Source organism: Salvelinus alpinus, chromosome 37, assembly GCF_045679555.1.
Source record: "Salvelinus alpinus chromosome 37, SLU_Salpinus.1, whole genome shotgun sequence".
In the NCBI taxonomy this organism is placed as follows: domain Eukaryota; kingdom Metazoa; phylum Chordata; class Actinopteri; order Salmoniformes; family Salmonidae; genus Salvelinus; species Salvelinus alpinus.
The window spans coordinates 12,188,651-12,434,543 of record NC_092122.1 but is presented as its reverse complement, the minus strand read 5'-3'; the positions used below and the strand labels follow the sequence as shown (position 1 = coordinate 12,434,543).

Here is a 245,893-nt window from a genome sequence, read left to right as displayed (position 1 = left end):
TTGCACATTTGTTCACAAAAAAAGGTATATGGGGAAAAAGGAATTTGCACCATCATCTAACCAGATACTGTATATACCCTTTTTTGGTCTCCCGAGTGGTGCAGCAGTCCAAGGCACTGCATCTCAGTGCAAGAGGCTGTCACTACAGTCCCTGGTTCGAATCCAGACTGTATCACATCCGGTCATGATTGGTAGTCCCATAGGGCGGTGCACAATTGGCCCAGCGTTGTCTGGGTTTGGCCGGGGTAGGCCGTCATTGTAAATAAGAATTTGTTCTTAACTGACTTGCCTAGTTAAATAAAAAATAAAACAAATACCACTATCCCCAACACACCCCACCACCCCTTCTCTCAAAACCCCCTGTAGTTCTTCTGCACTAAAATCTTTGACACCCAAAAACATCTCTGCTGCTGCTACTACCAGTTCAATCTTCTGGGATTTTCTTTCCATCTGTGCAGTACAATTAGAGACCATAGCAATAAACACCAAGCAGCCACCTTACTAAAGCACAAACTGTTCGGGTCACTCTGTATTGGCCTACTAATAACAGGGATCCTCTCAGGCTTCCTCACCCTTTGCCCTCCATCCTCTACTTTCATCACTGCCTCAGCAAATGACACTTTGTGCACTACTCTCACCCTGGAAACATCAACCTGTCTCACTTGCATAGGACATTTCTGATACCCAGCAACATGCCCCCCCATACTGCTGCAACATGACCATAAACTTGGCACCTGAAGCACCGTAGTGGGTTTGAAACAAAAGCTCTCACGGATGTAACACAGCAAATTGAGGAAAAGGTCAAGGGGTGTGAATGCATAAAAACTCAGAAGGACAGGCAGGGTCTCCTCAGGCTTGCGCTTACCACCGGGTCTGCATTGCAACAAACGGTATGTATCACAGACAGCGGGGATCTTCAACTTTAGTCTATCTACCTCAACACTCAACGCTACCCCAGTTATCACTCCTTTCAGCAGCGCTCTACTCCGGAAAGCAAAGCAGGACACAGCTCTCATCCCGAGTCGTGTAGTGCCCTCTCCCTCTGGGCAGCAGACACACAAAAGATCTACTCAAGTCCACTTGTGGATACTTTGACTGAATTGACAAGAACCAACTCCTTCTTCCCCCAGCCTGATACTACAATCGGATCGGCCAAAAGGCATGAATCTAATTTTTCCAAGAATTGTACTCCCGCTGGGCTAGAGTCATCTCGGCCATTTTCCTGATCATTGGGGTGAGGCTCGGAAGCCTTCACATCACCTGTCCGTGCAGGTTCTTCTTCACTTCTATCACGTTCAATTTCTGAGAGTTCACTATCCGTTGACTGCTCAGGGTTTTCAGGTGCGTAATTATCTCTTCTGTGCTTGACTCAAAGGAGAAAGTACTGTGCTTGTATTTCAAATCAAATCAAATTTTATTAGTCGCATGCGCTGAATACAACAGGTGTAGACCTTACAGGGAAATGCTTACTTACGAGCCCCTAACCAACAGTGCAGTTTCAAAAAATACTTATAAGAATAAGAGATAAAAGTAACAAGTAAATGAAGAGCAGCAGTAAAAAAGAACAATATATACAGGGGGGTGCCGGTACAGAGTCAATGTGCGGGGGCACCGGTTAGTTGAGGTAGTATGTACATGAAGGTAGAGTTAATTATTAAAGTGACTATGCATAGATGACATCAGAGAGTGGCAGTGGTGTGGAGGGGGGGGGGGGGTGCAATGCAAATAGTCTGGGCACAGCCATTTGACTAGATGTTCAGGAGTCTTATGGCTTGGGGGGTAGAAGCTATTTAGAAGCCTCTTGGACCTAGACTTGGCGCTCCGGTACCGCTTGCCGTGTGGTAGCAGAGAGAACAGATGTTGGTTTGGGTTTGAATCTCACGCTCTTCTTTCAGCCTCGCTTCATCTCGGCATGCGCCTTGAATTACATCTTCCGCATTTCATCCCAGCTCAACGCAGCTTCAAACAAATATAATAAAATATACAAATATAACAAAGTCATTTATATCTTTATCATACATAATAATTGAGTTGCAAATGTAATGCATTGTGTTTGTGCAGAAAAACGTATGCTTGAACATTGTATTAGACCTGTAGCAATACATGAAAAACAAAAGTTATTCCATGGACAGTGCAGATGATGCATGGTCATTTCTGTATTCAACTGGTAATTAGTGGTAAATCAATTGATTATCTTTTGATGGAATTATCGAAGACCTCTAGTCCACTCTAGTGGAAAAAATCCTTATCAGAGGAGCAGGCCAAGACCATTAGGTCCACTATCCTAGACAGTAATGTCGCAGACAGGAGATGTTATATATACTTGTGATTTATTTACATTAATATGCAGCTCATTGTCAACAATCCACTTAAGCCCCAACCTGGTCCCAATGTATTGAAAACTGTAGCAGACAGACATAAAATTCCCCATGCATGCATCCAGGAGCTGGTGAATAAAAAATAAAAAAAATCAACTGTTTATCCCAATCATAATGTAATAATGGAAATGATATTGTTTGATAAATCGACAGTCTTGACGGGGAACAGCAAAGATTTATCTCTTTGCGCCAAGAAAGGTCGACGGACCAAGATTCAAAGGTCAGATTAGGAAGGAAGAGGTGGTGTTTGCTCAGTTGTATCTAGGACAGTGTACATTGCACTCGTCATTACATCTGGTTGGCAAGCATGTAATGCATGGTTTGTGTCTGGAGTGTATGGTCGATGAAACGGTGGAGCATGTGTTGTTATATTGTTGAAGTTATGTTGAAGAGAGGGAAAGATTGAAGTGTAGTCATTGAGGTTGGACAGGTTTGGATGGATTTGGAAGGGATGGGGAAGGGTCTGTTAGAAGTTAGTAGGGCTCTTTTAAATGTTCTTAATAGTACAGTTAGGTAGGTGGATTTATGTTTATCGGTTTACTTCCTTTATACATGCAAAGCTAATGTAAACTGTGATTGACCACACACTCCAGCACAGTAGGTGGCAGCATGCACCTTAAGGTTTGTGGTTTAAAAGCGGGTGGTTTGAGTAAAAAAAGAAGATCATGATGACATACCTTTTTATACAGTTTCTTGATTGTGTCTAGCTCGCTAATAATCACAGAAATTCAAGCTAGACTGTCAGGGAGTATATACTAAAGTATATACTAGTATATACTAAAATGACTCAATATACACTGAACAAAAATATAAACGCAACATTTAATTTGTTGGACCCATGTTTCATGAGCTGAAATAAAAGATCCCAGAAATGTTTCATATGTACAAAAACCAGACAAATGTTCCATATGCACAGGGTTGTCAAATTTGTGCATAAAATGTGTATACATTCCTGTTAGTGAGCATTTCTCCTTTGCCAAGACAATCCATCCACCTGACAGGTGTGGCATATTAAGAAGCTGATTAAACAGCATTCATTACACAGGTGCACCTTGTGCTGGGGACAATAAAAGGCCATTCTGAAATGTTAAGTTTTGTCACACAACACAATGCCACAGATGTCTCAAGTTTTGAGTGAGCATGCAATTGGTATGCTGACTGCAGGAATGTCCACCAGAGCTGTTGCCAGAGAATGTAATGTATCTACCATAAGCTGCCGCCAACGTAGTTTTAGAGAATTTGGCAGTATGTCCAACTGGCTTCACAACCACAGACCACCTGTATTGCGTCGTGTGGGCGAGCGGTTTGCTGATGTCAACATTGTGAACAGAGTGCCCCATGGTGGCGGTGGCGTTATGCTATGGGCAGGCATAAGCATGATAATGCACGGCCCCATGTAGCAAGGATCTGTACATAAGCTGAAAATGTCCCAGTTCTTCCATGGCCTGCATACTCACCAGACATGTCACCCATTGAGCATGTATGGGATGCTCTGGATTGACTGTGTACCACAGGCACAGCATGTTCCAGTTCCCGCCAATATCCACAACTTCGCACAACCATTGAAGAAAATTATGGGACCACATTCCACAATGTGGAATCATTCCACACATTTCAAATTGATTAATTTGCTTATATGAATTGTAACTCAGTAACATCTTTGAAATTGTTGCATGTTGTGTTTTAAATTTGATCAGTATACTTTAAAATGACAAAAACCAACTCGAAACTGTGTCGAAATGATAATGGACCTATTTTATACAGTTTATTGAATGTGTCCAGCTCCCTAATAATCACGGAAATTAAAGATAAACAGGGTGTATCGAAAATTACAAAAACGATGGATAGAGAACTATATTTTGCAAATGTAGATGGTGAGGTACAGTAACATAACCAATTTTCAGTGCGGCCCCGGGGCAAAATGAGTTTGACACCCAGGCCATAGAAGAAGTCAATGCGCACTCCCCTGCGCGCCTCCGCGAGAATATTCGCCATTTTGTTTCGAAAATATGACCGAGTTTTTCCTGCTTTAGCTTGTAACAGGCTAGCTTTTGAATTTATGTACTGTAGAGGACATAGATATTACGCGTAATAATATTGACTATACAAGGTACACATGTGAGGCCTGTCCGTTGCCACGTCGCAAGATAATAATATCCGTGTCACCAGGTTGACAGATACTTTGTTCATACTGCTCGTCAGCCTGAACCATCAAAACAAATCACGTTTGGCTAGTTCGCTAACTAACGTTAGCTAACTTCTAGCCATACAGACGAGTGGATTGCAAACTTTGAACAACACGGTAAGTTTCTCGGGACCAACGTTGGCTAGCTAAAGCTGGTGAGTTATTTGTGCCTGGCGACTTAAAATACCTAGTTAGCTAAAGAGGGTTAGCTAGCTTTTGCCAATTAGCCAGCTAAAGTTATGCTAATGTTAGTTAACCTTAGCTGCTAGTTATCGGACTCGGGAGAGAAACTAACGCCGACAACCAGCCATTTAACCATCTGGCGACAAAGTTGATGATAATTTGCTCAAGTCCTTGTGCTAAAGCTAACTAAATTGTATGCTAACGTAAAGTTAGTTAGGTTACCTAACTACATGGATAGCTAGCGGCTCAGGAGTCTCTCCGCCTTTGACTGTCGAATCCCCCAGGCTTAGCCAATCTACTTTGCTAACTGAGTTAGGTTGCTTGCTAATGTGTCCTAGCTAACTAACGTTAATACTAGCTGACTAACTGCTGCTGTTCAGACATTCGACGTTAGCAAGACCAAAAAGAGAAGTGAAGTTCGTTCAAGATAATGTATTGGTTGCAAGAAATGTTAACTACCTAACATGTTACTTCCTGCATTCGTGAATATATACTTGTTGCGGAAAATTCCACACCGTTGTAAAATTATAGTTGTCTAGAAACAAATCGACGGTCTTGGAATTTCTATCCATTGAACAAACAAACTCAACCCCGTTTCCAACTGCAGGGTTTGGCACTGGCAGCTTTAGCTTAAAAATAATCAATGTCAAATCTCCAAGTAGTGAATAGAAGTAGCCAGCAAGTACTACTGTAGTGACTTGTGAAGTAAACAGAAATGTGAGCTTCCAACACTCAGCAGTTGATGTGCATTTCTTGCCAAGGCCACCAACATATCATTTTACAGTTCTACAGAACACTTGTCCCTGCATTGTCAGACAAGGAGTGATAGTAATAGTAGACCCTAAAGGGTTCTTCATCTTGCAACTGTTTTTTCAAAGAAATTATCAACACGGAAAAGTAGAATTGGGGAGTGTTGAAGTGAATGAAATAATATGTTTACATGAGAAAATACTACAAATAATATACACTTTGACAACTGTAGCAATGATACATGTCCATTGGAGAGTGGGGGCAGGGTAAGTATACTGCCTGCATCTAAGTAATGGAAACAGGGAGAAAGGGCTGTGGCTGAGGTCCCTGATAGGCCTACAGACAAAACAAAATGGTCATGTTCGTAATAAAGCAATTATCCAAAACCAACCACATCTTGAATCCTAGGTATAAGGTGGCAACAAGAAAGAGCATCTTAAATGAGGCTCCCTGTTGCTACTTTTGTTAGCAACTCATGGAGAAGCACACCTGCAGGTGCTTAGCAGTGCAGCCAACAGACTGATAAGCACCTAATTAGGAAATGGGAGAGTTTGGCTATGTCCCAATTTTCTTCGATAGCCTCCTTTCCCTATCAACTCTCCTTCATAACCACCGATTGTAGTAGACTTTATAAGTTTCCACCATTTTGCTTTTGCATATCTAATCAGTGGTCATGAAGGTAAGGAAAGGAAGCCATCTAAGATTTGTGACAGCCTGCCCTCTGTTTGCTCTGTCTATGCTGCGTTCATGTGCTATCAGAGTTATCAGAAATTCCTAGTTCCAACTGGGAAGTTTCACTTAAATGACTCCAAGTCTGAATTACAAGTGGGGAAACTCTGAGAAAATTGTGACGTTATTGACAACTACAACCATATAAAGAATTTAGACTGACCATATTGTCAATGTTAAGCAAGCTAGCAAACTTTTATTATTACCAACGTTAGCTAGCTTATCAAGCTAACTAAAATCTTGTTGGTTGACGAATTGTTCCGATCAAAAAGCACATGAATGAAACATGTCGTATATCCGACATCACAACTAGGAAGTAGGAATGTCTGACGAGCGTGTGAACGAACGCTGCATTACTATGCTGCCCCATAAGCCACTTGCTTTGCTTAATGACAGGCTACTGTTGGGTCATAGCATCCAGTTGATTGCTCTTCAACCATTGTTCCTCTTTTCATCATTTACTCTATTAGCCAGTGGACTGTTTTGCTGAGGATGCCCCTGGTGAGTTCTATTTTAGATGAGAAGTCAAGTTTTAGCTTTTTCCTGTATAGCATCCACAGGGGAGCACTCTAGGGGTTATTGTTGCACTAGTGTGCTCTGTGTAAATGTATGCCAGATGGACGCTCCCGCACGTGCAGGATTGTCCAAATAAGAGGAAAAAGTAGGAAACACTTTGATTTTCTTTTTCAGACCCATTCTTGTGTTGTGTGGGCGGCCAGTCAGTGTTATATTGCACCGGCCAGCACATTCGTCTTTTGTTGACTAAGCAAGTTGGTTTGATTTTGTCCCTTCCAACATGTCTGAATAATGGTCTTGATAGGCTAGTTAGTGTGTTTATCATACCAACCATAGCCAACAGATTTTTCAAAACTATTCTAATTTCCTGTCTATAGTTGTGGTTGCCTAGACCTATAACTAGGTTGTTCAGTGTGAAATGCTGACGTCAAGAACAGTGAAGTAGCTAGAGCTAACCACAACCTTTTCACATTAGTGATGTATGAGTGATGGTCCAGGAAAGGGTAGTGTGCACTAGATGCATTTACTTCTGCATATCTTTTAAAGCATACAGTTAATAATATTAATTGTATTAGCTAGGCAGCTAACCCTGCTAGTCTGCCCAATGTTCATACATTAGACTTCAGACAAAGTACTCATGAATTTGACCGTAATTGGTAGCCTGTGCAAGCCTATAATCCATTTCAAAATGCTTATCTCATTTCATAAAGCATTTGCATAGGCCTAACATAACCCAAAGCATGCATCTGGAATTTTGTTTAAGATTTTCCAGCCAGCATCTCTTAGTTGATGGTGTGCCTATATTTCTGTGTGAGCCTCTCCATTGTAGGCCGAAATGCCATTCACTACTGTCTTCAAGTAATTAAGTTAGCTGAAGTTCTTTTATTGTTAGTGTTCTTGACGACACAACACTAAGCGTTGCACATTTCACCGTTGTTAGGCTAAGTTGCGTTGATATATAACGTTAGACTAGGCCTAGTTCTCTTTTTTTTTTATAAGCCACAAGGCAAGTCAGGGCAGGCCGTTGGCACATCAGTTCATTGTCTCATTCATAACTGAAAGCTAAGAATTCTATAGAAGCAGGTTGACTTAGGGTTCGGCTGCCCGAGACTAGAAATCTTAGCCAAACCCCGCTACAGCTTTCTCACTAGCAATCTACTAACTAGAAGGCTAGGTCATGATCCTATAACTAATGGCAGCCAGACAAACGTCTTTCTTGAAAAGCTCTGTTCAGAATCCTCCTTGTGATGTCGAGTAGTCTGAGTAAATCTGATGCAACACATTAATCTTGTTTAAAGATGACTATGCAAATACTGCTGCTGACTAATAATAGATGCCTTTGAGATCTGATGCAAGGTCCTATATGAATGTAATTATAATTTATTGTAACCCCCTTCTCTCTCAGGTTATGGTGAGCCTTTCAGTGTGTTGTGTACTAAGGATGCCTGTGTTCTAAGAGGAGACCCATGCTGATAAATGCCAGGCCTCGCCACGCTCTCTGCCGTCTGCACAAACACAAATGCCTGCCTGTCTGAGGGAGATCTGATTAAAGATACCCACATTTCTTCTACTGGTGAGCACAATTACTGGAGGTTACATCTCAAATTATATCTGTAATGAGTTTGTTGTTCATGTGTGGACAGAGCCAGTGACCATGTTGATGTTTTTAGATGTTCCTGCTTCATTGTTTTCATCTGTTTCTTTGTGTATTTCCCCTGTTACTCTCCCCACCGCATGAACCTCAGCTCTTTTAATCTCCTCCTTTTTCTTCCTCTTCAATTCTTCCTCTTCAATATTTATTTTCATCTCAAAGCGATTGAAAAGCAAAAAACAAACAAGCAAGCAATATCACCATGAGTAGCTTGGCTAGGTTAACCAATACATCACCATGAGTAGCCTAGCTATAGTTGGCTAGGTCTCCAATCCAAATTAAATCTAGAATCGGCTTCCTATATCGCAACAAAGCATCCTTCACTCATCAAATCAAATCAAGTTTATTTTATATAGCCCTTCGTACATCAGCTTATATCTCGAAGTGCTGTACAGACACCCAGCCTAAAACCCCAAACAGCAAGCAATGCAGGTGTAGAAGCACGGTGGCTAGGAAAAACTCCCTAGAAAGGCCAAAACCTAGGAAGAAACCTAGAGAGGAACCAGGCTATGAGGGGTGGCCAGTCCTCTTCTGGCTGTGCTGGGTGGAGATTATAACAGAACTATGCCAAGATGTTCAAAATGTTCATAAGTGACAAGCATGGTCAAATAATAATCATGAATAATTTTCAGTTGGCTTTTCATAGCCGATCATCAAGAGTTGAAAATAGCAGGTCCGGGACAGGTGGCGGTTCCATAACCGCAGGCAGAACAGCTGAAACTGGAATAGCAGCACGGCCAGGTGGACTGGGGACAGCAAGGAGCCATCACGCCCGGCAGCCCCGACGCACGGTCCCAGGGCTCAGGTCCTCCGAGAGAGAGAGAGAGAAGGAGAGAATTAGAGAGAGCCAAGATTTTCAAAATGTTCATAAATGACAAGCATGGTCAAATAATAATCAGGAATAAAAGTCAGTTGGCTTTTCATAGCCGATCATTAAGAGTTGAACAGGTAGGGGTTCCATAACAGCAGGCAGAACAGTTGAAACTGGAACAGCAGCAAGGCCAGGTGGACTGGGGACAGCAAGGAGTCATCATGCCCGGTTTGCCGTGACGTATGGTCCTAGGGCTCAGGTTCTCCGAGAGAGAGAAAGAAAGAGAGAACGAGAGAATTAGAGAGAGCATACTTAAATTCACACAGGACACTGGATAAGATAGGAGAAGTACTCCAGGTATAACCAACTGACCCTAGCCCCCCGACACATAAACTACTGCAGCATAAATACTGGAGGCTGAGACAGGAGGGGTCAGGAGACACTGTGGCCCCATCCGATGATACCCCCGGACAGGGCCAAACAGGAAGGATATAACCCCACCCACTCTGCCAAAGCACAGCCCCCACACCACTAGAGGGATATCTTCAACCACCAACTTACAATCCTGAGACAAGGCCAAGTATAGCCCACAAAGATCTCCACCACAGCACAAACCAAGGGGGGGCGCCAACCCAGACAGGAAGATCACGTCAGTAACTCAACCCACTCGAGTGACGCACCCCTCCTAGGGACGGCATGAAAGAGCACCAGTAAGCCAGTGACTCAGCCCCTGTAATAGGGTTAGGGGCAGAGAATCCCAGTGGAGAGAGGGGAACCGGCCAGGCAGAGACAGCAAGGGCGGTTCATTGCTCCAGAGCCTTTCCGTTCACCTTCACACTCCTGGGCCAGACTCATGCTGCCAAACATAAAACTGACCATCCTACCGATCCTCGACTTCGGTCATGTCATCTATAAAATAGCCTCCAACACTCTACTCAACAAACTGGATGCAGTCTATCACAGTGCCATCCGTTTTGTCACCAAAGCCCCATACACTACCCACCATTGCGACCTGTACGCTCTCGTTGGTTGGCCCTCGCTTCATACTCGCCGCCAAACCCACTGGCTACAGGTTATCTACAAGTCTCTGCTAGGTAAAGCCCTGCCTTATCTCAGCTCACTGGTCACCATAGCAGCACCCACTCGTAGCATGCGCTCCAGCAGGTATATCTCACTGGTCACCCCCAAAGCCAATTCCTCCTTTGGTCGTCTTTCCTCCCAGTTCTCTGCTGCCAATGACTGGAACGAACTGCAAAAATCTCTGACGCTGGAAACGCTTATCTCCCTCACTAGCTTTAAGCACCAGCTCACAGATCACTGCACCTGTACATAGCCCATCTATAATTTAGCCCAAACAACTACCCCTTCCCCTACTGTATTTATTTATTTATTTTGCTCCTTTGCACCCCATTATTTATATTTCTACTTTGCACATTCTTCCACTGCAAATCAACCATTCCAGTGTTTTACTTGCTATATTGTATTTACCTCGCCACCATGGCCTTTTTTTTGCCTTTACCTCCCTTATCTCGCCTCATTTGCTCACATTGTATATAGACTTATTTTTGTACTGTATTATTGATTGTATGTTTTGTTTATTCCATGTGTAACTCTGTGTTGTTGTATGTGTTGAATTGCTATGCTTTATCTTGGCCAGGTCGCAGTTGCAAATGAGAACTTGTTCTCAACTAGCCTACCTGGTTAAATAAAGGTGAAATAAAATAAAAAAACAATACATACATCATCATAAGTAGCCTAGCTAGGTCAACTAATACATACATACATCATCATGAGTAGCCTAGCTATAGTTGGCTAGATCAACCAATACATCACCATGAGTAGCCTAGCTATAGTTGGCTAGGTCAACCAATACATCACCATAAGTAGCCTAGCTATAGTTGGCTAGGTCAACCAATACATACATCATCATGAGTAGCTAGGTCAACCAATACATCATCATGAGTAGCCTAGCTATAGTTGGCTAGATCAACCAATACATCATGAGTAGCCTAGCTATAGTTGGCTAGGTCAACTAATACATCACCATGAGTAGCCTAGCTATAGTTGGCTAGGTCAACCAATACATCACCATGAGTAGCCTAGCTATAGTTGGCTAGGTCAACCAATACATCACCATGAGTAGCCTAGCTATAGTTGGCTAGGTCAACCAATACATCATCATGAGTAGCCTAGCTATAGTTGGCTAGGTCAACCAATACATCATCATGAGTAGCCTAGCTATAGTTGGCTAGGTCAACCAATACATCACCATGAGTAGCTAGGTCAACTAATACATCACCATGAGTAGCCTAGCTATAGTTGGCTAGGTCAACCAATACATCATCATGAGTAGCCTAGCTATAGTTGGCTAGGTCAACCAATACATCATGAGTAGCCTAGCTATAGTTGGCTAGGTCAACCAATACATCACCATGAGTAGCTAGGTCAACTAATACATCACCATGAGTAGCCTAGCTATAGTTGGCTAGGTCAACCAATACATCACCATGAGTAGCCTAGCTATAGTTGGCTAGGTCAACCAATACATCACCATGAGTAGCCTAGCTATAGTTGGCTAGGTCAACCAATACATCATCATGAGTAGCCTAGCTATAGTTGGCTAGATCAACCAATACATCACCATGAGTAGCTAGGTCAACCAATACATCATCATGTGTAGCCTAGCTATGTCAACCAATACATCACCATGAGTAGCCTAGCTATAGTTGGCTAGGTCAACCAATACATCATCATGAGTAGCCTAGCTTTAGTTGGCTAGGTCAACCAATACATCATCATGAGTAGCCTAGCTATAGTTGGCTAGGTCAACCAATACATCACCATGAGTAGCTAGGTCAACTAATACATCACCATGAGTAGCCTAGCTATAGTTGGCTAGGTCAACCAATACATCATCATGAGTAGCCTAGCTATAGTTGGCTAGGTCAACCAATACATCATGAGTAGCCTAGCTATAGTTGGCTAGGTCAACCAATACATCACCATGAGTAGCTAGGTCAACTAATACATCACCATGAGTAGCCTAGCTATAGTTGGCTAGGTCAACCAATACATCACCATGAGTAGCCTAGCTATAGTTGGCTAGGTCAACCAATACATCACCATGAGTAGCCTAGCTATAGTTGGCTAGGTCAACTAATACATCATCATGAGTAGCCTAGCTATAGTTGGCTAGATCAACCAATACATCACCATGAGTAGCTAGGTCAACCAATACATCATCATGTGTAGCCTAGCTATGTCAACCAATACATCACCATGAGTAGCCTAGCTATAGTTGGCTAGGTCAACCAATACATCATCATGAGTAGCCTAGCTTTAGTTGGCTAGGTCAACCAATAGAGGCCAAGTCTGAGTGCATGCATCCTTTAAAAATGGAGAGGGACAGTTAATGGCTTGCTCAGAAGAAGGTAGTCAGGGAGATGAAGTGTCTGGTGATGATCTTGTAGAGGGCTACATAACCACCAGAAATATGCAGCAAAACTCGATGTTAAAAAACGAAACGGCTGATAATTATAATAAAATGAAAACCTATATTTAAAGGAGCTCTCTGCTTAGGCTGCTACTAGGGCGCCATGCCATCATTGCATCCCTCTCTCTCTGACTCTCTCCTTCCTTCTAGGGCTGTGTCCCCTGTCCAAGCAGCCACCATGTTCTGGAAGTTTGACCTGCACACCACGTCCCACATCGACCAGCTGCTGGACCGGGAGGACGTGACGTTGCGGGAGCTCATGGAGGAGGATGATGTCCTGCAGGAGTGCAAGGCCCAGAACCGCCGGCTGCTGCTCTTCCTCTCCCAGGACCACTGCATGACAGAGCTGGTCAACCTCATCACCACAGAGCCCCCTGCTGACCTGGAGGAGAAGAGCCGCTTTAAGTGAGAAAGGGTCGCCCGAGGGGGAAGGGGGATGGGCTGAATGTGGCTGCTCCAACACAAGTGTATACTATGTCATTATTGGAAGAGAATTTGTGCTTAACAAAATATACTTTTAATGAAATAAATATTCAAGTACACCCTATGCTTAAGCTTTTACGGACTGACCTTTCCTCTAAAGACCAGTTGTGCAAAATGAAAGGGGCTTGTCCGTAACATGCTCTGACATGGCCTGGGTTCTATGCTCAGTGGATAAGTACCAACTGCCAAGTTTCAACCTAAGACCAGCATGCATACACTCTATTACATTCTTTGTTTTCCTGTGATTTTCAATGTCTAACACACCGAGATCCCTGTCTAGAGTGAAAGAGCTTGTGGCTGTGGGGTCTTTGCCTTGTCACCGAGAGGTTGAGAGTTCAAATCCAGTTATGTCTGCGGAGTTGTCATCTGCAGAGTTGGTTGAATGGCAGCTGTGATGATTAGAGGTAAAAGGTGCTGGAGCACCATGGCCACTTGATATTGAAATACAGATTTTTGCCTATAAAAACTAAAGCCTTGTTTTTTTTGCATATCCGTTTCGAATCTGTTCTTTTTCTCTTGCAGTGTGAATGGCCAAAAATCACGTGGAATCAGATATTTCAAGCCAAACCATTTCAAACCAAACATTCGAAGGTGGTTTGAAATCGGCTACAAATCCGATTCATGGCCATGCAACTTGTCTGAACAGTCAAATCTGATTTATTTACCCTCAAGTGGTTTTTACTGTTATTTGGCATATCTTGTTGCTTGCTAGCTACTCAGCTACCACCTGTTCTTGTCAAAACTAACTAGCTTGTTAATTGTTTAGAAATGAGTGAATGTGCTAGAAAGCTAGCTGAGTGCTGTGGCTTGCTACAAAGGACTCATTTTGGAAGTTGTATCATGTTATCCTTTTGAGGCTTTAAAATTGTTATTTTAAGATTTCTAACATTCAAAGCAACTGGGACACGTCCGTGGCCGACATTGTGGTCACCTTAGCTTGCTACATAACTTTGAGTGATAGGACGCACGAGCACCATCACCAATCAATCTACACCACTGCGCACACACCCATCGTTACTAACTAGTGAGCTAATGACTGCTGTCTGAGCACACACACCCATCGTTACTAACTAGTGAGCTAATGACTGCTGTCTGAGCACACACACCCATCGTTACTAACTAGTGAGCTAATGACTGCTGTCTGAGCACACACACCCCATTTGGTCACTGCTAACGTTTGAACAGTCAGTATTCCAAAACTGATTCCAGAATTAAGGCCTGCAGTGCCTACTTTTTGGGGAAATAATCACTGCTGTTCAGTGTTACGAAGGTGGGGGTAGAGGGGGGTTTATCCCATCTGGCCATCACTCCCTTCCAACACCACTACCCTCCAACCATTTGTGGCAGCCACTTCACAAGAACATGAATAAAACCAGTAGAGATTTGAACCCATAACCGTCAGTGTGGGAGGAAAGGTTCTTACCCCAGAGCCACAACTCCTTCACACTGAAAACACGTTTGACTTTGAGAAGGCACAACCAGTTAGATTTGAACCCATAACCGTCAGTGTGGGAGGAAAGGTTCTTACCCCAGAGCCACAACACCTTCACAGTTCATACATGCTTCTGCATATGATTGATATTGAGAATTGTGAAAGCACAAACAAACACAAACAGTTAGCTTTGAACCCACAACCATCAGTTTGAGGCAAGGTTATTACTCCAGAGCCACTGAGTACTTCACTATACATGTTCTCTTCACACAGTTGAGGTTGAGTAGAACAAACAAGCACATGCAGCTAGATTCAAACCTTTGACCCAATGGTCTTACCTCATACTCCCCCAAAAATACACAGTTATCTTCAAATATTTGTTGAGAATTGTTTAAACAAAAACACAGCCTGCTAGATTTGAACACACAAGTTTAGACGTGAGGCCAGTTTGTTACCTCTCACCCACTGTCTCCTATATGTCAAATATATAAGTTGGGATTCAATCCCATTACGGGTTATATAATAGGCATTGCGGCTTTTAAAGGCAATTTCGATTGAGCAGACATATTCAATTATTGCAAGAGGCAGTCTCTGGTTCGAATGCAGGCGGCATCATATCCGGCTATGATTGGGAGTCCCATAGGGCGACGCACAATTGGACCAGCGTCGTCCAGGTTTGGTCGGAGTAGGCCGTCATTGTAAATAAGAATTTGTTCTCAACTGACTTGCCCAGTTAAATAAAGGTTAAATATATTTTTTTTTCTTGTGCAGCTTTTACTGTGAATGGGATCTCTGCAAAAGCGGGAACATTGCCTTTAAAAGCCACAATGCCTATAACTTGTGATTGGATTGAATCCCAGATTTAGTGGGAGCCCAGATCCGTTTATGAAGGCTTTAAGGTTGAAGACTGATAATTGACAGTGCAGAAACACTATGATGTTTTAAACTCTTAATGTCATGAACAGGGAACAGAACTACCAGTGCCATGATAGATGCCTCTAAATTAGTTAATGTTTTTAGGTTGATCCTTCTAATGTGACGAGTACAACAGGTGGCGTTGGGTTTGAAACATGCCCAGAGATCAGAGATCCTATTACATTACTATTCTAATTCCTAATTGTATGCATGCCCTCTTGTGGACAACATCTAGCCCTCTAAAGTAGCTTACAAGACACAAAGAACACCAAATAGGCCCTGTTTCACAAAAGCATCTCAAGGCTGAGTTAGGATAGGATCCTATGGTTCTAACAAAGAACTTAGCCACAAGATACTTTTGGGAAACTGGGCCCTGGTCTTGATTGGGTCTGTTAGCATAGCATACACAACGTGGTCTTCAGTATACTCCGTCCAATAAACATGAATTCAGAATTGACGAGATGAGCGTTGTCAGAATATTTCCAAACATCGTAAAAGTTATATTTCAAGAATTAATACAGACTGTACACCTCCCTCCCACACAGCCTTTCCTTAGACTGTTTCTTCCCCTCTCATCCTGTTGTCCCCCCGCTACAGGTTCCCTAACATCGCCTGTGAGCTCTTGACATCAGATGTGTCCCTCATCAACGACAAGTTGGGCGGGGACGAGTCACTCCTGGAGACTCTCTACCACTTCCTGGAGCAGGACCCACCCCTCAACCCTCTACTAGCCAGCTTCTTCAGCAAGACCATCGGCAACCTCATCGCCAGGAAAACAGAACAGGTAACCTCAATGCCCAAGAAGTTATAAAGGCGGATAAAGAAAGTGTAAGGACCTACCTGGAGCTCACCAAATGTCTCTCTTGCACCAGGTAATCTCCTTCCTGAGGAAAAAGGATGGCTTCATCGGCCTGGTGCTGAAACACATCGACGCCTCTGCCATGATGGACCTGCTGCTTCGCCTCATCAGCTGTGTGGAGCCTGCCCCCTTGAGACAGGAGGTCCTCAATGTAAGCTGCCACTATCTGCCAGCGGTTCCTGTTCTCATAAATGTTGTTCAATTATAAAATATAATTTCTTATTGACCTGGACGTCTTGTATTTCTCTCATTCATTCACTGTCATCATTTTTCTTTCCTTATCTCAGTGGCTGAGCGAAGAGAAGCTTATTCAGAGACTCACAGAGCTCATCCACACAGGCAAAGACGAGGAAGTGAGTCATAGACCTTAGACTGATATTGCAGTATTCTCCTGGACAAGGCACGGCAGTTGATATTAACTATCTGGTCAGAAGTATGAATCCTTTTTAATTTATTTATTCCAGAGACAATCAAATGCGTCCCAGACGCTTTGTGACATCATCCGCCTTAGTCGAGACCAGGCCAATCAGATGCAGGAGAACGCCGAGGCCGACCCCTTATTGGCTGTACTAGAGTCGCAGGAGAGCGTAGCCGGGCTCCTGAAGACTATGTTTGAGGGGGAGAGGAGTGAGGCCTCCATTGTTAACGGAACTCAAGTGCTACTTACCTTACTGGAGACCAGAAGGTCCGGGTGAGTGGAACAACTGTTCTCTCTCCCTCCCTCATATCTCTTTCCATTGCCTTGTCCAGAAACAACCTCTCGCCACTTGTGGAGATCTAAAAAAGATATGATAGATTTAAGCAATATGGTAATACATCCACCTTGCCTTCTGATAGGCTGTCTGGATTTATCACCACATTGCTTACACCTTACTAATCCTCTCAGATCTCCCAAATGCTTAAGGCAGGGGTAGGGGCTAGAGGTTGTTTCTGGACAGGGACCATCTCTCCAGCTATTTTAGCATGTGAACATCTTTTTCCTTATCCCTCCCTCGTTCTCTCTTTCTGTCCCAGGTTGGAGGGGCTGATGGATCTCTATTCTCAGGGATATGAAAGGTCTTACACTGTCAACAGCAGTATTCTACATGCCATTGAGCCCCATCTAAAGGACTTCCAGCAGCTTCTCCTGAATCCCCCCAAGGTAAGGATATACAGTAAGGCCGAATGGCTGATCAATTTACAGTGGTCAGTGGGTACTAAGAAAGAAAGACTCAGTCATGAAACATACAAATAATACTTTTTGTTAAAATGTTCTTATTTGATTATGTTGGAGGCCAACAGACTGCAGTAGAATTCCAACCATACTTTTATAAATAAACTGTTCAGGGTGTTTACCTCGGCTCCAACCATTAACACACAATTGAATCAACTTGTTCAACACAGTTCTTCCTGTATACATTGGACTGTTCAGTAATTTAATTGAACATGGTGTGTGTGTGTAGAAAAGTGCAATACTGACGACCGTTGGCCTTCTGGAGGAGCCGCTGGGGAACGCCCGCCTTCACGTGGCCAGGCTAGTGGCCGCCCTGCTGCAGACCAGCGTCCCCAGTGTCTGTCAGGAGCTCTGCAAGCTCACCACAATGGACCAGTTACTGGTGTGTCTGCACCGCCGGATTTCATCAACTTGCCATTCTCTTACTCTTTCGCATTCATTCATTTGTTCACGCTCTGGCACTTTTCTTTTATTCACTTCCTCTCCTTTCTGTCGTTCACACTCACATTCTTGCTCTTTCTTGTTCTGTCACCTACCATCGGTCACCACGGTTCTCTCGCTCTTTGCTCTCCACAGGACCTGTTCTTCAAGTACTCATGGAATAACTTCTTGCACTTCCAAGTGGAGCTGTGTGTGGCGTCCATCCTGAACCACTCTGTCCCAGAGGAGCGGCCCATCCCGGGCCTCCAGAACCACGAGGAAGAGAAGCACCCAGCAGGCCCAGAGAACCAGGGGGAGGCAGGAAGTGAGGCTGGGGAGCCAGCCAAGGCCAGCGACCCGGTGGAGGAGACCACCCTTCACAACACCCTGGTGGCACATGTAGGTGGCTTGGTAGCTCTGCGTTTATCTGTCTATGTGCAGTAATAGCCTAGTATAAAACATAACATTTAATTTTCTTATGAGCCTCTACCTCTGCACATTGATTGATTTTACATCGTAGGGAAGGGCTATGTACATGAAGGCAGGGTAAAGTGACTAGGCATCAAGATAGATGAGTCCAATAAAGAACAGAGTAGCAGCAGCATATAATGTGTGAAAAGGTGTGAATGTCATTGAAGTGTGTGTATATATATATATATATATAGTCTAGTGCAGGGGTGTTCAACTCCCACCATACGAGGTCCAGAGCCTGCTCGTTTTCTGTTCTACCTGATTATTAATTGCACCCAATCAGTTCCCACTTAGAGGGAAACAATGAAAAAAAACTCAGTGGAACTGGCTTCTAGGTCCAGAGTTGAGTTTGAGGGGTCTAGTGAGTGCAGATAGTTTGGGTACCATTAATTGACTATTTAGCAGTCTTATGGCTTGGGGGTAGAAGCTGTCTCGGAGCCGGTTGGTCTGAGAGCGTTATAAATTATTATTCTGTTTTTATGTTGTCTCTGAATTTATTTATTTATTCTTCTACTTCCTCCCCAGCTCTTCCAGAAGTGTCGGTTGGTACAGAGGATCCTGGACGCCTGGGAGGAGAACGATCAAATACAGTAAGACATGTCAGACACTCAAATCTGGGGAACAACTGCTTTTAGTATTGTCCAGTATTGTTTCACTACAATGATAGTAGTGTCTGTTAGATGTCATTAACCGGTGTGTGGTTTTGTCTCTCAGGGCGGAGGGCGGCGCTAGGAGAGGTAACATGGGTCACCTGACCAGGATGGCCAACATGGTGGTACAGAACCTAGAGAAAGGACCAGTCCAGTCCCAGATCAGTGACCTCATCAAAGGTATGTGTGTTTTCATGAGCTGCCAGATTACCACTTCTGTATTCATAAAAGAATAGCAAAGAATGTTCCACTGCCGGTTACTGTGCCTGGGTGAGTGCTCAGTTAGAACTGGACTGTGATATTGCAGAGTTGCCAGAGGACTGCAGAGGACGCTGGGAGAGCTTTGTGGATGAGACCCTGAGAGAGACCAACAGGAGAAACACAGTGGAACTGGTATCAACCATTCAGTCACCATCTCTGTCTCTCTCCAACACACATAGACACCCTTTTTTTTCTTGCTCAATCACACAAGCATTCCCTTCTACACATTCTGTCTGTCATTTCCTCACTCTAATTCTCTGTCTGTCCTGTGTGTCCCAGGTGAGCACCCATAACCTGCACTCCTCCAGTGAAGATGATGATATGGAGAGTCCCTTCCCCAACGATCTGTCACTCCAACAGGTAGGAAGCCACAGCACCATGACGACACATTTGTCTGCCCATGAGGAAAGATCATTACTTCATGTTTCCCCCCCCCAGGCTTTCTCAGACTATCAGATCCAGCAGATGACTGCCAACTTTGTGGATCAGTTTGGGTTCAACGATGAGGAGTTCAGTGAGCATGATGAAAACATCAAGTGAGTTTAGTCATCCGTTCCACTATTCCTTGTCCAATAACCAGAAATCAGCTATGACAAAGACCTCTGGGGGGGCTAACAGCTGCTGTTTGCATTAAACGCTATTTTGTTTCCTTCCTTTCCTAAGTGCCACATTTGACCGGATTGCAGAAATAAACTTCAATCTAGATGCTGATGATAATAGTGTAAGTTGTTGTATTGTTCTGTAATGTCTACCAGCTTCATTGTGTGTGTAGTGAAAGTTAAATGTTTACATGCGTTTCCCTCTCCCTGTATTGAATGCAGGCCAACGCTACTGCCTTTGAGGCCTGCTGTAAAGAGAGGATACGTCAGTTTGACGATGCTGAAGAGGAGGAGGACATTTGGGAGGAGAAGGAGATTAACTATGCAACACAAGTCAAATCCAGAACAAGGTTGGTAAAAATTCAAGATCCAAAAACAAAGTAGGGGATGCTATGCCAATGTGCAGCTCTCTCCCTCGATTTCTCTTTATTTTTCTCATCAAACCTCTCTCCGTGTGTGTGTGTCAGGTTTGGGGTGTCCCACACCTCAGAGAGCAGCTCCAGGAGCAGTCTGGAGAACGGGGGTCGGGAGCGGGACCGCGGGTCGGGCTCAGACGAGGAAAACGACTCCAGACAGAGCGCCTCAGATCCATGCAGCCTGGAGGAGAGCAAGGACAACACTCCCAGTACGCCCGGCAGTCAATCAGCTATTTGTAAACTATGCTTATTACCCATATTTACTCAATCAATTAGACAGTCATCATGAATGGTTTCCACTTTGTGAAAACCATTATTGTACACTTTTTCCTCTTACCATGTTATCATGTGAAGGTCCAAGCTGGACAGCGAGTTTCGGGGAAGCTGGAGGTAACTCGTCCTCTCCGGGTCCTGCAGGCTGGGATTCCCCAGGGAGGAGTGGAGGAGACAAACAGGAGGCAGGTTGGGCCAACTTCACGGAGTTCCAACCTTTCAGCAGGTGGGAACCAAACACTCTCCGTACAATTTTATATACATTTGATGTTAGTGTCTGGGATATTGTAACTTGTCAATTTATCAAAATGTTTTTAGTAAGACCTTTTTAGATCACCAACATAAGACCCTGTTTACTTCATTGTGTTACATACCGAGTGGCGTGTTGTCAGTTCTCTGTACCTGAAGCTTACCTCCTCTCCCTGCAGCCCAGAGGCTGGCCCCAGATGCAGCTCTCCCGTAGGCAGCAGTGACACAGACAAACAAGTCAAACCGGGTCCGGACAAGAGTGGTGAGTGTGGGATGATGGGATGTTTCAGCCACCTGACATTTGGCTTAGCTCTCCCTTGTGGAGACTTTCATTATTGCATTTGAGAACAATAAAACGTTTTACAAGGCTTTCATTACTTAACCCACAAGCCAAAGTGATTGTGTGTCCAGGTGCGAGCCCCTCTCCCGGTGGTGAGTGGCCGGTGGGTGAAGGTAGGAAGGCTCCCCTCGTAGCCTCAGATAGTAGCTCCTCCGGGGGCTCCGACAGCGAGGAGGACGACAAGACTGCCGCCGCCGCAACGGAAACCACCAGCTCGGGCGCCAACAAGAAAGCAGAAGTCAAAAGGTTGGTTTAACATGAGTTAGACTCGTCATACTCGCACACAGTCAATGCTAAATCATTTTCTGTAGAAGTCCACTCAAGCCTTAGTACCCATGTAAATAAACATCTATATTTGAAACATAACTACCACATTGAAGTAATTATACACTGGACTTGGAACTGAAATTACTGGATTCAGAGTTTGGAAATCCAGGGAGCTTCCCATGAACTATGAATGTGCTTTACTGAAGAGGAAGAATCACTAGCATTTTAAATATGAGTTCAAGTGGTTAAACTACCAAAATACAGTTTACCAGTTCAACTCAAAACACTCTTCACATGTTTATTTTCTACACACACACACTTCTGTTGATGACTGACTAACAAGCAAAAAAAAAAACTTTTTCTCTCTGTGCTACAGTGAGAACCCCATCCCTCTGGAAAAACTGTCCCTCACTGATGCACCCAAGTCCCCCCCAAAGGCACAGCTTGCAGCAGACACACCGCCAGCCTCGGCCCCCACCCCTCAGACAGACAACAAGTAGGTGCCAGCTCGTGTGTGTACAAATAATGCATGCTTGCACGTAGAGAATCCAGGCAGATCAGGGCTAAAAATATTCTAGCAACCCGGTTTCCTTTTCCAAACAGCCAGAGCCAAGCCACACATCTGGACGTTGAACAATAGCATTGCTAGTTGCCAGCGTTGTGAGCCTGTAGAAGTATTTACTGTGAACTCTAGCCTGCCAGAGAAGGAGAGGTGGTCTGCAATGTAGGATTATGTTATCACCATCTTCTCTCTCCCAATCTTCCTCACTTTCCTCTTCTCCCCTCCTCCCCCTCCAGAGAGGATCCACCCCAGTGCCCAGAGATGCCAGCAGTCAATGGGCCTGTCTGAGGGGCAGACAGTCCTAAACCCCAGACTGGTGTGACAGACTGTGCCATTTCCAGGGAGACCACCCCCTCCCAAATAACCTCACTGCAACCTACAGTGTTTTAATGAATCACGCTGCCATGTTATTGGACCTGGACACTGCCAATCAGCACCAATAATGAGGCGGGGACGTGTAAAAGCAACCAATAGGCAGAACAGTGTAGAGAATTGTCTTCAAAGCCTTTTCTGATGTTGCTCATACGTACGTGTGGTTTTAATGTAGCAGTGATCTTTTAAACAACCGAAATCCGAAAGGAGTATAAAGTTTTCTGAAGGATTTGTTCTCATACTCTTTTCACAAACGGTTGGACCTGAGAGCACAGGTTAACTTAACGAAATGATGCCTCAACAATAAATACCTTTCTGAAATATTTTTCTCCTTGAGAGCTTAAAAGGCACTTATGCAGCCATTTTTACTGTACATTATAGGACAATGTTGTTCTACCCTCAGCTCTGTGTTCTTTTTTTTTGTCATGGAAAAACATCTCTTTATTCTTGTACCTCACCAGTTCTCTGAATGTTTTAAAGTGTCCAAGGAACACAGTTCTATAATCTTTTGCTCATGTGCAATAATGACAATTAGCCATTTTATTTAAATCAACTTTTAGTGTTGTCGAAAGGAAGACTCATTCGGTATAGTTATGGGCCAACTAATTTGGATATAAACTAAACTCAAGGTTTTGATTTGTCTTGTTATTGCATGTATAACCGGTTCTCCGTTGACCTAGCTAGTGAGCTGAGACCTGACTGTTATTGCTATCCCCTTTAAAATCAACCAAACATGATCTACCTATATTCAAATATCTACATTTTAAAGTAATTTTACAAGCAATCACTGTGTGTTTAATGTTCCGTTTTTCCTAAACCCTTTCAGGGCAGGAACTGCCTTTGCACCAGATAGGGGTGAAGCGGTCTTCTTGCGAAGGTCAGCGTTGGGTTCTGCTAAATACTTGATCTCTCTAGTGCACTGGTTCCCATACTCATGACACCATAGATCTACTGGTAAAATTCACATGAAGGGGTACTCCGGGCAGAGCAAAATTCAGTAAGTGGTATATCAACCAGTGTATTTAGTCATTTAACACCTAGCAAGTTATGACTTAGTGTGGTTGACCACATGAATAGCAAAGTACTTAAATGCATCCTTCCTTGGAGATTTCACTGATCCAACAATAGTGCTTTCACCCATCCAATCATGTCTGATCACCTTCAGGCAGAGAGGAAGGGGAGGATGCATTGGCGTTTCCCTCATTTTGGGACTGTGACCAGAATGGAGGTGAGTGTCTTGATGCCAACTTGTTTCAATCTAAATATATCAGTGTGAGCATAGAACAGATTATTATGCTTTGTGTTAACAGGTTAATGTCTTGGCTTGTGAAAGCATCAGCTTTCCTCACATACATTTTGTGAACATCTTTAGTATGTCACCGACAGTAGATTCTAACTTGTCTTTGACCTGACAGCATTTTCTTCAAAAACGTGCATGTTCTTACTTGGCGAGTCTGATTTCTGTTTCTCCTGCCTAGTCTAACAGTGGCTTCAGAATGGTGATCCCTGACCATTAACCACTCCAGGGTGAGGCCCCTCTGGACAACCATCACCTGCATGGATACATGATTAATAGATCTGTCATATCTATTTAACCATCACATCCACTTTCATACTGGTGCTATGTCTAACAACCAGGGAATGAGGTTGGTTTTACCTGGCTGGTGCTGTGTCTTTGAACTCATGTAGCTCTAAAATTGAGAGCTTCATAAATCAGAGACATTAACAGTTGTTACAATCTTGGACTAAATAAGAACTTGAGACAGACAAACCAGTGAAGTTTAAACCCACAGTGTTTTTGTTTTAATTCTAAAAAATATATTACATGATTGACAGACCCGGCTCAGAAGGAAACTTCTAATTTAGAGGGGGGGAAAAAATCACAAATAAATTATATTGTATTGATCTGATTAATGTTGTGGATATAATGGGATGAGCTGGCCTTTAAGTGTGTGTTGGGGTGGCTGGATGTGACATTGTCACACCCCGCCTGTAAGCAAAAATGAGATTCCGTAACTCCATTCCAGAAAACCCACTAACTAGGGAGGCTAGTTCTTGCTCATACAAACACACCATTTCCACTCTGGTGTGATATTGATATTGGGGATGGACAATGTAAAAAATAAAAAAGACAGGGTTTACTTATACACATTTTCCAAAAAGTAGTAGCATTAGTCACGTTAACACAGAAATAAACAAATGGCACATTGGATTCCTAATTTTAAAAATAAATGGTGCTTGAGGAACTTTTCTTACCGAGGAGACAAAGTTAAATAAATTACTACCATAAACGTTACATACAAATCTGAGTAGTATATACAAAAGGAGTTAGACACAAATCTACAATTCAAATTTTATGTTCAACAAGACAGCAGTATAACCATATTTTACACGGCAATGTTTGTGTAAAACGAGGAGAGTGTGTCTGTTTTCTTAACTTGAGGGCTAACCGATACTGCTCTGTAGCATAAAAAAACTAAAAATTGACTTAATTGCAATCTCACAAATTCCAGCTAAACATATTCTCTCTACAAGGCTCTTAACAGACATTGACTCCTATGTACAGGCTTAAGAATAGAATGTAACAGCCTCTAGCTAAAAACACTGGTTTAGACAGAAGAGCAGCGGCGAGAAAGTTGGGACTCGCTGAAGTATTACTGTTCACATAGATGCAGTTGTTCAGAAGCCAAGCTGACTCACAGACCACCAAACAAAGGCTGAGTAGGTGCACAGAGAGTGATATCTTATGCTCGGACACATGCTTTTGAGACTTTTCAATGCTATTAATTGGTTGGATTTGAATTATTCTAAGTGCCTTGAACACCTAACGCCCCCCTCTGGTTAAGAACTATATTACCTGAAAACAAAATTGGTTGTTTAGAGCACATTCCAATCCAACTGTCTAATACTTGTCACATGTTAAAATCCACTGGCACTTGTATAACTGAAATAGCATTTGTCCAACATTAAACCAGACCATAGAAACAGAGGGGGGGGAGAGGGGGGTCGTATCCAGGAAGTCTGTCATGTTAGTCAGATCCAGTCTCGGCACTGTGCCATGTAGTAAACAGACTAGTCATCCATCCCTTAATCCCCTCTGCTCTGACCACAGGCCCCATCCACATTTTGTGCATAAATTAATCTTCACAAAAATATATCCCTCCTGTTCCTTCAGCATCCCTTAACATTCAACTGTAATAGTGGTTTTTGATGAAGAAGTACAGCCCATAGCTTCTTGTGTAAACACTAATATTGTTCTGCAGACAGACTCCCTGTCCGGCGGATTTAGAATTTCCTCCTGGTTTGATCACGAGGGCTAATAACAGCATATCAACTGCTCTGGGTGTGATAACTAGGAGGACTGATCTTGCTCTGACCCAAAAATGTAACAGATCAGCTGTAAAAAATAGAAATTCTCCATAAACTGTTGAGGGCTCCCTTGGTGGTGTGTCTGGGGAATAAGAGACATCTTAGAGGGGATCTGTGAGAGTCCAACTCCTCACGGGTAAGACTCAGGCAGTGACGGGGAAACGGGAGGCTTCAACGGTAGCTAGCATCAGTTGGGGCCGATTCTGTTAAAGGAAACACTCCAATTCACTTCCTGTTTTCATGGACAACAGGCATGGCTGGGCTGGAGACAAGGCTGGATAATGTAGTTCATCATTACCTCCTCCCTGGAGTGTTGAGGTGTGTGGAGGAATGGGAGTTGTAGTCTCGGAGATGGGAGGGTCTGGCTACATCTGCATGCTGGAACATGCTGGAGGCCCCAGTTAGATTACTGAGAAACTGTCCATCTTCAAGCTCACACAACAAACTACATCATGCTTTGTTTCTTTTAGCTCCATTTTGCATAGACATCCAGCGCAAAGAGTGGTTGTACTACCAAGGTGACAGGCTGCAGCCAGCAACACGGTGAGACAAAAGCGAGTGGTCATTCAGGGACTTCTTTCTTTCATTTTTATAACAAAAACACTGAAACGTGACATCAGTTCAACACTGAACAGCGCTCAACTGTGGAAAGGACTGTCTCAATCCCGCCTCCTTCTGGAGAGGAACTCCTGTGATTGGCCAGCAGAGATGTCCATCGGGTGCCTCAGCATTGCTCATTGGTTCCTGGTTGGATAGTTCCTGTTATGGTGGAGCCGTGCATCTCTAGGCATCAGAGAGGCAGCTCTGAATACTGTCCATCCACAGCTGTGCGTTGGGGCTGTCCTGCGCACAGAAGTTATACACTCTTTTGGTCGTCTTGAGCTGCCGTAGAAAGAGAACGAGAGAGGTTAAGACTGTTTGACCGTGCTTATGTTACCGAGTAGATTTCCTTTTTTCCATTTGAGTCATTTAGCAAACACGTCACAATACACACATAACCATCACCCTGAGGGCTCTGGTAACTCACATCGAAGAAGGCTTTCTCCTCTATGTTTTTGGGCGCTCCCATGGAGGGCGTGCCTGGAATGACAGACTCCACCTCCGCCAGCTCAATCACCCCCTTAAACTCCTTGTCCTGCCTGGTCTCATAGTATCTCAGCTAGACAGAGAGAAATCATTGTCACCGTCATCACCACCACAGTAACAATCACCATCAGTATCATCAGTATCATCAGTCCATCATCAGTCCACATCAGTCCACCTCCCTCCTCTTACCTGATGTTTGGTCTTGTCCAGCACAAACCAGCGGGGTTTCCATGGCTTCAGCAACGCGCCTTTCTTAAACAGGATACCCTCAAAACTCCTGGGAGTCAAAGATAGAAGAAACCCATTCAGCCACTTTCGTAACACACTGAGGGGTAATGTGTTGCTGGGGCAGCGATAAGGGTGGGGGTACAGACCTGTTCTCACTCTCCGTGCTCTGAAACTGGCTGTATAGGGTGCTGGTGCTGGGGCGCCCGGCCACAGGGGTGGAGGTGGTGCTGGTCTCACGGTCCATGGCCAGGTTAATAGAGGAGCCCACTCCACTCTCCGGAAGGTACACCCCCTGAGACCGCCGCTGGTGACTCAGGTTGGACGACATCAGCAAGGAGCTGTTGAAAGACGGCTGAAAGAGCGAGAGAATGGAGGAAGAGCAAGAAAACACAGAGGATATTAGATGAGGGCTAATATATTCAATAAAACACAAAGAGTTGCCACAAGAGGACAGTAGAACACATTACTATAAATCTACAAGAAGTTATTTTCAAATAATCTTCCAAAAGTCTAAGTAAGTGTAAGTTTGTCAGTCAGAAGGATGGCATCCTAATAGCCAGTGAAACCCTAGGTTAGCTTCTGGTTGTCCAGCGTTTCTCACCCTGTTCTCCAGCTTGGCCTCGGTCCGTTGGTTGGCCTTGATCTTGTCCCAGGTGTCCTTCCATTTCTCTGGTGGCAGCCCCAACTCTGCCTCCAGACTCTGCAGGTCCTAGGACAGTCAGATTCATGTATAAGAATTTATACAGGGACTACTGCAGTATACTGATGGTACGTAATGTGTAAGTAATCGCCACTAACCTGCAGCAGTTTGGTGATGGCGTCGGGTACCACTCTGCTGCGGCTGTCGTAGCAGGGCCAGACGATGCGTCGCTGGGACTTGGGGGTGGTTGTGTCTGGTTTGTCAGGTACCTCCTCAGCCAGCCTCTCCTGCCGGCCCCTCTGCACCAGCTCCCAGTCGTAAGACGGGCCCTCAGACAGCGTCTCCTCTGTGTAGAAGTCCCACACCTTCAGGTTGGAGATGAAGCTGTACGGCCGCAGCACCTGGGGAAAAGAAAATAGTAAAAACACGGATTTAGCTAGTAAATGACCACATTTGTTACCACAAAACGTGCATGTAAACAAAAGTAATAATTGTAACTACAAGATCGTCTAGTACATCTTAAGTCTAAGACCGTAAAACTAAACCTCCACTTGATTAGAAAATTGATAAAATCCACTTGAATTTTCAGTAAACTTCCCCACCAGGGGGCAGTCTAACGTAACCCAGTAGAGTTCCAGGCTCACTCACCTCCTCATCCTCTGGTGAGAACATGTAGTTGAAGAAGATAGGTGTTTTCTTGTTGAGCCGGTCGATGTAATCCCACACTGACTTACACACCTGCGGGTTCTTCCTCTCCCCCTTCTCCTCGTACAGAACCCCTTAATACAGACGGAAGGTTCATCAACTCACTGAACACACAACTGGCATACAAGTTACACTTAAACACCCAAAAGTGTACAGAAATAACCTACTTCTAAGAATTCCGATAGTATCTATGGGGTCTGGAGTTTCTCCTAACCATGTAACCTGAATCTGGAGATAGGCCATCTGATAAGTGGAAAACTCGAGCCCTTATCTGTAGAACGGAGAAAAGGCTCACCGAGCTCGATGCGTTCGTAGTCCGAGTCGAGCAGGAAGGTTCTGAAGCGGTTGGACACGTAGTGGTAGGCCAGGAACTTCAGGTAGTACTGACTGAACTCAAACTCCATGGGGAACTGAAGGTGGATCTGTAGGGGGGACAGGATTTAAGGTAACACGTCAGTTTGCCCTTCCTCTGTTTACTGCTCAACTTCCTGATCGTCAAACATTCGCTGGCCTTTTCTCAATTGGATTTACTCAACTCCTGTGTCCTCTTTCACCTCCTTTAGAAAAAGTTCAAATGTAATCGAGGAGAAGGAAAACGAGCTTAGACTCTCCTCTCCACTCACGCGTCATCAGGCGAATGTGATAAATTACATGATAAAACAAATGTAGCTAGTTGTGCAAGACATTTTATAGATAAAAGTAGCATATTGTTTTTAAACGTGTATATGCTTTTCTCCTACGAAAAAACAAAAGCTGATTCAAATGGGGTGGCAGATTTCAGAACTCTTCTGCAAAGACCTCCGATAGGATACACACAGTACATTTGGAAAGTATTCATACCTCTTAATTTTTTCCAGATGTTGTTACGTTACAGCCTTATTCTAAAATGTATTAAATAGTTCTCAATCTACCCACAATACCCCATAATGACGAAGTAAAAACTGTTTAGACATTTTTGCAAATGTATTAAAAACTGTAAACTGAAAAACCACATGCTTTACTTAGTACTTCGTTAAAGCAGCTTTGGCAGCGATTACAGCCTAGTGTCTTCCTCGGTATGACGCTACAAGCTTGGCACACCTGTATTTGGGAAGTTTTTCCCATTTTTCACTGCTGATCCTCTCAAGCTCTGTCAGGTTAGATGGGGAGCGTTGCTGCACATCTATTTTCAGGTCTCTCCAGAGATGTTCGATCGGGTTCAAGTCTGGGCGACTCTAGGACATTCAGAAACTTGTCCCCGAAGCCACTCCTGCGTGTCTTGGCTGTGAGCTTTGGGTGGTGTCCTGTTGGAAGGTGAACCTTTGCCCCAGTCTGAGGTCCTGAGCGCTCTGGAGCAGGTTTTCATCAAGGATCTCTCTGTACTTTGCTCTGTTCATCTTTCCCTCAATCCTGACTAGTCTCCCAGTCCCTGCCACTAAAAAACAACTGCCACCACCATGCTTCACCGTAGGGATGGTGCCAGGTTTCCTCCAAAGAGTTCAATCTTGGTTTCATCAGACCAGAGAATCTTGTTTCTCATGGTCTGAGAGTCCTTAGGTGCCTTTTGGCAAACTACAAGATGGCTGTCATGTGCCTTTTACTGAGGAGTGGCTTCCATCTGGCCACTATCTGGCCACTCTACCATAAAGGCCTGCTTGGTGGAGTGCTGCAGAGATGGTTGTCCTTCTGGAAGATTCTCCCATCTGAGGAATTCTGGAGCTCTGTTAGAGTGACTATTGGGTTCTTGGTCACCTCCCTGACCAAGGCCCTTCTCCCCCGATTGCTCAGTTTGGCCGGGCGGCCAGCTCTAGTAAGAGTCTTGATGGTTCCAAACTTCTTCCATTTAAGAATTACGGAGGACACTGTGTTCTTGGGGACCTTCAATGCTGCAGACATTTTTTGGTACCCCAGATCTGTGCCTCGACACAATCCTGTCTCAGAACTCCACGGACAATTCTTTCGACCTCATGGCTTGGTTTTTGCTCAGACATGCACTTTTAACTGTGGGACCTTATATAGACATGTGTGTGCCTTTCCAAATCATGTCCAATCAATTGAATTTACAACAGGTGGACTCAAATCAAGTAATATTTTTTACCCCCTTTTTTCTCCCAAAAGTTGATCCCGTCTCATCACTGCAACTCCCCAATAGGCTCAGGAGAGGCGAAGTCATGCGTCCTCTGAAACCCGGCTAACCGCGCTCCTTAACACCCGCCAGTTTAACCCGGAAGCCAGCCGCACCAATGTGTCAGAGGAAACACCGTTCAACTGCCGACCGGAGTCAGTCTGCAGGCACCGGGCCCGCCTCAAGGAGTCCCTAGGGCGCGATGAGCCAAGTAAAGCCCTCCCGGCCAAACCCTACCCTAACGACGCTGGGCCAATTGTGTGCCATCCTATTGAACTCCCGGCAACGGCCAGTTGTGGCTTTCACTTTATAATTTTAAGGTAGTGTGTAGATTGAGGAGTATGTTATTTAAGAAATTAAATAATTTTTGAGCAATTTTAGTCTAACGTAACAAAATGTGGAAAAAGTGAAGGGATCTGAATACTTTCCGAATGAACTGTATGACTATCCTCGATGAAAGGTGGCTTTCGAGGAGGGGAGGAAACTCTTCCATTTGCCTACCCTTCAAAATTGACACGCTCCTGGACCACTTAGGACAGACTTTCACCCAAATGAGAAAGGGCCACAGAGTCAGCAGACTCTGCACTCTCTCAAACAAATGTTTGGATGAAGGGGAAAGGAGGAAGACATGTTAAAACTTTTAAATAATCTGTTCTAGCACATCCATATAACAGGATGGTCGGACATAGCGTACTCATCTGATTACATTCAGGAAATATTTGATCCAGGTTAATAGTTCTTGGCTGAGCTTTGTAACATAGTTTACACGACGAAGACTATTTAAAGACAGTCTAGGCAGAGAGAGAAAGGATTCTAGTGAGATACGGGTCATTCCACCAATTAGGTGCCCTTTGAGTAGCATGAAAAAAAGAAAAAAAAAAGCATTTTATTTCACCTAATTTTAACATTGTTAAAAAGAGCACATGTTCAACTTAAAAAATTAAATAAAAATCCCCATCTCAAGAGGTTACCTAAAATTACTGTAGTAAATCTTGAATTATCCATAAATCCCCTTGTGACAGGGGAAATGGAAGATTGTTGTGTGAAACAGGGAGGGGCAACAATGCAAGCTTCACCAATAAGTTGTTCAAACATTTCTAGCCCGTCTGTCTATGGGTAACAGGGTTGACGTGTTATGCTCGACCCACTCAGTTACCACCAAACGGCCAAAAAGAGTAGAACCAGCCCACCGGCGGCTTCACTCTATGATTTGATTATTAGATGGTTCTTTTGAATGAAAAAATATAAAATTTATAGTTTCCCCATATTAAAATGAGAGTTCATGTGACAGGGTTGACCTTAAAATGAATCACATGAAATAATCATCTTCAGAAATGACTATCAAAGCAACAAAATAACTAGTGTTTTTACAATGATGTTGTTGGGATTGAGTGGGTTAAAAATCTTCCTACAAAATGTATTCATTTTTCCATTCGGTCTATATTCAAGGGCATTTCATTTAATATAATAGGATTTTAAAATTCAATATTTGTGTACAATTTCTACATAAAACATCAAAGGGACGCAAAAAGCACTCATTATGGGAACGACCCAGATACACTGAGTGTACAAAATATTAAGAACACCTGCTCTGTCCATGACTGACCAGGTGAATCCAGGTGAAAGCTACGATCCCTTATTGGTGTCACCTGTTAAACTGAGGCTGTTCTGAGGGCAAAAGGGAGGTGCAACTCAATATTAGGAAGGTGTTCCTAATGTTTTGTACACATTGTTCGTCCCTGTATGTGTAATAATAACACTACTGACAGTAACAGGGGGTTCAATAGAGCAAGCCAGTGTGAAGCTGGGATCATAAATACAGACAGGACGACTGAAACCCTCTGCCAGAAACGCATCAAACACGCGAGTCCACGTCACTGGCCAGGGAAAAAATTGCACTGTCACACTCTGGTAAACGCACGCACATGTTTACTCAGACACACACCTACACAGATAAATAGCAGAATCCAGGTGATATGGGTAAAGTAGCTGACATGTAAACACCCAGTGACACGGTTAGACAAACACACTTTACTGTCACACCTGCACTCATAAAACCCACCCCCACACGTACATACCTGGTGCACGCAGTCGAGAAACTGCAGGAACACAGGTGTGAAGCCGCTGCTCTGGCTGGCCAGGGTCTGGGCGCCGCGATGACTGAACCTGTGGCCAAACGACAGCCACTCCTTCTCCACCAGCAGGCGGAAGCCATCGAAGGTCCGGTAGTATGGGTCTGACAGAAGCTGGACCAGAGACACCACCTAGAGACAGAATCGGTGCGATAGTCACAGACAGGATGACTGTAATTTATAGGTTACCTAAACAGCGGAGTGAGGAGACAGACCGTTAGCACAGGCAGAGACAGGGTTGAGACCTACATTAGCTGTGAGAGGTGTGTGTAAGCATTGCCAGTACGTTTAGGGAGTACGTGTGTTATACCTGAGTAGTGACGTCCCAGCCGTCCTCCAGACTGACCATGACTGACGAGCCTGTGTCCAACAACTCTACCACCAGGACAGACACCTGCAGAACTCTGTGGAGCTGGACACACAAACGTCATGACAAAACCACTTAAATCATACACACATGAACTTATGCAGTCAGGATAAACATACAAAAACAAAATGCATCCATAGGTCACTCTCTTACACAATACATACACTTTTACAGTTGCACATGCTAACACACACACACACACTCAATGAATGAGAGCATTACCAGGCACATCCATTCGGACTCCTCCAGGCAGCGGTGGAAGGTCATGCTGGGTTCAGAGGTGGCTGAGCTGGGAACACAGGCCTTGATCAGCTTCTTAAAGCTGTTCTTCACCTGACGCACGTCACACACCTCGATGGGCACCACCTCCCACTGCTGGAACGAGTCCTGCTTACCACCCTGATGATATGGGACAAACAGAGATCAAGGTTCAATGATACCAACACCTCCAAAGACTTGTGAGATATTGAGTCTTTATCAATATTCAAATCAGTAGACAGTCCAGTGTAGTATTGTGTATTGGCAGTTACCTTGAGCTGTGTCTTGTCTCCGATGATGTAGAGGTAGGCCCTCTGCTGTTTGAGGAACAGGGCCTCGCTGGGGCCCCCGTTGGGCTGGGGAGACTCCTTACTGGACAGCCTGTTCCCCACTTCTGGGTTGTAGGCACTCAGACGCCCACTGCCCCGGATACTGCCCCACTTCCCTGGAGCACACACATACAGGTAGAGGTTTTAGAGGGGGTTATCACACACATACAGGGAGAGGTTTTAGAGGGGGTTATCACACACATACAGGTAGAGGTTTTAGAGGGGGTTATCACACACATACAGGGAGAGGTTTTAGAGGGGGTTATCACACACATACAGGGAGAGGTTTTAGAGGGGGTTATCACAAACATACAGGGAGAGGTTTTAGAGGGGGTTATCACACACATACAGGTAGAGGTTTTAGAGGGGGTTATCACACACATACAGGTAGAGGTTTTAGAGGGGGTTATCACACACATAAAGGTAGAGGTTTTAGAGGGGGTCATCACACACATACACACAGGTAAATGTTTTAGAGGGGGTCATCACACACACACAGGTAGAGGTTTTAGAGGGGGTCATCACACACACACAGGTAGAGGTTTTAAAGGGGGTTATCACACACATACAGGTAGAGGTTTTAGAGGGGGTTATCACACACATACAGGGAGAGGTTTTAGAGGGGGTTATCACACACATACAGGGAGAGGTTTTAGAGGGGATCATCACACACACACACAGGTAGAGGTTTTAGAGGGGGTCATCACACACACAGGTAGAGGTTTTAGAGGGGGTAATCATACACACACAGGTAGGTTTTAGAGGGGGTCATCACACACACACACACACAAACAGGTAGAGGTTTTAGAGGGGGTCATCACACACACACACACACACACACACAAACAGGTAGAGGTTTAAAAGGGGGTTATCACACACATACAGGTAGAGGTTTTAGAGGGGGTTATCACACACATACAGGTAGAGGTTTTAGAGGGGGTTATCACACACATACAGGGAGAGGTTTTAGAGGGGGTTATCACACACATACAGGGAGAGGTTTTAGAGGGGGTTATCACAAACATACAGGGAGAGGTTTTAGAGGGGGTTATCACACACATACAGGTAGAGGTTTTAGAGGGGGTTATCACACACATACAGGTAGAGGTTTTAGAGGGGGTTATCACACACATAAAGGTAGAGGTTTTAGAGGGGGTCATCACACACATACACACAGGTAAATGTTTTAGAGGGGGTCATCACACACACACAGGTAGAGGTTTTAGAGGGGGTCATCACACACACACAGGTAGAGGTTTTAAAGGGGGTTATCACACACATACAGGTAGAGGTTTTAGAGGGGGTTATCACACACATACAGGGAGAGGTTTTAGAGGGGGTTATCACACACATACAGGGAGAGGTTTTAGAGGGGATCATCACACACACACACAGGTAGAGGTTTTAGAGGGGGTCATCACACACACAGGTAGAGGTTTTAGAGGGGGTAATCATACACACACAGGTAGGTTTTAGAGGGGGTCATCACACACACACACACACACAAACAGGTAGAGGTTTTAGAGGGGGTCATCACACACACACACACACACACACAAACAGGTAGAGGTTTAAAAGGGGGTTATCACACACATACAGGTAGAGGTTTTACAGGGGGTTATCAGACACATACAGGTAGAGGTTATAGAGGGGGTTATCACACACACACAGTATTTTGCTAAATAGGCTATATGTGAAAATGATGCTCCAAACCTAACAACGCTGGAAAAACATGAGTCATCAGACCACTCACAGCACACAGTAGTAATCAAACAAAGAACAGAAACATGGACAAACAGTACAATCTGCAGCAGGGTGTGTGGAGTCGACGGCCCACTAGAAAAGCATGCAAACAGATGCCTAGAAAGAAGAAGAGAATCTCGCCAACAAAGAGATTGGACAACAAAAGGTTAGTCCTGAGAGAGCGAGACACACACTAGGACATCACAGGGAAAGAGGGACCAACGGGCAGGGGTGCCAGCCAACGCAGACAGACTGACTGACTTCACTGTTAAGAGTCCTGATTGGTTAGATTGGGGAGCTAGGGGTCGGTGCATACTGTACCTCCAGGGGGGTTTCTGGCCTTGCCTGAAACTCTGGGCTGAGAGAGGGAGATGACCCTCGCCCTTTGACCCAGAGCTGAGGTCAAATGACACAGAGATGATGCCCGTTAACCAACACCATAGGGAGAGATGGTTTCACACAGCTATACATACACACAGGCCCAAATATGGATAAGCTATGGAGATGCGTTATTATTCAGGTAACATAACCACCATTCCTCTTTGGGTTAAAACACACTCGCATGTCAATTTGTTCCAGTGAATGTTCCTTGGCATGTAATTGTAGGGCAAGTCACAATACAATCCCAAACCAAAGAAATAAGACATTCCTTGCAAAGGAAGTTTCAATGAACTAATTGATGCAAGTAACACAACCATATACAAACACAGTAAAACCACAATCTCACCTCCGCGGCTGAAGGTTCCAGGTACGTCCTCCTTGCCTCCCATCACCTGTTTCATCAGAGCTCCGATCTTAGGCTGCCTCAGCTTATCTGACGAGTCTGGAGATAGACACAAGCTAAGAGTCACAAACTCTGGCTTAAGAGAGAGTGTGTGTGTTTCAGGGTTTCCGATGGGAAAATGTGGTGCTGGACATTTGATCGACAGCATAATTCACCAAACATTTGAGAAATGTACCAGACCTATATGCATTGGGTGTGTAACCTGACTAGCGCATCCACCCACAGTGCTCAGAATGACTGAAATCACATCTTGATTATGATAAGGCACTTAACAGAACATGCAACTCGAGGATGCAACGGCTCGCGTCCTTCCGAATTCCGAAGCGCACTTTGAAGATGTTAGGTCCACATTCACTTTTCCTCAGCTAACAAGACGAGTAAGGAACAAGAAAATCACTAGCCTGTGTCAATCTACTGTCCACCATTGCAGAACATTTTACCTATTCTATTTGTCAGCTTGTCGTTCTGTGCGAGAAATAAATGGCCTATTCCAAACAGACTGGGAAAATAGATCCCAAATGCATCCAACCAGTACATCAAAATTAAAAGCATCGAGGCTCATGCACAGATCAGAAGGTTTAGCTTAAAATGTTGATAAACGATTATTTATTCACATTATAAGCGCAGCAATGCGCACACGGCAGTTATAGGCTACACGCTAATATTAGTTCCATAATGCAATTAGCGGAAAAACACTGTTGCAGCACATCAGAGATCTAAAGATGCAACGACTAGCATGGATTGCTAATATGATTAGGATTGTGTTTTTGGCTACTGGACAATGAAAGAAAGTTGATTGAAATAAAAATAGTAGCTCTTTAATGCTGGCTATCAAAACAGTTAACACGTAATTGCATTTAAAATTGTTGTGCAATGATTGGGCATATAAAAGCTCTGGCGCTGTTTTACAGATATTCCCCCCCCCAAAAAAATCCTCTGTATCTGTATGTGCGTGTGATAAATAAGAATCATAACGACTAAAGAAAATAAACACATCCCAAATTAATTCCATGAAATTATGCAAATTAACCTATAGACTGATAAGCATGATCCGGTCAAATGTATTTCCATTGACAGCAACGAATAGGCTAAAAAGCATTATTTTGAAATGGGATTATGTTATTTTTTTGTGGGACAATTGGCCGGTGCCAATTTATCATCTTCTCGTACATTTTTTGGGGACAAAAGCCAGGTATTACTGGCAAACGGAAACCCTGATGTGTATGTGTGTGTCCTACCTGAGGTGCTCATGTGAGTGGAGGTGAAGCCGCCGAGTGTGTTCCTGCCACTGGGCTCACAGTAGGAGGGCATGGAGCTGATGATCGCCTGCATGTACTTCTCCTGCTCCAGGCTGGTCGAGTCGGCCTGGGAGGGGCCTGGGGAAGGGTCACAACTGTCAATCACCACTGGTTTATGCAGCTTTGCATGCTGGGTATAAAATGCTGAAGACTAAAAAATGCTGCTCAAGCTATAAGGGACATGCTGTGCATTTCAATGCATCTAAAGTGTTTGTCTATTTGCTCATTGTTTCTGATGAGTTGAGACTTATACTTCCATATTAAATTGCTACTGATATACAGTTGAAGTCAGAAGTTTACATACACCTTAACCAAATACATTTAAACTCAGTTTCACAATTCCTGACATTTAATCCTTGTAAAAATGCCCCGTCTTAGGTCAGTTAGGATCACCAATTTATTTTAAGAATGTGAAATTTCAGAATAATAGTAGAGAGAATGATTTATTTCAGCTTGTAAGGTTTGTAATCCTCCTTGCTCGCACACACTTTTTCAGTTCTGCCCACAAATTTTCTATGGGATTTAGGTCAGGGCTTTGTGATTGCCACTCCAATACCTTGACTTTGTTGTCCTTAAGCTATTTTGCCACAACTTTGGAAGTATGCTTGGGGTCATTGTCCATTTGGAAGACCCATTTGCGACCAAGCTGTAACTTCCTGACTGATGTCTTGATATGTTGCTTCAATATATCCACATAATTGTCCTCCCTCATGATGCCATCTATTTTGTGAAGTGTACCAGTTCATCCTGCAGCAAAGCACCCCCACAACTGCCAACTCTGTGCTTCACGGTTGGGATGGTGTTCTTCGGTTTGCAAGCCTCCCCCTTTTTCCTCAAAACATAACGATGATCATTATGGCCAAACAGTTCTATTTTTGTTTCATCAGACCAAAGACATTTCGCCAAAAAGTACGATCTTTGTCCCCATGTGGAGTTGCAAACCGTAGTCTGGCTTTTCTATGGTGGTTTTGGAGCAGTGGCTTCTTCCTTGCTGAGCGGCCTTTCAGGTTATGTCGATATAGCGTATTACTGTGGATATATACCTGTTTCCTCCAGCATCTTCACAAGGTCCATTGCTGATGTTCTGGGATTGATTTGCACTTTTCACACCAAAGTAAGTTCATCTCTAGGAGACAGAACACGTCTCCTTTCTGAGCGTTATAACGGCTGCGTGGTCCCATGGTGTTTATACTTGCGTAATATTGTTTGTACAGATGAATGTGGTACCTTCAGGCGTTTGCAAATTGCTCCCAAGGATGAACCAGACTTGTGGAGGTCTACAATTGTTTTTCTGAAGTCTTGGCTGATTTCTTTTGATTTTCCCATGATGTCAAGCAAAGAGACACTGAGTTTGAAGTTAGGCCTTGAAATACATCCACAGGTACACCTGCAATTGACTCAAATGACGTCAATTAGCCTATCAGAAGCTTCTAAAGCCATGACATCATGTTCTGGAATTTTCCAAGCTGTTTAAAGGCACAGTCAACTTAGTGTATGTAAACTTCTGACCCACTGAAATTGTGATACAGTGAATTATAAGTGAAATAATCTATCTGTAAACAATTGTTGGAAAAAAAACTTGTCATGTATAAAGTAGATGTCCTAACCGACTTGCCAAAACTATAGTTTGTTAACAAGAAATGTGTGGAGTGGTTGAAAAACGAGTTTTAATGACTCCAACCTAAATGTATGTAAACTTCCGACTTCAACTGTAGCTGGCTTTGGAGTGGTTTGGCGTGTTTTATTATTCCTAAACAAAGCCCAACATCCCCAGTCATTCCCTTAAAGACACCATCTAACTAACTTTTAGTGTGTGTCGTACCGGCGCTGGGGGCATTGGGGGACTTGAAGAAGCCCACCACTCCCTTAGCATGGAGGCCTGCAGAGCGCAGCAGCACAGCCTTGGTACGAGAGTTCCTCCAGCACACCACAGGGAAACGGTTCTGTCTGTAACAGCGGGAGATGCGCTGGATGGTGGAGTCTGGGATGCTCTGGGGCACGATCAACAGGCCGGGGTAACTGGTAACACACACAGACAGAGAGAGAGAGAGCGAGAGCGAGCAGAGGGAGTTAGGGTCGAGATGACATTCTGTTCATGTCACTGCAGAATGTCATGACCACAAGATAATGTCATGTGTTTAAATATATTTGTTCATTGGCCACTGCATATCAAGTTCCATCAAAGTAAAACGAGTGAATGTTGATTTATATAAATGTCAAGATCAAACGTGTACATTCAACCAGAATCCAAAACTTAGACTAAACTCAGGAAGTTACTTGAAACATGGTCCATATACGGTTTGACCATAAACCTACCACATGCAATTGAGATTCCCTAAAAGCGAAGAGTATCGAAGGGGCGTGTTTTTTGTGAGTCCCACATGAGATTTGGCGGTGAACCCGTCGTAAAAACATGTTCTATCTGCGGTTGGACCGTGAACTTACCTCCTGCAGACGGTGTACATGCGGTTGACGGTGGAGATGCGGAAGGGCTCGTTCTTGGAGCGCGTCAGGCTGTTACTGAGCGTGCCCAGTCCTAGCCGCTGATAGTCACGGCAACAGGCGCGCTCTACCACGTTGCTCATGGTCTGTCTGTCCGAGGAGCGGATGGTGGAAGACAGGGTGAGGGAGCCCTGGTCCAACTCCTCTGAGACTGTAGCAGACACACAGACAGTCAGAGACAGTGTACACTGGTCTACTACATCAGGTCAAACACTGTAGAGACCATTCAACATTTTAATTTCTGAAAGTTAAACAGCAACTCAAGACTTTCACATAAAACATGTATTTATGTCAATGCGTGGATCTTGCACCAGTTGCGTGGAATGCGTGGATCTTAAGTCAAAATGCCACCCTAAACCTTGACGTTGCTACTTGAGTTGTCAACACCATGGCCTACCGGAGAGCTCATCCTCGTCCAGCTCTGACTGCAGGCTGCTCCTGTTCTCCCAGGTGGGAGGTGAGTACTTCTTCCGGGTCACATGCTGTCGACCGATCGTCCTCTTGGCGCTCTTCACCAGGTTTTTGGAAAGTGTCCTTTGGAAGGGTGGAGGGAGAAAAGGGAAGAGGAGGAGTAGAGAGGGAAGAGAGAGATGTAAAAGGGTTCAAAACATAGTTAACTTCAGTTAAAGCTAAACTTTATGACTTCTACTTCCTGGGTCACATTCATTTGGGCACACCATAGCAAAACACTTTGCAACAGAAAATGAAAACAAGCGTTTCTTATTGAACAAGTTTAGATCGCACCTCCCTGTTTTGGCCTGTTTGCTTCCATTTCATGTCAAATGAATACAACCCTGGTTAGAAATGTAAAGGTACAAATGCACTGACTGGGTACTTAGAAGTTTAATTAACCAGTTCATTAAATCCAAGGCACATCCCTAATGCAGACTCGGCGGTAGTCTGTATGCATAATTAAAGCTAATGAATGCATTAAAAAGACTGCTAGTTGTGCCTGCTCACTGCTGCAGGGGGGTTGGGCCCGCATTGTCGTGAGGTTAATATCAGTGAATGAATGGAGTCTTTTAGTGGCGTGACGACTCGGGGAGGAGATGGAAACACCAGGGACAAACATGGAGGTGCCATCACTGTTTCCACTGCTGCATTACTCAACAGATAGAAGCCAGCTCTCTGAGAGCTTGTGCTCTTTTCATACCCCAGATGAGAGAAGGGGAAAAATTAGGGACAGGGAGAGAGAGAGTGGGGGATGATAAAGTAAAAGGGAACTCTGGGGGTCTACTGGCAGTGACAGTGGACAGAATAGAGTGTAGGATGTGAAGCTGCATTCCTCTGTACTGACCCTGCCTGGAATAAGTCAGTGTGCAGCCAGCAGAACTAAACAGTCTGCATGCTATATGGACCATTTGTGGTTACACAAGAACAAGGGTTCACACTCACTGAAGCATTTACACTCGCAAGCAGAAGGTCTATGAAACCTGTTTAATGAATACATCACACCAGACACTGACTTTAAATCAGAGACCGTCAGATAAAAACGCCCAAGGTTTGGATATATTCTAAACTGTCAGGACGGCTATGAAATGTAGGGCAATAATGTGGACTACTATATCTCCAGAGGCTGCTGCTTGGGACAGGCCTGATATTCAGCTCACATTACAGTGCTGGGGTGTCATCTGTGACCCACATCCTTTAGTGAGTAAGCGCTTTTTAATTGGATGTTCTGTACTTGACCTGGAGGATGTGAGAGGAGTGAAACGTCTTACAGATTTACACTCTCTCATTACTAATAATCTGCCGACTGACGATAAAACTGGAGCGGTACTGACGTTTTATACAACGCTGATGTGAGTTGAAATGTGTTTGGCATGTGTATGCTCTTCCTGTTTCCTTTTAGTGTTGTTTTGGTTCTTGTGGTTGACGTGCGTGTTCGTTATATCGGTCTTGTCTTACTTTATTGACTGGTTCTTGTCCTTGGTCTTGTGTTCGACCAACGTCTTGCCACTCTGGCCCACGGTGAAGGCGAAGGTTCCCTGGACGTGCTGTGGGTAGCGGAGCTTGTGCATGTGCTTCCGGAACACCTCGGCCAGGTCCGACGCCACCTCCTCATCAAACGCTATCTTCAGCAGCTACAGGAGGAGGAGGGCGATATTAGGAGAAGTGTCAAAAAAACACAAATGAATGAGTGTTCTGTCAAATTTTAAATGGAGAGAGTTACAAAGCAGAATGAGAGTGGGGGGGTGGGAGTAGCAGGGTTGAGGGAGGAGAAGCTATGAAGGCCTAGGGGCTTGGTGCTTAGGCAGTAGGGTGATGGATATGAGGGTGGCAGGATGGAGGGTAGAGGTGTACCTGGAAAGTGCAGGAGCGTAGCTGAAGACCCTCCTGTATGAACTGGTCCATGGACAGACTGACAGAGATCCTCTTCTCCTTAGTCAGGGAGGCGATGGGGAACGACCGAGTCACCACCTGCTCACCCACTGCACAGCAACAACACTCAGGGTTAGAGAGAAAGTGTGTGTGCATGTGTGTATTACTGCTAACATGTGTGTGCATGTTTGTGTTTTCAACACCCTCTTACCCAGCGGGTCGTTAGGCGTGCCCTTGAAGATGAGGCGGTAGGTGGTGAGGAAGATGGCCCCCTCGGCAGGGAGGAGGGGTGGACCTCCCAAGGCCCCCGTGGCCTCCTCCCGGCCGTCTGAGATCAGGTGCACCCGCATGCCGTCCATCACCAGCTCCTCCCCCGCCAGAAGAATGGGCCTCAGAAGCTTGGGCTGCAGCACGAGAGAGGGAGGAGTGAAGGAGAGAAGAGGAAAGGGGGAAGAGATTGGGGACAAGAAGAGACAGGGAGGGCAGAGGAAGAGAAGGAAGAGGTAGATGTGGGGTAAAGAAACGAGAAGAGTTGATAATTGATGGAAGGAGAAAAGAAAGCAGATTGAGTAGCGGGACATGGTAGGTAAGGATGAGAGGGAAAGAGAGAGACAGTAGAAGAGCTGTTAGTGCTCTATGTCCAACAGAACTCAAATGTATAAGCCATCCTTACATTGGTGGTTCTATATTTCAAACCAAATTAGAGCAAATTCACCACAACAAATGGCACACGTCAATCCAGATGCATGTTGAAGCACAAATGTATCACGACAGACAGTTGAAAACAGAGACATCAAAATGGAGACATTTGATTGCAATTTGTTATTTTTGTTAATGTTACATAACATAAACGGTTTGCCTAAATCTCAATTGGCTGGTGGGATCTTGGCAAAGACAACCCTGATGCTCAACAAGTAAAACAAGCAGAAGGGAAAATACAGCCATGTTTATGTGGTTATTTTTATAAAGTTGGATATGAAACCATTCAAATCTCTTAAGACTGGTATCATATAAATGGCAATTTTGAGTGGTTTAGGGTTTTCCCTTTAGAAAGAGGTAACATGTTTAACAACCATTTGTATATTTTCTCAAATTGTTCTCACAAAATCATCTAACAGCATTCTTGGATGTATGGAGAGGTATGAAGAACGGCAGGTCCAGTTTCTGTTAAAGACCTATGGACCATTTGGCTCAGGGCATTGACATAATTTCCTGTCCCGAGCGACCCTGGAGAGGCCTACGCTGGGGCAACTACACCAAACAGAGCAGCTCAACTCATAATAGAAAATGAAGGCACTCGCTTTGTAACCCATTTCATAATGTGTTGTGCAACAGCTAATACCCTGGGTCCAGCTCATTGGGAGAGGATTTAACTGGAATTCATATGATATGAACGCTCACGCAGGGGGGGGAAAATCTAGAGCATTCTGGGAGATGGAATCAGGTCAAATGTGAGGCGCTCTCTGAGGTATTATAAGATGGGATAAACACAGAAAACTCACAAAAGGTGAGATCCAATTAGACTGATATCTGATACAGGGCATCCCTGAGCTCTTGGTTAATGCATATGCTAGGACACTGCTTAGTTGCCATTAACACAGCAGACATGCCAATGATGCCGTGCTAAGCTACCATCCCTCTCCAACTGCTGGCAGAAAACTCCACAGAACAACCAGAGCAAACTGCACCCTTCTGTCTGAAGGCACAAGTCAGTGACACATGCTGTAGTCAACCAGGTCACTGAGAACTACAACCTCCAGCATGCACTGCTCAGGCTGTTGTCATCTACCAGGTTCATGTTCAATAGGCACCAACTGGAGAACATGTAATGAAACAGAAAATCCACATTCTTGTTCATATTGGACAAAGTCAGGTAGTACCACCTCCTTTTCAAAACATTTTCTCGCATTTAGTTCCAACTGAACGAGACCCCGGCTTCTGAGAGGAGGAGGGGAACTACATCAACCCAGCATGCACTGCTCAGACGTATTAGTGTGAGTCACACATGGTGCTGTCGCTGGGACAGACGTACCTGCCGTGGGCGTGGCACTGTGACACTGAGCTGCAGGGATTGGTGCAGAGGGGGTTGGGCGGAGCTGGCCTGGGCTCTGCGTGGCTTTTGTCCAGCGTAATGTAAAATAAGGAATTGGTTACCTTTTGGATCGGTGGCAGTCGCTTACTCTCCCTGTGGACTGCATCCAGCGTCTCGATGTGCATCTGAACGATATCTGTGGAACAACAGGAGGGGGAGAGAGAAACTGATTAAAACTCTCTCCTAATACACAATTTGAACTCTTGAGAAAACCTGGGTCATATTCATTACGGAACACAGTAGCAAAACTAAAATAAGTGTTTCTTATTGGACAAGTTCAGGGAATCCCTCCCCGTCAGTCCTTTTCTTCCATTAAGTGCCTAATGAATACAACCCTGATCTGTCAAGGAAAGTTCACAACATGAGCGCCAAAAACACAAAATGGAGGTTCCACCTGGTATCATGGTGTGTAGTGCCTTGAGGTGCTCGTTGGTCACCCCACTCTCGTTACACACTTTGTCTACGAAGCGGTTGATAAATCGCACCACAGAGTTGGCCACGTCAGAGCTCTCAGCGTCCTCAAAGCCGCTCTCTGTGTCGTAGCTCTCCGCCATGCTGCCAGCAATGCTAAACAAAAACAACAAAGGCATCTTAGGAACGACCAATATGAGCTTGAACTTCAATGTTAAAGTCTTATCCCTAGGCATACGTTTGTTGCTGGTTCCACTGTAAGATGTTACAAAGCTGCCCACTGTTTGATAAGCTGTTTTTAACATGTCTGTTAGTGAGAAAGCTGTTGGGTATGTTTTTCTGTCTGTGTGTACACGTGTGTGCCTCGTCGTTGTTGTGTGTGTGTGTGTGTGTGTGTGGGTGCGTGCGTCCCCCACCTGTTGGTATACCTGTTGGTGACGTAGCTGTTGCTAACACTCTCCACGTCCCCTATCCCGGACCTGTTGAGCAGGCGGTTCTTGCTGGTGTCCAGGGGCAGCAGCAGGTAGGACATGCGGTTGGCGTAGTGGATGGCCTGGCTGAACACTGTGCTCTCCTCCTTCTGCACGCGCTCACTCTGCTGCTCCTTGCTGAGCGTGGGCCACAGCCTGCTCTGCTCTGACGCCAGCTCCAGAGCACCCAGCAGCTCCTGACCTCCCGCTGCTGGACCAGACTCCTGCTGACCGCGAGACTGGGGGGGTGGAAGGGGAAAGATCAGATGGGGTCAATGTATGGATGTACTCCAAGGACTAAGTACCATTATCAAGGAAAAGGCCTCGGTTGTGTTTTCATTACTGTGTTTGATACTAATATACAGGAGCGTTAGCTTAAAAAGGTTCTGCTTGTTGTGTAATTGTAGGGTCTGTTCTTACAGAGGTGGACTGCTCCCCCCCGTCTGCCTCCAGATACAGGGCTCTGATGTGGTTCTGGACATCACTGTAGAACATGGCCTCCCAGAACTGCATGTTAGTCCACACCATGTGCTCCTGCACACAGCTGTAGGCAAACTGGGTGATGCCCGCACCTAGTTTCTGCCAGACAAACACACAAGGCCACACAGAAGCTTTAGAAACAGACTACTTTAAAGCTATGATAAAGGACAATGATTTGTTTCTTTTGTGTTGAATAGAGATTGTTTGTTTTTTGTGACTTACCCTGCAGAAGGCCGTGACCAGGGGAAGGAGGATGGCTGCAATACCGTGTTCATCCATGTGGGAGCAGTCCTGAGTAGGAGAATAGAGGTCAACATCACCATACTCTCTCAATGTCAGCCATGCAAACACACCACAGATTAGGCTCCATTATTCAGTGCGTGATCTTATGAAAATATAAAGGCCTCCATTGCAGTGTAAAACTAGGTAGCATGGTACTGTTTTGAAAAAGTCCAAAGGAGTTAACGTTATTTCTTTAGGAACTCCTTCAATACAGCCGTTCTATGTACTGAACCCGACTGTGTGCTGCGGTCTACAATAGAACTTTGTGTAGAAGAGGAGAGAATTTTCTGTGGCGTCGGCATGTACCTGTAAGGTGCAGTTCATCATGCGGACGATGTAGTCAAACTGCTGGTCATCCAGCACAGCTCGGTTCTGCAGGACGTGCTGGTTGAGCTCCTGGGTCAGACACACCCTGGCCGCCCAGCCCTTCAACGCCCGCAGTACCGCTGGCATCAGCTGGGGGGGGGGTTGCAGACACAGGACAACATTAGGAGATGGAAGGGATTTTTATATATATATTTTTTTATCACTAGACTATCATGTAGGTCAAACCTCTAAACTAGCTATAAATTGTTAACACCTTTATCATTCCAAAATGGCCGTGCACTGAGATGCTGTTGTGGCCTTGTCTCTCACCTTCTTGGCCTCCAGCATCTTGTTGTCAAATATGTAGGTAATGCAGTTCCTGACCACCTCCAGCCTGCGAGCGCTGTTAGCCAGGACATGACCATGCCTGTCCACAATGTCTCCTGGAGGAACACCACGACTCAGTGGTTATTACATCACACTCATCAGTCTACACTGAATCCAGCTCAATTAAACCAACACTGAGAGATAGATGGGTCACACAGAGGTTGTCCGAACACAGTGGACTGTCTGGGGGGGCCTGTCGGGAGGACTGTCTGGAGGACTGTCTGGTGGACCCGACACACTCATGAGTCTATACTATAATCCCACCATCTCATGCCTATACTGCTCCACCCCCCAGCCCACACTATCCCCATCAACCCCCTCCAATCAGTCTTTCCCACCAGCTTGGCACACTCACCCAGTGGGGGTCCGGAGGGCACCATGCCTTTGAGCTCGGCCTTGACCACGGGTGGTGCGGTCTGGAGCTTGGCGGCGGCGTGGTCGATGAAGAGCTGGACCGTAACGTCGTCCAGCGGAGGAAAGATAGCCAAGTTCTTGGGGTCATTGTGACCAGGGCTCTCAGCTGGCCGCTGCACCTTATGCATGGCCACGGCAGGGTACGGGTTCTCCTGATGGGGGGGAGAATAAAAAGGGGAGACCATAAAGGTGTAGGGGGAGAAAGGGCAAAGAAAAGAGGTAAGTGGTCTCCTGTTATTTTAGTTACTACATTACATAGATGGAGGATCTTAATTTGACCTATATTGTCACAGCAACAGGATTTGAACGCTTAGTCCATAATGTTACTTGATCGGTGGTTAGGTTATTAGCTCGCCAAAAGTAGGCTTCATGAAAAGTGCAATAGGACGATTCCATGTCAGCATGGCCCGAAAATATTTTGGGTATCTCAGATTGTTCATAGAAACTTTATTGGGGGGAAGGATGGTTGATACTCTTCGTACATTGTAACACAAACCATTTTGAGAAAATCCTGAAAGTGAAAATTTCAGGCCCTTTTTAGACCTGTATATGCCTCCCCTGTAAGACCCAATGATCCGTGAACCGTACATGATACAGACATACCTCTTAGTGTCATTATACTTCCTTATAGTGTTCTCGAAAATATGGAGTACCGATACCTTCTGAAATACAATTTTACACATGAATTTATTCAACATTTTTAGACATCGTTTTAAACAATATACTCTACAAGCAATGTTACCTCCCAAAAATGTAGGCACTTAACAAATTTCAGGTCTGCTGAGCACAAACTTGAACTTTGTGAAAAATCTGTGCAACTCCTAGTGCACGTTTACTGTGAACACAGAGGCTGGACTTGCTTTAAAATACAGTTAACAGTGGCCATGTAGGCTACTGTGGATATTTGATTATAATGTAGGCCTACCAGGGTGGCCTACCATCAAAAACAATGGAGAAAATGCATCCCATAACATTTTAACATGGAAATAGCTGTTCTATCATTCAGCCTACAATAGCAGCTAATGTGTGGTGTCCAACGTAGGCCTACATTCCATGAGACTAAAAGAATACATGTAGGGATTGCCAATAACCTGTTTATGCACTTGTCCTTCAGACAACAAGGTGACTGAAAATGTTGTGTTTGATATAAAATGTATTATTCCCATACCATTATAACACAGAATAAGACAAATTATGCTACCCTCTGTCTATTGGCTACTTAGCTTATTCAAGCCTGTCTCAAAATACTACACTGCCCATTTAAGACAGAAAAAAAGCTCTTTATCTGACTTGCTTTTCAAAGAGGTCTAGAACTGCACACATTTTGTTCTCTTGCAGGAAGCAACCACTCCGCCATTGCTGACTAGAAATGTGCTATAACTGGGCTAATAACTCATTTAATAGCCAAGAATAAGAACAAATGTACACACCTGGACACATTCAAAACAAGCGCATCTACTCACTATCACTCATGCTGTAAACACAGTCCAGTTAAAAGGGAATGGCACAGTTCCATATATGGCAATGATCTATTTGCATATAGGGATACTGCAGCTCTGATTGGTTATGGCGCACCAGTCTGTGTAGAGTATGGGACTGACTTGTTGATAGTGTTAACTAAAGGGGAAAACTAGAAAGTTAAGTGAAGTTCAATCTCGTGCTTCTCTGTGCGAGCTGATATTTCTTCTGCGCGGCAATCCCGGGGGAGCTGCGCACGCGCAGAGCATAGAGGGAACATTGCCTACAAGTACATCAAATTTCCAGTGTGGGTTCTCTGCTACTTTTAAAGTTATGATACATTTTATGAGCACCACCAATACAATGAATGGGGAAATGAATTCAAAGGGAATTCCCTCTGCTGGTGATTTGCTGAATGTGCAATCCGACATGAGGCTGTGATTGTTAATGACCTATTATGTCAATTGCAATGTATAAAATTGATAATTTCTTCAAAAGTAGCAGAGATCCCACATTGGAAACTTTGTGTTTTAAGAGTAGGGTTCCAAACAATGTATTAAAATAAACAAAATCAAAAAGGGTACTTTTCAGATATGAATAGTAGTTTTAATGTTGAATAAATTAATTTTTTTATATTTTAGAATCAAGACATACCCCATATTTTAAAACACACTATAAGAGTATAATGACACCAAGATGTTGTCTGTATCACGTACAGTTCACGGATCATAGGGTCTTATAGGAGGCATGTACAGTATAGGTCTAAAAAGGGCCTAAAATGGCTACTTTCATCATGATTTTCAAAAAAACTATCTGTGATACCAAAAATATTCTTGGGCCATGCTGGCGTGAAATCGGCCAATACTGTTAAAATAACCACGTTAGTGTGGGTTTTCAGGGAATTTTACGCAAATCACAAAGCTCATCAGCATAAATTCTAAGCAACAAAAGGGTGATCAAATTAAGATCCTACATCTATAAATAAAATCAATAAACATGTTTTTCATTTTTTTATGCACAACATACGTTTTTGAAGAGCTGCTCGGCCAGCTCCTTGATATGGTTCATGACTTTGTGCGGGCTGCACTCCTCCTGGCGAATACGCTCCACCTGATTGGCTATCAGCTGTAGACACAGGAAAAGAAAAACATAAGTTAGAATGCTTTTTCCTTCACATCTTTACCACTGATTGGGGAGGTGTGTGTGGGGGGGGTGCTCACGTCATCGAACAGGTCTGTGGGTCTGTAAGGTGGCCCTCTCTCCGATATGAACCCAGCGAACGCCATACCGTCAAGAACCTTCATCAGGAAGTCATCCTCAGTCAGAGCCCTCTGGCCCAGGAACGCAGCCTGGAGGAACACACACACACTCTCATCAGTCCTGAGATTCTTGTTCCACTCTTCCTTTCTAAGTGTTAGACTCAAAACAGTTCGCAGGTCTGTTTAGAGCTAAATGTTTTTCTCCTCCAGGCAGACATTAAAGTGATATATTCCATTGTGTTCATAAAGACCGTAGTTAGTTCCAGGCTTGTATGAACACAACGTAATATATCACCTTAGGAATTAAGTTCAGAGAGGTAGAAGGTGATGTGTACCTTATGGAAGCGGATGACTGGTTCAGGGTGGATCCGGATGATGTGCAAACACCAGCGATAGCCATGGAACAGCTGGCCGAACAGCCACAGAAACACCGCCCGGATCTCCTTATCCTGCAACACACAGACAGGGAATTATAACATACTGAGGGGTAAGTATGGGACAGCTGGACAGTAAGCCTGGGAAAGCTCAGAAATCCAGAGACCTTGCTGCAGCATTGCCCCAAACAAAGGGACAGAGACTTTCTCACATTTACATTTGAGTCATTTAGCAGACGCTCTTATCCAGAGCAATTTTATTAATTCTTTTTCCACACACACACACCTTCCACTGGGGACAGAAGGGCTCTACATTACCTGGATCTTGAGTGTGGAGGGTTGTGTGGAGGAAGGGGGGAAGGCATGATCAGCTATCTCCAGCTCTGGGTCCAACACCTACAAACAAGATGGCAAGAGTCACATTACAACAACATGGATAGAGATATCATCTAACAGTCTTCTCATTACATCCGTTCAGTTCATCAATATTATTCAGTACATAAATCCTACAGCAGCTGCTGCTACATTTTGGCATTCGGACACCGCTTCATCGGGTATCATAAATTACAATACGCTGTCAGAAGCTTTTAAGAAGATGAGAATTCTTGGAAGCCCCTCTCATAAATGAGACCGATGTGGCTTCAGACTAAGCAGCAAAAGCCCATTAACTAAATTAGCTGCAGAATCTCCTATTCACAGTCCTATTTATGTTTGGGGATGGTGAGGTGAATTAATTCAGCTAATCGTGAAGAGAGCAGCAGAGTACCTAGATAAGCCCACACCCAACGGTTGCTGCCCAACCATCTCTAGAAGCATCACTGCATCAACCTTCACCCACCACCCCCCTCCACACACACATTACACTCCACCAACCCCCACATAACTTCTCCAGATGGTTAAACAAATTAACTATCCCTCCAGTTGCAAAAGCTATCGCTTTTCACACATTGCAATTATCCTCTCTGTGCTGGTCTGGGTGAAGGTCACTTAGACTCAGGCCTGTTGTTATGTGAGCCGGCTGGGGGGCTGAGGCTTGGACAGCGCTGCACAGAGATTGACAGTGCACAGACAAATGCAGGGCGGAATGGACCCCACGATCACACACACTGTGCTTCACTGGTTATGGAAGGAAGCATGTGTGCATACACATCACATGCACATAAAGTGTTTTATTGACTCAGGACACAACAAAGGACTAGCACTTCCAGTGAAATTCGCCCTGCATTCCAGGGCTCTGGTCTCATTCCAGCCACGCAGGGTCACCGGGCCAGCACTACAAGTCTCTATGGCCCACACAGGTTAGGACAGAGGGAGACAGGGGGGAGAAAAGAAAGGAGGACAGAACAGAGGGAAGTGGGAGAGGCCTGTATATTGTATTGTAGAATGGTCAGGTCCCATCACAGGACTGGTTGTTCTGAGATGGAACAATTTTACAGTCCCTATTACTTACCAGAGCAGGTATTGGCTGGTACCTAGCTCTTTCCACTGTGTTGTTTTTCAAACATCTAGGAATGTTTAAACATGGTAATGAAGGACAAGGGGGAAGTATACTGGTTGAGGAGCAGCTCCTTTTCAATGTACCTCTGACCGAGAGGACACAATAATAGCCTAACCCTGTCTCATTCTCTCTCTTTTGCCTTTTCTTGCTTTCCCTCCTCATTTGTCCCTCCCTCCTCCTCTCCTGTTCAGTCTAGCCGTAACAGATTGGCTAGTAACCATGCAGATTGAGTATGGCTCATGTTTCATGCCCTCCAGCCAATAGAGATCATAGAGACCAGCCTGAGATAAACCCCATTGGCCTCAGACAGACAGCCTTGGAGAGTTACAAAAGCATTAACACTGTATACTGTCACATGTACTAATATATAATTCACCACGGACTTGTGTCAAAAAAACAACCCAAAATGGTTCTTCTATAACAGTTAAGAAAAGTGCCAAAAAGCTAATTAAGTACGCATTTTGAGCAGTTCCGAGCAATGTCGGTCTGGCAATATTCTGAGTAATCTACGCAAGTCCATATCAAATGTTCCATCATATTAAAACATACAACTTGACTCTTATCCTGATAAAGAAATGAGGGGAGGAAGACATTTTTATCGAGGGAATAATATGTTCCCAAATATTTCTCATGTGGGACAGCATGTCAGATTCTATAATTCATTTTCTCCCTCTGGTCCAACTCTGATAACACAAACACACACAGTTTGGGCTGTGGGAATCAATGTCATACAGGCAAACAAAAAACTCCTCTTTTGGCTCCAGATTGTAGTATCATTTCATTCATTGAAGATGGGAATATCCATTCTTTCATAATTCGTTATTGGACTACTGTGTATTACAGTAAGCTCTGCACGTGCCAACTCACACCAATTGTGAAACTAAAAACAGACATATCCTCATGAACAGTTCATGACTGCATTGTTTTTATAGTTGAGTCTCATGGGTAATTTCAATATTGTAAAATATGATATTGTTTTATAGGGGTGTGTAATGGTAGTTCCGATACCTTACAATTAAAATGTAAGATTGTGATCAAAGTAATTTCCCACAAACACATGATTGCTTACAATATCAACCAGAATCATTCAATAAATAAAATCTGAATAAAATCTGCCACCATTTGTTTGTTGTAGCTAATGATGGGAAAGCAATGGCTCTCCTCCACATAGGAACAAAAGCATAAACCAGCCACAGACACCAATGATAGGCAGGCCCAATCAGAAAATCAGATTCGTTTTACATAACAAGGATCTTATCTTAACAAGAGGAATTTCCAGATTGTGCTGGCAGTGAGAAGCTCGATTACAATAAGGAACTTGATCTTATTTAGAAAAGGAGTTGGTTCAGAAGTAGTAAATCAACATCTCAATGTGGTGCTGTGGTTAAACCACTATAGCTGTACATGGTTCAGGGTAATGCATAGTGGGAGTCCCTGAGTTGGGTTAACGTGCTGTACTGGTATTGGTGACTCCGATGTAGCTGTATGACGTGAAGGTGTAGAAAGAAGTCTGAAGGGTGTTGTGGTGAGGTGTGAGTGTTGTCGTCACGGTGGTTACCATGGAGAGGGCGGTCTGGGTCTGCTGCAGGAGGGGGTCGGGGAGCAGGGAGATGTGGACACACTCCGGGATGGTCACCGTGCCTCCGTCTAGGTCAGCGATGATCACGTCCAACTGTAGAACAACACACAGACGGCTCAGTCAGTGCGATATCTTTGATTGATCTTGTAAGTGATCACTGTACTGCATACTGTACATGAGGCTAAGTGTGCTGATTGAGAACAGTAGTGACTGACAGAGCCACAGACACACACAAACGCTTCTGTCAACAGCTGTTCATTACAGAACTTTACCTAATGCAGCAGTGAAATGTACCTTTTAACAGGCAGTTGGGTTGCCAAGGCGATACCCTCTCACCCCCTTACAATCAATCGATCTATCAGAGCCATGTGACTGTATAGTATACTATATTATACAGACAGGCAGTCCGTTGTTAAAAGTCATTACATAACAAAGCATGGCGAGGGACCACATGTAGTTTAACGCACCCTAACCTAGACCTCAGAAACATGACACTAAAATGACTGTCTTTTCATAGTCCTAGTCCCAATCTGAAATGTATTTAGTGCCTAGCCCACTACTGCTATTTTACCTGCCTTCATTCTAAAATGTACCTTGTTTTTATTCAATATCGTTTTGTATTCTTTTTTCCTCAGAGCTTTGAGATAACTAATGAAAAGCGATATACAAAATAAATGTATTATTAGTATTATTCATCTTAAATCATTCGTTAGTCCTTAATTACAATAGGAAACTTTAAGTCATCCAACTGGATATAGAATGAAAATATTTAAGTTACATGTATATTGCTAACGTACCTTGGCATGGTTTACAAAGACCGTTGTGTTAGTACTGAGAGGTATTTAAGCTAAAAGAGGTTTCAGATGGCTAAAACACAGCAGGTCTGGGTTGTTGAGTGAGATTAATTATAGATAAGGAAAGAGGGCCAGAGAACTGACAAACATATCCAATAATCAAGATCGTACCACAGGCTGTCAAAGTATGGGGGGGGCAACACAGAATGAAGATGGTCTTTACTGGCATCAGATTGGCTTTACAAATGCATACACTGACGGAATATATAAACATGATATAGAAAATAAATCAAAAATAAGTATTGTAGATTGGAACATACGGTCATGCTCCCCACCAGTTCCTGGGTCTCGGAACGGAAGAAAGAATTGACCCCGATGATGAAAGGCGTGGGCGTGCTCAGCACCTCCAGGAGTTTCCCCGGCAGGATGGGGACGTACGTAAAACTGACGGGAGGGAAAACAAGAGGAAATCAGATTAATCAGGAATTAGATTAGGAGATGGTGATAAGTGAGGAAATCACAAAATTACCCAAACTAACAGATATCTTGTTAATCTTGTTAATCAAATCCCTGTAAATTCACAAAAGACATCTATGAACCTATTTTACAATGAAAAACCCACACACACACACACACCTGTATTTGAGGGGGAACATGATGGCCAGTAGTGCTCTGCAGGCGTCTGTTAGTCTCTGGTAGCTGCTGGACAGGAACAGGATTTTGTGTTCCGTCAGAGCAGCACAGAACAGATACAGGACGTTCACTATACCTGAGAGCAACAGAGGTACAGTATTCACTTTACCTGCAGGGAAAGACCAACTGCGGGGATTGTAAAGATCAAATGTATCTTCAAACAAAATGATCTAACATGCAGGCATGAAGACATATCTACAACCAATACCCCAAAATGACAAAGCAAACATGGGTTCTTACATTTTTTTGCAAATTTATAACATATAGAAATACCTTATTTACATAAGTATTCAGACCCTTTGCTATGAGACTCAAAATTGAGCTCAGGTGCATCCTGTTTTCGTTGATCATCCTTGAGATGTTTCAACAACTTAAATTGGAGTCCACCTGTGGTAAATTCAATTGATTGGACATGATTTGGAAAGGCACACACCTGCCTATATAAGGTTCCACAGTTGACAGTGCATGTCAGAGCAAAAAAAAACAAGGCATGAGGTTGAAGGAATTGTTCGTAGAGCTCCGAGACAGGATTGTGTCGAGGCACATATCTGGGGAAGGGTACGAAAAAAGGTCTACAGCATTGAAGGTTCCCAAAAACAGTGGCCTCCATCATTCTTAAATGGAAGAAGTTTGGAACCACAGACTATTCCTAGAGCCTGGCCAAACTGAGCAATCGGGGGAGAAGGGCCTTGGTCACTGACCGAGCTCTAGAGTTCCTCTGTGGAGATGGGAGAATAATCCAGAAGGACAACCATCTCTGTAGCACTCCACCAATCAGGACTTTATGATAGAGTGGCCAGACGTAAGCCACTCCTCAGGAAAAGGCACATGACAGCCCACTTGGAGTTTGCCAAAAGGCACCTAAAGAACTCTGACCATGAAAAACAAGATTCACTCGTCTTATGAAACCATGATTGAACTCTTTGGCCTGAATGCCAAGCGTCACGCCTGGCACCATCCCTACGGTGAAGCATGGTGGTGGCAGCATCATGCTGTGGGGATGTTTTTCAGCGGCAGGGACTGAGAGACAAGTCAGAATTGAGGGAAAGATGAACAGAGCAAAGTACAGAGAGATCCTTGATGAAAACCTGTTTCAGAGCACTCAGGACCTCAGACTGGTGGGCGAAGCCAGGACAACGACCCTAAGCACACGGCCAAGACAACACAGGAGTGGCCCAGCCAGAGTCGGAACCCGAACTAACATCTCAGGACTAACCTGAAAATAGATGTGCAGTAATGCTCTCCATCCAACCTGACAGAGCTTGAGAGGATCTGCAGAGAAGAACGGGAGGAACTCCCCAAATACATGTGTGCCAAGCTTGTAGCTTCATACCCAAGGAGACTTGAGGCTGTAATCGCTGCCAAAGTTGCTTCAAAAAAGTACTGGAGTAATGGGTCTGAATACTTACGTAAATGTAATATTTCATACTTAAAAAAAAAAATTAATCCAAATTTCTAAAAACCTGTTATTGCTTTGTCATTATGGGGTATTGTGTGTAGAATGATGAGGGGGGGGGGGGGACTATTTAATACATTTTTGAATAAGGCTGTAATGTAACAAAATGTGGAAAAAGTCAAGGGTTCTGAATACTATCCGAATGCAGTGTACACACACACACACACACTACTGTTCAAAAGTTTGGGGTCACTTAAAACAAAAACAAAAAAACAACGGCATTTCTAAGAGTGTCTAGTTTGTGAAACAGATGCCTCACAAGTCCTCAACTGGCAGCTTCACTAAATAGTACGCGCAAAACACCAGTCTTAACGTCAAAAGTGAAGCGGTGACTCCGGGATGCTGGCCTTCTAGGCAGAGCTGCAAAGAATAAGCCATATCTCAGACTGGCCAATAATAAAAGACTAACATGGTCAAAAGAACACAGACACTGGACAGAGGAACTCTGTCTAGATGGCCAGCATCCCGGAGTCGCCTCTTCACTGTTGACGTTGAGACTGGTGTTTTGCGGGTACTATTTAATGAAGCTGCTAGTTGAGGACTTGTGAGGCGTCTGTTTCACAAACTAGACACTCTAATGTACTTGTCCTCTTGCACAGTTGTGCACCGGGGCCTCCCACTCCTCTTTCTAATCTGGTTAGGGCCAGTTTGTGCTGTTCTGTGAAGGGAGTAGTACACAGCGTTGTACGAGATCTTCAGTTTCTTGGCAATTTCTCGCACGGAATAGCCTTCATTTCTCAGAACAAGAACAGACTGACGAGTTTCAGAAGAAAAGTTATGTTTCTGGCTATTTTGAGCTTGTAATCGAACACACACATGCTGATGCTCCAGATACTCAACTAGTCTAAAGAAGGCCCGTTTTTTGCTTCTTTAAATCAGAACACAGTATTCAGCTGTACTAACATAATTGCAAAAGGGTTTTCTAATGATCAGTTAGCCTTTTTAAAATTATAAACTTGGATTAGCTACCACAATGTGCCATTGGAACACAGGAGTGATGGTTGCTGATAATGGGCCTCTGTACGCCTATGTTGATATTCCTTTTTTTTCTCTTTTTTTTCCTGCCGTTTCCAGCTACAATAATCATTCACAACATTAACAATGTCTCCACTGTATTTCTGATCAATTTGATGTTATTTTAAATGGACAAAAAAAAATGCTTTTCTTCAAAAAACAAGGACATTTCTAAGTGACCCCAAACTTTTGAACGGTAGAGTAAACTCAGCAAAAAAAGAAACGTCCCTTTTTCAGGACCCTGTCTTTCAAAGATAATTTGTAAAAATCCAAATAACTTCACAGATCTTCATTGTAAAGGGTTTAAACACTGTTTCCCATGCTTTGCTGAAAATAAACACAGTTGACAGTGATTTCTTTTTTTGCTGAGTTTATATACATACACACATTCCTGCCTTTTTTCCCCAACTCATCAAATATAGGCCTGTGATTTGCGTTCATTAAGCAATTCAACAATTGGTGAAGGTCTTCTCTCTAAGGAACATTTCCTAGGTGAGGGAACATCGGACTCTGATTGGTCCATATCACTGACATCACTGATCATAAAGGTGCCCCATCGGTCCTGGGCTGAATAAACTGCATTGTGATTTGCCGTACCAAGCTGTCTAAAGAGATGGGCTACGCTGCTGCCGCTGACAGGGAGGGAGTCGTTGATGGGAGTCTGGATGACCTGTCGATCGCCCGCACCCAATGTTATAGTCCTCTAGAGAGAGAGGGACGCATGGAAAAAGAGAACAGATAGTGTGAACGGTCATTCTTGGAAAAAATGGGGATTAGCAACTACAGCACAATCACAGAGGGTTGGAGTGTATTGAGGAGAGGAGAAATCACAGATGAGAAGAATCACAGGGGTTTAGCAGGTACATTAGAACTCCACAGTAACCGGCCATTCAGAGCTGAACAGGAGAGAACTGACCTATGCTGAACTGAGAAACCCATAGCAATGGGCCTTACCACAGATTCAAATCAGCCCACCATATTAAATGGGCCTTTATGGGAGTCAAATACCAATGACATTCCAGATTGTCCATACAGGGACATTTCCATTGCGTTTTGGAAAGGGCAGATTTCATACGTTTGAATGATTTGGGGGGGGGGGGGGGTCTTAACATTTGAAATGTCTTATTGGTTTAGTGTTACTGGATAGTTCTTACGGACATGTGAAGCAGAGGGGAGGGAAGTGACAGAATGATTTAGATTGTTTTGTTGTTGATTGTAACATTCATGAAACATCTTAGTCATGTAAACTTCACATTGTAGCACATACATTACATTTATACGTCAAGAGAGTTGTACTAGTTGTTGTAAGATATAAGTTGCCATCATTTGTAAGTGTGATCTTTATGTTGCATGCAATGTCAATGACTGTTTTGGATTTTTAAGTATTCGCAAGACTGAAAAAGCATGTTAGCCGACATGAGTTAAGGCACAATTTGCACAGCATGATAAGTACAGTGGGTCTTGGCTGCAAATGAAGACCGATTGCAAAGAGTTGCATACAGGACAGGTAGCACAAGGTCAAAGAAGGCATCCAATACATCAAATAGAAACACAACCACAGCAGCCTCTAGGACAGACATCACATAGTAATACAACAGAATACACCGAAACAACTGGAACTACCTACAGAGGCTGTATACCACATTTGACAAGTAGGAATGCAAATTATTTTAAGTACTGAAATTCTTCAAAAATACATATTCACTATAAAATAGGGAATTGATTTAAAAACAGACGCTTTCAAATAAACTCCAGAAGCAGGAATCTACTGTAGCCAAATCTTCATTTAAAAGTACTTAAAATACAGGGCCTAGGTATATCTGTGTATAGCTGGACAGGAAAGGTTGGCGTTAGCTCATGCTCTCTACAGGAGCAGCAAATGGAACGCAGTGATCCAACTGTTGAACACCATTTCACCGTCACTCGTCTGATCAACAACCAATTAGATATCCTTGAATTTTTCCAGGCAACCAATAACAGATTGTAAAAAGATCAGCCATTGTGTAACAGATTGGGCCTTATCAAAGTGATTTGATTGGTGTTCCCTTGAGAGAGAGGTAGGTGAGATACATAGACATAGGAGGATCCTGACAGAATTAGGTAAAGCTAGGAGCGGATTGGTTGAAAGGAGAATAAAGTAGTCAGGCGGCGTACCAAGCTCTCCTCTCTCTCCTCCTGGCACGGCTACACAAGTCAAGCACCCCACACACAGAGAGAGAAATACACCATAGGAGAAAACACGGATTAGAGACAACAGGGTCCAAACAAAAACATGACAAAACAATGACAAAAGATTAACATTACAAATATACACAGACGGTAACAGCGTGGCATTATGACATGAGAGTGCAGCAACATTAACATAAGGCACAGAGTCAAACCAGCTGTCAACTTTGGGGAAATAAAATGGAAGCATCCACAGCTCAGTTCAGCCACATTTAATATCTGACAATGTAGCTTAGGGCTGGGCGATAAATCAATATCAGAGGTAATTACTTCCCTCAATAACGATATAAAAACGTTTAGATTCCTTTTGTTAATGTCGATATAGAATAATTAGGTACAGCAGTCCATTTCACCTCTGTGACGCAGCAGGAACGCGCAGAGAAGTGACAATATGCACGTGGAGAGGTATGCGCCCACTAAAAACCACATAGCACCTCGAGTGATGGAGTAGCCAATATTAACCACGAACAACGAAGAAATTATTGATAAAAAGGGTTAAACTGTTTCAATAATTTGGAAGTGGTTTGGCTTTTTGAAGTCCGACAAAGAGCAGAGCAATGTTCGGTGCAAATTGTGCCGTAGACAGGTGGCTACGAAGTCTGGTAATACGACAAACCTTTTTCAACATCTGAAGCAAAATCACTCTTTGGAACATGCAGGAAGTTTGAGTTTGCTCCACGGTATTGATAAACACCACTCAAGCACTAGCCAAATCTAGGGATGTTTGCCCGAAGCAGTCAACACTGACAGCGTTTATGCCCTACATGCAAACATTGAAAAGACAAAGACATCACAAATGCTATTATGCATTGCATTGCTCAGGACATGCTACCAATTAGCGTAGACGAAAAGGAAGGTTTCAAGAGGCTTATCAATTTAATTGACCCCAGGTATGTGCTCCCTGGCAGCAAACATGGAACAATTTTCCATGTGTAGCTCACAATTTTAACCTTTATTTAACTTGGCAAGTCAGTTAAGAACAATTTCTTATTTACAATGACGGCCTATGGGGGAACAGTGGGTTAACTGCCTTGTTCAGGGATAGAACGACAGATTTTTACCTTGTCAGCTCGGGGATTCGATCTAGCAACCTTTCGGTTACTGGCTTAACGCTCTAACCACGGTTTGTTCAGGCATTCTTGATTTCAAAGCAGATATGCACCTTTTAAACATTATTTGATTAATATCGTGATAATTATCAATATCAAATGAAAAAATATAGATATCGTGATAATTTATTTGCCATATCGCCCAGCTCTATCGTAGCTACATACATCCAATGGGTAAATTAGTCAGATGATGTGTTCATGGCCTTGGGGTGAAATAACGGAGGACTGAAATGTTATACTTGTGTAACATTGTCATTTTTCAGTAAATCTGCTTAGTTAATGTTTTACAGTTAATATTTCAGGAAATCAAATAAGTTATTTATGGAGCTTGGCCCATTGACAGAACATTCTTGGGCTGGTAACCAGGAGACATTGTGGAGACTAGACATACAGTCATTTACAATTATCTATTCAATCCCTCATACAGACGGGCAGACGTGCGCGCACACACACACACAAACGTTCAGGCAGGTTCCATATCAGACTCATATATATTCCAGTGTACAGTAATTGGGCTAAAGGTCGCTGCTCTGTATGTCAGGAGTGCATATCTGACAGTTGAGATAATTGCCAGTTGCAGTAGTAAAGTGGATGCGTTGCAATGTATGTTGGGATGACAGTGGTTGACGTGGCATGACTGGGGAGAGTCCTAGCAAGTCTAGACCTGAGTTTAATAAAAAGTTAGACATTTGATAGTATCAAACCTGCTATTGCACCGTAACAAACACCTAGTATAGCTTTTCAAGTACTGTTATAATACAGAATGATCTGTGCTATAGTATCCAATGGCTGAAGGTCTCTGAGTGTGTGTAAGTCAAGTGTATGTTTGTTTTTGTTTGCAAGATCTATGCGTGTGTGTCTGTGTGTCTGTGTCTGTGTTAATGCTGATTAGTCCCATCTCTCATTCAGACCACTGCACTGCCTGCTATGAGGCCATCTGGTGCTCCATATGGTCACCCTCAGAGAACCAGTGTGTGTGTACAGTGTGTGTTCCTCACCAAGTGAAAAGTCTATGCACTTCTATAACAGATCAATAATGGCAAACACATCAGATCGATCCACGACAAACAACGGCACACAGAATCAAAACAATTCTTTGACTTTAAAAAAGTCTCAAAAATGATCGAAATGGTTGACAGGTTAATGTAGCATGGAATACGCAGCATCGTTAGGCCACAAATCCCACAAAAGCAGACTAGAGCAAACTGCAAACCACTGAGTGAATATTAATCAGCATGGTTTGAGATGATTACAGGAAATACAAAACAGACTTTTTAGAATCATCATGTTTATCTAAATAGATAAAATCACAATGAGGCAAGCGGATTGGTAAGAAGCTGCCGGAAGGTGATGTTACCTGGTCCTGAAAGCAGCCCAGTAGCCAGTCACAGGCTAGGGCCTGAGGAACCGAAAGATTTAAACTACATACTGGGGACTCATTTATCTGTAACACACAGGAGGAACCAATGTACAGCGGGGTTCAATGGCATGTTACACAAGGGAACAAAATGTACAGAAATGTACGTATAGGCCCAATATACTAGTAGTGCATGATTTAGTATACTAGTTTACTTCATGCTGTAGCGTCATTGAATTAGTTTGAGACAAACAGTACGTTTAAATTGTGCACATAGGGTGAATACAAGAGCTAAGAAAATATTCCTATACATAGTGTGTAGCAGTGGAGGCTGCTAAAGGGAGAAGATTCATAATAATAATGCCTGGAACGGAGCGATTGGAATGGCATCAAACACATGGAAACCATGCGTTTGATGCATTTGATAGCATTCCACTAATTCCGCTAAAGCCATTACCACAAGCCCGTCCTCCCGATTAAGGTGCCACCAACCTCCTGTGGTGTGTAGGTTACTATGCTGGCCATCTCCCCTTTGCTGAGGACCCGGCATTGACTCGGCAATGTGGGTTAGCATAGCACACCCGCTAATGCTAAGCTACAATGCAAACAGGTTGGTTAAAGTAATGTGCTAGCAGACTGCGTCGGTCAACATGCTAAGCTAATATGCTAGCAGGTTGGATGGGGCTAACAAGCTAATAGGCTAGCTGGTTGGGAGGGTTGCACAGCCCAGTAGAATACGTAAATGTCGGTATGCATGCTGAAAGGAGGTGTGTTTACCTGAGAACCACCAGCGACGGGGATGACGCAGGTGAGGAGGTTTCCGATCACCGTTTCCAAGGGAACGCTGAGGCTATCCACGTGCACGGCGTAGATGAGCCCCAAACAGTTCTGGACAGGGGAGGCAACCAGTCAAAAGACAAGCACACACTTTCCTTAACTTGTAGTGAAATGGCCCAAACAGGGTTTGTGGGTGAAGAACACAACCTAAAGCAAAATACAGCCAAATCAAGCCTAGAGTTGTCTCAATCACTCTTTGTTGTAACAAGAAACATAGATGAGAAGTGCAATGGGAGTATCGGACAGGGACGTGCAGTATTGTTTTGAGGTGCGTTGTACCCTGAAGACCTCTGTGTGGTCCAGACGGGACACCAGCACCAGGCTCTTGGGGGCAAAGACCTGGGTCGGTTGGACCAGCCCTGGGACTTCATCCTCATCCACCTCACTGGCCTCAGCTTTCTGTAGCTACACACACAGAAAGAGACAGAATATCATAGTGTACAGAACGTAGCCTACTTTGTGCAAATGTTCTATAGACGTATCATTAAACATCTAACGTCATATCACAGACAGCTTGGAACTTTTATAAACCATTACCTGTTTCGAATATGATCAGATCGTCTCATTTCCACAACTTTGTTGCCAGCGTAAAATGTTGGCACATTGTTGCTACACAGTACAGCTGTAACAATACCGTTACTGGTTCATAATGACATTGGCTCTTTCTCCTCCAGTCTCTCACCTGAGGGTTGTCCAGGCCCTCCCAGAACGTGAAACAGGCACAGTAGTGACGCTCTGAGTTGATGTCGGTCAAAACCGACACGAAGAACGACGGACGCTCCCTCTCTGGAACTAACTGCCATCCGTTGGGCTGACAGAACTGAGAGAGAAAAGGAGAGAGGGAGAAAGAGGAGGGAGAGGGCAAGATTGACAGAAAATGGGTCAAGGGGAGCAGGGGTCGAGAAAGAAGGGAAGGAGGAGGGAAAAGGGAATGAGGTGAAAGGGATAGGAGAGGGAGAGATAGATGACAGGAGAGGAACATACAGTATTAGTGGGCCGAATCCCGTTGTGGTATGTCACATGTCCCTACTCTGCATCTCTCTGTGACTCACCTCTGATCTCTAGCCTATCATTTGTTTATTTTCCACCGCTAGGCTATACCAAGTTAAGAAAACTTTCCACGTGTCAGAAATGATTAACCTTACACCCTTATTTTGGATCGGGGTGAGAAACAGGCTAAAAGCAAACCAAGGAATAACCATTGTTCTGTAAGCATTCATCTTGTAATACATAATGAACACTTAGGAATTCTTCAATATTGATTCTGGCAAAACACATTAGACAATAATGAGGTAAACAATACTGGAATAAGGGTTATTTGGGAGACATTAAATATACATTAACAGTAAATGATTCTGGGTTATGTAGATCCCTTCATGATGCAGCCTTTCTTCAGGTACGGATGATGTACAGTTGAAGTCGGAAGTTTACATACACTTAGGTTGGAGTCATTAAAACTCGTTTTTCAACCACTCCACAAATTTCTTGTTAACAAACTATAGTTTTCGCAAGTCGGTTAGGACATCTACTTTGTGCATGACAAGTCATTTTTCCAACAATTATTTACAGACAGATTATTTCACTTATAATTCACTGTATCACAATTCCAGTGGCTCAGAAGTTTACATACACTAAGTTGACTGTGCCTTTAAACAGCTTGGAAAATTCCAGAACATGATGTCATGGCTTTAGAAGCTTCTGATGGACTAATTGGACATCATTTTAGTCAATTGGAGGTGTACCTGTGGATGTATTTCAAGGCCTACCTTCAAACTCACTGCCTCTTTGCTTGACATCATGGGAAAATCAAAAGAAATCAGCCAAGACCTCAGAATTTTTGTTGTTGTTGACCTACACAAGTCTGGTTCATCCTTGGGAGCAATTTCCAAATGCCTGAAGGTATCACGTTCATCTGTACAAACAATAGCACGCAAGTATAAACACCATGGAACCACGCAGCCATCATACCGCTCAAGGAAGAGACGCGTTCGGTCTCCTAGAGATGAACGTACCTTGGTGCGAAAGGTGCAAATCAATCCCAGAACAACAGCAAAGGACCTTGTGAAGATGCTGGAGAAAACAGGTACAAAAGTATCTATATCCACAGTAAAACGAGTCCTATATTGACACAACCTGGAAGGCCACTCAGCAAGGATGAAGCCACTGCTCCAAAACCGCCATAAAAAAAGCCAGACTACGGTTTGCAACTGCACATGGGAACAAAGAGCATACTTTTTGGAGAAAGGTCCTCTGGTCTGATGAAACAAAGATAGAACTGTTTGGCTATAATGACCATCGTTATGTTTGGAGGAAAACGGGGGGGCTTGCAAGCCGAAGAACATCGTCCCAACCGTGAAGCACAGGGGTGGCAGCATCATGTTGTGGGGTGCTTTGCTGCAGGAGGGACTGGTGCACTTCACAAAATAGATGGCATCATGAGGGAGGAAAATTATGTGGATATATTGAAGCAACATCTCAAGACGTCAGTCAGGAAGTTAAAGCTTGGTCGCAAATGGGTCTTGCAAATGGACAACGACCCAAAGCATACTTCCAAAGTTATGGCAAAATGGCTTAAGGACAACAAAGTCAAGGTATTGAAGTGGCCATCACAAAGCCCTGCCCTCAATCCCATAAAAAATGTGGGCAGAACTGAAAAAGCGTGCGCGAGCAAGGAGGCCTACAAACCTGACTCAGTTACACCAGCTCTGTCAGGAGGAATGGGCCAAAATTCACCCAACTTATTGTGGGAAGCTTGTGGAAGGCTACCCGAAACGGTTGACCCAAGTTAAACAATTTAAAGGCAATGTTACCAAATACTAATTGAGTGTATGTACACTTTTGACCCACTGGGAATGTGATGAAAGAAATAAAATCTGAAATAAATCATTCTCACTACTATTATTCTGACATTTCACATTCTTAAAATAAAGTGGTGATCTAACTGACTTAAGACAGGGAATTGTTAATAGGATTAAATGCCAGGAATTGTGGAAAAACTGAGTTTAAATGTATTCGGCTAAGGTGAATGTAAACTTCCGACTTCAACTGTATGTAGAATCGGGTAAATATGTAGGCAATTGTGCATTCGTTTGTGTGTGAGTTATGTTAGTTACATACCAGTTCGATGCCTTGTGGAAAGGGATTGTCCTCCCAGTCTTTCTCAGGAAAGCGCTGGAGAATGTGACCTTGGCCCTCACTGCCCCCTGGAGAAAGAGAGAGGGTGACAAAGATCAGGTCGGAACGCTTGATCAGAGAGCCGAGTTATCTGTCAGGGCCTAGTCCTCTACTGTAGGGCTGGGGATTGTCAGGGACCTCACCATACAATATTATTACAATTCTTAGGCGCCGATTCTATATGTATTGCAATTCGATACTGTGATTTTATGTTCCAAACATATTTCTCACTATAATGCTGCACAGAGACGAGAGAGCATGAGAAAATTAGCCTAACTGACCTAAGACAGGGAATTTTTACTAGGATGAAAATGTCAGGAATTGTGAAAAACTGAGTTTAAATGTATTTGGCTAAGGTGTATGTAAACTTCCAACCAACTGTATATGTGACCAATAAAATTAGATGTTGTACTGAGGAAAGCCGTATTGCATGCTCAAGAATGTGCTGGTTCTCATACCGCTGCTGCCATTTCAATGGCATTTGAGAACATGTTGGAAACATGAACACTCCTAGCTCCATTCAAACAACTGACTCGAGAAATCAGCTCAACTGCGTCTGCAGCAGACGTGATACCCTCTGTCATGGCATTGAAGCGCCTGCTCAATAAAATTGTCGACACAGACCATGGGGTTAAAACTTACAAAAGTACTTGAGGCTGTGAACAAGCGATTCGGTGGCATTCTCTCTGAGCCTCTTTACTGTGTCGCCACCATGCTTGATGCTAGGTACAAGGACCTCTACTTCGATGCAGACAAGAAACAGGGTTAACGTGAAATGTTACATACACAGCTGGACAAGATGGAAACGGACACAGTGACAGGGGGCACCGAGGAAGAGAGGCCACGGACAGACAGAGCTGAAACTTCACTGCTTGACATGCATGATGAAATCCCGGTTGAGAATGAAACGACTCGGGCCTCCCGAGTGGGGCAGTGGTCTAAGGCACTGCATCGCAGCGCTAGCTGTGCCACGAGAGATTCTGAGTTGGAGTCCAGGTTCTGTTGCAGCCGGGAGACCCTATGGGGCGGCGCACAATTGGCCCAACGTCGTCCGGGTTAGGGGAGGGTTTGGCTGGCAGGCCGGGCGCAGTGAATGCTGACATGGTCGCCAGGTGTACGGCGTTTCCTCCGACACATTGGTGCGGCTGGATTCCGGGTTAAGTGGGCATTATGTCAAGAAGCAGTGCGTCTTGGTTAGGTTGTGTTTCGGGGGACGCGCGGCTCTTGACTTTCGCCTCTCACGAGTCCGTACGGGCGTTGCAGCGATGAGACAAGACTAACTACCAATTGGATACCACGAAATTGGGGAGAAAAAAGGGGTAAAACATAAAAAAATTATAAAAAGATAATGAAACGACTGAACAAATGAAAACAGCACAGCAAGTAAGTGAAAGAAATCAGTTTAGATTATATTTTACTGGTAATGGGAGCACACTTAAATGCCAACAAAATAACTTTTGGTCAGTGTGATGTGGTGTGTGTAACCTTTATTTAACTAGGCAAGTCAGTTAAGAACAAATTCTATTTACAATGACGGCCCACCCCCTACGACGCTGGGCCAATTGTGCACCGCCCAATGGGACTCCCAATCATGGCCAGATGTGTTACAGCCTGGATTCGAACCAGGGACTGTAGTGATGCCTCTTGCACGGAGATGCAGTGCCTTAAAACACACACGCGCAGTGGTTTAACTATTTAACTGTACTAGAATGCTTAAAAGGCAGCTAAAATGTTAAATATCGGTATAATTTTTTGGGGGGCAAGGAAAATATTGTATATCGGCAAAAATTTAATAAAATCGGTGCATCCCAAGTATTTACATTTTAGTCACTTAGCAGATGCTCTTACTCATATATTTTCATATTTCTTTCAGTACTGGTACCCCCGTGGGAATCGAACCCACAACCCTGGCGTTGCAAGCGCCATGCTCTACCAACTGAGGACAGGACTGTACATATGCCTCCTATCTACACAAATTACTCATCATATAAAATACATTTCCAAGACTAGCCACCTCTAATTACCTGGCTCCATCTGCACCTTTGTTTAAGAAACTCAATATCTTGTCTATTTATGACATTGATGTACGCCAATTACGCACTTTCATCACCAAAAACTCATACCTCCCAGACAATTTACCAACACCCTTCAATGGATTCTGCCAGGTTAATTCTGAAATCCATCTATATAGAAAGACACACTGCGATAACCTTCACCCTCCCAACTGCCACACCTCGCATAGAGAGTTGTTCTTTTCTTCACAATTCAAAAACCTCATGAAGCAAAGACTGGGGATCAGCCTGATGAACCAAACTACTCAGTAATCTCCTCCATATAGCCCATCTCACTCACACACACTGTTTTGTGATTGCTGATCGGTTCATTTGTACATTTATGAGTAGTGGGTTTTGTTATCCGTTTTAACAAACCTTTCTTATTTTTGTACTTATGTATTGTATATAGTTTGTGGTGTGGTTTTTACAGTATATAAGGCCCTTCCAACCACACCTACAGAGTTTATATATTGGTTTTTATCTGTATTGTTTTTTTATCACTTATTGTTTTGAGTGCAAATAAATTAAACCTAAAAGTCTGGGGATATGCAACTGTATCGATTTTTCCCGCCCATCACTATCTTACTCTCAGTCTGTCTTAAAGAAAAAGATGAGCTCAATGCCACAAACTGTTACATCATGACACAGTTATTGTTGACACAGTGGTTTAGGTACCTCTAGTCTAAGGGCTCAGACACACCAATAGTGTTTGCTGGGCAAGAGTACTTCACCTCTGAATGTAATTTTCAAATTGAGTGTGCACAGATTTTACATGTACTGTAGAGTCGCATGAAAAATGTTGGCAGACAGACATCTAAAGCGGGTGGTCCCTATAACAAAAGCTCGATCAGCAGACGAATGCTAGATCCACATTCGTGTAATGTGTGTGAGTGTGTGAGCCTTAAACCTGGCCTTGAGGGATCATGACCCAGAAGGGACTGGCCTTGTTCCAGGCTGTCTCACTAATAAGCAAACACTTTCTTGGCACAACGCTCTTGCGATTCTTCCCAAACACAGTATGATTTCTCTTCAGAATTCAGCTAAGACATTAGTGCTGCTCATCTTAGCAGAATGACAAAAGCCTTCTTATGTAACCTCTACAAATCACTGTTAACCATCGTTTGAGCTTCTCTGTCCAGACAGTCGTCTTCACACAGAATTCACTTTGTTGCGTCACAGCATGGGACTAGTCACTGAAAGAGACATTATTCCCAAAGTAAAGGAAGAGAGAGTTTGTGGTTGAATGCTGTGTCAGTCTGAGAAAATAATAAAAGCCTCAGGCTCTTTATCACGGGGAACAAAACCCGGAGCCCGGTAAGCCCAGTCACAATACAACCAACTAGGGCAGGCAGACAACTCCCAAAACCAAACACACAGATGGGAAGGAAATAGCCTACTCATCCTCTCTTCTGCACTCGCTCCTTCCCCCAAGTGTTCTCTTACTCCATCTCACCTGTGCTACCATCCCAGTCTCGCGATAAGATGGGAGTCATGAGACAGTGGGTTGCGTTCAGTAGACCAGCTGTCCTTCATTCCTGACCACTTAAAAAAAAACATTCTAGTGTCAAAACCCCATGATGACCAGTCAAACACAGAGCTGCAGGAATGCAGGCAGCCAGCCTTTCATATTACATGTACTCTGTCATTCGTTTAAAACACCACTCAAGTTCTGTCTAAACAGAGGCCAGGGAAGGAATTTAAATGTTCAACTTTCTTATCGCACTGCTGTTTATTAATTTAGACCCACTTCGTGCTACATTAAGTGATGTGCAGGCAGCATAGAAGGGAGGGGATGGCTAGTAGTAGATTATCAATAGTACCTAAATGATCCATACTGCAATACCACTTACAATGCATGTCCAATACATTCCTTTATTTTATGTAGTATGCTAGCGTGGATATTGGAACGTATTGTTTCAGTGGCAGCCAGGCGGTGGTGAAGAGTGTGTTTTCTACACGTACTCAGAGGACCTCCTCAGTGGTGGACTGTAAACTGACTGAGTTCATAAAAACTTCCTTAAGGTTTGGCTCTGTGAGCTTCAGCACGTAGCACAGGTAGGTAGGTGTGTGTGTGTGTGTGTCTTTATTTCACAGAACATAGTCCTCATGCATTTTGTGTGTGTGAGTAAGTGCACGTAGTAAATGTTGAATGGGTTAATATGTGCAATAAGAGCTTGCGTGACCAACAAATCTGTCGAAGGGAGAATATTTGACAGTACCTGTCTGTTACTACATGCACGTGGCCTGGCCAGTGTTTACACATCTGTGTTTGCAATGCAATTAGTCTAGGGCTGGGCAATACGGCCTAAAAATCATATATTTTTCAAACATATGGGCGAGTCACAATATACACTGAGTGTACAAAACATTAACACCTTTCCTCCCCTTCATCTACGCTGATCGAAGTGGATTTAACAAGTGACATCAATAAGGGATCATAGCTTTCAACTGGATTCACCTGGTCAGTCGATGTCATGGAAAGAGCAGGTGTTCATAACGATTCGTAAACTCTGTGTATAGAGGCCTCCCGCGGTCTATGGCACTGCATCACGACAGACCCGGGTTTGATCCCAGGCTGTGTCAGAGCCAGCCGTGACCTGGAGACCCATGAGGCAGCTCACAATTGGCTCTGCGTCGTCCGGGTTAGGGGAAGGTTTGGCCGGCCGGGATTTCCTTGTCCCATCGCACTGTAGCAACGCCTTGTGGCGGGCCGGGTGCCTGCAAGCTGACACTGGTCGCCAGCTGGCCTTCCGCAACAACAAACTCGCAAATAATGTAATCATTTTATTTAAATTGTTTAGAATATTTTTTTGCAATAATCACTGATCTGGCATTCAAGTCTATGAAAATGCTCTTGTTCCTAATTTAACCAAAACCATGCATAATGCACATTCACTAATAACCAACTTTTTGTAATAGGCATTATAGAAAATTAGGTCTCAAACAATCTCTCAACACAAGCCCACGTGTCAGTGAGTAGCCAGCTTATCTTTATATTTAAAGTCTTGCCAACTTGGATCTATTTGCTAGCTAACAAGTTGATTTGTTATGAACACACCCGTCCGTCCGTCTCCAACTGTTTGACCAGCATACTAGCCTGTCCACTTTGTTCAGATGTTGAAATAAAGTGGCCTACCTTATTCCTCAGAATGAGAACGAGTTGCCAATTCCTTATATAATAGTTTTTTATCCTCATGCATATTTATAAAACAGACTAGGCAGATGGTATAACAGTCTGTGGCTAAAATGCTGCTAGCGGTACCCGCGTGAGACAGAAACTGAGCATTCATTTTCCAGAATCAGAATCAATTAACACTCCCGTTTTAGTAGGGTCTGCTTTTCAAGCAATTAGAGGGGTTGTCGTCTATTATAGTAAAATAGTGTCTCAATGTGTTTGTGTCCATATGACTGATTCTGTTTGACAAAACCTCAAATGCAAACAGCCAGTGGAGGATCACAAATGCAAATAGCCTTGTTGTCAGAGGATCTTTCATCTTTGTTGTTGTGAGTGGCATGGGGAGGGGCTTGGTGTGTGGGGGAGGGGCTTGGTGTGTAAATGGGAAGGTGCACAGTCACAGCAGAAGGAGTGAAGGAGACAAGACCAAAAAGACAACGTGAACAAGCGGACATTAGCGTTCATAAAAATGAGGGAAAAAATACTCGATCTGATAGATACATTTCCCAGCGCTACATGAGTCAATCGTAACGTGGTACGTAGGCAGTGGCACATCACCTATGTGAATTTTGATGGTGCTGCTTTTTGACTCCAACACCAGTGTTACACTAATGCAGACATCCTGATGTCATACTAGGGAAATTGTGTTTACATAGCTAGGGCTTCCTGGCCCAAAGTCAGAGCAGGTCCACTGAGGCCATGGCCCAGTGAGTCCCAGGAGCAGGGCTGTTTTTGGTAAAACACCACGGTAATCTGGAGGTGGAAACACAAAAATCTGAGGATTTTTAGTAAAACGCCAGGGTAAATCTTCAGTGGAACTGGAGTCACTGGGCCAGTAGTAACATTTACCCTCCATACAAACCCCCTTCACTGTTATAAATTTGTAAGTCGCTCTGGATAAGAGCGTCTGCTAAATGACTTAAATGTAAATGTAAATAAATTTAATGATAACACCACAACAAACTTACAGTAACCTAAAATGACCTTTAATAATAATGTTTCACAAAAGACTAGTTACCATAACAGACACAGTCAGGTACACACCCTGTGATTCCTCTGCCACTAGGTTGATCTATGTTATCAGCCTTGAGCAGTGATTGGTGTGGATATAGTAAAATTTTAAATCAAAATTGTATTTGTCACATGCTTCGTAAACAACAGGTGTAGTCTAACAGTGAAATGCTTCCTTAGGGGCCCTTCCCAACAATGCAGAGAAACAAGAGAAATAGTAGAAAAATAGTAACAGAAGGAATAAAGCCACAATCTGCAATATTAAAGCTGATCTACCCCCCATTAAAAAAAAAAAAAATTAAACACTGAATAAATACACAATGAGTAATGTTAACTTTGCTATATAGTGGAGATAAGAGTGCTGGTTTATGGCACTGAGTACAAAGCCAGGCTGCAGGACATCCTGCATCTGGTAAAGGTGATATTACCAAGCAGAGCTGAGGGAAGGAGTCTGCCTTAATTAAGGTTTGCAGGCTGAGAGTACTTAGCACCTCTGAACAAAGTTGTGGCTGTAATTTGCAAAACAGACAAAAATGGCAGCAGTCAGATTCCCAGATGGGTGGTCCCTAAAACAGTGTAGTCAGCAAGCTTACAAATGGCAGACAAACAGCACACCATAATTCGGTGCAATGTGTTTTTTTAAGCGCTTTTCAGGCTGCTAGCAGAATGTCGCTTAGTACCTAACATACTGTATAGCTAAGAGAAATATCATCAGCTAGCTAACTTCATTTTAGCTTGTTATCTTGATGTATTTACAGTCGTATGAAAAAGTTTGGGCACCCCTCTGAGGCTGCATAATAATTTACTGTCGTCACAGAAAATGATCACAGTGGCATGCCATTCATTTTCTAATAAAAGCTGAGTACTGGGGTATTCTCCAGACAAATATTTTTAGTGTAGCAATATTAAGTTGTATGAAATTAAATCAGATGTGAAAAATAGGCTATGCAAAAATGTGGGCACCCTTGTCATTCTGTTGATTTGAATACCTGTAACTACTTAGCACTGATTAATTGGAACACACAATTGGTTAGGTGAGATCATTAAGCCTTGAACTTCATAGACAAGTGCATCCAATAATGAGAAAAGGTATTTAAGGTGGCCAAATGCAAGTTGTTGTTCTCTTTGACTCTCCTCTGAAGAGTGGCAACATGGGGGGCCTCAAAACAACTCTCAAATGACCTGAAAACAAAGATTGTTCAACATTATGGTTTAGAGGAAGACTACAAAAAGCTATCGCAGAGATTTAAGCTGTCAGTGTCCACTGTGAGGAAATGGAAGACCACAGGCACAGTTCTTGTTAAGGCCAGAAGTGGCAGGCCAAGTAAAATATCGGAGAGGCAAAGGATGGTGAGAACGGTCAAAAACAGCCCACAGACCACCTCCAAAGACCTACAACATCATCTTGCTGCAGATGGTGTCACTGTGCATCGTTCAACAATTCAGCGCACTTTGCACAAGGAGAAGCTGTATGGGAGAGTGATGCGGAAGAAGCCACTTCTGCACACACGCCACAAACAGAGTCGCTTGAGGTATGCAAACGCACATTTGGACAAGCCAGCTTCATTTTGGAATAAGGTGCTGTGGACTGATGAAACAAAGATTGAGTTATTTGGTCATAACAAGGGACGTTATGCATGGCGGCAAAAGAACACAGCGTTCCAAGAAAAACACTTGCTCCCCACAGTAAAATTTGGCGGGGGTTCCATCATGCTGTGGGGCTGTGTGGCCAGTGCCGGTACTGGGAATCTTGTTAAAGTTGAGGGTCGCATGGATTCCACTCAATATCAGCAGATTCTTGGGAATAATGTTGAAGAATCAGTCACAAAGTTGAAGTTATGCCCGTGCTGGATATTTCAACAAGACAACGACCCAAAACACTGCTCAAAATCTACCCGGGCATTTATGCAGAGGAACAAGTACAATGTTCTGGAATGGCCATCCCAGTCCCCAGACCTGAATATCATTGAGAATCTGTGGGATGATTTGAAGCGGGCTGTCCATGCTCAGCAACCATCAAACCTAACTGAACTGGAGATGTTTTGTAAGGAGGAATGGTCCAAAATACCTTCATCCAGAATCCAGACACTCATTAGAGGCTATGGGAAGCATCTAGAGCAGGGGTGTCAAACTCATTTCGCATCGTGGGCCACATACGGCCTAGGGAGATGTCAAGTGGGCCGGACCATTAAAATTATACCATACTCTGCTATAAATAACCAAAATATCATGTCTTTCCTTTGTTTTGGTGTAAAGAAGCACAAGAACATTAGGAAAATATTGAAATTTAATGAACTATCCTTTTACAAAACATTTCATGAAACACCTCATATTTCCTTAGACAAATGTGCAATTTACTTTTATCATTCACAAATATGCATTGCAACTGATCCCACTGATTGTACAAAGGCACAAAACTTTAATTGGTACTGAAAAATATAGTAATGCACTTTAAGATTAAATGAGACTTTTAAAGAAAGGACCCGCCAGCAATTCGTTAATCTTATCTCTTCTCAGTTGTCCTTGCAAGCCGTCATATTTTTCGCTGTGATGAGTCTCGTAGTGGCGTCGAATATTATATTCCTTCAATACCGAAACTTGTTGCAAACACACCAAGCACGAAGGTTTTCCGTGCATCTCTGTAAAAAAAATTATACTAATTTATACTAATTTGTTATACTAATTTCCGCGACGCTTATAAGGCCCTCCCCCGCCCCCCTTTCGGAAAAGCTGACCACGACTCCATTTTGTTGATTCCAGCCTACAAACAAAAACAACAAGCTCCCGCGCTCAGGTCTGTTCAACGCTGGTCCGACCAATCTGAATCCACGCTTCAAGACTGCTTCGATCACGCGGATTGGAATATGTTCCGCATCGCGTCCAACAACAATATTGACGAATATGCTGATTCGGTGAGCGAGTTCATTAGGAAGTGCATTGACGATGTCGTACCCACAGCAACGATAAAAACATTCCCAAACCAGAAACCGTGGATTGACGGCAGCATTCGCGTGAAACTGAAAGCGCGAACCACTGCTTTTAACCAGGGCAAGGTGACCGGAAGCATGACCGAATACAAACAGTGTAGCTATTCTCTCCGCAAGGCAATCAAACAGGCTAAGTCTCAGTACAGAGACAAAATCGAGTCGAAATTCAACAGCTCAGACACAAGAGGTATGTGGCAGGGTCTACAGTCAATCACGGATTACAAAAAGAAAACCAGCCCCGTCGAGGACCAGGATGTCTTGCTCCCAGACAGGCTAAACAACTTTTTTGCCCGCTTTGAGGACAATACAGTGCCACTGACACGGCCCCCTACCAAAACCTGCGGGCTCTCCTTCACTGCAGCCGAGGTGAGTAAAACATTTAAACGTGTTAACCCTCGCAAGGCTGCAGGCCCAGACGGCATTCCCAGCCGCGTCCTCAGAGCATGCGCAGACCAGCTGGCTGGTGTGTTTACGGACATATTCAATCAATCCTTATCCCAGTCTGCTGTTCCCACATGCTTCAAGAGGGCCACCATTGTTCCTGTTCCCAAGAAAGCTAAGGTAACTGAGCTAAACGACTACCGCCCCGTAGCACTCACTTCCGTCATCATGAAGTGCTTTGAGAGACTAGTCAAGGACCATATCACCTCCACCCTACCGGACACCCTAGACCCACTCCAATTTGCTTACCGACCCAATAGGTCCACAGACGACGCAATCGCAACCACACTGCACACTGCCCTAACCCATCTGGACAAGAGGAATACCCATGTGAGAATGCTGTTCATCGATTACAGCTCAGCATTTAACACCATAGTACCCTCCAAACTCGTCATCAAGCTCGAGACCCTGGGTCTCGACCCCGCCCTGTGCAACTGGGTCCTGGACTTCCTGACGGGCCGCCCCCAGGTGGTGAGGGTAGGTAACAACATCTCCACCCCGCTGATCCTCAACACTGGGGCCCCACAAGGGTGCGTTCTGAGCCCTCTCCTGTACTCCCTGTTCACCCACGACTGCGTGGCCATGCACGCCTCCAACTCAATCATCAAGTTTGCGGATGACACTACAGTGGTAGGCTTGATCACCAACAACGACGAGACGGCCTACAGGGAGGAGGTGAGGGCCCTCGGAGTGTGGTGTCAGGAAAATAACCTCATACTCAACGTCAACAAAACAAAGGAGATGATTGTGGACTTCAGGAAACAGCAGAGGGAGCACCCCCCTATCCACATCGACGGGTCAGTAGTGGAGAAGGTGGAAAGTTTTAAGTTCCTCGGTGTACACATCACGGACAAACTGAACTGGTCCACCCACACAGACAGCGTTGTGAAGAAGGCGCAGCAGCGCCTCTTCAACCTCAGGAGGCTGAAGAAATTCGGCTTGTCACCAAAAGCACTCACAAACTTCTACAGATGCACAATCGAGAGCATCCTGTCGGGCTGTATCACCGCCTGGTACGGCAACTGCTCCGCCCACAACCGTAAGGCTCTCCAGAGGGTAGTGAGGTCTGCAGAACGCATCACCAGGGGCAAACTACCTGCCCTCCAGGACACCTACACCACCCGATGTCACAGGAAGGCCATAAAGATCATCAAGGACAACAACCACCCAAGCCACTGCCTGTTCACCCCGCTATCATCCAGAAGGCGAGGTCAGTACAGGTGCATCAAAGCAGGGACCGAGAGACTGAAAAACAGCTTCTATCTCAAGGCCATCAGACTGTTAAACAGCCACCACTAACATTTAGCGGCCGCTGCCAACATACTGACTCAACTCCAGCCACTTTAAAAATGGGAATTGATGGAAATTATGTAAAAATTTACCACTAGCCACTTTAAGCAATGCCACTTAATACAATGTTTACATACCCTACATTACCCATCTCATATGTATATATACTGTACTCTATATCATCTACTGCATCTTGCCATCTTTATGCAATACATGTACCACTAGCCACTTTAAACTATGCCACTTTATGTTTACATACCCTACAGTACTCATCTCATATGTATATACCGTACTCTATACCATCTACTGCATCTGCCATGCCGTTCTGTACCACCACTCATTCATATATCTTTATGTACATATTCTTTATCCCTTTACACTTGTGTGTGTGTGTAAGGTAGTAGTGTGGAATTGTTAGGTTAGATTACTGTTGGTTATTACTGCATTGTCGGAACTAGAAGCACAAGCATTTCGCTACACTCGCATTAACATCTGCTAACCATGTGTATGTGACTAATAAAATTTGATTTGATTTGATTTAAATAAATAGGACGTGGTCCATTTTTCTTTGAAAATTCTACACTCCTTATCTACTTTTCTCCGTTTGGATAACGACATTTTGGCTAATGAGGGTGTAGCGGAGAGGTAGAGACCAAGGTATTAACAACGTCGTAACAAGCAGCAGATGGCGCATTGATACCGTCTGCTGTTTTCAGTCTGTCTCAGTGATGCAGCTTGTCTTCTACTCTGATGGAAAGAGTGCGCCCCTTAGCGGATAATCCATGAATTGCAGCGAATTAAAAATATTAATTCCATGTCTTTTATGCATTTTTTCCACTTTCAAATTATCCTGCGGGCCTGATCGAACCTCCTTGGGGGCCGGTTCCGGCCCGCGGGCCGTATGTTTGACACCCCTGATCTAGAGGTTGTTATTTTAGCAAAAGGAGGCTCTACTAAATATTGATGTGATTTTTCTATTGGGGTGCCCAAATTTATGCACCTGTCTAATTTTGTTTTGATGCATATTGCACATTTTCTGTTAATCCAATAAACCTCATTTCACTACTGAAATATTACTGTGTCCATCAGTTATTTGATAGATCAAAATGAAATTGCTGATCCAAACACCCAATTATTTATAAATGGAAATCATGGAAATTGTCAGGGGTGCCCAAACTTTTTCATACAACTGTATCATTGTAAATTAAAAACACATGCTCCAAATGCATGTATAGATAACAGGCATGGAGGAGGGTGAACAGATTTGCCTCTCCAGCTGTCAGAAAAAGGAGAGTAGTCTACTAGCTAGTTAGATAGGGCTGGTCATTTTAGGGGAGGACAGTAATTTCCCCTAGAGGGGAAAATTATGAAGACCGACAGAGTCAATAGCAACCACAACATGCTGCTGAGGGGAGAACGGAGCAAATGGAATGGCAAACACCTGCAAACTATGTGTTTGATGTATTTGATAACGTTCCACCCATTCCGCTCCAGTCATTACCACGAGACCGTCCTCCCCAATTAAGGTGCCACCAACCTCCTGTGATAGCAACTTAATAGTCAGGGCTGTCAGCCATAGGCCCACAGTATGATGGCATTAGAGGCATTATGGGCATGTGCAATGTGCCCTTGTCATTGTACATCTGAAGCAGAGAATAGCTAAACTCACACATTGTTTGCATATTGTTAAGCTGACTATATGTTCACAATTTAAAATGACTGGGGCTCCCCCAAGAATCTCCTGCCGACACTGTGTCTGATGGAAAATGCACTGTTAGTCAGTAGCACACATTCCTACACTCACACTGTCAGTGACCCGAGTCATCCTACCCATCCCTCCCAGTGTCTCTCTCCTCCTTTCCATCATACCCTCAATCTTCTTCTTTCCCTCCCCCACTCTCCCTCAGCCTATCAGAGACTGCTAACAAACAGAGGAGAGCTCAGATCAATGCGATGAATTATCAGCGGCTGTGTGCTCAGTCAGTCATCTGGCAATCTGGAAAGGGATACTCAAGTCGACTTTCCTTGACTCCCTGAGTGCTGATGGGGGAATACTAAAGTCTCACTCCAGTTCCAACATTCCCAGGATCCATTCCAGGATTCTTGATTTCCAAGATATTTAGGTTGCCGAGTCAGCGAAACAGAACAGGCTCTTAGGATTTCCTTTAACACATGGCATGGACGACAACACACACACGGGCGTTTAGGGATGCTTATAGTGTTTCAGATGTATTGCTAAAGGATCTCCTCTCTTGCTGCTGGTTCTGTCTCTGTTGGATATCACCGCTTTTAAACACTTTACAACAGTCAAGTCATTTGCTCCTTCACTTCTACCTTAAAAAAATACACACAAAAAAAGACAGGCCTTTTCACTTTAGTATTGCATAGAGAATCATGGAAGAGCATGTATGCACACACCCACTGGACAAAAACAAACCACTGCTCAAATAAACATGGTTGTCATAACAATAGTCTCTGTGTACTGGACAACAGAGCCTAGAAGCCTGCAATGTAATGAAGATTACCATGACAATATAAACTACCGTTCAAAAGTTTGGGGTCACTTAGAAATGTCTTTGTTTTTGAAAGAGAAGCACATTTTTTGTCCATTAAAATAAATAATAAAATAACATCAAATTGATCAGAAATACAGTGTAGACATTGTTAATGTTGTAAATTACTATTGTAGCTGGAAACGTCTGATTTTAAATGGAATATCTACATAGGCGTACAGAGGCCAATTATCAGCAACCATCACTCCTGTGTTCCAGTGGCACATTGTGTTAGCCTTTTTAAAATGATAAACTTGGATTAGCTAACTGATCATTAGAAAACCCTTTTGCAATTATGTTAGCACAGCTGAATACTGTTGTGATGATTAAAGAAGCAATAAAACTGGCCTTCTTTAGACTAGTTGAGTATCTGGAGCATCAACATCTGTGGGTACGATTACAGGCTCAAAATGGCCAGAAACAAAGAATGTTTCCTCTGAAAGTCGTCAGTCTGTTCTTGTTCTGAGAAATGAATGCTATTCCATGTGAGAAAATGCCAAGAAACTGAAGATCTCATACAACGCTGTGTACTAATCCCTTCACAGAACAGAACAGGCTCTAACCAGAATAGAAAGAGGAGTGAATACATTAACAAAAATGGCGGCAGTCAGATGCCCAGATGGGTGGTCCCTAAAACACAGTGTAGTCAGCATGCGAACAAATGGAAGACAAACAGCACACCATAATTCGGTGCAATGTGCATAGAGGTCGACCGATTAATCGGAATGGCCAATTAATTAGGGCCGATTTCAAGTTTTCATAACCATCGGAAATCGGTATTTTGGACACCGATTTGTATTTAACTAGGCAAGTCCGTTAAGAACACATTCTTATTTTCAATGACGGCCTAGGAACAGTGGGTTAACCGCCTTGTTCAGGGGCAGAACGGCAGATTTTTACCTTGTCAGCTCGGGGATTCAATCTTGCAACCTTACGGTTAACTAGTCCAACGCTCTACCCACCTGCTTTACATTGCACTCCACGAGGAGCCTGCCTGTTACGCGAATGCAGTAAGAAGCCAAGGTAAGTTGCTAGCTAGCATTAAACTTATCTTATAAAAAACCATCACAATCACTAGTTAACTACACATAGTTGATGATATTACTAGTTTATCTAGCGTGGCCTGCATTGCATATAATCGATGCGGTGCGCATTCACGAAAAAGGACTGTCGTTGCTCCAACGTGTACCTAACCATAAACATCAATGCCTTTCTTAAAATCAATACACAAGTATATATTTTTAGACCTGCATATTTAGTTAATATTGCATGCTAACATGAATTTATTTGTGTCACTTCTCTTGCAACAGAGTCAGGGTATATGCAGCAGTTTGGGCCGCCTAGCTCATTGCAAACTGTGTGAAGACTATTTCTTCCTAACAAAGACAGCCAACTTCGCCAAACGGGGAATGATTTAACAAAAGCGCATTTGCGAAAAAAGCACAATCGTTGCACGACTGTACCTAACCATAATCATCAATGCCTTTCTTAAAATCAATACACAGAAGTATATATTTTTAAACCTGCATATTTAGCTAAAAGGAATCCAGGTTAGCAGGCAATATTAACCAGGTGAAATTGTGTCACTTCTCTTGCGTTCATTGCACGCAGAGTCAGGGTATATGCAACAGTTTGGGCCGCCTGGCTCGTTGCGAACTAATTTGCCAGAATTTTACCTAATTATGACATAAATTGCAAAACCTTCAATGTTAACAGGAATATTTAGACTTATGGATGCCACCCGTTAGATAAAATACGGAACGGTTCCGTATTTCACTGAAAGAATAAACGTTTTGTTTTCGAGATGATAGTTTCCGGATTCTACATTATTAATGACCTAAGGCTCGTAATTCTGTGTGTTATTATGTTATAATTAAGTATGATTTGATAGAGCAGTCTGACTGAGCGATGGTAGGCACCAGCAGGCTCGTAAGCATTCATTCAAACAGCACTTTAGTGCGTTTTGCCAGCAGCTCTTCGCAATGCTTCAAACATTGCGCTGTTTGTGACTTCAAGCCTATCAACTCCCAAGATTAGGCTGGTGTAACCGATGTGAAATGGCTAGCTAGTTAGCGGGGTGCTCGCTAATAGCGTTTCAAACGTCACTCGCTCTGAGACTTGGAGTAGTTGTTCCCCTTGCTCTGCAAGGGCCGCGGCTTTTGTGGAGCGATGGGTAACGCTGCTTCGAGGGTGGCTGTTGTCGATGTGTTTCTGGTTCGAGCGAGGAGAGTGACGGAAGCTATACTGTTACACTGGCAATACTAAAGTGCCTATAAGAACATCCAATAGTCAAAAGTATATGAAATACAAATCGTATTAGAAATAGAGAAATAGTCCTATAATAACTACAACCTAAAACTTCTTACCTGGGAATATTGAAGAATCATGTTAAAAGGAACCACCAGCTTTCATATGTTCTCATGTTCTGAGCAAGAAACTTAAACGTTAGCTTTCTTACATGGCACATATTGCACTTTTACTTTCTTCTCCAACACTTTGTTTTTGCATTATTTAAACCAAATTGAACATGTTTCATTATTTATTTGAGGCTAAATTGATTTTATTGATGTATTATATTAAGTTAAAATAAGTGTTCATTCACTATTGTTGTAATTGTCATTATTACAAATAAATACATTTTTTTATTTTAAATATATATATATATATATATATATATACATACACACACACAGCGGGGAGAACAAGTATTTGATAACCTGCAAAATCGGCAGTGTTTCCTACTTACAAAGCATGTAGAGGTCTGTACGTTTTATCATAGGGACACTTCAACTGTGAGAGACGGAATCTAAAACAAAAAGTAATTAATTTGCATTTTATTGCATGACATAAGTATTTGATCACCTACCAACCAATAAGAATTCCGGCTCTCACAGACATGTTAGTTTTTCTTTAAGAAGCCCTCCTGTTCTCCACTCATTACCTGTATTAACTGCACCTGTTTGAACTCGTTACTTGTATAAAAGACACCTGTCCACACAGTCAATCAAACAGACTCCAACCTCTCCACAATGGCCAAGACCAGAGAGCTGTGTAAGGACATCAGGGATAAAATTGTAGACCTGCACAAGGCTGTGATGGGCTACAGGACAATAGGCAAGCAGCTTGGTGAGAAGGCAACAACTGTTGGCGCAATTATTAGAAAATGGAAGAAGTTCAAGATGACGGTCAATCACTCTCGGTCTGGGGCTCCATGCAAGATCTCACCTCGTGGGGCATCAATGATCATGAGGAAGGTGAGGGAACAGCCCAGAACTACACGGCAGGACCTGGTCAATGACCTGAAGAGAGCTGGAACCACAGTCTCAAAGAAAACCATTAGTAACACACTACGCCGTCATGGATTAAAATCCTGCAGCGCACGCTAGGTCCCCCTGCTCAAGCCAGCGCATGTCCAGGCCCGTCTGAAGTTTGCCAATGACCATCTGGATGATCCAGAGGAGGAATGGGAGAAGGTCATGTGGTCTGATGAGACAAAAATAGAGCTTTTTGGTCTAAACTCCACTCGCCGTGTTTGGAGGAAGAAGAAGGATGAGTACAACCCCAAGAACACCATCCCAACCGTGAAGCATGGAGGTGGAAACATCATTCTTTGGGGATGCTTTTCTGCAAAGGGGACAGGACGACTGCACCGTATTGAGGGGAGGACGGATGGGGCCATGTATCGCGAGATCTTGGCCAACAACCTCCTTCCCTCAGTAAAAGCACTGAAGATGGGTCGTGGCTGGGTCTTCCAGCATGACAACGACCCGAAACACACAGCCAGGGCAACTAAGGAGTGGCTCCGTAAGAAGCATCTCAAGGTCCTGGAGTGGCCTAGCCAGTCTCCAGACCTGAACCCAATAGAAAATCTTTGGAGGGAGCTGAAAGTCCGTATTGCCCAGCAACAGCCCCGAAACCTGAAGGATCTGGAGAAGGTCTGTATGGAGGAGAGGGCCAAAATCCCTGCTGCAGTGTGTGCAAACCTGGTCAAGAACTACAGGAAACGTATGATCTCTGTAATTGCAAACAAAGGTTTCTGTACCAAATATTAAGTTCTGCTTTTCTGATGTATCAAATACTTATGTCATGCAATAAAATGCAAATGAATTACTTTTAAAAAATCATACAATGTGATTTTCTGGATTTTTGTTTTAGATTCCGTCTCTCACAGTTGAAGTGTACCTATTGTTACGAATCCCTTTGGCCCGACAGTCTAGGGGGGATGGTAATGGGACCCGTAACACAACTCATGCAAATTATAGTAGTGAAAACGTAACAGTGAGAACAAATAACACAGACAACTTAATTACCGTCAAACACTAAATGTTTATTTATAAACACACGGTAAATGGGGGGGGAGCAGGAAAAAGGGGCTGAGCGGGACCCAAGGAATGAAAGAATAATAATTCAAAAACACCCCTAAGCTAGACTAGCCTACTTCACAAACAGCTAACTAACTAACCAAAAATACAGGGGGTGGTCCGCCCAGTTCTAACTAGTGTTTTTAACAATGTTTAACTACGGGTAGTGTAGCCCAAGGGCGACTTGTCTGGTTACCCCCTTTTCCCACCATCAAACAAACACTCAAACACCATAACCAAAACAATACTCACAGGTAGGGACAAAGTGACATGTAGCTGCAAAACACACAAGCGATCTACAGCCAGAAGGCATGTTACAAAGAGATTGAGCTGGGGAGAAAATAACTGACAGGGGTTTTAAACCAAGGGAAAGGGACTGTGATTGGGTAAGGGAAAAGGAGCAGGTGTCTTCCGATTAGCGACTGATTGATGACTGATTGGGGAATGATTATTGTCACCTGTGAGTAGGGGAGAAGGAGAGAAAAGAAATACACACAGGATACACACAGAACACTTGTATCCGTAACACTATGATAAAAACTACAGACCTCTACATGCTTTGTAAGTAGGACAACCTGCAAAATCAGCAGTGTATCAAATATTTGTTCTCCCCACTGTGTGTGTGTGTGTGTGTGTGTGTGTGTGTGTATATATATATATATATTTTTTTTTTTTTAAATAAATCGACTGATTAATCGGTATCGGCTTTTTTTGGTCCTCCAATAAATCGGCATCGGTGTTGAAAAATCATAATCGGTCGACCTAGTACATAACCAGGAAACAGAATAGGCAGGCAACTGTCTGCAAGTCTAAAACATTCAAAGGGACCTGGTCCCTAGAAAGGTCTGTGCTACAGAGGTGTACCAGCCCAGGGTGGCACCGGGTACTAGAGCAACTCATGACCCACTGGTCAGCTCTGGCTGGCACACCCCGTGGCCATGGGGAATGCACCCAGCAACCGTATGACCAGCTGGCATCAGGACGGGCAAGACAGAGTGGGCACTAGGTTGGCATCCAGTCAGTATACAGGTCAAACAGACTCAATGACATGGTCAGATAAATGATTAAACATTACTGTTTGCCTTAGTGACAATCAGCAGTTGAAACAAAATGTTTTGGTAAAAAGTTGCGGCATGGGGCTGAAGGAATGTAACCGCTCTCAAATTCATAGACAGAGAAATGGATGGAAGGACTGACCATCCCTGATATCAAAATTATAGTTACAAACATGTTGATGCTATATAGTGTTTTACTTTGTAAACAAACATTGGTGTAAAACAAGCTTATATTTGGGGTTCTGATGGGGTACGGCAGTTTAACTTAGCTTATGAGGCTTTTATAAGTTATATTCTTCAAGAATCAAATGGGACATAATATATAATTAATTTATTAATCAAAAAATGGATGCAGCAACTGCAGATTACCCCTTTAAAGTGGCTGTTGCTATTGGTTTTGGTGTTTACCTATGATTTTGCAACTGTTAAGCACATTCTCAAAACCTACATTTTGTGAGCGATGGCACAAGCAGGAGCCCTTGCATAATCCTTAGTTAATTCTCCCTGTAGGTGAAAGTTGATCCATTTAGAGTATGTTTGATGGCAAAAGAACAGGCCATAGGCCTTAGGGCCTGGAGGCACTATCAACATTTACAGTAGAGGGTGTTACCTGCAAACACAAACAAAAATATTATGATTTGAAATATGAATCATTGCTACAGTTCTGGAGGCAGTTAGCAGCAGCATGTCAAAATTAAAGTTAGGCCTATACCTGGTGAACTTTTAACACACAGGTATTTGCATGAGTGAGGTTTGCAGGTCATAGATCAGTAGGTCCCCCCCTGCGAAAGGCCCAGTGACACACTAAGTGTGACACGGTGGAGGTGAAGTGAAACTATGAGCAGGTGATGCTTATTTTGGTCAATTGTCACAAGGTGAGAAAGTTAACAGATGTTAGGTATTGACCGGGTGGTTCTGCTCTTCCAGAGAAGAGGAAATGTCTCAGACAGTACTGTAGTGCTTCCCCTAGCATCAGGTAGAAGTAGCCACTAGACAACTGACGTGTTGGTAGCAGACCTGACCATAGTTCTAAGTTCTTTAGACCTCACCCTTATAGAGACCATAGTAACCAGAGTTCTCAATCCTGGTCCGAACTCCAGGGGACCCACAGGGACTGTGCAGGATTTTGTTCCAGCATTGTACTGACACACCTGATTCCACTAATCATAAAAGCCCAGTTGATTCATTGAATCAGGTCAGTTACAGGCGGGAACTCTCAAAACTGGGCTCTTGGGCCTAAATTAGATACGGTGAGAGACACTGATTGTCTTGGCTCAGGCACAACTTTGTAAGCTTATCAGTGAAACCTCAGCAGAGTGAGTCTGGGCCAACATGGACAGTCAGGTAAACTAGACTATAGTTGTCTCCTGGGTGATGAAGTAACAGAGTCTGATGTAAGAGCAGGGTTTCCTTGCAGAGCATTCAGACTGGAGCGTGACTGGAATGTGAACTGAGCCGGGCAGCGTGAGGGAATGTCAGACACAATACTATCAGCAGGACCTGCTGTTGGGTAAAAACTACTGGAGGAAGAGAGGAAGGGAGTAGAAAAGGTGGAGAAAGGTGAGAGGTAAGAAACCGGTGACACAGGGTCAGAGTTGAAGTGGGGGAGGCGTCCTACGCTGAGATGGGGGCCTTAGATCAGGGTTTTCCCAAACTCTGTCCTGCGTCCCGCCCACCCCCCCGGGTGCAGGTTTTGGTTTTAGCCCTAGCACCACACTGCTGATTCAAATAATCAAAGCTTGATGATGAGTTGGGGGGGGGGTGCTAGGACTGAGTTTGGGAAACCCTGCCTTAAATTATCATAGAGCCAGTGGCTGAAAGACAGAGTGATCTTTTTATTTAACTAGGCAATTCAGTTAAGAACAAATTCTTATTTACAATGACGGCCTACACCGGCCAAACCCAGCCAATTGTGCGCCGCCCTATGGGACTCCCAATCATGGCCGGTTGTGATACAGCCTGGATTCAAACCAGGGTGTCTGTAGTGACGCCTCTAGCACTGAGATGCAGTGCCTTAGACTGCTGCACCACTCGGGAGCCCATCTTGGAGGATAGGCAGTTGTAATAGTGACTGGCTGTAGACTGAAAATGATCATATGGTCTTGGATGGACAGTCAAGGGTATTACTGCACCATAGGAGCTAGGAACATAACCATTTCGCTACACCCACAATAACATCTACAAAATGTGTGTGACCAATTAGATTTGAAGGTAGGCTGATAACAGCCCTGTGTGTGTGTGTTGTGTTCTTGGCATCAGAACAGACCAACCACAGCTTCTCGCTTTCGTCTCCAAACCACCATGACGTGACAGCTGGTTACCATGGTTACTGCAACTCACAGGATAAATTAGCACATGGTGTGTGTGTCTGCATGGTGACTAGGGGAGCTGCTCTGGGGCCTGCCATCACATTACACCACTTATCCTTAGCACATAGGTCATTATCTTGATCTAATCTTCATAGTTTCAACATGATCAAGTATGTTTCTACCTGATAAAAAAAAGACGTCAGGACACCAACAAGGTTAGCGTGCCATGGTTACTGCACTGTGCAGCTCTGCATTTTTCAGGCTCCTGCAGCCAAACCACACATGGCCGGAATAGTGGATCCATTACAGGCCCGATGCACAACGCACTCTTTCTCCCTCGCACACAGTATACAGGCCATAAACCTACTCAACACACATAACACAAAATTATATCATTTTCAAGTCCATCACCACACCCACTCTGACACAGTCCTCTCTCTATGCGTGCGAGCCAGCCAGCGGTGTAATATGAATGAGGGTGCGGGTGAGTCACTCTCTCTGATTAAAAGCAGCAGAGCAGGCCCAGACCCAGGCCTCTACTTGGCTCAGACACTGGGTGGGATGTACAACGTGACTGGTCACTGGAGAGTATGGCAATAAATAAATAAATCAATAGGATCCAAATATCTCAAACTTTTGTCATTTTCTGAATTTGGAAATAGAAGAGACCAGGAAATAAATAAAATCACTATGCAAAGAAAGATAAACCCAATCCATTTTAAAGTGATCTCCAGTAGCAACCAACACTGGCTTGCAGACAGACCAGAAGGGGGAAACTGCCGTCGCCATGGTGACCGTGAGGGTAATTTTCTTTGTGCAAAAAAACCTCAACTCACATCCTTCCCGCTAAACGTACACCCGCCCCAAAAACAAAACTGCAGGCTTTCAAGGAGAGGAAATACTCAATTCTGAGAGAGAGGCTGTGGCACCCTATGTAGGCTACCCGAAATTCACGTCCTGGTCAAAAAGCAGTGCACTACATAGAGAATATGGTACCATTCAGACAAGAGAGAGATGTGACCAACAAGTCTTCGCTTTAACTTCGCTTTAATTGTTTTACAGCAAAACAGTCAAGGTCACTATTCGCCTCCAAATATGGTCGACTGATAAACATAACTCACTTCCTTTGCAGTCGTCTGCGCTTGTCTCAGAGGTCTATATTCTGTTTCCTTCTCTTCCTACTCTACTACTTTCTGGCCATGACCACACACACGGGTGAACTTTCCAGTGAATCTTAGCACTGTGAAATCAGTTTGATATTAGAAAAGAAGTCTGACATCTAAGTGTCTGTTCTGTATCAGACTTCTCCATTTGAGCCCGTCTTTTCTACATTACCGGTATGCATATACAGCATCTACCCGCCCTGTCTCAAAGCCCTTAGAGCCCTGGTCTAGAAAGAGTGTTTTGGCTTTCACTTATCTTGGACGGGGTCAGGTTAAGGGGTCAAGGAGAACTGATCTTGCAACAGTTCATAAGCGTCACATTCCTTGTGGAGCATGGCACACACACACATTGCACTACTCACACTCTTGGCCAGGTAGCACACAGTCTGTTAGGTGACAAACTACTAAACTAGAGTTGCCAACATATCACATTCACATCACAGCTGTATGCAGACAGACTAGCGGGAAAGGATCCAAATATCTCCAGCTTTAATCAGTGACACTCTTCAGCATGTTAGCATAATGGTATGCTAATAGAAAGCCTACAGTTGAGGCCTGTAGTGGTCAATGACTTCTAGAGCAGGGATCATCAACTAGGCTAGGGCGGTATACCGTATATAGACACCCTATACCGAGGGATTTTGAAAAAGTGACGAGTGGGTTGTTCAATATCTCTTTGAAGTTTAAAACATTTTAATATTTGTTGGTGCGGCCTTGTTTAACAGAGAACAGAGTGACTATGAGGAGAGCTGTTACACAGGGCATTGACCACGGAGATTGACCACAACAGACAGAAGGCCTATGGCTTACTGACCATGCAGTAGTCTCCCAATGATCTCCTCTGATTGGGACAGGGGAGGGTGGCTCAGGAAATTAAAACAATAGATTTACAGCAATCAAACTTATCAAAACCCTCTCCCTACACTTCACATAGAGCAAGTAAACTGAGGGATAGTAGATTCACTCACTAGGGCAGGGAATTGCCAGGGACCTCACGATACTATCACTAAATAGGTGCCGATACGATATGGATTGCAATTCTCACGATTCTATTGTATTAAGATCTACGATGTGAAGTCGTTTGTGGTGACCAAGGGCACAATATGGCGTCCATAACAATATTGCGATATGCAACTATCGTTTTTTCCCTCCATCACTATCGCTTCCCCTATGCCCCTCTTCCCCTTAACCAGCTCCCCAGGTACTAGTGTCTACCTCCCATGGCCATCCTAGTAGCTGTCCCATCTAAAAGTATCGTCCTAACCCCACACCATCCAGAAGGTAGGAGTCTATCTCCAAGGTGTCAAAACGTCACGCTGTTACATTTGATCTTCCGCTGGCCGACACAGGAAAGAGGCAGTGGATGATATAGCCACAGAATTTCTAAACCCAGAGGCGCAACAACGCGAGACTTCCGGGAACGCTTGCGAAACAGACCAAGCAGACCATGCCGGAATTTGGGAAGTCAATGAGAGAAGTGAAAAAGTATTTGTTAGTAGTCAATTGTCTCAAAATCTAAAAAGGCACAACCTAGATGAAAATATTTGGCATGGGTCCCAAGATCCTCTAAAGGTTCTACAGCTGCACCATCGAGAGCATCCTGACTGGTTGCATCACCGCCTGGTATGGCAACTGCTCTGCATCTGACCGTAAGGCACTACAGAGGGTAGTGCAAATGGCCCAGTACATCACTGGGGTCAAGCTTCCTGCCATCCAGGACCTATATAATAGGCGGCGTCAGAGAAAAGCCATTAAAATTGTCAGAGACTCCAGTCACCCAAGTCATAGACTGTTTTCTCTGCTACTGCATGACAAGCGGTACCAGAGCTCCAAGTCTAGGACCAAAAGGCTCCTCAACAGCTTCTACACCCAAGCCATTAGACTGCTGAACAATTAGTAAAATCGCCACCGGACAATTTACATTGACACACCCTCCCTTTTGTACACTGCTGCTACTCGCTGTTTGTTATCTATTCGTAGTCACTTCATCCCCACCTACATGTACAAATTACCTCAACTAACCTGTACCCCCGCACACTGACTCGGTACCCCCCTGTATATAGCATCGTTATTGTTGTTCTTATTGTGTTACTTTATATTATTACTTTTGTCTACTTGGTAAATATTTTCTTAACTCTTCTTGAACTGCACTGTGGGTTAAGGGCTTTTAAGTAACCATTTCACGGTAGTCTACACTTGTTGTATTCGGCGCATGTGACAAATAAAGTTTGATTTGATTAGATTCAAGCCACTGTCTTAAAATGTCACTTCAGTCTCATTTTCACCTCATTTAAACACCAGATTTACTTAAAAAGGCACATGTCAATAGGTGGTCCAGGTTAGTTATGACATAGCACAAGTGGGGGGGTGGGCCTTTCCTCTTTTCTTCCTATACTGTTCCAGAATCTAGGCAGGAGGCTGATGACATCACGACTGCCATCAGACCAACTCCTTGAATGCCCTACTCCATGAACTTTTGCTCAAAACATTATTTTACCCTTTACTGTGTGTACATTACTATATTTAGAATTGGGGTATCGCTTTTCAACAGTAAAAGCGTTGTTGTTTTTTTTAAATCGCTGTAGGATGCCTATCAAAATCACACTTTAATAGAGAAACCACAGAATGTGATGCAAGTCCAACAGGAGACCACTTGAGGTCTGTGAAAAACCTGAGAAATGTAGACTTTTAGGTGTAATTACTAGAGGTCGGCCGATTATGATTTTTCAATTATGATTGGTCACATCTCTCTCTTGTCTATACCGATTAAATCGGCCGATTTATTTTATTTTATTTGTAATAATGACAATTACAACAATACTGAATGAACACTTATTTTAACTTAATATAATACATCAATAAAATCAATTTAGCCCCAAATAAATAATGAAACATGTTCAATTTGGTTTAAATAATGCAAAAAAGTGCAATATGTGCCATGTAAGTAAGGTAACGTTTAAGTTCCTTGCTCAGAACATATGAAAGCTGGTTGTTCCTTTTAACATGAGTCTTCAATATTCCCAGGTAAGAAGTTTTAGGTTGTAGTTATTATAGGAATTAACAGACTATTTCTCTCTATACGATTTGTATTTCATTAACCTTTGACTATTGGATGTTCTTATAGGAACTTTAGTATTGCCAGTGTAACAGTATAGCTTCCATCCCTCTCCTCGCGGCTACCTGGGCTCGAACCAGGAACACATCGACAACAGCCACCCTCGAAGCAGTGTTACCCATGCAGAGCAAGGGGAACAACTACTCCAAGTCTCAGAGCGAGTGAAACGTTATTAGCGCGCACCCCGCTAACTAGCTAGCCATTTCACATCGGTTACACCAGCCTAATCTCGGGAGTTGATAGGCTTGAAGTCACAAACAGCGCAATGCTTGAAGCATTGCGAAGAGCTGCTGGCAAAACGCACAAAAGTGCTGTTTGAATGAATGCTTACAAGCCTGCTGGTGCCTACCATCACTCAGTCAGACTGCTCTATCAAATCATAGACTTAATTATAACATAATAACACACAGAAATACGAGCCTTAGGTCATTAATATGGTCGAATCCGGAAACTATCATCTCGAAATCAAAACGTTTATTCTTTCAGTGAAATACGGAACCGTTCCATATTTTATCTAACGGGTGGCATCCATAAGTCTAAATATTCCTGTTACATTGCACAACCTTCAATGTTATGTCATAATTACGTAAAATTCTGGCAAATTAGTTTGCAATGAGCCAGGCGGCCCAAACTGTTGCATATACCCTGACTCTGCGTGCAATGAACGCAAGAGAAGTGACACAATTTTACCTGGTTAATATTGCCTGCTAACCTGGATTCCTTTTAGCTAAATATGCAGTTTTAAAAATATATACTGCTGTGTATTGATTTTAAGAAAGGCATTGATGTTTATGGTTAGGTACACGTTGGAGCAACGACAGTCCTTTTTCGCGAATGCGCACTGCATCGATTATATACAACGCAGGACACGCTAGATAAACTAGTAATATCATCAACCATGTGTAGTTAGTGATTATAATTGATTGATTGATTGTTTTTTTATAAAGATAAGTTTAATGCTAGCTAGCAACTTACCTTGGCTTCTTACTGCATTCGCGTAACAGGCGGGCTCCTCGTGAGGCAGGTGATTAGAGCGTTGGACTAGTTAACCGTAAGGTTGCAAGATTGAATCCCTGAGCTGACCAGGTAAAAATCTGTCGTTCTGCCCCTGAACAAGGCAGTTAACCCACCGTTCCTAGGCCGTCATTGAAAATAAGAATGTGTTCTTAACTGACTTGCCTAGTTAAATAAAGGTGTTAAAAATAAAAAATAAAATTGGCGTCCAAAAGTACGGATTTCCGATTTCAAGTTTTCATAACATCAGCCCTAATTAAAATCGGCCATTCCGATTAATTGGTCGACCACTAGTAATTACACTAATTCATGTGTGCACCTAGGAAGAGGCTGTTCAGCTACGTTTTTAACACACATTGGATGGTAGAGTTTGCAAACCAAATACCCACTGGATTGATGAAAATAATCATGATATTTTGACAGTTAAGCATAGGCTACTTTGTAGTTAACATTTAATTGAGAAGGATTTTTGGGAAAGCCTTTCCATCTACCAGAAGACAGTTTTCATTAGCATCATCGCCAACGGCTACAGAAAGTGGTACACCAATACACAGACAGTGGCATTCTCGTTGCCCCTTCAAAAAGTTGCAGGAAATACAAATCACTGATGAATTCTGTTCATGTCTTATGATAAACTTGGGCATAAACTTGGGCAAAATAAATGTTCAATACATATTGTTAAATTCCGATTTAACGCCGGAATTCCGTGAGGGCCCTAATCATCATATCTATCCATCTTATTTACACTACCTAATGATGTCAGTTAAGAACAAATTCTTATTTACAATGACGGCCTACCCCAGCCAAACCCTAATGACGCTGGGCCAATTGTGCACCGTCCTATAGGACTCCCAATAACGGCCGGTTGTGATAAAGCCTGGAATCGAAACAAAGTCTGGAGTGACGCCTCTAGCACTGAGATGCAGTGCCTTAGACCGCTGCGCCACTCGGGAGCCTAAATGACTATTGCCTGTAGGACTCACATCTGTAGCCATGAAATGCTTTGAAAGGATGGTCATGGCTCACAACACCATCATCTCCAATTCGCATACCAATTCATCCAGGAACTCTATAACAGGCAGTATCAGAGGAAGGCCCTAAAAATTGTGCGACTCCAGCCACCCAAGTCAGACTGTCTAGGACCAAAAGGCTCCTGAACTGCTTCTACGCCCAAGCCATAAGCCTGCTGAACAGTTAATCAAATGGCTACCCAGACTATTTGCATTGACCCCCCTTTTCACACGCTGCTACTCAGTTTATTATGTAACCTGATTGCCTAGTCCCTTTTACCCCTACATGTACATATTACATCAGCTACCTGGTACCTCTGCACCAGTGCTCCTTGTATATAGCCTCGTTATTGTGATTTCATTGTGTTACTATTTCCTTTTTTTATTTGGCTAATTGTTCTTTATAACTCTGCATTGTTGGGAAAGGGCTCTTAAGTAAACATTACCTGATACCTATTGTATTCGGCGCATGTGACAAATTAAATTAGATTCTGACTCCGCATAGCTGGCTATGTGAAACGTGAAAGAAAATGAATGTGCCAGAAAACAATAACCCACTTGGCTAAGTGGGTTTCGACTCATCGTTACCACTTACATTACGTGGGGACGTGCAAATTCACGAGCATCATGCTCTCTCCCTCCTCTGTGTGAAGAAATTTGACTGCAACCAAACAAAGCACACAAATTGTACCGGGAGGCGAGAGAGAAAACAGACTGCATTTCCCTGTCATAGCTCGCTTTGTGACTGACAGGCACCTATCCTATCAATAGATCACTAGAAGATGATTATCTTTCATTCTAGCAGGAGATGGCTTGACGGACTAGCCAATTGAAACTTAAATGAAAAGTAGCCTACTAATACAAAGGCAACAGTAAACAGGTCGTCCCCCACAAATGAAGCAGCGGCCGCCTTTGGGGCAATCATTGTAATTTGGTAAATAACAAATCTCTAAGGCAAGACGCCTTAGAAAAGAGCCAGTGGACCACACTTTGAGGAACACAGTACATTTGCATATTAACAAACAATCTTATCTGGAGTGACCTACAAAAACAGGTGCATACAAAAAACAACCGGGAGGGCGGGGTGAACAACACACAGTAATAATCTGAAACCCAGAAATCAAACAGCTTTCCCCGGGAGAGGGGAGGGAGTGGGGTTGACAACTGTAAAAAAAAAAAAGATAAATAACATATATATATTATTTTTTTATCTTCCATTCACCAGAGATAAATAACCATCCAATCAGGTGCAACTTTTTCCGGCCCAGGACCAATCAATATTGCTTCCTGTCCCTTTCAACCAATCAGCTGATGTGTGCGGGATTATGCGAAATACAGTGGGACACCAGATTATAATTCCTTTCTTTGATGGCGATGATGATGGGGAGGTGGTCTTTGATCATAGATAATCTAGTCCCACCACTGATATACCCTTGGGGGATTGGAACGATTACTCCTCTAACCCCAGGCTGACTGGGAACAGGATTGCCCCAGTCCTGCCCTGAGGGGTAACAGCAGGAGAAGGGTGAGGGGGATAAATTCTCCAAATTCCAAGGAAGACCATCAAAGCAAAGCAGGGCTGGGAATTGCCAGGGACCTCACGATAGAATATTATCACGATATTTAGGTGCCAATACAATATGTATTGCGATTCTCACGATTGGCCCCTAATAAAAATGAAGATTGAGTACAAGCCATGAAGGAAAAATACTGGAGTATTGGTGCAGGTACAGCACACTATCACAAAAATTCTATTTGCAAAACAATAAGATGCATCGTCAAATAATATCCCAATATGTAACTGTATACATTTTTATCCCCATCACTAGCTTCTAGAAGTGGGTCACTGAGGGCAGGCTGCAGGGCCCTGGGGCACTCGTTTGCCTCCTGAATAAGGAGCATTCATTACAGCAGACAGACTGCGATGAAACAGCCACACGCACACACAGCCCCGGGCTGGGGCAGGGACATAAACAAAAGTCCCTCACTATAAGAGCAGTAGGCTTACATCCAGGTCAGAGCAGGGACCAGAGAGTCACTTTACATCATGTCTGCAGGGAGAGAAGTATCCGGCGCAAGCCCTGAGAGAGACCAGACCAGCCAGTATTCAGTGTAGCTCCACACGGAGACAAGCAGTGTCTGTTTACAGCCTAACAGACAGGGAGATGGTAACGTTACCAAGATACCATGGCGAGTCCAATGGTAGAGACATTCCGACACACACACACTCACAGCTCTGTCCCCCTTCCAGCAGCACCCCGTCCCCTATGAAAGACAGATTGTGAGGTCTATTTCTGGAGGTCCTGAGTGGCTGCAGCCTGGCCTGCTCTGGAACCAGGGAGGAAGTGGTAGCCCACAGATCGAGAAGAGTGCTGGCAAGCTCTCTCTCGCCTTCTTCCTCGCGCGTGTCCTTTTCCTCTGCATTGGTTGTTGTGGTGTTTCAGTCTCACTCTGGCAGTCTCCAAATGTAAAGCGGATTCAAATTGTCCAGCAAAACGTAGGCATATCTATGCACCTGACCTAAAGAAGCAGTGGGCGAATCTCCTGGCTGTCAATGACAAGAATGCTTCTCACTTGTCGCTGATAGGTATTTCATATTATAATGAATTGGACACAACACTACAGTAGGTGACATTCTTCATGCTTCTCTCCTCTATACAGATCTGTTCACCTCTAGCTCTTGTAAAGGGAGCAGAGGCACAGTGCTGAGCTCTGGCCCAGGCTCTCTCAGTGCCAGAGCTGTCACTCCTGGGTGAAAAACAACTGCTGTGCATTCTGTCTAGTCCCCCACTTCGGCATACACAAACAGTAACACTCCTCCAGCTGCCTGGGAGGGAGGTAGAAAAGAAGGGGTCAGAACGGAGAGCAGTGTGTGTTGTGGCTGATCATGGAATGAGGCCCTTGGCTTCTACAAAATTAACGACAACTCCCCACCCACATGAGAACACACACACTCCCACCCCCCTTTTCATAGAACACAAACACACAGAGGGACAATCTGGATTCTCGCTCTAAACACGTCTCCCAAGGGTCCGCTCTCCTATTTCCTGTTTGGGCCGGGAGCACCGCGAACGGAGCATCCGATTCGCCGCAGTGTTCTCAGCACAAAAGGGGACGGCTGTCAAAACAGAGCTACACAAGAAACCCCAGTCAGGCTGACCACACCCTGGCCACAGACCGGCCATCTTGGCTCCCCATGTGAAGTCTATCTGATCGATGAGAGTTTGGGTTGAGCACAATCATCAGGCAACCTGACACCTTAGTGACTAATAGAGTGTGTGAATGGGAGCTGCAGGCAGCGATCATCAAGGCAGGGGCGTGCCCTGCAAACAGTACAGTAGCAAAACCTGCCCCACAGGGTGCAGAGAGGTTTTGTTCGTCTGGATATCCTCTTCAAATAATTCAACTGATGAATGCTTTACATTGTACACTGTCGACTCTAATTCAGGTATGCAGGTAAAAGCTTTTCTCCATCACTGAATGTTATGTTGATGACGTAATCACCCAGGAAGCATCTTCTCTAGAAATACAGTGATGTTTCAACAACTCAAGTCTGTGGAAGCAACTTACAAACACAGATGAGCTCACACACCCAAACTGTCAGTCAGCAGTTGTGAAACATTCCAGGCCTGTGTGTGTGTGCGTCAGTCAAAACACAGATGAAGCAACACCTCCACACCTGTGCTTTCAGGACATCGCAGGACAGGCAGGCTGCAGCTCTGTCAAAATGTCAGGGAGCACCAAGCTCTCTCTGGCATGTGAGAATGATGTCAGAAGACAATGTCATTGCCCCTGGGAGCATGCATTAGCCTAACGGTATAAAGAGTATCAAATTGGAGTATCGATCTGATTGCAGAAGAGTGGGTATCCACTTTAGGTAATGAGTATGGAGTCAGTGTTCAGGAACAGGTGGTAAGACTAAAATAAGCTTGTGTTGTTGAAAAGTAAAATGCATACTTTAAAGAATAAAATGTCAGATGCATATGTTGCAGCAAGTGATTTACTATGCATGTATATATTATGCATTGGGCTGCTGTAAAAGGGTTTCAACGACAGACAAATCATCATCCCTGAGTCTTGTTTTTTTTATTGGGTACGGAGGCCTTGTTTCTCCTTGATCACCTCAGCGCTTGGGGGTTTTAATGTCTGCTTCCCAGATGCTTTACAGGCCTCGTCTGCATTCAGCAGCAAGAACAGCAGGGTAGATACAGGAAGGAGATACATTCTGCAGTGTGCAACGTCCACATTATAACATCCTGCCCGCTGAACCTTGCAGGGATTGCCCCCCTTCAAAACAGACATGCATTAAAATGTATGCAAAGAAAAACAAATGTTCATTGTCCAACCAAGAAATAGGTACACAAGTCAGTTATTGCTTGATTTTAGACGCTGAGGAATTGTCATGCTACGATGTTTCTGCATGCTCCATCTAAATGAGTCATAAACAGAATCCATTCTATAAATAAAAGACGTTACAAGTTTCCAAATAGCTTAATATATTCATCGGATAAGGCGGCTATAATATTCCATGGTGAACATGCCATTATACCGCACGGATCTATGCCACCGCGCAAACCGGGGGGAGCGTCAGATAACGGTCCCAAACACTCAGCGTCCGCAACAACACAACAGGAAGAACACTTAGCATCTACTGGGCTCGGTTCTGTACACTCTGGTTCAAGTGGCTTGGGGAGGGGCAAAGCCATCTAGGTTAGTCCACAAACAAAAACAGACAAAAGAAAACTAACAATACTTCCAATTCTAAAACATACGTTAGTTGTTCACAAGCATTGTCAGTAAGAATAGTACGCGTTTATCAAGCAAAGATTTGCTTTGCTTCTCAATATGACCAGTTAGTCCTTATAATTTCGACCTCATGTAAAATCTCGACACGAATGTGTGACGTTTGCTTTACTAACTCATTCCTGTTAGCTTGGCGAGAGGTGAGATAAAATAGTTTCACTTTAGTTAAATAACAAGTTGGTTTAATAAACCCATATTAACTAGAAATCTACTCTAACCAACGCCGCCAAACATGTCGTTATTAAGCTAACAAGTATCCTCTACCAAGCTAATTAGCTTGCAAGTTCACTTAAGTTATTAGTTAGCTAGATATGGTTATGAAAATTATGCATGACATAAAAGAAAATGGAACGCAGACATTCACTCAAACTCTTTCCTCGTGGTTTGAAATAACACCAGACGGCTGGCTAATCTCGAGAGGCCTTTGACATCCGCGATTTGTAGTTCAGTGCCCTGCCGGATAAGACACCCCACAACTGTGGGACGCCGTTTCGTCCCGTCCCCGCCTCCCTCTCCTCCTGTTTACCAGGGCTGAACCGCTGCTAATACGCCAGCATTAGCTAGCTAGCACTTAGGAAAATAGCTAGCCCAAAACTCACCTCTCTTATCGAGGTCGTAACCGACCACCACGAAGTAGTCGGCGAGCCTGGCCATCTCGGAGTTCACGGAGACAGGCCTTTATTGCGGTATCCTTTCCCTTTACCGTCGATATTCCATTCACATTCTGTTGGTGAAAGACACATCACGGGCGACAGTAGCATCCTTCCTGCTGTATCCTGCCGCCATACCGTCAGTATGCCTTGCCCTGACAGCGGAGTGTGATGAGTCTGCGCACTGGGTTACAGGGAGGGGCGCATGGCAAGAATGTCCCACAACGTCCCATTAATGTAGTTGGGTGTTGATCCCTTGCAAAAAACAAAACCACTGTTGCCTAACCAGCACATTGTTAGCTAGATGCTGACAATTATCTTACTGAAAACATGCAATATTTGCGGTAGAATGATTCTGAACAATTAGTGTATTTAGCATGCATCAATAACATCTTGGCTACATGGCATGGTACACTTGGGAAACCTTATGTAATCTACCAAAGAACATCACCATATCAAATAAACACGTTTAAACAAGTCGTTGACAGCTCAAATGGGCTTTTTACAGTGAAAATGACAAAACTGTATCATAACCTTTCTGTGCACTCAACGTCAATATTTTGGTTATCTAAACTAGAGACCATATCTTCCTCATATCTGTCACAAGTGTTCCCCAGCCCGCATGTCATTGCTGAAATACTCTGGAATCAGAGCGTCTGCCAGAACTGATCAGAGGACAGCCCACAGGAATGCCTGCTTTCGCAGTGTGTGTGGTCAAAACAGATGGTAGCCCATTCAGTTGAAATGTAATGTTGACCTATACAGAAAATAATCTGTATTAAATAGAATTTATACATTTTCAGTTTTACGTAGTATGCTTGTATGAAAGAGATAGAGATCAAATAGAACATCACCTCTGTGTGCCGCTGAATAGCCAGTGTGATCCTAACCACAAGTGTCACTCGCATTGTCTCTTCATGATCGCCTAAACAAAACTAAAGTACCTGTTACATAATACATTCATGCCCATGTCAAATTCCTGCGTAAAACTGCAGAGCACTTGGTATTGTTACATTCAACGATATCACCTTTAAAATACAGCAGTCCCAACACATAAAAACTCTTGCCTCATAACGAACAAAGAGCAACATTGTCACAACGCTGCAGTGATTTTGCAATACCGTTAAGTGATAGGGAGGTTGAGGGCAGATTACATTTATTCATCCTCTGAAACAGAGGCCAGTTCCGTGCGGCCTGCTGTCCTTGGCTGCCGACATCGTAACGCCACTGAGAAAATTCCAACACTTCCTGCACTGCAGGTCAAGGGGGATGGTCTATGCTTCTTACAGCTGATGGGTAACATGGCCTTGAACTTCACTTGACAAACTGCCAGTAGGCAGGAGGGAGGGAAACACACAAGATTCATCTCCTTGGCTCTCCTGGTTGAGCACTAGGCTATAAGGTAGCAATGTTCACTGCCCTGTTAACTGCCCTATTAAGTAGCAGCAGCGTAAAAGTGTGGGGGGAGGTGCAATGCAAATAGTCTGGGTAGCCATTTGATTAGCTGTTCAGGAGTCTAATGGCTTGGGGGTAGAAGTTGTTAAGAAGTCTTTTGGACCTAGACTTGGTGCTCCGGTACCGCTTGCCATGCGGTAGCAGAGAGAACAGTCTATGACTAGGGTGGCTGGAGTCTTTGACCATTTTTAGGGCCTTCCTCTGACACCGCCTGGTATAGATGGTCCTGGATGGCAGGAAGCTTGGCCCCAGTGATGTACTAGGCCGTACGCACTACCCTCTGCTGTGCCTTGCGGTCGGAGGCCGAGCAGTTGCCATACCAGGCCGTGATGCAACCAGTCAGGATGCTCTCGATGGTGCAGCTGTAGAACTTTTTGAGGATCTGAAAGCCCATGCCAAATGGTTTAAATTTTTCAGTCTCCTGAGGGTGAATAGGCTTTGTCGTACCCTCTTCACGACTGTCTTGGTGTGTTTGGACCATGATAGTTTGTTGTTGATGTGGACATCTCAACCTGCTCCACTACAGCCCCATCGATGAGAATGGGGGTGTAATCGGACCTCCTTTTCCTGTAGTCCAAACTAATGAAGTCGTCCCTTGCAGCCGTTTCATCTCCACATCCAGTTCTAGTTCCCCTCTGAAGACGACCCAGCCCAGCACTGCTGACATTCCTGGTACTTCTCACCGCTCAAGTGTGTCTCCCCTGTTAGGCGCATCCATGCCCTGGGTAGACATAGCACAGATAGCAAGATATCAGAATGGCATGCATACACTGTTATTATGTAGTGTGTTGATAATATTACTAAGCAAAATTAATAACTTAATATTGAGTTACACTTGAAAGCGCCATTAGCGTGGGAAAACGGACTTTTAAGCAGATAAAATTGGCTACAGTATTTGTTCCTGATCTCAGTTCCTACATCGATTACCATTGTCACACAGAGAAAAAGACACACAGACAGAGACAGAAACAGCGACAGAGAGGGTCAGCTCCTCCTGTCACTGAATCTCTGTAACTCATGACACACAGCCCACTCAGAACACAAAGAGAAGAACTGTCAGGCCGGATACGATGAGTCACCTGACTTCCTGCCAACAAACCAACAGACAGGAAGTGGGTTGAAGGCCTCTTGCAAATCATAGCTCTCGTGGGGCATCCAGCGTTCAATTGCTCATCCTCTGAGATAAAGCAAGCGTGAAAATGTCCTTAATGAGGACAAGAAGAGTAGCGATCAAAAGGTTTCACTTCCCCAAGTGTCTCAGATTGTATTGTATCTGACGATAGAAGTGAAAAGGGGAACTGTTTTATGATGTACTGGTAGTCTGGTAATGGTAAAATCTGGTCTTTATATACTGCAGTGCTCCCACCTTGGAAGGAAGAGGGGTAGTTCAGGATGTCAATCCAACTGACGTCTATAGTGCTGCAATAATACAGAATGTTTCCTCTCAAGGAGGCAGATACCATCTAAGTATACATAAACACAATAGTAATTGAGCCTATGATGTTTATCTGCCGTGGGAATTGACTCTTTATAACGTTTCAATAAGACCCAAATGCAGACTGTGTTGAAGTAACAACGTCTGTAACGGCAACAGGGGCAGGCAAACGACAGGTCAAGGCAGGCAGGGGTCGATAATCCAGAGTGGTGGGGCAAAGGTACAGGACGGCAGGCAGGCTCAGGTCAGGCAGAGGTCGGTAATTCAGAGGTGGGGCAAAGGTACAGGACGGCAGGCGAGCTCAGGGTCAGGCAGAGGTCGGTAATCCAGAGTAGGTGCAAAGGTACAGGACGGCGGGCAGGCTCAGGGGCAGGCAGAGTGGTCAGGCAGGCGGGCTCAGAGTCGGGACAGGCAAGGGTCAAAACCAGGAGGGCGCGAAAAGAGCAACTGGGGAAAATCAGGAGCTGAGACAACCCGCTGGTTGACTTGACAAACAAGACGAACTGGCAACAGACACACAGAGAACACAGGTCTAAATACACAGGGGATAATGGGGAAGATGGGCAACACCTGGAGGGGGGTGGAGACAATCACAAGGACAGGTGGAACAGATCAGGGCGTGACACTCTTTGAGAAAACAAACCAAATGCAAGTGTTGGACAGAATGAGGCCTGTATGAAGAGGTCATTGGACCAGTCTGTGATTGATAGGAGAGGCCCTGACCCAGGCTGCAAGGCTCAGACTCCTCACTACTTCCCTGGGGTCAGAGATCCACAGAGTCCCCATGGTACCCAGGTGCCTGGAGCACGCACACACCTGCAGGCGATGGGAAATGTAGCAAAGGGCTTTGTGTACAGTAAACTCTATATTCCTGCTCTGTAACTATTAGTGTTTTCACTCATAACATAGAAAAACCTTCAGGGCTGGTAGAGATGTCAGAGATCTCTCTCCTCTGGTGCAAGAACTCTTCTGTTAATTTATTTAAAGTGAATTTAAGGTCACATGAATTTACTGTATCTAAAAAATACTATAAGCACGTTGTATTTTGAAAATCACTGTCCATTCAAGGAGGTGAAACAAACTTAACCCCTGCCTATGGTCGTTGCCAGGTCTGTAAGTAAATGTATTAATGAACCATGCATGCCTCTGAGAGAATGCATGAAGTAGATTAACTGCAGTAGGTTTAACCTTATTTTATTCTACACTAAGTATACCAAATATTAGGAACACCTTCCTAATATTGAGTTGCCCTTTTACCCTCAGAACAGCCTCAATTCATCCGGGCATGGACTCTACAAGATGTCGAAAGCGTTCCACAGGGATGCTGGCCCATGTTGACTCTAACGCTTCCCATAGTTGTGTCAAGTTGGCTGGATGTCCTTTGGGTGGTGGACCATTCTTGATACACACGGGAAACTGTTGAATGTGAAAAACCCAGCAGCATTGCAGTTCTTGACACAAACCGGTGTGCCTAGCGCCTACTCTCATACCCCGTTCAAAAGCACTTAATTGTTTTGTCTTGCCCATTCACCTTCTGAATGGCACACATACACAATCCATGTCTCAATTGTCTCAAGGCTTAAACATCCTTCTTTAACCTGTGTCCTCCCCTTCATCTACACTGATTGAAGTGGATTTAACAAGTGACACCAATAAGGGATTATAGGTTTCACCTGGATTCACCTGGTCAGTCTCTATCATGGAAAGAGCAGGTGTTCTTAATGTTTTGTAAACTCGGTGTTCATAGCCATGATACTATCATCAATCTTTTATTTGTTTGGCTATTAAATACTGTGATCTCCTGTTCTCCTGCCGCCAGTTAAAAATGGCCCAGTCAGGCGCTGTCAGTTCTGGAAGCACCACTATTGTCTGCCTCCACTGTCCCACCTAGCAACAAGCACCCCGTCTGTGCTACCATCTTCCACCACACAGAGGAGTGATCCCTCATTTGCCCATGAAATGGGCACACTGGGCAAAACCCTGATTCACTCAGGCCATCTCCTCCAACCCCCGTCACCTTCGGCCCCTCGCTGGTAACAAGAGCCATGCAAACAGAGAGAGAGAGACGACTAGCCACGCAAACAATCTTGGTTGTACCCCAATCCCCTACAAACTAGCCATGTAAACAAATTTGATGTGGGGAGCCACTGTGCCTGTGAGCACACAGGGGAGACAGAAATGCTCATCCCAGTGGGAAAGACCATGTCTCCAAAATGATTTCTCATGGAGGATTTAATGGTGCCTCATACTTAGGGTTCAAGGGTCTGCTTGACATTACAAAAAGTCCTAATTTGATCATGTTTGTTTTCTTGTGTTTTAAAAAATGCTGACAAATTATGTTTATCTTCTATCTGGGACATAATCTGGTCTGTCCCCAGCCCCATAGGAGGTCAAAGCCTTTGTGTTTGGCAAAGCTCCACTGGGCTCAGCTATGTGTGCCTCTGCAGCTGGCCTCAGTAACTGTCCTCCACTGTAGAACATTCGACTGATAGGAGGTTCACTAGGGGGCAGCAATTGTAAAATAACCAGATACAGTGAGGTTTCTGGTACTGTGCAGACGCTCACAAACAGTGAACTGCACTGTAACTAAGTGAAACGACAGAAAAAGCAGGAAGTAAATTAATATATGAGTGAATTGATGGATGAATGAATAGATGCACATGGAATTGTTGGAAGATGAAGTAAAGTAGAAATTAATATTTGAGAAATCATTCTTGAGTTATGATCAAGTTGCTGTGTAAGGAAGAAAAGCAGGTATTGGGTACCCACTGGGAAAACACTGATTGAATCAACGATGTTTCCGCGTCATTTCAATGAAATTACGTTGACCCAGCATGGAATAGACGTTGAATTGATGTCTGTGCCCAGTGGGTTATACTGTAACTGTTTACAGTGTATATGAAAAATGAAGTGCTATATCCGTAGAAAATATTTTTAGGGATCTGTTAAGAGCTTTTCTCAGAAACAGAGGGGAACTTTTGGACTCTGGGAGATTCCATAAATCTTCCTCCAGCTCACAGGTGTTGTTATTTTGTATGATTAGGCTGTTTTGCAACAAAGCCACCTAATCTCAGAAAAATCGGAACACTTCAGCTCTGTAATTTGTTTATGTGGTGCTTCCTGTTCAGAAACCATAAGCAGACATATCCCCTGACCCCCCTGTGTACACAACATTAGATAGCACATATGATTTCTACACAGATTATGGTGTGTAATATGTTCTGTTTCGCCCTGGGCTCCCGTGAAATCACAGTAAATCATTTAGCAATTTCAGAACGTTTACACAACCAATCAGACAGTCTGTGACCCCAAAAAATTTACATCGGCTGAGACAAGAAGAGAGAAGGTTGGGTAGTACGACTCTTGAATGGGTTGAGTCCTACTTGTTGGGGAGGGAACAAGTGGTTGAGGTAAATGGTTTGCCCTCCGAGGCTACACATAAGCCGTGGCGTGCCACAGGGGAGCGTGCTAGGGCCTCTGTTATTCCTACTGTACATTAATGATATAAAGGATGCTTGCTCATGTCACCTGTTTCTGTATGAAGAGGACTCTGCACTCTTGGTGTCTCACAAAACTAAACCACACTGGAGAGTATACTGAGTGCAGAGCTCACTAACATCAATGCATGGCTCATAGACAACAAGCTACAGTGAGGGGAAAAAGTATTTGATCCCCTGCTGATTTTGTACGTTTGCCCACTGAAAAGAAATGATCAGTTTATAATTTTAATGGTAGGTTTATTTGAACAGTGAATAATTTGCAAATAATCGCACCAACTCTTGTCACCTTCTCACCAAGCTGCTTGGCGATGGTCTTGTAGCCCATTCCAGCCTTGTGTAGGTCTACAATCTTGTCCCTGACATCCTTGGAGAGCTCTTTGGTCTTGGCCATGGTGGAGAGTTTGGAATCTGATTGATTGCTTCTGTGGACAGGTGTCTTTTATACAGGTAACAAACTGAGATTAGGAGCACTCCCTTTAAGAGTGTGCTCCTAATCTCAGCTCGTTACCTGTATAAAAGACACCTGGGAGCCAGAAATCTTTCTGATTGAGAGGGGGTCAAATACTTATTTCCAATTTATAAAATTTTTGACATGTGTTTTTCTGGATTTTTTTGTTGTTATTCTGTCTCTCACTGTTCAAATAAACCTACCATTAAAATTATAGACTGATAATTTCTTTGTCAGTGGGCAACGTACAAAATCAGCAGGGGATCAAATACTTTTTTCCCTCACTGTATCTCTGAACCTCTGCAAAACAGAAGCAATTCTGTTGGGGTCTAAATTGAAACGAAGCAAGTCCTCAGGCATCAGGGTACAGCTAGCAGGAGAGGTACTCAGCCAAAACAGCAGGCAATTACTTAGAATGTACACTAGATGGCAACATGGGAGGGGGGGTATGGCCACTAAGGTACTAGGTAAGAAAGGGCTAGCTAATGCACTCATTTTGACTAAGCTAGTGTAACGGGTTAGAACCGTCTACCTATTTTGAAAGCACACTTGTTGGTCTGCCTGTGCCAGGTGTGTGTGATTGTTATTTAAGGGTGTGGCCTTTTGTATAAAACCCTTCCTGTTTGTGTCATTCAGGGGATCACCTTACTATGTGCTGGTCGGCTGGCCTTGGGAGGGCGGGAGTGGTGATGGTGTTTTTTTAACAAAGTATGAGAAATATGACTTATTGTACATGTAGTGTGTTTAGGCACTGGCGTCCATATTCCACCTAGGCTTTTCTCTCCTCCCTGGGCACGCCCTCCGTGACTGTGGCAACACATTATTATTGTCTGTTTGAGTATGTGAATGGAATGTATAAACCTAGTGTTATTTGTGTGATATTGAAGTCTGTCTTGTAGGACAGTTGTATGGCGCTCCTGGAGCTGAAGATGGTATATGGACATTACGTAGGCCAGGAGATTGGGCCTTTCTTCTGACGATGAAAATAAATTGTTGTTGTCTGATTCCCATGCTCCACTTTTTGATGCAAAGAACCTGTTATGTTTAGCTTAGTCCCAAGGACCTACGTCGCATATTAAAAGGGGGCGTAGTACGACTACAGGAATTAAATATTTTGGTGTATTTCCCCCACGTTACAATAGCACTTCATGGTTCGAAGGCTTAACTAATCTACTAAAAAGCAACCTTCAGATAGCCCAGAACAAGTTGATTAAGCTGGCGTTGAATCTGAGCCCACGTACTCATATTGGTAGGAGCCAGTTTCAGGAGCTCAACTGGCTGCCCGTTGAGTCAAAGGTCACACAGACTAGGCCTAGTCTGGTACATAGTGTGTGTGTGTGTGTGTGTGTGTGTGTGTGTGTGTGTGTGTGTGTGTGTGTGTGTGTGTGTGTGTGTGTGTGTGTGTGTGTGTGTGTGTGTGTGTGTGTGTGTGTGTGTGTGTGTGTGTGTGTGTGTGTGTGTGTGTGTGTGTGTGTGTGTATTCAGAAGCCTGACAGGGAAAGGTACTTTTTTTTATACTAAGGAGCCGCTGAGTGGAATAGTCGGCCTCTGTTAAAACTATTCCCACTCTGTGTAGCTTTTAAAGGAAGGTGAAATCCTGGTTACTGGATAGTGTGCCTCTGTGAGCAATCCCTCCGAGCCCATTGATGATGACTAAATAGCGTTGCTTTGTGTATAGTATGGATATGTTGTGTTTTTATGACTAAATAACCAATTTGCCTGCCATTTTCACTTCTGTTTTTTTTTGCCTGCTACATGCCAAACTTGCCACATGCATTCATGAAAATGAGGACCACAATGGAAATAAGTTGAAGACCTTTTATCCTCGATGATTCTTAATCAAGTGCAGAATTTTGTATATGCACCTTGTTTTAAATTATATATATACAGTATATATATATATATAAAATAAAGCAGTGTCGCACAATCAAAGATCCATGTCCTTTGATCACTTGACCACGACATTGTTTCGACAGGACTTCATGGCGCTCTGTCGGTCCATTTCAAAGCCAGAGTGAGTAAAAGTTGGAGGATCTTTTCAAGCACAGTGTGTGCTGCATAGAACACTTACTCATGGGCACTAATTGCCACATTATTACACAACCAGTAACGCCAGTGCATGATTGAGAGATCAAACCAGGCGGTAACCCCTCTGTTCATCAGTACACTGAGTGCACTGCTTCACAGGCCTGATGTCACATGATGCCTGCTCGTTGTTACATAAATTGGTCAAAGTGAAATGATATACTTTTGGACTTTTTGAATTGCCATCTCCAGACGAGGAGAATTACATGTCTCATTTATTAGGGTCAGAACATCACAATGCTCTATGTAGCTATAATGTCATGTTTATAACATACTTATAGATGGGTAATGTATGCTTTATGATATAATGTACATTTTTACCAAACACTGTAACATGCTAGACCTGACTGATGCCTTTTGAGGCCAAGATGAAGGTGAGTTGACTTCCTGATTGGTTTACTGCGTCATTGTTATGATCCCCCCTGGGAAATAACACCGAACCAGAGATTATTATAGATTATAGGGAGTGGATTCTTTAATTTCATCCCAGGCTGGATTAGGCTGCTAGTGGCTATTACCTGTGTGGGCACTGATACTAATGTATTATAATACTTATGAGAGACTAATGGAGGTCTTCAAAGCCTTCAATGCTGCTGGGAGACACACAGTGACAACAGTGGAGGGTGAGAAATTGGGAAATTGACAGAAGTCAGACGATTTGGCGAGTAATGGACATTGCTTATAAACACAATTCATAACAGAGAGGGGGGGCGAATTTCAAAATGTGGAAAACTGTCTGACTGACTTAACAAATAAAATGTATGTGATTCTTCAGGGGTGCTCTGTTTCATTCCCTATATTTACTTTCCCCAGATCTATAGTTTATTAACCCAAGCTGAAGCTCAAGGGGGCTCTCCTAAACTGGGAAAGACACTCAACCTTTGGCAACACATTAGGTCTGTTTTCTCTGAAATTATGGTTGCATAACTATGTACAGTTGAAGTCGGAAGTTTACAGACACTTAGGTTGGAGTCATTAAAACTCATTTTTCAACCACTCCACAAATGTCTTGTTAACAAACTATAGTTTTGGCAAGTCAGTTAGGACATCTACTTTATGCATGACACAAGTAATTTTTCCAACAATTCTTTACAGACAGATTATTTCACTTATAATTCACTGTATCACAATTCCAGTGGGTCAGAAGTTTACATACACTAAGTTGACTGTGCCTTTAAAAAGCTTGGAAAATTCCAGAAAATGATGTCATGGCTTTAGAAGCTTCTGATAGGCTAATTGACATAATTTGAGTCAATTGGAGGTGTACTTGTTGATGTATTTCAAGGCCTACCTTAAAACTCATGCCTCTTTGCTTGACATCATGGGAAAATCAAAAGAAATCAGCCAAGACCTCAGAAAACAAATTGAAGACCTCCACAAGTCTGGTTAATCCTTGGGAGCAATTTCCAAACGCCTGAAAGTACCACGTTCATCTTTACAAAAAATAGTACGCAAGTATAAACACCATGGGACCATGCAGCCCTCATACCGCTCAGGAAGGAGACGCATTCTGTCTCCTTGAGATGAACATACTTTGGTGCGAAAAGTGCAAATCAATCCCAGAACAACAGCAAAGGACCTTGTGAAGATGCTGGAGGAAACAGGTACAAAAGTATCTATATCTACAGTAAAACAAGTCCTATATCAACACAACCTGAAAGGCCACTCAGCAAGGAAGAAGCCACTGCTCAAAAACCGCCATAAAAAGGCCAGACTGCGGTTTGCAACTGCACATGGGGACAAAGATCGTACTTTTTGGAGAAATGTTCTCTGGTCTGATGAAACAAAAATATAACTGTTTGGCCATCATGACCATCGTTATGTTTGGAGGAAAAAGGGGGAGGCTTGCAAGCCGAAGAATACCATCCCAACCGTGAAGCACGGGGGTGGCAGCATCATGTTATGGGGTGCTTTGCTGCAGAAGGGACTGATGCACTTCACAAAATAGATGGCATCACGAGGGAGGAAAATTATGTGGATATATTGAAGCAACATCTCCAGACATCAGTCAGGAAGTTAAAGCTTGGTCGCAAATGGGTCTTCCAAATGGACAATGACCTCAAGCATACAAAGTTGTGGCAAAATGGCTTAAGGACAACAAAGTCAAGGTATTGGAGTGGCCATCACAAAGCCCTGACCTAAATCCTATAGAACATTTGTGAGCAGAACTGAAAAAGCTTGTGCGAGCAAGGAGGCTTACAAACCTGACTCAGTCACACCAGCTCTGTCAGGGGGAATGGGCCAAAATTCTCCCAACTTATTGTGGGAAGCTTGTGGAAGGTTACCTGAAGCGTTTGACCCAAGTTAAACAATTTGAAGGCAATACTACCAAATACTAATTGAGTGTATGTTAACTTCTGACCCACTGGGAAAGTGATGAAAGAAATAAAAGCTGAAATAAATCATTCTCTCTACTATTATTCTGACATTTCACATTCTTAAAATAAAGTGGTGATCCTAACTGACCTAAGACAGGGAATTTTTACTAGGATTAAATGTCAGGAATTGTGAAACACTGAGTTTAATGTATTTGGCTAAGGTGTATGTAAACTTCCGACTTCAACTGTAACTCTCCTCTGTGTTTTGTGTGGATCAGGTATGTACATTATGACTATGCAGCCTAATTAATAAAACATGTCACAATCAGGATAGAGCACAGGTGTTCATGCTTGCTAAGCTCGGGAGACAATACAGACTCACCCACTTTCTCAACGGACACTGATTGAAATATGACTCATGTGAGTCCGTTTTAGGATATACGAGTCTAAACCTGTGACTGACACATCTACAACGCCGTAGTAAGGTTACTAAACACAAGTGACAACATTCTCATTGTATACAGGAGGAAACTGTCCTAAACAAATTAGCTGCACATGATCTTTGTAGCCCTGGTGGCATCAAGCTATATGATAGCCACTGTAACCACTCATTATCATAGGTCACATGGTACTCTTTGTGAGATCATATTTCCTTATATTTCTGTAAAATGTAGGATAAGTAAATGTTTGTGGCATAATCATGAAGCAATCTGTCAAATAGCTAATGTATCAATAGCACATTGGGCAGTACTTAATACGTGTAGCCACCGGTGTGTGGCCAAAAGTATCTATACTTATCCCTCAGGCTTACTTGGTGTTGAAGGCAAAGATAAGAGAGAAGGGAAAGGGAGGGGGTGGAAAACGCATGTTAGAAGTCTAAGAAAAGCATTTTGAGAATATGCCACCGTTTGTTTGTATGGCATATAGTATGGGAAATGGTTAATAAAACAACATTTGGATCAATGGTTGGTTAAAGATTAGCATGGATCTGTCTTAAAATCTATCTTAAATATGAATATCTATAACTAACAGAACAAACATTGAACTCATTTTCTTGGAAGTTCTTAGAAGATCTTTGACCAGTCAAGCAGCATCATCATATTGGCATATCAGTTGGCATTTGCCACCAAAAACTACAACAGCATAGCTATAAACGGCACACATCAACATGCACACATACACGTCATATAGTAAATTAAGAATACATTATCCGACCAATTCATGGAGCCTATCAGGTGCACCGGTGCAGAATGAGTCCCGCCCACTCAATATTTATACGCACAATGTCATCTCGCGCTCAACTTCAGAAGTTGAATTTGAGAACTTCATCTTGACCAACACTTGTCAGATCCGTGGGAAAATACTTAGACATACGAGAATATTTCTGAAAATCCTCATATACGTAAGATATTACTAACATTCATAAAATGTACTATTTTATGAGCTATTATAGTTATAATTTGAAATGTAATATCATTTTTGTGTAAAATATGAAAAATGGGTGTAGCTAGATATATTTTTTATACCTTTTCTTTAGTGCTTGAGGTTTCTTTTTGCATAGCTTTCAATTGGCAACACATAGAGTGGTTCGTACACTTTGTATGCATGATTAGGCTACTGAATAGTGAGTGAATAATTCACTTGCAGGTGTCCCACAGGCACTCTTGGATATTTGTTGCAAAATAACTGTATTTCTTGCATATTTCGATAACGTAACCTGATCAATATCCTGATCAAATTAGACCATTTATTTACTTTACTTTTCTTTATTTTTTTATTTTCTGTTTATCACAGGATTATTTGACTTTCTCACGCATTGTTGCCTGGATATCAGTACTAGCCTAAATACCAAAACTTTGGGGAATTTTTCTTCCCCGGGAGTTGAACATCGTCCAGGTGGTTTGGGAACACCCTCCTTCCCAAGGGGTGTGCGTGAGAACTCGTCCCGAGATGCGTTCACTTCTGCCGGTTACTGTGTATTGCATCAGCCTATTCTCCCTCCAGCAGCTCCTGGCTCTCCCGGCCGCAGACCGTCTGGAGAGAAACAGGTAAGAAGAAAGACATTACATTATCTTCCTATATTGAACGTGCTTTCCAGTTCCTTCTCTTTCACTTTCTAAGAGTGGTCCTTTCTGGAAGTGGTGATTATTGAACAGAAATGTTATTGTGGAGAGCACATTGGATATATAAAAGCGCATTCTATTTCAATAGGAAATCTGGAGGTCTAATTCAAATATAGGCTACATGTAGTCTTATTTTATTCCAGGATTCGGAAAATACATTGATGGATGAGATGCATTATTATGATATTGGTTATTCTCGAATGTTCAATGACTTTGCCGGTGTTTGGTGAATTGACGCGCGCCTTTTTTTAGCCTACTGTTTTTTTTAAAATTAAATCACACTGTCAAACCACAAACCGGTTGAACCACTTATTAAATCATGTCGAGGTTTATAGCATAAAGTATGCTGAAGTTTTTGTTCAGTCAGGGTGTTGTGTCGGGGAGATAACGGATAGAGAGTAGTGCTGGCCCTCGAGGTCAGAGCGAGACAGACGTGATACAGTGAACGTGCGTTCCCGCTCGGATAACATGGGGTCTCTGTAGTTATAATATGACCATGTGGAAAAGTTTGAGGGTAATCCCTGTTTTTAGAATGGATTGAGAGTTCATCCATGCGCGCCTTGCGCAGTCTCTCGTTTGCACTTCTCTCTCCATTGGGCTAGGTCTGTTATGGGATTTAAACACTTGTGTTGACTTAAAGTTCATGATAGTGTAGGCTAACGAGCGTTATCTTATCCATGATCACTATGTTGAAAAATGGGCACCATGATGAAATGACACATTTATTCCATCTGCATAATAAAGCGTACTCATCAGAATTTGTGTTCTTATGTGATGCAACTGAATTTAGTCCAAAAACTCAAAATTTAACTAATGGGAGAGAGGACAATACGATCGTCATTGCATCATATTTTTTCACACTGCGCTATAAACACAAATGCGCAGGTTAGGCGCGTTATTACAGACTGTTAAGTATTTGATTGATATATTACCTATGTAGATAAATGTTACATCCAATCTGACAGTATTCATGAAAGAATTCCGTACAGTTCGTTATAGGTCCCTAGACGAAAGTGCTAGCTATTTGCGTCAGTGTTCAAGGTCAATGTTAATTGCGCCAAACTATCTACTTTATCTTATTCACGTGTGACTATATTTTGGAATGCAACAGATATATGGTTGTGTGTTTGTCTTACAAATTAGGTTTGGTTTTAGTCATTTGTTCAGATAAATGTATGGTCCTTAAGTTAACTTTTTTCCACCTCTGCTATCATATGTCCCACATGAGGTCATATTCCTAACACAGCAGTATATATGACCTCATGTGGGACATATGATAGCAGAGGTGGAAAAAACAGTCCTCCTCATGTTGGCATTTGCTGAATTCCCCCCACATTTCAGGCATTGGCTACTGTACTGTAATACTGTAATGAGTGGTATTTTCCCACTCTGCTATTCTTCTATGTGTGACATGGTAGTAAAATCCCAAGATTACAGGGAATTGGTCAATAATAGCCACACGCGCGCGCGCACACACACACACACAATTTCCCATTTCATTGGGAGGGCAGATGTGCCTGTTCAAAGTGAAGGAGAAGTGCACTAGTGAAGTCTCCAGTCTCTGGTGTGTTTTAGTGCAGTGAGAGCTATAGCAGAGGGTAGAGTCAGTGTCTGCATGCCCTCTTCTGGTGGGAGACTGACAGGAACCTGGACTCTATCAATGAGAGAAACCAATTAAAACAGATGATTACCTTCACCAAGAGCCATGCCTTTACATGGAAATCTGGGATGTTCAAAGCTGTTAGTAATTTTTTGGGGGCAAATGAAGTAAGGCACTTGGTTGTATCTAGTTGTTCCTCTAATGTGGGTTAGCGCTGTAGGACACACTGACAGGTCCCAAAAAATGTCGGAAAGTATGTTCGGAAATTATTCAGACCCCTTGACTTTTCCCACATTTTGTTAGGTTACAGCCTTATTCTAAAATATATTAATTTGTTTTTTTCTCTCATCAATCTACACACAATACCGCATAATGACAAAGCAAAAACAGGTTTTTAGACATTTTTGCAAATTTATAAAAAATGGAAATATCACATTTACATAAGTATTCCTACCCTTTACTCAGTGCTTTGTTGAAGCACCTTTGGCAGCGATTACAGCCTTGAGTCTTCTTGGGTATGACGCTACACGCTTGGCATGCCTGTATTTGGGGAGTTTCTCCCATTCTTCTATGCAGATCCTCTCAAGCTCTGTCAGGTTGGATGAGAAGCGTTGCTGCACAGCTACAGTTGAAGTCGGAAGTTTACATACACTTAGTTGGAGTCATTAAAACTCGTTTTTCAACCACTCCACAAATGTCTTGTTAACAAGCTATAGATTTGGCAAGTCAGTTAGGACGTCTACTTTGTGCATGACACAAGTCATTTTTCAAACATATGTTTACAGACAGATTATTTCACTTATAATTCACTGTATCACAATTCCAGTGGGTCAGAAGTTTACATACACTAAGATGACTGTGCCTTTAAACAGCTTGGAAAATTCCAGAAAATGATGTCATGGCTTTAGAAGTTTCTGATAGGCTAATTGACATAATTTGAGTCAATTGGAGGTGTACCTGTGGATGTATTTCAAGGCCTACCTTCAAACTCAGTGTCTCTTTGCTTGACATCATGGAAAATCAAAAGAAATCAACCAAGACCTCAGAAAAACAATTGTAGACCTCCACAAGTCTGGTTCATCCTTGGGAGCAATTTTGAAACGCCTGAAGGTACCACGTTCATCTGTACCAACAATAGTATGCAAGTATAAACACCATGGGATCACGCAGCCATCATACCGCTCAGGAAGGAGATGCGTTCTGTCTCCTAGAGATGAACGTACTTTGGTGCGAAAAGTGCAAATCAATCCCAGAACAACAGCAAAGGACCTTGTGAAGATGCTGGGGGAAACAGGTACAAAAGTATCTATATCCACAGTAAAATTAGTCCTATATTGACATAACTTGAAAGGCCGCTCAGCAAGGAAGAAGCCACTGCTCCAAAACCGCCATAAAAAAGCCAGACTGCGGTTTGCAACTCCACATGGGGACAAAGATCATACTTTTTGGAGAAATGTCCTCTGGTCTGATGAAACAACAATAGAACTGTTTGGCCATCATGACCATTGTTATGTTTGGAGGAAAAAGGGGGAAGCTTGCAAGCTGAAGAACACCATCCCAACCGTGAAGCACGGGGGTGGCAGCATCATGTTATGGGGTGCTTTGCTGCAGGAGGGACAGGTGCACTTCACAAAATAGATGGCATCATGAGGGAGGAAAATTATGTGGATATATTGAAGCAACATTTCAAGACATCAGTCAGGAAGTTAAAGCTTGGTCGCAAATTGGTCTTCCAAATGGACAATGACCTCAAGCATACTTCCAAAGTTGTGGCAAAATGGCTTAAGGACAACAAAGTCAAGGTATTGAAGTGGCCATCACAAAGCCCTGACCTAAATCCTATAGAAATGTTGTGGGCAGAACTGAAAAAGCATGTGCGAGCAAGGAGGCCTACAAACCTGACTCAGTTACACCAGCTCTGTCAGGAGGAATAGGCCAAAATTCACCCAACTTATTGTGGGAAGTTTGTGGAAGTTTACCCAAAACGTTTGACCCAAGTTAAACAATTTGAAGGCAATGCTACCAAATACTAATTGAGTGTACATACATTTCTGACCTACTGGGAAAGTGATGAAAGAAATAAAAACTGAAATAAATCATTCTCTCTACTATTATTCTGACATTTCACATTCTTAAAATAAAGTGGTGATCCTAACTGACCAAAGACAGGGAATTTTTACTAGGATTAAATGTCAGGAATTGTGGAAAAACTGAGTTGAAATGTAGTTGGCTAAGGTGTATGTAAACTTCCGACTTCAACTGTATTTTCACGTCTCTCCAGAGATGTTAGAATAGGTTCAAATCTGGGCTCTGGCTAGGCCACTCAATAACATTCAGAGACTTGTCATGAAGCCACTCCTGTGTTGTCTTGGCTGTCTCCTTAGGGTTGTTGTCCTGTTGGGAGGTGAACCTTCACCCCGGTCTGAGATCCTGAGCACTCTGGAGCAGGTTTTCATCAAGGAACTATCTGTACTTTGCTCCGTTCATCTTTTCCTCGATCCTGACTTGTCTCCCAGTCCCTGCCGCTGAAAAACATCCCCACAGCATGATGCTGCCACCACCATGCTTCACTGTAGGGATGGTGCCAGGTTTTCTCCAGACGTAACGCTTGGCATTCAGGCCAAAAAGTTTTGCTGACATGCATCCATGAATGGACTGGCAAGTCTTTATGGCCTATAATTGAGGTTATTGACTTATGAGGGGGTGGAAAAAGAGGCTTGTTTTTACCCTGCATGGCCTAGATTTGCAGGGCTGAGAAGGATGTGCCAGACAACAGTCTCCATATAAGGTGACCCTATTCTGACAGGAGGGCCCCAACGCTGGAGGTTCGGACTTAGCTCAACAACCTCTGTCTACAGGTGTGTGTGTGCCTGTGTGTCTGCGCATAGACAAACACCTACTGCTGAAATCAAATCGAAGCAAGGGGAAGCATGACTCAAACACCTCTGTTTATTTCGGACAGAGCTCCCAGCAGGGATGGGCTATTTCTGCTTCCCAGTGGTTGTTTTGATTTTAATCTCTCAGAACTAACTTCCCATTTAAAACAGCAGCGGCAGAATTCGTGGGTAATGGTGGATGTGATTGCGGTTGCAGCAGAGCTCTCTATCAGTGTATTTGAGTGAACACGGCAGATTTTCAAAAACAAACAGTTCATTAAGAGGGAGTCTGTTTGTCTTGTCCAAGCTGTGGCTGTGTGAGGGGTTATCGTTCCTAGAAATCCCCTCGGGATGTTCCCTTGGTGATGGAAGGGTGATTCATAATGTCCTCTCTATTTTTCCTCACTCTCTCTCCAATTCTGGTTCCACTCTTCTCTCTCCCTCTCTAATTCTGGTTTCTCTCTCTGCCTTCTTCCCTCCTTTTATCTATTTATTTTCTCAGTAAATGTCCCACTTTTTCTTCCTTCCATACCAAATGCTCTGTCCTTCCCATCACACATGATGATCCCATCACAGGCCAATAACAATAACACCGGCCTCATCGCTCCTCCTCTCATTCCCCTTTTCAGACTGAGGTGTGATGGGTGGGTTTGGTCATTGTTTCTCTGTACCGATAAAGTTCTCGATGTTCTGATCATGGACGGCCCGCGGGGCTTTGTGTTTTGACACCCTTGCTCTAGGCCATTCACAATACAAACTATACCCTTCATTTTACATATAGTAACAGCTTGAGAGAAAATAGAGCCAAACCACAAGTTAAATATGGCTTTAGAGACGAAGCAGTTTTACATTGTGGATTCCAGCAGTGGGATGCAGGGCACCCCAGACAGTGGCATGTTACAGTAGCTGATTTGCTGTAATGTGCTTGTTGTCATGATGACCCACTATTTCCACACAGTCTTGGACAGAGGTCAATGATATGACATGTCAGACATCCCAGACAGGTTGAACACAGTTTGTGTATTGAGCGTGTGTGGGAGTGTAAAGTATATTCTCTTTAGAAAGAGGGACTGTGTAAGTGTAGACTACTGGTCTGCCTGTGTGTATTTGAGTCTGTGTGTATTTGAGGCTGTGTGTATTTGAGTCTGTGTGTATTGTGGTCGTGAATTTGCTCAGGATCCTGACTGGACAGAAAAAAACAATGTTTTTCCCGTCTGTCCATCCCCCTCCTAAATCATTAACTCCCTCTGTCACCCCATATGGGGCAAGTGTCAGGGCCAGGACCCCTGCATGCAGTTCAGACGTCAACACCCATCCATTGTCCAAACACAATATTTACCCCAGAAACAGGCACATTGCATCATTATCCACCTCCCAGAGGACCTACTGTTGCATCCGTCAGATGGTGATAGATTTTATAACTCTACATACAGTAACTTTATTTAGATTTATATACATGCTTCTACAATATCAAAGACATAACATGAACATTACCTTGACTAATATGGCTCATAAATACTTCAACTTTACTCCAGTTATCTATTTTATGTACTTAAATACACTTTGCGTGCCTCACAGTCTGATATAACCTCGGCTGGCCCTGTAGATCGCTCTGTGAGAGGCAGTATGTATGGTTCTGAGGTTAGACATCTGCTCTGAGGACGTTTGGCTGCTCTGATGTGGGCCACACTGTAAACAGAGGTCTGGACTGGCGATGTATAGAGATGTAATGTATCCACCATATAAACACTGCCATGACCCTCCCTCCCTCCCTCTCTCTTTCTCCTTCTCTCTCTCCCTGCTCCGTGGGGGTCATTACGACCAGGCCTAAAGAAGAGAGGGAACTAGTCTCCCACCAGGCAGCTCAGAATTCCACAGTGGATTAGTGGCTAAGACCTAAATTCCACCGTCCACATCCATAAAGAAAATGCTTCCACTCTGCACTGAAAGCTTGACCATGGCGAAAGGTGTGTGTGTGTGTGTGTGTGTGTGTGTGTGTGTGTGTGTGTGTGTGTGTGTGTGTGTGTGTGTGTGTGTGTGTGTGTGTGTGTGTGTGTGTGTGTGTGTGTGTGTGTGTGTGTGTGTGTGTGTGTGTGTGTGTGTGTGTGTGTGTGTATGCATTGGGGTTGTCACGATACCAGTATCGAGATACTACGATACCAGATTTTCCGGTCGGTCGGTCTGTGTATACTGTTAGTGTTACAGAAAGAACACAGGATAAAGGCTGAAGAATGAACACAGATGGAGCTCTGAGGTCTGAGGAGAGAAGGACTAAACTCTTGTTTCATGTTCTATTGGTGGTTGAGAAAAATGTAGGTGTTATTCTAGCTAAGTACAGTCATTTGTAGTGTGGATGGATACCTACAGTAGCGATGGAGATCAGGCCTCAATCATGAGTCAGCACTGCAGCTGTGAGTGGCCGCCTCAGTACAAATGGAACGTGGAACTGCAACCACTGTGTGGTTTGAAGTCCGTCTCCCAATTCCCAAACCACTACACACTTAAGTCTGCTGAGGGGAACAAGAGAGAATATGTGGCAGTCGTTCTTTCAAGCCATGGACTTTAGCAACTCTGTACACTTTCACCCAACGCAGTGCATGATGAGGAAAGTGCTAAATCACTCCTCAGCACGTACTTATCGTCAACACAAGAGGTTATAAAACCACCAACACATGGAGAACAAGTGGCAGCAATGGTTCATTCACAAATAAATCGCCTTTCGCTTATTTCTGTCTCCTTACTGAGAACACAATCTGTCCTCTGTTAGCTGCATGGGGCCTGGCGAGGATTATGTATGAATGTGCCACATTTACTGCTGATTAAGGCAGCCCATGGTAGACTCCAGCCCCCTGGGTATAAGCATGTATGAAAGGCCTGGTACTGGCCAAGGCTTACCCCTCTCTGAGGGGGCGTTACTGGGGCAGAGGAGGGCATCAGGCTGGGGCCGGTGGGACATCGGCGATTTACATTTGTATCACAAACAATGTTTGAGAAAATCATGATGAAAGTATCCATTTTAGGCCCTTTTTAGACCTATACTGTACATGCCTCCAATAAGACCCTCTGATCCGTGAACTGTACACGATACAGACAACATCTTGGTGTCATTATATTCCTTATAGTGTGCTCTAACATATGGAGTAGGTCTAGATTCTGAAATAAAAATAATCACATTCATTTATTCAACATTCAAATATTAATATCTCAAAACGACCCTTTTTGATTTTGTTTATTTTAAGACATTGTTTGGAACAATATATATAAGTACATTACATTTCCAGTGTGGGCTCTCTGCTAATTCTGATCAATTATATGAGCACCACCTAACACAGTGAATGGGAACATGGATTCAAAGTCGCTCTGGATATAACTAAGTGACTCAAATGTAAATACCAAAAATATTTCCCGCTCCCGCTGGCGTGGAATCACCCTATTGTGGTGGTTCCACTGGTGGGTCTCAGTTATGATTCCAGACCTAAACCTCAGTCTAAACTGTGGGAGTAATACGAAAGAATAACACCACACTGCAGCACGAAGGAGTTGGGATCAGCTTACACTTTTATTGAACCCTCGAACCCCCCTCCCTCCACCCGTTCCCCAGGCTGAGTGACTTTTAGCTTAATGCCCTCCGATGAAAATGGGAATTTTACAGAACAAGTAGGTGGATTTGTTACCAATATATTTAAAAAAAAATAATCTTCCACAGATCAGATGGTGCTGAAAACGAGTGTTGAGTGAGTGAATGTTTCTAAGAATGCGAAGCTCTGATATCTTTGATCCTCTGCCAATCACAAAGACCTCCATTACTGTTCATTTGCAGGATTACTTTCTCAATAGCCAAATTAGACGGGCTGTCAGATCAGATGCGATCCAGTGAGAGAGTTCTCACGTTGGGCCGGGCTACAGTACATGGTGCTGCTGCCTTCTCCTGGCTGTGGGCTAGAACACGGTGGCCAAAAGGCTTATTGTGGGATCAGAAGAACTGGAAACTGGAGAGGAGCATGTGCACTGGGCACACAGTTACACCTCCGGTCCAAAGTCTTTGGCCAAAACACTCCCCTCAGATCCCTCTGGCACAGACACATACAAATGACTTCTGGCTGGCCCAAGGGACAAAACAGACAAGTTCACACTTGCTTGTGAAGCCATTATATAAAAGCTAAGGGCATCAGCGTCAGGTGAAGGTAAAGCGGTCAGGTCAGATGGTGTAACAGAGAAGAGAGGAGGACAAAAGGACATGCCACGAATTCCCTAGGTGGGAGGTGAACCCCACAGAAACCCAAACACATTTAACCTCCTTTAAACAGCAGATTTGCTCTTTCTTTCTTTTTTCTCCCGCTCCGCCCCCCTCCAGTTACAAATTCTCCAAGAGAATTGTTTTTTAACTACATCACAGGGTCTTTATGGCTGTCTGCCAGCCCAGAATAGCCTGACTAGCGAAGCAGCCATCATCTACTGCGTTGGGTCGGGCTCGGGGCGGCATGTTGTGTTATGGGAGATTCCAGCGCAGAGTGTGCCACAAAGTCCACTACTGCTCCACCAGGGGTTGATGAGGGCATTTGCCACCCAACAGGGGGTTAAATGGGTATTATAAACACACACAAGCACACGCACAAACTACTTGGTCGATGGGGTGGATTGGGACTGACACAAGGCAGCTTAGGCAGCAGGTAGGCTAGCGGTTAGAGTGTTGGGCCGCTAACCGAAAGGTCGCTGGTTTAAATACCTGAGCTGACAGGTGGAAAAACTGTTGATGTGCTCTTGCGCAAGGCACTTAATCCTAATTTGCTCCAGGGGCACCGTACTACTATGGCCGACCCCGTAAAACAACACACTTGACTGCACCTATCCGGTGTACAATAAAACACAACCATTTTTTTTATAAATGTGAAGCTGGGTACAGCACACCCACTGATCACAGACGTCAATTCAACGTCTATTCCATGTTGGTTACACGTCATTTCAAACAACATTGATTCAACCAGTGTGTGCTCAGTGGGCATTGTTTGGTACTGGCAGTCTGCACACCCTATCAGACCTGTTTTTGTCCAGGGACTCCCAAATTAAGCTGTTTTATCTTTGTTTTGTTTATTCACCATCTCTTGTTTCCGAACGGATTAAGTTTCCTCCTTCCTCCTGTGTGAGAAACACATTTTCCACCATGGATTCCAAACACAAAAGAAGAATGAGCCTGTACAGAAGATTATATTTCAGCCTTTTTGTGTACAGAATGGTCAACTAAATAAAAATTTACTGTAATGAATATAGACTATCCAAATCTCTATAGCAACCACATTGCAGTATTTATGCAGTATATAAACGCAGCTTTTCCACGCAGTCAAATACAATTTGTGCCTGTCTGGCAGCCTGGTGTTTGGCACAGAAGGCAAGTGTGACTTGGCCATGGCCTGGCCACAGAACAGAGCTGAATGACAAGGTGCTCCTGGAAATAGTGCTCCCTCTGCACTACCACAGTGGTTACCAGTGACACCCACCATCACCAGACAACAGGGCCCTGCCCTGTACGGGCAAACAGGCTGGATGGCAGGGAGACAGACACAGGTGGTGGCAAAGCTCATTCAGTGTTTTCTTTGTGTTGGAACTCTGTGTACATGTCAAATATAGCTACCTTGAAACGTTCACTGACTGACCAGTCATGGTGCTGTTGCTGGAATAGCACTATGTGTTTGTGAAGTAGCTAGATTGGCTAGTTACATTGGGCTTCAAGCCCACTACACACCAGAAAACTCAGTTGTAGGTTAAATTGGTTGAACAAACCCATAAATGCTCAAAGTCATGTTTATAGTCTGTAGAATTTTGACCATGAACAACATGTTTGGCAAGAGCCTGGCCAAGGCACTCAACACATTAACTAAGATACCGCCTTAAGGAGGCACAGAAGGGTTTGGAACCCTGTTCATTAATATAGCCACTTCTCACTGTGTCTGTACAGAGATTGGTTGGTTACCACTTGCATAGTGGCGTTCTACAGTAGGTCTACCCTGTTATTTTTCACAATCCAGTCAGCGTTTCACAAGGAGAACGCTGCTCTTTTTATAATTACGCTGTATGCCAACTATCATTACTGCTTCTCCTAAAGAGCAGTTGGAAGCCGGTCAGAACCTGATGCTGTTTCTGTGCTCTTTAAAATTGAAAAAGGATACAAAAGGGACGTTTTCTCTTCCTTGTTCTAACTTTATCATGGGAGGACATTTAGCACACAAAAGTCATACTTACTACTTAAAAGAATTTAAGGTGTCATCTCCCGTCTGGATTACTGCAACTCGCTGTTGGCTGGGCTCCCTGCCTGTGCCATTAAACCCCTACAACTCATCCAGAACGCCGCAGCCCGTCTGGTGTTCAACTTTCCCAAGTTCTCTCACGTCACCCCGCTCCTCCGCTCTCTCCACTGGCTTCCAGTTGAAGCTCGCATCCGCTACAAGACCATGGTGCTTGCCTACGGAGCTGTGAGGGGAACGGCACCTCCGTACCTTCAGGCTCTGATCAGGCCCTACACCCAAACAAGGGCACTGCGTTCATCCACCTCTGGCCTGCTCGCCTCCCTACCTCTGAGGAAGTACAGTTCCCGCTCAGCCCAGTCAAAACTGTTCGCTGCTCTGGCACCCCAATGGTGGAACAAACTCCCTCACGACGCCAGGTCAGCGGAGTCAATCACCACCTTCCGGAGACACCTGAAACCCCACCTCTTTAAGGAATACCTAGGATAGGATAAAGTAATCCTTCTAACCCCCCCCCCCTTAAAAGAGTTAGATGCACTATTGTAAAGTGGTTGTTCCACTGGATATCATAAGGTGAATGCACCAATTTGTAAGTCACTCTGGATAAGAGCGTCTGCTAAATGACTTAAATGTAAATGTAAATGTAAATTTAGGCTTGATATACCTACACCCACTGGCGCCATTTTGAGAATCGAATTCCCTGACTCACTGTGGCCAGTGCTTCGTCAATATGACTTCCGCCAGGTGAGCCTCTACCTATTTATAGCATCTGTAACAAACGAAGACACAGAGACACAAATCCCTCTGAGCAAACACACCAACAACAGTTCAGAGAAAAGAATCCCCAGTGCCAAGTTTGAGTTGAGCAGCCAGTGTCATCATCAAGAAGAGAACAGATGGCAGGGCCTCCTCCTCCTCAGCACTAAAGCCAGAGTCAATCTGAGATGTGTTTGCTAAACAGGCTGTTCCTGAAACTTGGTGACGTCTCCTTCCTGTGGACACTTGCCACAGCTTGCTCTGTACATTAGCCTTCCCTCTCTTGAGTGGGTAGTCACTAAATCTCCAGAGCCACTCTGTCTGTTTGCTTTAGCTAAGGTGGACATGGAGTCTCAATAGTTTTGACGTCCAGTATGTTGATATTACCATAATAAATTAACAGCAGCCAGGTCCCCATGCTGTTTTGTTCCTGTGCTGAAAGGCCATTAGTCTTCTAAAATGCATTAAGACAGGATGGTGACACATCAACCCTCACCATGCCCATTCCATGTGTGTAACATTTACTGTCAGTGTGTGTTGACATAAAATGCTGTTGGAAGTGTGGTTAACAACAGTCTGATAATAACTAGGCCAGTTCTAAAATTACTTCTCTGATTCAATGGTCAGCATTGACCCAGAGTGGAAAGATACAGACATCAATCTTAACGACCCAAGATCTGAACTCTTGTCTTATTTTTTCCTGTGTTCCCAGGTTGGAGCTGCTTAAGAAGCTTCATGCGCTGAGAGAGGAGGAGATCTTCACTCCAGAAACTGGCACCGAACTCGCCAGCCCAACAGACTCCAGCCCTTCATCAGACCTCCAGCCTTCCATCAGATCTCCAATATGGCTGCCTGGCTACCTCCTCAGAGACACACCACCCACTGTCATGAACACAGCCCATCTTGAACCTCTGGTACGGGCGAGGCGTGAGGAGGGCGTGGAGCCCCAACGGACGGGGTCAAGAGGTCGTCGCCAGGCCCAATCAGGGTCGCGGGGGGGTCACCACCACCCCCAGCTGATGAGAGTGGGGTGCGCCCTGGGAACCTGCCAGGTTCAGAACCTCAGCCACCGGCTCTATCAGCTGATTGGCCAGAGCGGACGGGAAGACTCCTCTCCCATTAACCCCCGGAGTCCGCATAGTTACGGATGAGCGACTGACGGATACTTCTCCCTCTCTTCTCTGAAAACATCAACACCCCAGCAAACTTCTATCTATAGACATTTATCTCTATTTTATGTATCACAGATAGCCTTTGCATTAGTATTAGATGTAGTCCACACCTTTTTTAGATCCTGAAATGACCATTTCTGTACTTTTTGAATGACATTTGCCTTACTCCTCTGTACACCTCAAAAACGCATCATGCTGTTTAAGAAAAGGAATCTGACATGAATGAAAGCCTCTTAGTCGACGCTTCCCACCACCACTGGGAACGAATACCTGTCACCCAGAGATGCTCTGGACATTTGGGTCTCGTCAAAGTCTTTGTGTTTCTCCCGGCCTCCTGACTCATCAAAGAGCTGCAAGGGGCTCAGTTTGACTTCCTAATCCTGTTAATGTAAGAATAAATGCCCCTGTCCACCGGTCTTTCTACTTAACACAAGCCAACGCGACTGGACGTGTCTGTATAAGGCCTGATGACCTCCACAGCAGCAGTTAGCTCTGGCCCCATTGATCAAACACTTAAACCACTAATGTGGATTTCTACCAGGGATAGGATCAGATCCCTGTCAGAGCGAATATATCCCTGAAGACCCGTCAAAACGACCCAATGAACCCTTTTACCCCACCCTAAACCCTACCCCCTTAGATCTGCCAGGACAATTTGAGGGACCATGTTTGACATATCTGGGTTAATTCTCTGATTTACAGACCACCAGCAACCATTTGTGGGCAGACACTGACCTTATAGACACAGACACTGACCGTACAGACACAGACACTGACCTTACAGACAAGAACCTACTGTCCTTTCTCATCTGCAGCCAATGATGTTCCCGACAGAAGCGGTCTGTGGTTCTGTGAAGTATATGTTTCAACAGACCACAGCCTTGACAGCCGCATTCAGCCATAATAGTCAAGTTCAGCAGTGGCTGGATGGAGTTCTGATTCTGGACTCGTCTAGTAGAGACTGTTTATAGAAAGAGAAAGAAGAGGGTAAACATTTCAATGACTCAGTTCCTATACAAGATGGAGGTTTTCAATGTTTTTATTATAAATCATTGCGGACCTATTTCAGCGGTGAGATCTATTGGTTGGCTCGTGAACACAGTGAACACTCCTGCTGCCCTTATCTCAGGGTCTGAGTGGGGATATTATCCCCTTCATGTGATTCTTAAGTTCTCCCACTAAGTCTCGACTTTATGTTTACGGCAATTTAACCAATCAGACCTAATCTCTTTAGTTGTACCGCTATGGTGGCGAGGTGGTACACATCGTCTGCAGTATTTATAAACAAAATAAACTTTGACCGTGCCTTGCCTTGGCCAAGGGACCGTATAACTACTAGCTAAAGCATCACAAGTTGCCAACCCAAACCCAAAATCTGCCACTAGCAGTACTGCCTAGGAATATTTAGAGGCTTACTTTGTCATTATCAATAATAATCCGGTCAGTAATGATCCTAAAAATGCTAGTAGTTTAGTGTGTACACAACAATATTTTACGTTGTATGCTTGTAGTGTGTCAAATGAGTCCAAATTAGCACAGAGTCAACAGCAAAGTTCTCTGCTGTTACATTGTGGCTTTGTAATGACAGACCACGGATACCAAAAGTTAGGGAGCCAGAGTGCCACATTTTAAATCTGGATACGAAATACGGTAAAAAAAATATGCCCCTAGATTCCCTTTTTCCCTTGTTATAACTGTCTCTGAAATGGTGGACGGATGCTCTCACTAAAAATAACCAAAAACAACCTCAACTCAGCAAGCATTCAAAAAACTAGCCCAACCTTCAAAAGGTGCAGAGTCTGTCGACCTGAAAAAACAAGCCACAACGTCTCCATGACATCTTTAATACCCATAATAATCATGCTCTTTGAAACACATTCAAATGTTTCATATTCTCAATGTCAGAGGATTAGAATAGTTGAGATAGTCCTCAACGTTCAGACTATTTGTTTTCCAATAACTTTGATCCAGACTTGCTGATGTTGCTATTGCTGCAGTTAGAAACCAGGTCAGCCGTTAGTCATACATTCATGTATTTATGACTATAGCTATGTAACTATTAGGTTACTGTGTCGTAATTAAACAGTCACAGGAGTACCCAAAATCAACTTAGAGTCTTTTAGGGTCCAGGTTTTTACTGTTTTGTTTTGACCACAGCGTTGCCTCAATGAAATCATTCTATAACTAATTAAGTTAGTTGGGCAAGTGGTTTAAATTCACCAAATATCTGACAATACTTGACAGTCATTTAGTTTTTTTGTGATCTACATCATACTATAGCGTGGTCTCTATCCATATCCCCCTTTCATTTTGTTTGACATATTTTTGTCTTTTTGGACTGAATCATCTTAATTAAAACTGGGGCTTTATTCTACTTTAGAGTTAGCTCATTTAATCGTGGAGAGATTCTCTGTCTCACTCTCTCTATCTCACCATCTGTCCCTCTACCACTCTCTCTCCTTCTATCTCAGATTATGACCTACGCCAGGTCGCAGGTCATAATCAGTGGTTCATTGGTTCTTTAAGTCTAATCTGTTCAAAGGCATAGTGAAACACACATGCCATTGTCTCTGCTGTAATTGAGCTAATCAATGTCTCGTGACAGACCATTAAAAGGCTTTTCAAACGCTAAGAACCTTGGTGAATCTCTCGACTTCTTAACCACCACTGTCACAAGTGTGTGTTTGTGTCTGAACGGCCACATATAGAATCAGGAACCAACCTTGTGTTTGTTGGATTTTTGTTGGGGCCATTTTGTTTTTGCTATACTTTTTCTTTGTGTTGTGAATCTCATATTACAGTAATTACACGTCAGTGTTGTGTCACTGGCGCGTCCGTAGTCATTCCTAGCAGCATAGCTGAGTGTTTTGTCTGGGTAAACTGCGTACCACCAGATTATTTACGACCTTTGACCACTAATACCTCCCCTTGTGTGTTAAGAGAAACACTCTCCACCAGTCTTACATCAAAACTAACGCTGCCATCGCCTGCCATTGTTAACTTAACCTATGTTGTAAAGAGATGCAAGAGATTGTGTTGGGTGTTCACGTCTGTATGTGAGTGTGTATGTGACTGTATGTAAGTGTGTATGTGACTGTATGTGACTGTGTATGTGTAGGTACTTATCGTATAGTCGTCTTAGGCAGGGATCTAACACATCACAATCCCAGTCTGTTTTTCCTCGTTCAATATTTAATTATACTTAAGGTCAGAAGCCTCTTATAGGGTCACAGCAAACTGAGCAAAGCACTTTAATGTTGTTAGTTCTTCACAACTTGAATTTCAAACATTGCAATTCTATTTTTAATGACAGATGAGAGTTATTGTATATGTTGCATTTGATAAAGATCTGTATGAGTATGAGTGGAGTAGAGTGAAGATGATATCATGCGCACTTGTGCATATTATATATTATTAGTGGTACTATGTAAGAAAAGTAATATATTTAAGTTATCTTTGTATATTTATATATGTACGTCACCAAAGACACTATTTATCTCGTATTTCCCACGCTCCTAAAAGGTGACCTTTTGTTAGGAAAGAAAAATAAATTCAAAATGTAGCTACATGTTCATGTCAGACAATGTCTTTCATTCTCTGTAAAAAATAAAGAACTACACTGTAGTGAGATAAAGTCCAGTGTGTGCCTCTAATTTGTGAAAGTGTGTGTGTTTGTGTGCGCGTGCGTGTGTCTGCATGTTTACCTTCACGTGTGTGTGAGTACAGTATGAGCAACTCTTCACAACAGTTATTGTTAACAACATCGATGCCATTGTCAAAACAAAAAATAATGAAGTTATAATCAGAATTAAGTCTAGTCTCCACAGAATTATACAAACATTAGAGAACATGACAATTGCCAGCGCTCTTCGATATTACTACATCTTAAAATAAATACAACTAGAGGTACCAAGAACATACATATTACTCAATATTTCCTTAAAGGAACATAAAAAAACACCCCTTCCTGGAATCTGGTAAACCTGGGCAAAGGTGACATCATAGTGGAAAAATAGATGGGTGAAAGTTCTCTTGACCATGATGCATCAGCATTGATCCAATGTCCTTCACTCTACTACTCCTAACAGCTCGTTAATCATTATTCGTCCCAGTAAATTGAGCAAAATTCAACAGACAAACAGAGAACACAGGTATAAATACACAGGGAATAATGGGGAAGATGGGAGACACCTGGAGGGGGGGTGGAGACAATCACAACGACAGATGAAACAGATCAGGGTGTGATAGAATGGCTTATAAATGCAAATGGTTTATAGCCTAAATATTGATTGTGATAAGAGAATTACATTTTTTTGTGGAATTCCACCTTCATTTTTGCAGTGCTTTATTTATACAGATTGGAAACAGGAGGGTCAGTAAGATGATACATTTCTTTGGAATTGGTACCACAGATAAGGTTTCGTCTCCTTCAAGTTGGTGGCAGCTCAATTGCCACTAGTTTTGGTGTTACAAAGCACTTCATTTTAACAGCATAGTGGAATCTGTGATGGCATCTGACAGTGTCAGTGTGTTGATCTGGTTTTTGTTGTCAGTCTATATAACACATTAACATGTACACAGTACAGGTCAGCGGGAGAGATGTAAAACTGTACTTAGTCCATAGAATTCATCTTCCTCTCACTACCATGGTATTCATCTCACAAATACACCATATATACTTGGTGTAAATCAGCTATGGGTCGGTGTCAACCACTAACACGAGAGAGGTGGAAGAGGGGGAGGGTTTGGAAGATCGAAGAGAGGAGGGAATAAGAGAGGGAGCTGGGAAGAGATAGGAGGACGTGGAAAGATGCACGTATGGAGAGTATAGACCCCTTTCTGTGTTTGCAAACATTACCACACGGGGGCGATGAGTGCAAGTGCTTAATGCCAGTAAAAAAAGTAGCAATTTACATGCTACTTATGAGTGTATTTCACACTATTTCATAATTGGATTTTAAGGCTTGTGTGAATGTCCTGCTTAATTTAATGTTTGTGTCATCATTGCAAATCAACTGCATTATACTTAAAAAACACGTCAACCAGTAAAATGGCTCTTTGGCTAGTGTTTGCTACAGCGTATGTCAATGAGCGTCAGCATTCTAGCTAGCAACTGTTATTTTTGCAAAGATCCCAACCAAATATAATCTTAGCGACTGTTCAAGCAATAACTAAAACATCATTGTAAGCATATGAGAACCCCTAAAAAATATTTTGTTTAGAAGTAATAAAAATGTAAATCTAGGCTATGTTGAATGGGAACAGATGGAGATGGCTTTCTGACTGCCGCCAAAAGTCACGTGCATCTGTGCTTGATGTCAGTGTGTCTTCTAGTGAAAAAGGGTCTATAGGAGATTGTGGGAAAGAGACAAGAAAAAGACCCTCTTCCCCTGTCATAACATTTACATTCCATTACATAGGAGTTGCGTTGCAACACACACACGCACACACTATCAGGCTGAAAAGTAATGTGAAAGTGTATAGGTTTGCAGGACTCTGTCAGCCACTTCATTGGGGATTCTCCATGTACATTTTTGTGTCTTTTGTCTTCCAATAAAACGCTTGTTGAGCAAAAGAAGAAATTCTAAGTAAATCCTAAAATCTGTAGAATCATGCAACCCAGATACAGTGCCTTCAGAAAGTATTTGCAATTTAAAATGTGTTAAATTGAGATTTTGTTTCACTGATCTACACACAATACCTCATAATGTCAAAGTGGAGTTTTGTTTGTAGAACATTTTGGAAATGAATAACAAATGTAAAGCTGAAATGTCTTGAGTCAATAAGTATTCAACCCCTTTGGTATGGCAAGCCTAAATATGTTCACTAGTAATTTCACAAATCACATAATAAGTTGCATAGACTCATTACGTTTTCTATAATAATGGTTAACATGACTTTTGAATGACAAAACCATCTCTGTACCCCACACATACAATTATCTGTAAGGTCCCTCAATCAAGTAGTGAATTTCAAGCACAGATTTTACCACAAAGACCAGGCAGGTTTTTCAATGCCTCGCAAAGAAAGGCACTGGTTGCTAGATGTGTAAAAAAAAAAAAAAAAAAAGTAGATGATGAATATCCCTTTGAGCATGGTGAATTATGAATTAGGCTTTGGTGTATCAATAAACCCAGTCACTACGAAGATACAGGCGTCCTTCCTAACTCAGTTTCCGGAGAGGAAGAAAACTGCTCAGGGATTTCACCATAAGACCAATGGTGTGATATGAGAAAAACGAGGATGGATCAAAAACATTGTAGTTAATTCACAATACTAACCTAATTGACAGAGTGAAAAGATGGAAGCCTGTACAGAATAAAAATATTCCAAAGCATGCATCCTGTTTGCAATAAAGCACTTAACTAATACTGCAAAAAATGTGGCAAAGAAATGTACTTTTTGTCCTGAATACAAAGTGTTATATTTGGGGTAAATTCAACAAGCACCACTCTTCATATTTTCAAGCATGGTGGTGGCTGCATCATGTTATGGGTAAACTTGTCATCGGCAATGACTTGGGAGTTTTTTAAGATAAAAATAAACAGAATAAAGCTATACTGAACAAAAATATAAATGCAACATGCAACAATTTTAAAGATATTACTGAGTTACAGTTCATAGAAAGAAATCAGTCAATTGAAAGAAATTCATTAGACCCTAATCTATGGATTTCACATGACTGGGCAGGGGAGCGGCCATGGGTGGGCTAGGGCCCACCAACTTGGGTGTCACGCCCTGACCTTAGAGATCCTTTTTATGTCTCTATTTTGGTTGGTCAGGGCGTGAGTTGGGGTGGGCATTCTATGTTTTTGTTCTATGTTGTCTATTTCTATGTGTTTGGCCGGATGTGGATCTCAATCAGAGGCAGCTGTCTATCGTTGTCTCTGATTGAGAACCATACTTAGGTAGCCTTTTCCCACCTGTGTTTTGTGGGTAGTTGTTTTCTGTTTTGTATGAGTACCTGACAGAACTGTTGCGTTTTGTTCCACTTTTGTTTTTGTTTCAGTGTTCAGGCTATAATAAACATCATGAACACGTACCACGCTGCGCTTTGGTCTACTCCTTCTTCCTCAGACGAACATCGTGACATTGGGAGCCAGGCCTACCCACTGGGGAGCCAGGTCCAGCCAATCAAAATGAGTTTTTCCTCACAAAAGAGCTTTATTACAGACAGGAATACTCCTCAGCTTTTTGATATGCCACGCCTGTCAGGTGGATGTATTTTCTTGGCAAAGGAGAAATGCTCACTAACAGTGATGTAAACAAATTTGTGCACAACATTTGAGAGAAATAAGCTTTTTGTATGTATGGAAAATGTCTGGGATCTTTTATTTCAACTCATAAAACATGGGACCAACACTTTACATGTTGCGTTTATATTTGTGTTCAGTATATACACACAGGCAAAATCCTAGAGGAAAACCTGGTTCAGTGTGCTTTCCAACAGACACTGGGAGACAAATTCACCTTTCAGCAGGACAATAACCTTAGACTGGCCAAATCTACATTGAAGTTGCTTATCAAGATAACATTGAATGTTCCTGAGTGGTCTAGTTACAGTTTTGACTTAAATCGGCATGAAACTCTACGGCAGGACTTGAAAATGGCTGTCTAGCAATGGTCAACAATCAAGTTGACAGAGCTTCAAGAATTTTAAAAGGAATAATGGGCAAATATTGTACAATCCAGGTGTGCAAAGCGCTTAGAGACTTACTCCAAAAGACTCACAGCTCTAATCGCTGCCAAAGGTGCTTCTACAAAGTATTGACTCAGGGGTGAGAACACTCATGGAAATATGCAAAAATGTCTAAAAACATGTTTTCACTTTGTCATTATGAGGTATTGTGTGTAGATGGGAGAAGAAAAACAATTTAAATAAAAATTTGAATTCAGGCTGTAACACAACAAAATGTGGAGTAAGTCAAGGGCTATGAATACTTTCTGAAGACACTGTATAAAACGACAGCCTAAACTCCTTTAATAGTCTCAGTTTGCTGTTTTGCTTGTTATCTTGTAAAAGACAAAGCTGCTTGTTTTTGGGGGGCCAGGGTAAAAGCCAGGGTAAAGGCCAGGGTAAAGAATGATTATACACGGACACTGCAACTTTAGATATAGACTCAAGGTTTAATTAGAGCAACCACACAACTTCAGGGGATAAATAAATGATGAAATCCTGTGAACAAAGAGCTGGAACCTGCAAAGGCATCAAACTCTTAACTCGAGCTAACCCCTGCTCTTTACACCCCAGAGCCCCAGCATCCGGTATCAAAATAAAAGTCCTCCGATTATGGTCCCACACTATCACAGTACTGCTATGGTTTATTACAGCTTGTGTCTATGTCTATGTTCGTGTGTCTGTGCGTGTGAGCACACACACTTCTTCTCACACTGTCTTCATTGATATACAGTAGACGTTGTCAATTCTAATCGGTCAGCTGGCAGTAGAGTTTGGTTTCTAACCTTGGTCTCAAGCTCTATTTGAACTCAGCACTACAGATAACCAAGGAACAGAGATTGGTCTCAAGGTTGAAAGTACTGCTTAACTGCCAACCCAATGCAACTTTGTAATGTCAGTGTTTAAACCTTGTGATTCACTCACAGAGGAGTTGTCATGGGTTATTTTCTGGGCAGACTCGGTACCTTGCAAGGATCACGTAGATCTCTGTGGTCAAGCATTCTTTCACAATGATGAGAGACAGGCCATCGTCTGAGAGGGCAGGGAGGTTCAGACTCTTTTAAAGAGAGAGAGACAGAGAGGGAGAGGTTGAGTGAGATGGTAACTCTGGTCAACTGAGATTAAATGGTTACATACACACACATACACATACGTAGCTCAGTGTAACGCACTTTATCAGGCTTGAAGATTACTACAGGTTTTGATTTGAAGTGCCACAGACATGCGTTCAACAACTTTGTTGCAGTGGATAGTTGAAGAAAGTGTAACAAGTATAGCGCATGCACACACACACACACACATCAAGACTCATGGTGTCAGATCTCATTTGCCTGAATCTTACTGACAGGAAGCAGGCTATAACTATCATAATAAACACTCATGGGTGGGAGATGGATATATGGCCTGCTTTAAGCCTTAAGTAAAACATAATTTAACTGCTGTAATCACACATAAATCTCTGGACTCTATTGTGGAAACAAATGTGAGAGACCTAGAGGCTCAAAGGCCCTGGAAAATCAGCAGCTGCGCTTTTCTCACTTGTGGGAAAACTAAAGTATGGTTTAATGTATTGGGGAACTACAGAATCAATAGTGCTGTGAAGTCATTAGGTCTCATGTGATTGGGAAACACCCTTGCATTTCTCTCTGAATGTCTGAAAGCTACAGTTCCATGATGTCACATACCTCGTGTGTCTGGCCATGTTCACTACCTACTGTAACACCCTCTGGATACCACGCAGTACCACACCCTCTTACACACCAGCCAAGCTTCTGGGAGAGTGCACTGGTTCTCCTTTGATTACCATGGAGGTAACTCACTAGATCATAGTTGCCTCAGATTCCTGCAGGACAGAAAGATGATTGACTGTAATGTGTGGGTGGTGTCAATTTAGACGTCCTGTCTCGGCCGCTTCATTACATTTAAAACCCATGGAGTCGGCCATATTGAAGTTTGCATTACATGGAAGTATGTGGTCATTCGAATCTGGTGTCATAATTGAACGTAAGTGTTGCCAACTTAGGTCTATTACATTACACACAATAGGCCAGGTTGGGAGAAAATGGGTGAGAAGGTTCATGCTAGCAGCCCTTGACATGTACTGTAACCAATACACTTAACACTTTTAAGATAGACTAGGAGTGACATTAAAATAATTGCCATTTCATTATTAATGGATAAACAGTAGTGTGTGTGTGTGTGTGTGTGTGTGTGTGTGTGTGTGTGTGTGTGTGTGTGTGTGTGTGTGTGTGTGTGTGTGTGTGTGTGTGTGTGTGTGTGTGTGTGTGTGTGTGTGTGTGTGTGTGTGTGTGTGTGTGTGTGTGTGTGTGTGTGTGTGTGTTAAAAAGCAGCTGTTAGGTATTAATAAGTGGGGTCATTTTAACCTCAGTCATAGAGATGAAATTAGAGAAGTATGGAGAAGGGCTCAGCTGGTCTGTGAGTTCATTCACTCCACAGGCATCAGCAGCGACAGAGGAGCGTGACTCCGCACCATGCCTCACATTCTCAGTTCTCTCTCACTCTTGCTCTAACACACACACACACATAGGCATGCACATACACACACTTGCACGTGCAGACACACACGCTCTCTCACTCTGTCTGTGCTTCAGACCTTACCTCAAAGTGACACAGCATTCTCTATTCTAAAACCACACTGGCTAGACACACAGTCAGTTCCTAAACCCTCCCCTGAATCCGCAATCTCCAAACCTGGGTGTAGTAGCATACGTGCCGTCTCACACATAGTATCTCTCCTCAAGCAACCTCTTCACCCACTGAAAATGGAAAAGATGACCTGAATAATTATAGGCAATGCTATTACTACCCTGCCACACGAGATTATAATTTAACACAGATCAATTATAATCATTATGCAATGTGTATTTGGATTAGCTGGGTTTGACGTTGTAAATAGAGGATATGATAAATATCTATCCAGATTTATTTCATGTCACATGAACCTCTGGCACGACTGATGAGAAATTATTTATTTCCTTTTCTGTTTAAACACTTAAAATGCTTGGAATGTACGTGCTTCAACATCATATTGCTCAAATGATGTCAGGAAACATGTTGTCATGTTGTCGTTGGCAATATACCAAATTGATGTAACAGTTCAACAATCCAACTACAAATGACTTACCCAAGGACAAGCACCATTGACACGTTCAAAGTAGTGGAGGCTCCTCAGAGGAGTAAGGGGAGGACCATTCTCTAAAAATAGTGAAACCTTGAAAGTTATTATTTTTAGATAAAACTACACTAAATATACGTCAGCAAATAATTTATTAAAACACACTGTTTTGCAATGAAGGTCTACAGTAGCCTCAGCAGCACTATGCAGGTTAGCACCATGGTGTACCCGGAGGGCAGCTAGCTTCTGTCCTCCTCTTGGTACATTGACTTCAATTCAAAACGTAGGAGGATAACGGTTCTCACCCACTTCCACAGACTTCCACATTAATTATGGCAACTTCCGGACCTATCAGAGCTCTTGCAGCATGAACTGACATGTTGTCCACCCAGTCAAAATATCAGAGAATTAATCTAGTACTGAAAGCACAAGCTACAGCTAGCTAGCATTGCAGTGCATTAAATGTGGTGAGTAGTTGACTCGAAGAGAAAGAAAGACAATAGTTGAACAGTTTTTAACAAATACATTTCTTCCAAAATGAAGGATAAGCAAGAGAGAGTGCAAGAGATAGTTACATTTGGTTGTATTTTTTGTTGTTGTTAATTTCACTTTCACTTAACGGTAGCTAGAGAATGCAGCTTGCTAGTTTAGCCTACTCAAACACCCGGCTCAAACAGAGAGATGCTATGTTAGCTAGCTGACTATGGCTATCCAACACTGGAACTCTTCCAAGTCAAGGTAAGCTTTTGGTTTTATTAATTTATTGCCACCAGGTCCCACCGATGTAACTGCTAAACACCTGCTCGTGGAACATCTCATTCCAAAATCATGGGTATTACTATGGAGTTGGTCCCCCCTTTGCTGCTATAACATCCTCTACTCTTCTGGGAAGGATTTCCACTAGATGTTGGAACATGCTTCCATTCAGCCACAAGAGCATTACATCACTGATGTTGGCCGATTAAGGTGTTCCAATTCATCCCAAAGATGTTCGATGGGGTTGAGGTCATGACTCTGTGCAGGCCAGTCAAGTTCTTCCATACCAATTGTCAGGACCCGGTGCGAGAAACAGTCACTAATAATCGTCAGAACCCAGAAGATGAGGCAGACACAGCAGTACTAGAGATGGTGGTTTAATTAAAGAACAAAATCTTCAGGCAAGCAAACTAAATCCACAATGTCCAAAAATAAAGCCAAGAGGCACAAAATGGAAATCCTCCAAAATACAAAAGAAACTCTACAAAGTGGTAAAAAACAGCAGGGAAAAACAAACCTCAAAAGACTACTCAAATAATACACAAGAACTAAACCAGAGAACCTCTGGAAAATCCAACAAGAGAAATATCTATATAAAACAAGGCTTGGGCTGGGGCTGGGTGCTAACTTACAAACACTGAGCAAGGAACTGAGGAACACACAGGGTTTAAATACTAACAATGGAATGACCTACAGGTGCAAACAATAATAAGAGCAAGAAAAACAAAAGGTACAAAAAAGGTGCAATGGGGACATCTAGTGACCAAAACCCGAACAGTCTTGGCCAAAACCTGACAGAATCCCCCTCCTAGGAACGGCTCCTGACGTTCCTACCAGCCTTCTCAGGGTGGAGGGTCCTGAACTGACGAATGAGGTCAGGGTCCAGTATGTCCTTGGCAGGAACCCAGGAGCGCTCCTCGGGACCGTAGCCTTCCCAGTCCACCAGATACTGCCAGGACCGCTGCACCCGGCGGGAATCCAGTATCCGGTGGACGGTATAAGCCGACTGGCCACCGATGACACGGGGCGGAGGGGGAGGTCTGCCTGCCGGGATAAGGGGAGAAAAAACAACAGGTTTTAATAAAGAAATGTGAAATGTTGGATTGATCTTAAGGGATCTGGGTAAGTGCAGGCGAAAAGTAACGGGATTGACTCTCCTGGCAATCTTAAAGGGACCGATGAACCTCTGGGACAGCTTGCGAGACTCCACCCGTAGTGGTAAGTTCTTAGTTGAGAGCCATACTCTCTGGCCGGGGTACAGGGTAGGACCGGGACGGCGACGTCTGTTGGCTTGTCGTTGGTACTGCTGAGAGGAACGCAGAAGATTAAGACGTGCCTTCTTCCACGTAAGCCGACAGCGTCTGATGAACCTCGAGGCTGAAGGCACTCTGACTTCTGCCTCCTGGTCCGGGAACAATAGAGGCGCATAGCCAAACTGACACTCATGCGGGGATATACCAGTGGAGGAGGATCACAAGGTGTTGTGCGCGTACTCGGCCCAAACAATGAAGGATGACCATGTGGACGGGTTGTTGGAAACCATGCATCTGAGGGTGGTTTCCAGCTCCTGATTCATCCTCTCAGTTTGGCCATTGGACTCCGGATGGTACCCTGAAGATAAACTGGCCGTGGCCCCTATGAGTTGGCAGAAGGCCTTCCAAAACCTTGAGGCGAACTGGGGACCTCTGTCGGAAACCATATCTTGCGGAATCCCAAAGACTCGGAACACATGGTTAATCACCAACTCAGCTGTTTCCTTGGCAGAAGGTAATTTGGTCAAGGGAACAAACCTGGCCGCCTTAGAAAACCTGTCGATGATGACTAGGATCGTAGTATTACCATGGGACGGAGGAAGGCCAGTAATAAAGTCCAACGAGATATGGGACCAGGGTCGGTGGGGAATAGATAAAGGGTGAAGGAGTCCTTGAGGGCGGAGGTGAGAAGATTTGCCCTGGCAGCACACGGAACAGGCCTTGACGAAAGTGGCAACGTCTTCTTTTATGGTGGGCCACCAGAACTTACGCTGGATGAACTCCAAGGTGCGACCTACGCCCGGGTGACAGGTGAGGCGAGAGGAGTGCCTCCACAGAAGGACTTGGGACCTAGCTGCCTTGGGAACAAACAACCGATTAGCAGGACCTCCTCCAGGGCCTGGTTCGATGGCTTGAGCTTGTTTCACGGTATCCTCCACTTGCCACGAGATCGGAGCCACGATCTTAGCGGCCGGAAGGACAGTCATGTCAGTATCTTCTCGAATGGCAGGAGAGTAGATTCGTGACAAGGCGTCCGGTTTGAGATTCTTCGACCCGGGTCTATAGGTGAGGATAAACTGAAATCGGCTGAAGAAAAGAGACCATCGAGCTTGTCTGGAGTTCAACCGCTTCGCCTGCTGGATATACTCCAGATTTTTGTGGTCCGTAAGCACTTGAAACGGTTGAGAAGCCCCCTCGAGCCAGTGTCTCCATTCCTTCAATGCCATCTTAACCGCTAGGAGTTCACGATCCCCCACATCGTAATTCCTCTCGGCCGGGGTAAGCCGGTGAGAGAAGAAGGCGCAAGGATGAAGCTTCTTGTCTTCACCCCTCTGAGACAGGACAGCTCCAACCCCAACCTCTGATGCATCTACCTCCACCACAAAAGGTTAATCCGCCGTTGGTAGTGTCAGGATGGGAGCAGAGAGGATGCGCTGCTTGAGACCTTGGAAGGCCGTCTCAGCTTCTCTTCCCCACAGAAACCTTGTGTTGCCACCCTTGGTTACAGCTGAGAGAGGGGCTGCCACCGAGCTGAAGTTCTTGATGAACTTGCGGTAAAAGTTGGTGAAGCCCAGGAAACGCTGAACTTCCTTAACGGACTTGGGGGTGGGCCAATCCGCTACCGCTCCTACCTTCTTGGGGTCCATCTGGACTCGACCGGGTTCCACTATAAATCCCAGGAATTGTACTCGAGAGGAATGGAATTCACACTTTTCCGGCTTAACGTACAAATGGCTGTCTAGGAGGCGTTTGAGCACTTGTCTGACATGCTTAGTGTGTTCTTGAAGGGAGCTCGAAAAGATGAGGATGTCATCCAAGTAAACAAACACGAAGATGTTAAGCATATCCCTAAGCACATCGTTTATGAGCGCTTGGAACACAGCCGGAGCGTTGGTCAGGCCGAAGGGCATCACCGAGTATTCGTAGTGACCAGTAGGCGTGTTGAAAGCGGTCTTCCACTCGTCCCCGGGTTTGATCCGCACAAGATGGTATGCGTTCCGCAGGTCAAGCTTAGTGAAGACAACTGCTTCCTGGAGCAGCTCAAAGGCTGTGGCCATAAGGGGTAGCGGGTAGCGGTTACGGACGGTTATGGCATTGAGTCCCCGGTAGTCAATGCAAGGTCGTAATCCACCGTCTTTCTTGGCCACAAAGAAAAACCCTGCTCCCGCCGGCGAGGTAGATGGACGCATGAGGCCTGCTGCCAGAGCGTCCTTGATGTAGGTATCCATAGCAGCTCGTTCGGGAGGAGAAAGGGAAAAGATCCGACCCCTGGGAGGGCAGGTCCCCGGCAACAGGTCGATGGTGCAATCGTAAGGTCTATGGGGTGGTAGTTTGGTGGCCCTCTGTTTGCTAAATACCAGTTTGAGGTCATGGTAACACTCGGGAACTCGGGACAGGTCGATGGATTCTAGAGACTCGGAAGGGGAACTCTGGGAACTCGGGAAGATACAAGTGGCTTGGCACGTAGGACCCCACTGCTTGATAGTGCCCACAGACCAGTCGATGTGAGGGTTATGGCTGTGAAGCCAGGGATAACCAAGGACGAGAGGGAACTCGGAACAGGAGATCAGATGAAAGTTCATCACTTCCTGGTGTTGGGAAACTGAAAGTCGCAAGGGGGTAGTGGCACGAGTGACAAGTCCAGATCCCAAAGGGCTTCTATCCAACGTAGTAACCCTTATGGGGTCACTTAGAGGTTCAGAAGGAACGCCATTCTCCTTCGCCCAGACCCCATCCATGAAGTTACCTGCGGCTCCAGAGTCTACCAAGGCTTGAAGAGAAAACTCGTGGTCGTCCCAGGAAAGGGTAACTGGAATGAGCAGGCGGGAGTTGGATGGATGGGAGGAGGTTATGTTTCCCGTTACAGTCCTCCCAGGCCTGCACGGGAGAGTGCGTTTCCCTGGAGCCCGGGACACGTGGAGCGGAAATGGCCCGGTTTGCCGCAATATAGACAGCATCGCTCCCTCATCCGGCGGTCTCTCTCAGCCTGGGAGATGCGTCCAACCTGCATGGGTTCTGGTGGAGCCAGCGAGGATAAAGGTGGAGACTCGGAGCTGGAACCGATAGGAGCTAGGGTGAGCGGTCTACGGTTGAGTTCTCTCTCTCTCAGACGCTGGTCTATGCGTTGAGCCAACTTGATAAGGGACTCGAGGTTGTCCGGTGGTTCCCGAGTGGCCAGTTCATCTTGGATGGTGTCAGAAAGACCCTTCAAAAAACACACTGTGAGCGCCTCGTCGTTCCAGCCACTTGCTGCTGCCACAGTGCGGAACTGGATGGCATAGTCCGTCACGCTGCGCCGACCTTGGCGGAGAGTCAGGAGCTGTTTGGCTGAGTCAGGGCCGTTGGTAGGACCTTGAAACACTCGCTTGAATTCTTCAGCAAAGGTAGAGTAGCTGGCACAGCAGGGACTTTGGGCATCCCACACAGCAGTAGCCCAGGCTAGGGCTTTTTCCGACAGCAGGGTGATGATATATGCTATCTTGGACCGGTCGGTGGGAAACGACGATGGTTGCAGCTCAAAGGAGAGAGAACATTGTGTGAAAAACCCCTTACAAACACTCGGATCCCCTGAGAACCGTTGGGGAGGCGGCAGACGAGGTTCAGCCAGGGGGTTAACTGCCAGGGGCACTTGAATCTGATGAACTAGCCATTAAGGCCTCTTGCTGAACCAGAGCAGCTTCGTGGCGTTGGACAGTCCCCTCGTGGTGGGACAGCATGGAAAAAAGATCCTGGGTACTGGCTGCCTCTGGGTTCATTATAATGGCTCAGTGTTTCTGTCAGGACCCGGTGCGAGAAACAGTCACTAATAATCGTCAGAACCCAGAAGATGAGGCAGACACAGCAGTACTAGAGATGGTGGTTTAATTAAAGAACAAAATCTTCAGGCAAGCAAACTAAATCCACAATGTCCAAAAATAAAGCCAAGAGGCACAAAATGGAAATCCTCCAAAATACAAAAGAAACTCCACAAAGTGGTAAAAAACAGCAGGGAAAAACAAAGCTCAAAAGACTACTCAAATAATACACAAGAACTAAACCAGAGAACCTCTGGAAAATCCAACAAGAGAAATATCTATATAAAACAAGGCTTGGGCTGGGGCTGGGTGCTAACTTACAAACACTGAGCAAGGAACTGAGGAACACACAGGGTTTAAATACTAACAATGGAATGACCTACAGGTGCAAACAATAATAAGAGCAAGAAAAACAAAAGGTACAAAAAAGGTGCAATGGGGACATCTAGTGACCAAAACCCGAACAGTCTTGGCCAAAACCTGACACCAATCTCAACAAACCATTTCTATATAAACATTGCTTTGTGCACGGGGGCAGTGTCATGCTGAAACAGGAAAGTCCCTTCCCAAAATGTTGCCACAAAGTTGGAAGCACAGAATCATCTAGAATGTCATTGTATGCTGTAGCATTAAGATTTCCCTTCACTGGAATTAAGGGGCCGAGCCTGAACCATGAAAAACAGCCCTAGTCCATTATTCCTCCTCCAACAAACTTTACAGTTGGCACTATGCTTTGGGGCAGGTAGCGTTATCCTGGCACTTTTAACAAGGCACACCTTTTAATTGAAATGCATTCCAGGTGACTACCTATTGAGAGAATGCCAAGAGTGTGTAAAGCTGTCATCAAGGAAAATGTTGGCTACTTTGAAGAAACTCAAATATAAAATAAATGTTGATTTGTTGAACACTTTTTTTGGTTAGTAGATAAAAGTAAGAGTTGTCAAAAATATATATAGTAAAGAGAAGTACATACAGACCTCAGATCTCATTACACTAACTCTACATTACACCACATGGTAAAGTCCAAACCAGCTTACTTAGGGGGAAGGTTCTACTTCACAGCATCTGTAACATGTTGCTCAATGAATGTCTTCCCTCACATTGTTGTGTGTGGAGAATTGACAGATATCCATTTACTAGTGCTTACAATGGTTGATAACATCACTCTCTTTTGGTTACTAAAAGTACTACAAGTATTGTCTTCTAGGCAGGATCCCATCTACATCTTTCACAACATACAGTACCAGTCAAAAGTTTGGACACACCTACTCATTCAAGGGTTTTCCTTTATTTTTACTATTTTCTACATTGTAGAATAATAGTGAAGACATCAAAACTATGAAACAACACATATGGAATCATGTAGTAACCAAAAAAGTGTTAAACAAGTCAAAATATATTTTGTTACTTTGTACACTCTTGGCAGTCTCTCAATCAGCTTCACCCTGAATGCTTTTCCAACAGTCTTGAAGGAGTTCCAACATATGCTGAGCACTTGTTGGCTGCTTTTCCTTCACTCTGAGGTCCAACTCATCCCAAACAATCTCAATTGGGTTGAGGTCGGGTGATTGTAGAGGCCAGGTCATCTGATGCAACACTCCATCACTCTCCTTCTTGGTCAAATAACTCTTACACAGCCTGGAGATGTGTTGGGTCATTGTCCTTTTGAAAAACAAATGATAGTCCCACTAAGCGCAAACCATATGGAATGGCGTATCGCTGCAGAATGCTGTGGTAGCCAAGCTGGTTAAGTGTGCCTTGAATTCTAAATAAATCACTGACAGTGTCACCAGCAAAGCACCCCCATACCTCCTCCTCCATGCTTCACGGTGGGAACCACACAAGTGGAGATCATCCGTTCACCTACTCTGCGTCTCACAAAGACAGCGTTTGGAACCAAAAATCTCAAATTTGGACTCATCAGACCAAAGGAAAAATGTCCACAGGTCTAATGTCCATTGCTCGTGTTTCTTGGCCCAAGCAAGTCTCGTCTTCTTACTGGTGTCCTTTAGTAGTGGTTTCTTTGCAGCAATTCGACCATGAAGGCCTGATTCACGTAGTCTCCTCTGAACAGGTGATGTTGAGATGTGCCTGTTACTTGAACTCTGTGAAGCATTTATTAGTGCTGCAATTTCTGAGACTGGTAACTCTAATGAACAAATCCTCTGCAGCAGAGGCAACTCTAGTTTTGATGTCTTCACTATTATTCTACAATGTAGAAAGAAAAAGAAAAAGAAAATCCCTAGAATGAGTAGGTGTGTCTAAACGTTTTACTGGTACTGTACATTATACCAACGTTTTGAGCCAACTATACAGAAAACAAAGGTTGGATTCGATATCTTGAATTAATCAATTGTCCGTATAGGGACATTTATCAGAAGAACGTATTGCAAAACATAAATATTTTAATAGATCTCAAACAAAAATAGGGTTGGTATCAAAAGTGGTTAAACAATAGCAGTTCAAAGACTACATGAAAAACAGTGGTCACGGTGAGAGTATGGTCTGTAGCACCAACTGGCGGAATAAGACTGTCTCTCCTCCCTGTCCCTGGCCTGTCTGTCTCACCAGTGGTGTGCTTCTCTGTGTGTGCAGGGGGAATCCAATCTCTCTTTTCAATGTTATGACTGTCCGTTCTTCTAGAACGTACCTGCCTGGTCGGTGGCACCAGCCTGCCCTATGCAGCACTCGGGTCCTGTCTATGTAACGAAAGCCCGGTGCTGAAGCAGGTCTGGGTTTGAGTTCTAAGATCAAGTTTCTGATGTCAGTCTGTGGCCTGAACACTATGGTCTGGAAGGCAGGCCAGGGCCTGGGAGAAGACAGGTGGTTCTGTCAGTGGTTTTCGTTCTGGTTCTTGGCTGGTTCCTGATCTGAATCTGGTTCTGGCTGTGTGTGGAGGGTCTTGCTGGATGGGGCTGACAGGGATCTGTTTACGGATGGGTCCAGAAGGGTGTGTGTGGTGCCCCTGTACCAGGCCAGGTTGGAGTGGAGGGGTGCGGCTGTGTTGGGTCTGGTCCCACTGCTTAGTCTCCTAGTGGAGAGGTGGGAGAGGGGTCTGGACCTGGGGACACAAGGGATCAAAGGTCACCTGGATTCTGTGTTTAAAACCCTAAAAGGACAAAGTTCAACTCTGTTAGTTTAAGATTCTTTTCTTGAGGTCCTGGGACACAACAAGCAAATCCAGTCTAGACCTCATGTTTTGCAGTTTGCTATAGTTTATGTTCAATATGCAGTGTTTATCATTTGGCAAGCGATTGCATCGGTCAGATATTCCTTGACCAACCCAGTTGCTGTTTGAGGTGTGGCTGAACTTTCAATCCTGCACTGGGTCTTACTGTTGTAAGTCTCTGGTCAGTGTGTGATCAGACCCCAGGAAGCACATTTACAGGTCAAGAGCTCTCTGCAGCAGTTCAACAGCCTCTCTACTCTTTGTATTACTGTGGTCCTGACACAGAAGCCTGCCTCCATTGGGATATTTAAATAGACACAATCGCAAGTCCACAGCACAGAGCAAAAAACACACAACCACTGGATTAAAAAACACACAGCAAAGGCAGACACAGATGGACAAACAACCTAGTACTGATTTTATCCTGTGGATTAATGCTGAGGGACAAATAACATTTAGAATTAAAGTGTGAAAGGGGGTGGTAGCACTCCTAATTAGAACCTGAGATAATGACCAAGTTTTTCTGTTTAGTTTCTTTTGTGCTTTTTACCCTTTTTTCACCCCAATTGGTAGTTACAGTCTTGTCCCATCGCTGCAACTCCCGTACGGACTCGGGAGAGGCGAAGGTCGAGAGCCATGCGTCCTCTGAAACACGACCCTGCCAAGCCGAACTGCTACTTGACACACTGCTCGTTTAACCCGAATGCCAGCCGCACCAATGTGTCGTAAGTAACACCGTACACCTGGCGACCATGTCAGCGTGCATGTGCCCAGCCCGCCACAGGAGTCGCTAGAGCATGAAGGGACAAGTACATCTGTAGTGATGCCTCAAGCACTGTAGAGCCTTAGACCGCTACGCCACTCGGGAGGCCGTTATTTTGGAAGTTACCTGTATATCACAGGAGGCTGCTGAGGGGAGGACGGCTCATAATAATGGCTGGAATGGAGTGAATGGAATGGTATCAAACACATGAAAACAATGCATTTGCTGTGTTCGATACCATTCAAATTTCTTCTGTTCCAGCCATTACTATGAGCCCGTCCTCCCTAAGTAAGGTGCCACCAGCCGCCGGTGCTGTATATAATGGGAACTATTGAGGAGAGATGGAGGGAGGAAGACAATGCATAGACTGTAAATAACAGGACAAATTATGGATTATGGATTATGTCCTCAATTTGAATGGATTCCTATTAGTGGGGTTATGGTAAAGAAGTAGTTAGCAGAACCAGAAGCAGAGGAGAGGTAGGGGGACAGGACATCCTTCTCACCCTGCTGTGTCAGCGCAGGTTTCGGCCCAGAAGTCTGCCAGGCACTCATCCACCTCCACCACTAGAGGGTGTTCTCTATCATACCAGCGCCTCCTGGTCTTCAAGGCAACCTGGAGGTGCTTCAGCACCATACGAGTCATGCAGGCTACTTCGAACACAGAAGTCACCATGTTCATTTATGATTGTCTAGGTTGAGTAATAGCATATGTCAATCACATGGGTTTCACATCTTACTGACGGGAAGCAGGCTATGACTACTATATCAAATCAAATGTATTTATATAGCCCTTCGTACATCAGCTGATATCTCAAAGTGCTGTACAGAAACCCAGCCTAAAACCCCAAACAGCAAGCAATGCAGGTGTAGAAGCACGGTGGCTAGGAAAAACTCCCTAGAAAGGCCAAAACCTAGGAAGAAACCTAGAGAGGAACCAGACTATGAGGGGTGGCCAGTCCTCTTCTGTCTGTGCCGGGTGGAGATTATAACAGAACATGGCCAAGATGTTCAAATGTTCATAAATGACCAGCATGGTCAAATAATAATAATCACAGTAGTTGTCGAGGGTGCAGCAAGTCAGCACCTCAGGAGTAAATGTCAGTTGGCATTTCATAGCCGATCATTAACAGTATCTCTACCGCTCCTGCGGTCTCTAGAGAGTTGAAAACAGCAGGTCTGGGACAGGTAGCACGTCCGGTGAACAGGTCAGGGTTCCATAGCCGCAGGCAGAACAGTTGAAACTGGAGCAGCAGCACGGCCAGGTGGACTGGGGACAGCAAGGAGTCATCATGCCAGGTCGTCCTGAGGCATGGTCCTAGGGCTCAGGTCCTCCGAGAGAGAGAAAGAAAAAGAGAAAGAGAGAGAGAAGGAGAGAGAGCATACTTAAATTCACACAGGACACCGGATAAGACAGGAGAAGTACTCCAGATATAACAAACTGACCCTAGCCCCCCGACACATAAACTAATGCAGCATAAATACTGGAGGCTGAGACAGGAGGGGTCAGGAGACACTGTGGCCCCATCCGATGATACCCCCGGACAGGGCCAAACAGGAAGGATATAACCCCACCCACTTTGCCAAAGCACAGCCCCCACACCACTAGAGGGATATCTTCAACCACCAACTTACCATCCTGAGACAAGGCCGAGTATAGCCCACAAAGATCTCCGCCACGGCACAACCCAAGGGGGGGCGCCAACCCAGACAGGAAGATCACGTCAGTGACTCAACCCACTCAAGTGACGCACCCCTCCTAGGGATGGCATGAAAGAGCACCAGTAAGCCAGTGACTCAGACCCTGTAATAGGGTTAGCGGTAGAGAATCCCAGTGGAGAGAGGGGAACCGGCCAGGCAGAGACAGCAAGAGCGGTTCGTTGCTCCAGAGCCTTTCCGTTCACCTTCACACTCCTGCGCCAGACTACACTCAATCATATGACCCACGGAAGAGATGAGTCTTCAGTAAAGACTTAAAAGTTGAGACCGAGTCTGCGTCTCTCACATGGGTAGGCAGACCATTCCATAAAAATGGAGATCTATAGGAGAAAGCCCTGCCTCCAGCTGTTTGCTTAGAAATTCTAGGGACAATTAGGAGGCCTGCGTCTTGTGACCGTAGCGTACGTGTAGGTATGTACGGCAGGACCAACTCGGAAAGATAGGTAGGAGCAAGCCCATGTAACGCTTTGTAGGTTAACAGTAAAACCTTGAAATCAGCCCTTGCCTTAACAGGAAGCCAGTGTAGGGAGGCTAGCACTGAAGTAATATGATCACATTTTTGGGTTCTAGTCAGGATTCTAGCAGCCGTATTTAGCACTAACTGAAGTTTATTTAGTGCTTTATCCGGGTAGCCGGAAAGTAGAGCATTGCAGTAGTCTAACCTAGAAGTAACAAAAGCATGGATACATTTTTCTGCATCATTTTTGGACAGAAAGTTTCTGATTTTTGCAATGTTACGTAGATGGAAAAAAGCTGTCCTTGAAACAGTCTTGATATGTTCGTCAAAAGAGAGATCAGGGTCCAGAGTAACGCCGAGGTCCTTCACAGTTTTATTTGAGACGACTTTACAACCATCAAGATTAATTGTCAGATTCAACAGAAGATCTCTTTGTTTCTTGCGACCTAGAACAAGCATCTCTGTTTTGTCCGAGTTTAAAAGTAGAACGTTTTCAGCCATCCACTTCCTTATGTCTGAAACACAGGCTTCTAGCGAGGGCAATTTTGGGGCTTCACCATGTTTCATTGAAATGTACAGCTGTGTGTCATCTGCATAGCAGTGAAAGTTAACATTATGTTTTCGAATGACATCCCCAAGAGGTAAAATATATAGTGAAAACAATAGTGGTCCTAAAACGGAACCTTGAGGAACACCGAAATGTACAGTTGATTTGTCAGAGGACAAACCATTCACAGAGACAAACTGATATCTTTCCGACAGATAAGATCTAAACCAGGCCAGAACTTGTCCGTGTAGACCAATTTGGGTTTCCAATCTCTCCAAAAGAATGTGGTGATCGATGGTATCAAAGGCAGCACTAAGGTCTAGTAGCACGAGGACAGATGCAGAGCCTCGGTCTGACGCCATTAAAAGGTCATTTACCACCTTCACAAGTGCAGTCTCAGTGCTATGATGGGGTCTAAAACCAGACTGAAGCATTTCATATACATTGTTTGTCTTCAGGAAGGCAGTGAGTTGCTGCGCAACAGCTTTTTCTAAAATGTTTGAGAGGAATGGAAGATTCGATATAGGCCGATAGTTTTTTATATTTTCTGGTTCAAGGTTTGGCTTTTTCAAGAGAGGCTTTATTACTGCCACTTTTAGTGAGTTTGGTACACATCCGGTGGATAGAGAGCCGTTTATTATGTTCAACATAGGAGGGCCAAGCACATGAAGCAGCTCTTTAAGTAGTTTAGTTGGAATAGGGTCCAGTATGCAGCTTGAAGGTTTAGAGGCCATGATTATTTTCATCATTGTGTCAAGAGATATAGTACTAAAACACTTAAGTGTCTCTATTGATCCTAGGTCCTGGCAGAGTTGTGCAGACTCAGGACAGCTGAGCTTTGGAGGAATACGCAGATTTAAAGAGTCCGTAATTTGCTTTCTAATGATCATGGTCTTTTCCTCAAAGAAGTTCATGAATTCATTACTGCTGAAGTGAAAGCCATCCTCACTTGGGGAATGCTGCTTTTTAGTTAGCTTTGCGACAGTGTCAACATTTTTGGGGGGATTGTTCTTATTTTCCTCAATTAAGTTGGAAAAATAGGATGATCGAGCAGCAGTGGGGGCTCTTCGATACTGCACGGTACTGTCTTTCCAAGCTAGTCGGAGGACTTCCAGTTTGGTGTGGCGCCATTTCCGTTCCAATTTTCTGGAAGCTTGCTTCAGAGCTCGGGTATTTTCTGTATACCAGGGAGCTAGTTTCTTATGACAAATGTTTTTTGTTTTTAGGGGTGCAACTGCATCTAGGGTATTGCGCAAGGTTAAATTGAGTTCCTCAGTTAGGTGGTTAACTGATTTTTGTCCTCTGACGTCCTTGGGTAGGCAGAAGGAGTCTGGAAGGGCATCAAGGAATCTTTGTGTTGTCTGAGAATTTGTAGCACGACTTTTGATGCTCCTTGGTTGGGGTCTGAGCAGATTATTTGTTGCGATTGCAAACGTAATAAAATGGTGGTCCGATAGTCCAGGATTATGAGGAAAAACATTAAGATCTACAACATTTATTCCATGGGACAAAACTAGGTCCAGAGTATGACTGTGGCAGTGAGTAGGTCCAGATGATGGCTCCGAAAGCCTTTTGGAGTGGGTCTGTGGACTTTTCCATGTGAATATTAAAATCACCAAAAATGTGAATATTATCTGCTATGACTACAAGGTCCGATAGGAATTCAGGGAACTCAGTGAGGAACGCTGTATATGGCTTTCTTCTGTGGACGAAGGAGAGGACCAAAGCGCAGCGCGGTTAGTGTTCAACATGTTTTAATAAAGACGATAAACGTGAACACTACAAAATTACAAAAATAACAAATGTGGCAAAACCGAAACAGTCCTATCTGGTGCAATACACAAAGACAGAAGACAACCACCCACAAAACCCAACACAAAGAAAACACAAAATAACTATGGTCAGAACGTGAGAGTACGCCAAACATACTACGTATATACTACGTAAACATACTACGTACATCCAGCATACTACGCCAAACCAACAGCTCTCTCTCTTCACTCTCCTCCAATTTTATCAACAACTCCTCGAATGTCTCATAATCTCCCCTCCATTCACTCTCCTCCAATCTGTCTAATAACTCCTCAACATTCTCCGACTCATACCTCAATTTCGCCGACTGCTCTGATTCCATCCTCTGCTCCTTACGATAAGCACGGGGAGCTGGCTCAAGTCTCCTACTTGACCCAGCTACACTCCCCGTTTTCCCCCTCCCCCAACATTTTTGGGGCTGCCTCTCGGGCTTCCTACCGCGCCGTCGTGCTAACCTCATTCGCCGGTATCCCTCCTCGCACTGCTCCAGCGAATCCCAGGCGGGCTCCGGCACTCTCTCTGGATCGATCGACCACCTGTCTATCTCCTCCCAAGTGGTATAATCCAGATTCTGCTGCCGAGCTAGCTCCTCAAAATGCCGCCTCTCTGCTTTCGCTGCCTCCAGCTCTGCCTTGGGGCGGCGATATTCCCCTGGCTCTGCCCAGGGTCCTTTTCCGTCCAACTCGTCCTCCCAAGTCCATTTTTCCTGACATCGCTGCCTCTCCTGCTTCTGCTGCCGCTGCTGCCCGTTACCACGCTGCTTGGTCCTTTTGTGGTGGGTGGTTCTGTAACGGCTTTCTTCTGTGTACGAAGGAGAGGACCAAAGCGCAGCGCGGTTAGTGTTCAACATGTTTTAATAAAGACGATAAACGTGAACACTACAAAATTACAAAAATAACAAATGTGGCAAAAACCGAAACAGTCCTATCTGGTGCAATACACAAAGACAGAAGACAACCACCCACAAAACCCAACACAAAACAGGCTACCTAAATATGGTTCCCAATCAGAGACAATGACTAACACCTGCCTGTCACGTTCCTGACCTTATTTCCTTTGTTTAGCCTTGTTTAGTTGGTCAGGACGTGAGCTGGGTGGGCATTCTATGTTATGTGTTTCTATGTTGGGTTCATTGTATTAGCCTGATATGGTTCTCAATCAGGGGCAGGTGTTTTACGTTTCCTCTGATTGAGAACCATATTAAGGTAGGCTGTTCTCACTGTTTGTTTGTGGGTGATTGTTGCTGTGTCTGTGTTTGTTCGCCACACGGTACTGCTTCGTTTCGTTCGTTCGTTCGTTTGTTCCTGTTCGTGCGTTCATGTTTTATGTTCTCAAGTTCAGGTCTGTTCACGTCGTTTTGTTATTTTGTATTTTGTCAGTGTTCTGTTTAGATGGATAAATCATTAAAATTCAACATCATGAACATTCACCACGCTTGGTGGATTGGTCCTCCTCTCTTCCACATAAAGACGAGCGTTACACTGCCTCTGATTGAGAACCATATCAGGCCAAACATAGAAACGGAAAACTAGACACACAACATAGAATTCCGACTCAGCTCACGTCCTGACCAACACTAAAACAAAGAAAACACAAAAGAACTATGGTCAGAACGTGACAGGAGGCCTGTAAACAGTAGCTATAAAAAGTGATTGAGTAGGCTGCATAGATTTCATGACTAGAAGCTCAAAAGACAAAAACGTGTTAGCAACACCTCCGCCTTTGCGGGATGCACGGGGGATATGGTCACTAGTGTAACCAGGAGGTGAGGCCTCATTTAACACAGTAAATTCATCAGGCTTAAGCCATGTTTCAGTCAGGCCAATCACATCAAGATTATGATCAGTGATTAGTTCATTGACTATAACTGCCTTTGAAGTGAGGGATCTAACATTAAGTAGCCCTTTTTTGAGATGTGAGTTATCACGATCTCTTTCAATAATGGCAGGAATGGAGGAGGTCTTTATCCTAGTGAGATTGCTAAGGCGAACACCGCCATGTTTAGTTTTGCCCAACCTAGGTCGAGGCACAGACACAGTCTCAATGGGGATAGGTGAGCTGACTACACTGACTATGCTAGTGGCAGACTCCACTAAGCTGGCAGGCTGGCTAACAGCCTGCTGCCTGGCCTGCACCCTATTTCATTGTGGAGCTAGAGGAGTTAGAGCCCTGTCTATGTTGGTAGATAAGATGAGAGCTAGGATGGAGTCCGTCACTCCACAGCAGGCCAGGCTTGGTCCTGTTTGTGGGTGAGTCCCAGAAAGATGGCCAATTATCTACAAATTCTATCTTTTGGGAGGGGCAGAAAACAGTTTTCAACCAGCGATTGAGTTGTGAGACTCTGCTGTAGAGCTCATCACTCCCCCTAACTGGGAGGGGGCCAGAGACAATTACTCGATGCCGACACATCTTTCTAGCTGATTTACACTCTGAAGCTATGTTGCGCTTGGTGACCTCTGACTGTTTCATCCTAACATCGTTGGTGCCGACGTGGATAACAATATCTCTATACTCTCTACACTCGCCAGTTTTAGCTTTAGCCAGTACCATCTTCAGATTAGCCTTAACGTTCGGTAGCCCTGCCCCCTGGTAAACAGTGTATGATCGCTGGATGATTCGTTTTAAGTCTAATACTGCGGGTAATGGAGTCGCCAATGACTAGGGTTTTCAATTTGTCAGAGCTAATAGTGGGAAGCTTCGGCGTCTCAGACCCCGTAACGGGAGGAGTAGATACAAGAGAAGGCTCGGCCTCAGACTCCGACTCGCTGCTTAATGGGGAAAACCGGTTGAAAGTTTCTGTCGGCTGAATGAGCGACACCGGTTGAGCATTCCTACAGCATTTCCCTCCAGAAGCCATGAGAAAGTTGTCCGGCTGTGGGGACTGTGCGAGGGGATTTATACTACTATCTGTACTTACTGGTGGCACAGACGCAGAAAGTTTCATCCTTTCCTACACTGAAATTACCCTTGCCTAACGATTGCGTCTGAAGCTGGGCTTGCAGCACAGCTATCCTCGACGTAAGGCGATCGTTCTCTTGTATATTATGAGTACAGCGACTGCAATTAGAAGGCATCATGTTAATGTTACTACTTAGCTTCGGCTGTTGAAGGTGCTGACGAACCATGTCCAGATAAAGCGTCCGGAGTGAAAAAGTCAAATGGAGAAAAAAAATTAAGTTGTGAGGGAAAAACTAAAAATATAAACGGTAATTAAAAAGTAAAAACCGTAAAGTTGTCAGGTAGCAAAGTAAGGTTGGCAACAAAACGCACAGCAACACGTCTGCAAGTTACAAGTTCAAGAGGAAGTGACGTTCTAACAAGAGCAATCATGGATGGGAGATGGATATGGCCTGCTTTAAGCCTTTAGTAAAACATCATTTAACTGCTGTAATCACACTTAAATCCCTGGACTGTTGTGAGGAAACAAATGTGGGAGACCTAGAGGCTCAAAGCCTCACATTAGGTCTCTTTTCTCTGTATATATCAATGATGTTGCTCTTGCTGCGGGCGATTCCCTGATCCACCTCTACGCAGACGACACCATTCTGTATACTTCTGGCCCTTCCTTGGACACTGTGCTATCTAACCTCCAAACGAGCTTCAATGCCATACAACACTCCTTCCGTGGCCTCCAACTGCTCTTAAACGCTAGTAAAACCAAATGCATGCTTTTCAACCGTTCGCTGCCTGCACCCGCCTGCCCGACTAGCATCACCACCCTGGACGGTTCCGACCTAGAATATGTGGACATCTATAAATACCTAGGTGTCTGGCTAGACTGTAAACTCTCCTTCCAGACTCATATTAAACGTCTCCAATCCAAAATCAAATCAAGAATCGGCTTTCTATTTCGCAACAAAGCCTCCTTCACTCACGCCGCCAAACTTATCCTAGTAAACTGACTATCCTACCGATCCTCGACTTCGGCGATGTCATCTACAAAATAGCTTCCAATACTCTACTCAGCAAACTAGATGCAGTTTATCATAGTGCCATCCGTTTTGTTACTAAAACACCTTATACCACCCACCACTGCGACCTGTATGCTCTAGTCGGCTGGCCCTCGCTACATATTCGTCGCCAGACCCACTGGCTCCAGGTCATCTATAAGTCCATGCTAGGTAAAGCTCCGCCTTATCTCAGTTCACTGGTCACGATAACAACACCCACCCATAGCACGCGCTCCAGCAGGTATATCTCACTGATCATCCCAAAAGCCAACACCTCATTTGGCCGCCTTTCCTTCCAGTTCTCTGCTGCCTGTGACTGGAACGAATTGCAAAAATCGCTGAAGTTGGAGACTTTTATTTCCCTCACCAACTTTAAACATCTGCTATCTGAGCAGCTAACCGATCGCTGCAGCTGTACATAGTCCATCTGTAAACAGCCCACCCAATTTACCTACCTCATCCCCTTACTGTTTTTATTTATTTACTTTTCTGCTCTTTTGCACACCAGTATCTCTACTTGCACATGATCATCTGATGATTTATCACTCCAGTGTTAATCTGCTAAATTGTAATTATTCGCTCCTATGGCCTATTTATTGCCTACCTCCTCATGCCTTTTGCACACAATGTATATAGACTCATTTTTTCCCCTACTGTGTTATTGACTTGTTTATTGTTTACTCCATGTGTAACTCTGTGTTGTTGTCTGTTCACACTGCTGCTTTATCTTGGCCAGGTCGCAGTTGTAAATGAGAACTTGTTCTCAACTAGCCTACCTGGTTAAATAAAGGTGAAATAAAAAAAATTAAAGATGTGATCGGGAAACACACTTGCATCTCTCTCTGAATGTATGAAAGCTACAGTTCCATGATGCCACATACCTCGTGTGTCTGGCCATGTTCACTACCCAGCTAGCACATAATGTTCTGAGAACCATTTGCTTTTTACAGCTTGGTGAGAGTATGGTTAAAATATGGTTATTTTGCATACAACCTTCCCACCTTCCTACACACAATACCCCATAATGTCAAAGTGGAATTCTGATTTTCAAATTTTGGACAAATTCCTAAAAAATGAAAAGCTGAAATGTCTTCAGTCAATAAGTATTCAGCCCCTTTGTTACGGCAAAGCTAAATACGTTCAGGAGTAAAAATGTGCTTAACAAGTAACATAATAAGTTGCATAGACTCAATCTGTGTGAAATAATAGTGTTTAACATGATTTTTGAATGACTACCTCATCTCTGTACCCCACAGATGCAATTATCTGTACGGTCCCTCAGTCGAGCAGTGAATTTCTAACACACATTCAACCACAAAGACCAGGAGGGTTTACCAATGCCTCGCAAAGAAGGGAACCTATTGGTAGATGGGAAGAAAAAAAAGCAGACATTGAATGTCTTGAGTCAATAAGTATTCAACCCCTTTGTTATCCTATTGAGCATGATGAAGTTATTAATTACACATTGGATGGTGTGACAATACACCCAGTAACTACACGATACAGTAACTACTTTCCTAACTCAGTTGCCGGAGAGGAAGGAAACCGCTCAGGGATTTCACCACGAGACCAATGGTTACTTTAAAACAGTTTCAACATTGTAGTTACTCTACAATGCTAACCTAATTGATAGAGTGAAAAGAAGGAAGCCTGTACAGAATAAAAGATATTCAAAAACATGCATACTGTTTGCAACAAGACACTAAAGTAATACTGCAAAAAATGTGGCAAAGCAATTCACTTTTTGTCCTGTATACAAAGTGTTATGTTTGGGGCAAAACATATTACTGAGTACAACTTCATATGTTCAAGCATAGTGATGGCTGCATCATGTTATGGGTATACTTGTAATCGTTAAGGCCTGGGGTGTTTTTCAGGATAAAAAAATAAACGGAATGGAGCTAAGCACAAGCAAAATCCTAGAGAAAAACCTGGTTAAGTCTGCTTTCCACCAGACACTGGGAGATTAATTAACCTTTCAGCAGGACAATAACCTAAAACACAAGGCCAAATCTACACTGGAGTTGCTTACCAAGAGGACAGTGAATGTTCCTAAGTCGTCGAGTTACAGTTTTGACTTAAATGTACTTGAATTTCTATGGCAAGACCTGAAAATGGTTGTCTAGCAATGATCAACAACCAGTTTGACAGAACTAGTGCTAGCTGGGTAAGTACTGTAACACCCTCTGGGCCATTTTCACTAACTACTGTAACATCCTCTGGGTAGCAGGGAGGTAACTTACTAGACTAGATCATAGTTGCCTCAGATTCCTGCGGGACAGAAAGATGATTGACTGTAATGTGTGGGTGTTATGTTCCCCAGTTTCTGTGTTGTTGTGGGTTTGTATGTATGTGTATGTATTTCAGGAAATGGCTTCCTGGATTCCCCCAAGCAGCTGATTGGTCGGCCCCATTGCAGATTGGAGCTGACCCCGTTAACCTAAGCTAGCATTGTTATTCAAAGTCTTATTGAAACATGTTCTCAGAATGTTAATTCATTATCTTCAAATAACCTATAATTTACATTCTCTGAACATTAATAAAACCTCCCAGGAAAACAATCACGGAACCACAGTAAAACGTTCTAAGAACATCCCTGCAACCTAAAAATTAAGTTCCCAGAACTGCCGAAATGTTCACTTCTGTTCGAAGAACGATTTAAAAAAGCATTCCTCTTTACTAGTCAGGTAACTTATGAGACTAGATCATAGTTGCCTCAGATTCCTGCAGGACAGAAAGATGATTGACTGTGATGTGTGGGTTGTGTCAATTTAGACACAGTGTCGGCCACATTGAAGTTTCCAATATTTTAAAACACATAGGCTCGTCCACATTGAAGTTGTCATTACATCTAAGTATGGGGTCATTGGAATCTGGTCTCATATTTTAACTTCAAGGAAAAATACACTCAAAAATGTTATTTTGGTATTTTTGTCATTAGTCCACTGTTGATTCAGTACCAAAATGTTTTGCAAGACAAGTTTTCTTAGTTGACCCTCGGATCCCGATCAGTCGGTCTGAAATTCTTAGTTGACCCTTGGATCCCAGGTCGGATCCTGCTCGGTGGCCATAGACCTTGGGTCTGTGTGAAAATGTGAAATACGGACCAGTTTCAAAATTATATTTGAAGAGTTTGAATGATGTATGAATGGTTGTGCAACACTTTTGAATGTGTGTCAAAAGGGAAATAAAATGTTTTTTCGCCCATCTACCGGTCGTCCCCGCCTCCCGCTAGCACAGCAGGTGGGAGGCTGGGGTGTCAGCGTGCGCTAGCTAGCTTGATAGTTAGCGACACCGTGTGCTAGCTTGATAGTTAGCCATCACCCGGTGTCGCCTCCCGTCTGCTGTGTAACGGAGTCCCCTTTAGGACTAGCTGACTCCCTTGCAAAAAAAGATTGCCGTTTTGAAACAGCAGTAAAAGTGCAGTAACTGCAGTCGACTGTGGTATTTTGGATGCAGTATAATTACTGCAGTAAAAAAACTATTATTTTGGATGCAGTATTTGCAGCATACTGCAGTTATACTGCACTATGACTGCAATCTTTTTTGTAAGGGCAAAGTTACCACACAGTGTCCTTCGCTACCCGCCTGCCGAACACCTGCTTTCACCATTGTTAACAGAACTGTGGGAAAACAGCGCGAAGAACACTGTCTACCGGTGTACAGCTAGCTAGCTATCATTGTTGTCCCCGCCCCTTCTTCTGTGGGGTTTATAGGCTGTTGGCATCCAACATTATTGTGCATTAATTTTAGGGCTAGGCGTCCCACCAGCGGGGCAACTTCCTGTGAATCTGTAGGGCGCGCAATTCAAATAAATAATCATAAAAATGATGGATATTAAACATTTAGGTACTTAAGTGTCTTACATCGGTTGAAAGCTTAAATTCTTGTTAATCTAACTGCACTGACCAATTTAGAGTAGCTATTACAGTGAAAACAAACTTCAAAGTGTTTTCTTTCCAATAGTACCAATTATATGCATATCCTGGCTTCAGGGTCTGAGCAACAGTCAGTTTACTTTGGGCACGTCATTCAGGCGGAAATTGAGAAAAAAGGGGCCTAGCCCTAAGTTAACAGCACCTTCTGTACTGGAGCACCCTCACCTCCCGCCAGTCCTAACTTAAAAACTGACCAATAGAAGTATAAAGAGGGTTTCCTGCAGATGCAGAAATGCCCACATGCAGGAATCACCTGAAATGCGGGCTGCAATTGCACCCTTCTCACTTGTTGTGGGATAGGAGGAGGATGCAGCGGAAAGGAGTGATAGTAGGCCCTGTAACATGAGTTTCTGAAACATGAAGTCGTTCTTTGCCTGTATGAAGAATAAACTGAATGAAAGAAAGTACAGGGAGGAAAAACCGACAGGGAAATCGTCTATATGAGTCTCCCCTGTGAGCGAAATGACCCAAAAAATTTGACATCCATCGGCGTCGGGCGGTGCTCACATGGTCATTTAAATACATTGGATACTGAAGGGAAAAAGGTCGGTGCTGCTCTTGGCTCATATTTTCAAGACCTGAGCTATTAATGACTTGAGTCAAGTGTGATATTTGTCAGCATAAAGCTGAGTGACTCACTCATACACTAGTTTTCTGGCTTCAGTCCAAAATAAATATGCTGTACTATAATGCAGAGTTACCGACACATTCTTTGTGATCATCTTTAATAAATACAATTGTTGACCGATTTAAACTGCCCATGTCGTGTGTGAGAGAGGTAGATTGATAGCCTATCTAGGCTAGAGAAAATATTGTATCCTAATGTTGAAAGGCTGCCAATGTATTGACTGTGTAAGTCAAGGTGGATAGGAATAAGAAATATCAGGACAACTTCTCTCTTCACTTACGAATCTTTAATTAACTCTCCAGATGGTAGGCTACATGTTCTCTAGTATTCAGACCTGACATCAGACCGAGCACTGTGCGCCGTGGCATGGATTATTATTATCAAATCAATCAAAACCAATCTCAGGCTGTGTAGACTAATACTATAAAGCATATCTACATTTACTTTAGAACAAAAATATAGGCTATTATAATGAGTTAGACCTGAGTTAGGCCTATAGAAATAGCATACCAAAATCTATTTATAACCCTCTATAACACACAACACTCATCGCTGTACTACTTAAGTCGTTTTTTGGGGGGGTATCTGTACTTTACTTTAATATTTATATTTTTGACAACTTTTACTTCACTACCTTCCTAAAGAAAATATTTTACTCCATACACTTTTCCTGACAACCAAAAGTACTCTGTACATTTTTAATGCTTAGCAGGTCAAATGCTCAAGTTTAACAAGAGAACACGTGCTCATCCCTACTACCTCTGGTCTGAATGACACGCTAAACACACATATATCTTTTGTAAATGTCTGAATGTTGGAGTGTGGCCCTGGCTAACCGTAAATAAATATAAAATGGAAATTGTGCCATCTGCTTTGCATAAGGAATTTTAAATGATTTATAATTGTACTTTTACTTTTGATACTTAAGTATATTTAAAACCAAATACTTTTAGACTTTTATTTTCACTTTTACTTGAGTGACTTAATATTAATAAGGTATCTATACTTTTACTCAAGTGTGACAATTGGGCACTTTTTCCACCACTGCATAGCGGGAATACTAATTTAGACCTACAAATCCTAATCGTTGGGAATGCAGATGGGATAACTCAATATGTTATATTTCAATAGTACATCCACCACCACAGAGTGGCAGTAGCTAGCTTTTGTCACAGTCATACACACAAATTATTAACTTGCTAATGCCGAAGAAGAGATGTACATTTCCGGCTATGTAGCTTTGTCGCAAAGGTTCCACTTTCCGCACGTGTTCAACCAGGTGCACTTGTTTTTCTTTACGAGTTTTATCAAATTTGATTTACGTAGCAGGCTAGCTAGACTATTTGGTGAACTATCATATGTTATGTAGCCGCTAGCCAGCTAGCTATAGTAGCTAGCTAGCTAGTTAGCTATAGTAGCTAGCTAGCTAGTTAGCTATAGTAGCTAGCTAGCTAGTTAGCTATAGTAGCTAGCTAGTTATCCCAACATTGATCACACTTGTGCCCGTATGTACGAAAAAGTCAACTTGTGTTTTCATATGCACGTATTTTGCTAATCGAATTATGGTAACTAGTTAACGTTACATAGCTGCTAACGTTCATGCCTATCCATGCTGTCACATTTAGGAAACAATGGAAAACATTAATCTTGTCTTTCTCTTACAGATAGAGAAAATAGGTTAAGTTGCAGCCACTATGCTGGGGACTTCAACATCCACCAAACAAGAGGCAAGTGAGAATTCCATATTGCTTGAGATGTCTCGAGTATCCCCTCTTCTATTTGAAGAAACTCCTCAATTAATCTCATCAGTGGCACCTGATACAGTCGAGGGATGCAAAAAAAAGAAGAAGAAGAAGACTAAAGCACTCTCTGAACAGGGACCAGAAGAACCGGCAATTGAGCATAATCTAAAGGATGGTCACGAGTTGACAGAACCTAAACATAAAGAGCAAACAGTGACCGAGCTGGAAGTGGTGGAGAAAGGGAGGAAGAAACTCAAAAAAGGAAAGCAAAAGAAGCAGCAACATGTTATTAAAGATGAAATGGAGGTACCAGATCCTGAGGAACAAACTAGTGGGAAAACAAAGAAAAAGTCAAAGAATCTTCAAACACAACAGGTGGGAGCGGAGGGAGTGACTGCTGATGAGAAGAATATGAATAGCCGGAAGAAAAAGAGAAAACATAATGACATTGAGCCAGAACGGGGGATAGACTGTGTCCTCTCAAAGTCTGCAGTAGATGTTTCAGCTGTAACTGCACCAGATGAGGCCAGAAAGAGTAAGAAGAAGCACAAGAACAGACAAACAGAACTTGAAGAGGGAGCGGAAAGCCGTCGGACAGTTTCAACAACAGCAGAGGATCCAGAAATCATAGAACTGCACACTGAAACAGTCAAGAGAGGTGAAAGTATGGTAACTGAGGCAGAGGAGAATGTAAAAGAGAAGAGGAAACAAAAGAAGAAAAAACACAGAGAGAGTGAACTGAATGATTGTCCAGATAAAGCAGACCTTCCAGGTATAAAAGAACAAACTGAAAGAAAATTGAAGTCAAAGAGGTCGAAAACAGATGGAGGGTCTACAGCTGTGGAGGGCAGCGGGAGAAAGAAAAAACGCAGCAGAGAGTCAGACAAGGGAATGGACAGTGTCCACTCTGCAGAAGGTGTTTTGGATTTAGCTGTTCCAAATGTCAACAGGACTCATGATGCTGGAACAAACGGTGAGACAGAGGGCGCCCATTCAACCATGGTTGAGACAGGGACCCAACACAACAAACCCAGCCTAAAGGAAGAAACTCAAAGGTGAGTAGAAGGAAACCTGGTTCACTTGTATTGAAGTGTGAATCTAGTGTATTTTGAAAGAGTGATTTCCTAAGTGAACACAACCATTGACAGTAAGGCAATTCCACAATAAGAGTGATGCTGAGACTCAGATTTTTCATTTTAATGTATGCCCAACAAAAACCAATGTTTGCAAAGTTAAACGAACCATAGAACTCTAGGCACAATGATGACTTTTAACCATTTCCACTGAACATTTTACGAACACTCATTTAAGCTACTTGTTGAACAGTGCAGATGCAAAGATTGGTTACAGAATGAGTGCACCAGCTGCACAAACCCTCATTCTGTTACCAACCCTCATTTTCAACTAAATGTGTTTTTGTAAAATTTTCTGTCGAACTTTAACTTTGCAATCATTGGTTTTTGTTTGACATTTTTAAAGTGAAATCTGAGTCCCCGCATCACTCTGTTACTGTGGAGTCGCCCAGAGGCATTTGCTGGTGAAAACCAGACATTTTGTGAATGCGGTGTACCAGAATATAATTTAGAATTTTCTCCCCTCACTATGCTACAGTGTGGACGACTGGCAGGCTCTGAATGATCTCAAAGATTTCATTCCCAATGTTGAGTCAAAGTCGGTTGCCGAGATCCATAAGATGATCAAGTATGATCTTGATCGATTCAGGGAATTCCGAAGACAAGGTAAGCTTATTCTTCAGTCACTCATGGTTCAATATTTTTGAGCGTTAATCACGCCGGTATGTAACATTGTAGCAATGATATGTAAGATGTTACTGTGTTTAGAGATGAGACTGAATGTATTATCATATGTTTTATCATTTTAGACCTAACCAGTTGAATCGTCTGTTGTTCCCAGGCCTTTCCCTGCGAAGTGGAAGATTCAGTACGCAGGAGAACGAACGAATCAAGAGTAACGTCTACGACTTCCTGGCTCTCACTGGGATTCAGAGTGGCTCTAAGCTCTTCCATCCACAGCGCTTCAAAGAGGAAGAAGCAAATATCAAGCAATTGAAGAGGCAGCACAGATTCCATGAAATAATAGGTGTGTCGTATTGTAGCAAGGTTCATTCGATTAGAGCACTTTCTGACAAGTTTTATCCACATTACATCCCTGTTCTTCAGCATTGTCTACAGTGGTCAAAAAAATGTGCTTAGGAATTTCCCAGAAAACTGATCTCACCTCTTGTTGTTCCAGGTGAAGGAATACCCAGGCCTTGGCATCAAGTCTATATACGTGGGAGGAAAATATTTGATGGCAGCAACTACAAGGGCAGGTGAGACGGGGCTCGTTACTATAAGGAAATGACCCTCACGGTCATAAACGGCTATGATGGCTATACATTATGTTGCCTCTATATACAGTGTACGGAAGTATAGTAATACTGAATTGACATTTTCTTTAGTGTTCACAACTGTGCTCTTGTTCTGGTATGAACCACTTTATGGTTTGCTAACATTTACAGACACATTGAGGCACTTTGAATGCTTATTTCCTTGATTTCCTTACCGAAGGTTCACCAAAGAAGAACTTCACTCTTTGAAAAAACTGCAGACGTTGCACGGCAACAAGTGGGCGGCGATCTCGGAGTTGACTGGCCGAAGCGGATCGTCCCTAGAGAAACGTTTCGCTCAAATGTGTAAGTCGTTGGGAACTGGAATCCGCATAACTCATCGCCACTGTTCGCTCCCCAGCGCCTTAGTTATTGTTTTTGTCTTGTTGATGAAACAGAAGAGAGGAATATCCAGCATCGTGGTACATTTTTTTTTATCACAGTACATATTCTGCAGTTCTATCACGCATGCAATGATGGCCGAAGGAAAATAACTGTGGTGTGTTTGAAGTAACTTTGTTGTTGTTGTAATATCCCAAACAAATGTGGGAGTGTCACCAAGTACTGATTACAGCTTTAATATATTGACTCTGACATCCTTGCCGGACATCCTGCTCCACTTATCTTTTTGGGAAAATGGTTGTTAGCTTTGTATGACCTGGGGCAATACTACCGCTTTGTTTGGTGTGTATTTCTCAGCTGCAAACAGAGGCGCGTGGACCGAGGAAGAACTGAAAAGACTAATGGAAGCTGTGCGGAAGCACCTGGTGGGACAGGCAGAGCCTGGCAGTGGACCAGCCACCGTCAGGAAAGACAAACTGTACAACAACATCCCCTGGACAGATGTGTGCCAGGCGGTTGAAACACGCCACTGGTCCCAGTGTCGAATAAAATGGTGGGCAGGGAGTTTGGTTTATTTTGTAACATTACTCCTCATTCTCATTGAATTGTTTACAACAAACGTTCAGATTCAGAACTTTTGTCTGACTTTTTAGACTGTGTCTTTGATTTTATTTTTCCAGGTTGGCTGTTTTGAAGCACAAAATGGCATATGGACAACCAGTATTCAGTGGCGGCACAACATCCTTACAAGGCAAAGTGGATTTGATCAAAGCGTAAGTGTGTTGATTTCCATTCAATCTATGCGATGGTGAATCTGTTTTTTTGCTACTTTGTTTTTAGATTTATTAGCCCAGTCTAGTGTCGTTGATTTGGACCTTTCTGAACTGTTCTGATACACAGGACAAAAGGTAGACTTTTGGTCCTGATATTTGCATGTGAAATTGTTGCATGGTGAATTTTTATCCATGTCATTTTTGACCTTTAAGGTTGAATGCAAAGCAGATAGAAGATGCTGCAGATATCGACTGGGAAGAAATTGCTTACACAATTGGGTAAGAGGTTGTTATTAAACACAGATTGTGGTTTTAGACAATGTGTCATAGATGACATTGTTGTGTTTATTATGTGACATTTTCACTGAGGGAGGTTTGTATTGGGTTAGTATTCACTTTTAGGATTGTCTAAGTCTTTGAATACAACACTGAGATCAATGCATGACAAAGCCTTTACACGTGTTTTCCATCTTCTAGGAGTGTGGAATGCAACAGTACATGTCAGTGTGATGTACGTGTGTTGTAATGCAGTGCTATGTGCTAACATTTATATGTATTTATTTTAAGGAATGTCACGCCGCACTACATTCAGACACACTACTACAGGCTAAAGGTAGCCAACGTTCCGTTGTGGCAGAGCATGTCCTTCTGTGGTAGGTGTAAGCTACTGTCATAAACACTATCCTCTTATTTTACAGAGTAGGACAGTGGAGAGGACAGAAACAGCGAAGTAGATGGTAGAGGAGCGCGAGAGGACTGGGTCAGATTCAAACCCAGGCTCACAGCAGTAGTACACAGTACCTGGGAGCCCGAGGCAGCGGCTTAGACCACTGGACCACCCAATATTCTCTATCGCTACGTTTTTAGCATTTCGTTAGAATAGTTAAGCGTGAATCACTATGATGACGTTGTTTATTTTTTTTAAACTGTATTTTACTTGGCAAGTCAGGTAAGAACAAATTCTTATTTTCAATGACGGCCTAGGAACAGTGGGTTAACTGCCTTGTTCAGGGGCAGAACGACAGATTTTTACCCTGTCAGTTCGGTGATTCGATCTTGCAACCTTTCGGTTACTGGTCCAACACTCTAACCACTAGGCTACCTGCCGCCCCAGAAATAAAGGGAGAGGAAATGTTGCTATGTCCCCCTTGACCGTACTATTTAAATATAATGATACTTTGGGGAAGAGATCTTTGATATAGTCCCAAATCACACCTATTCCCTTTAAAGTGCACTCCTTTTGACCATGGGCCCTGGTCAAAAATAGCACACTATATAGGGACTAGAGTGCCGTTAATTTCTATGTATTTTCTTTTCAGAGATCATCGACTTCCTCAACAGTAGAGTTCTCCCCAATTTTGAAGAGCAACTCCAAGTTCTGATAAAATCAGGAGAGATGGTGTCAAGAAACGATCCTCAAGAGCTCTTCCTCCTCTCTGAGATCTTTGATAATGAGGACAGCACCTAATACAGCGAGGTTCAGAACAGTTGATGAAAACAAAGCACATGGACCTTGCTTACGGTCCCTGTGGGGGTAACTATATGCCCCTCTGTCCCTAAATTAAGGATTCAGCTCATTCATTGAGGTTAATGACGATCAACTTATTTGTAATTAAATGTTAGTTTGGTTTTCTGTAAGATATTACAATGTCATCACCATTAATTCACTTTGAATTAATGCATTTTGTGGGGGGGGGAAAGTTAGTACTCGTGACCAGTTGTGTAATTGTTTTGTGTTTGCAAAATCTGACTGAGGTGACATTTTTATTGTCCTTTTTCTATTTTTGAGAATAAATGTCTCCTGGCTTCTAGTTGCTCTGTCTTGATTGGCCAGTCTTCATCCATTGCGAGCATGTTTATGAAAATCACTAAACCAAAGCCTCATAGCTATTGACTACAATTAACAGAGCTGACAACTGGTGTTGAGCATCATACATTTTATTTAGTTGTGTGAATGTACACTGCTCAAAAAAATAAAGGGAACACTTAAACAACACAATGTAACTCCTAGTCAATCACACTTCTGTGAAATCAAACTGTCCACTTAGGAAGCAACACTGATTGACAATAAATTTCACGTGCTGTTGTGCAAATGGAATAGACAAAAGGTGGAAATTATAGGCAATTAGCAAGACACCCCCAATAAAGGACTGATTCTGCAGGTGGTGACCACAGACCACTTCTCAGTTCCAATGCTTCCTGGCTGATGTTTTGGTCACTTTTGAATGCTGGCGGTGCTCTCACTCTAGTGGTAGCATGAGACGGAGTCTACAACCCACACAAGTGGCTCAGGTAGTGCAGCTCATCCAGGATGGCACATCAATGCGAGCTGTGGCAAGAAGGTTTGCTGTGTCTGTCAGCGTAGTGTCCAGAGCATGGAGGCGCTACCAGGAGACAGGCCAGTACATCAGGAGACGTGGAGGAGGCCGTAGGAGGGCAACAACCCAGCAGCAGGACCGCTACCTCCGCCTTTGTGCAAGGAGGAGCACTACCAGAGCCCTGCAAAATGACCTCCAGCAGGCCACAAATGTGCATGTGTCAGCATATGGTCTCACAAGGGCTCTGAGGATCTCATCTCGGTACCTAATGGCAGTCAGGCTACCTCTGGCGAGCACATGGAGGGCTGTGCGGCCCCACAAAGAAATGCCACCCCACACCATGACTGACCCACCGCCAAACCGGTCATGCTGGAGGATGGTGCAGGCAGCAGAACGTTCTCCACGGCGTCTCCAGACTCTGTCACGTCTGTCACATGTGCTCAGTGTGAACCTGCTCTCATCTGTGAAGAGCACAGGGCGCCAGTGGCGAATTTGTCAATATTGGTGTTCTCTGGCAAATGCCAAACGTCCTGCACGGTGTTGGGCTGTAAGCACAACCCCCACCTGTGGATGTCGGGCCCTCATACCACCCTCATTGAGTCTGTTTCTGACCGTTTGAGCAGACACATGCACATTTGTGGCCTGCTGGAGGTCATTTTGCAGGGCTCTGGTAGTGCTCCTCCTTGCACAAAGGCGGAGGTAGCGGTCCTGCTGCTGGGTTGTTGCATGAGCTTCACCTCCGATCCAAACAAAGATCTGAAATGTTTAGCGAATCAACAGGGGTGCATTATTAGCAAAGAAAACATAGGCACGTTCAGCAGGATGCAACGTTTCGGAACGTTCAGATCTAAATGTGCTATGTAGAACAAACAAGCCCCTCTGACATGTGGAATAAGGAATTGCGTTGGTTCTTTTCATGGCATTTCTACAATGTTCAGCTACTGAACGTGGCCCTGGTTGCATCTTGACAATCCCAATACTAGTCACCTGTTCCCAGGTGTCCAAGAGCATGACATCATCTGGGACCAGATCTTCTTGTGTCATCTCCCCAGGCACCTCTTCAATCTGTGGAAATAGTATTGTGGCATTTTGACAACGGGCCAGGTCAGTGCACATTCAGGAGGACAAGGAAATGGTTTCCCACACTGTAGGTATAAAATGTGGATCAAAGGCTATTTCATTCGCAGAGGAAACTGAATTTGTCCAAATGGATATTCAAATCATGTCAAAAATGTAAACAGGAATGGAGCAAAGTAAGCTGGAAAATGCTATACTACAGTTATAACAGGGCAGACTCACAACAAACTGGCCAGTTTTGTTGGAGCAGGCAAACAGGTGTGGTGGATGAACGTCCATTTTGTTTTTCAGTCTGGCTGAGGTACGGTAGTCTGCTTTACCTCCCAGAGCATCCCAAAAGTCATCTTGACACACAAACACAAACATACAATTGTGGATTTGGAAGAAGATGGAGCGGTTGGAAAAGCTTTGTCTTGTATCCTCAAAATCAGTAACATTCTGTGGCTATTGGCTAAACACCATTTCGTAGTGAATTCGACTGCTGACAGGGAACGTACCTGCTTCTTCACCCTCGGCCAGCTCTGAGGCCCCTAGAAGGTCACTTAGCTTTTGAGCTCCATGTTTCTCACTGTCAATTGTCCCCTTTCCCACCCATATGAAGGAGGGTGCCGGGGTCACCAGCACAAAGATATCGTTGGAGTTCAGATTTGAGGCAGCAGCATCAACCTTGAGTGGAGAGAGGAAGAGAGGAGGCAGTGAAAATACTGTACACTGGAGGTACTAACTACAGTTCTGCCATGGCAAACGGACTGTAGTCATCTTCACCAAGACACCAACCATACATCACAATGGCTGGCTACTCAACTATCTACTGGGGTGTATTAGTGTAGTTTCGGCTTGTTTGCTTCCGTTTGGATCCTAGTGAATACACCCCAAGAGTAATCAAATAGGTGTACCTACGAAACATCCTTTATTGACCTCTCCCCACCTCACCTTCCATCTCCTGTTACTCACCTCTATGGCACGTGTGCAGCCAGCAGGGTTGAACCGCACCTGGAACAGCTGTGTGTCTGCAGCCTGGGCCTGGCCACCCTCTCTGGAGGTACCACCCTGGTGCACTACCATCGGCTGCCCCCTGAAAAGACTCATGAGGTGGGCGGGCTCCTTACCCTGGATAACCCGCACCTTCATCATGGTAGAAACAGACAGAAAATCATTGAGTGAGTCAGATACCTGGCTTTAAACCTTCCCTCATTTCATTTTACAGACCAATGCTCTGACCCTGTTGATATCCGTGTCTGAATCCTGGCTTAGGCAGGCCACCAAAAATTCTGAAATTTCCATCCCCAGCTACAACATTTTCTGTCAAGATAGAACCGCCAAAGGGGGCGGAGTTGCAATCTGCTGCAGAGATAGCCTGCAGAGTTCTGTCATACTATCCAGGTCTGTGCCCAAACAGTTCGAGCTTCTACTTTTAAAATTCCACCTTTCCAGAAATAATTCTCTCACTGTTGCCGCTTGTTATAGACCCCTCTCAGCCCCCAGCTGTGCCCTGGACACCATATACAGTGGGGAGAACAAGTATTTGATACACTGCCGATTTTGCAGGTTTTCCTACTTACAAAGCATGTAGAGATCTGTAATTTTTATCATAGGTACACTTCAACTGTGAGAGACGGAATCTAAAACAAAAATCCAGAAAATCACATTGTATGATTTTTAAGTAATTCATTTGCATTTTATTGCATGACATAAGTATTTGATCACCTACCAACCAGAAAGAATTCTGGCTCTCACAGACCTGTTAGTTTTTCTTTAAGAAGCCCTCCTGTTCTCCACTCATTACCTGTATTAACTGCACCTGTTTGAACTCGTTACCTGTATAAAAGAACTCGTTACCTGTCCACACACTCAATCAAACAGACTCCAACCTCTCCACAATGGCCAAGACCAGAGAGCTGTGTAAGGACATCAGTGATAAAATTGTAGACCTGCACAAGGCTGGGATGGGCTACAGGACAATAGGCAAGCATCTTGGTGAGAAGGCAACAACTGTTGGCGCAATTATTAGAAAATGGAAGAAGTTCAAGATGACGGTCAATCACCCTCGGTCTGGGGCTCCATGCAAGATCTCTCCTCGTGGGGCATCAATGATCATGAGGAAGGTGAGGGATCAGCCCAGAACTACACGGCAGGACCTGGTCAATGACCTGAAGAGAGCTGGGACCACAGTCTCAAAGAAAACCATTAGTAACACACTACGCCGTCATGGATTAAAATCCTGCAGCGCACGCAAGGTCCCCCTGCTCAAGCCAGCGCATGTCCAGGCCCGTCTGAAGTTTGCCAATGACAATCTGGATGATCCAGAGAGGGAATGGGAGAAGGTCATGTGGTCTGAAGAGACAAAAATAGAGTTTTTTGGTCTAAACTCCACTCGCCGTGTTTGGAGGAAGAAGAAGGATGAGTACAACCCCAAGAACACCATCCCAACCGTGAAGCATGGAGGTGGAAACATCATTCTTTGGGGATACTTTTCTGCAAAGGGGACAGGACGACTGCACCGTATTGAGGGGAGGATGGATGGGGCCATGTATCGTGAGATCTTGGCCAACAACCTCCTTCCCTCAGTAAGAGCATTGAAGATGGGTGGTGGCTGGGTCTTCCAGCATGACAACGACCCGAAACACACAGCCAGGGCAACTAAGGAGTGGCTCCGTAAGAAGCATCTCAAGGTCCTGGAGTGGCCTAGCCAGTCTCCAGACCTGAGCCCAATAGAAAATCTTTGGAGGGAGCTGAAAGTCCGTATTGCCCAGCAACAGCCCCGAAACCTGAAGGATCTGGAGAAGGTCTGTATGGAGGAGTGGGCCAAAATCCCTGCTGCAGTGTGTGCAAACCTGGTCAAGAACTACAGGAAACATATGATCTCTGTAATTGCAAACAAAGGTTTCTGTACCAAATATTAAGGTCTGCTTTTCTGTTGTATCAAATACTTATGTCATGCAATAAAATGCAAATGAATTACTTAAAAATCATACAATGTGATTTTCTGGATTTTTGTTTTAGATTCCGTCTCTCACAGTTGAAGTGTACCTATGATAAAAATTACAGACTTCTACATGCTTTGTAAGTAGGAAAACCTGCAAAATCGGCAGTGTATCAAATACTTGTTCTCCCCACTGTATGAATTGATTGCCCCCATCTATCTTCAGAGTTTGTACTGTTAGGTGACCTAAACTGGGATATGTTTAGCACCCCGGCCGTCCTACAATCTAAACTAGATGCCCTCAATCTCACACAAATTATCAATGCACCCTAAATCCGTGAACATGGGCACCCTCATAGATATCATCCTTACCAATTTGCCCTCAAAATACACCTCTGCTGTCTTCAACCAGCATCTCAGCGATCACTGCCTCATTGCCTGTGTCCGTAATGGGCCCGCACTCAAACGACCACCCCCCATCACTGTCAAACGCTCCCTAAAAAACTTCAGTGAGCAGGCCTTTCTAATCAACCTGGCCCGGGTATCCTGGAAGGATATTGACCTCATCCTGTCAGTAGAGGATGCCTGGTTGTTCTTTAAAACCTCCTAGGGATCCCTTAACGCTCGAATCCCGTTAGCGGGATAGATTTGACAACATTCGGTGAAATTGCAGAGAGCCAAATTCAAACTACAGAAATATATAAATTTAACATTCATATAAATACAAGTTTAAATACATCAAAATAAAGCTTAACTTCTTGTTCATCCAGCCGCTGTGTCAGATTTCAAAAAGGCTTTACGGCAAAAGCACACCATTCGATTATCTGAGGACAGCGCCCCGCATACAAAAACATGAAAACCATTTTTCAACCAGGCAGGTGCGACACGAAAGTCAAAAATAGCGATATAATAAATGCCTTACCTTTGAAGATTTTCATCTTTTTGCAATCCCAAATGTCTCAGTGACACAATGAATGGTCGTTTTGTTCAATAAATTCCTTCTTTATATCCCCAAAATGTCAATTTATTTGGCGTGTTTGATTCAGAAATAAACCGGTCCCAAATCGCCCAACATGACTACAAAGTATCTAATAAGTTACCTGAAAACTTGGTCCAAACATTTCAAACAACGTTTCTAATCCAACTTCAGGTACCCTAAAATGTAAACAATCGATCAAATTTAAGACGGAATAAACTGTTTCCAATACAAGAGAAAAATAACGAGGAGCATGCTCCTGTTCACGCTGACCAAAAGACTTGAGTCCATCTGAGTGACACATGGAAAGAATAGGACTACTTCTTCATTTCTCAAAAGAAAAACATCGAACAATTTCTAAAGACTGTTGACATCTAGTGGAAGCCATAGGAACTGCAATCTGGGCCAGAATAAATCAGGTTTCCCATAGAAAAGCATTGGAAAACACAATGGCCTCAAAAAATGTTTTCCCTGGATGGATTGTGCTCAGTTCTGTTATACTCACATACATTATTTTAACAGTTTTAGAAACTTTAGAGTGTTTTCTATCCAATACTACCATGCATATGCATATCCTAGCTTCTGGGCCTGAGTAACAGGCAGTTTACTTTGGGCACGCTTTTCATCCGGATGTGAAAATACTGCCCCCTAGCCTGAAGAAGTTAAAAGTGCTTTCCTCACCATCTTAAATAAGCATGCCCCATTTAAAAAATGTAGAACTAAGAACAGATATAGCCCTTGGTTCACTCCAGACTTGACTGCCCTTGACCAGCACAAAAACATCCTGTGGCGTACTGCATTAGCATCGAATAGCCCCCGAAAAATGCAACTTTTCAGGGAAGTCAAAAACCAATATACACAGTCAGTTAGGAAAGCTAAGGCTAGCTTTTTCAAACAGAAATTTGCATCCTGTAGCACTAATTCCAAAAAGTTTTGGGACACCGAAAAGTCCATGGAGAATAAGAGCACCTCCTCCCAGCTGTCTGAGGCTGAGGAAATACTGTCACCACCGATAAATCTACAATAATCGAGAATTTCAATAAGCATTTTTCTACGGCTGGCCATGCTTTCCACCTGGCTACCCCTACCCCGGCCAACAGCTCTGCACCCCTGCAGCAACATTCCCAAGCCCCTCCCACTTCTCCTTCACCTAAATCCAGATAGCTGATGTTTTGAAAGAGCGGCAAAATCTGGATCCCTACAAATCAGCTGGGCTAGGCAATCTGGACCCTCTCTTTCTAAAATGATCTGCCGAAATTGTTGCAACCCCTATTACTAGCCTGTACAACCTTTCTTTCGTATCGTCTGAGATCCCTAAAGATTGGAAAGCTGCCGTAGTCACCCCCCTCTTCAAAGGGGGAGACACTCTAGACCCAAACTGTTACAGACCTATAACCATCCTGCCCTGACTTTCTAAAGTCTTCGAAAGCCAAGTTAACAAACAGATCACCGACCATTTCGAATCCCACCGTACCTTCTCCACTATGCAATCTGGTTTCCGAGATGGTCATGGGTGCATCTCAGCCACGCTCAAGGTCCTAAACGATATCATAACTGCCATATATAAAAGACAGTACTGTGCAGCCGTTTTCAGCGACCAGGCCAAGGCTTTTGACTCTGTCAATCACCGCATTCTTATCGGCAGACTCAATAGCCTCGGTTTCTCAAATTACTGCCTCGCCTGGTTCACCAACTACTTCTCAGAATGAGTTCAGTGTGTCAAATCGGAGGGCCTGTTGTCCGGACCTCTGGCAGTCTCTATGGGGGTGCCACAGGGTTCAATTGTCAGGCCTACTCTTTTCTCTGTATATATCAATGATGTCACTCTTGCTGCTGGTGATTCTCTGATCCACCTCTACGCATATGACACCATTCTGTATACGTTTGGCCCTTCCTTGAACACTGTGTTAACAAACCTCCAAACGAGCTTCAATGCCATACAACACTCCTTCCGTGGCCTCCAACTGCTCTTACATGCTAGTAAAACTAAATGCGTGCTCTTCAACCGATTGCTGCCCGCACCTGCCTGCCCGCCTAGCATCACTACTCTGGATGTTTCTGACTTAGAATATGTGGACAACTACAAATACCTAGGTGTCTGGTTAGACTGTAAACTCTCCTTCCAGACTCACATTAAGCATCTCCAATCCAAAATTAAATTTAGAGTCAGCTTACTATTTCACAACAAAGCCTCCTTCACTCATGCTGCCAAACGTACCCTCGTAAAACTGACTATCCTACCGATCCTTGACTTTGGCGATGTCATTTACAAAATAGCCTCCAACACTCTACTAAGCAAATTGGATGTAGTCTATCACAGTGCCATCCATTTTGTCACCAAAGCCCCATATACTACCCACCACTGCGACCTGTATGCTCTCATTGGCTGGCCCTCGCTACATATTCGTCACCAAACCCACTGGCTCCAGGTCATCTATAAGTCTTTGCTAGGTAAAGCCCCGCCTTATCTCAGCTCACTGGTCACCATAGCAACATCCACCCGTCGGACGCGCTCCAGCAGGTATATTTCACTGGTCATCCCCAAAGCCAACACATACTTTGGCCACCTTTCCTTCCAGTTCTCTGCTGCCAATGACTGGAACGAATTGCAAAAATCACTGAAGCTGGAGACTTATATCTCCCTCACTAACTTTAAGCATCAGCTGTCAGAGCAGCTTACCGATCACTGTACCTGTACACAGCCCATCTGTAAATAGCACACCCAACTACCTCATCTCCATATTATTTATTTATTTTTTCTCTTTTGCACCCCAGTATCTCTACTTGCACATCATCATCTGCACATCTATCACTCCAGTGTTAATGCTTAATTGTAATTATTTCGCCATTATGGCCTATTTATTGCCTTACCTCCCTAACCTTACTACATTTGCACACACTGTATATAGATTTTTCTTTTGTGTTTTTGACTACATTTACATTTACATTTAAGTCATTTAGCAGACGCTCTTATCCAGAGCGACTTACAAATTGGTGCATTCACCTTATGATATCCAGTGGAACAACCACTTTACAATAGTGCATCTAACTCTTTTAAGGGGGAGGGGGGGGTTAGAAGGATTACTTTATCCTATCCTAGGTATTCCTTAAAGAGGTGGGGTTTCAGGTGTCTCCGGAAGGTGGTGATTGACTCCGCTGACCTGGCGTCGTGAGGGAGTTTGTTCCACCATTGGGGTGCCAGAGCAGCGAACAGTTTTGACTGGGCTGAGCGGGAACTGTACTTCCTCAGAGGTAGGGAGGCGAGCAGGCCAGAGGTGGATGAACGCAGTGCCCTTGTTTGGGTGTAGGGCCTGATCAGAGCCTGAAGGTACGGAGGTGCCGTTCCCCTCACAGCTCCGTAGGCAAGCACCATGGTCTTGTAGCGGATGCGAGCTTCAACTGGAAGCCAGTGGAGAGAGCGGAGGAGCGGGGTGACGTGAGAGAACTTGGGAAGGTTGAACACCAGACGGGCTGCGGCGTTCTGGATGAGTTGTAGGGGTTTAATAGCACAGGCAGGGAGCCCAGCCAACAGCGAGTTGCAGTAGTCCAGACGGGAGATGACAAGTGCCTGGATTAGGACCTGCGCTGCTTCCTGTGTGAGGCAGGGTCGTACTCTGCGAATGTTGTAGAGCATGAACCTACAGGAACGGGTCACCGCCTTGATGTGAGTTGAGAACGACAGGGTGTTGTCCAGGATCACGCCAAGGTTCTTAGCACTCTGGGAGGAGGACACAATGGAGTTGTCAACCGTGATGGCGAGATCATGGAACGGGCAGTCCTTCCCCGGGAGGAAGAGCAGCTCCGTCTTGCCGAGGTTCAGCTTGAGGTGGTGATCCGTCATCCACACTGATATGTCTGCCAGACATGCAGAGATGCGATTCGCCACCTGGTTATCAGAGGGGGGAAAGGAGAAGATTAATTGTGTGTCGTCTGCATAGCAATGATAGGAGAGACCATGTGAGGATATGACAGAGCCAAGTGACTTGGTGTATAGCGAGAATAGGAGAGGGCCTAGAACAGAGCCCTGGGGGACACCAGTGGTGAGCGCACGTGGTGCGGAGACAGATTCTCGCCACGCCACCTGGTAGGAGCGACCTGTCAGGTAGGACGCAATCCAAGCGTGGGCCGCGCCGGAGATGCCCAGCTCGGAGAGGGTGGAGAGGAGGATCTGATGGTTCACAGTATCAAAGGCAGCCGATAGGTCTAGAAGGATGAGAGCAGAGGAGAGAGAGTTAGCTTTAGCAGTGCGGAGCGCCTCCGTGACACAGAGAAGAGCAGTCTCAGTTGAATGACTAGTCTTGAAACCTGACTGATTTGGATCAAGAAGATCATTCTGAGAGAGATAGCAGGAGAGCTGGCCAAGGACGGCACGTTCAAGAGTTTTGGAGAGAAAAGAAAGAAGGGATACTGGTCTGTAGTTGTTGACATCGGAGGGATCGAGTGTAGGTTTTTTCAGAAGGGGTGCAACTCTCGCTCTCTTGAAGACGGAAGGGACGTAGCCAGCGATCAAGGATGAGTTGATGAGCGAGGTGAGGTAAGGGAGAAGGTCTCCGGAAATGGTCTGGAGAAGAGAGGAGGGGATAGGGTCAAGCGGGCAGGTTGTTGGGCGGCCGGCCGTCACAAGACGCGAGATTTCATCTGGAGAGAGAGGGGAGAAAGAGGTCAAAGCACAGGGTAGGGCAGTGTGAGCAGAACCAGCGGTGTCGTTTGACTTAGCAAACGAGGATCGGATGTCGTCGACCTTCTTTTCAAAATGGTTGACGAAGTCATCCGCAGAGAGGGAGGAGGGGGAGGAGGGGAGGAGGATTCAGGAGGGAGGAGAAGGTGGCAAAGAGCTTCCTAGGGTTAGAGGCAGATGCTTGGAATTTAGAGTGGTAGAAAGTGGCTTTAGCAGCAGAGACAGAAGAGGAGAATGTAGAGAGGAGGGAGTGAAAGGATGCCAGGTCCGCAGGGAGGCGAGTTTTCCTCCATTTCTGCTCGGCTGCCCGGAGCCCTGTTCTGTGAGCTCGCAGTGAGTCGTCGAGCCACGGAGCAGGAGGGGAGGACCGAGCCGGCCTGGAGGATAGGGGACATAGAGAGTCAAAGGATGCAGAAAGGGAGGAGAGGAGGGTTGAGGAGGCAGAATCAGGAGATAGGTTGGAGAAGGTTTGAGCAGAGGGAAGAGATGATAGGATGGAAGAGGAGAGAGTAGCGGGGGAGAGAGAGCGAAGGTTGGGACGGCGCGATACCATCCGAGTAGGGGCAGTGTGGGAAGTGTTGGATGAGAGCGAGAGGGAAAAGGATACAAGGTAGTGGTCGGAGACTTGGAGGGGAGTTGCAATGAGATTAGTGGAAGAACAGCATCTAGTAAAGATGAGGTCAAGCGTATTGCCTGCCTTGTGAGTAGGGGGGGAAGGTGAGAGGGTGAGGTCAAAAGAGGAGAGGAGTGGAAAGAAGGAGGCAGAGAGGAATGAGTCAAAGGTAGACGTGGGGAGGTTAAAGTCACCCAGAACTGTGAGAGGTGAGCCATCCTCAGGAAAGGAACTTATCAGGGCGTCAAGCTCATTGATGAACTCTCCAAGGGAACCTGGAGGGCGATAAATGATAAGGATGTTAAGCTTGAAAGGGCTGGTAACTGTGACAGCATGGAATTCAAAGGAGGCGATAGACAGATGGGTCAGGGGAGAAAGAGAGAATGTCCACTTGGGAGAGATGAGGATCCCAGTGCCACCACCCCGCTGACCAGAAGCTCTCGGGGTGTGCGAGAACACGTGGGCAGACGAGGAGAGAGCAGTAGGAGTAGCAGTGTTATCAGTGGTAATCCATGTTTCCGTCAGTGCCAAGAAGTCGAGGGACTGGAGGGACGCATAGGCTGAGATGAACTCTGCCTTGTTGGCCGCAGATCGGCAGTTCCAGAGGCTGCCGGAGACCTGGAACTCCACGTGGGTCGTGCGCGCTGGAACCACCAGGTTAGGGTAGCGGCGGCCACGCGGTGTGAAGCGTTTGTATGGTCTGTGACTACGTTTGTTAATCCCATGTGTAACCCTGTGTTGTTGTTTGTGTCGCACTGCTTTGCTTGATCTTGGCCAGGTCGTAGTTGTAAATGAGATCTTGTTCTCAACTGGCCTACCTGGTTAATTAAATAAAAGGTGGGGAAAAAAGCGTCTGCAGACAATACAACTGACTAATATTGTTAAATTTTGTAATCCAGTGCATCTTGATTAAAAATGATCTGGACCGTATTATCGGGGCCATACAGCAATAAATCAAAACGATCCAGTCACCTGTACTGCCCCTCCTCCCAACTCGTCATCCAGCTGAGCAGCCAAGATGGCCGAGGCGCCAATTTCATCCTGGCTAGAATCCACTCCTTGCCTGTGAAAAAGGAGTACTTTTCAAGTGCTATTAACATACATTCATGCTTAGGTTATATCATACAGTATATAGTTGGTTTAGATGTGTTTAATACAGTATGTAACAAAAGCCCTGGTGCACATAAATGATGAAGCCTACAGTAACGATAGAAGGACGATAGCAGTTTTTGCTGTAAGACTATGTAATAACACATATAGCTCCCAGAAGGATAATCTCCATTGTCTTTACCATATGTAGATGACCTGTCCGTTACGGCCTCCATGCTGGTAGTTGTAGAGGATGATGTAGCTATCTCCCCCATAGAATCGTCCATAAGTGGAGGGCTCCACAGGCACCTTGTCAGCGCCCTCAATACGCCAGATCTACGGAGGTTAACAGGTAAATACAGCTCTTACTAGTAGTCGTCCATGAATGGAAAAAAGGTAACACCCCTTGCAGTTCTTTTCTCAAAGGCTTGTTTGTGAGATTGGGACACCGTTTTGGTGGGTGTGCAGGCCCACAGTCGTAACCCTTATGTATCCCTTTACTGAGGACACAACTACCCTAAACCTTGAAACACAATATTTAATGTTAACTACCATCGTACTATATGGTGTTTACTCAGGTAACCCGTGTCCCCGGCAACAAAAAAAAATCCATACCTGCTTCTCTCCATTCCCCTCGTCCACCATCCCATGCTGAGCCGCCATGGCGTCCGAGTGATGGAGAGTGGAGGCATCGAAGGGCACCTTCTTGATCTTGGCGATTTTGTTGGATACGTAGGCGGTTCCCAACCCCACTGTATGGTCCGCATCACGGCAGATTTTGAAGAACTGCTTGAACAGAGGGGTCTCCCCATTCTCAGGTAGGATCTGGACCTGGGTGTGTTTCGGGTAACCCATCTTTGTGATAAACTGTTCGGCAGCACTCATCACCGCACTTCTCTCCTCTTTGTTAGCGTCCTTACCTGTTTTTATTCCAAATAAACTCATGATTAAACTGCAAAGGCAGAAGAACTAAGTGACTTCCAGGCGCAACAGTATTCAAAAGTAGTGTCTAATCTAAGGGAAGATTAAAGCTTGGGGTTTTACAGTCAAAAGAAGTCATAGAGACCAGCTGCTGAGGAGAAACCAATACCTTTCCAGACAAAGATCATGCCATTGGGACCATTGTCCAAGATAAAGCAGTCACTTGACTCCAGGGAATTCTGTGAAAACGGGTTCTCCGATGATACCATATCCATGCCCATATCCCCACTGGCATTAGACACCTTTTGGAAAAAACATTTCAATGTAATATTGGTATTTGAAGGTCTGCTCAAAAACTGCTTATTACATCATATTTAACGATTCAATTGTTTAATTCGAAAATGGATCTGACCTTGTATAATTTCACCAGCTTCCTATTGGACACGTCTGTATTTGTGTCATCTGCATTTGCCTCAGGCAAATTGGGTTTGGGTCCAAGAAACTGGAATGAGACTACGAGAGTCAGGCATCTCACAGCAAATGATCACCATTATGTTAAAAGGTAACTAACTATAGATGTTTATTGGAAGCATATAAACAGTTGCATGATTTTGAAGTGTATAGAAATTAACTTTTTTCCGTCCCTTTCTCCTTATTGAAAGACTCACCTCCAGCATCTTCTCACAAAAGTAATCCTATAGGATCCTATAGGTTTTTAATAGAGGCCTTCCACATTGTATGTCGGATTCAGTCTTTTACGATTATTACATGTTCATTTAGATGTTGCCAAGCTAAAACCTTGATAAAAACCTGGAAAGATTGTATGAGTTGCTTCAGTTCCTTCGTCACATTCTGCGATTGGCTACGTCAGCGGATGTAGACTTTGTTAACTGCAGCGGTATTTTGTGCTCAACATGTGCCATCACCAGCAGCGCAAGCTTCCAAAGTGAGTTCGGAAAAATTTAAAGCATCTTATAAATAGTTTTCACATACAAACTTTATATATCCGAACTCAGAATCAAACAGGCTTCCCAAAAAATAACATGGTAGAACGTTTATTTTGATTGGCGATGTTGTGCTTGATCAAAATCGCATCAGGTGGCATGATTTCAGATGTGTCATGTAAACAAGATTATTAGGGAAATCGTTTTTCTTGCAAAGCATGTAAACATTTAAATCAAACCACTACATTCACGATAATTGTATTATTGTGCGCATACTCAGTACCGGTGTTGAGCCGAAAATCTCCCCCCTGCCAGAATTCTCCCTCCCTTCGGGTGAACGCGCACACTCAATTCTTCATTGCTGCGACTTGCTTGCTAGTTGAGATTTCAGAAGTAATGTCTGCAGTTTAGGTTTTGCTATTTGTTTGAAGTGTATTAGTCTATAAATACATCTCTTTGCCATAATTTGTCATCTCTCCCATGTCTTATTCGACTAGTAGTTGTTCTGAAATGTTTATTGCTTGCTAACATTTTACTCCCTCCTCTATGTTTAACATAACACACATACATTAATTATTAATTTCGGTTGCCTATTCTGACGTGAAGTTTCTATAGAAAGTATTTGACTCTCGTGACAAAATGAAAGAAATTAGAAAGGGGGGGGGGGAGAAATCCCCCCCTTAAATCTTGGGACTGCAAGGCCTGGCACACTTCAGAATCATTTTGGTGACCTATCATGCCCTCTGATGTGTGCCACAGGAAGTATTGGACTAGTCACAAAAGGAAGTGGTTATTTCAGCAATAATAGTTTTCAGAGCCCTGTACTGTTCTGGCTACCCATCCCTCAATCCCCCATCCCATCTGCTTTTTCCTCTTATGGCTTTTCCTAAAAAAAAAATTAACACTTTTTCTCTTTCAGTTTTGAAGAATGTAGGTACAGTAGTAAAAATACAATAATAATAAATAAAAAAGTTGTACTCTGGGTGAAAAAGAAAGTTTAAATATATAAGTCAACATGAGTGCATATCCATAATCACAGTAAACTGTTATAATAATAGAAAAAAATACAAATAAAATAAATCAATGTATAATAATATAATAAACAAAACTATGACTGAATGTGCTTCCATGAAGAATCCCCTCCGCAATAGGTCCCTTTGCCCTCAATAGGACACCTCCACCATCCCCATCAACCTCCCTCAACCACAAAACACAATAATGATAATAGAAACAAATATATACACACACACACACACACACACACACACACACAGTACATACACATAGACATATTCACAGGACACTCAACGTATCTCTTATCTCTTTTCCTACATCAGATATGCAGGTGACATTTCCACCTGGATGACAGCACATAATCAGCAAGACGGCGATGCCTTCATCCGAGGGAATGCCTGCACATTCTGAGATGTTAGATAATCCCAGATGATCACGTCATTTACATTCCAGCCCTAACCTGGACGTTCTGCTTCTTCCTCCACACCACCCAGCGATGCCCCCAAGATGCTAAGTCAGAGCCTTGTCAGCTCCAGATTTGACTACTTCAACTCACACCCTGCTGGACTCCCTGCATTCTCAGATTCCCCTCCACTGATTTGCACTCTGGACAGGCTCCCTATTGCAGCTCACATTATGTTCAGGATGCTAATTCTAGCCTACAGGGCCAGAAAATGACCAGCTCCTTAATACCTCTCGGCCTGGATAAAGTGCTGTACTGTTGTTCTTTCTCTGTGATCTACAATTGTGTCATTCTTGAAGTTGTCTTCTCTTTAATGATTCAGTGGACATTCACCAAGACTTGGCTGTGTACTGTTGCCTAATTGGTTGAATGAGTTGAGCTGCAGGCATCATAACTGCACCGTCCCTTGCTGTTTGTAAACGCTGATTCAAAAAGCACTTTGATACTGATTTACTTTTGTACTAGGAATACCCAGGAATACCTGTTGCTCTATGTTTATAATAAAAACATATGTTTGCTGTGCTTTCCTCGAGCAGTGAACAGGTTAGGTAACCGTTTTCTACTTTTTCTACTTTCAGAATATGGTAGATTACATCATGAAATACGACATTTACCATAACATGTATTTATGGTTTCAGCATATACTGTACAAATTGATAACTTATAAATACATTTGATTTGCTAAAGGTACATTCATTCTTCCCTAATCCTCTTTATTCTCCCCTGTCTTTATTTCTACATTTAGTTAACCTCAAATGATACAACAGGTTTGCGTTGTCTTTTCAATCATAATATATGGTATTGTCTTGCCTCACAGATATCATGATATACAATAAAGACAGAATGAACTGATTTATTTACCATCACTGTGGCTTGTCCAAAATCCAATATATACCACATACACAAACAGACACACTCATTCTTCTTCTGACTATAAGGTGATATGGCCACACTGCTATGGAAAACATACTGTATATTATCAGCATCACAGTTGTGGATTATAAAGATTGTAATGATACGTTTGTATTTACATGTGTTATTGTGTGATAATATTTGTGTATTATCTTTATTTTCTTAAACATGACAAAATGCTTCTAAAATAAAATGTTTGTTTCTTTATACTCTAATTTTACTTTCTGTGGCACACACTACTGGTCAACATGAGCTACCAAAATGATTATGAAGTGTGCCAGGCTGCATAGAAGGGTGGGAGAATTTCGGCAAGCAAGAAAATGGCCTTGTCGAACACCCCAACTCCCTTCTAATTTCCATCATTTTGTCACTAGAGTCAAATACTTTCTGTGATACACATCAGAGTCAAATACTTTCTATAGAACAAACTTCACGTCAGGATAGGCAACCGAAATTAATAATTAATGTATGTGTGTTATATTAAACAGAGGAGGGAGTAAAATGTAGGCAAGCAATAAACATTTCAGAACAACTACGAGTCGAATAAGACATGGGAGAGATGACGAATTTTGTCAGAGAGATTTATTTATTGACTAATACACTTGAAACAAATAGGCAAACCGAAAACTGCAGACATTACTAGTGAAATTTCAACTAGCAAGCAAGTCGCAGCAATGAAGAATTGAGTGTGTGCGTGTTCACCCGAAGGGGGGGAGAATTCCGGCAGGGGGGAGATTTTCTGCACAACACCTGTCGGGTTCCTATTGGTCAGTTACCCCGCTGCCTGTCCGCAGCATGAACCATTCCGATCGTATTGATGTATTTGATACCATTCCATTAATTCCGCTTCAGCCACTACCACGAGCCCGTCCTCCCCTATTAAAGTTGACACACACACATACACTCAATTCTACACAAACACACACCTTTGAATTCATGACCCAAAATCTACATTACATGATAAGGTCCAAACCGGCGTAGTCCTACTTCACAGCATCTGTAACATGTTGCTCAATTAATGCTTTCACTCACATCGTTTACTAGTGCTTACAATGGTTGATTACATCACCCACTTTTGGGTCCTAGAAATACTATAAGTATTGCCTTCTGAGAGAAAAGGTCAATGTTGTTGCAACAGGATGAGGAGCTAAACCATCTTACAAAACATTTAAACAATATTTAGATGCAACCCTACAGAAAACAAAAAAGTATCGATTCATTTGACAACATGAAGTGAAGTCAAATAATTTATTTTCTGAACAAAATAGGGGCCATTTCACTCCATTTAAACATGCAAAAATTATATTTAAATTTATATGTAAAAAAATGTATTTTGACAAATTTCAATATTGAAAAGAAAACAGCTGATTGGTATCAAAAGTGGTAAAAGATTAAACACTCAAACAGTTCAGTGGTCACCATGAGAGCAGTCTTCTCTAGATCTTTCTCTTCTCTCTAGTGCTTCCTGGCAGAATAAGACACTCTGTCTCTCCAGCTCTGTTCTCCTCCCTGTCCCTGGCCTGTCTGTCTGACCAGCGGTGTGCATCTCTGTGTGTGCAAAGGGGATCCAATCTCTCTGTTCAAAGCTGTTACTATGCGTTCCTCTAGAACGTACCTGCCTGGTAGGTGGCACCAGCCTGCCCTACGCAGCACTCGGGTCCTGTCTATGGAACGAAAGCCCGGTGCTGAAGCAGGTCTGGGTTTGAGTTCTGAGATCAGGTTTCTGATGTCACTCTGTGGCCTGAACACTGTGGTCTGGAAGGCAGACCGGGGCCTGGGAGAAGAAGACAGTCGGTTCTGTCTGTTGTTGTGGTTCTGGTACTCCACTGGTTCTGGTTTCAATTCTGGCTGTGTATTGCGGGACTTGTTGGATGGGGCTGACAGGGATCTGTTTACAGAGGGGTCCAGAGGGGTGTGTGTGGTGCCCCTGTACCAGGCCAGGTGGGAGTGGAGGGGTGCGGCTGTGTTGGGTCTGGTCCCACTGCTTAGTCTCGTAGTGGAGAGGTGGGAGAGGGGTCTGGACCTGGGGACCCGAGGGGTCAGAGGTCTCCTGGATTCTGTGTTTAAAAGCCTAAAAGGACAAAGTTAAACTCTGTTAGGTCCAATGACCTGTAACTTTCTCTTAGATCCTATGAAAATGCAAGAAGAAAATGTTATCATTTTAAATTGTGTAGGAGCTAAAGAAGGCTTACTGTTGTAAGTCCCTGGTCAGTGTGTGATCAGACCCCAGGAAGCAGATGTACAGGTCCAGAGCTCTCTGCAGCAGTTCAACAGCCTCTCTACTCTCTGTCTTACCGGAGCCATGAAATATCTGCCTGCCTGCCATGACACACACAAGCTAAACATATTACACTCTGTGCAGTTGCTAACAGTCTAGAAAAAAAAGTGTAAGAATGATTTGTGGTGAGTTGTGGTGCTTCTGTTTGAAAAATGAAATAATTACCAAGTTTGACCAAGGTGCCTGCGAGGCTGCATCCCTTCGCCTGAAGAAGTGGCGATGTGGGGGAACAAAGCTTCATGTCCTGGTCTTTGACGTGCACCGTGTGTCGATACAGCTCCACTGCTAGCCTCTGCCTCAACCTGAACACGTCACATCTTCACCACACTGTAACATTCATATACTGTGACTGACTGAGTAAACTACTGAGGAGGGGATGGGAGGAGGAAGAGAGAGAAGAGGGAGAACATTGACAGAGAAGAAACTACTGAGGAGACAATGGAGGACACAATTAATGATGAAGAAGAGGAGAAGAAGAACTAGAAGAACACTAGAAGAGAAGTATTCTCACCCTGCTGTGTCAGCGCAGGTGTCGGCCAAGACGTCTGCCAGGCACTCCTCCACCTCCACCACTAGAGGGTGTTCTTTACCATACCAGCGCCTCCTGGTCTTCAAGGCAACCTGGAGGTGCTTCTCAGCACCATGTGGGTCTTGCAGGCTGAGTCTGTCACATATACATTTTTTTTTTTTAAATCATGACATTAATCTAAGCTTGCCTAAATTGAGACATACAGTACCAAAAGTCATTCACATGGGTTTAGGTCTAACAACAGCAAAAGACATAGAAACACCTGTAGCTGAACCTATGAAGTATAGAAACGTCACACATGAGACTATACCTAGTTATGCTATTTAATACACACCTGTGGATCCCACAGAGCAGTGATACAGTGGCCTCAGCACACAGGTGGAGTTTGTGGTGTCCCATATTGATGATGTCACTGAGTATCTGAGAGGCCTCGACGGTTTGGACATCTGCAAACAGCAGCTGGCAGAGTACACAAAGCAACTGACCTGATAGGGGTGAAACATGAAATACATATCATTTCAGCACACTAAAAGCATTTACTTACTTTGTGAATGAAACAATGCATCATCAGGTTGATTATTTAAAAACATGAGACCCATAGTGCTCCAACTCTCTGGACAGATACCCTTTCTAACAGTGATTCTCTCATGTCTCTCAAGGCAGGTAGTGGTGAGAGTCTGGGCGGTCTCCAGAGCTGATCTACAGTATGTCTCTGCCTCTCTGTGCTGGTCCGTCTCCACATAGAGCTCAGCCAAAGTCTGACGCACTGTCAGCAGTAACATCACACTCTCCCTGTCTCTGTCCTGCTCACCAGCCTGAAATGACAGGAAATTGGGAAGCAGAGCGATCATTTCAGCAGGCTGTATGAAAGCCTTTCATAATTGAGTGAAAGTCTATACACTAAGAACATAACATGGTATTACTAGAGCAATTACAGTGTTAAAGCAAAGTCTTAGCATCGTGGCTAGGTTTTAAAGGGATAATCCACTCAAAACTATCTTCTTGTATTTTTTAAATTAGTCCACTGTTGATATAGTCCCGAAATGTTTTGCATGTCAGCAGTTAAGTTTTATTTTGCATCATCATGCCAGTATCGACAGTGGACTAATGAAAGAAAATAAAGTTTCCCTTTAAGAGTGAGTGGTGGGTCTAACTAACCTGTGTGAGGGTGTTCTCAGCCTGCAGTAGGATCTGCTCTGCTTCCCCCTTCCTGTTCAGACAGAGCAGCAACTCAGAGACCAACATCTCCACTCTCCCTTTCACACCTGGATCCCACTGACAACCATCTTCTACAGGTGGGGAACAAACAACAAAAACAGTCATAATCATCACGGAGACATCATCAATAATCAATTTGTTATCAGGGATGAATAATTACCTTTGCCGTCACTTTGGGCCTCAGTCATGAAGGCCATGTTGCTGTGTACCTCTCTCTGCTCTGGATTGAATGGAGACAATAGCTGCATTATTTACGGATGGTATATCTACAGTTTTATGATGTTATAACTGATCGCCACGGAATGCGTGTTGAAATATGTAACCATGATGATTTTACCTGTATGTGTAGCAGGAGGGAATGCCCATCGCCCTGATTGGATAAAAGTAAGAGGGTGGCTTCCCTTACCCAGCAGGCTCTGGTACGAGGTGTAGGGGTCATAACCTCTGAGGATCAGGAGAGTCCAGTACCTGACAACATCCAGTCTCAGCTGAGGAGACTGGCTCCAAGTTGTAGACAGGTGCTCTACAGTCCTAGGGTCAGATAGTAAGTGGATACCGTTATGTAAATAAATGATGGATAAACATGTGAATCTGTAATCTGATAAAAAGGCTCACCCAGTTTTTAAGTGTTAGGTTAAATATATGATGACAGATAATCTGCGGCTAAACTATTTTACCCAACAGTAACTGTGTGTGCCCCTAGTGTCCATATGTGTGAAGTGTATGTCCATGCTCTTACTGTGGATCTATGAAGAAGGTGTGTAGCTCCCTCCAGGCCTCACTCTGCTCCAGGTGCCAGGGGAGCTCCTCCAGGATCTGAGGCCAGCTACAGAGCTCCCTGCCCTGCCTCTGGAAGAACTGGGCCAGGCTGAGATGGTAGCCCCGTCTGGTCCTCCTCAAGCCCCCTGAACCTTTACCGGGACGGACCCCTACAGATCAAAAAGTAGAAGACTAAGGAGAAGTGGAAATGAAATGATTGGTCAGTTGGACTCCTTAGTGCAGAAGAGTTCCACTTACATGCAGATACTCCACTTTCATTTTTAGACAAAGATGATCAACCAAGTAAAAAGCACCACCTTGTTGGAAGGACCAACAAATGAAGGCCATTGTAAAATGTCCATTCTATGCTTTCTATTTCTAGGCTTGTAACTTCCGCTCCCGTCTGCCACTCACTCAGCAGGAGGAGGTCCATGGCTTGGCCCATTGATTGATGGGTAAGGCTCAGTGTTCCATTGGGTCTCTCCTGTACCCAGGGCCCAGCAGCAGTGCGGAACCGGGCCCACTCCAGAGGTAGAACCCGTATGGACCCAGGATAACCAAGAACCTCCAGCAGGACTAGGACCTGCTCCTCAGTCAGCCCAGCATGGGAGAGGTGAACCAGGCATAGAGTGTCCCATACCCAGCCTCTGAGATCTGGAGAGAAGGAAGCAGTAAGGTTAGATACAACAATTCATCATAGAGTGCCTACCTAACAATGTTCATTCTTCACCTTTATTGAGAAAACATTACAGTGGTTATTCTCGCTGTACGGCACTTAAAAAAAAAATCACAACTGAATAACTAGAGAGGGTAAAGATGATCCCACCTATGTTGGACACCTGAGAGGTAGGTCCTCCTGTTCCTTTGGCTGGACTGGCCGTATCCTCACTGACCCCGCCATAGTCATTGATCCAGCGCTGAATCACCCTGGCCCACAGCTCTGCCATAGAATCCACTTCCACATACTCCTCTATCAACTCCTCCTCCTCCTCCTTTCCCCTCAGGATGCGGCACGTCTGCAGCTCGCTAGCCACCACCGCCAGGAACAGCGGCAGGTGTCCCATTCCCAGCCTTGTAGTGGTTCCCAAGATGAATTGCAGTAGGGTCCTGTGCGGTTCCTGGCAGGGCAGGGTAAGGTGTTGGAGCAGTACGCTGCGGCGGACCCAGGGGTCTGATAGGCCGGGCCAGGGGAGGGTGTGAACGTCTGGGCGGAGGGTCAGCCTCTGGTAGGTGACGTCTGTGGAGGTCGCTGTGATGAGGATCTTACACTGGGGAGGCAGAGGGTCCGGGAGCCAGCATAGGTCCTTCACCTGACAATGAATGAATAAACGTTAGGAATTCATGTTCACTACATGAAATAATATGCTTTGTTTTTCATTTTGATTTATTTGAATGCTATCAATGTAAAATACACTGTACAAGAACCACCACTGGTAGTGGTCTGGGCAAAGTAAGGCATTACCTCCTGCATTGAGAGCCCGAGGGTCCCGGTAAGTCTGTCTAGTCCGTCCAGAACTAGAACACAGGGTCCCAGAGCAGCCGCAGCAGAGAAGGCCTGTACCACAACATGATCAGGCTTTACATGGTGCTGCAACCCCTCACTCCACTCAGCCTGGGGCCCTAGTACAGAGACACAATAACAACCCCTCACTCCACTCAGCCTGGGGCCCTAGTACAGAGACACAATAACAACCCCTCACTCCACTCAGCCTGGGGCCCTAGTACAGAGACACAATAACAACCCCTCACTCCACTCAGCCTGGGGGCCTAGTACAGAGACACAATAACAACCCCTCACTCCACTCAGCCTGGGGGTCTAGTACAGAGACACAATAACAACCCCTCACTCCACTCAGCCTGGGGCCCTAGTACAGAGACACAATAACAACCCCTCACTCCACTCAGCCTGGGGCCCTAGTACATAGACATAATAACAGTAAATGTGTAGCCTTAACAACGACTTAAAGAGAAATACCACTCAAAAACAATATTTTGGTATTGGTTTCATTAGCCCACTGTTGATACAGTCCCAAAATGTTTTGCATGTCATCAATCAAGTTTTCAAGATATAGAACTTTCAAAATATGTTTGAAAGTTTGATGCGTGCAGTAATGAAACAAATACCAAAATATTGTTTTTTTGTAGAATTTTCATTTGAACAGTTTTCCTCCTGGGCTGCAGTAAAAAGAAAAAAAGAAAAGCACTAATAGCCTCTGTCTATGGCCGTCTGTTTATGCCATGGCCATGTGTGTCACTGAGCCACAATGCATCTGCATGTGTGACATGGTTGGTATATCTTGTAGTTTATTTTTTGCTGTTTTCTTGTATTATCATGTTGATTTGTTTATTGTTTGTTCTCAGGGCACCATTGAGAATGAGACCCTGGTTTCAATTAGGTTCCCCTGAATAAATCAAATGTATATATAAAAACTAGAAATACCCCACTAGTTACTTAGAAGAGTGAGATGAGAGGGAACCATCGGTCTGTCTCACCGGTCTAGACCAGACGAGTGGTATGACAATGTTGACCGTGTTTCTTTCTTAAGAACAAGGTCAGTGTTTGGTTTCTCACAAAGTAAAGACATCTTTTCTTTATAGTCAGTATTGAAGTACATCTTATCTAGCAGTAAAGTTTATATTCACAGGAAAAGTAATTGAGTGTAAACAAATTTCTGAATAAATGTCAAATTGGGAATGTAAGTATACAACAGTGCTACAACGGGTTACATTTGGAATTGATGGGTTAGATGACAAAGGAGTGAATAGGTTGATGTTATTGTAGTCGTTTCTATCCCTCACAGACATAGGCAATAACACTCCGGAGTGTCTACCATAATGGGCCAGGTGTAGCTCAGTGGTGATATGTCTCAGTACAGATCTGATATCCACACTGGAGCTGCTGATTCCACAGAAGTGAGGGATGGCCGGGATTCTAGGATTCTTCTTCCGGAACTCCTGAAGCCACCAGGCGGCCAGTGAGGACTTCCCACAACCCCTCTCACCACAGAGCAGGAAAATAGACCCCTCGGAATCACGTTTGTCATGGTCGCTGAGGGCAAAAGGAAATAGGAAGGACAGTCAAAATATGTTTTCCATTGATTACAAAAATATCTGAACACTATGAATGCATAACTCCATCTACTTTTAAGTATGGCAAATCTCACACTAATTCATCACTGATTCCAGCTTAATGTGGACACCAAAATTCTTACCCTGTTAACCTAATGGTTGAATTCCTTGAGGTTGCTAGACTCTGAGACGTGTCAGAATGAGTGAGAGAGGCAGTAAATGTGTTGAGTGCCTCCAGGACAGCAGTGATCTGGGTGGAGGGGGCAAACCAGCGACACAGAGCCTGGACAGCACCTTCATGATAACATCTATCAAGGGAGTCCAGGTGGCCTAAAGAGCAGGGGAGAAAGCACTGCTTTAGGGCTTGGAAGATCAGGCAGATCACTGAAAAACACAAATATGAACCAGACTGAGCTACGTTAGTCATCTTCGCCGTCTTTTCAAAGCTGGTTGAACTAAATGGAAATAAACAAAGTAGATGTAAACAGAACTAGATCAACTAACAGAACTGAGCTGCACTGGTTCACTTACCTGAACAGGTTGGCTGCAGGTCCTGGGACCCATAGAGCTGTTCCATGAGGCCCTTCCAGTCCCTCTTCACTAGGTCCCCCAGATCCTGCAGCGTTCTGAAGAACCTTACAGGTTGTAGGCTGTACACTACCCTGTTCTTCAGCTCCCTGGCTCTGTGTCTCTCCTCCTCTGTCAGTTTGGAGAACACGCTCAGCAACGACCTCTGACCTTCATCTGTGTACCCGTCTTCATCCTCCTCTTCCCCATGGAAAGAGTAGTCTCTGAAGTAGAAGAAGCAGTGTCTGGTGTCACCTATCAGGGCTGCCTGGGTGATCTGCAGCTCTGTCAGGGAGCACTTCTGGTTCCTCCCTGTGAGGACCCAGGGGTAGCCTCCATCCGCTGCAACATGCAGGTTCCTCTCCACCACAGAGAGGGCTTCTCGTTCTGGACCAGCAGCTGGGAGAGGTGTGGGGTCCTGCTCCGGCCTAAAGGGGCCGTATCGGTGGCCCAGGAGGCAGAGGAAGGAGGAGGAGCGGGTGATAAGGTCTAGGCTGATCTTCAACTGCTGGGAGGAGATGGAGGTACTATTGTCAGGGAGGTCAGAGGGGCGATGGCTCTCCCGGTCAACCCACTGGGTGTCCAATGGTCTGAAGCAGGTGCCTCTGGCCTGGCAGAGGGCATCCAGGTGGGGGAACACCTGTGTTCTCAGGTAGTGCCACTCCTGAGACAGATCTCCAGGTACGGAACATAGCACAGGCTGGAGAGGAGCAGTAACAGGAGTGGCGGTGGAGTACGACCCTCCCCGGCCTCCCTCCTGTGGGTCCATCTCAGGCCGTTGTAGCTGTGACCTGCTGTGCCTGTCTGAACAAAATAATGAAAAACAAGCATATCAGGAATAATCATCAACTTGATATCTAGCCACAGTGTTTGGCAAGTACATGGTATTATTGGTGTAAATATTAGAGGTTGACCGATTAATTAGGGCCGATTTCAAGTTTTCATAACAATCAGTAATCGTCATTTTTGGACTCCGATTATGGCCGATTACATTGCATTCCACGAGTAAACTGCGTGGCAGGCTGACCACCTGTTACGCGAGAGCAGCAAGAAACCAAGGTAAGTTGCTAGCTAGCATTAAACTGATTGTTTTTTACAAGATAAATCTTCACATAATCACTAGTTAACTACACATGGTTGATGATATTACTAGGTTAACTAGCTTGTCCTGCGTTGCATATAATCAATGCGGTGCCTGTTAATTTATCATCGAATCACAGCCTACTTCGCCAAACGGGTGATGATTTAACAAAAGCACAATCGTTGCATGAATGTACCTAACCATAAACATCAATGCCTTTCTTAAAATCAATACACAGAAGTATATATATTTTTTAAACCTGCATACTTAGTTAAAATAAATGCATGTTAGCAGGCAATATTAACTAGGGAAATTGTGTCACTTCTCTTGCGTTCATTGCACGCAGAGTCATGGTATATGCAACAGTTTGGGCCGCCTGGCTCGTTGTGAACTAATTTGCCAGAATTTTACATAATTATGACATAGCATTGAAGGTTGCGCAATGTAACAGCAATATTTAGACTTAGGGTTGCCACCCGTTCGATAAAATACGGAACGGTTCCGTATTTCACTGAAAGAATAAACGTTTTGTTTTCTAAATGATAGTTTCCGGACATGACCATATTAATGACCAAAGGCTCGTATTTCTATATTATAATTAAGTCTATGATTTGATATTTGATAGAGCAGTCTGACAGCGGTGGTAGGCAGCAGCTGGCTCGTAAGCATTCATTAAAAATTTACTGCGTTTGCCAGCAGTTCTTAGCAATGCTTGATGCACTGCGCTGTTTATGACGTCAAGCCTATCAACTCCTGAGATTAGGCTGGCGATACCAAAGTGCATATAAGAACATCCAATAGTCAAAGGAAAATGAAATACAAATGGTATAGAGAGAAATAGTCAACGCGTCATAATCCCTATAATAACTACAACCTTCTTAACTGGGAATATTGAAGAACTGGCAATATTGAACCACCAGCTTTCATATGTTCTGAGCAAGGAACTTAAACGTTAGCTTTTTTACATGGCACATATTGCACTTTTACTTTCTTCTCCAACACTGTGTTTTTCCATTATTTAAACCAAATTGAGCATGTTTCATTATTTATTTGAGACTAAATAGATTTTATTAATGTATTATATCCAGTTAAAATAAAAGTGTTCATTCAGTATTGTTGTAATTGTCATTATTACAAATATATATATACAATTTTTTATAAAAATCAGGCGATTCATCGATATTGGCTTTTTTTGGTCCTCCAATAATCAGTATCGGCATTGAAAAATCATAAATCAAATCAAATCAAATTTTATTTGTCACATACACATAGTTAGCAGATGTTAATGCGAGTGTAGCGAAATGCTTGTGCTTCTAGTTCCGACAATGCAGTAATAACCAACAAGTAATCTAACCTAACAATTCCACAACTACTACCTTATACACACAAGTGTAAAGGGATAAAGAATATGTACATAAAGATATATGAATGAGTGATGGTACAGAATGGCATAGGCAAGATACAGTAGATGGTATAGAGTACAGTATATACATATGAGATGAGTAATGTAGGGTATGTAAACATAAAGTGGCATAGTTTAAAGTGGCTAGTGATACATGTATTACATAAAGATGGCAAGATGCAGTAGATGATATAGAGTACAGTATATACATATACATATGAGATGAGTAATGTAGGGTATGTAAACATTATATTAAGTGGCATTGTTTAAAGTGGCTAGTGGTACATTTTTACATAATTTCCATCAATTCCCATTATTAAAGTGGCTGGAGTTGAGTCAGTATGTTGGCAGCGGCCACTAAATGTTAGTGGTGGCTGTTTAACAGTCTGATGGCCTTGAGATAGAAGCTGTTTTTCAGTCTCTCGGTCCCTGCTTTGATGCACCTGTACTGACCTCGCCTTCTGGATGATAGCGGGGTGAACAGGCAGTGGCTTGGGTGGTTGTTGTCCTTGATGATCTTTATGGCCTTCCTGTGACATCGGGTGGTGTAGGTGTCCTGGAGGGCAGGTAGTTTGCCCCCGGTGATGCGTTGTGCAGACCTCACTACCCTCTGGAGAGCCTTACGGTTGTGGGCGGAGCAGTTGCCGTACCAGGCGGTGATACGGCCCGACAGGATGCTCTCGATTGTGCATCTGTAGAAGTTTGTGAGTGCTTTTGGTGACAAGCCGAATTTCTTCAGCCTCCTGAGGTTGAAGAGGCGCTGCTGCGCCTTCTTCACAACGCTGTCTGTGTGGGTGGACCAATTCAGTTTGTCCGTGATGTGTACACCGAGGAACTTAAAACTTTCCACCTTCTCCACTACTGTCCCGTCGATGTGGATAGGGGGGTGCTCCCTCTGCTGTTTCCTGAAGTCCACAATCATCTCCTTTGTTTTGTTGACGTTGAGTGTGAGGTTATTTTCCTGACACCACACTCCGAGGGCCCTCACCTCCTCCCTGTAGGCCGTCTCGTCGTTGTTGGTAATCAAGCCTACCACTGTAGTGTCGTCCGCAAACTTGATGATTGAGTTGGAGGCGTGCATGGCCACGCAGTCGTGGGTGAACAGGGAGTACAGGAGAGGGCTCAGAACGCACCCTTGTGGGGCCCCAGTGTTGAGGATCAGCGGGGTGGAGATGTTGTTACCTACCCTCACCACCTGGGGGCGGCCCATCAGGAAGTCCAGGACCCAGTTGCACAGGGCGGGGTCGAGACCCAGGGTCTCGAGCTTGATGACGAGTTTGGAGGGTACTATGGTGTTAAATACTGAGCTGTAGTCGATGAACAGCATTCTCACATAGGTATTCCTCTTGTCCAGATGGGTTAGGGCAGTGTGCAGTGTGGTTGCGATTGCGTCGTCTGTGGACCTATTGGGTCGGTAAGCAAATTGGAGTGGGTCTAGGGTTTCAGGTAGGGTGGAGGTGATATGGTCCTTGACTAGTCTCTCAAAGCACTTCATGATGACGGAAGTGAGTGCTACGGGGCGGTAGTCGTTTAGCTCAGTTACCTTAGCTTTCTTGGGAACAGGAACAATGGTGGCCCTCTTGAAGCATGTGGGAACAGCAGACTGGGATAAGGATTGATTGAATGTCCTTAAACACACCAGCCAGCTGGTCTGCGCATGCTCTGAGGACGCGGCTGGGAATGCCGTCTGGGCCTGCAGCCTTGCGAGGGTTAACACGTTTAAATGTTTTACTCACCTCGGCTGCAGTGAAGGAGAGCCCGCAGGTTTTGGTAGCGGGCCGTGTCAGTGGCACTGTATTGTCCTCAAAGCGAGCAAAAAAGTTATTTAGCCTGTCTGGGAGCAAGACATCCTGGTCCGCGACGGGGCTGGTTTTCTTTTTGTAATCCGTGATTGACTGTAGACCCTGCCACATACCTCTTGTGTCTGAGCTGTTGAATTGCGACTCTACTTTGTCTCTATACTGGGACTTAGCTTGTTTGACTGCCTTGCGGAGAGAATAGCTACACTGTTTGTATTCGGTCATGTTTCCGGTCACCTTGCCCTGGTTAAAAGCAGTGGTTTGCGCTTTCAGTTTCACGCGAATGCTGCCATCAATCCACGGTTTTTTGGTTTGGGAATGTTTTAATCGTTGCTGTGGGTACGACATCGTCAATGCACTTTCTAATGAACTCGCTCACCGAATCAGCGTATTCGTCAATATTGTTGTTGGACGCAATGCGGAACATATCCCAATCCACGTGATCGAAGCAGTCTTGAAGCGTGGAATCAGATTGGTCGGACCAGCGTTGAACAGACCTGAGCGAGGGAGCTTGTTGTTTTAGTTTCTGTTTGTAGGCTGGAAGCAACAAAATGGAGTCGTGGTCAGCTTTTCCGAAAGGAGGGCGGGGGAGGGCCTTATATGCGTCGCGGAAGTTAGTATAACAATGATCCAAGGTTTTACCAGCCCTGGTAGCACAATCGATATGCTGATAGAATTTAGGGAGTTTTGTTTTCAGATTAGCCTTGTTAAAATCCCCAGCTACGATGAATGCAGCCTCAGGGTGTGTGGTTTCCAGTTTACAAAGAGTCAGATAAAGTTCGTTCAGGGCCATCGATGTGTCTGCTTGGGGGGGAATATATACGGCTGTGATTATAATCGAAGAGAATTCCCTTTCGGTCGACCTCTAGTAAATATGCACTGCAAATTCATGACATGCAGGCAACAGTGCATATTTCCCACATAAAACTGCTCAGTGACTGGATATCTACAGAACTAGAGGGGAACATTTAAGAAAAAATAAGACAAACATCTAAATTAAGATGAACTCACACCTAATAAAACCCAATTTGTGAAAACATCTAGCTTGATGTAGGCCTAACCTGTAACATAAATGTGTGTGTGTCAGATATGTCACATGTTTGGTGGACTGTTGACAGGACCCATTTGAAGCTGCATCGCGGTGTCTTCTGACTGGCCATTCTTCTGGCAGAAGTTACGGGAAGCGAAGGCATAGAGAAATGGATTCAGGCAACTGTTGGCATAGGTCAGTAATACAACAAAATACAACTTGGTAGAGAAGTTTTTCAAGTTTTCAGACTTGGCCAAATGTCCAGACATGTTTAGCATGATAACAACTTGGAATGGCATTGAACAGATGACAAAAGTCACAATGATGCTGGTCACATGTCTGGTCATCCTGGACTTTCGGATGAAAGCTGAATGTTTCACTTTCTTATGGAGGCGGATGTAGGATGTTAGCAGGAGGGAGACAGATAATACTAATCCAAGTATCACCATCACCAAACCTCCCACCCCAGGGCTATACTTTTGTTTATTATAAGCGATGTTAACACAATGGAGATGGTTGTCCTCCCCCTCCACCATGTTGACTGTCAGGAACGGTGAAGATATTAATACCACAACACCCCACAGTATGGGAAACAACCACCTCCCCAAACTCCCCTCACGCCACCTGGCCCAGCACTGGGGTGCAGAACTTGGTAGTAGCGCTGGACACTCATCGACAGGATGGTCAGCAGGCTGGAGAATGTACAGCAGTAGGCAACGAAGACAAGGAGCTTGCAGAGACTGTTGCCCAAGTCCCAGCTGAAGAGTATTGCATAGACCAATAGCGGCACACATGCTCAGCATATCTGACACACCAGGCTCAAGAACAGTTTCATACTCAAGTTGTATCTGTACAGATGCCAACAGCTGATCACAGCTTTCACTGCTATGTTATGCCCAGAAGATAGCAGAGAGCCAGGACGACTCCACTGATCATGGTGCCAGTCGGTGGAATCAGGGATTCCAGAGGTGCAGTTGAAGTTGGAAGAGTTACAGGTGGAGGAGTTGAAACTGTCAATCGTTGTGAGACTGAAGATGAGGGAGAATGAGTTGAATTCAATGTAGACGAGCAGCTGAATGTTGTCAGCAGTTGAGATGTGGGTTGGTAGTGTCTGCAACTGAGTCGCTAGCAGGGTTTCAAAACGAGGAAGGAGAAAAACTCTGATCACATGAAAAAGAAAGGGGAGGGTCTATTCCATACCAAATATGTTGTTTTGAGATCTACAGCCTGTAACAATTGCACAAGCAAGTGAATGCTGGCATTTGAAATAGATGAGTAGCTATTCCAAATAGACTAATTTCATAAATCAAAGCAGAGATGCACGCACGCACACACACACACACACACACACACACACACACACACACACACACACACAGAAAGACACAAACTATGCCACGTGTGAATGGACAATAAATAGTTGACAAACAAAATTCCATAAAAGTGTTGATACCTGTACTAGCGGCCAATAGTTCGTTCCAGAGATGGTTGGCAGATCACAAGGCTGTCTGTGTGATCCCGATTAAAATGGCTCACGTTACAAATAAAATCTGAATGGCTATCTGTAGAGTATATTTTTTTCCTTGCAAAATATATGCATTTGGCAAACTAAAAACATGTTTGTAGGCAGTCTGAGGGGCTCGATCTTTTTAGTACAGCGTCGATGTTAATGCATGCCTGGTACTTCGCTGAGAGGTTGTGCATGACAAGCCATAGCAACAGTGGTCAACAGTAGTCAACAGTAGTCAAGAGGAACGTATGGGCTTCCGGATGAGCCTATCATAAATTGTTACACTGTAAATGTGCTGACGAATGTATATATTTCTAATGACGTGTTGCAATGTATCAGACATGATCTTATCGCGTTTTATGATAACAAAATCCCTGTTTAACGTGTAATTCGGCCAATGGAAACTAACCACGCTTTGAACATGTACAATCGGACATGTAATACTACGATTGGAAGATTGAAGCGGCCAAAGCTTCTGCCATTGAATTGTGACATATACATACAGATTTTTGCATATTGCATCTTTAAATTTATTCTCTGTTCCATCAGGTTGACTCAGATGACCTTCCTCTGAACGTCTCAAGAGAAACTCTCCAGCAACACAAACTTCTCAAGGTGAGGCTTGCTTTCAAATCAAACAACGAAACCCACCTGGACCTCAACACTAAACTCAACCACTTTTCACTCAACAACTCTGCTAACAACATACTGAACATGCCTCTTTGGCCAGGTCATTCGCAAGAAGCTGGTGCGCAAGACCCTGGACATGATCAAGAAGATCGCAGAGGAGCAGTACAACGAGAAGTTCTGGAAGGAGTTTGGCACCAACATCAAGCTGGGTGTCATCGAGGACCACTCCATCCGGACACGTCTGGCCAAGCTAATATTCAGCCAAGCTGAATAAATGCTACAAAGAGAAGCTCCTTCACCCACTCAACTTTACTTTTTTTTTCTTCTTCAGGAAGTTCTTTCCAGATGTGCCTCATCTTGTCCACCCATGGAAAGCTCCGCGGGTGCCACATGCCTTCTTGTAGATAATTACTGAGATTGCGTTACACTCTACAATAGCAACTGTGCTTCCTAAATTATTTCTCATAGGATGCATGTTTTTTTTTATAGCTTACCTTTACATGTTTTAGCCTATTGTAAAAAGAAAAGTAGATCTATAGGCCTACAATTGAATAACTTTACTATATAGGCCTACATAATTTGTGACAACTACCATTGCAAGCAGAAGTTATTTACAAAGTCTAAATCAATTAAATGTAATACACCTCAACCTATGCATTATCATTCAATAGAAGTTATTTTGAGAGTAATGAATTTCAAAAACTACAAGCCCCAGTGCACAATTCTGCTACAGCCTACTGGACGATCAGAGTGTATAACCGAATTTCTTGCAGGATCATGGTGCAAGCTATTTTAGCCTATAGCCTATGGTAGAACAGTGTGCATTGTGCATTGCTTTAACGTATTATTGTCAGGTATTAAGTTCACATTTCCTGTCTTTTGTGTTTTTAATGTAAAAAGTAGAGTAGAACTCAATTGAAATGTGTAGGCTTTTGGTTGACCAACAATTTAACCTACGCGTCACCATTTAAGCTACTTGTCACCCTAGCTTCTGATCAAATACAGCATCAAGCTATTTTAGCAGTTTAAATTGTGTCAAATAGTTAATTTTATTACATGTATATGTTCAATGGATGATGAGAACGCATTGAAATATTTAATCAAGCTTACCCAGGATGGCGAATTGTGCACACTTAAAAAGGAACTTAGTGGCAACATTGTTGCACATTTTGTCAACAAAAAACATTTCGGGAAATCGGGTGATACATTGATGCATTATGCCGCCCGTCATGGCCACTTGGACATTGTGCAATTTTTAGTAAAAGAGATTGGGATGGACATAGAGCTGTACAATACCGACTACAAAAGAGCTCTGCATGAAGCTGCGTCCATGGGACAGCGGGAGTGTTTGAGCTATCTGCTCAATGAAGGAGCCAAAGTAGACTGCTTAAAAAAGGCTGATTGGTGAGACATACATTAACACGCAAGCCATGTGCAAACAGTAAGACAACGTTATTCTATATATATTTTTATCCGACTTTCAAGTCTCTTTTAGGAAAAGATGTATTGAAAAACGCTTTTTTTCCTACGCTTTATATCCCCTTCGATAGCTCAGTTGGTAGAGCGGAGGACTGTAGAGGCTAAATGCTGAAATCCTTAGGTCGCTGGTTCAAATCCGGCTCGAAGGAAAACATTTTCGTCGGCCCATGTCATATCAAATCGAAGTTTTTTCGTCATGTGCATAAATGCTTACTCGCTAACTCTCCACAACAATGCATTACAATATCAATCAAGAATCAAATGCCAAGTCCATAAATAACAATACAAGTAATACAACTCGTTGTGAAATGTACACAATAGAATAAATAGTATGATTTATAAAATAATATATGTCCAATTATGATGACTGTTATATAAGTAGTAAAGTGAGAAGTAACTTGGTATAGCAGCTTAAATATATAGTAATAATAACTAGTAACAGCAGTGGTGACCTTGTGTGCGTGTGTGTCGTGTATACCAAATAACAAATAAGTTGTTCTAAGATTCAATTAAAGTTTTGGTTTCAATTGATCATATAGGTACTGATTAATTGAATGACCGGAGTCAAATTCATTAGAGAGCAAATGGAAGCTACCGGCCGAAACGGGGAAGGACTACCAGAATTTGTCAAATAAGAGAGGCTTGTTTTTTTTCAGTTGCTAAACGTTTTGCTTCCTTGTGCACTAACGAATACGATCCTGCTTTTTCTGAAGACGTATATCTCCCTTCGATAGCTCAGTTGGTAGAGCGGAGGACTGTAGAGGCAAACTGCTGAGATCCTTAGGTCGCTGGTTCAAATCCGGCTCGAAGGAAATATTTTAATAGGTCCGTGTAATATTATCGTGCCTGAATTGTATACCATTATAAACACACTAGTTATACTACAATATAACAAATCATTAAATACTACACAAAATTGGGGTGTGAGTAAAAACATATTGTATTTCCTTTGTGACCCAATAAAAACAATTGTTCACCCAAAAAATTACCTCACAAAATGCAACACGTATGTGAATTGAGATATGTGCAATTCTGGTCCACCATCGTGACCCACCTCTACTTTCAGGACCCCTCTGATGATGGCCTGCACCCGGAGGAACCTGGGTGTGATCCAGGAACTGCTGTCCCATGAGGCCGACCCCACGCTGAAGAACAAGGACGGCTGGAACTCCTTCCACATCGCCTGCAGGGAGGGAGACCCAGCGGTCATACAGCACCTCCTACTGGCCAAACCTGAAGTCTGGAGGACAGAGAGCAAGACGCTGAGGACTCCTCTGCACACTGCAGGTAATCACTGTGCTAACAAATCAGACATGTCTCAGGTCTGGACATATTCACAGGTATTTTGAACAATATGCATAAAATATTTTTTTTCTGGTTCATTAACCCTTCTCTGTCTATTCTCTGTTCCTACAGCGATGCACGGCTGTGAAGAAGTGGTCAGCATCTTGGTACAGAGGTGTGTTTGTCTATGTTTGTGTGTGTGTGAGAGGAGGTATGAATTAGGATATGTCTCAGAGGATTTGCATACTTGTGAGAAGGCATGTTAGAGTGTCAGTGTTGAGGCTCTGTGTGTTAATGTGATCATGTGTAATTGTGTGTGGGTGTTGCGCTAACTGACCCTCACTTCTCTGTTTGCAGGTGTGGTTATGTTCCCGATGGCAGGGACAGCTGTGGGGTCACTCCATTTATGGACGCAGTGAGGAATGGACACATATCTGTGGCCAAGCTACTGCTGGAGAAGCACCAGGTACACTGGAGACTCTGGAGGAAAATAACATTTCCATCTATCAAAACATATCTGAGATAACAAAAATTTGCACCAAAAAATCAACTTGTCTGTATCTCACTTAAATTCCACCATAGTCCCCTTGGGAAAATTAATCCACCTCAACCACTCCAGTACCGTTGGACATTGAATAAGATACTGACCTGTATATACTTGCATTCTCGTGTGTCACACAGGCCTCTCCGACTGCAGCAGACATCCTGGGGGCCCAGCCAGTGCACCAGGTTGCTGTCACAGCCCAGGAAGAGGCGCTAGAGTTCCTAGTGAGGGACCTCGGAGTGGACGTGAACCAGACAGCCACTGACATGCAGCTCACTTCCCTGCACTACGCTGCCAAGGTTAGCTCTATTCTGTAAACATCTATTATCAGGCCTATCCTGTACATAAAGGCAAATTGTGTGCATAATATTATATCATGCCTGATATTTTATATTTTCAGGAGGGCCACACAAGCACAATCAAAACACTCCTCACATTAGGAGCACACCTTCACGTCAGGGACAAAAAGGGAAGAACAGGTACTGTAGAGAAGTGGTTCCCAAACTGTGGGGCGAGGGGTCGGCAGGGGGGACACGGGTCCCCCCCCCAAAAGTATATTATTACAATGTATTTTTTTTTAAAGGAACTCAATCCGGCTTTAAACTGAAAGTTTTAATAGTAGAATGCACAAGATGTCATTTCAAAACTGGGTAGTGCATCATCAGTTCCTCTTGTCATGTTAGTCTTCGCATACCTTAGAGAGCTATTTATAACTTGTCAAAATGTCCAAATCAACTATCCCATGTCAGCTAACGTTTTTTAAATGTATTTATCACATGAGTACACATTAAACATGGGAAAATGTATAGAATTGCAAGAAAATTAGCTTTAAGACTGCAAAGTTTCTTTGCACCCCATGACAACATGTGAAGAATTGCACGAAATAAGCTTTAAACCTGCAACATTTTCTCCACCAACAAGAGGGGTGTGAACAGTTTGTATCATGAACAGTGCTTGTGCAGGGGTGGCGCGGGATGTTTCCCAATGCTGGAAGAGTGAAAAAGTTTGGAAACCCCTGTGTAGAGGTTAAATGCTGTATAATTATACATTATGATAATTGCACTTTGCTTGTAGCAATACACTTTAATCAAAACAACTGCTTGGATGCCAAATCTGAATTTATGCAACAAGAAAAACTGGAAATGTAAGTTGACATAATACAGGGAACAGGATGCGTTCTAATTACATAACTTCTGCCTAGCGTATGCAAGTAGTTCTGGCACAAGACCCAATTCTTAAACCACTCTATTTAAAAAATTGTTTTACCTTTATTTAACTAGGCAAATCAGTTTAGAACAAATTCTTATTTCAATGACAGCCTAGGAACAGTGGATTAACTGCCTTGTACAGGGGCAGAACGACAGATTTTTACCTTATCAGCTTGGGGATTTGATCTTGCAACCTTTCAGTTATTAGTCCAACGCTCCAACCACTAAACTACCTGCCGCCCCCATATATTTTTATAATATCATATAGTGGACGTCTAGGCCTGTATGCATGCAATGCCCTGGTGCATTTAGCTCTCAAATCTCCAACAGCTAAACGGTGAGTTGGACAGTTAATGTTTGAGGACAGTAAAAACCAATAAAACAATAGGCTATGAAGTTTTGAATATTCTACCCATCGAAACACAAACAAATAGTTTTTTTGTCATTTGAGTACAGTTGATCTTGAATGCAGGTCATTGAATCCTGTCCTCAGGCACCCTGTGTTAGGGGTCATTACAGGTTCCAAAATGGATCTGGGGCTTTCCCACCCGACTCGATATGCATAAAGTAATTTTCAAAAAACCTGTTCAGATCAGAGAGTAGAAAGAGAGAGAGAAAGAAACCTCAGACTGGGCGCTGCCAGCTCCATCAATAAAAGAGTGATATTGGTGAAATGATCCACAGTTAGGCCCTACATGTCCTTAAAAACTGCCTATAACAAATGACAAAAAAACTATTTGTTTGTGTTTCGATGGGTAGAATATTCAAAACTTCATAGCCTATTGTTTTATTGGTTTTTACTGTCCTCAAACATTAACTGTCCAACTCACCGTTTAGCTGTTGGAGATTTGAGAGCTAAATGCACCAGGGCATTGCATGCATACAGGCCTAGACGTCCACTATATGATATTATAAAAATATATATAAAGGAAGAAAAGCTTGGGCCTAGCCCAAGAGAGAAAGATAGAGGTATGCTGGCGCCATGTTCCCAACACCGACATGCATTTCTTTATACTTGTCAGATGGAACTTAATTTGGCCAACAAAAAAACCACTTATTGCATATTTAAAGAACTGGTTTAAACCTTTACAAACGTTTTGAACAGACTAGGCCTATATTGTAGCAACTACCCATCAAATGACAGCAATAGGCTAAAGCTATTTATTTTACAACAGGCCTACTTTTAACCTATGTTAAACTAAATACGGAGTACAAAGTTAAAAAAGACAGTTAACTTAATTTAGCCAACAAAAATGTCTCAACATAATGAAACAAAACACTTTTTGCATATTTAAAGAACTGGTTTAGATTCCTAAACAGGCCTACAAAAATAATAATGATATACAATAATAATAATAAATATGAAAATAAATAAATACAAGTTCATAAATTGCATCAAACCTGACTTGCGAGTTGCACTCAGTCCATTTGGTCTTCTCATCTTTGTCCACTACAATATTAAAACTTGTCCCTGAGGACATTCCCCTTGTCGCCTTCTTTTCACTATACTATTTCTCCTCTAACTTTCGTTTTACTTTCATGAAAAAGGCCTCCATCTTAGCAATCAACAGTAGCCTAGTTCAAGGCTCTTTTCACTCCTTTCGCGTGTGAGGTGAGCAGGGGTAACCAGTTTCCGCTGGACATAAGCTACAAGCTCATTCAGTTCTCATCACCTGACACACATTAAATTAGCAGAGGACGGATCCACCCGAGACCCGTGGCAATTATATCAGACCCGACCCAGATCTGAGACAAAAATTTGGGTCCTGGGTTGGATCTCTGAATTTTGGGTCAGTTGGACCCGTGAAGACCTCTACCCTGTGTGTGCACTGTGCAGATCTCTGCGCCAGCAAGTATCTAACATTGATTCATTAATCTACTGCCTGTGTCTCTCTGTGCTTCCCCCAGCTCTTCATATGGCGTGCATAGGGCAGCATGCAGAAGCGGTCAGGACACTCCTACAGCTGGGACTAGTAGACATGGTGGATGCCTCGGGCACCACTGCTCAACAGCTTGCCAAAAAAACAGACGTGCTCAGAGTGTTTGAATGTGATTTGACATAAACTACTGTCTGAATGGAGAATCAATAAATTATGGACATAAATGGTATTCTGGATTGCAGAATAATAACTTCATATCATTTCTTTCTGTGTGGATTTTGATGATGGGGATGAAACAATACAGTGCCTTCAGAAAGTATTCACACTCTTTTACTTTTTCCACATTTTGTCGTGTTAAAATGTGGGATTAATCAAATAAAAAAACAAAGGATATATCTTGAGTAGATAAGTAATCAACTCCCTGAGTCAATACATGTTAGAATCCCATTTGTCAGCAATTACAGCTGTGAGTCTTTCTGGGTACGTTTCTAAGAGCTTTGCACACCTGGATTGTACAATATTTGCACATTATTCTCTTTTAAATTCTTTAAGCTCTGTCAAGTTGATTGTTGATCATTGCTAGACAGCCATTTTCAAGTCTTGCCATAGATCTCCAAGCCGATTTAAGTCAAAACTGTAACTAGGCCACTCAGGAACATTACATGTTGTCTTGGTAAGCAACTCAAGTGTATATTTGGCCTTGTATTTTTAGTTATTATCCTGCTGAACGGTGAATTTGTCTCCCAGTGTCTGTTGGAAAGCAGACTGAACCAGATTTTCCTCTAGGATTTTTCCTGTGCTTAGCTCTATTCCGTTTCTTTTTATCCTAAAAAAACTAGCATACCCATAACATGATGCAACCACCACCATGCTTGAAAATATGAAGAGTGGTAGTAAGTGATGTGTTGTGTTGGATTTGCCACAAACATAACACTTTGTATTCAGGACAAAAAGTGAATTGCTTTTGTTGTGGAAATTCTTTACAGGGACACTCAAATTCAATCTTAAATGAATCATTCTTTATTATCAGCATGCTGGAGAGGTTCCAACCAACTCAATGCACCAAGTACACATGCCGATCAGGAGCTCTACCCGGGGCAGTCCCGTTAGTTCTCTTATATAAATACAAGTTATATTTGCATGATTTAGCTTATTCATCATTCATAATTCATTCATCATTAACGTTTGCTTCATTCACGTGACCAACCAATACTGGGTCATGCATGTGACAGACTAATACCTCACGAGGCTTCTTCTCTCGAAGCTGAGATCTTAAAACTGAGATATCCCTTGTTCAAAACAAGGGTCTGGGCGTACTGCCAAATTGCAGATACTGATAGTGAGGATTCACTCAATCACTTGCATGAACACAGAAATTGGTTATTAGAAAAGCACAAACATAAAATGTTCCATCACACTTTGCCAAATTTTTTGCACATTCACTTTAGTGCCTCTTGCCCGCACCTCCAACAACACTTCTTGCAGCATCTGGTCTCCCATCCAGGGACTGGCCAGAACTAAGCCTGGTTAACTTACATTTACATTTAACTTCAGAGGCAAGCCAGCAGCGGAATGCAGGGTGGGATGCTGCTGGCTCTTTGTAGTGACTGGATGTATTGATACACCATCCACAGTTTAATTAATAACTTCACCATGCTCAAAGGGAAATTCAATGTTGTTTTATTTTATTTTTCACCTACCAATAGGTGTCCTTTGCGAGGCATTGGAAAACATCCCTGGTCTTTGTGGTTGAATCTGTGTTTGAAATTCACTGATTGACTGAGGGACAGAGATTAAGTAGTCATTCAAAAATATTGTTAAACAATATTATTGCACACAGAGTGAGTCCTTGCAACTTATTATGTGACTTGTTAAGCATATTTTAACTCCTGAAATAATTTAGGCTTGCAATAACAAAGAGGTTGAATACGTATTGACTCAAGACATTTCAACTTTTCATTTTCTATTAATTAGTAAAATGTTTGGTAGTGTGTAGGCCAGTAAATTCAGGCTGTAACACAACAAAATGTGGAAAAAGTAAAGGGGTGTGAATGCTTTTTGAAGGCACTCCATGTGGCAGTTTGGAATATGAAGGATTAAAGAAAGGATTAGGAGAGTTTTTATGTTGTTATGGTTGTGTTTGTCATCTGACCTACTGACTCACCAAAGCAAACTGAGGATGCAATGTGGACTGGATCCTGTCCATCCGGGAAAGACTAAGTGAACCAAGGTGATCTATGCATAGATAGCAAACGCACACACACACACATACACACACCGTATAATGGGGCTAAGGACAATGTCACAAAGAGGACACCTCTGACAAAATAAATACTCAGCATAGGCAGGTGGTGGACTGGGGTAGCTACAGTAGACTTTTACAAATTACAAGACGAATAAAAGCACGATTCTTATGAAAAATATATTTAGGGAAATGTCCATTGATAAGTACATAATCGATTCATTATCAATACCCAGAAATTTGAGAAATGTTCGCCGTTACTGACAGACTATAGGCTCCTCCCCAACAGTGAAGCAGAATCGCTTGACGTTGAACCGCAGCCCTTTTCGTTTCCAGCTCAGCAGATCTCCATTTTCTTCGGGCCACTATTCAGGAAAAGAGGAGAAAATACTTGGGAAAATGAATGAAGAATACGACGTTATCGTGCTGGGTACCGGACTGACGGTGAGAATCATTTTACCATGCCATTTCGTTCCTTGAATAATCTAAGCGATGCTCAGAGGGAATATGTTCCTTCAATTGCCACTTTGTGCTAGCTAGCGTAGTTCAACTATCGGTTGGGCCTAATAAGCTAGCTAACTACTGTCAGTGGTCACGTCTGTCAATGTTTGCATTCACAAATATTTTTCTCAATGAACTTAACTTTCGGTAGCTAGCTAGGTAACTAATACGTTTAACGTCATTTAAGGTGGTGACTCAGTCTCATATTCATGCATACTGTTTATCAATCAAGTTGGAAAATCTAGCTGGCATTGGTAGCAAATTGGTTAGCATGATAGCTGGATAGCTACTGTAGCTAATGCCAGCTTTGTTTAGGCTAACGTGTCCCAGTTTGACAGTGTATTGTCCTTTTTTTAGTTTGAAAAAGTGTGCATATGCTCTCATGTTGAGTGTGATACAAAGGTAGTGTACTTTTCGAGTTGGATACTAATTTATGTAACGTTACCATCACCATGCGATGAAGCTTTATTCATGAGTTCTTGGATTTTTCAACAGGCGGTGGTTTTGGTTTGTTTTGGGGAGGAGATTCTCCCCGCGAGTATTAGTTTAGCTACTGTAGCTAACTTGTAACTAGTTAGCTAATCTAACTGGTGTACCTATAGTACACTGATCAGAAATATAAACGCAACATTTTCAAAGATTTTACTGGAGTTATAGTTCATATAGGAAATCAGTCAATTGAAATAAATTAGGCCCTAATCTATGGATTTCACATGACCCAGAGTACAGATATGCATCTCTTGGTCTGATTTGACCACCATTTGCATCATGCAACGTGACACATCTCCTTCACATAGAGTTGATTGTGGCCTGTGGAATGTTGTCCCACTCCTCTTCAATGGCTGCGCAAAGTTTTTGGATATTGGCTGGAACTGGAACGCGTTGTCCTACACGTCAATCCAGAGCATCCCAAACATGCTCAATGGGTGAGATGACTGGTGAGTAATGCAGGCCATGGTAGAACTGGGACATTTTCAGCTTCCAGGAATTGTGTACAGATCCCTGCGAAATGTGTCTGCATTATGCTTAAACATGAGGTGATGGCGGTGGATGAATGGAACTAAAATGGGCCTCAGGATCTTGTCACAGTATTGTTGTGCACTCAAATTGCCATCAATAAAATTTAATTGTGTTCATTGTCTGTAGCTTATGCCTGCCTACCATAACCCCCCCGCCATTTTGGGGCACTCTGTTCACAACGTTGACATCAGCAAACCACTCGCCCACACGACACCATCTGCCCGGTACAGTTGAAACCGGGATTCATCCATGAAGACCAAACTTCTCCAGCGTGCCAGTGGCCATCGAATGTGAAGCCGGTGACGACGCCAAACTGCAGTCCAGTCAAGATGACGAGCACGCAGATGAGCTTCCCTGAGACGGTTTCTGACAGTTTGTGCAGAAATTCTTTGGTTATGCAAAACCCCAGTTTCATCTGCTGCCTGGGTGGCTGGTCTCAGACAATCCCGCAGGTGAAGAAGCCGGATGTGGAAGTCCTGCCAAATTCTTTAAAACGGTGTTGGAGGTGGCTTGTGGTAGAGAAATTATCCTGCAACTGCCCTGGTGGACATTCCTGCAGTCAGCATGCCAATAGTACCCTCTCTCAGAACTTGAGACATCTGTGGCATTGTGTTATGTGACAACTGCACATTTTAGTGGCCTTTTATTGCCCCCAGAACAAGGTGCACCTGTGTAATGATCATGCTGTTTAATCAGCTTCTTGATATGCCACACCTATCAGGTGGATGGATTATCTTGGCAAAGGAGAAATGTTCACTAAAAGGGATGTAAACAAATTTGTGCACAAAATATGAGAAATAAGCTTTTTATTCATATGGAACATTTCTGGGGTCTTTTATTTCAACTCATGAAACATGGGACTAACACTATCATGTTGCATATATATTTTTTGTTCAGTATAAATAGCTAGCTAATTCAGTGTTTGTAAAATGATTGGGTAGTGAACAACAGACACACCTGCAATTTCTGAACCTTACTCCACTAAACCTGAATGTAGCGAGCTAATGTTACATAGCTCAGGGTTTCCAAAACTCTGTCCTGCCCAAGCACTGCACAGCTGACTCAAGTAATCAAAGCAAAAACCAAAACGTGCACCCAGGGGGAGCCCAAGGACCGAGTTTTGTAAACCCTGATTTCGCAAGCTAGTATCTCAAGTTGATTCAGCAGTACTAGTTAATTACTTTGTATCCACTAGCCAGCCAGCAAATTATATTTTTATCAAAGGATATTCTGTCACGGATATTAGTTCTCGTACATTTTGTAGCTAGCTCACAAGAACATACATGGAATCATTGAGAGAACCAAAATGACCGATACTATGTTGTTCCCACTGCTTTACTCAGCTGTAAAACACTCGGTTGAGGCATGACAGGAAAAACTTGATAGAATTTACTGTACTCTGAGGCCTCACTCAAATGATCTATTTACAGTTTCCTGTCTGTCTCGCATGTCTGACTCGGGTAGGGGAGTGTGCTAAAAATAACAGTTCAGCAATAGAACACGCATACAAGAAGACAATCATACTGTTACATTGGGAAACAATCCATTGCCAAGGTTTGAAAGCAATACTGTCAATGATATAGGTCCAGCTAGTACCTTTGCTGTCAGTCACACTGACTGTCACATTCCATGATTACATAATTTAGTAATTCCATATTCCATCCAGGAATTGTGTGAAATCGTTCAGAATCCTGTGCAGCCACGTTTTGTGTAGTCCACTCCAACAGGATGTGGCAGTCAGGAAGGCATTTTGGCTTGTCAGCGGTAGGGGAAGGCAGCCTGGTTGAGAGTGTTGGCTTTTGAGTTGGTGACTCCTGTGTTGTTTTAGACTGCATATGGGTGTGGTTCGGTCGCGGAGGAACTGAGAGTACAGGGCAAGTTTAAGTTCTGCAAAAGCCAGACAGACCGTTGTCAGAGCTCTGAGGCGTCACGTAGACCTAACTGGCGCCATATACTATGATACAGTGGTACGATACGAGAGATGGGCTTAGTTCCATCTGATGCAGGACAACCCTAGCAAGTATCCAGTTCTGTTTGGCATCTATTCAAGCATCTCCCTGCCCGCCATACACTCCACACTGATTGTGGTCCATGTGGTTCCTCTGTGGTTGAGAAAGACATGGTGGGGAAAGGAGAACTGGCTGTTCTGGGATATGTTTTTATTGTATGTATCCTCCTCCCTCTGCAGCTGGGTCCTAGCAAACATCTACCTCTAGTCTCCCCAGCATCTGGGACGTGGCTGGGGGGATGGTGGTGTCCTTGTCCGTCTGTCCCCATACTTAAAGGATGGGGGCGGCAGGTAGCCTAGTGGTTAGAGCATTGGGCCAATAACCGAAAGGTTGCAAGATTGAATCCCCGAGCTGACAAGGTAAAAATCTGTCGTTCTGCCCCTGAACAAGGCAGTTAACCCACTGTTCCTAGTCCGTCATTGTAAATAATAATTTGTTCTTAACTGACTTGCTTATTTAAATAAAGGTTAAATGTAAAAAATTAGGCACAGGAGGGCATGGTCATCAATATTATAGCCCCTTTTTTACACCACCACTTGATACTGTTGGTTGTCATGTGATGCCATTAATGTGATTTCATTCTGACCAATCACCTTTTTCCTGATAGAAGGATAGAGGGCTGCAGTAGCGGATGAAACATGGAGGCTAGATTTAGGTAATAACTTTGTCATTCAATTAGAGCAAGGGAAGAAGTTGAGTTGATGGTTCTAGTACTGTGTGTGGATCCTGAGAGTGTGCAATGACATTACAGATGCAGTCCAGAGATATTGGATCACAAACCTTTGGAGCCACACATGAAGGAGTTGTGGGGAAATGTCAGCCAGGGTGGCACTATCACACAGTCACTCTTGTTCCCAGCGTGACTCACACTGTGGCCTTTTGAACTTCAGAGAGCCGCCCAACACTTTACCGTCTTCAGAGTGTGCCTCAGTCAGTCACTCATCATAAAAATCCACCTGCTTTTTATAGGGCTGCTGTGTTAAAGATTTAACTGTGAAATCCCCCCCTGACTTCAATGTGTTTTATTGGTTGTGTTTGACTCTTCCTGCATTGAGGATTGGTCTCTTCCCATCTCTCACCCTGAGGTTGTGATGCCTAGGCTACCCCCACAGAATGTCAGAGCCTACAGACAGCAGGGCTGCCTGAGTCACATGCCACTCAAAATTGTGTCTGGAAGGCATCCATTTACTGCCATATATTCTTCTGGAAGTTACAGCACATAAAAAATAATATATGTTTTGTCACACCAGATAGTGAAATGTGTTGTTAAACAAGGTCAACCATAGTAGAACGGCGCCCCTGGAGCAAATTGGGCTTAACTGCCTTGACAGCCTTGACACGTCGACAGGTTTGTCACCTCGACGGCTCGGGTATTCAAACCAGCAACCTTTTTCCTTACTGGCCCAACACTCTAACCACTTGGCTACCTGCCACCCTCCATGTATATTTAATGGATTTACAAAACCGTGATGAGAAACAAGGACAATTTTACGCCACACAACCAAATTGAGAATAAGTCTCCAGCCTTCCTCTGATTGTCTTCCTGAATGGATAATATGAATTCCTTCCCACATGGTGGAGTTTAGACATTTGCTGAGGTATTTTTCTCTAATCCGAAATCCTCAAGACACGTTTGGACTTTCAGTTGCACCTTTCATGGTGCCCTTTTCCCACAAAAGAAATACATCTGTAAATACTTGGTAGTAATTGGTACTAAAATGGTAATTTGGTCATTATGGATGGAACATCAAAGGTAAGTGCCAAAGGCATTACCTGAACCTTTTTCTAAGATGCCTTTTATGAAACAGACATTCCTTATGTGCTTGTGGTAGACTACCAGTCAGTGAGATGAGCACATGCCTCCACTGCGGATCTGCAGCACAGGCAGTCCTGCATCACTTTAATCTCACGTTGAGTGACATCAATGCTTCTCTCTGAGAGTGGACATTGATTTTTTCCCCCCTGAGAGACCTGACCGGTCAGTGCTTTTTTTTAGCTCAGTAAAAGTCCCTGTTTGTCAAACGTTATGGTCTGAAAATGCAGTGGTGAGGAAATGATACTTCCCTTACCTTAAACTTGCCCAGCCCCAGACAGAGGGGTTGGCTAGGGCTAGCATGGGGCAGGCAAGTGGGTCATGGACCCTGTATCCCCATGATGATGGGAACAGCAGAGGTGGGGTGCTGTTTTTGTCCACCAGAGCCCTGTCCTAAGTTGCCCTGATCTGAATGCTGCTGACTCTAGGGAGATGGAAACTTAAACAATAGCCACACCAGAGTCACTTCCTGTGACATAATGCATTGTGTAACACCTGGCAGCAGTGTACACCAGGAGTGTGGAATCATGATGCTGTGGTGTCCTGTTTGTCGTATTATTAGTCATTGTCAACACAGTGTAGCCTATAAAATATGCCTCTACCACAAACACAACCTGTCACCTCTTCTCCCCTATTATATTAAATCTGAGTCATTCCACGGTCTTATCTAGGGTGATTTGTTACAGTAAGATCAAATATTGCGGATTCAATATGTAGGCAGAAGCTACTGGATGAGGTAACCCTCTGTCAGCACAGTGTTCTGAATCAGGCCGCATTTCAGTTGAACTTCTTTTCTGAATAAAGTCCATGGAATCACATGACGCAGAGTGTTTTGCTGCTTCTACAAAGCAGCTGCCGTAATCTTAAGGCCTTTTGAAAGACGGTGGGAATTCGAGAGTCAGTCACACGCGCGCACGTTTTCCTCTGGCCGGCCGGCAGTACTGTACCAGGCAGCCCGTGATTCTTGACTAACTTTGGAGAAACTATTGCCTTGACAGAGGAACTCGAATCGCAGCCTAGCACTGCAAAGGGAGAAACAGAAAGCTGCTGATCGGCAGCTTGGTCGTCCTATCTAGCCTAAATTCCGTCTTTTAAATGGAGTGTGAGTTGAATTGGACGCTCAAACCTACTCCCCTCTCTGCATAGCTCCCCTCTTCAGCGGCCATTGCTAAAACCCTTTATTTTGTGGCGACACTGTCACTACAGACTGCCTCTACTCTAGAATGACAGAGAATGTTGAATAGAGTTCTGTGTTGTAGATTCTGGAATCTCCTTCTCTACTGTTAAACAAACTGGAGATCATACTAAATTAACTCTGTGACTCTGGTCCCACCCACGCCCCCCCCCTCTCCTCCACTGCCCTCTTATCAAAAGTGGCGAACACACACACCAGCACTGATGGCATCTTCAGTCACAGCCTTAGCGGGTCATGGTAGTTAGGCTACATAAGTCTACTCTCCCAGAAGATTCAACAGTAGATTTAATGTTTGTCTGTTGTGTCATATCAATCCTATTTTTATGAAATTCCTGCTTATTAGGCTAAATGATTGCTTACACTATATAATCAGTGTTAATCCATCTTAAGTACACACACGACTAGCAGAGGGGAAGCATGGGTAGATCACTAGCATTAGCTATCATTATAGAGACCCTGCCAGCTAGACTGGTCCACTGTTGCCAGCCACACAGTCAGTTATCAGATTGGAGCATGAAAAGACAGGGAAAAACCAGACAGGGACCACATTCATTACTTTGACTACATCTGCGACAAAGCCTCAAATGTTTCCTTGTCTAGTTGAATCTGGGCTGTGTGAAATGTGAGGCTTTTAGTGCATTTTCTGCCGTAACGAGACCGTGACTGTCTGCCATTATGAAACACAATCCTATCTGGAGAAGAAGAAAAAACTGATACCAGCAATATTCATACAACAATACAATCTCAAACATGAAAATCAATATCTATGATTGAATTATCATTCCAAATTTTTGACCTGTGCGATATTGGCAACTATCCAGGTTTAAGTGATTTGTGTGATGCTCAAACCCCTCCTTCCTGCCTCTCGTCCAATAGGAATGCATCCTGTCAGGGATCATGTCGGTGAAGGGGAAGAAGGTCTTGCACATGGACCGGAACTCCTACTACGGGGCAGAGAGTGCCTCCATCACTCCCCTGGAGGATGTAAGTCAACCTCTGACCTCTGAGGCGCTGACCCCTAAGACCAACCTCAACAGGCCACACAAGACACAAACTAAGACTGCACCATTCTCTTACACAAGATAACAGGCAGGATGCCTACTCACCCATTTCCCAGAAATGTTTGTAACCATATGAATCTGAATGAGGCATGAGAAAGAGAACAAGGAACTAAGCATACAAATCTGAATATCCTTAAAAATGGGTGACAGCACATGATCATCATAGTCAGTTGCTGCTTATATATGCACTCTTTTGTATTCCTCTTGGCTAAATTGCTGCTTCAACAAAATGGCAAATGATTCTCTCTTTTAGCTGTATAAACGCTTCAGTCTCCCAGGCGCCCCACCGGAGTCCATGGGAAAAGGCCGGGACTGGAATGTGGACCTCATCCCGAAGTTCCTCATGGCCAACGGTAAACACTAATCACCACTTTTTATTATGTATTATATTAACTAGGGCCAGGAGTTTTCCTGACCATGTCACCAGACAAGGAAAAACTCTGGGCCTTAGATATAACACTTCATCCTTGGTCTCAGGGGAAAAGAAGGGATGAATACCAAAAATGTGATTCTGGAATATTCAGTAGTTGGGTCGTGGCCATATTTGATAGTGCGACTGATCTTGTTGCCTAGCAATGATTGGATGTGGTTGACAGGATGAGGCAACATAGAGAACTTTCAATTTGAAGACTAATGAAGCTGTATATGTAAAAGTGATTGGATTGTACTTTATTCTCCTAACCTGTCTGGGAAAGGTAACACTGATTTGTCTGTCTGACCTGTGCAGGTCAGTTGGTCCGCATGCTGCTGATCACACAGGTGACGCGATACCTGGACTTCAAGGTGATCGAAGGCAGCTTCGTCTACAAAAAGGGCAGCATCTACAAAGTGCCCTCCACTGAGACCGAGGCCCTGGCATCCAGTGAGTGGTACAGGGGGACTATGGGAAATAGAGGAGAGGTTGGGTTTTGTAGTTTTTATGTCTGATAAGCTCAGGTTAACTCTGCATACAGTAAACTTTTAATCAAGTCTAATATCCATCCGGCTTACAGCAGTCTAAAACAGTGAATTGTTGACATGTCATACGTCAAAATGTCTTACTGTCATCACAGCTCCTCACAAATAACCTCTTCCTGGTTCTGTATTGTCTTGCTTTTCAGCTCTCAATCATGTAGATAATTAGCTACCCCTGAATAGCACAACTCTCTCCCATACAGGTCTGATGGGGCTGTTTGAGAAACGGCGCTTCAGGAAGTTCCTGGTTTTCGTGGCTAACTTCGATGAAAACGACCCCAAGACCATGGAGGGCGTGGACCCCAACAAGACGACGATGAGGGACGTGTTCAAGAAGTTTGACCTGGGCCAGGACGTCATCGACTTCACAGGACACTCCCTCGCCCTCTACCGGACAGACGAGTGAGTCACCTGCATCATCTTATTGGCTGAGCCAGAGATGGAAAGTGTTCGGACATTTTGGGGTTAACTAAAAAGCAAGAAGAATTCCAGGTAGTCTTGTTTGCAGTTGCACTACGTTGATTATCAGATTTCAGGATATAGCAATATTCTGAGACTGATAAATGTCACCGTTATGATATACCTTTTAGATGACAGGGTGTCAAAGGTAGTCATTATATTTTCCATTCTTTCAAGAAACTTGGTTATATATTCAAAGAAAGCACTGTATTCATTCTTGTCTCTCCCCTCTCTCTCAGGTACCTGGACCTGCCTTGCATGGACTCGCTAAACAGGATCAAGCTGTACAGTGAGTCTCTGGCCAGATATGGCAAGAGTCCGTACCTCTACCCCCTCTACGGCCTGGGGGAGCTACCCCAAGGGTTCGCCAGGTAAGGCTCAACTCTGACCTCTAAACCTCTATCATTTTCCGTCTAGCTGCCTTTTTGTTTCATCCGTGTTTTGGCTTGTTGACTTTCACTATGCAAATAAAAGTTTGACTCATTTGAATCCAAATACAATGTTCAGCAGTATGCCCAATGATTACTTTTTATTTTGCTGTTGGACTGTTCGAATTTAGATGGGTCTTTTTCAAAGTGTGCTATTTCTTGAAAGTATACAATAGAATTCTGAACCGTGTGCTTCTAGTTAAAATTGACATTGTCAGAGAATTGAACATGCTTTACAGAATCTCTCCCTCTCGTTCCCTGTCTCCTTCCTGTAGACTAAGTGCTATCTACGGAGGAACCTACATGCTGAACAAGCCCATTGAGGAGATTGTCATGGAGGATGGAAAAGTAGTGGGAGTCAAGTCTGAGGGAGAGGTAAAAATCGTATTTCTCCCCGGCTTATATAGATGCCATACTCTGAGGACTAGAGGAAGGCATGTGTAATCTTAGCGCTAATACTTAACCTATTCCCCCACCTCAGATTGCCCGCTGTAAGCAGCTGATCTGCGATCCCAGCTATCTAATGGACCGCACAACCAAGGTCGGTCAGGTGATCCGGGTCATCTGCATCATGAACCACCCCATCAAGAACACCAGCGACGCCAACTCCTGCCAGATCATCATCCCCCAAAACCAGGTCAACAGGAAGCACGGTGAGCCCCACTGCAGGAAGTGATGTCACCACGCAAGGCCCCTATGGAAACATTGCATGAGATTTATAAATCGAACATGAGAGACCATCTTCACGCTCAACTACCCAGAAGTATTGAAGTACTCTACTTAAGAATAAGATGATACTAACATCACGTAGCAGGTGTAAAATAAATGCCTGAGGGGGGTTCCCACATCTGGGTTTAAGGGGAAAAGGAAGCTAGTTTGAAGATACTGTATCCCTGAAAACTGTTTCCCCTGACCCCGCTGAGGGTGAGATGATGGTGAATCAAATGAATCTTTGAAGGGTGGCATGGACCTAACCATATCACTGCCCCAAATCGCACCCAACTCGGACAAGGAGTGAAATATTGAATTTACTAATCTTTTTTTTTTTTTCAGATATCTACGTGTGCATGATCTCCTATACTCATAATGTGGCAGCACAGGGGAAGTATGTGGCCATCGTCAGCACCACAGTGGAGACGGACAACCCTGAGATGGAGGTCAAACCAGCCATGGACCTGCTGGAGCCTGTCGAGCAGAAGTACGAGCCTCATCACTAAACTGTTGTTGGATGTCTCCCACTAGTCTTTACTACGGTCATGTTGACTTTGTCATTTCTCTCTGCAGGTTTGTGAGCATCAGTGACCAGTACGCACCAACTGACATGGGTGCTGAAAGCCAGGTGGGTCCATTACTTCTGTTTGTTTCTGCTTAACCCAGTCAAATCCAGTGACCTTGTGTTAACAAAAATACAAATATTGCTCGTCTTGTTTGCCTGTGTTTAACCATCTATGGTTTTCCTATTGTTGTTGTAGATCTTCATGTCCCGTACCTACGATGCTACCACCCACTTCGAGACCACCTGCGACGACATCAAGGACATCTACAAGCGGATGACGGGAACCGAATTTGACTTTGCCGAGATGGAGCGCAAGAAGAACGACATCTTCGGCGACGCAGCTGACCAGTAGAGAAACAAGCGAGTCCGCAACACTCGTGAATATCAGATATTTGCCACCGACAACTGAAATCTTTAAAAAATAAGGAAAACCATCCACAAATATAGATAAATGGGCTGGCTGACGATCCAAGTATATGTTTTGCCCGTTATGGAAGTTCACCCTATATATGAAGTTACAATATACATCGCTGGAAAAGGGGGCCAGGTGGGAGTTATGCTTTTTCTAATCACTTTCAGAGAGTTGTTGCACTGAACATTGGTATACATACGCCCTACATTCTTTTTCATTATGTAACTGATCATTTTCTCTCCTGGATGAGGGCGTTTAGTCCAAATATGTCAAATCAATTGATCAATCAAAAGAAAACAGTACCACAGTGTGGGAGGGTCAAATCTTTTCTGTTCAAATACTAAAAATAAATAATGCAACCATGTAAAAGCATAAGTGTTTTGGGGAAGTGAATCATGAAATGTGATCAGATCAGTTGTATTTTTCTTGTCAGGTGTTTTTGTTGTGAGGGAGGTAAGTGAGTGGCTTGGCTTGTTCCAGTTATAACGAAGCAATATTCCTAACAGGCCGTAACCAAAAAAGGGTTTGGCCAGCAAAGCTTCATTTGACCACCAAAACCTTGTGAGAGAGAGGAAGCTTTTAATTGTTTCCTGTTACCAGCTAATATAAATACTCCCATCGATTGTGATTGGGGGGGGCCTTGTTTTTTTGTTTTCATTTATCAGCTCCCTTGTCCTAGTGGCTCATCTCCAGCCTCTAGTAGGCAGCCCTGGGCAAGGCATCTTACTGCACATAGGCCAAGCCACTGAACGAGCAAGTGTAGTCCAACTACCTGGACCTGTTTGCAGCAGCTTGAGTAACCCATAATGTAATAGAATACTATTCTTTCCTTTACTATTAAAAATGAACAGACCCAAGCAGACTGAAGCAGGTTGGGGATTTGTGGTGAGGTTGACTAATTGCTTCAAAAGGACCAAATGTCTACTATGGCAGTATTGATATGACAAGGGCCCTGTTTAAATGTCATCAATGTAAAAAAAGATTACAAAAAGACAGTGCTCAAATGATTTCTGTACTGCAAAGTAAAAAATTAACTTGTGAAAAAACTAAAGTATTTGTTGTCCTTATTCAGTAGTGAGTCGATGTGAGTATTACTGTCTGATGGGCTTTTGTGTGGTCATTTGAGTATCAGGAGCTTTGCCTTTGACACTTCCTCTTTAATACTATTTTATGATATCATCAACCTAAACTGTCTGCTGAAGCATCTTTGCACTGAAGAGGATATTTGAGTTATTTATTGATGCAGGACTAAAAACAGACAAGAACAGTCTGATATTTATGACAAAGACCATCCTTTAATGAAGTGCAAAGATGACTCTGGATTTGGTGAATTCCTGTATTGGCTGGTTGGTATTAATATGGCAGCCTATTTGTAACCGTTTTAATGTGTAATGGTAAAATGCACTGTTAACATGGCATGTCCACAGAATCAAAAAGCTGTTACATGTTTGGTACTTCAAAGTCCAAAGTAAGTAGTAACATTAACATGGTGCCTTCTAATTGCAGTCGCTGTACTCATGATATACAGGAGAACGATCGCCTTACGGCGAGGATAGCTGTGCTGCAAGCCCAGTTTCAGACGCAATCGTTAGGCAAGGGTAATTTCAGTGTAGGAAAGGATGAAACCGCGTCTGTGCCACCAGTAAGTACAGATAGTAGTATAAATCCCCTCGCACAGTCCCCGCAGCCGGACAACTTTCTCATGGCTTCTGGAGGGAAATGCTGTAGGAATGCTCAACCGGTGTCGCTCATTCAGCCGACAGAAACTTTCAACCGGTTTTCCCCATTAAGCAGCGAGTCGGAGTCTGAGGCCGAGCCTTCTCTTGTATCTACTCCTCCCGTTACGGGGTCTGAGACGCCGAAGCTTCCCACCATTAGCTCTGACAAATTGAAAACCCTAGTCATTGGCGACTCCATTACCCGCAGTATTAGACTTAAAACGAATCATCCAGCGATCATACACTGTTTACCAGGGGGCAGGGCTACCGACGTTAAGGCTAATCTGAAGATGGTGCTGGCTAAAGCTAAAACTGGCGAGTGTAGAGAGTATAGAGATATTGTTATCCACGTCGGCACCAACGATGTTAGGATGAAACAGTCAGAGGTCACCAAGCACAACATAGCTTCAGCGTGTAAATCAGCTAGAAAGATGTGTCGGGATCGAGTAATTGTCTCTGCCCCCCTCCCAGTTAGGGGGAGTGATGAGCTCTACAGCAGAGTCTCACAACTCAATCGCTGGTTGAAAACTTTTCTCCCCCTCCCAAAAGATAGAATTTGTAGATAATTGGCCCTCTTTCTGGGACTCGCCCACAAACAGGACCAAGCCTGGCCTGCTGAGGAGTGACGGACTCCATCCTAGCTGGAGGGGTGCTCTCATCTTATCTACCAACATAGACAGGGCTCTTACTCCTCTAGCTCCACAATGAAATACGGTGCAGGCCAGGCAGCAGGCTGTTAGCCAGCCTGCCATCTTAGTGGAGTCTGCCACTAGCACAGTCAGTGTAGTCAGCTCAGCTATCTCCATTGAGACTGTGTCTGTGCCTCGACCTAGGTTGGGCAAAACTAAACATGGCGGTGTTCGCCTTAGCAATCTCACTAGGATAAAGACCTCCTCCATTCCTGCCATTATTGAAAGAGATCGTGATACCTCACATAGGGCTACTTAATGTTAGATCCCTCACTTCAAAGGCAGTTATAGTCAATTAACTAATCACTGATCATAATCTTGACGTGATTGGCCTGACTGAAACATGGCTTAAGCCTGATGAATTTACTGTGTTAAATGAGGCCTCACCTCCTGGTTACACTAGTGACCATATCCCCCGTGCATCCCGCAAAGGCGGAGGTGTTGCTAACACGTTTTCGTCTTTTGAGCTTCTAGTCAGGAAATCTATGCAGCCTACTCAATCACTTTTTATAGCTACTGTTTACAGGCCTCCTGTCACGTTCTGACCATAGTTCTTTTGTGTTTTCTTTGTTTTAGTGTTGGTCAGGACGTGAGCTGAGTGGGCATTCTATGTTGTGTGTCTAGTTTTCCGTTTCTATGTTTGGCCTGATATGGTTCTCAATCAGAGGCAGGTGTTAGTCATTGTCTCTGATTGGGAACCACATTTAGGTAGCCTGTTTTGTGTTGGGTTTTGTGGGTGGTTGTCTTCTGTCGTTGTGTATTGCACCAGATAGGACTGTTTCGGTTTTGCCACATTTGTTATTTTTGTAATTTTGTAGCGTTCACGTTTATCGTCTTTTATAAAACATGTTGAACACTAACCGCGCTGCGCTTTGGTCCTCTCCTTCGTCCACAGAAGAAAGCCGTTACACCTCCTGGGCCATATACAGCGTTCCTCACTGAGTTCCCTGAATTCCTATCGGACCTTGTAGTCATAGCAGATAATATTCTAATTTTTGGTGATTTTAATATTCACATGGAAAAGTCCACAGACCCACTCCAAAAGGCTTTCGGAGCCATCATCTGGACCTACTCACTGCCACAGTCATACTCTGGACCTAGTTTTGTGCCATGGAATAAATGTTGTAGATCTTAATGTTTTTCCTCATAATCCTGGACTATCGGACCACCATTTTATTACGTTTACAATCGCAACAAATAATCTGCTCAGACCCCAACCAAGGAGCATCAAAAGTCGTGCTACAAATTCTCAGACAACACAAAGATTCCTTGATGCCCTTCCAGACTCCTTCTGCCTACCCAAGGACGTCAGAGGACAAAAATCAGTTAACCACCTAACTGAGGAACTCAATTTAACCTTGCGCAATACCCTAGATGCAGTTGCACCCCTAAAAACTAAAAACATTTGTCATAAGAAACTAGCTCCCTGGTATACAGAAAATACCCGAGCTCTGAAGCAAGCTTCCAGAAAATTGGAACGGAAATGGCGCCACACCAAACTGGAAGTCTTCCGACTAGCTTGGAAAGACAGTACCGTGCAGTATTGAAGAGCCCTCACTGCTGCTAGATCATCCTATTTTTCCAACTTAATCGAGGAAAATAAGAATAATCCAAAATGTATTTTTGATACTGTCACAAAGCTAACTAAAAAGCAGCATTCCCCATGTGAGGATGGCTTTCACTTCAGCAGTAAAAAATTCATTAACTTCTTTGAGGAAAAGATCATGATCATTAGAAAGCAAATTACGGACTCCTCTTTAAATCTGCATATTCCTCCAAAGCTCAGCTGTCCTGAGTCTGCACAACTCTGCCAGGACCTAGGATCAAGAGAGACACTTAAGTGTTTTAGTACTATATCTCTTGACACAATGATGAAAATAATCATGGCTTCTAAACCTTCAAGCTGCATACTGGACCCTATTCCAACTAAACTACTTAAAGAGCTGCTTCATGTGCTTGGCCCTCCTATGTTGAACATAATAAACGGCTCTCTATCCACCCGATGTGTACCAAACTGACTAAAAGTGGCAGTAATAAAGCCTCTCTTGAAAAAGCCAAACCCAGAAAATATAAAAAACTATCGGCCTATATCGAATCTTCCATTCCTCTCAAAATCTTTAGAAAAAGCTGTTGCGCAGCAACTCACTGCCTTCCTGAAGACAAACAATGTATACAAAATGCTTCAGTCTGGTTTTAGACCCCATCATAGCACTGAGACTGCACTTGTGAAGGTGGTAAATGACCTTTTAATGGCGTCAGACCGAGGCTCTGCATCTGTCCTCGTGCTACTAGACCTTAGTGCTGCCTTTGATACCATCGATCACCACATTCTTTTGGAGAGATTGGAAACCCAAATTGGTCTACACGGACAAGTTCTGGCCTGGTTTAGATCTTATCTGTCGGAAAGATATCAGTTTGTCTCTGTGAATGGTTTGTCCTCAACTGTACATTTCGGTGTTCCTCAAGGTTCCGTTTTAGGACCACTATTGTTTTCACTATATATTTTACCTCTTGGGGATGTCATTCGAAAACATAATGTTAACTTTCACTGCTATGCGGATGACACACAGCTGTACATTTCAATGAAACATGGTGAAGCCGCAAAATTGCCCTCGCTAGAAGCCTGTGTTTCAGACATAAGGAAGTGGATGGCTGAAAACGTTCTACTTTTAAACACGGACAAAACAGAGATGCTTGTTCTAGGTCCCAAGAAACAAAGAGATCTTCCGTTGAATCTGACAATTAATCTTGATGGTTGTAAAGTCGTCTCAAATAAAACTGTGAAGGACCTCGGCGTTACTCTGGACCCTGATCTCTCTTTTGACGAACATATCAAGACTGTTTCAAGGACAGCTTTTTTCCATCTACGTAACATTGCAAAAATTAGAAATTTTCTGTCCAAAAATGATCCAGAAAAATTAATCCATGCTTTTGTTACTTCTAGGTTAGACTACTGCAATGCTCTACTTTCTGGCTACCCGGATAAAGCACTAAATAAACTTCAGTTAGTGCTAAATACAGCTGCTAGAATCCTGACTAGAACCCAAAAATTTGATCATATTACTCCAGTGCTAGCCTCCCTACACTGGCTTCCTGTTAAGGCAAGGGCTGATTTCAAGGTTTTACTGTTAACCTACAAAGCGTTACATGGGCTTGCTCCTACCTATCTTTCCGAGTTGGTCCTGCCGTACATACCTACACGTACGCTACGGTCACAAGACGCAGGCCTCCTAATTGTCCCTAGAATTTCTAAGCAAACAGCTGGAGGCAGGGCTTTGTCCTATAGATCTCAATTTTTATGGAATGGTCTGCCTACCCATGTTAGAGACGCAGACTCGGTCTCAACCTTTAAGTCTTTATTGAAGACTCATCTCTTCAGTAGGTCCTATGATTGAGTGTAGTCTGGCCCAGGAGTGTGAAGGTGAACGGAAAGGCTCTGGAGCAACGAACCGCCCTTGCTGTCAAGCCCAAGTTCCCCTCTCTCCACTGGGATTCTCTGCCTCTAAGTCACTGGCTTACTGGTGCTCTTTCATGCCGTCCCTAGGAGGGGTGCGTCACTTGAGTGGGTTGAGTCACTGACGTGATCTTCCTGTCTGGGTTGGCGCCCCCCCTTGGGTTGTGCCGTGGCGGAGATCTTTGTGGACTATACTCGGGCTTGTCTCAGGATGGTAAGTTGGTGGTTGAAGATATCCCTCTAGTGGTGTGGGGGCTGTGCCTTGGGAAAGTGGGTGGGGTTATGTCCTTCCTGTTTGGCCCTGTCCGGGGGTATCATCGGATGGGGCCACAGTGTCTCCTGACCCCTCCTGTCTCAGCCTCCAGTATTTATGCTGCATTAGTTTATGTGTCTGGGGGCTAGGGTCAGTTTGTTATATCTGGAGTACTTCTCCTGTCTTATCCGGTGTCCTGTGTGAATTTAAGTATGCTCTCTCTAATTCTCTCTTTCTCTCTTTCTTTCTCTCTCTCGGAGGACCTGAGCCCTAGGACCATGCCTCAGGACGACCTGACATGATGACTCCTTGCTGTCCCCAGTCTACCTGGCCGTGCTGCTGCTCCAGTTTCAACTGTTCTGCCTGCGGCTATGGAACCCTGACCTGTTCACCGGACGTGCTACCTGTCCCAGACCTGCTGTTTTCAACTCTCTAGAGACCGCAGGAGCGGTAGAGATACTCTTAATGATCGGCTATGAAAAGCCAACTGACATTTACTCCTGAGGTGCTGCACCCTCGACAACTACTGTGATTATTATTATTTGACCATGCTGGTCATTTATGAACATTTGAACATCTTGGCCATGTTCTGTTATAATCTCCACCCGGCACAGCCAGAAGAGGACTGGCCACCCCTCATAGCCTGGTTCCTCTCTAGGTTTCTTCCTAGGTTTTGGCCTTTCTAGGGAGTTTTTCCTAGCCACCGTGCTTCTACACCTGCATTGCTTGCTGTTTGGGGTTTTAGGCTGGGTTTCTGTACAGCACTTTGAGATATCAGCTGATGCACGAAGGGCTATATAAATACATTTGATTTGATTTGATCTCAAGCTTAGAACTACAACTCCCAGAAGCCTATGCGGCTTCCCTGTCCTTATCGTAACATATATCGTCACATGGACCCTGTTCCTATAAATAAACCCAGTCCACCCATGTTGATTTTGATTTCTGTCACGCTAATATTTCACAATAAAAAATCCTGCAATAATGGAAATGACAGCGCCACAGCGTTCTAACTTTGGAAATATTGTTTTGCTTTTATTCATTGCCCAACAATGTTCATTGGATGAACGCATAATTGCGCAACCAAAGCGTAAATACGCAGGAGGTCGCGTTTGTGCCAGAGCCTCTCCCCTTCCTACTAGGGTTTTGGGCAGACCAAACCGCGTTTCATGAGGCGGGTCCTTAGACAGGGCCCTTCAGGTGAAACAGCTGATTGAGGGTGGCGCATCTGTAAACATGGTGACAGTAGACAACATCACTCCTCTCCATGACGCATGCATCCAGGGACATCCAAACTTTGCCCGACTGCTACTAGATGCAGGGGCTCAGGTGAGGCAGCTACAGTAGGGCTAAATATATAGAGCTGTAGCAAGAGACACCAATACACCTAGAGCATGTGTACCAGTAGTGGTCCCCCTCCGCCTATCTCTTCATACCTTCCTCTTTACCCCCTCTCCCCCAGGTGGACATGAGGACCATCCATGGTAGCACTCCTCTCTGTAACGCCTGTGCTGCGGGGAGCCTGGACTGTGCAAAGATGCTGCTGGAACATGGAACCAAAGTCAACCCCTCCCTCACAGCACTCACTGCCTCTCCCCTGCACGCGGCCTGCATAAAGGGTAAGACTGGGGAATGATGAGGGGGTATATGACTGGGGAAATAGTGATAAGGCAGGGTCAGGTGGACTGGAGGAGGGAGAAAACAGGGCAGGAGAGGGAAGACTGACCAGGATAGGAGGGAAGAGACTAGTGGAATATGTTTTAACAGGAGAAGGAGAGGTAAGAGGACTGGAGGAAGAGGTAAGGCGATAAGGGGTAGCACTAGGGTGAGTGAAGTAGGAGTGCAAGAGAAGGGGTGGGTGTGAGGAGGATGCACCATATGTGTATAGATGTGTGTGAGAACTTCATATCTAATGAAACCATTTTGTATCCGTCTATATACTGTAGGTAATGCAGATATAGCGAAGCTAATGATAGCGCATGGAGTCTTGCTAGAGGCCTTTGACCTCCAGTTCGGTACCCCGCTACATGCTGCCTGTGCCACGGAGCATGTGGACTGTGCCAGGGTGCTGCTCAAAGCAGGTGAGGATGGGGACAAAGAGGAAAACATTGTCTCAGGCGACTGCTGTATTCATATCAATGGCTCTGTATGGCCATACAGTGTTTATGAATACGTTTTACATACAAGTATTTGTTATGCTGGGCGGACACTGTAGAATTTCATTCACAAATCTGCCACAAAGCCACATTTTCCTGAGAAAATGTAAGTATCGACTGTAAACAGAATGTGTTTTCTGTTCAGGTGCCAAGGTGAATGCAGCTAAGTTCCATGAGACGGCTCTCCACCATGCTGCCAGAGTAGAGATGGTGGACATGATTGAGTTACTGGTGGACTTTGGAGGCAATGTGTATGTCACAGACAACGACAACAATAAGCCCATAGACTACACCAAGCCTGGCTCTCCCACTGAACAATGCTTACAGTATTATGAAAGTAAGTCTAGAGGCAATAATATTTTCCATTTGTGATTCCATCCCTTGTGACTTTTGTCATTGTGGCTGTCTGGTTATCTCTAGGTACTCTTCTGAGTCTGCAGCAACTTAGCAGAGTGGCTCTGAGGACGTTGCTGGGTACCAGAGCTCTGGAGGTTGTTGCTGGGTACCAGAGCTCTGGAGGTCATAGGTCAACTGGACATATCTCAACGTACCATCAGCTACATTCTCTGAGACATGAGGGGTGCTGATGCCGCCTTATGAACTGACTCATGGATGGATTCCCAAAGGAATATCAGGAAAAGGAAAAAGCTTGAATACTAAGTTGGGACACATCTCATCTTCTGCATATGTTTTGTTTACTGTGGGACACACATAAAATATGATGTGATGGATTACTATGTTATAAGCAGTAACAATACATTGTAAAATACATTTCAAGAAGGCCTGCAACAATGATGTTATAATATTTTATAGAGATGAAAGCTTGTTTTAGCATGGTTAGGGAAAATAAAGCCAAACAATGTCAGTCCTCTACTTTTGCAGTAATATGAACATTTTGACAAAACATTTGTACTACAACTCCCAGCATGCCCTTAAATCCATCAGAGGTCATGTCAAAACCAGTCACGTGATGTGTCAGTGCCGCATGTACACAGCTCAAATGTGTTTGTTTACTTCTCGCAGGACGTAATTTACAGTTTTTCAACATAAAACGGGATTTGACCAAATGATGGAGGTTGAAACTGCCAGACCATACTTCTTTGGAGACATAGGTGCGTATAAAAGCATTTCGGCTCCTTGAAATTGTATTTGGTTACTGCATGTCATAGCTAGCAAGCATGTGTTCATGATATAACAGCAACGTAAATCAGTTACATACGTGCCATGTTGTGTTTTAGTCCATATCGATTGTCAAGTAAAGGTTTACGATGGCAAAATGTGATGTCAACACAAGAGATTATCTAGCATGCACTCACCTAGCGCCGGCTGATTATGTAGCAATAGGTATTCTCTTGCTGTTTGCTCTGGCTGATGACTGTGTGGCTTGCCCCAGGCTGCTGGTCGGAGAGGACCGAGGTGCACAAGGCGGCCTCCGAGGGACATGCTGCCCAGCTGCAGAAACTCATCCAGAGCGGAGCCTCCGTCAACATAGTGGCTGTGGACTCTATCACCCCCCTCCATGAGGCATGTGAAAGGGGGCAGACCCAGTGTGTCAGGCTGCTACTGGATGCTGGAGCACAGGTGAGACTGTCACTAAGTTGAGAGAGATAAGAGAAATAACGTCAATAAATGAGGTAGGTTAGGCATAGAAGAAGACAGGATTGTCAACAAACACTCTAGTCATATCACAGGAGAAAGGTGTGACCCAGATTCAACACAGGTTAAAGATCAACAGAAGAGAAAGTAATGTGTTATTTATAGTTAATCAGGATATATACATACATATAATGGCTGTGTTGTCCTGTAGGTGGATGCCCGTAACACGGATGGTAGCACCCCTCTGTGTGAGGCCTGCTCGGTCGGGAGCTTTGACTGTGTACGGATGCTGCTGGAGCATGGGGCCAAAGTGAACCCCACCCTCTCTTCCCGGACCACCTCACCCCTACACGAAGCCTGCATGGGGGGTAAGTGTGAGGTGTAGGATGAGCGTGCATCACGATTGTTTGAGAACTTGTGACGGTCTGTACTTGTGTCTCAGGTAATGCTGATGTTGTGAAGATCATGATCGCTAAAGGTGCCAGTCTGGAGGCATATGACCTGTACTATGGGACCCCACTTCATGTGGCATGTGCCAACGACCACACAGACTGTGTCAAGGCACTACTCAACGCAGGTGAGCGTTAGAGAATAGCACTATCTAACAACAAATTATTTGATTTTGAAGAAGAAGAACACAATGAAGATAGACCTGAATAGAGAATAAAACCCTGGATTTGAGTTCCCAACTCTGAGGTGAACCTTTATTAATAACCTCCTTTGTGTGTCATTTGTTTCCTCAGGTGCCAAAGTGAATTATGCTCGGCTGCACAAGACGGCCCTGCACCATGCTGCTAAAGTGAAGAGTGCAGACATGATCGACATGCTGGTGGAGTTTGGGGCGAACATCTACGCCAAAGACAAAAACGATAAGAAGCCCATTGACTACATCGAACCTGGTTCTCCTGCTGCACTCTGCTTAGAGTTTTATGAAAGTAAGTGTCAGTGTGAGAGAGATTTTTAAACTACACTTACCAGTTATAAGCAATAGACATGTACCCATATGTTTTTTGTGGATTTCTAAGCAATGTCACAATGTCACCAGTAGGTGGTGCCCATTGCTAATTTTTCAGGATCAAAAGTTACAGGTAGTGGAAAAGTAAAAAAGAATTAAAATAATAACTTGATAATGTTGAACCCATCAAAAACAGCTGTTTGAACACTTCTTAATTGGTACACAATACTCGGGTCAAGGTAGATTTAATTTCTTCCTGGCACGGGCCTCCTTTTTTTACGGGCCTAATTATAGAATGACATATAAAGTAGCATCCATATTAATTTCAAATCGAATCAAACTTTATTTGTCACATGCGCCGAGTACAACAAGTGTAGACCTTACCGTGAAATGCTTACTTACAAGACCTTAACCAACAGTGCAGTTCAAGAAGAGTTTAGAAAATATTTACCAAATAAACTAAAGTAAAAAATAATAAAAAGTAACACAAGAACATAACAATAATGAGGCTATATACAGGGGGGTACCGGTACCGAGTCAGTGTGCGGGGGTACAGGTTAGTTGAGTTACTTTGTACATCTAGGTGGGGGTGAAGTGACTACGCATAGATAATAAACAGCGAGTAGCAGCAGTGTACAAAATAAATGGAGCGGGGGTCGTCAATGTAATAGTCCGGTGGCCATTTGATTAATTGTTCAGCAGTCTAATGTCTTGGGGGTAGAAGCTGTTAAGGAGCCTTTTGGTCCTAGACTTGGCGCTCCGGTACCACTTGCTGTGCGGTAGAAGAGAAAACCGTCTATGACTTGGGTGACTGGAGTCTCTGATAATTTTATGGGCTTTCCTCTGACACCGCCTATTTTATAGGTCCTGGGCCGTACACACTACCCTCTGTAGCGCCTTACGGTCAGATGCCGAGCATTTGCCGTACCAGGCGGTCTTGGTGTGTTTGGACCATGATAGTTTGTTGGTGATGTGGACACCAAGGAACTTGAAACTCGACCCGCTCCACTACAGCCCCGTTGATGTTAATGGGGGCCTGTTCGACCTGCCTTTTCCTGTAGTCAACGATCAGCTCATTAGTCTTGCTCACATTGAGGGAGAGGTTGTTGTCTTGGCACCACACTGCCAGTTCTCTGACCTCCTGCCTATAGGCCGTCTCATCGTTGTCGGTGATCAGGCCTACCACTGTTGTGTCGTCAGCAAACCTAATGATGGTGTTGGAGTCGTGTTTGGCCACGCAGTCGTGGGTGAACAGGGAGTACAGGAGGGGACTAAGTACACACCCCTGAGGCGCCCCAGTGTTGAGGATCAGCGTGGCAGACGTGTTGTTGCCTACCCTTTCCACCTGGGGGGCGGCCCGTCAGGAAGTCCACGATCCAGTTGCAGAGGGAGATATTTAGTCCCAGGGTCCTTAGCTTAATTTAATAGGATCTCTGTGGTTCTAGTAGTACAGATTTGTCATTTAACTTAACTAAAATGTATTACCTTTTAATGTTGCATAAACACAACCAGTCATGATGTTTTCATCTGATGTCAAACCATAAAAGGCTCATGTAGGCTCCACGCGCACGTTTGTCCACTCACAAATGAATTCCAACAGCCAAACAGTGCTCTGTGCCCCAACCATTTGATGAATGGAAAGAAACATCTGTTAAAACACAAAGTGTAATGACATTCTGCGATTGTCATTCTGCCTACACTTATAGCCTGAATTGATGTCCGTGCGCGTCAGTCTTGGCCAGTCATCTCTGCCTTGGAAAAATGTCAGTGTTCTCCTCGAACCACACCACATTGTGGAGTGTCTATAATATGCCTCCCAATTTCAAGTCCATTTTTCATGCGGCTGACGTGGTCATGATAAATAATGTTGTAAAAGCCTACAGTTGTCTTGTCATTTTGTTTTAATTGTTGTGATAGGCTCATGATTTACCGGTACGGCGTATCCCATCTGTCTTTTTTTAGGAAGCAATACCGGACCGTACTATCTTACTTTAACCCCTGACGATACTTGTCCGGTATTGCTTCTTACGTCAGAAAGATATTTCTCCAGTATTTTGAACATAGGCTAAGTCCATCTGTCCTTTCCCTCAAGTTAATGTCTATCCTGCTCACGTTCCAGGAGGCTGATTAAATTAGTACCGGTCTATAACATTCAGCTTAGCTAGCTGTCAGTAACTGACGATGAGACCCAAACCCAGACAGATTCCTCTGCCACAGAGCCACTCGTGGAATGTGAGACCAGGTCTGTGTGAGAAGCCACACAGCAACAGTATCCTAGGCATCAGACACAGACACCTCTTGTAAGGAAAAATATTAACTTTATTTCATGAAGTGCAAGGACATTGTGACATACAGTTTTAAACATTTGCTCTACTCATTGAGTCCTATTGTTGGGTTATAAAAGCAAACGTCAACATAATATCCCTGCTCAAAAGCTCCAGTCTTTAAAGATACTAAATAGGACCCATATCTCTGACTGTGTATTGACACTTGAGTACTCTATTCCTGTGTTCTATATATTGTGGCTAGAGACTACATCTCCCATAAACCTTTGCGGTTGTCTACCTGTAGGCACTCCATTGAGTCTGCAGCAGCTGAGCAGAGTGACCCTGAGGACGATGCTGGGTATCAGAGCTCTGGAGGTCGTAGTTCAACTGGACATACCAAAGCAAATCATTAGCTTCCTCTGTTACCACTGACACCATTATCTTACTAAGGAGAAGAAAGGAAGCTCAGACATTGAAACCTTTCTGTAAAACATCACAATTATCATAATGCTACAGTCTGAACCTTAGATGCCACTAGATTAGATGCATAAAAATAATATGCATACAGCAAAGCACAGGTTTCCAAACCAACAGTGTTTTTAAGCGGAGCACTTTTTTTCTTGTCTTCAGAATGTGTGCCATATTAACACATTAGATACATATTTAAAGAACAGAAGCATAGGAGGTTTTAATGTGGACTTTTACATACAGTTTATTCCTTGAACTCCCATATCTTGTAAACCTACATGAAAGACAAATGAGGCCCTCAGGGAAAATGAGGAAGAGGGGGAGAGGAGAAAAGAAATGGAGGAGAGGAAGTGACTTTGGCAGCTGATCCTGTCCACTCTGCAATACTATCTGTGGACAATTCACCAGCATTTTAGTCGTCATGACAATGCGGCAGCAACACATCCCAGATCTCCGGTACATCCTCAGGGATGAGAAACGGTGTTGCAGCAGGAGGATGAGCGGCGTTCCCGTTGACACGCTCCAGATGTCACTGTGTATCCCAGATTCCTCCCTGACATCGGAACAGAAACCACACCTGACAACTGGATGTGTTTGAGGCGGACGTGGAATCCAGGCAACAGAGAACCACCATGGAAAACAATCCTGCTTTTTTACCGTTAGCGTCTCTGAGCTGTTGCATCCACTATAGCTGAGACGGCCCAGGCCTGAATACGTTGTCTGTTTTTGGTGTGTGTGATGAGGGTGTATGGATTCCTCAGAGTTACACGATGTCTCTCTGGTCACTGTATTGGTACTGTTATTTGACGTAACCCATCTTAATAATGGAACAGAGGAATATGTCTGTTATTATCAACATGATGTCTATGTAAGGCAATGTGCATTAATCAAAAAATGTGTTTATAAAAGATTATGACTTATTTAATCCTTCCCCACTGGCCACACTACCTAATTTCAGTGTGGATAATTGGGTAATATTTGGTTGAGACGTTAATCAATGAGATTACAACCTATATTAACCCACTCATATTAAATTCCAATAGAAAAACAATGTTGATTTTTGGTTTAGTTGTCACCCAAAATGTTTATCACTGCGCTTTCAACCATTTTAAAGCACAGCAAAGCTCAAATGGAAATACAATGTCAGATATTGATAAATCCCTGTGCTTAATCTAATAGCAGAACCAAATGACCTGGATTGCAGTTGAGATTACATTAAAAGTACATGGGTGCAAGGGATCAATGCCGTTTTGAGATTCTGTGCAAATTATTACAGCAGTTGTGATGATCTCCACAGACCTGTGATCTATGCATGCTATCTTGCACATGCACCCTTTTATATGATTACAGTAACCTCAAAATGTGGTCATGGATGTGTTACTCTTTTTTAAGTTTGAATGTTACATTAGTTTTTTAAGATAGTCTAAAGTTAAGGCTATTTACTGTATTACAAAGTAATATTGTGTTTTGTTGACAACACAACCAAATATCAACATTTTAAAGGAGATTTATCTTCTGCTTGGATAGTTCCATCTGAGCCACTGACTTAGTCTGGCTTTAATTCCAGTTTGTCTACAAATTAATAATTGCTATGTTGGATTCACGACTCCATCTAACCGAAAACGAATTTATTTTCCATATAGATTCCACGTCACAATATGTTGACAAATTGTTGAAACAACATTTATAGTACCAAGTACAGCGCAGTGACTATCCTGTCAGATAATCCATCTGTTTAACCCATTTTGGGAACGGTCAACTTTTTGGATGCACTCGAAAAGCAAAATATGCCCTCGAAAAGCAATTTAAGTCAGTATCATCAATAAGCTCAAGCAGCCCCCCCCCCCTTATTTAGCTTCTTCCAAATCCCATGCTCCAAATCTGGATGAGCATGTCTGCTGGACTATTGAGTAAATTACATATCTGTGTCAAGTGTGAAGGTTGTTAGATCATCGCTTGCGGCATTCGAGAGCTTTTTACCCGGACAGGAACCGATTTGGACCTGTTTTCTGTGGAAACAACGCGACCTCATCCATTACCGTCTTAACCGTTCAGAACACATCCAGAAATAAGCTCAGGAGCAGAAATAGCTGGAGCCCTCCCTGTTCACATGAGGTAACAAGGATAAATGCCCTCTTTCAAATAGCTTGTTAAAATAACTGACCCCGGTTCAGAAGGGATCTGCTACTGCTAAGTCTTAAAATAGGCTGACCGTGTAGATGATGGTTTGAAAGCATTTTTCTCAGTATTAACATTAAGATGAAACAGACGGAGGAGACGAGAACAGGCATGAGAAGAATGTCCAGTTATAAAACATATTTGAACAAAACAAAGTGAAATTTTGGGATTTTGGATCAGCCTTTAATAAAGGAATGATACACCTGTTTCAAAGGCACTTTCTCTGGCTGTTCAGATAAGGCAAAACCAGTCAAAGGTATCTGCACAGGGATTTCAAACATCAGGTATTTGGTGCTGTGCAGCCAACAGCACACTTGATACAGTATATTCATGAATAAGTATTGGGTTTTAAGAATGCTACAAATACCTATTTATTATGATACATGTTTATGTAACTGTTTAAATCTGTCAGTCAAATACTATTGTAAATAATATATCCTCCTCAGAAATGTATGTATAGATGACTGTTGCTCTGTATACTGTGAGACTGGCATTGTGTGTTAATGAACGGCATTGTTGACATGCTCGCTGCCTTTTGGATTTTATTATGATAAGCTTGATTCATTCATCTAAATTGGGTCAACTGTTAGAGTAGGCCAATATCATGATGAACAGAAATTGAAATGAGCAACAAGATGGATCTCCAGCCATAATTTTGTCCAGTGTCCACTAGGATGTGCCATAGGTTAGGAATTTGTTTAACAACAATAAATCTCCTCGCTCACTCGTCAAGTTACAAAGCAGCTGCACTGCCAGAGCATCAGGCCATGTTGTGTCTCTGAGACAAGGAAAACATATGCTCCAACACTAGTGGACAAGAGGCTCTGAGTACATCTGTTTTCCTGAGTTGTCTGAGCTGATATGGAGATATAGTGAACCTTGAACTGTCCATTTGAAGAAATTGATCTATAGACTAGCATTTGAGACAACTAAATAAAAGGCTTAAAACGTACTCATTCTTGAGGGAGGCGAGAATACTCTCATTCACCCACCCTCTTAGATTACAGAATACAAGGCTATGAGGTTAGTTAGATTGAGATGGATGGGACTACGGTATTCCCCTGTACTTCCTCTGTTTCTCTCCTAACACAAAAACAACAGGTCACGTTGATGTGCTTTCCTAGATTACATCTGTTTGTACTATCTCAGAGATATGCCAAGGTTTATACGTGGAATGGAGTTACTCGTTAGCGTTCAACCTTTGAACTCCAACCTCTCAGTAGATATGCCAATGTGTATTATCCTCACATCTTTGTTAGCAATAAGAGACAACTCTTCACCTCTTTGTAGACAAGTTTATAAACTTCTTCGGGGGGGAGGGGAGAGATTAAGGATGGATGTAGATAGATCAGGCAGGAATCTGAGAGGCTCAGTGTGTCTTAGAGGAGAGATAGACTTGATGCTGTGATGGTCTGCTAGGCTTTACTGGGAGAGCTCTTCAACTCCAGTTAGGAATCCTTCCCCCACTCAACGAGGAGCAGATGTGAGACAGTGTTTGTGCCAAGCTGGGACTCTGATAGGTACTTTCAACTATGAGCAACTGATTTAGGACCAGCATGTCTTGCACTCAGTCTTCACCTTAACCATAATGGGACTAACAACAAAATTGGCCCCGGACCAGTTATTAAAAGCTTGTTGTAATTATAGCTTCTCCACTCCCATATAATTATAGCAATGGGTTAGAAGTTCATATTAAGGACAATCTCTACCACACCATAACTCAGAACTGGTCAGGCACTACAACACACAGCACACACAGCCTCTGCTTGTTAGAGTAAGAGGTAGTGAGGCACCATTTTGGGTGTTTTGTGTCTCCTAAATCTGCTTTAAGGGTGACTGGTGGAATTGAATTATTTCGCTGCACTGGTAAATAAAGCACGGCGAATGGGAGGGGAATACTGGTTTGAAAGCAGCTCTTCTTTGAAGTGATCCTAATCTGTATGACTGAATGGACGTGTGTTTGACTGAAAACATCAAACGCATAGGCACACCTGTTTATGGCCTTGGTCTGAAATCACGTGGGACCTCTTCAGCGGTTCACTGCAGTATTGGTACTCAAAACATGGTTAGAATGATCAACTCTTCATAACTGTTTAGCTTTAATACCTTTAATACCTTTTTATCACCATCTAGCTAGTCCACCTAACACATCATAAATTAAACGTCACTAAGTCAGTATTCCAGAGAATTTATCCAGAAGGCCTCTGGCTGGGCGTCGTCATTCAGACTTACTGTAAAACAGCTTGGTCTCCTCCAGTATGAATAAATATGCACATCTGTCTAGTCACGCACACGCACACGCACACGCACACACACACTTCCCAGAAGCACACACACACACACAGCCCAGAAGCACACACACACACGTCCCAGAAGCACAGCGAGCGGCCAGATGACCCAACCATCTGGTTATATTTCCTATAGGGAGTCCCCAGGCCAGTTCTACCACACCCTGCTTCCTAGTCTTACACAGCATTACTCCAGTTCAGTCAGTGGGGGTGAAGTCAGCAGTTTCTTCTTCCCAGACAAAGTCTCTTTGTCTTTCTCTCTCCAATGACACATACGCCTGGTCAGCAGTAGTCAACTGGCCCACACCCCAGACGGACAGACTGTCCTGGGCTAGCCCGGGGAGCACAGGAGGGCCCAGACGGACAGACTGTCCTGGGCTAGCCCGGGGAGCACAGGAGGGCCCAGACGGACAGCCTGTCCTGGGCTAGCCCGGGGAGCACAGGAGGGCCCAGACGGACAGACTGTCCTGGGCTAGCCCGGGGAGCACAGGAGGGCCCAGACGGACAGACTGTCCTGGGCTAGCCCGGGGAGCACAGGAGGGCCCAGACGGACAGACTGTCCTGGGCTAGCCCGGGGAGCACAGGAGGGCCCAGACGGACAGACTGTCCTGGGCTAGCCCGGGGAGCACAGGAGGGCCCAGACGGACAGACTGTCCTGGGCTAGCCCGGGGAGCACAGGAGGGCCCAGACGGACAGACTGTCCTGGGCTAGCCCGGGGAGCACAGGAGGGCCCAGACGGACAGACTGTCCTGGGCTAGCCCAGGGAGCACAGGAGGGACCAGACTGGCACTATGACTAGAAATGCAGGCAAAAAAGCACACATGCATGCACACATTTTATTTTTACTCACAAACACGTTGACAGACTGATTGTGTATGAGTCTGTCATGTTCTTACACACACTCTCCCCATCTCCCCATTGGAAGTATAAATTCCCAATCTGGCCCTCTACCATCACGGTCACCTAATAATCCCCAGTTTACAATTGGCTCATTCATCCCCCTCCTCTCCCCTGTAACTATTCCCCAGGTCGTTGCTGCAAATGAGAACGTGTTCTCAGTCAACTTACCTGGTAAAAAAATAAAAATCTCGCCAATATCCAATTTTTCTTTGTAAGCAAGTCTCAGCTTCTCGTGCTTCAAGTCTGCACTCTATTGAAAGATAACGAAGAAAAGCTAAATGCTGATTGGATTGGTTTGAGACCTCGGGGGCCTTTGGTAACCACACTACAACAGAAAGAGCTGTGGGCTTTTTCAAGAAGACAAAGCAGCAAATGTGGAACCTGTTATTTCCCTCAGAGGCCTTCAGCTCCATCTGCAGTTGCGTTCACATGGTGCCTTTTGTCAAAGCTATTGGTTATGGGTATTTGACACCTTAGGGGCAAAATTCACATGCACACCCGACATATATGCAAACACACACATAGACACACAACTACCCCCTTCTCACAAAAGCACATTAAATATCCACACATTCTCAGAAGTCGAGTATTTAAACTGGTCTGATTTCCTTTGCGCACGACAAGAAAAGGAACAATGTTCTTTGTGAGCAGTCAAACACATATTTGGGTGAAGGATAAAAATGCTAACACGTTGTACAGTGCCTTGCAAAAGTATTCATCCCCCTTGGCGTTTTTCCTATTTTGTTGCATTACAACATGTAACTTAAATGGATTATTATTTGGATCTCATGTAATGGACATACACAAAATAGTCCAAATTGGTGAAGTGAAATATAAAAAAGTACTTGTTTCAAAAAAAAATAATAATAATGGAAAAGGGGTGCGTGCATGTGTATTCATCCCCTTTGCTATGAAGCCCCTAAATAAGATCTCGTGCAACCAATTACCTTCAGAAGTCACATAATTAGTTAAATAAAGTCCACCCGTGTGCAATCTAAGTGTCACATGATCTGTCACATGATCTCAGTATATATACACCTGTTCTGAAAGGCCCCAGAGTCTGCAACACCACTAAGCAAGGGGCACCATGAAGACCAAGGAGCTCTCCAAACAGGTCAGGGACAAAATTGTGGAGAAGTACAGATCAGGGTTGGATTATAAAAAAATATCCGAAACTTTGAACATCCCACGGAGCACCATTAAATCCATTATTCAAAAATGGAAAGAATATGGCACCACAACAAATCTGCCAAGAGAGGGCCGCCCACCAAAACTCACGGACCAGGCAAGGAGGGCATTAATCAGAGAGGCAACAAAGAGATCAAAGATAACCCTGAAGGAGCTGCAGAGCTCCACAGTGGCGATCTGAGTATCTGTTCATAGGACCACTTTAAGCCGTACACTCCACAGAGGTGGGCTTTAGGAAATGTGGCCAGAAAAAAAGCCATTGCTTGAAGAAAAAAGTAAGCAAACACGTTTGGTGTTCGCCAAAAGGCATGTGGAAGACTCCCCAAACGTATGGATAAGGTACTCTGGTCAGATGAGACTAAAATTGAGCTTTTTGGCCATCAAGGAAAACGCTATGTCTGGCGCAAACCCAACACCTCTCATCACCCCGAGAACACCATCCCATGTTTTTCATCGGCAGGGACTGGGAAACTGGTCAGAATTGAAGGAATGATGGATGGCGCTAAATACAGCGAAATTCTTGAGGGAAATCTGTTTCAGTCTTCCAGAGATTTGAGCCTGGGATGGATGTTCACCTTCCAGCAGGGCAATAACCCTAAGCATACTGCTAAAGCAACACTCAAGTGGTTTAAGAGGAAACATTTAAATGTCTTGGAATGGCCTAGTCATCCCAGACCTCAATCCAATTGAGAATCTGTGGTATGATTTGAAGATTGCTCTACACCAGCGGAACCCATCCAACTTGAAGGAGCTGGAGCAGTTTTGCCTTGAAGAATGGGCAAAATATCCCAGTGGCTAGATGTGCCAAGCTTATAGAGACACCCCAAGAGACTTGCAGCTGTAATTGCTGCCAAAGGTGGCTCTACAAAGTATTGACTTTGCGGGGGCGAATAGTTATGCACGCTCAATTTTTCAGTTTTTTTGTCTTATTTCTTGTTTATTTCACAAAAAATATTTTGCATCTTCAAAGTGTTAGGCATGTTGTGTAAATCAAATGATACAAACCCCCCCCAAAAATAGAAACAATGCCAAGGGGGGTGAATACTTTCCCAAGCCACTGTATGTAACCCAAATATCCCTGTATCAATCAATCAAATGTATTTATAAAACCCTTTTTACATCAGCATTTAGAAGGAAACGATGGGTCTGGTTGTATGGCTGTAGAATAAGGTCCTGAAGCTACTGTCTCCTGCGATGGTTGGTGGAGCTGGCCAGAGAAACAATGTGATCCAGAACAGAATGTACTCCAGGTTGTTTCCCTGTTGCTAATAGACCTGTTCTCTTTCTCACAACCATCAATTTGACATTTTATCGCCCACAATAATGACACGGTGTGACAGGCTGCCCAACATGGATTTACTCTGCTTTTTACATTATGAAACACTTTTACTGCATGTTCCTCTCTGGCGGTTTGACCTTATTTAGACTAGGAAAGCAGTGTCAACTAGACTGGTTGTTCTCTGTACAGGTGAAATAATTATGTTAGTAGGGGAACGGGAGGATGAAAAGGAGGGAGATGTGACTTTTTGGCTGTAGAAGAAACTGCACAGTCAGACATTGTGTAGACCGTTATGTTATTGTAAGATCTTGTTTATTTTCCTGCTGATTTAATGCAGATGATAAATAGTTTTCGGGGAAAATCTCTAAGCTCAAACAGGACAGGTACTATATTACCCTGTCCTTCACTGACCTAACTAAAGACCTTAGTGATCAAGGACAGTACAATGACATGATCCTATCATTTCCACAGTAGTATGTATCAGTAGTATGTAATGAGCCAAGCTACTGAATAACAACAGAGGTAGGAGGGTAATAATCAAGTTTGAATCTGAACTTTCCCACTCTGGGATTTACAACCAGTTTGTTATTTTGGGCGAATAGGTGGATTATAACACTCAGAACGATCATGCCTTAGTGCTTTATAATTTGTGGGTGTTTGAGAGGAAAAACATAAGAAAGAGTTGAGTAAGTGATTCTGTGTCTAGTTTGTTTTCATGCCAGTGTTTGAGTGTTTTGGTCCATTGCGTGGCGACGACAGTAAAGAAGAATTCAAGGTTTGATTCAACACAGCATTTTTCAGTGGCCTTAATTCACAGCTGTTGCTTTTTAAGGCTTGTTTATATGAAGATAAGATTAGCCACTAAGTAACAGTTTGGCGCCTGAAAGGTGCTGAGGGGAAATATTTACACCTGTGACTGAGTTTCTGTCTCAGTTTAGTGGTATCACATAGTTCTTCTATTTTGGGCTTAGTGCCGTGACTGGTGCTGCCGCCACTTCATTCAGGGTCTGGCCTGTTTATTTTGAGGTGATTGTGTTGGTTAGTGCTCAGGGATTGGAATTCCTGACGTTCTTCAGGCACATATCTCTCCTCTCAGCTCTCCTTCCCTAGCTGATTCAGTGGCATGTGGCTTATATCAAGAGTGATAGGAGGAACATTTCTTTGTGTGTGTGTCCTTGTTAACGTAGGTCTGTCTGATTTAACACGATGCCTCCCATGGGCTAACTGCACCATACATCCTCCTAACTATGAGTTTTATGGCGTGGGTCTTGTTCTGTGTCCTCAGAGCCCTGACCTTTGATCTGGGGAACACAGAGACCAGCTCATATCCTCTACCCTGGCACTGCTCAACCATGACCCCCAAGACAGGACAACCTTTACCTCATCTCTACTTCATCTGTGTTCCCGCCCCCTTTCTCTCTGACTCACACTTGTTACCGTACTCGAGACATTCGAACAAATCAGTTGAAGATGCCCCATTTTCTGATTTTCCATTTGGAAAGTTTATCTCATAAAGTCTCTCTGAAAAAGTGGTTCTGATGAGAATAGGTGAGGGGCTGATTCCTGGAACTGACTCTACCCCCCCCCCCCCCCCCCCCGGACCCTAACCCCATTTCTGCCACAGTAACCCCCCTTTATGACCTCCAGAAGAGCTGTGTCCTAGGAGCCAGAGGTGAGGGGTCAGTAGGGGGTGCCTGTCGTGTGAGGCGGCCTGAGTGAGAGGGTCACCCAGCTGCTCTAATCAGTTGAGTCCAGGACGACCCTATGGGACATCTGCCGCATACCTCACATTCCGATATACACACACAGTGGTGTAAAGTACTTAAGTAAATATACTACTTAAGTAGTTTCTGTACTTTACTTAACTATTTATATTTTTAACAACTTTTACTTCACCTCATTCCTGAAGAAAATAATGTACTTTTTACTCCTTACATTTTCCTGACACTCAAAAGTACTTGATACATTTTGAATGCTTAGCAGGACAGAAATTGTAAAATTCACGCACTTGTCAAGAGAACCTCCCTGGTCATCCCTACTGCCTGACTCACTAAACACACATGCTTCATTTGTAAATGATGTCTTGAGTGTTAGAGTATGCCCGTGGCTATAAATACAAGGAAATGGTGCCTTCTGGTTTGCTTAAAATAAGGAATTTGAAATTATTTGTACTTTTACTCTTGATACATAAGTATATTTTAAACCAAATACTTTTCGACTTTTGCTCAAGTAGTGTTTTACTGGGTGACTTTCACTTTTACTTGAGTTCTCTTCTATTAAGGCATCTTTACTTTTACAATTGGGTACGTTTTATACTACTGTGAACGCACGCACGCACACACACACACACACACACACGAATTGCAATACATTGTGAGAATTGTGAGAATCTCAATAAATATCGTATTGGTATTGTGATGATATCGTATCATGAGGTCTCTAGCAATTCCCAGCCCTAGTTTATTGTGCTTCTTCATTCCTACACACTACAGACAACCTTGGACCATGAGAAGCCAACATCACGTTTATACCACAACCCCACACACACGTATCAAACAAGCAAAGCGTCAATACAGGATTAAGATTGAATCCTACTACACCGGCTCTGACGCTCGTCGGATGTGGCAGGGCTTGAAAACTATTACGGACTACAAAGGGAAACCCAGACACGAGCTGCACAGTGACTGGAGCTTACCAGACAAGCAAAATGCCTTTTATGCTCGCTTTGAGGCAAGCAACACTGAAGAATGCACGAGAGCACCAGCTGTTCTGGATGAATGTGTGATAACGCTCTCGGTAGCCGATGTGACAAGACCTTTAAACAGGTCAACATTCACAAGGCCGCAGGGCCAGACGGATTACCAGGACGTGTACTCAAAGCATGCGCGGACCAACTGGCAAGTGTCTTCACTGACATTTTCAACCTCTCCCTGACTGAGTTTGTAATACCTACATGTTTCAAGCAGACCACCATAGTCCCTGTGCCCAAGGAAGTGAAGGTAACCTGCCTAAATGATTACCGCCCCGTAGCACTCACGTCGCTAGCCATGAAGTGTTTTGAAAAGCTGGCCATGGCTCACCCTCCTGTACTCCCTGTTCACCCACGACTGAGTGGCCAAACACGACTCAAACACCATCATTAAGTTTGCTGACGACACAACAGTGGTAGGCCTGATCACCGACAACGATGAGACGGCCTATAGGGAGGAGGTCAGAGAACTGGCAGTGTGGTGCCAGGACAACAACCTCTCCCTCAATGTGAGCAAGACAAAGGAGCTGATCGTGGACTACAGGAAAAGGAAAGCCGAACAGGCCCCCGTTAACATCAACGGGGCTGTAGTGGAGCGGGTCGAGAGTTTCAAGTTCCTTGGTATCCACATCCCCAACAATCTATCATGGTCCAAACACACAAAGACAGTCATGAAGAGGGCACGACAAAACCTTTTCCCCCACAGGAGACTGAAAAGATCCTAAAAAAATTCTACAGCTGCACCATCGAGAGCATCTTGACCGGTTGCATCACCGCCTGGTATGGCAACTGCTCGGCATCTGACCGTAAAGCGCTACAGAGGGTAGTGCGTATGGCCCATTACATCACTGGGGCCAAGCTTCCTGCCATCCAGGACCTATATAATAGGCGGTGTCAGAGGAAAGCCCATAAAATTATCAGAGACTCCAGTCACCCAAGTCATAGACGGTTTTCTCTTCTACCGCACAGCAAGTGGTACCAGAGCGCCAAGTCTAGGACCAAAAGGCTCTTTAACAGCTTCTACCCCCAAGACATTAGACTGCTGAAAAATTTATCAAATGGCCACCGGACCGCTACATTTATTTTGTACACTGCTGCTACTTGCTTTTTATTATCTATGCATAGTCACTTCACACCTGCATACATGTACAAATGACCTCTAACCTGTACCCCCGCACACTGACTCTGTACCGGTACCCCCTGTATATAGCCTCGTTATTGTTATGTTATTGTGTTACTTTTTATAATTTTTTACTTTAGTTTATTTGGTAAATATTTTCTTAACTCTTCTTGAACTGCACTGTTGGTTAAGGGCTTGTAAGTAAGCATTTCACGGCGCATGTGACAAATAAAGTTTGATTTGATCAGAGCGAAACTATACCTTCCTCACATAAATATTGACAAAAGTCTGGTCTGCTACATCACACGTGTAGGGTCGATAAGCACTCCCCCACGCCTCCCCTGGTGGTTTTAAACCCCCTACAACCTACACTCTAAGAAAAAGGTGCTATCTAGAACCTAAAAGGGTTCTCCAATGGAGACAGCTGAAGAACCCTTTTGGAACCCTTTTGTCTAAGAGTGTAGACCTGTTGGACTCACACAGAGTATCGGCATGTCTGCTAGTCTACAACATGTAGTCCCCAGGAACCATACAGGGTATTGGGTAATGTCTGGATTCCTTACATGGTGGTTGACTAGGAAAAATGCAACCATGTAGTATAGGTTGTCTCAGTCTGGTAAGGCAATAGTCTTGGAAATGAGAGATATTGGCATCCCAGCCACCAAAAATATTAAATAATAATAACTTAACCGTCCACAGTTTTCCGTTAAAGGCAACTTGCCTAATGTCTACTGTGGGTGTCTGAAAGCTCCAACACCAGGCAAGTGAAATAAGAGACTCTGCTATAAGTGTGTTTGTGTGTGTGATCATTTTAATGTTTCAGCACGGCCAGCTGGCGGTCCTAAATGTTATTGAGATTTTATTGCTCAGTCTCAGTTTTCGGGAGGAAAACCTACAATGAATATTTTACCAGACCGTTAAAATACTTCAGACAGATCACAATGGTCATAGCAGAGTGAGTTTGATGCCGGACACATGCATACACACAGGCGGCCATGCACACATTCACCAATTCACACAGACAGACACACAAACACACACACACACACACACACACACACACACACACACACACACACAAACACACAAACTGTTGAGAGATGTTCTGGAGTGTGTATGTGTGTGCCATGTTGAGGTGTAGGGGCCAGGGCTCTTAGAAGGGCAGGTGTGGGTCTTCAGGCTTTGAACCCAATGAACAAAAGGTCAAAGGTTAAATTCTTAAAAAGGAGGTCAGTAGAAGTTAGTTTCAACAGCTTGTCCAAGAGCTACAAACATGGTACATTTTCATAGATCATGCAAGTCGAGTGGTTTGTGTCAAAGGACTGAAAACAAGACTATCAATAACATGGATTGTTCAACACTACCTGCTTAAAACTCCCTCAGAAGGTAATACGTCTGAAAATATAGTGCTGATTGAAAGTGCTTTTTGGTTCTCAACAATATTTCTTGAGCTTTCCAACTATCTTTACATAACATATAATTTTTTGACACTATGAATTTGAGATAAACGATGGAATAACCTCTGGCTGTTATTGGCCTGTTTTACATATGACGACAACCACATAATGAAACGACCACAGATCAGATCCACAGTAAGAAGTCCCTTTCTCTGTAGTTAGTCCACTGCTGCTATCAGATTATGCCAGCTCTTGGAATGACATACTTTGCTTTTTCTCTCCAACATCTCTTTTGTTACTGTGGTTATATAACCCTTTTCCAGGCAATCAGATGAAGCAACTCTCCAATGGTTTCAGTAAGACAAGACCTTGGAGAGAGAGAGAGTGTGTGGTGGGAGGAGCTAGGAGGACTGGCTCATTGTAATGGATGAAATGGAATAAATGGAACAGGATCAAACCCATGGAAACAACATGTCTGACTCCGTTCAATATATTCCATTCCAGCCATTACAATGAGCCAGTCCTCCTAGCTCCTCCCACCAGCCTCCTCTGACACACACTCCAAGGTCTTCTTTTACTGATTGCTTTGTCTGAGTGTCTGGAAAAGGGTTATACAAAAGAGATGTAGGGGATTAGTCTACCAATATGTGTCTCTCTCTCTTTTCATCACCCTATCCTTAGGATTTAAATGGAAAACATCTGCCCAACTAATGGGTCTTTCCAATCCAGGCCTCCTTTGGAAGACTCCCTTGTCTGTGGCTACACCTGCTGCTAGTTTATGGACCTTACCGTCTTGATGGAAACAGTGACACCAACACACACACACACACTACTGTTCTCCTGGAGCCTTTGATCTGACGCCTGGACCAACTCTATCCCAGTCCTCCCAACACCTACCATACATTGACATTGTACGTTCCCAGTCCTTTACTACTTGTGCAGCGGTCCACCTCCACCCTCTCCCTCTCCCTGCCCCCTCCAACCTGTGTCTCACATCTGCTTTGCTGGCTAGACGTGTAATTTCACCTGTTACGTCATACTCTTACACTCAGGCACTCCGGACACACATACAGACAAAGCTATTAGAACCGTATGCTCAACAGGGCCTGGCACTACCAGACAAAGAGCCTTTTCATACAAAACGTCAGCCTCTCCAGTCCTTCCCAATACCAGCAAGGTCATCTCTACTTTATTGCTTGTTAATGTGTATGGTGTACGGGGAGACTATTGAAAACAGGGGAAAATGCACACATACAATTGAAGCACAAGATCTGGAGAGAAGATGAAACACATAATCCATGATCAAAATGTCTTCTTTTGAATTTTTTTACATGAGACATTTCTTATTATATTGGGACTAGTCCTCATTCACTCAAACAGCTGCACTGTTGCTGCCCTCTAAGAGGTGAGTCCCCTACTTTAGACTACATTGGATTTGAAAGGGGACCTGACACCTGCTTAGAAAGTAAATGAACACCAGAGCAAGATGACAGTAAACCCTCTCAGAGGAACTAATGAGAGCCCTTCCTTAGTTCCTGCTGGTTCAGGTTGCTGCTGAAGAAGTGGATCTGGAGAAGTTGTGACCATCCATGACTCACCAGTGACAAGACCGTCTATTCATCACCTGTGCTGATCACAAGTACTGACTGCTACTGTTCTGTTGTACTTCTACAATGGCCATAAAGACACACATTCACTTTTATAAGGACTTTTGGATCCAAAACAATGACTTCTCTTATTAGATATTCTTATGAGAAATAGATTGGGTAAGTACAACGTCAAACAAATCAAGTGCGAAATGAGCGTTCCAGTTGA

The 245,893-nt window shown here is 43.8% G+C and overlaps 11 protein-coding genes and 2 non-coding genes across 30 annotated transcripts; 10 read left to right on the top strand and 3 right to left on the bottom strand.

Moving 5' to 3' along the window:
- The first annotated feature begins 4,244 nt into the window (after window positions 1-4,244).
- On the top strand, window positions 4,245-23,110 carry LOC139565778 (serine/threonine-protein phosphatase 6 regulatory subunit 2-like). Of its 5 annotated transcripts, none has more exons than XM_071386330.1 (23): window positions 4,245-4,680; window positions 8,147-8,314; window positions 12,847-13,101; window positions 16,124-16,310; window positions 16,399-16,536; window positions 16,673-16,738; window positions 16,850-17,076; window positions 17,400-17,526; window positions 17,828-17,980; window positions 18,175-18,417; window positions 19,015-19,079; window positions 19,204-19,319; window positions 19,447-19,532; window positions 19,680-19,760; window positions 19,839-19,936; window positions 20,064-20,121; window positions 20,222-20,349; window positions 20,467-20,624; window positions 20,770-20,914; window positions 21,117-21,199; window positions 21,349-21,523; window positions 21,921-22,040; window positions 22,343-23,110. In XM_071386330.1, exons 3-23 carry the CDS (start codon window positions 12,875-12,877, stop codon window positions 22,392-22,394), a joined length of 2,733 nt encoding a protein of 910 aa, XP_071242431.1. In that variant the 5' UTR covers window positions 4,245-4,680; window positions 8,147-8,314; window positions 12,847-12,874; the 3' UTR covers window positions 22,395-23,110. The 5 variants fall into 5 exon arrangements, with proteins under 5 accessions (XP_071242431.1, XP_071242430.1, XP_071242429.1 ...); XM_071386329.1 differs by having other exon boundaries at window positions 21,328-21,523; XM_071386328.1 differs by having other exon boundaries at window positions 20,467-20,651.
- A 1,143-nt stretch (window positions 23,111-24,253) lies between these two features.
- On the bottom strand, window positions 24,254-99,184 carry LOC139565776 (myotubularin-related protein 5-like). 9 transcript variants are annotated; one of them, XM_071386316.1, is made up of 44 exons: window positions 98,955-99,184; window positions 65,959-66,044; window positions 63,524-63,661; window positions 63,121-63,246; window positions 62,782-62,892; window positions 62,005-62,091; window positions 59,467-59,496; window positions 57,910-58,015; window positions 54,786-54,918; window positions 54,470-54,593; window positions 53,335-53,448; window positions 50,597-50,674; window positions 50,240-50,353; window positions 49,866-49,994; window positions 49,672-49,770; window positions 47,129-47,339; window positions 46,717-46,829; window positions 46,387-46,536; window positions 46,021-46,089; window positions 45,739-45,897; window positions 45,265-45,557; window positions 44,832-45,004; window positions 44,500-44,573; window positions 42,557-42,749; window positions 42,328-42,455; window positions 41,932-42,107; window positions 40,421-40,557; window positions 39,967-40,174; window positions 39,326-39,540; window positions 37,462-37,599; window positions 36,167-36,262; window positions 35,761-35,835; window positions 33,640-33,812; window positions 33,332-33,508; window positions 33,053-33,154; window positions 32,689-32,874; window positions 28,802-28,928; window positions 28,450-28,580; window positions 27,960-28,202; window positions 27,763-27,870; window positions 27,308-27,513; window positions 27,123-27,210; window positions 26,875-27,006; window positions 24,254-26,729 (listed from the first exon to the last, which is right to left on the bottom strand). In XM_071386316.1, exons 1-44 carry the CDS (start codon window positions 99,007-99,009, stop codon window positions 26,631-26,633), a joined length of 5,910 nt encoding a protein of 1,969 aa, XP_071242417.1. In that variant the 5' UTR covers window positions 99,010-99,184; the 3' UTR covers window positions 24,254-26,630. The 9 variants fall into 9 exon arrangements, with proteins under 9 accessions (XP_071242417.1, XP_071242419.1, XP_071242418.1 ...); XM_071386318.1 differs by having other exon boundaries at window positions 39,344-39,540; XM_071386317.1 differs by having other exon boundaries at window positions 45,277-45,557.
- A 12,371-nt stretch (window positions 99,185-111,555) lies between these two features.
- Window positions 111,556-128,646, top strand: LOC139565668 (protein ADM2-like). 2 transcript variants are annotated; one of them, XM_071386158.1, is made up of 3 exons: window positions 111,556-111,648; window positions 112,041-112,294; window positions 124,553-128,646. In XM_071386158.1, exons 2-3 carry the CDS (start codon window positions 112,197-112,199, stop codon window positions 124,989-124,991), a joined length of 537 nt encoding a protein of 178 aa, XP_071242259.1. In that variant the 5' UTR covers window positions 111,556-111,648; window positions 112,041-112,196; the 3' UTR covers window positions 124,992-128,646. The 2 variants fall into 2 exon arrangements, with proteins under 2 accessions (XP_071242259.1, XP_071242260.1); XM_071386159.1 differs by having other exon boundaries at window positions 111,562-112,294.
- Window positions 128,647-159,630: 30,984 nt separating this feature from the next.
- Window positions 159,631-165,669, top strand: LOC139566085 (transcription termination factor 1-like). 3 transcript variants are annotated; one of them, XM_071386982.1, is made up of 11 exons: window positions 159,631-159,891; window positions 160,277-161,409; window positions 161,966-162,093; window positions 162,269-162,454; window positions 162,608-162,686; window positions 162,925-163,049; window positions 163,443-163,638; window positions 163,766-163,858; window positions 164,072-164,137; window positions 164,426-164,511; window positions 165,178-165,669. In XM_071386982.1, the coding sequence occupies exons 2-11, from the start codon at window positions 160,307-160,309 to the stop codon at window positions 165,324-165,326; spliced, it is 2,211 nt and encodes a 736-aa protein (XP_071243083.1). In that variant the 5' UTR covers window positions 159,631-159,891; window positions 160,277-160,306; the 3' UTR covers window positions 165,327-165,669. The 3 variants fall into 3 exon arrangements, with proteins under 3 accessions (XP_071243083.1, XP_071243084.1, XP_071243085.1); XM_071386983.1 differs by having other exon boundaries at window positions 159,870-160,177; XM_071386984.1 differs by having other exon boundaries at window positions 159,874-160,117.
- A 131-nt stretch (window positions 165,670-165,800) lies between these two features.
- Window positions 165,801-179,342, bottom strand: LOC139565711 (gelsolin-like). Its single transcript, XM_071386215.1, has 12 exons — window positions 179,122-179,342; window positions 178,866-178,955; window positions 178,623-178,755; window positions 178,148-178,452; window positions 177,735-177,868; window positions 177,416-177,506; window positions 168,208-168,378; window positions 167,751-167,919; window positions 167,476-167,597; window positions 167,164-167,241; window positions 166,838-166,932; window positions 165,801-165,819 (listed from the first exon to the last, which is right to left on the bottom strand). Exons 1-12 carry the CDS (start codon window positions 179,128-179,130, stop codon window positions 165,801-165,803), a joined length of 1,416 nt encoding a protein of 471 aa, XP_071242316.1. The 5' UTR covers window positions 179,131-179,342.
- Window positions 179,343-182,363: 3,021 nt separating this feature from the next.
- Window positions 182,364-191,204, bottom strand: LOC139565710 (tetratricopeptide repeat protein 41-like). The gene is made up of 17 exons (XM_071386214.1): window positions 191,198-191,204; window positions 190,171-191,010; window positions 189,783-189,969; window positions 189,402-189,619; window positions 188,033-188,190; window positions 187,397-187,880; window positions 186,985-187,224; window positions 186,551-186,740; window positions 186,149-186,342; window positions 185,972-186,031; window positions 185,752-185,882; window positions 185,219-185,408; window positions 184,928-185,078; window positions 184,576-184,728; window positions 184,230-184,366; window positions 183,979-184,105; window positions 182,364-183,857 (listed from the first exon to the last, which is right to left on the bottom strand). The coding sequence occupies exons 1-17, from the start codon at window positions 191,202-191,204 to the stop codon at window positions 183,242-183,244; spliced, it is 4,083 nt and encodes a 1,360-aa protein (XP_071242315.1). The 3' UTR covers window positions 182,364-183,241.
- Window positions 191,205-196,198: 4,994 nt separating this feature from the next.
- On the top strand, window positions 196,199-198,271 carry LOC139565709 (endoplasmin-like). The gene is made up of 3 exons (XM_071386213.1): window positions 196,199-196,219; window positions 197,578-197,643; window positions 197,759-198,271. Exons 1-3 carry the CDS (start codon window positions 196,199-196,201, stop codon window positions 197,930-197,932), a joined length of 261 nt encoding a protein of 86 aa, XP_071242314.1. The 3' UTR covers window positions 197,933-198,271.
- Window positions 198,272-198,397: 126 nt separating this feature from the next.
- On the top strand, window positions 198,398-204,282 carry ankrd16 (ankyrin repeat domain 16). 2 transcript variants are annotated; one of them, XM_071386928.1, is made up of 7 exons: window positions 198,398-199,062; window positions 200,204-200,424; window positions 200,554-200,596; window positions 200,779-200,887; window positions 201,103-201,264; window positions 201,366-201,444; window positions 204,082-204,282. In XM_071386928.1, the coding sequence occupies exons 1-7, from the start codon at window positions 198,728-198,730 to the stop codon at window positions 204,234-204,236; spliced, it is 1,104 nt and encodes a 367-aa protein (XP_071243029.1). In that variant the 5' UTR covers window positions 198,398-198,727; the 3' UTR covers window positions 204,237-204,282. The 2 variants fall into 2 exon arrangements, with proteins under 2 accessions (XP_071243029.1, XP_071243030.1); XM_071386929.1 differs by lacking the exon at window positions 201,366-201,444.
- Window positions 199,199-199,286, top strand: trnay-gua (transfer RNA tyrosine (anticodon GUA)). Its single transcript is given in 2 exon segments — window positions 199,199-199,235; window positions 199,251-199,286. It is a non-coding gene; the product is annotated as a tRNA-Tyr (tRNA).
- Window positions 199,862-199,949, top strand: trnay-gua (transfer RNA tyrosine (anticodon GUA)). The gene is given in 2 exon segments: window positions 199,862-199,898; window positions 199,914-199,949. It is a non-coding gene; the product is annotated as a tRNA-Tyr (tRNA).
- A 2,263-nt stretch (window positions 204,283-206,545) lies between the features above and the next one.
- Window positions 206,546-218,469, top strand: LOC139566064 (rab GDP dissociation inhibitor beta-like). Its single transcript, XM_071386926.1, has 11 exons — window positions 206,546-206,739; window positions 213,710-213,817; window positions 214,148-214,247; window positions 214,622-214,756; window positions 215,052-215,250; window positions 215,547-215,678; window positions 216,011-216,110; window positions 216,217-216,388; window positions 216,789-216,933; window positions 217,020-217,074; window positions 217,208-218,469. The coding sequence occupies exons 1-11, from the start codon at window positions 206,695-206,697 to the stop codon at window positions 217,361-217,363; spliced, it is 1,347 nt and encodes a 448-aa protein (XP_071243027.1). The 5' UTR covers window positions 206,546-206,694; the 3' UTR covers window positions 217,364-218,469.
- Window positions 218,470-223,543: 5,074 nt separating this feature from the next.
- On the top strand, window positions 223,544-226,287 carry LOC139566068 (ankyrin repeat and SOCS box protein 13-like). Its single transcript, XM_071386933.1, has 4 exons — window positions 223,544-225,156; window positions 225,484-225,618; window positions 225,839-226,030; window positions 226,114-226,287. The coding sequence occupies exons 1-4, from the start codon at window positions 225,006-225,008 to the stop codon at window positions 226,278-226,280; spliced, it is 645 nt and encodes a 214-aa protein (XP_071243034.1). The 5' UTR covers window positions 223,544-225,005; the 3' UTR covers window positions 226,281-226,287.
- Window positions 226,288-226,666: 379 nt separating this feature from the next.
- LOC139566067 (ankyrin repeat and SOCS box protein 13-like) lies at window positions 226,667-240,250 on the top strand. 2 transcript variants are annotated; one of them, XM_071386931.1, is made up of 6 exons: window positions 226,667-226,805; window positions 227,087-227,274; window positions 227,501-227,657; window positions 227,732-227,866; window positions 228,033-228,224; window positions 240,098-240,250. In XM_071386931.1, the coding sequence occupies exons 1-6, from the start codon at window positions 226,760-226,762 to the stop codon at window positions 240,103-240,105; spliced, it is 726 nt and encodes a 241-aa protein (XP_071243032.1). In that variant the 5' UTR covers window positions 226,667-226,759; the 3' UTR covers window positions 240,106-240,250. The 2 variants fall into 2 exon arrangements, with proteins under 2 accessions (XP_071243032.1, XP_071243031.1); XM_071386930.1 differs by lacking the exon at window positions 240,098-240,250 and adding an exon at window positions 230,816-233,682.
- Window positions 240,251-245,893: the final 5,643 nt, after the last annotated feature.

Excerpts from the sequence above, each read along its gene's own strand:
- LOC139565778 (XM_071386326.1), top strand. The coding sequence starts at position 12,875 with ATGTTCTGGAAGTTTGACCTGCACACCACGTCCCACATCGACCAGCTG. Across the intron at positions 16,311-16,398 it reads TCGCCAGGAAAACAGAACAG|GTAATCTCCTTCCTGAGGAA; the intron begins GTAACCTCAATG and ends CTCTTGCACCAG. Across the intron at positions 19,080-19,203 it reads GAGGAGAACGATCAAATACA|GGCGGAGGGCGGCGCTAGGA; the intron begins GTAAGACATGTC and ends TTTGTCTCTCAG.
- LOC139565776 (XM_071386316.1), bottom strand. The coding sequence starts at position 99,009 with ATGGCCAGGCTCGCCGACTACTTCGTGGTGGTCGGTTACGACCTCGAT. Across the intron at positions 28,581-28,801 it reads CTACGAACGCATCGAGCTCG|GGGTTCTGTACGAGGAGAAG; the intron begins GTGAGCCTTTTC and ends GTCTGTATTAAG. Across the intron at positions 28,203-28,449 it reads TCTCACCAGAGGATGAGGAG|GTGCTGCGGCCGTACAGCTT; the intron begins GTGAGTGAGCCT and ends TCTTTTCCCCAG.
- LOC139565668 (XM_071386158.1), top strand. The coding sequence starts at position 112,197 with ATGCGTTCACTTCTGCCGGTTACTGTGTATTGCATCAGCCTATTCTCC. Across the intron at positions 112,295-124,552 it reads GACCGTCTGGAGAGAAACAG|GTTGGAGCTGCTTAAGAAGC; the intron begins GTAAGAAGAAAG and ends CTGTGTTCCCAG.
- LOC139566085 (XM_071386982.1), top strand. The coding sequence starts at position 160,307 with ATGCTGGGGACTTCAACATCCACCAAACAAGAGGCAAGTGAGAATTCC. Across the intron at positions 162,455-162,607 it reads CAGATTCCATGAAATAATAG|GTGAAGGAATACCCAGGCCT; the intron begins GTGTGTCGTATT and ends TTGTTGTTCCAG. Across the intron at positions 164,512-165,177 it reads GCAGAGCATGTCCTTCTGTG|AGATCATCGACTTCCTCAAC; the intron begins GTAGGTGTAAGC and ends TTTTCTTTTCAG.
- LOC139565711 (XM_071386215.1), bottom strand. Across the intron at positions 167,598-167,750 it reads GGCCGAGGGTGAAGAAGCAG|ATGACTTTTGGGATGCTCTG; the intron begins GTACGTTCCCTG and ends TTGTGTGTCAAG. Across the intron at positions 166,933-167,163 it reads TCTTGGACACCTGGGAACAG|ATCTTTGTTTGGATCGGAGG; the intron begins GTGACTAGTATT and ends TAAACATTTCAG.
- LOC139565710 (XM_071386214.1), bottom strand. Across the intron at positions 185,883-185,971 it reads GGCCCAAAGTGACGGCAAAG|AAGATGGTTGTCAGTGGGAT; the intron begins GTAATTATTCAT and ends CCCCACCTGTAG. Across the intron at positions 184,106-184,229 it reads AGGCACCTTGGTCAAACTTG|GCAGGCAGATATTTCATGGC; the intron begins GTAATTATTTCA and ends GTGTCATGGCAG.
- LOC139565709 (XM_071386213.1), top strand. The coding sequence starts at position 196,199 with ATGGTCAGCAGGCTGGAGAAT. Across the intron at positions 196,220-197,577 it reads TGGTCAGCAGGCTGGAGAAT|GTTGACTCAGATGACCTTCC; the intron begins GTACAGCAGTAG and ends CTGTTCCATCAG. Across the intron at positions 197,644-197,758 it reads AGCAACACAAACTTCTCAAG|GTCATTCGCAAGAAGCTGGT; the intron begins GTGAGGCTTGCT and ends CTCTTTGGCCAG.
- ankrd16 (XM_071386928.1), top strand. The coding sequence starts at position 198,728 with ATGGATGATGAGAACGCATTGAAATATTTAATCAAGCTTACCCAGGAT. Across the intron at positions 199,063-200,203 it reads TGCTTAAAAAAGGCTGATTG|GACCCCTCTGATGATGGCCT; the intron begins GTGAGACATACA and ends CTCTACTTTCAG. Across the intron at positions 201,445-204,081 it reads GGACAAAAAGGGAAGAACAG|CTCTTCATATGGCGTGCATA; the intron begins GTACTGTAGAGA and ends TGCTTCCCCCAG.
- LOC139566064 (XM_071386926.1), top strand. The coding sequence starts at position 206,695 with ATGAATGAAGAATACGACGTTATCGTGCTGGGTACCGGACTGACG. Across the intron at positions 216,389-216,788 it reads CCAGGTCAACAGGAAGCACG|ATATCTACGTGTGCATGATC; the intron begins GTGAGCCCCACT and ends TTTTTTTTTCAG. Across the intron at positions 217,075-217,207 it reads ACATGGGTGCTGAAAGCCAG|ATCTTCATGTCCCGTACCTA; the intron begins GTGGGTCCATTA and ends TTGTTGTTGTAG.
- LOC139566068 (XM_071386933.1), top strand. The coding sequence starts at position 225,006 with ATGAGGACCATCCATGGTAGCACTCCTCTCTGTAACGCCTGTGCTGCG. Across the intron at positions 225,157-225,483 it reads GCACGCGGCCTGCATAAAGG|GTAATGCAGATATAGCGAAG; the intron begins GTAAGACTGGGG and ends TATATACTGTAG. Across the intron at positions 226,031-226,113 it reads ATGCTTACAGTATTATGAAA|GTACTCTTCTGAGTCTGCAG; the intron begins GTAAGTCTAGAG and ends GGTTATCTCTAG.
- LOC139566067 (XM_071386930.1), top strand. The coding sequence starts at position 226,760 with ATGATGGAGGTTGAAACTGCCAGACCATACTTCTTTGGAGACATAG. Across the intron at positions 226,806-227,086 it reads ATACTTCTTTGGAGACATAG|GCTGCTGGTCGGAGAGGACC; the intron begins GTGCGTATAAAA and ends GGCTTGCCCCAG. Across the intron at positions 227,658-227,731 it reads ACACGAAGCCTGCATGGGGG|GTAATGCTGATGTTGTGAAG; the intron begins GTAAGTGTGAGG and ends CTTGTGTCTCAG.